At 44.0% G+C, this 261,802-nt stretch overlaps 5 protein-coding genes across 10 annotated transcripts; 1 reads left to right on the top strand and 4 right to left on the bottom strand.

The window, feature by feature from the left end:
- The first annotated feature begins 3,441 nt into the window (after positions 1–3,441).
- COL8A2 (collagen type VIII alpha 2 chain) lies at positions 3,442–28,443 on the top strand. Its single transcript, XM_056123397.1, has 3 exons — positions 3,442–3,485; positions 25,673–25,869; positions 26,204–28,443. Exons 2-3 carry the CDS (start codon positions 25,689–25,691, stop codon positions 28,120–28,122), a joined length of 2,100 nt encoding a protein of 699 aa, XP_055979372.1. The 5' UTR covers positions 3,442–3,485; positions 25,673–25,688; the 3' UTR covers positions 28,123–28,443.
- Positions 28,444–31,502: 3,059 nt separating this feature from the next.
- ADPRS (ADP-ribosylserine hydrolase) lies at positions 31,503–36,224 on the bottom strand. Its single transcript, XM_056123295.1, has 6 exons — positions 35,981–36,224; positions 33,392–33,488; positions 32,991–33,198; positions 32,717–32,901; positions 32,373–32,473; positions 31,503–31,912 (listed from the first exon to the last, which is right to left on the bottom strand). Exons 1-6 carry the CDS (start codon positions 36,186–36,188, stop codon positions 31,620–31,622), a joined length of 1,092 nt encoding a protein of 363 aa, XP_055979270.1. The 5' UTR covers positions 36,189–36,224; the 3' UTR covers positions 31,503–31,619.
- A 589-nt stretch (positions 36,225–36,813) lies between these two features.
- TEKT2 (tektin 2) lies at positions 36,814–40,808 on the bottom strand. Of its 2 annotated transcripts, XM_056123406.1 has the most exons (10): positions 40,742–40,808; positions 39,767–39,978; positions 39,541–39,666; positions 39,179–39,384; positions 38,457–38,600; positions 38,260–38,374; positions 37,997–38,104; positions 37,722–37,865; positions 37,218–37,297; positions 36,814–37,099 (listed from the first exon to the last, which is right to left on the bottom strand). In XM_056123406.1, the coding sequence occupies exons 2-10, from the start codon at positions 39,920–39,922 to the stop codon at positions 36,886–36,888; spliced, it is 1,293 nt and encodes a 430-aa protein (XP_055979381.1). In that variant the 5' UTR covers positions 39,923–39,978; positions 40,742–40,808; the 3' UTR covers positions 36,814–36,885. The 2 variants fall into 2 exon arrangements, with proteins under 2 accessions (XP_055979381.1, XP_055979382.1); XM_056123407.1 differs by lacking the exon at positions 37,218–37,297 and having other exon boundaries at positions 36,907–37,099.
- Positions 40,809–57,381: 16,573 nt separating this feature from the next.
- On the bottom strand, positions 57,382–179,119 carry AGO3 (argonaute RISC catalytic component 3). Of its 4 annotated transcripts, XM_056122746.1 has the most exons (19): positions 178,985–179,119; positions 144,900–145,071; positions 135,457–135,577; positions 128,132–128,340; positions 124,347–124,483; positions 94,043–94,177; positions 88,671–88,758; positions 88,396–88,543; positions 87,864–87,983; positions 84,245–84,367; positions 83,602–83,735; positions 77,264–77,448; positions 72,792–72,951; positions 70,499–70,589; positions 67,784–67,978; positions 67,296–67,430; positions 63,022–63,123; positions 60,684–60,883; positions 57,382–60,008 (listed from the first exon to the last, which is right to left on the bottom strand). In XM_056122746.1, exons 1-19 carry the CDS (start codon positions 179,001–179,003, stop codon positions 59,900–59,902), a joined length of 2,583 nt encoding a protein of 860 aa, XP_055978721.1. In that variant the 5' UTR covers positions 179,004–179,119; the 3' UTR covers positions 57,382–59,899. The 4 variants fall into 4 exon arrangements, with proteins under 4 accessions (XP_055978721.1, XP_055978723.1, XP_055978724.1 ...); XM_056122748.1 differs by lacking the exons at positions 124,347–124,483; positions 128,132–128,340; positions 144,900–145,071; positions 178,985–179,119; XM_056122749.1 differs by lacking the exons at positions 124,347–124,483; positions 135,457–135,577; positions 144,900–145,071; positions 178,985–179,119 and having other exon boundaries at positions 128,132–128,226.
- A 6,940-nt stretch (positions 179,120–186,059) lies between these two features.
- Positions 186,060–229,876, bottom strand: AGO1 (argonaute RISC component 1). 2 transcript variants are annotated; one of them, XM_056122750.1, is made up of 19 exons: positions 229,637–229,876; positions 223,339–223,522; positions 218,673–218,793; positions 217,910–218,091; positions 217,394–217,530; positions 217,034–217,168; positions 216,636–216,723; positions 215,473–215,620; positions 210,165–210,284; positions 209,686–209,808; positions 209,417–209,550; positions 205,259–205,443; positions 198,391–198,550; positions 197,937–198,027; positions 195,822–196,016; positions 192,478–192,612; positions 191,749–191,850; positions 190,924–191,123; positions 186,060–190,729 (listed from the first exon to the last, which is right to left on the bottom strand). In XM_056122750.1, exons 1-19 carry the CDS (start codon positions 229,659–229,661, stop codon positions 190,621–190,623), a joined length of 2,574 nt encoding a protein of 857 aa, XP_055978725.1. In that variant the 5' UTR covers positions 229,662–229,876; the 3' UTR covers positions 186,060–190,620. The 2 variants fall into 2 exon arrangements, with proteins under 2 accessions (XP_055978725.1, XP_055978726.1); XM_056122751.1 differs by lacking the exons at positions 217,394–217,530; positions 218,673–218,793; positions 223,339–223,522; positions 229,637–229,876 and having other exon boundaries at positions 217,910–218,047.
- Between the last annotated feature and the right edge of the window lie 31,926 nt (positions 229,877–261,802).

Raw genomic sequence — 261,802 nt, 5'->3', positions numbered from 1 at the left:
TGTGAGAAGTGCCCCTGAGAGCATGGGGCTCAGAGACCACCAGGGGGTGGCTGTTGTCAGTAGGGAAAGTTTGACCCCCTCTTGAGAAGGAATTTGAGGTTTGGAGAAAGGAGGTCACTTGCCCACTGTCACAGCGAGGCGCATCTGGGTCCAAACCTGGAGTGGCCTGACTTACCCGTCACGCACCTCAGGCTAGGCAGGAGGGTGGCAGCGGCCTGTCTAGGGGCTGCGCCTCAGAGGATTTGGAGGTGGCAGGAGCCAGAGAGAGTGCAGAGGAGGCCCTGAGCTGAGCACTCCTGTGGACCTTCAATATCCAGGAGTGAAGGGCGGTTTCTGTGCAGGAGCTGAGAAGATGTTGTCATGGGGTGATGCAGAGGGGAGAAGGGATGAGGGTTCTGAAGAAAGCCACGGAGAGCCACAGGTCACGGATCATAGCAGAGAACCCTTTGGAAACAGCTCAGGAGTTTCAATGCCTCCTTCAGCTACCTGCCCCTTATTTTTTGCTTTTGTTTTTTTGTACCACATCCAGTGATGCTTAGGGCTTACTCCTGGCCCTGCACTCAGGAATCAGTCCTGGTGGTACTCAGGGGACCATATGGGATGCCGGGGATTGAATCCGAGTTGGCTGTGTACAAGGCAATACCCGCTGTATTATTGCATTAGCCCCGTCCATCTGAGTTTTGATCTGTCCTCAGGTCTAGAACAGTCACTGTGCTGTCCCGCCCCCACGCCCCCCCCCAGTCCCCTGGGCCCCCCCACCCCCTCCGCAGTCCCTTGCAGCAAGTCTGTCCAGTCTACAGGACGACTGCTCTCTGGCTAGCTGGATTCTGGGTTGTTCCTTTTCTTTTCCTTTTTCCTTATTATTTTTTTAGGCTTTGGGACCACATTCGGCAGTGCTCAGGGCTTACTCCTGGCTCTGTACTCAGGGGTCACTCCTGGAGGTCCCTGGGGGATCATGGGCAGTTCTGGGGATCACATCTGGGTGGGCCACATACAAGACAAGCTCCGGACTCACTGTATTGTCTCTCTGGCTCATCTTTTTTGTTTGTTTGAGGATGGAACGCAGGACCTCACACAGGAGGAACTAGCTCTGACTGTTGTGGCTATGGGACATGAAATCCGAAAGGGCCAACAATTGTCCAAAGCTACAAAGCAGGCGACCCCAAGCAGAGCTGACCTACTGCTCTCTGGACCTTAGGGGAGCCAAACTGAAGGGGGACCCAGGATATGACTCAGCAGTCTTTGAAGGTGTTAGGCACTGGGTTCCATCCTCAGGCAGGACGGGGCGGGGGGGGAGAGTAGATGGGGGTGGGGGGGCAGGGCGGGAGGAGTGGGGGGGGAGGCATCTCCTGTCCCAGGGTTTGCTGGTTTGGGGGGGCAGTGGCAGCTGCAGGACCCTGGCAAGGCTGTACCAGCCTCTCAGGGAATGGGAGCTGAGGCCACTGGGGGGTTCAGCAAATCCTGGGGTCCACTGCACAGTAGCATAGGGCCCGTGTCCAGCTGAGAGCAGGAGCTGGAGCCAGCCCTAGGACTTTGCCTCCTGTTGGGGGTGGGGGAAGGAAGGGAGCTGTGCATGGTGTATACCACCCGGAGCTAGGCTCCAGGGTGAAGCAAGGATTGAGGAGAGAGAAGAATGGTCGGGGGGGGGGGGGGTGAGGGACTGAGGAGTGTGCACTGCCACGGGAGCCCACGGGACCCCTTCCAGCACAGAGACACAAGACCCTTGCCTGCTTGCTTCCCCCTTCTCCACAGAGCTCCCCACTTTTGTCTCCCAGAGGTGCTCAGTGGACCCTCACAATCAGCGATGAGGAAACTGAGGCACAGAGATCAGGCGCGTTGCTGAGCACGCTGAACCCAGACCACGGGTGGCTCACACTTGAATGTGGTAATTAGTACAGACGGCAGTGCCGGCGGCAGTGTGGCAAGGGCACACAGCTGCTGACCCCCACACCCGTGCTGTCCTGCTGTCCGTCTTCCTCAAGTGCGCACCCCCTCCCTGAACCCCACAGGGCCTGCGTTTCCCGCCAGCTCTGGGGGTAGGTAGCCCTCAGCCCTGCAGCCTGGCCCTTGTGCTCAGGTGTCCCACAACTTGCCTGCCCCCCTTCCCAGCCCGGCTCCTGCTGCTCTTGGGGCTGGCCCAGGCCAGCGGGCCAGACCCACCAACGCCTTGCAATGCAACCCCCTCATCTGGGGGCTAGGCTGGGAGTGGGCCCCAGCTCTGGAGGTGGGTGAGGGGGCGGAGTGGCGGGGCTGCTGTGTACCTTGGCAGGGGGACAACGAAGTGGGAGGCCTGGGAGGGCAGACCGTCGAGGGGGGAGGGGGGTGCCCAGACGAGGAGACAGGCAGCCTCAGGCTCTCCCTGCTCCTCCTCTAGAGCTGCCCAAGGCTGGGCTTCCTCACCCAGCACATGCATGCGCACACACACTCTCACACGTGTGCACACACAGTCATACATGCAATTACACAAGCACACTCACACATGTATACATAGGCACACCCGCACGTGTGCGTGCTCACACCCACACACACGCACATATAGTTACAGATGCGTTGGGGTCACCTCTCCTGACCCCTGTCTTTGCAGCCTGGTGCCAGCCTGGTACCAGCACCTGCCCACCACCCCCTGCCCACTGCTAATTCTAAAGGTTTTTCTGTTGTGACCCTCGACCCTGTGGTTCTCCTTGGCTTGCTTGAAACACTCTGCCTTTGCCCAGGGCCTGACTTGGGCTCCCCGTGCTCCCCTCTGCACCACCCCAAGTGACCACCACCACCTCTCTTCATCTTGGGCACAGAAATCCCCCTTCCCTCCAGGATCGTGAAGGGCCCACAAGAGGGGACAGCATCTCTCTCTCTCTCTCTCTCTCTCTCTCTCTCTCTCTCTCTCTCTCTCCTCTCTCCCTCCTGCCACATCCAAATCCTATTTGGTGGGATGTGGTTCAAATGGTAAAACACAAGCCCGACCCCACCAGCGGTCCCCCACAACTAATAACAAATATAAAACTCCCCAGTTCCCCTCGCCAGGACCCTTCCTTCCAGCCCCACCGGCCACCTCCTGAGAGCCCCCACCAGGACGATTCCAGAAGCTTCCTCACGGGCATCTCTGCCCCCTTTCGGAGCCCAGAAGGGGGCTCTCCGTTTCAGGGGGTCGGGGGCGCAGCAGCCTCCCGCGCCCCCCAGGGTCGGAGGCGCGGGGCTCCCCGCCTGGCCGCGAGCACTGGGCTCTCCCGCTCGTTCCCGAGGGTCGGCTGACGACCACCCCTGCTCCCTAGGCGGCCTCCCCCCGTCGTGGGGCCTGCCCAGGTGCGCGAGCGCGGGCGCGGCGGGTCCGAGCGGCGGGCGGGGCGCGGGCTTGGCCGGGGCAGTGGAAAGGGGCGGGGAGCCGCGCCCCGCCCCGCCGGCCCCCGGCCCGGCCCGCCCGCTCGGCAGCCGCGAGGGCGCGGGCAGAGCGACGCGGAGCCCCGAGGCCGGACGGCGCGCGCCTGCAGGTAACGGCGGGAGGCGGCCAGGGGCGCCCGGGCCGGGGTGGACGCTCGGGTGCGGGACCTTCCCCGCGCAAGGCCGTCGAGGAAGCCCCCAGCGGGAGAAGGAGCCGGTCCCCTCCGCTGCCACCTGCAAAGTGGGCACCGCCGGGCGACCCAGCTTCCTTCGAGGGTGCGGGAGAGGGGTGGGAGGGAGGGGGCGACAGCAGGAGGAGCCCGCAGTGTCGCCCACCCCGCGCCCCACCTCTGCCGGGCTGCTTTGCCGGCCTTCCAGGCTGTGCTCCAACCTGCCCCAGGTCCCTTCCATATCAGGGCATCTGGCTGCACCCCCCTGTTTGGAGACCGACCCGAGGAACGAACGGCCTTTGCCAGAGGCTGGCAGACCCGAAGGGCCTGTGGAGGGGCCTCAGAGGGAGGTCAGAGGGTCTCAGAAAAGACCCCCTCCCCAAACTCTCTGCTCTGGGGCTGGAGACCTGGGAGTTCCCTGGGAGAGGCTGAGTGGGGGTGCTGGGAGGCCCAAGTGTGTGCGTGTGTGTATGTGTCCATGCTTGTGTGTGTGTGTGCATGCACGGTGCATGCATATGTGTGTGTGCGTGTGTGTGCACATGTGCATGAGTTCATGTGTGCATGCGTGTGCATGAGTGTGTCTGTGTGTGTGCAGGTGTGCATGTGTGTGTGAATGAGTGTGTGTGTGTGTGTGTGTGTGTGTGCGTGTCCATCTGTGTACATCCCTGTGAGCCATTCAGGCAGTGTTCGTGGAATGTGAGGGCAGCGGCTCCCAGTTGCTACCCTGCACTGGTCAGTGTGTGCTCCGGAGATTTGCAGAGCCTCAGGTGCAGACTTGCCTGTGGCCTCCTCTGTGGTGCCTGGCAGTGCACTGGCCTCCCCACTGCTGCCTTCTGCGTCTCTTGCAGAAATCCCGAGTCCTCTCCATGGCTCAGGGAGCTGCCCGGGAGCTGCCAGGGTGAAGGGGTGGGGGGGGAATGAACAGGGGTGAGGCACTCCAGGGTCCCCCTGCAGGGACTAGAGGCAGGTCCTCATCCATTCTAGGGAGGAGGGGAGGGCCTGGGGGGGCATCTGGGGAGTTGATTGCCTCAGTCAGGGTGGGGAAGGCCCCATAGGGCCCTGCTGGGCCGGTGAACACTTGTGCACACTCGCTGTCCCTCCAATGGTAATGAGGATACACCCAGGTGGGCTCACAGCTCCACGGGCTCCCTGTCAGCCTCACAGAACACCCTGTACGTGCTCACACATGCACACACAATGCACACACAAGGCTTGCACGCACACAGAGGCTCACATGTGCAAGCACATCACACACTTGCCCAGGCACACGCGCACAGGCTTGCACGCACACGTGCAGACACATGTCAGGCCCCCACACCCGACCACTCCCACCGGCAGGAGGCCACACGGCTCACACGATCAGACACATGCACCACCGTCTCTGCCTACCCCCCGTGTGCGGGTGTGGTTCCACTTGGGTTCTGAGGACTAGGAAAGGAAATCTGGAAGTGAATGTGTCTGGGAGCAGGGGGATGGGCAAGTGGACCAGCTGAGGCCTCAGCCCAGGCACCCCGCCCCCACACCCTCATCCCGCCACAGCCCCACCAAAGGTAGAGGTTCCCTGCCCTGGGGGGTGGTGGAGGGGCTGAGTTGGGCTGGAGTGTCCAGGATGAATGAGAGCCTTGACAGGTATAGGGGTGAGCTGGGGGAGCACAGCTAGCAGCGGCAGCTCTGAGTAATGGCTGGACCCCTGCAGGACAGCCGGATGGACTCACTACTGCGCAGAGGTCTAATACCCAAGAGTATTGTCTAGAGGAAGGGTCGGAGCCTCAGAGGGCGGTAGCTCCTGCTGTTGCCTTTAGGGGGCAGGAAAAGTGAATTGGGAGGGACTGAGGGATAGTACAGCGGGTAGGGTGTTTGCCTTGCACACATCAGACCCGGGTTCAGTCCCCGGCATCTCATATGGTTCACCAAGCTCACCAGGAGTGCTCCCTGAGCACCACCATGTATGGCCCCAAAAGACAATCAACCCCCCAAAAAGGGAAGGGGTATTGGGCCACACCGAGCTGTGCTCAGGGGTGCTCTGGGACCCTGTGTGGTGCCAGGATTGGGCCAGGCTCGACCGAGAGCAAGGCAAGCGCTTTAATCCCCGAGCAGGCAGACCGAGTTGGAGGAGGAAGGTGATGGGAGCTGAGGGGGGTGTTTGTGGGGTGAGGGTGGGACACAGAGAGAGAGAATTGCTGGGAAGGGGCGAGCAGGCCAGGACTGGCTGGGAGGCTGGACTGAGGTGGCGGAGAGTGACCCTTGTGTCTGGGAGGCCTCGGATATGTACAGAGCTGGCTGTGGATGGCCATGTGTCATATGTGTGCGTGTATTCCATGCACAGAACTCAGCCAGGGAGTCATGCTTCCAGAGAGCAATCAACCCCCAGCTCTGCTCTGTGCTCCAGACACTTCCAGGGGAGGGCTGGGGGTGGACAGTGGCTCGAGTGGGCATCAACCAGGAGCCCAGTATCAGACCTGGGTTACCTTCCAAGTGACCCTTCCCTGTGCCGTAGTGTTTGTTCAGATTCTTGGGAAGTTTCAAATTGGGAGATGAGTGTCCCCAGCCCACGTGTATGGGCTTAGAGAGAGTCTGGGCTATTGGAGAGCAGAAAGGGGTGGCAGAGGGTTTGTGCCTCGGGGTGAGTCGTGCTGGCTTCTCTGGCCCATCTCAGGGGGGGAGTTTGGAGACTCGGAGGAGAACTTGCCCAGGGTGGCACAGCAGCCGGCAGCACAATGGCTGAGGCTCAGGCCTTCCTGCCTCCTAGAGGCCACTGTCCTCTGGTTGGGCATCAAGGAGGGAAGAGAGTGGAGGGAGAGCTCCTCTTCCCCTGCACTTCTCTGATTTCAACCTTCCTTCCCCCTCGGAGAGGGGTGGCCAGGACCAGAGGATGCTGGGCACCTTGGTATGTAGGCCCTACCTGCAGTGCCATTGAGTCCTTCTCTGATGCAACAAGGCTGGGCTCATTAGCCCATTTCACAGAGAGGGAAGCACAGGCCAGTGGGGGTGTAACCTGCCACATGTCACCTTGCTGGGGTCCAGCTGGTTTCACTTCCAGGTTCGTGAAGAGAGGCCGCTCCCATCCTTCTGGTTGTCCTCAGCTCTGTCCCCTCTGTGTGGTTTGGGGGGGCGGGGACAGTAGCCTCATTCTTCACGTCCACTGTATGGCAGCCATTTCCACAGCCCAAAGGGGCTTCGGGGTTGAGCGTGTCTGTGGAATGCAGAGACTACAGTCCCGAGAAAGTCAGGCCAAGAGAGAGCCCAGCCCAGTGGGGCCTGGGGGGCGGGGGCCCTGGTCTCCGCGGAGAGCCTGTGGTGGCCTTGCAAGGGGGCAGCCTCTGGCAGGAAGGGGCTGCCGTGCAGAGGTATCGATTCTGTCCCTGTCTGCGGTGTGACCGCAGGCGAGCTCCCCCCTGCGTCCCCGTCTTTCCGTCTCTGAGAGGGAGGAGACTGTGTGTGTGTGTGTGTGTGTGTGTGTGTGTGTGTGTGTGTGTGTCGGGGGGCGTCTGTCCCGAGAGGGTCCGGGACGCTGCCCCTGTGATGTCCACCCGCCGCATGCACAGGGGCGCCGGAAAAGCCTCAGTCTGGCCCGTCCCGCCCGTCGTGCGGGGGCCTCCCAGCCCAGCTCCCTCTGACAGGCGACCGTGGCTCGGCTCCTGGCAAGCATTCTTTTCATAGTTCCCGGAGCACAGCAAATCCGGCTGCTTAGCCGGGAATGTGGCGCTGCCTCCTGCAGTGGCAGCCGGGCGTGGGTGGGAGAGCGCCCGAGCCTGAGGATCAGGTAGAAGGGGCCACAGGGGGTGTGCAGGCCCCCCCACCAACACAACACACGCCTCAGCAGTTTGCTGAGGAACAGCGATCATCGTGGCAGATCAACGCAGGCCCAGCTTCTGGGCAGCAGCCCCTGGTTGGCAGGGAGGATTTGAGCACATGACTTCTCACCCTGTGCCTCGGTTTCTTGCTGGGTCCAGTGGGGCCTCAGGAGGCTTCGGGGAGGTGTCAGGGTGATGATGATTTGAACAGGAGTGGAGGGATGCTGAGGGCTGCTCTCTGCAAGCACCGTTTGCGGTGAGACCAGCTTGTTTACTCTCCAAAGGCTCCAGGAAGTGGCGCGTGTCCTCATTTTATTGGGGAAGCAGCTGGACACGGGCGAGCGCGGTCACATGCTCGGGAGAGGTCGGGCCGGGTGGACACTGCAGCTGCTGCCAGAGTGTTTCTTTACTCACCGGATTTTTTTTTTCTTTTGTCATTATTGTGGGAACTCACACCCACGGCCACAGCCAATGGTGCCAGGGATCCAACCCCGGGCCTTGCGTGTGTCAGGCATGTGCCCTACCACTTGAGCTGTTTCCCTAGTCCCCACCAGGGTTTCTGTTTGCTTGCTTTTGTTTGGGGGGCTGTCCCTGGCTCGTTCCTGGCAGTACAAGGGTTCCTGACAGACCCAAGGGTCATGTGGTGATGAGATGAAAGCTGGGCCTAAAAAAGTGAGTATCCAGCCCTATGAGCCCAGTCCTTCTGGGCTTATTTTTGGGGTTGGGGAGTTTGGGTTACGTACATTGGTGTTTTGGGGTTACTCCTGCCTCTGTGCTCAGGGCTTTTTCTAGTAGGACTTGGGGGACCAACCATAAACTGGACTGGACCAACCCCATGCAGAGCACCCTGGCCTTGTGCTGAATCTCCAGCCCCCACTGGAACTTTTTTGTTTTTGTTTGGTTTTGGACCCCACCCAACGGTGCTCAGGGCTTATTCCTGTCTGCCTCTGTGCACAGGGGTCATTCCTAGCGGGCTTGGGGGACCATATGAAGTGCTGGTAATCAAACATGGGTTGGCCATGTGCAAGGTAGGCACCCTACCTGCTGAACTATTGCTCCCACCCTGCCACTAGGATATTTTAAGCAAGAAACTTAGAGAGACCCCCCCCCAAACGCTCTCCCCACCACCGTCCCCTCCCCTGCTGCACCCCAGAGGTGATGGTGGCATTCACAGCTTGGCCATCATCACCTCAGTTTGGAAAGTTGGGGCAGGGAAGTGGGCCTGAGGCTGTGGCCAACCGTCTCCTCAGGAGCCCTGCAGCTCTCAGAGGCTCGTGGCGGGCAGGAGGGGCAGACCGCCCCACCCACATCTGCCTGGGATTTAGCTGGCAGCGGCTCTGTGCAAGGAGGGAATGTCACCAGGGCAGGGGCCCCGGAGATTAGGAAGGGAGCTGGGGTGGGGGTTGGCAGCAGTGCACCATTGAAGTGGGTCCGGGCACTTGCTGGCATGCCCCCTGCTTCCTATCCTGTAGGACTGTGGGGGCTCTGGGTGCTGGAGCTGGCCACTCCCTCCCCACCTTCGCTATCCCCGTTGGGTGGAGGGGATCATGGGGAGAAGCACTTTAGGCCACGCATCCAGGGTTCAGCCGTTTGGAGGTGGGCAGGCCCCGAGTCTCCTGGCCCTGGAGTTTTGGAAAAGGGCGTCTCCCTCCGCCTTCAGTGCTCCTCTGCAGAAAGATGGACAGCTTCCCACAGAGCCTGGCATCATGGGTGACTGTGACAGAAATGCAGACCTGGTCAACCACAGCCCTGACCATGTCCCTCCTGGCAACCGTCCACGGCTCCCCAAAGCCTTCCAGAGGATTGAGCATTTGACATTCAGGCCTCCCGTGACAGGATTGTGAGCATGTTAGATAAAATAATGCCTTGAGCACGTCTTGTGCATATGATGTACTGGGGATTTAGAGACCCGAGGAACAATTATTGTTGTCACTGTGGGGACCATGGCACCCTGTCCCCCACCCTCACGTGTTGTGCTGGGGACCGAGGCGCCACCACTTGATCCGCGTTTCCAGTCTAGGACATTATTTCATTATTATTATAATTTGGCTTTGAGGCCACACCAGGGTTGGTCCTGGTGGTGCTCAGAGGACCATAAAGTGTTTGGGTTAGACCTGGTCCTCCTGCATGCAAAATGAGCACTTCAACCCTTTGAGCTCTCTCTCTCTTTTAAACAATTTTTAAATTTGGGGGCCTGAGAGATAGTACAGAGGGTAGGCCACTTGCTCTGTATGTAACTTGACCTAGGTTCAATCCCTGGAATCCCATATGGTCCCCTCCTCCCGCAGGAGTAATTCCCAAGTACAGAGCCTGGCGTTACCCTTGAGTATCGCCGGGTGTGGTCCAAAACCCCCCAGAAATAAAAAAAAATTTTTTTTGAGGGACTGGAGAAATAAGGTAGTGAGAAAAGCACTTGCCTTGCATGTAACTGACCCAGGTTCAATTCCTGGCTCCCCGTATGGTCCCTTGATCCCCTCTCGCAGTGATCCCTGAGCCCAGTCAGGAGTAAGCCCTAAGCACTACCACGTGTGGCTCAGAAACCTTGAGTAGTGCCAAGGGGCCGCTAGCAGCAATTTGTTCTGGGGACCATGTGATGCTGGGGACTTAACCAAGGGCTCCTGAAAAGAGCACACAAACCCTCCCATTGACCTTTCTCCCTGGCCCTAGACAAACACTCTGACACCCTCCCAGCTGTAGTGACATTTCTGGTGCCTCTACCGTGCACAGGCCCCATTCTGGGCCATCTCAGTAATGATATAATTTAATCCTCGCAACCACTCAGTTTAGTAGGCACCTCATCTTCCCTTTTTTGCAGAAGAAGAAACCGAGGGACAGAGTCACAGCTCAAGAGAAGCTGAATTTGAACCTAGGTGGCCAGTTTCAAAGCTTGGGCTCTTAGCAATCCACTACACAAATCTGAGTGAGAAAAATTGATGGGGGCCAACTTTAGAAGTGCTTTAAATGTCAAGAACAGAGACTCCATCCCTCCTAAAGTTGCCTGACCCCCTGTCCTTTCCACCCATGTTCACCTTTAAAAATAATGGTCTTTGGGACCCAAGTGATAGTATAGCGGGTAGGGCATTTACCTTGCATGACCAACCCAGGTTCAATTCCCAGCATCCCATGTGGTCCTCCGAGCACTGCCAGGAATAGATTCTGAGTGCAAAGCCAGAAGTAACCTGTGAGCATCACTGGGTGTGGCCCATAAAATAAAAACCGGGACTAGAGCGATAGCACAGAGGGTAGACCATTTGTGTTGCACGTGGCCGACCCAGGTTCTATTCCCAGCAACCCATATGGTCCCCTGAGCACCACCAGGAGTAATTCCTGAGTGCAGAGTCAGGAGTAATTCCTGTGCAACACCGGGTGTGATCCAAAAAGCAAAAACCAAATAAATAAAAAAAAAAGCAACCAAAGGGGACGGGAGCAATGGTACAGCGGTAGGACATTAGCTTTGCACATGGCCGATCCACATTCAGTCCCCAGCATCCCATATGATCTCCCGAACACTTCCAAGACTAATTCCTGAGTGCAGAGCCAGAAGTAACCCCTGAGCACTTCCAGATATGACCCAAAATAAAAAATAATTAAAAAACCAAACAAATAAACAAAAAATAACTTTCTCTGGGGGCCAGAGAAATACTACAGTGGTTAAGGTGCTTGTCTTGCATGCAGTCAACCTGGGTTTGATCCTTGGCACCGCATATGGTCCCCCGAGCCCACCAAGAGTGAGCCCTGAGCACAGACCCAGGAGTCAGCCCTGAGCACCACCAGGTGTGGCCTAAAAATCAAACATACCAAAAAAACAAAAGGTGGTCATGAGGCTGGTGCGATAGCATTTGCCTCACATGCATCCCACTTGGGTTTAACCCTTGGCAGCACGTTTGGTTCACCAAGCCCCACCAGGAGTGAATCGTGAGCTGGGTGTGGCCCCAAAACAAATCAAAACACAAAACAAACTTTGGGGGCTGGGCTGGAGAGATAGGACATCAGGTAGGGCGCTTACTTTGCATGCATCTGACCCAGGTTTTAACCTCCGCATCCCAGAAGGGGCTGCCAACTCCACCAGGAGGGAGCCCTGAGCCAAACAAACAAAAAAAACACACCAAATCACCCAACCGAAAGTGTCACTTATGATTAGTTTGTTCATTTGTTGATCTTCACCTATTTTTTTTCCTTCTTTTTCTTCCTTCCTTTTTTTTTTTTTTTTTTGGTGTGTGTATGTGTGTGTGGGGGGGGTATACTTGGCAGTGCTCAGGCTTTACTCTGGGTCTATTCAGGGATTACTCTGGTGGGGCTCGAAGGACCCTTTAGAGTGCCAGGGTTGGCAGCATGGAAGGCCAGCACCCTACCTGCTGTACAACCGCTCCTAGATTTTATTGATTTTTGTTAATTTTTAAATTTGTTTTTGGGGTACACCCAGTGGTACTCAAGGCTTACTCCTGGCTCTGCACTCAGGGGTCACTCCTGATGGGTTAGGGGGGGAACATATGGGGTACAGGGAATCGAACCTGGATTGGCTCTATGCAAGCAAGTGCCCTGCTGTTGTACTATCTCTCTAGTCCCTAGACTTTATTTAATTTTTTAAAATTTAAGTTGTTGTTTTTTGGGCTGGAGTGATAGCACAGCGGTAGGGCGTTTGCCTTGCATGCAGCCAACATGGCCGACCCGAGTTCGATTCCTCCGCCCCTCTCGGAGAGCCCGGCAAGCTACCGAGAGTATTCGATATGCCAGACACAGTAACAACAAAGTCTCCAATGGAGACGTTACTGGGCCCGCTCGAGCGAATCGACGATCAACGGGAGGGCCTTTATCTCTCTATCTCTCTTTTTTGGGTAATACCCGGCGATGCTCAGGGGTTACCCCCTGATTCTCCATTTAGGAATTACTCCTAGCAGTGCTTGGGAGACCATATGGGATGCTGGGTGTCGAACCCTGGTCGGCCATGTGCAAGTCAAATGTCTTACCTTCTATACTATCACTCTGGACTCTTTAATGAACTTTTTAGAGCAGTTTTCGTTTTTGAGATTTTTATTTTTCATTAAAATTTTTTATTAAAATAAAAAAATTGAATTTTAGTGATGTACAAAGTTATAAAGTTTTTCATGACTGGATTTTAGTCATGTAATGTTGAAACACCTGTCTCTTGACCAGTGTACATTTCCCACCACCAATGGTCCCAGTTTCCCTCCCCACCCGCCTCTATGGCAGGTACTTTTCTTCTCTCTCTCTCTCTCTCTCTCTCTCTCTCTCTCTCTCTCTCATAGACACTAGAGTTCCCATAATCATTAAATCATTTAAATCATTTTTAACCCTTGAGCCTGTTCCTATCTGGTCCCCTCTGTCATTCTGTGAGTCTGGACAGATAACCTCTTCCTGCCACACCCTGATAAGTTCATGTTCATCTTCCAAAGCTCTGGTCCACTCCCCAGTGCCTCATGGTGGGGTGTGGGCAGGGGCCTACGGAGCTGGGTTTGAGCTGGGCTGCGAGCACCCCCTGTCCAGGCTCCTTGGTCTGGGCTGGGTGCCCGGAGCATCATCTCCTGATCCGGCCTGACTCACGGTGCTCAGAGCGCCGGGGGCAGAGGCCAGCACAGCGGGGCTGGATGGGGCCCTGGGATCTGCCGTCTGCTTGGACAGAGACACACTGGCCTGGGGTGTCAGAGTTTCCATGGGGGCAGGCCGAGGCGAGCAAGCAGCTGGGGGAGAGAGTGACGCGGTCAGCAAGGCCTCTGTGCCAGCGGGCTGTCCCTCCCCCACATCTACCAGGAGTCACATTTGGGCCTGGACCACAGCCTCGGGTCCCCCAAGTCCCCTCAGCTACGGGATCTGAACTAGGGCATCAGGCTGCACTGAGGCAGAAATGGGGAGCCGGCTCTCCCGTGGTCTGACCACATCCCTCCTCACTCGACAACCTTGTGTGGCCCCCACTGCCGTCCAGAGAAAGGCCTGACAAACACTCAGAGCTCCTCGAAGGAAGCTTATCCCCGACATCCAGGGCCCGGTCTGCCCTTCTGGCTTCCTTCTGCCGGAAACTCCTGTTCTTTGCCCTTCAGACTCCTCCTGGCCACAAAATGGGCCTCCCTGGAGGATCCGGCTTCACTGTTGCTTCCTCCAAGAAGCCTTCTGGGGAAACAGTGGGAGGCAACATGCTCCCAGGGCCCAGAGATCATGTGATGCCTCCTGCTAGTTGGGGGCAGGTATGTGAGTATACGTGTGCGTGTGTGAGCACATGTATCTATGTGGGAATATGTGTGCGCGCATGTGTGAGAAAGTGAGCATGTGTATATGTCTGTGAGTGATTGTGTATCTTGTGTGAGTATGCATATACATTTGTATGTGTGGGAGTGTACGTTGTGTGTGAGTGTATTTGTGTATGTCTGTGTGTGTATGTGTATGTGTGTGCATGTGTGAGCGTGTATGCCTCTGTGTGAATGTGTGAGCATATATGTCTGTCTGATGGCATATGAGTGAGAGTGTGTGTCTCTGTGACACACTTGTGTGTGTATGTGTGAGCTTTTGTGTATGTCTGTGAGTTGAGTGTGTATGTCTCAGTGTGTATGAGCATGTATATACATCTGTGTGTGTGAGCAAGTGTATGAGCATGTATGTGTGTACATTTGTGAGCTTGTATGTCTGTGAGTGTGTGACTATGTGTATATATGAGCATGTATGTCTGTGTGAGTGCATGACTATATGTATGTGTGTGTGTGTATGTCTGTGTGAGTGAGCAAGTGTGTGAGTGTGTATGTATGTGCATAAGAGAATGTGTATCCTGTGAGTTCATGATTTCATGCAAGTGTGTATGAGCGTGAGTATCTGTGTGAGTGCATGACTGCTTGTGTGCATGTATGTCTATGTGACTACATGCGTGTTTATATGTGCATGTGTGTGAACATGTATGTCTGTGTGTGAGTGAGCGAGTGTGTATGTGTATGTGTGCATATGTGAGTGTGTGTCTGTGAGTGCATGACTGCATGGGAGTGTATATGAGCATGTATGTCTGAGTGACTACATGTGTATGTATATCTGTGTTACATGTGAGTGTGTATGTGAATGCGTGTGCATGAGCATGTATAAAAATATGTGTGTGAGCAAGTATATGAGTATAGATGTGTGTGCATGTGAGCTTGTATGTCTGTGAGTGCATGACTGCGTGTGTATGTGTGTGCGTGTGTGTGTCTGTCTGTGTGAGTGTGTGAGCATGTGTGTGTGCATGTCCGTGAGTGCATGACTGAGTGTGAGTGCGTATGAGCATGTCTGTGTGAGTGCGTGACTACATGTGGGCGTGTATGTCTGTGCACATGTGTATCTGAGTGTGTGGCATGTCTGCCGTTTCTGTGTCCCCAGGCCAGACTTGAAGACAGCTGTATAGCAGGTGCGTCCCAAGAAGAAATCTTAACTCTGGGGAGGGTCGTGTCAGCTCAGGGCCGGACACGGAGTAGGCGCCCAGTCAGGCTTTCCCGTGGGACTGAGAATGGGAGAACTCCATGCCCCGACCAGCAGGCACTCTATGGGCACTGAATGGAGGGCATCAGCGAGTTGGCACACAGCTCCCAGGCCCCAGGGAGAAGCCCCTGGCCTCGAGCTGAGCTCCTCAGGACAGGAGGCAGGAAGCTGACTTCTCCCTCCCTCTGTCTCCTCCTCCTCAGGCCGCACCTCTGCTGGGACCTTCCGAGGCCCCTCTGCCCTGAGAGGTAAGCTGGACTTGCAGGTGACCACAGCTCCTGCCGCCTGGGCCGTCCAACGTGACCCAGCTCGGAAGCAGCTTGTTCTCATTTGTGAACGGTTCGGCCCGGCTCCTTGGCGCGGCTGGGCTTCCTTGGCCTGCTCGGGTGCAGTGGCCTGGCCTCGCTCCCGCCGGCCCCCTCCCGGCCCAGCCCGGCCTCTCCTGCTGCCGCCGGGCCGCTGCCGCCACCGCACGGGGAAGCCGCGAAGGCCCAGGAATCTTGGCAGGCGCGGGAGCCGAGGGCGGCGGGTGGCGCTCCGGAAAAGGCTGCAAATGCGAACCAGAAGGCCAGGGATGGGCTGTGAGGAGGAGGCCCCCGCCTGGCCCGGCCTGGGGCTGGGGGAGCTGGGGCCAGGGGAACCCTAGCTGTCTGAGGCACGCTCTGGGAAGCCGGGATGGCACCAAGGAGAACCGAGTGTCCCGCTGTGTTGCTGCCCTGGGCTGCCCCAGGGGCCTCTTCCCACCCACAGCCCCCTACTCGTCCTGAGATGCACTTTCCTGGGGGAGGAGAGTGGTGATTCACTGAGAAATGGGTTGAGGTGGGCTCCTGGCAGGAGGAGCTGTTCTCCACCTGGGAGGGATGCCCAGTCTGAGCCCCCCTTCAGCTCAGAGCTGAGGCCTCAGGCAGAGCCCGAAGAAGATCAGGTCTCAAAATAGGGGTCTCATGAGAAGCTGCTCTGTGAGGTCTGACTGGAGGGGGAGGCAGAGTTGTGAGAGGCCTGGAGTTGGAACATCTGGCCAAGCACCGACTTTGGGCCAGGCCCCTGTCAGGTGAGGTGAGGTTCGCAGAAGAGGGGCTGTTCTCTGCTAGGAGGAGCTATCTGGTCTTCAAGAGGTGGGGAGAACTGCTTGGAGGAGGAGGCATGTTTCTGTTTTTGTGAGTCTCCTCAAATGTGTGTGTGTGTGTGTGTGTGTGTGTGTGTGTGTGTGTTTCGGCCACACCTGACAATGCTCAGGGCTTCTTCCTGACTCTGCTCAGGGATCACTGCTGATGAGGCTCAGGGGACCATATGGGGTGCTGGGGATCAAACCGCAGCCAGCTGTGTTCAAGGCAAGTACCTGATTGTATCTCCAGCCCCTTGAGTTCAGACTTAAATGAGGAATGAACTATTTGCCCTGAGGCGAAAGCTAGCGAGGGTCATCCGGGCAGGGGGGATCATGCCGGTGGAGGTGGGCAGGTGGGCACAGAGAGACATTGAGCAGCTTGGGGTCTCTAGATTCCGGCATGCAGCTGACACCACTCATTTCCTAAATGAGAGATTTCCGCCCCCCCCCCCCCCCCCAAAGTAAGGTTCATGGCCTCTATTCAAAATCTGCCAGGAAGTCCTATTTTCTTTTGTTTTCTTTCTTTTTTTTTTTTAATCTCCAGCCTGTATTTGTCTCTCTAGTTCCTGACCCACGGCTTTCTCTCTCAGAGAGACCCAGGGCTCTGCTCTCAGGGAGGGGCTCTCCCCAGGGCTATACCCCTCCTTCTGGGCCTGCTGCATTTTCCTTGCCCTTTTCCATGCTGCTTCTCAAACTGAGCCCCTGAAGTCTGAGCGTCCCCGCAGGGGTGCTGGGGAACTGAGGTTTGGTGGGGAGACAGTGGTTAGGAGGCCACCTGTCCTGCAAGCAGCAGCTCATCCCTCCCCCCTCCTCTCTGACTCCCAGACTCCAGGCTGCTGGAGTCTGGGAGTCACACCTTTAACTCTGAGGCATTCGAAGTCTCATTCGGAGTCTCTGTCTTGTAAGACTGGAGCTCAGAAAGGGAGGGGGCAGGGAGAGACTGGGGTGGGGGGCTTTCAGATGCTGTGACTGGGAGAGAGGAGAGATGCCAGCCCCAAACACCTGGATTCAGTGACAGAAAGGGGGAGTCACATGCTCCTGTCCCTGTCCCGCGCCCCAGCAGGCTGCTCCTCGTGCCTCCCTGGGTCTCAGAAGCCAGAGCAAGGGAGAGTCAGAGCTGAGCTCAGTGATGGCCCCAAAGCCACATCAGCTGCACCTGGGGGTGGACCCCACCAGTGTGGGGTCCAGAGCAGCTGTAGGGTTAACGGGGACGGTTCGCAGTTTGGGGAGCTTGACTGGGCGGCTGGGATGTGCTAGGCCCAGGGCTGAAGCAGGGAGGGAGACGAGGAGGAAGGGACAGGGGACAGAAGCAGAGAAGGTTCTCTGGGACTGATTGGGGCCTGAGGACGAAAGGACAGGCTCGCCAGGATACTTGTGGGGCTCCTGGACATGGGTGCGGTGGGGAGCGGCAGGGGCAGGGCCAGCCGGCTGCTTGAGCACAGTTGGGCAGGTGGGAGAGGCAGAAGCAGGAGCAGGTGGAAGGACGCAGGGTCCAGGTGATGGCAGGAACGAACCTGCGACGGTGGCTTCTGGGAAACTTCCCAGAGAGGAGCCACGAGGCCGGAGCTGGCCCGGGGCAAGCCTGGCTCTGCAGAACCAGAAGTCCGAGGATCCTGTCCAGGAGAGAGAGCCTGGCCGCCGGCCGGGGATTTGGTGTGGGAGGATGGGAATGCGGGGTGGGGGGTTTGGGTGGGGAGCAGCGGGGTAGGGAGGGGACACAGTTTTTTCTAGAAGCTTGGCTGAGGGACATTGGAGGAGGGTGGGGAGTCGGGGGCTCCCAACGGGTGGTGGTGGGTGGGGTGGGAAGCCCCATTCTGCCCTGTCAGGACCCATCACTCCTACAAGCCCTGTGCACTGAGCACTGACTTCAGAGAACTTCCCGAGCTGTTTAGGGCAGAAGCAGAGGTCGCTGCAGTAAGAGCCCAGGCGCCTCTATGGGTCACAGGACAGGGCACGCCTGGCAGGGGCCCTCCTTCCCCAAGGACACCTCTGAAGGCATGAGAATTCAGGGCCTGTGGGGGACCCCCGAGAGAGCTGACTGAGGTGCCAGATAGAGAGATGCTGCTGCCTATGAGATCTGGACAGAGCTGGGGAGAGACAGACAGACAGACAGACAGACAGAAAGATTAAGAGAGGGGAGGGGGGGGGAAGGACAGGAGCGAGAGCTGCCTTGCCATGCCCTGTCATGTGTGTGTGTGTGTGTGTGTGTGTGTGTGTGTGTGCATGCCACGCCCTGCCTTGATGTGCCCTGCCAAGTGTGTGTGCATGTGCTGTGCTCTGCCATGCTGTGTCCTGCCGTGTATGTGTGTGTGTGAGTGCATGCCATGCCCTGCCTTGATGTACCCTGCCAAGTGTGTGTGTGTGTGCGTGCGTGCGTGCACTGTGCTCTGCCATGCTGTGTCCTGCCATGTGTGTGTGAGTGCATGCCATGCCCTGCCTTGATGTACCCTGCCAAGTGTGTGTGTGTGTGCGTGTGCTCTGCCATGCTGTGTCCTGCCATGTGTGTGTGTGTGAGTGCACACCATGCCCTGCCTTGATGTGCGCTGCCAAGTGTGTGTGTGTGTGTGTGTGTGTGTGTGTGCTCTGACCTGTCGTGCTGTGCCCTACTGTGTGTGTGTGAGTGCCATGCCCTGCCTTGATGTGCCCTGCCAAGTGTGTGTGTGTGTGTGTGTGCTCTGACCTGTCGTGCTGTGCCCTACTGTGTGTGTGTGAGTGCCATGCCCTGCCTTGATGTGCCCTGCCAAGTGTGTGTGTGTGTGTGTGTGTGTGTGTGTGTGTGTGCTCTGACCTGCCGTGCTGTGCCATACCGAGTGTGTGTGTGTGTGTGTGTGTGTGTGTGCGCACAGTGCCCTGCCGTGCTGTGCCGTGCTGTGCTTTGCGGCTGTGAGTCAGGAGCCCGACAGAGGATCAGGAGAGGCCCCGCTCCCGCTCCCCCGAGCCGTCTCCACCACAGGAAGCGTCTCACAGCATACCTGCGGTTTGGCGGCCGCCTGAGCTCCCTGCAGCCGCCAGTCTGGGGTGGGGTAGGGGGCTTGGAGCGGCAGGAGGCTGTGCGGAGCCTGGCCCAGCCACACCCCATCACCGTCTGTGAGGAGTCTGGGCCCCCCAACTTAGACTCCCTTTGATCTGGACCCCGAGAGGCACCCTAGAAATGGGCACTCCCCACCAACCCCCATGGGATCTTCCGGAGTATACTGATGTCCCTTCCCCTGGGGAGAAGCGTTGACGGCCATAGCAGCGCTTCCTCCCCCACTTGGTCTGAAAGACCCCAGAGCACCACCCGCGTCCAGCCAGCCTCCTTGGCCGCTGGGAGGAGGCTGAGCAGCCACAAAACGCTGACTTGGACAAAATGCTGTTTTACGGGGATTTGTTGAAAAAGGGGGGAAATCCCCGGTAAGGACTTGCAGCTGTCCAAACAGTGTGTCTACCACGCTGCCGCCACCACTCAACCCCTGAATCAGCGTCTCCGTGCGCACCCCACCTTCTGGCCCTGCCAGCCCAGCCCCTTCCCAGCTGCTCTCATTCTTGCCTGCCTTCCTAAGAGGTCACCAGAGAGGGTGACGACTTGTCGGAGGCCACACAGCAGAGCCAGACTGGACCTCAGAGTCCTTTTCCCCCGTCTCCTCCCCCCGCTCCCCAGGAGCAGAGGAATGGCTTGCTCTGGTATATCTGTTTTCCGCTCTTGGTTGACAGGCACTTCCTCCCATTCTAGCCCTCAGGAGCTTCTGACCCAGATCTGAGCTTCATACACTCGGATGGTGTATCTGCACCATCGGAGGGATGGAGCGAGTACTGAAGTAATCTTTAGATGGTGAACTGAGTTCATCAGACACTGATCTGAGGCCAGAGAGCTCATCAGGCGGAGCCTATGCTCTGCATGCAGGAGGCCTGGGGTGGATCCCACTCAGTCTCTTCCCCTGAGCATGGAGTTGGGAGTCAGCCCTGAGCACTGCAACCCAACCCCCCACCTCCCAAAAAAAATCCAAAAATGAAAGCCACATTGTTGATCGTATCTGTGTGCTGGCCAGGATGGAGGGGGTCGGGATGGAGGTACAGAAGCTGATGCCTAGAGGGAGAGAGCAGTGAGGGGCACCCGCCAGCAGGGGGCAGCAGAGTGGGGCCTCATCTGTCACAGATGGCGGAGAAACGGAGCGGGAAGGGGCCAGAGAGTCTTAGGAGTGTGTGTGTGCTTGAAGGGGTCCTCCAAGACTCCCAGGGAGCCTGGGCTGTGATGATGCTGGTGGGAGCACCGGCCCCCTTGGGTCATCCTTTCTCTTTGCAGCCCCTCCAGCAGGCTCACAGCCTGGCAGTGCCCACCTCCCCTTCAAAGACCACACGACCATCCCTGCTGGCCCAGTCCTCAGCTCTTGGGTGTAGGGGTCTAGTGGCTGTGTGGTGGCTTCTCATCCTCATCTGCCATGTGGGATCTTACTGAAAAATGTGTCAGTCCCAGTGACTCTTGCAGATTTCAATGGATTTTTCTTTTTTTCATTTTCTTTGTTTTTCTTCTTTCTTTCTTTCTTTCTTTCTTTCTTTCTTTCTTTCTTTCTTTTTTTGTGGGGAGAGGGTTAGGGCCACATCCTGTAGTGCTCAAAGTTCACTCCTGGCTCTGAGTTCAGGGATCACTCCTGGCCAGGCTCCCAGGACCCGATAAGGTGCTGTGGATTGAACCAGGCTTGGCTGTGTGCAAGGCAAGTGCCCTACCCACTGTGCAATCCCTCTCCTGCCCAGATTTCATAGGACTTTTCATAGATTACATTATCAACTGCAAATAAAGATGGTAAAAAGTGAGCTCTTGGGGCTGGAGCAATAGCACAGCGGGTAGGGCGTTTGCCTTGCACGCGGCTGACCCGGGTTTGATTCCCAGCATCCCATATGGTCCCCCGACCATATGGAGTGATTCCTGAGTGCAAAGCCAGGAGTAATCCCTGAGCTTCGCTGGGTGTGACCCAAAAAACAAAAAAAAAAAGTGAGCTCGGGTATTAACAGAACTGCTCCAACTCCTGGCACCCCTATCTATCCTGGGAGCAAGTCTTTGTGCTCCTCCTGATCCGAGATGTGGAAAGCACAGCGTCCCTGCCCCCTTCTCCTGCCAAACCATGGCCGCAGGACTGGGCGCCCTGCTGAGGGAGCCCTGCTGAGGGCTCCTCTCACAGGGCCAGTCCTGTGAGTCCTGTATCTGGTCTTCTCTTAATTCTGCGTGTATAAAAGGGGACAAAAAGGCTGAAGATGAGGCTCAAGGAACAGAGCATGTGTCCTGGATTCAACTCTACTCCCCCCCCCCCCCATGCTCCCTATCCCCTGCACTGCTGGGAATGACCCTCACAACAACAAAACATAGCCATCATCTTTATTTTTCTTGGGCTGGGAAGCAAGCCTGCTGTGCTCAGCGGGGGAGGCCCAGTTCGGTCCCCGGCTCTGCGCCACCCGGAGTAGCCATGAGCATCGGCTGCTGTTGCTCAAAAAAAAAAACACAATGAACACTTTTCTTTTTTCAGGGGGGAATATCCAGCTGTGCTCAGGAGTTATTCTCAGTTCTCTCTTTTTTGCCTTTTGGGTCACACCCAGCATTGCACAGGGGTTACTCCTGGCTCATGCACTCAGGAATTACTCCTAGCGGTGCTCGGGGGACCATATGGGATGCTGGGAATTGAACCTGGGTAGGCCACGTGCAAGGCAAATGCCCTACCTGCTGTGCTATTGCTCCAGACCCTCTCGGTTCTCTTGGGGGATAGACTGGGGTGCCACTCCTGGTGGTGCTTGAGGGACTTCTGCAGTGCTGAGGATCAAACCTGGACTCGTGCATGCAAAACCTGAATTATGTCTCAGGCTCAACAATCAAATTTAGAAGCGGGTGCCACAGTAGAATAGGATGCTTGCCTTCACGTAACCAATCATCTGGGTTCAATTCCCGGCACCCCATATGGTCCCCTGAGTCCTACCAGAAGTGATACCTGAGAACAAAGACAGGAGTAAGCCCTGAACACTGCTGGGTGTGATCCCCCCCTCCCGCCCCGAGAAAACTCTAGACAAACGACTACATTTAAACAGGGCAATGGTTGCTTAAGCCTGGCAGTGGGGGCAGGGCGGAGTGAGGCTGAGAAGCTGGAGCCCGGGCCTGGCACCTGGGACCCTCTGGAGGTGGCCAGACTCTGCTGAGGTCTAGGAAAGTGTCCTGTGGCTCCAGGCTGATGGCAGAGCTGCGGTTCGCAGCCTGAAGCTCGGCTGGTCTCGTCACCATCTTCTCTGGAGCCCCGACTCCTTTCCTGCACAACTTCATGTGGTACCGGTTCAGAGACACCTCAGCTGCTGCTCCAGACTCAGTTCAGAAAAGAGGGGCTCTGTATCCCACACATACACAGCCACACCCTCCTGGAATCAAAGCCTCTTACAGGGACTGGAGGTCAGGGGAGTGGGGACTTCTGCTGGGGTGAAAATGTCAGATGGTCCCCACTCAAGTGTGGATGCTGGGGTGGGAAGGAAGGGCTGGTGGTCAGGTGTGGGGGCGGAGCCCATACCTGGCATGCCTTAGTTAGGTTCTGAGTTCACGACCCCCCCCCTCCAGCACTGCCAGTGATAGCCCTAGCGACCACTAGTTACTGTGGGGATGTCCTGGGTGTCCCCAGCAATGACACGCCTGAGCAGTATTGACTAGACCACTGCACCCTCAGGCTTCTACCGCTGAGCCAAGCATCACCTGAGGGACCCACTGAGCACTGCGCGGCCAACCCCTTCCACAAAACCAAACACCTGAACATGGGTGGTGCCCATGAGGCAAGTGTTGTCTCCCGAGAGGCCACTGTTATTTCAGGCTTAGCGATAGCACAGTGGGTAGGGCGTTTGCCTTGCACGCGGCTGACCTGGCCAACCCAAGTTCGATTCCTCCGCTCTACTCGGAGAGCCTGGCAAGCTACCGAGAATATCTCGCCTGCATGGCAAAGCCTGGCAAGCTGCCCATGACATATTCGATATGCCAAACACAGTAACAAAGTCTCACAATGGAGACGTCACTGGGCCCACTCGAGTAAATCGATGAACAACAGGAGAACAGTGACAGTGATTTTTTTAACTAAAAATTTTTTTTCAGGCCACACCCAGCGATGCTCGGGGATTACTCTTGGCTCTGCACTCAGGAATCACTCCTGGTGGTGCTCGGGGGATCATATGGGATACTAGGGATTAAATGTGGGTCGACTGCATGCAAGGCAAGTGCCTTACCTGCTGTACTCTGACCCTAGTCCAGGCTTTTTAAAAATAATGTCTTGGGGGCTGGAGTGATAGCACAGTGGGTAGGGCGTTTGCCTTGCATGCGGCTGACCCTGGTTCGATCGCTAGCATCACATATGCCCCCTACAGCACTGCCAGGAGTGAGATCAGGGGAGTGTTTTCTTCCCGGTGGGGAATCTAACTCAGGTTGGCCTCATACAAGGTGAGCACCCTACCCTCTGTGCTCTCTCTGGTTCCCATTTTGACACGAACACTTTTTGGCTTTTTCCTGCGTGAGTGCCTCTCACAGGTGAGCCCTGTCTCCAGCCTGCAGTGGTGGTTTTGTTTTCATTTGGGGGCTACACTCTGCAGTGCACGGGGTTGGTACTGGGCCACCTTGTTGGATCGTGTGGTTCTGGGGACAGAGCCTGGTCTTTCCAGCCTGTGGAGTGCTCTCCACCCCCCAGTCTGGGGTTCCTGCTCTCACACAGCTGTGCAGCCATCAGACCACTCTGCTCTGCCGAAACCCTGTACCAGCCTCCAGCGCCGGCAGCCAGGAACCAACTTCCTACCTTTACATTGACCTGTTCTGCACACTTCATGCATTTAAGTGGGATTCTAGAATAAATTTTGTTTTGTCTTTTTTTTGGGGGGGGGGGAGGTCACAACCAGCAATGCTCAAGGGTTACTCCTGACTCGGCACTCAGGAATTATTCCTGGAGGTGCTTGGGGGACCATATAGGATGCCGGGGATCGAACCTAGGTCGGCCGCGTGCAAGGCAAAACGCCCCATCTGCTGGAGTATGGCTCCGGCTCCTGTTTTGTCCTTTCTGTGGTGTGGGGGCCTGAGTCCCAGGCCTCACGCCCGAAAAACATGAGCCAGCTTCCCGCCCCTCTGCTGCGGTTTGGTGTTGGTCTTCTCAGCACAGGGTTTCCAACATTTACCTGTGGGGTAGCCTTGATCAGAATGTTCATTGCTGGTTCTTGCCTAGGAGGATCCTTGGCACTGCAGACCATACACATACTTTCTAAGCGGATGGCCCCTTGTGTCATTCTGCTTTCTGCCTGCTAGGAATCTGAGATGAACAGTGCACGTATATGTTTGTCTGTGCATGTGCAAGCCCATTTTACAGAGAAGGTTAGCTGAGGCTCACAGAGCAGAAACTGCCCACTGGAGCTCCCCCAGCTGATGAGCTGAGGACCTGGGCTGGCTGGTCAGACCCACGCTCAGGCCTTGTTCTTGAACTAAATGCAACAATAGCACCAGGTGAGGGAGGCCACACAGGAAGATGGGGTTCACTGTGTAGACACTGGAAGGAGTGCCAGCTGCCCAGGCCCCGAATGATGTTTGAAGGGGGTCTGTCACAGGTATGCAGCTGCTGGTGTCAGAGATCTGAAAGGAGTTCTGTGTTTCTGGGCGTGTGTGTGTGTGTGTGTGTGTGTGTGTGTGTGTGTGTGTATGTGTGTGTGTGTGTGTGAGCAGAGAAAGGAGTGAACTGCGATGCAGTTGGACATACAGGCACAGAATAGATTCAAGGGGCCTTGAGGGGGACTGGAGCCATAGTACAGCAGGGAGGGCACTTTCCTTGCATGCAGCCAACCCAGGTTCCATCCCTGGCACCCCATGTAGTCCCCTGAGCCCATCAGGATCGATCCCTGAGTGTTGAGTCAGGAAGAAGCCCTGAGCACCACTGGGAAAAATATTAAAAAATAAAAAGGCCTTGAGGGTGTCATAGAGCTGGTACAGGGGTTAAGACTTTGTACGAGGCCGACCCCATTTGTCCGTCCGTCCGTCTGTCCATCCGTCCGCCCCTCCCTCCCTAACTCTCTTCCTTCCTCTCTTCCTCCTCATTCCCCCTCCTTCTCCCTCCCTCTCCCTTTGGTTTGTGGGCCACTCAGCAATGCTCAGGGGTTACTCCTGACTCTGTGCTCTGGAATCATTCTTGGTGTGCTCCGGAGACCATTGAGGGTGCTGGGAATCAAACCAGGTCGGCTGAATGTAAGGGAAACGCTTTACTTGCTGTACAGTCGCTCTGGCCCCTGAGCCCTGTTTAATGCCCGGGCACACCTGGCTCCTGAGCAGCCCCAGGTGCGGCTGGAGGCCCCTGGGCTCCGCCCCGGGTGCCTCGAGTAACCCCAGCATTGAGCAGCACCACTTCTCTGGCCCAGTTGGCTAAGAACTGCTGGGAGGTTCACTAGGACTTCCTCAGCATTGCCTGAGTGCCCCCCGCAAATAAAGCATGAATGTCACATGAGGTCCCCCACCCCATGGGCATCAGCATGATTGAAGTCAGAGCGATAGTGACAACACCGCCACCTACTGGAAGATAAAAGGAGCATGTGGGCAGCACAGCCTGCTGGCACCACGGGAGGGAGGTTGTGGTCCAGGGGAGGGAGTCCCTCGAGCTGGTGGTCGGAGGAAGAGCCACGGCACAGGACAGGCCGCCGGCAGAGGAGGCTGAGGGCATGATGGAGAGCACCTCAGCCCAGCAGAGCTCCCCAGCGGGCACTTCCTGAGCCCCCTCCGCTCTACCCTGGAGCCGGCTCCATGCCCCTCTCCTTCTTCCCTGCAGCACAACCTCGGACACCATGCGGGGGGCTCTGGTGCCCCTGCCCCCGTTGCTGCTGCTCTTGCTGGGCTGCAGGCCTCGGACAGCCACCGGTGGAGGGGCCGGCCGGGCGGCGGGCTACGCGCCTGTGAAGTACGTGCAGCCCATGCTCAAGGGGCCTGTGGGGCCCCCGTTCCGCGAGGGCAAGGGCCAGTACCTGGGTGAGCACCTCCCTGCCCCTCCCGCCCCCGTTTTCCTTCTCTCCTTCCCAATGCTGACTCGAGGCTCCCAGCCTCAGGGCCCCAGAAAGGGGCTGGGGTGTGTGGTGGGAGGGTTGCGGTGCCCCCTGGTGGCCAATCCACACCCGCATGCAGGATTGAGACTCACCCCTCTCTCCGGCAGGCTTGGGAGGCTGGGTGTGGAGACCCCCAAGACCACTGTCCACCCCTGGACTCCGCCTCCCATGGGAGTGCAGTGGCTGGTCTCTGTCCCCACCACCAGGACACTGACTGCTCTCTCTCTCTCTCTCTCTCTCTCTCTCTCTCTCTCTCTCAGAAATGCCTCTGCCAATGCTGCCGATGGACCTGAAAGGAGAACCCGGCCCCCCGGGGCAGCCTGGACCTCGGGGCCCCCCAGGCCCACCTGGCTTCCCAGGAAAACCAGGCACGGGGAAGCCAGGGCTGCACGGGCAGCCTGGCCCTGCTGGGCCCCCTGGCTTCTCCCGGGCGGGCAAAGCTGGTCCCCCAGGGCTCCCAGGCAAGACCGGGCCACCAGGGCAGCCAGGGCTGCGGGGGGAGCCGGGAAGCCGAGGGGACCAGGGCCTCCGGGGGCCCCCAGGTCCCCCTGGCCTTCCTGGGCCCTCAGGCATTGCTGTCCCTGGGAAACCAGGCCCCCAGGGTGTGCCAGGGCCCCCTGGGTTTGGAGGGGAGCCAGGGCCCCAGGGTGACCCGGGGCCTCCAGGGGGTCGAGGCCTCAAGGGAGATAAGGGGGTGGGCCAACCGGGGCTGCCAGGGGCCCCAGGGCAGGGGGGCGCCCCTGGCCCCCCTGGACTTCCTGGCCCTGCTGGCTTGGGCAGACCTGGCCTGGATGGGCTTCCTGGGGCCCCTGGAGATAAGGGTGAGTCGGGACCCCCTGGGGTACCAGGGCCCAGGGGGGAACCAGGGGCTTTGGGCCCCAAAGGGTCCCCTGGGGTGAATGGAATTGGGGTGCCAGGGGCAGTAGGGGTGCCAGGTCCACAGGGCCTGGTAGGGGCCAAAGGTGAGCCTGGGCCCCGGGGCCCCCCCGGCCTGATGGGCCCTGCTGGCTATGGGGCTCCTGGGCTGCCTGGCCCTAAGGGAGACAGGGGCCCTGCGGGGGTCCCAGGGCTCTTGGGGGACAGGGGGGAGCCAGGGGAGGACGGGGAGCCTGGGGAGCAGGGCCCGCAGGGCCTGGGGGGGCCTCCTGGCCTTCCGGGGTCTGCAGGACTCCCCGGGAGACGTGGGGCCCCTGGACCTAAGGGGGAGTCAGGGCCTGGAGGACCTCCAGGGGTGCCTGGCATTCGAGGTGACCAGGGCCCGAGTGGCCTGGCTGGAAAACCTGGGGTCCCAGGAGAAAGGGGGCTCCCGGGGGCCCATGGACCCCCTGGACCAGCTGGGCCCAAGGGTGAGCCAGGTTTCACGGGCCGCCCTGGGGGTCCTGGGGTGGCAGGCGCCCTGGGGCAGAAGGGTGAGCTGGGGCTCCCCGGGCAGCCAGGCCTGAGGGGCCCCTCGGGAATCCCAGGACTCCAGGGCCCAGCTGGCCCGATTGGGCCCCAGGGCCTGCCTGGCCTGAAAGGGGAACCAGGCCTGCCAGGGGCCCCTGGAGAGGGGACAGTGGGCGAACCTGGCATGACCGGGCCTACAGGGCCCCCTGGGGTCCCCGGTTCCCCCGGACTCACAGGCCCTCCTGGGCCTCCCGGCCCTCCCGGCCCCCCGGGTGCCCCCGGGGCCTTGGATGAGACAGGCATAGCGGGCCTGCACCTGCCCGACAGCGGCGTGGAGGGGGCGGTGCTGGGCAAGGGGGGCAAACCACACCTGGGGCTGGGGGAGCTGCCAGCCCAGGCCACGCCGGCCTTCACGGCGGTGCTCACCTCGCCCTTCCCTGCCTCGGGCATGCCAGTGAAGTTCGACCGGACGCTCTACAACGGCCACAGCGGCTACAACCCGGCCACGGGCATCTTCACCTGCCCCGTGGGCGGCGTCTACTACTTCGCCTACCACGTGCACGTGAAGGGCACCAGCGTGTGGGTGGCTCTATACAAGAACAACGTGCCGGCCACCTACACCTACGACGAGTACAAGAAGGGCTACTTGGACCAGGCGTCGGGTGGTGCCGTGCTGCAGCTACGGCCCAATGACCAGGTCTGGGTGCAGATGCCCTCAGACCAGGCCAACGGCCTCTACTCCACCGAGTACATCCACTCTTCCTTCTCGGGCTTCCTGCTCTGCCCCACATAGCCCGGGAGGCGCCGACACTGCCCCCGCCGCCACCTCTGGTGGTTGAGAGAACTTTCCGGTGACAAGAACCTCCATGTAAAGGAAACCACCAGATCGGAGCTGGACAGAGGCGCTTTGGTCTTGGCCCAAGGAGAACGCGTTGGTTCCTCCCTGCACGGGGCGCAGGGTGGCCAGGAGAGGCTGGTCTGAGTCTCCCAGATGTCCGAGCAGTGGGGTAGGGGTGGGTTGTACCCCATTCCTGCCCAGCCTGGGAGGCCCCTTGGGGGTCCTGGACTCTGCTGGACCAAGGAGGTCTGAGGGTCCCCCTCCATCTCCCCGAGAAGGGGGGCCTGGCCACCCTCAGCTCCCTCAGGTCCTCCAGCATCAGAAGGTGGGTCCCCAAAGAGTCGTTCCCTCCAGGGGGAAGGAAGAGGGGGCTGAGCGAGCAGGGAGCCGGTGTGGCACCTGCCAGGACTGTGTCCAGGGTGGGGAGGAGGGACCTGCCTCTGGCCCCCCAGGCAGGACAGCAGCTGCCCTCCCTCCGCCAGCCAGCCAGGGTTCGTGCGGTTCAGCCCTGACTGTCCCTGAGTCTGTCAGGGGTTGTGGGTTGGCACACGGGCAGGTGCTGCAGGATGGATGCGCCCTCCCCGGCCCCCATGTAGTTCCCTCTCCTTTCCTGGAGGTGGTGGGGCTCGTGCTTTCGTACGGGACTGTAAGGGAGCCTTGTCTCCCCCACCCCAGGCACCCCCAAGGCAGAGCTCACCCTTAGAACAAGCACACGAAGCTGGACAGGCTGCTCCTTTGCAGGGGCACGCGAGAGCTCGTGGGCCTGTGGGCCTCTGGGCCGCCCCTCTCCTGCCCACTCTTCCGGTTCCAGCTCCATAAAACCAGCTCAGGAGGCTGGGAAGGAAGATGCCGATAGACCCCTCTGGAATGAGCTGGTTCTGAATGGCTCTGCCATTTCCCCCCACCCCACAGGCAGCAATCCCTGCCTCCCCTCCCCTCTGTGCCCTGATTCCAGCGGAGGGATGAAGTCGGGGCTCATTTCCTGTGTATGTGGGACCTCCCCTCGGTCTCGGTAGGACAGTGTGTGTCCTGAGCGTGCACAGTGACATGCCCTTGTGTACGGCTCCATCACTGGCCACTGTGACAGCCCTGACCCCCTCCCCAGGTATCTGCAGTGACCCATAGGAACTTTCCAGAGCCCCAGTGTCACTACCCACACGTTTAGCTGACGTTTGTGGTAGGTTCCTCCTCCCTAATACAAGAAGATCAACTAAGGTGCCTCAGGCCATCCGGGGCCCTTTGCCACCTCCTTCCTGGGTCCAGGTTGCCACCGGCTGACTCATTAGGGGCATCCTGATGGACACTGTCTGTGGAGGGCGCTGAGGGACCAGGAGGGTTGGTTCATGGAAGTGAGCTGCTGCCAAGTGCCATTCCTTAAGCCTCGGGAAGGGGAGCTGGGCGTGGCCAAAATGTTGGTGGGGGTTCAGCCCCAGGGACCCACTTACCAGACTGGCTTTGATCCAGGGTCAGGCTTGAGCAATGAAACATGACCTTGCGTATTCTTGCTATTCTGATACTAACTTTAAGATGAAGGCATATTTTCCTTTAGTAATTTCATGTCTAACCTGGTACAGGAAGCTTAGCGCTCTACATGCCTATTAGGTGCCCGTGTCATAGATTTGGGGAAAATGCGCTAGGGAATCGAAGAAAATGGGATTTTTTTTTTTTTTAAAGAAAAGCAATGGTGCTGATGGTACTGACACAACCTCAATAAAAACTGTTGTTTTGGACAGCCCTGGGCTGGAACCGCCTGGCTGCAGACCCCGGTCCTGGCTGTCCCTGCGAGTCTTGACCTCTGCTCCCCCGCCCCAAGCCTGCATTCCTCCTCGGCCACCTCGGAAGTGCCCCGTGCTCCCAGTCTGATGTGGCTCTCAATGCCAAGAAGTATCTGGAGAAACCAAAGGCAGGCTGGGGCTGGGGGAGGAGGGTCCTGCTTCCCCCAAACATTCCTGCAAGCTCTCAGGGGTAGTGGAGCGTGACAGCCGGCTCTGCACCCCGAGGGCCAAGTTTCAACATCTGATGCAAATTATGAATGAAACTGTGAATCTCTTGCTCCCGTGGGTGGATGGGCGCCAAGGCAGACAGGGCAAGTTGTCCTGGGCTTCAGAGCACTTGCCCCACAGATGGCCATGCTGGGCAGTGATGCATTTGTCCCTGGCTCTGGTCAGCAGGTTCCAGGTCCAATAGGACCCCAGTTTGGCTGAAAGTGGACCGGATGATCCTGAAACCTCGGGTGATCTGTAGCGTAGGGTCAAAAGTGGTTGGAGGACAGCTGTGAAGGATAGGTGCTCTTTCTGTCCCTGATGGCCTTTTTTGGGGGGCGATGGGTAGGTGAGTGGAACACACTCAGTGGTGCTCGGGGCTAGTCCAGGCTCAGTGCTCTGGAGGGACCTCTGGTGGTGCTCCAGAGACAACATGCGGTGTTAGGGAACTGGGACTAACCATGTGCAAGACAAGTGCCTGTACTGTGGCTCCAGCCGATGGCTCTTCTATTGAAAGGGATTGTCCAAAGAAGCTCCTGGTGGGCCACGGGATATTTCTGGGCCCTGAGGGAAAATGAGGCTCCCAACTTTCAGTCTGCTTGAGCCCCTGGGACGATGTGTCCTTGCCCGCAAACGAGTGGTGCCATCTGGTGAGTGCTGCCTCCATCCTACAGGGGATTCGGTTCCTACCCTCAGGGGGAACTATGAAGTAGTCAGGCCCTGGCACAGGAAAGTCTGGTGAGTTCCAGCATGCGCCAGGGGCCACTCTGGGGGTCTCCAGCTAGAAATGCCCAACCAGGCCAGCTCTTGCCTTTCCCAGCTCAGCTGTGTCCGCTGAGGCCCAGGGCAGGGGCTGGAAGACATGACATGCTGACAGCAAGGGCATCTCCAGAAGCCCCAGCACTGAGAACAATCCTGGGAGGCAGTGGACACGGAGGTCACGGTGCTGGGCAAGGGCAGAGAACAGGAAACGGGCGAGGTTCGTAGGAAACCGTTTATTGCTGCACCTGCCACTGGCTGCTGTGAACCAGCCCTCGAACAGCCAAGGGCCATGTGTGGACCCAGACGGGCCAGAGTCCGGGGCCTCTTCGTGACCCACAAGTGCGTGCTCCACATGGCCTGGACCAAACGGCTAAATCCCAACCGTCAAAAATGTTGTGCGTGCATCACGATGCCGCGTCCCCCACCCCAGGTCCTAGATAAAAGGAAAGTACCCCACGGATCCTCCAGAATAAAACTTGCCCTTGGCCACCCCAGGGAAGGTCTGATCCTCCGCAAGTCCGACACAGCACCTGGGAGGCTGTGCCCCTCCCCCATGGCTCCAGCCGCCCTCCCTGCCCCAGGGTGCCCTCTGCACCAGGCAGCTGAAGGAAGACAGGGGCGGGGAGCTGAGCCCCCACGATGCCAGGGCTGCCGACAGAGCAGTACTTGGTCCTGCTGGAGACCGGGAGGCCCCAGTGACAGTGGCCTTCACACACTTTTCTGGAAGACCCGGTGCAGGCTCTGGGCCAGGACATCTGTCTCCTCATAGCCCTCACAGCTCTGCTGCCAGCTCTCTGGGATTTGCTCCAGGCCGTAGTAGGCCCCAGCAATGGCCCCGGCCATGGTGGCGATGGTGTCTGTGTCCCCACCGAGGGAGATGGAGTAGACGAGTGTCCTCTGCAGGCTGTTGAAGGTGGGCGGGATCTCGGGGTCGGGCGCCATGCAGCGCAGGAAGCAGTAGATGGCGGTGGGCACCGACTCGAAGGCAGCAATGCCGTTCCCTGAGGAGGAAGCAGTGGGGACGCCTGAGATCTGCAGCTCCTGTCCCCAGGTGACCTGTCCGGTGCCATCAGGTTGCACTCAGCCTCAGGTCGAGCAGTGATTAATATTCCAGGAATTTCCCATCGTGCCCACAGCAGACCCTGCTGTCCACAGGGGCCGGGACAACTCAAAGGGCCGGCGCTCAGGCTCTGCATGTTGGGGGCCTGGGCTAGATCCCCAGCACCATACGGACTGCTGAGCACTGCCACGAGGGAACCCCCCACGCAGTGTCAGGAGCAGCCCCCGACTGCTGGATCAGTAAACATCAGTTCCCAGCCCTCGCTGCCACACTGGAGCCCAGCTAATATCCCCAGGCCACTGACCACCAGGCCAAAAAGAGCGAAAAAGCACCACCCCGCCTGCAGAGATCCTGCAGCACACGGCCATGCCATGGCGGGAAAATGGCCCCAGGGGACCCACCTAGCTCGGACACCACATCCTCTCTGGTCACTGAGGCCTGCTCGAGCAGCTCCCCGACCTTCTTCAGGCGGCTGGAGTAGGGGCGCTCCTCCATGCCCAGGCTGCGGAGGGGGACACAGTGCGGGGAGGGGAGTCAGAGGTGGACGGGCAGGGAAGGGTTGTGATGGGGGTAGCAGGGATGTGGCAACACCACGGCAGGGTCACAGAAAGGAGGTGTGGGCCTGGGGAGCTGGGCCTCCACGAACAGTCAAAGCCAAGTGGCGTCTGCAGCCCCCAAAAGGGAGGAGGCTCGGCCTGTCCCCATGCGCGCACCCCTCTGGCCGGCTTCTGCCCTAGACACTCACTCCCTGGCGTCCGAGATGGACTGGGTGTCGCTCTCCAGCTCCTCCATGTGGCCCAGCAGCTGCTCCAGGAAGCGCTCGCTGGACAACTCGCCCTGCAGGGCCAGGTGCACGGCCAGAGCCTGCAGGACGGCGCCGTTGTAGCCCAGGGAGGAGGCGTGGGTCAGCTGGGCCGACAGCCGGGCAAACTGGACCAAAGAAAGGGGGTGGGGAGAGACCGTCAGTTCCCGCGCCCCGTTCAGGGCAGGAAGAGGGGGCGGGCGGGGGGGGGGGGTACCTTCTGCACGTCCTGGATGCTGCTGTAGGCCAGGGAGATGCCGGCCACCCGCATGGCACCCCCGTTGCCATAGGAGCCTTTGCCGTTGAACTGGGCGCGCGCGGGCTCGAAGACATCTCGACACTTGGGGCTCAGGAGCTTCTTGAAGACGGTGATGACCCCGGCGCCATAGCCCCGGTCAGGGTCTTTTTTGTACTCCTGAGCAAATCTAGGGGGGTGGAGGGACACAGACGCCCGTGTGTCGGGGGAGAATTCTGCCGGTGCGGGGAAGGGGGTCTCGGGGTCCGCGGGAATTGCAGCAGGCCCTGAAACGGCACCTGTGGAGCGGGTCCTCCGCATCGCTGCTCTGTCAGGAGAGCCATGCCTGCCCACCTGGCTGGCCTCGTCCCTGGTCCTCTCACCTGTGAGCCATGTCCACCTCGTCGAAGGCCTCCTTGGCCAGCAGGGACTGCACCAGGGCCCTGGCCATGGCTGTGTCGTCTGTGTAGCACAAAGCTTCTGTGGGGGCAGAGCAGGGGGAGAGTTAGGGCTCTGGGGGCCGCCTCTGCACCTGCTTTTCCTGTCCCATCTACAAGGACTCACTCCCACACTGTGCTGCCACGCCCACTAGCTGGAGGGACAGGCCCCCTTTGAGACCTGCTTAGCTTCTCAAATCCTGCCTCCCCCGTCCCTCATGCCTTTCCCACCTGCCGGTCCAGAACAGAGCAAGAGCATCACTGCCCTCAGCCCTGCCTCTCTGTCACCTAATCCAAATGGTTGCAGGATGAGGAGCAAACTCACTGCCCGAGCAGCAGGCGCCTCTCCTTCCTCCCATCCGATACCGTCCGGCTATTCTCCGCCGACGCCTCCCACTCCGGACTCTCCCCCTCGCGTTGGCCCCCAGCCCTCTGGCATGTCCCCTCCTTCGGCTGACTCCAACAGGCTTCAGCAGCTAAGGCACAAGGACTCCGTCTTGCTTTTTTGTTTTTACTTGAGCTGCACCGAGTGGCATTCAGGGCTGACTCTGGTGGGGATCAGGGGAGGTAAGTGGTGCCAGGGATCAAACCCGCTCAGTGGCGTACAAGGCAAATGACCTACCTGCTGGACAATTGCTCCAGTGCCTGGGGGCTTGGTCTTATTGGAAGGAACAGACGGTTATGGAGGGCAGAACATGAACTCCATTTAGTGAACTCCATTTCCCTGCTAGTCTCACTCTGGGTTCCATCCATTCCTCTATGGATCCCAAGCCCCATTCCCACTTTCTCTTCCTGTCCCTCTCAGAAGCCCTGTCCTACGTCCCCAGCAGGACAGGCTCCTGGTGCCCACACAGCCAGTGGCCCTCCTGCAGAGCAGAAACTCTGCCTGGTGCCCACCCCCAGCCTGTGGCCTGGGGGTCCTTCCTGTCCGCCCTTCTCTGTGCAACAGCACCCATCCCCCCTCCCTTGGACTTTCTCCTCCGGAGACCCACTTCTCCCTTTCCCAGTTCTTGTTACAAGGCCATCGTTCTGGTGCTAACCCTCCTCCTAGCCTACCCAAGCAGCAAGGCTCAAACTGGGTCCTGGACTTCCACCCAGAGAAATTTCCTTCCCTGGAGAGAATAGCAGGGGCCAGAGTGATAGCACAGCAGGTAGGGCGTTTGCCTGACTGACCGGGATGACCCGAGTTTGATTGCTCCGCCCGGCAAGCTACCGAGAGTATCTTGCCCGCACGGCAAAGCCTGGCAAGCTACCCCTGGCGTATTTGATACGCCAAACACAGTAACAAGAAGTCTCACAATGTTACTGGGCCCGCTTGAGCAAATCAATGAACAACGGGAGGACAGTGACAGTGGAGAGGACTAGCAGGGACCAGAGCGAGAGTACAGTGGGTAGGGCGCTTGTCTTGGACACAGCAGGCCCAGGTTCAATTCCTGGCATCTCAGATGGTCTCCTGAACGTGCCAGAAGTGATTCCTGAGTACAAGGAGAGAGACAGAGCCAGGGTCTTTGGGGCTTTTCCATGATGCCTGTTAATTTCTTCTCTTTTCTCTTAGGGAACTGACATGGGTTTTCTGCAGTTTATATCCCAAGGGTCCTAAAACCACCTTATGACCACCATCCTCTACCACCCTAATGTTAATTCAAAAATGAAATTTTGTTTGGGGGGGCACAACTGGTGCTGCTCAGGGGTTACTCTGCACTCAAGAAACTCCAGGAATAAGCCCTGAGCAAGCCGGGTTTGGTCCCCAAACGAACCAAACAAACAAAAAAAAAGCAAAGAATAGTGTGTGGCCCTTTCCCCACTATCCTACATATTTCTAGAAGAATCATCCTCTACTTGGCTTCATGGATAATGAGTCGGGATCTGGGGATGGAGGCTGGGAGAAGCCCAAAGGCGTGATGAGAGACAGTAGGATGGGCACCTAGGTCCATAGTGGGAGGACAGCGGCCAAGCCTGGACAGTTCATGCCAAGCAGGCTCTGGAACTGGTTGGATCCCAGCACCACACAGGCGCTGCAACACGGGGTGCATCCCTGGAGCCTCCTGCGTTCTACTAGGTAGTCCTGGCTCCCCAAACAAGCCCCTGCAGTCAGTCCATCTGGGAGCTGCCCCCACCCCCCAATTCTGAGGGTGCGACTTTCCTTTTTCTCTGCGGCGGCATCCCTGCTTTCAGGGCCTCTCTCCCTCGCTCAAACTTCCTAAACGGAATCTTTCATTTCACACCACGAACTAGACAAGCCCAAAAGGCGGCATCGGGTGGCCCTGGGAGAGAGACGTCGCTGCGGGTAGGGCATCTGCACGCGACCACCCCGGTTCGATCCCCCGCACCGCACAGAGTCCCCGTAGCCCACCAGAAGCGATTCCCGAGTGAGTGCAGGACCAGGAGCCACCCCGTGAGCCCCGGCGGGCGTGGCCCCCAGACCCAAAGGAACAGGAGCGGCTCCGCAGACGCAGGTGCGGGGCAGCGCCCGCCCGCCGGGCCCGCGTCCCCGCCACCCCGCACGTGCGCCCCGCCCCGCCCCGCCCCGCCCACCTGTCCGCGCGCTGCCCGGCGAGCCCGGCTCGGGCTCCAGGCTCTGCACGTGACGCAGCACTGACGTCAGGGGGACGGTGTCGTGCGCCTCGTACACGGCGCCCACGCAGTCCCCGAGCAGCGCGCCGGCCAGGCAGCCTCGGAAGCGGGAGAGGGAGCGGGACGCCCCGGCCCCCGCGCAGCCGGCCGCCGCCATCGCCGCCGCCATGCGCGCCGCCCAGTCGCCACTTCCGGTGCGGCCGGCGCGCCCGCAGCCCGCGGCCCCACAGCGCCTCCCCGCGGCCTGGAGCCTCGGTGCCGCCGCGCGCGCAGCGCCGCCCAGCGGCCGGGAGTGGCAGCTGCCGCGTGCGTGGGACCCGCAAGCCCGGTGCCCTCGGCACCAGTGCACCAGACGTCTGCTCTCTTCACCTCTAAACGGTGTTCCAGATGGACCGGAAGGTCGCCAAAAAGCTCCCGAAGGGTGGCACTCAGCCACCGTTGGGCCACCAGCCCCCTAGCTTGCTCTATGAGGCTGCAGTCTGTCTCCCTTGAGTCCCCCTGCCCTTCCCTGGTGGCCCTGAGCGCCACCCCAACCTGCTTCTGCCCTCCCGTTCTGATCCTAACCTCCTCTGAACCTTCCCAGGCATCATGAAAACAGGCCAAGGTCAGGCACCAGGACTAGCCCAGAGCGGGGTTCCTTGAGGCACGGCAGGGGAAGGGAGAGCCTTTGATATGTGGGGCTTGCGGGCTGATATGCCCCGTGCTTACTGCTCTACCAAGCCTCTCACCCAATATTGTCTGCAGGGACGGACAGCTGAGAACCTTCTGGACTGAGAACCCTAACGTTTATTAGATTCTGTCTGCCCGCGCCCTCCCTTCTTGCCCATTTCCCACTTGCTCTCTCCTTCCCCGCTGGCCCCATGAGATTAGGACTGCTCCAAGTAGCATTTTTTGAGGGGACTGAGGATGCGGTTGGTGGTGCGGGAGAACGTGTCCACTTCAGGCACAAACTTCTCAGCAGGCACGGTCAGCCTGCGGCGGGTGTCCATGCACTTGGTGTCCAACAGTAGGGTGTTGGCCTTGCAGGCAATGTCAGCTTGCAGCTGGGCCAGGTGCTTGCTGAGCTTGTCCAGAGCGTCCCTGGGGAGAAGACATGAAGAACCCGTACCCGGCTAGGGCTACAGTAGGGAGGTGATCAGAGGTGACCCTCGTGGCTGGCACCTCCCAGCCCCTCTGCCATGCCTCCTCCCAGACCTACTGTGTCTGTGCCAGCTTCTGCTTCAAGATAGAGATGGTCTCTTCTAACTGATGGACCTCATCACTGAGGCCATACTGGGCCTGGCAGGAGAGGGATGGGTGGGGAGTCCCAAGTCAGCCAAGCTCTCCTATAGCCTGTATGTGCTACTGCCCCATGCAGGGCCCCTGTTCCATTACAAAGAAATGCTCTGGAGTCACGAATGTGGCTCAAGCATTGGATCCCCGACACAGTAAAGACTACTGAGTGTGTCTCCCACAGCAATGAACAAGTAGAGGGTAATTCTGCTTTGGGGCCACGCCATCAGAGCTCAGGACTTACTCCTGACTCTGAGCTCAGAGGCCATGCCTCGGGGTGCTATGGGACCATACACAGTGCTGAGATCCAACTGGGGTTGGTTGCGTGAAAGTACCTAACCCCTGTACTATCTCTCAGGTCTGGTTAATAATAAGTTTAAAAAGCCTAAATACTAGGGAGTGAAGAAGCCTCAGCTGGGGGCCCCGACACCTGGTCCTGGCAGAGTTCCACATTGGGCCGGTAGGTTCTGGACTCCAGTCGGGTGTGGCAGAGCTTAAGGTTGAGCATCTTTCTGTGCAGGTCATCTTCCAGGCGCCGGATGTCCTCCTTTAGATCTGTTAACTCTTCCATGGTCTGTGGGAGAGGGACCGTGACCATCTGGTCTGGACCACCCACCCTGGTGCACACAGGCCTTGGGACCTCCCCTGGCTCCTGATCCAACAGCAGCCAAGCCTGGCCCAAGGGACTAAATCCAAGGGGCTCACATTCTTCTCCTGCCACTTGAGCTCACTGAATAGCTTCTCGACCTCCCGCAGTCTCTTTCTGAAGGTAAATTCTGTGGCTACTCTCTGGGCTTCGAGTTCATTGTTGGTCTGCAGGCCAGGAGGGTGGGCAGGGCAGGGAGAGGATGTAAGCTCAGAGCACTCTCCATTCAAGGGAGGGGTCGGGTGTCCCTCAGTGAACCCAGGGAAAGGTCCAGAGTATAGCTGGGCCCACTAGGTGTGGATGAAGTTTGCGGGGTCTGAACCTCAGCGATCGTCAGGACCATGGCCTCACGCAGCTCCATGGCCTGTTTCATCTCCGTCTCTGCCCGGTTTATGATGAACTGGCTGAATTCATCCCACTGCTGGAGAGAGGAGGTGCTGAGGGCAGAGGGGACAGTGGTTAGGGGGCATGCGAGTGTGCGCCGGGCAGGAGGCAGAGCTGACCGACCTGCTTGCTTACTTTTCAGGGACCCGTGTGGGATTGGTCTTCAGGGAGAGGTTTGGAGACTGCAGGTTGAGAGAGAGGCAGCCTCGATCGATATCCAGGGCCTCCATCTTGTCCCGATGGTCAGTGTTGAGCTGCTGTCGAACTTCCTGCAGGCGGCTGGGACAAAAGAGATCCCTCTTGGGAGCCAGCCCTCCTAAGCTCTCCCTAAAGGACCCCTGGAAGTGGGTGATCCACGGAGCTGCCAGGGAAGCTGAGGCAAAGACCAGCATTTGCTGGAGGAGTGGTCTACAGGTGAAATTTGGGATTCCCACATTTTTTTTTCTTTTTGGGTCACACCCAGCGATGCACAGGGGTTACACTCCTGGCTTTGCGCTCAGTAATTACTCCTGGTGGTGCTTGGGGGACTATATGGGATGCTGGGAATCGAACCCGGTTGGCCATGTGCAAGGCAAACACCCTACCTGCTGTAAGATCCCCACTTTTTTTGCACCCCACACATACAGTCTGGGAACAGATCCCTGGAAGGTTATCATGGGGGCTGCAGACACATAGACTTGCTTTCAAGCTTCTTCTGGCCAGTGGGGAAAGGCTGTCGCTGAAGCTCGGTGGCAGGGGGTATTCTGAGCCTCCGGGCAGATGGGAGAGGCGCCCCGGCAGCCAAGGCAGAGGGTAGCTGACCCATGCCAGCATGACCTCCCAGGGGCAGGCGGATACAGGAAGGACACGTCCCTTACCAGAGCTTCTCGAAGGCTAGGGTGATCTTGTTCTGCAAGGCCATCTTGGCAGCCTCAATCACCGCCACCTCCTTGTGCAGCTCCTGCTCCACCGTGTCCACCACCACGTCGATGTCACGGCGGCTCTCCCGCAGGGTCAGGCACTCAATGGCCACGTCCAGAGGCAGGTTCTTAGCTTGCAGGTTCTGCTCTGCTGACTCTTTTATCTAGACGGCAAAGGAAGGGGGGGGGTCCCTGGAAAGCAGCTCTCCCCCACCCCCACTTTACCAGAAGAGACATTGAAAAATTCAGGTGCGTCCAGATGCACCCATCCCGGTTTACCCCCCTCCCCCACCCCCCAAACACCTGCCCCGGCTTCCTGCCTGGGCCAGGGCGTCAATCTCCGCATCTAAATCCGTCAGGCACTTGTCCAGCTTCTCCTTCATGCGGTTGACAGCATCAATCCTCTCTGCCAGGCGGGCCTGATTGTCTTGTTCATCCCAAATGGTCTAGGATAGAGTTAGAGAGCCAGACAGAGGGGGTGTTAGTGGTCGGGAACTATTCTACTGGGCCCCTTCTCCCCCCCCACCCCCCACCTCCTGTCCCCACCTGGTTGTTGGTCTCATTGCGGAGGACGCGGGCCTCCTGGCGGATTTGGTAGGACGCTTCTCTCTGCCGCTCGGCATTGGTGGACAGCAGGTAGCTGTTGGTGTGCCAGTCCGACAGCTGATAGCGCTCACTCGGCTTGGTGCTCAGAGTAGCCATGGTGCAGGGTGGGCCAAAGGGTCACAGCCCTAGGCCTGTCCCAAGACTCCCACTCTCTGCTGGAGAGAGTAAACTCGGCTGTAGCAGATGGTTCTGGGGGCCTCTCAGTGGCCTCACCTGCCTCCCTCCCGAGGACTTGCTCCTGTCCATGCCACTCCACGCCTGCAATAGCCTGCTGGGGGGTCAGGCCTTGCTGGACTGGGTGGCAGGCAGATTCCTGGGCAGGTGAAGTGAGATGATGGAATTCTGTGTCATAGCATGGTGTGGTGGTGGTGGTGGTGGTGGTGGTGGTGGTGTGTGTGTGTGTGTGTGTGTGTGTGTGTGTGTGTGTGTGTGAGAAACTGGACAATGGCGTTCCCAGTGGTGTGTATGAGTCTGTACACGGGTCCCTGCTGAGGGGGGCTGGTGAAGTGAGGAAGCAATTACCAGGAGCAGGAGCCTAACCCAGTTTCCTCCCAGTGGGGCCCAGGATCTGAGTCTGGTCCTCCAGCGGATGGGGAGGGGGGTGGGGCACTGTCTCCCTGACAATCCTCTATGGTTTAGACCCAGAGAGAGGAGGAGGAGAAGGTGGGAGGGAGAAGTGGGCAGGAAGAGATGGAGGAGATGGAGGAGGAGGAGGAGAAGGAGGAGGAGGAGGGGGAGGTGGGGGAGGAGGGGGAGGAGACATGCGAGGGCGAGAGGGAGGAGGAGGGGAGAGAAAGGAAATGGGGGGAAGAGGAGGAGGAGGAAGAGGAGGGAAGGGGAGGGGGAGGGGGAGGGGCAGAGGGAGGGAGCTGGGCTTGGGTGCGGGCCCCCAGCGCCCCGGCTCCCCAGTCTCACCCGCTCCGAGCTCTGGCTCTCCCGCCGCGGTCGCCCGCCGCGCAGCTGAGCCGCGGCCCGTTGCTAGGCAGCGGCCACGGCGCGTCCCTAATCGCCGCCGTGTTTGTCATGACAACCGCTGGGCAGCGGCCCAGGAGCCTCCGGGTAGGGAAAGCGGAGCCCGGAAAGCCGGCTGACCGAGGGGAAGGGGGCGGTGTTCGCTTCATCTACAAGGGAAACGCGTTTCAATTCTGATGGAAGTTATGCATCAACCTGATTTTACAAAATCCAAAAAACCTTCACGCAGTACTTAGAAAAAGTAACCCCCCTTTCCACATTTCAGACTCACTTCCCAGTTGGTCTCCTAGAAGCGCATATGGAACATTATTTGTACGCTTTCTTTTGATTCTTTTTTTTGGGGGGGTGGGGGTGGGGGTTGAGCACACCAGGTAGTGCTTAGGGCTTCCTCCTGGCACTGTGCTCAGAGATCACTTCTGGCGGGCTCAGGAGACCATATGTGGGGCAGGGAATAGAATCCAGGTTGGCTGCGTGCAAAGCAAATACTTACCCGTTGTATTCTCTCCCGCCCCTTTTTTCTGTCTTAACCGTTCTCTCGGCTGCTTAATGGCATAGGAATGATGCTCCCGTCTGGGCAGAAGCCAGGAGGACGGGGCGAGCAGAAGCTGTGTTCAAAATATAATTATGTCTTTTTAAAAAGAGGAGGGGGGAAGAAAATAACGAAAGCTGAAACCAGATCTGACTTTGCAGTACTGCTCTAGGCCTTGGAGAATGGTGGCGTTTCAATCTTCCTAACTGGTCAATCAGGCAGGCAGAGGAGCTCCGAGTCACAGCTTACTGGAGACTGGTTTGCTAAAAAGCAGGGCTGCAACCTGACTGTGTCTGACACCCCCCCCCCCCCCTACACACACACACACACACACACACACACACACACCCCACAGGCCTGCAGTGGCACTGGAAATGGAGAGGAAATCAGGGATGCGACTGAATTGCCTTCCTGGTCCTCTGCTGAGGACTTTGTCCATCGTTGGCTTGATGGGAATGTTATACTTGTCCTGCATGCGAGAAAACCGAGCCCCTAGTACCTAGTAAAGCCTGAATCCAAATCCAAATTCTGTGGCCTGACCCAGAAATGAAGCTCAGCTTTGATGGGTGAGGGGGAGAGATTCCAGCCTCTCCCAGCTTTTAAACCTTGAATGCCTGTGGGCATCTTATCCTGCACTGAGGGAGGAGGGGAGGAGAGGCTTGGGGACTGGGGAGGGAGAGACTGGCCTTAAGAAATCTGAGGAGCCTGTGGTGAACACAGGCGCACTCCAGCAGGCGAGTCTCGAGTTCGGAACAGAAACTAAGCTAGAACATTCCTTAAACTTTCTTGACCACAGATTATTATCTTTTTTCACAGACTGTTTTCTAAGCTCTAAGACTGCTTTGTCTCTGAGCCAGAAATGAATGGGAATTTGCAAGAAAGCCCTTTTGCTAGGATTAAAGAGGGAAAGGAAGGTCTTAGACAAATTAAGCACTGAAATAAATGATCAGACAGAACACCTGAGTGTAAAGCTCTGGGTTTGGCTCCCCAACCCTAACAGTCCCCTGGCTACCGTAAGGAGCAGTCACTGTGCCAGGAAGAGGCCTCGTCAGTGGTGACTATAAAAATGAAACAAATTAGGCTTCTATGTAATGAAACAGTTTGTAAGGGAGAGAAGCAAACAGACAAGGTAGAAGCATGGTGGCTGTGGACAAACAAACAAACACTGTCCTCCCGTTGTTCATCGATTTACTCCAGTGGGCCCAGTAACATCTCCATCGTGATACTTGTTACTGTGTTTGGCATACAGAATAGGGCCCAGTAATGTCACGAGACTTCTTGTTATTGTGTTTGGCAAATGAATATGTTCGGGGCCACACCTGGCTGTGCTCAGGGTTTATTCCTAGCTTTGTGCTCAGGGATCACTCCTAGTGGGGCCTGGGGGACCATATGAGGTGCCAGAGATCAAACCCAGGCTGGTTGTGTACAAGCAATTGCCCTACGCTGTACTCCCTGGCCCTTTAGGTAGAACTTTGACTGTGGTGGTTTTGGTGTCCATGGCTCCTCAGGCTCCCACACTCCGGGGCTTAAGGGGGAGGATTTTAGCAGAAGAGGCCAGACAACTGATGGATGAGATGAAGAAAAACTGAATGGTAAGAATCTGAATGGTAAGAATGCATGATCAGGGGCTGGAGCAATAGCACAGCGGGTAGGGCGTTTGCCTTGCACGCGGAAGACCCAGGTTCGATTTCCAGCATCCCATATGGTCCCCTGAGCACCGCCAGGCGTTAACTCCTGAGTGCAGAGCCAGGAGTAACCCCTGTACATCGCCGGGTTTGACCCAAAAAGCAAAAAAAAAAAAAAAAATAAAAAAGAATGCATGATGACATTTTATACTAGAGACACCAAGAATTCTATTGTGATGTTTGCTCTCTGCAAGGTCAGATCATGTGCAACACGTAAATATGCCACTGAAGAACTTCAGGTCTTGCCAAACATGTGGCAATGCTCCAGTGCCTTCCCCTAAAAGGTGTATTTTTCTAAGTGCTTGTGAAATGAGTCCTGAGAGCTCTACAGTGACTCCCACTGGTGGCGGTTGATTTTCCTCCTCCTTCCTGCTGTTTACATCAGATGGCACTTATGCTCCAGAAACAAGGGGTATCCTAGCTGAGCAAATGTCTGAATGGGTACCTGAGAGAGTTGAAAGATACTATATATGGGGCTGGAGCAATAGCACAGCAAGTAGGGCGTCTGCCTTGCACGTGGCTGACCTGGGTTCGATTCCCAGCATCCCATATGGTCCCCCAAGCACCACCAGCAGTGATTTCTGAGTGCAGAGCCAGGAGTAACCCCTGAGCATCGGCTGGGTGTGACCCAAAAAAGCAAAAAAAAAAAAAAAGATACTATATATCAAACAGTTTCAAATACTTTTCAACTGGCCTATTCCTAAAATGACTTTGCAAAAAAGGTTGTCACATTCGGTTCAGCTAAGACTAAGAGAATAAAACATCATACAGGGCTTTGTAAACTTTAGCTACTCATATGCCCGTTTGGTTTATGACTTTAGATTTTGAACCCAGCATTATGATGGTGGTAGATGCTGTTATTGTTTTTTGGGTAACATTTAGCTGTGCTGACTCCTAGCTCAGTATTTGGGGGTTATTCTTTGGTGGTGCTCAGGGGACCATGCAGTGCTTGGGACCCAACCCTGGCTCCTGTGTACAAAGCACGGGCTCTAGTCAGTTCTCAAGGTTTACTCATGGCTCTGAGCTCTGGGGTTGCTCCTAGCAGTGCTTGGGCACCATAGGTTCTGATGGGGATTGACCCAGGGTCTGCCATATATTAGGCAAGCTCCAGCCCATCTTGCCTCTGATATCTATGATCTTTTATTTAAAAGAAAATCACTGGGGGCTGGAGCCAATAGCACAGCAGGTAGGGCGTTTGGCTTGCATGCGGCCGACCTGGGTTTGATTCCCAGCATCCCATATGGTCCTCTGAGCACTGCCAGGAATGATTCCTGAGTGCAGAGGCAGGAGTAACCCCTGAGCATCACCAGGTGTAACCCAAAAAGCAAAAGCAAAAGCAAAAGCAAATCACTGTATGGGTGGTGAAGAACATCTTTGGTGCTGGGGACTGAACCCAAGACCTTACACATGCAATGCAGATGTTCTACTACTGAGCCACATCCCTTATCCTGGATAACCTCTTTAAAAACTGAGCTCCAGCCACATGCCTGGGTCTGCCAGGTACTTCCAAATAGCATCTAATTTAATGTTCCAGCAGTCCTACCACTACCTCCTTCCAAGCGGAGGAGACAGAGTTAGAAGCATTAAGGACTTGCTCCGAGGACCAGTGCTGGAACCCGGAATAACTCTGTGTTTTGTTTGTTTGGTTTGGGGCCATCCATATCTGACGGTGTTGAGAGATCGTGAGGTGCCAGGATGGAACCTGGGGTCCCCACAGGCTCATGATTTCCAGCCCTTTAAGGAGACCACATGACTCAAACCCTGTACATTTCCCCCCATGTCTCACTAACTCTTCTGTCCCAAGCATAGAGAGTGACAATGACCACCACACAACAGGAAGTTTGGAGCAAAGCTTTTCTTTTTATTGCAGTTACTAGTGAAAATTACACTTCAAACTGAAGCTAAGCAACACTAAAACCATTAATTTTTGAAAATCAGGGATCAAAAACAAATACAACATTAATCCTTCCAATACACAAAATAGCAGAAAAGAGTGGTCCTGTCACAAGACATTTTAGTGACAGACTGGCTCAGAAAGGATCATGACAATTTCTTTAAACAACAAAATATTGTGAGTGACTAAACTGCTTTAAAAGCAGCTTCTTCAAGCATCTTAATCTCAACCCCAATTTTTCTGTAGTAATTTTTGGAAAGATAATTTAACTGAAAGTAGAAAATTCACTACCAAATTTATTTAAATACCGAGAAAAATACTTATGTTTAGAAATGTTATTTACCTTCTTTTCATCATAACTACATATATCAAGGAGTGAAAATGACAACCGAATTCAAAGTCTCACCCCCAAGTACACAGTGATAGGATTCAGCATTTGGTGTTTCTGATTATACAGTGATTACATATCTATCTATCAGAGGCTTGCTCCCCATATACACTCAAATTCCCTCTTATTATTAAACGTGGCAGTCAAATTTAGTATTATTATATAAAGTATTATTATTATTATTTTTACTTTAATTTTTTTAGTGGTGCTGGGAATGGAACCCAGGTCACATGCATGCAAGGCATGCACTTTCAGAACCACCCCTTTATTCATAATCTTATCTGGTCCTATAGTGTCTGACAATCTTCGACTTTCTCCATTTTTAAGATGGAAGTTGCAAATAAACCTTTTGAAACTCTGCAATCATCCATCCACTACAGTAAAACTGTTGTTGAGTCAACAGAAACCATAAGACCACTAGGCCCAAGATAGGGTAGGAAGATGAGGAAGGAGCTTGGAGAGTCCCATCACTTTACCGTGTTGAAACTTGGGATCAGCAGAAATATTTGGCAAGAAGAATGTGGGAAAGGAAAATGGAGAAAGAGGTCATTCTGATTTTACATAATAATTCAGTTTCAAAACATACCGATATCCCCAAAAATAGTTCACATCTGCAATACAAATAGGCACACATGGTCAAGATGGTTCAAAAGTAACATTTCAAAGGCTATTTGTCCGCTTTCGGGACACTTACAGGCGCCCCCCCCCCCCCTTGTTCTCTGTTTTACATTTTACCCTTCAGAGAAGTCCCTCTAAAGAAAATACTATTTTCCCCTCCATTTCTCAGGGCATAAAGAAAAAGCAGCAGTGGCCTAACAAGGGAGCAGTTATCAATGCTTCAGGGCTGTGCATTTGTGTCATAGAAATTTTCTCTAGAATGAGTGGTCAGATTACAGTGGAATGGTCATATTACAACTTTAGTCCTTCAAAATACTAGAGAAATACATTATTTTCTATATAAATGTGTAATACACAGTGTTATAAAGACTATTTATAACATATACACATATGCACAATACCATTTCCCATAGTCTGCTAATACAGCCATTAATTCACAAGAATGATCTTTAGTCACAAGATACAGTAACACTTTTATGTGTTCATAACTGAAGAGAGACATTAAAGCTACATGTTACAGCAAACATGTTTTAAAGTATTTCCGATATATTCTTAGCTAGCTCAATGAACAAGATGCTTTTGTTTCTACTTCAAGCATGAATCTGCCCCAACTTTTTATTTTTAATAAGCTTAACTGCCTGTAAAAAGATCAGCATCTATAGATAAAAATCAATGTTGAATGTATCTAAACCCTGTATACCTAAATTGCTTCTCTCTCTCTCTCTCTCTGGCAATAGAATGCTTTTTGCGTTAGGAAAAAAAAAGGGTATTTGCAGCAAGGACTTGCTAACACAACCAGTTGGGATATGTCCTTCATCACTTTCTACAAACAGAAGTCTCTACCTTCCAGGAAAAATGCTAAGCCTGGAGGTGCTTTGCATGATTCACCAAATCACTGGGTCAGACCCTGTAACTGCAGTAACACCTGCAGATGCTCCGAATTAAATAAGTTTGAGAAAAAAAAAATGGTCATGAAATCTAAATCTTACAGGTTGAATGGAAAACAGTTCAATTCTACAAATAAAGCACGAAATCACACTTTTCTCTTGAAACCCCTTCCTCCAGAAAAGGTACCAAAAAAATCTACCAGAAAACAAAGGATCATTAATAATCTGGTTGTAAGCAGCCTCTGATGCTAACATGTAGCACAAATGTCGGAAGGTCAAAGGTGAAATTGATTTCTGGTTTTCCCATGGTTTCATCTAACTCACAGTACAATCACAGCTACTATAGCACCACTGAAAGGAGTTTGGTATTTAAAGATGCACTTTTGCCAAGGATGACTATAAAAAAATTAGCCTGTGAGCTGGATACATGGCAGGACAGAGAACAAGACACTTGTTGATAAACCCATGCCGTAAGGTCTAAGTTGCTCTTATTCTATATTTGATAAAATGATCTATAGTAACAACACTTTCATAGTGGCAAAACGGAAGGAAATCTCACAACATACTGTTATCTTGGATTTTGAAAGATCCTTTCTTCAGGGAACTAGGCATCGTCACAAACATTGTCCTATTCTTACAGCGACACTGTGAGGTAGGTGAGGTCAGGAATCATCACTCGGGTTTTACTCAGGAAAATGGCAGAAGAGATGTGAGAAGGAGATGTGTGAAACTGCCTCCAGACACAGCACAGACCAAGACTCTAACGTCGGGTCCCTGTTTCACTCTTGACAGGCTTTTTCTATTTCTGATGTTTTGAAAGTTTCTGCACCTGCAACCCCTTATGCCTCTTCTTTAGTAGCTCGGGTTTAAGTGAGCTCTATGAGTTTTTTGTATCAAATTTTGCATAGGTAAGGAAGCATAGATCAAAGATGTATTAATATGAATGGGGTCTGAAAGAATCAGTATGTGAATTAAGAGAAGATGGTTTAATTAGTAATTCATTCAATATGATTTTATATATTTAAGAGCTAGGTATTAGAATAAAAGTCAGTTTTTAAAGTTCATATCAGAATAATTAATTAAAGCAAGTGCCATATTAACTTTCCTTCAGAATACAGGGATCTTGGGTGAGAGAGATAGTACAGCAGGTAGGCCACTTGTCTTGCATGCGGCCCACCTGCGTTCAATCCCTGGCATCCCATATAGTCCCCTGAGTCAGGAGTAATTCCTGAGTGCAGAGCCAGGAATAACCCCCGAGCACCAGCAGGTGTGGCCCCAAAACAAAAAAACAAACAAGAACATGGGGATCTCTATTCCAGAGGTTGAACTTTTACTTTCAAAAACCATTTAAGAAATCATTTTGTTATATTTTATTCCAGATATATTCTTTTGTTTTCTTTCTGGGTCTCACCCAGTGATGCTCAGAGGTTACTCCTGGCAGTGCTGGGGGAACCGTATAGGATGCCGGGGATCGAACCTGGGTTGGCCGTGTGCAAGGCAAACGCCCTACCCAAAATACTATCGCTCCGGTCCCATATATTCCTGATATATTCTGTTTATATTATCATCCTACTGCTAGTCAAGAATTCTATGGCTGGGCTTGCTCTTCAAGCCCATTTCTCTCTGTGTTCTCTCTTGAACACATACATCTCCCTTTCTTTCCCCTCTCACATCTTTTGAAATAAGTTTCAAAAAACCTTTCTTTCTTCACACACAAAAATAAAAATAAAAATTTTATGGCTCAAGCTAAACCTGCAACATTAGCATTTTTCTTTCTTAAAAAAAAACACTTTATTTTTGCTTTTGGGCCATCCAGTGATGCCGGGGATCAAACCTGGGTCGGTTGCGTGCAAGGCAAGTGCCTGACCTGTCAACCTGCTATAGGTATGTGTCTGTACTGGGAAAGGGGGAAGAGAAGAACGACTGCACAATTCACAAACAGCACAATATAATGATTTTTATCACAAAGAAGAATGGTGGCACTTAAGTAAATCAAAGAATGGTAAAGCAAAAGACAACTCTTAAACAGGAAAAAGACCTCAACTAGTCTCTGAATCAAGCGGTAACTTGTGGCATGTGATTTTCCTGTTTCAAATATCTTAAAGACTATTATTTTCTCATAATAGACTTCTGTATAAACATTTCCTAAATTCCTCCCACCCCTTTTTATCCCCTCTTCGTATGTAAGGTGCTGGGATTGAACCTAGGCCTCGCACGTGCAAGGCAAGTGCTCTACTGTTGAATTACGTGCAGTAAAGGAGAAAGGAGAAAGGCTAGTGTACTCTAGGCTAAGAAAAGAGAAGGTGCCTGGAAAACTTTTAAAGAATCTTGCAGTTAGAAGAATTGGGTTCGAGCACAGTGTTCCCAGTATTTTAATTAGAAAAAGAACACTTGCACATCTGCAAGATCATCATCAAGATGATCAGATTTTCCTATAAAACAGGAAGATTATTTGCAGTTAATTACCATAGAGATGCAAGTTGATACTACCCAAGACAGATCTTCCTCCTACTAAACTCTCTGGATCCAAACTGCATCCATTAAGCTGGCTGGACTGTCTATAGCAGACAAAATCCCTCCCTTTATTACAGACCACCAATGTTTCCTCCAAACCCTGAACAATTTCTTTACAGAAAAGACGACCTTGAAAGGCTCTGATGTGAAGGGAACATCTGAAGAAACAATGCTGATAGCAATGCCACAATGCCATGGCTCTATTTAAGGATAAGTATCATTTGACTTATTGTAACTCAGAAGTAACTGTCGTTCAATTTAATGTTGACTCTGGCACAGTCTCAAACTTTAAACAAAACTGCAGACATGCACACTGCCAATCAGTCTGAAACAAATGTACATTAGAAGCATGAGTCTGAGTTACTTTCAGTTGGTTGTAATAGTCACTCCTTCATGATGTGGTTTGAGAAGTTGACAAATTATTAAACAACTGTAACAACTATATGGTTTCTAAGGATCTTGGCATAGAAACCTTATCCTCATTTCCTCTCCTACCATATAGATTCTCAAAATCCATGAGTCCAATTTTTGGACAAAGAACTCCTGTTTTCATTGGCTTTTATAATAAAGATAGTTATGACTACACCATTTTTGTTGAGTCTTTCCTTTGGTTTTAGAAACATTTTTAATGGGTCAAGTTAAGGGAATTGTGTTTGTTCTTTCAGCTAATGCTTTGAAGATGGAAAGTTTTAGAAATTATCAATACTCGAGTGTTTCCCTCTCAAATCTCTGGCACAGTCTCAAACTTTAAACAAAACTGCAGACATGCACACTGCCAATCTGTGGAAAGAATACATTTCCCTAAGAGCACAGTTCTAATGACCAAGAGGCCTTCTATTTTCTACTTAAAGAGACTGTGCATGTCAGGGAATAAACTGTACTGCACAAATATTTCTTTCTTAGGAGGTAAACTATAAACACAAACAATATAAACCAAATGCACCAAGTCCCCATGAAATTAAGTACTGATGCCAAGTACTTGATTTAACTAGTTAAAAGAACAAAATAAACTCCAGAAGTCACATTCTTAGGAGCTTTTGGAAGGAAAATTAAGGGGAGATATTTACTTGCAGCTACCATAAAAATGTTAGTATACAATAATTAAATATCAGTCTACCTAAGACAATGTTGAAATGTAATGAACAAAACTAAGTTAAAAATATCATTTTGGGGAGGGAAGGGTAGTACTGGACATCAAACCCTGGGCTCCTACATATATAAGGCATGCACCCCAGTCCTTTGAGCCATCTCCCTGGCACCATGATAAAAATCTTAAGGAGGGATCATATTCTTGAAACATAGTATATCTGACTGCTTCAACAAGTAGCAGCAAATCCCTATAACCAGAGTACCACTCTTCAATTAATACTTGCTTGACGTGGAGGTAAAGGAAGGGGCTCAGAATTGTACACCAGAGAAAACGAAACAAAACAAAAAATGACCCCCCAAAACAAAAAAAAAACTACCTGGAAAAACTGCTGAAAAATAACATGGCTAATATCTATTAAAATTATATGCTGATTCACTTTAAATTACAAAAATTTACAGAATATAAAAATAACATTTTCTTATTTAATAAAACTTCCTCATTTATCTACTTTCAGTGGAAGAATACAGAAATATTATATATTGAGTCCTGGTAATTTAAAATTTAGAAGAGGACAAGGTAAACTTTTTCTCTTATTATTTGTTTATTCGGTTTTGTCTCCACACCTGACTACACTCAGGGCTGACTCCTGACTCTGTGCTCAGGAAACCCTAAGTGGTGTGGGGGACAGAACTTGGGTTGGCTCTGAACTCTGCAAGTGCTTTACCCACTGTAATATTCCTAGGGTAGGAATATTACTAGGGTCCAAACTTTATCTTTTAATCTATTATCAAAGAAAAAACAAGTTTATGATTGCTTTTTTAAATTTGGGGCCACACCCAGTGGTGGTCAGGGCTTACTCCTGCTCAAGGATCACTCCTGGACGGCTCGGGGACCATGTGGGATGCCACAGATAAACCTAGGTTGGTTACATGCAAGGCAAACATATAACCCGCTATACTATTTTGCAGCTGCCCCAAAACAAGTTTATGAATTTATAATGTTAATATACAATGGAAGTATTTGCCTTCCAAACAAGAGAATGTTTTTCCATGTATCTTCATAAAATGTTAGTATGCTAATAATATAAATAATCTTAACCTACTCATTGGGAAATTGAGGAAAGAATATATACGAACATTAAGATCTTATAATCATAGTCTTAACAGCTTTCCATTTTGTTCACATACATCAGTTATTAGTGATTAAAAAATTTAATTAACTGAAATACTAAATTAAATAGTCTAATTCCTCCCTTCATTAGCCAATCTAAGTCCTCCTGACATTTAAATTGTTTTCTACTAATGCTCAAGTTTTAATCAATATATATCCACTTAATATAATTACGGGGGGAGAGAGTCCATTTCAAAGTAAAGTATCAGTAACATCTGCATAATTTGCTACTTGTTTTCCAGGTCTATAAAACAGTACCATAATCCTAATGATAGGTGTTGTGATCATTTAGTGGTTTTAGTGTAGCTGAAATTAAAAAGAAATGTAACAATAACTTGACAAACTGCTCAAAAGCTGCAAATCTGGTAAAATAAAACTAATCTGTTAGTGTTAGTTTGCAATTTACTGAGGGGAAAAATCAAACTTAAGGAAAAACCCTCCTTCCCTTCTACACTTAGAAATCTGCTCATAGACTGTCTTTAATGCCTACTATATAAACAATCATCAAATATTTTGTTAAAAGATAATGTTACTGGTTTCTTGGTAAAAATCCAAACTTTAGACTCTATGGAATGAGTAGAAAAATAAAATGCCTTAAAAACAACATATAAGCAAAATATCATAGTTGCACACAACTTGCCAATAAATATAAACACAATAGAAAATTACTATTAAAAATAAACTCATAATTGCTATTAAATATTATAAAAATGAATAAGTTTAATATGCATGTATATTTGCAAATAGACAAAGTACACTTCAAACAACGTAATTTTACTATCACTGTAATATAATGCAGCATACAAGGTTACTGAGGTGTGGTTTTTGTTTCTGATCTATTCTTTTCTGGAGGAATGTGCACCAAATTCACAAGCAAGAACTGGTTAGGTGATCATTTACTGCTGCTCTTTTCTGATTTAAAATTCAAGCAAAATTGCTTTTCTGAATTTGCTAAATTTCTAGTAAGCATGAATGATCCTATTAGCATCCTTCTTTTTTGTTTATATCTGCCAAAGTCCATTTTTCATGGTGTGTGTGTGTGTGTGTGTGTGTGTGTGTGTGTGTGTGTGTGTGTTGCTAGGGATCAAATCCAGGTCTCGTGCATGCAATGTAGGTGCTTCACCAGAGTCACATTCCTGGACCACATGTTCTATTTATAATTAATCTAATCATACCCTTTTAGATACATTGTCAATATTTTTTTAGTTCTCCATCCTAGAAAAAAAGAATAATTTAAAATATTTTTGGTGCCTAGAAAGGTAAATTTCCCTCGAGAGACAGACATACTTATATTATGTTTTGTTTTGATTTTTTCAGTTACACTCGGCAGTGCTCAGGGCTTACTCCTGGTTCTGTGCTCAGGGGAACATACGTAGTGCCAGAGATTGGGCCTGGGTCAGCTGCATGCACAGCAAGTGCTTTCCTCACCTGTACTATTTCTCTGGCCTCTATTCTTTTAAAATGAGTGCCATAATGACTTGGTAATCCCCTTAGAATTTTTTTAATAAAGAAAGGGGTTCATGGCATAATTCCTGAAAAGTCACCTTATCCTTTGGTTACTTGCTGCAAACAAGTTTCTTGTTTAAAAGTTAATCCCGACCAGAAGAGAGCTCCAGGGGCTGCAGTGCATACATGGCCTACATGAGGCCCAGCGTTCACTCCTTACACTTTTTAATCCCCAGAACCCCAAATGGGTATAGCCTTGGTGGTCTCCAGTACCACAGGGCCCCAGCATGACACACCATTGAACTGTCTGTCTAGTGAAACTTGGGCCCTGAGACTCCAATAGCACCGCTTGGGAGGCTGTCCCCTCTGGTGGGATATTTTTTATGGGTATAGAGGGATTCGCTGTTACACATTTTCCTTCTAAAGTTTCAAAATACACTTGGTGGGCATTTATCTAGATACTTTTCTTGGTCCTTCTGAAACAGAATCAGGAGGAGGAAAAACATTATATGAAATTAGTGTTTGAAAATAATTTATCTTTTACATTTTTATTCTCATGCTATTTGGAAAATAAAAATCTACAGCACCATCTTCTGAAAAGGCACTTTCTAAGAACCGCCTTGATTTATAAAATGATTAAAAAATTTCATTCAGCATACCCTGTAGAACATCTTTGCTTTACTGAGACCCTAACAGAGATACAACATTTGATTTTGGTTTTCTGGCATTGACTTCATAAAGGAAATGAGACCAATGGTTTGACAATTGGACAGTCTTTTTGTGGGAGGGAGGGGGAACAGAATCTCTTAATTCTGATAGTTTGCTAAACTGACACTTCAATAGGATTTCTCATAATAGTAATCCTGACTATCTGTACTAAAAAAATTATCTTTCCTGCTTCAATTTAAATTAAAATCTTTTATTTCTATAGCTTAAGAACAAAAGATTTCTTGAGGTTTAATCAACAATGTAAAAATACAGAGTATTATCCTTGATGGGTAAAGAAAAATTAATTTTAACTAGTAGATTATATTAGTATAAAACAGAATCAGTATATCTTAGTTGAGAAAAAATTATTTTGTCCAATCTGGAAGATTCTAAATGAAAAGATACCAGTTTAAAGGTAGGAAAAAGTAGCATAAGGCAATGAATTTTCTCCTCTTGGAGTCGGTTTGACCTTTCACTAATCACAGTATCATTTCTAATATTGCCACTGATTAAGAATGATCTTAGAATAAACAAATTTAAAAAATATCTGTAATTTTTATGGTGCCAGTGACTGTTTCACACAATAGGAATGTGCTCTACCATGGAAATACATCCTCATCTGCAAAGAAAGACTTTTTGTTTTTTGGGCTATCCCCAGTGGTGCTCAGAGATCACTCCTGGCAGGCTAGGGGGACCACATAGATCACCGGGGATTGAATCCGGGTGAGCATGTGCAAGGCAAATGTCCTATCTACTACACTATCACTCTACCTCTTGGTTTACTTTTTGTCTTCTGCAGATTCACAATAGTGTTTTACATGATCAAATGGGAAGCAATCAGGAAAATAAGAATTGAGAGTCAGGAATATACTGCTCCTTAGAAAAGTGTCACTTAATATAAAGTCTTTAATCTGTTATCAAAGTTTTAAGATATCCATAAATTCTCAAGAAATGGAAAGAATTAAATCTTCATGTGGACAAAAAAAATATGTCAATGGGGACATTTCTGCAGCTTGACTAATGAAAGATCATTTCAGTAGCAAGTTACTTTTGAGTCAGACTGTAGGAGAACAAAGAGAATGAGTTAATCAAGTATTTAACTTAGGTTTAATGTTACTGATTAAAACTTATACAGAACTGCTCTGTTAAGCTCCTTGGCAAAACTGAGTTTTAAACAGCAAAACTGCAAGAAACTTTAGCAGGATCCAAGTGGCTAGCTTTGTGGATTTCACAACGAAATCATGATAGCTTCTGAAAACATACTACTCCAAACATCTCTAGTAGCAGTCCAGTTCCTTATCTCCAAGCCATTCAATTCCAACAGACCTGCTATCTGCATTCCACATGTCTGAATATTTCTTCAATTCTGAGGTCCTTTGTCAGTCACTTCTACTGAGTAGAAATCAGCTTTTATCCCCATAGACATACTTTAAGTCTTTTATGACTAAGGATGTCATGAGGCCTGTTACAAAAAATCTACTTGAGAATATACAAGTAAACAGTAGGTCATCAAATAATCTAGACTAGATTTAGATGGTGAGGCTCCCTATACTAGAAAGCAGAGATGAATCTTGCTTAAGTGCTTTCCAAAACTCACATCATTTCTACAAGAATCCCTTCTAGTCTCTTCTAGGAAGAGAAACAATAGGTTACTGACAGGAAGATTACCATAAGGGAGTATCTTTTTTTCTCTGAGAAACTTATTCAAATGTAATTATTATGAAAAAATAAAGGACATCTGTCTTTCTGTAAAAAATGTGAGAAACCAGTACTAAGGAGGTTGAGGTAAACTTCTCCCAAACTTCTAAACCCAAAACCCACTTTTCTAAAGCAAAGAAAGAGTATTTTGACATTAAATTAAACTAAAATGGCAGCACCCTTTGTAACCTTAATATTTCATGTTCTTAATCCTATTTAGGAAAAAAAAGTGAGGAGGGTTCCTAGCATGAGCCTTGAATCCTGCTCAGTTCCTCAGCTCCTTATTTAGTGCAGTAATGTTCAGACTCTACTTAATTAATAAATATAGCAGCTACAGTATTACAAATGTCTGGTCTTCAATGCCAGTAACTTGATACTGTAATAAACGTAACATGTATTAGCACTTTACAAAGACACACTTACCATTCAGAAAAGACATTAAACTTCCAACTTTTCTTCAAAATTGATGTAAGATCAACTACACTTGTTTCTGGGACCAATATCTTAAAGTCAGACATATATTATAGAAAACAGCAGACCAAGATTAGCATTCATTATATAGTTATTGGGCAAGATAAAGAATTTAAGAGGTCACTGTGGAGTTTCATGACCATTAAATTCAAAACATTAAAAAACAACAACAACACAACACAAGAGATTGCGAATTCTACACTAGGAAGTACAATAACAGTAGAAAAAAATTTCAAGAACGTTTGTTTTTTGTCTTTGGGCCACACATGGCAGTGCCCAGGGCTTAATCTGACTCTGCACTCAGGAATCACTCCTGGCGGGGCTCAGAGGAACATATGGAATGCTGGGGATCGAACCCAAGGGTGGCTTCGTGCAAGGCAAGTGCCCCGCCCACTGTATAATCTCTCCGGTCCATCAAAAATGTTTTGATACAGATATTTATCTTAAAATTATAAGAAAATTTTTGGTAATTAACTTTGATATACCAACTTGTTAGTAAGCAAATCAGAAATACACAGTATTCTTTCTAATTAATCAGGTCTATAACCTAGTTGTGTCAAAACTTTTAAGAGTACCCTAGAAAAGAACTCATTTCAAAGGTGAAACACTACATTAAAAGGGCTTTCTTTTTGGTCACACCTGGTGATGCTCAGGAATTACTCCTGGCAGTGCTCAGAGGACCATATGGAATGCAGGGTATCGAACCCAGGTCAGCTGTGTGCAAGGCAAAATGCCTTACCCTCTGTACTATCACTCTGGCCCTCAAAAGGACTTTCTTTCTTTTTCCATAAAAGTCCTTCTAACTAGATTTGATTACGGCCCTTTCTCTAGGGCTTGTGAAACTAAGCAAGAGAAAATTAGGGAAAGTGGTAAATAAGGTGGGGAAAGGGCTCTTCCTGGGTCTCAGCATTCCCACACAAGCCCGCTCAATTCCCGTAAACAAAGAAAGAAATTATACTCATACTAAATAAAAAGTAACCAAATTTTCACCATCTAGAATATACTATTTTCTTTTCTTGCCCAGGATTATAACCATATTCAGTGAAAAAAAATTTTTTTGGCTTTTTGGGTCATACCCAGCATTGCTCAGGGGTTACTCCTGGTTCTGTATCCAGGAATTAACTCCTGGTGGTGCTCGGGGGACCATATGGGATGCTGGGGATCAAACCGGAGTTGGGCCATATTCAAGACAAATGCCCTACCCACTGTTCTATCACTCCGGCCCCCTCATATTCAGTGAAATTTGAAAGTAAAACAAAACCCGACAATTTTATAGGCATTTATGTAGTGTGTGCATGCATGTGTCTGTGTGTAGTATGTACTGTGTGTGCATGCATGTGCATCTGTGTAATGTGAATTGTGTCTGAATGCATGTTTTATGTGAAGTATGCAGCGTGTGCTGCATGTGTGGCTCTGTGTGGCATATACTTGTGGGTAAGAGGGCTGGAAGAAACCAAAGGGGAGGGTGGAGAGGAAAATGTGTACACTACACAAGTATCATCGCATGTAAAGAGCTCTGGAATAGTGTTGTCAACCGCATTTCAGACACTTCTATATAATAAACATACAAAATACAGTACTTTCTCATTTTTATGGCAGAGGGACAAAGATTTCATACCTGTTGGAGGACAGGGGCTCAGATTTTAGGCTCAAAATACAGTAAATTGGCAATGAGTGGATTACAGATAATAGAAACTAAAAAAATCACCATTCCTTTTCACATGCAGATATATTCTGAAAAGTCAGCAACAATGCCCACTGGAAACAATCTATAATATCTATGCTTTGAACTAGTGCAAAAAAGAAAAATTTAATGCAGTTTTTATGAGTTACAAAGTGCAAAGCTCTCCTAAATCCAATGTTACCAATGAAGTTGGTTTTGACAGCTTTATAGTACTTTTTAGTATCAGTAAAACTGATCAAAAGTTTTGCAAAACTTATCTTCTACATTTCTGTGACTTAACTCAAAGTTACTGACATTCTAACTTCTTTTGCCATCATCACCCTAATTTTAAAAGCAAAGTCACGCAGGTGATAACTGAAAAAACTGTTTTTAAAAATATCATTTTAAGGGCCAGGGATAAATCTCAAAAGGTTAGTGCATATGTAGAGCATGCAGAAATCCCCAGTTCTATCTCTAGTACCACAGGGTACCCCAAGCACTGCCAGTAGCCCTGAACTGGGAGCACTGGAAATAGCCCCTGAACACCTCTGGGTGAGGCCCCTAAACCAAAAAATAGAATCATTTTTATATCTTTCCGATTTATTTCAATACACAAAAATGGGTACTTAGCCACTATCAGCCTTCAATAAAAAATGATCTCTTTCCAAATAATTTAAATGTCCTCTTAATCTTAAGCTGTTCACTGTCAAAGTTCAACTTTATTTCTAATATTCCAAGTCAGACTCATTTAGGAAATTCAACTTCCTTCATTTTCATTATAATTTTTAAAAGGCATGCATTAAATTTGAAAATTACAAAACTTTCCTTCTGAAATTAAGGCTGTATTACTTTGCCCTTTTAAAATTAAAATTATAAAGGTGCCCGCTTCTCCCACTATCTGTGGCAAAGATGTCATAGAGACACCACTTTCCTTTAAAACTGCTTATTGCACCAAAAGATAGCAAAAACAACTGTCAGTTCTTAAAATAAACATGATTATATCTCTATAAAAATGTTGCAATACAATCCTATAATTATTAAAGCACTATTCTAATATATAGAAAAGAAAGCTAAACTTCAAAACATACATATATGTTTATATATATATACACATATATATAAAAATATATATATGAAAATCACATTAAGGTATGAGAGGCAGCAAGTAAACTAGGAAAGAAAAAAAAATGACAGGACCCCTCAAACAACCCCTTCTCTCTTTCTACCCAATTTGAGAGGCTGCCTGACTGTTCATTTAAAATATTTGCTGTTTATAAAAAAGCTTTAAGGGATTTCCATGTAGAAACAACAGAAACAGAAAGCTTTTGTGTACATAATACTTGTAGAGAGAAAGTATTACCACTACTGACAAGGTTTTATATTTATAGCAGCTTTAACTGAATAAAAGAATAAAGGAAAACAACAGGTCACTGCTATTTCTGTACACACCGTACACGGGGCGAATGTAACTTCAAAGCAGGTGGGGCAGACACATTCTCACGAAAACATCTATAGAAGATAATTCTGTTTCTTAAGAAAACATTATCAAGATTTTGGGACTCAGAATTGTCTATGAGAGAAGAGACAAGAGTAGGCTGTGAAAAATAAAAATAAAATTTTCCATGCTTCATATACAAATGAACCACATACATGAACACTGAAATGTCACTTGGGGGGGTAAATGTAGGTAATGTTGGCCAGGGAGGTAGAGAGAGAGAAAGGAAAGCGGTGGTGAGGGTACAGGGATAGGGACTAAAGTTCCCCCATTGGAATGCACATGAAATATATACACTGATACATATATATCTATTATCAACGTAGAAGCAGATATATATGCATATAAAGTATGTATATATTTAAAATATACTTTTGACAAGACATGAATCCACATTAATTTTTTTGCACACAGAGCTGTGAAAAATCACTTTGATTATTCACTGTAGGTGGGTTTTTTTTTAAACCATCAACTTTTTTTTGTTTTGTTTTTGTTTTTTTTTTGCAAAGATAGTTGTGCTGCCAAGCAACTTGAGGTAAAGGCATTGAAAGGATTAGACTATAAGAAAACGAAAACAGAACAATCGCAGTATTTCCTACAGGAGACTGCACAAAAAAGCAGTTGGCTGGTTTCATATTGCATAATGGTGCTGTTTTCCTTGATGAAGTAAACAATCGTACTTCTATCGGCACAAAGATCAGACCCGACCCCCGCACAGTGTTGGCTTCCGGATGGCTGGAGGCATCGCCCCTACCCCCCCAAACTGATTCCATGGGAAACACACGGTGAACGTTGCACATTGATGCATCTTCAGTTCTTCTGCTCAAAGCAAATTCTTGGACTTTTTAAGCAAAGTACATTGTGCGTAAGGTATCTTGGTGAATCTGTACAGCCTTGGCAAGAGCTTGTGGATCTCGACCATTGCTCTGTCCTGAAACGTGACTTCCTTCAGCACTGTAAGAGAAGTGTCAATGAACACAAAAAAACGAACCCTAGTCTAATGTAATAAAGATTAAAAATGTTACCTGTTGTAGGAAATTTCAAAAATATTAAAAAAAAAGAGGTCGGTATAATGTCTAGTACCCAGTATCAATAATAATCAAAGAGCCTCTAATTTTATATGCATCTCTCACTTTTACTACTCAAATTTTCTCCTTGAATTAACTGGATAAGGGAACTGGATCACTATATCATTACACTACCAGTAAATTTGCAGAGGCCTTTCAATGAGAACCCCATGTTAGTTCTATCACTGTTTTTCTTTTTCTTTTTGCTTTTTTGGGTCACACACGGCAATGCTCAGGGTTACTAATGGCTCTGTACTCAGGAATCACTCCTGGCGGTGCTCAGGGGACCATATGGGATGCTGGGAATCGAACCCGGGTCGGCAGCGTGCATGGCAAACGCCCGAGCCACTGTGCTATCGCTCCAGTCCCCTGACTATCACTGTTTTTCAAATGAAACAGTGGCAGTAACAGCTTGTGGAAACTAAATTCTAGACGGCAGCTATTTCTGGCAAACAGGCACATACTTACATGGGTACACTTAAAATTTCCCCATAAAAGCCTAGCACTCAGAACATACTTGGATTCTGGTAAGAAACTGTTATTTGCTGTAGTTTTATATTACCTGTCATGTTCTTTGTCCACAAGATGATATCTGGCTCTGAATGCCACCAGGTGAGCATAATAAGCTGGTGCAGGTATAGAAACAGATCGTGTACAGCGCACGTAGGTGTGGCAGAGCTGGTAAGTGAGCAGCTGAAGTTCATCTGCAGTAAAGCAGTTATCATCCCATAAAACGTGATAGTGTGAAGGGCGACTGGTACCCTACAAGAAAGCAATGGCAAATATTCTGTCGATTTCTAAACCTTTAAAGAAATATCCAGCAGACATGAAGTTATGTAAAAGCCAATATATTAATAAAATATAGTCTGATAACAGATTAAAAATTTTGTTTACTAGGGAACAGAATGTTTTTTAATGAACATTACTTTCATCAATTTAATCATGGGCTGGAGCGATAGCACAGCAGTAGGGCATTTGCCTTGTGCACAGCCAGCACTGCTGAGCCGGGTTTGATTCCTCCGCCCTTCTCGGAGAGCCTGGCAAGCTACCGAGAGTATCTTGCCCGCATGGCAAAGCCTGGCAAGCTACCCGTGACGTATTCGATATGCCATACACAGTAATAATAAGTCTCAAAATGGAGACGTTACTGGGCCTGCTCGAGCATTAATTAAATCAATTCATTAAATTAATTTAATTAATGCTCAGATTAAAAATAATTATGAATTATTTAACATCAATTATTAGTGCTCAGCTGTAGAGCACTTTTTTGTTTTTGGGCCACATCAGAAGATTTTCAGGAGTTACTCCTGGCTCTGCACTCAAGAACCACTCCTGAAGGTGCTCAGAGGCCCATATGGGGTGCTAGGGACTGAACCCAGGTTCGCCACATGCAAGCAAATGCCCTACTTTTTGCACCTATCGCTCCGACCCCTAAACCCCTGTAGAGCACCTTTTAAATTAACCCTCCCCCTCCTTTTTTTGGGGTCCATACTCCGTACTGCTCAGGGCTTACTCCTGGCTCTGTGCTCAGGGGACCATATGGGGTGCAGAGGATCAAACTGGGGTTGGCTACCTGCAAGGCAAGTGCCTTACTCCTCTATATTATCTTTCTAGCCCAATACTTGTACAAATTTATAAATAAGTATTTCTTTTTTTTTTTTTTGCGGGGCGTGGTAGACAGTTTGTGTTGCCTGGGTTAACCTCCTAGGCTCTGCACTCAGGAATTACTATTGGTGGTGCTCTGGGATCAAACCTGGCTTGGCCACATGCAAGGCAAGCGCCCTACCTGCTGTTCTCAGGCCCCTAAACTATACGTTTCTGAGATTACTTCATGTCTCCTTCAATGAGCTAAGAGAAAGAGGCCATGTTACATCCTATCATAATAGGATATTATGTGTTACACAATAAAAATCTGTTGATTGCATGAGTAGCCTATTTCTTGTAGTCCCGTGGGAGAGAAGAGGGACAAAGGCATGCTTAAAATGCTGCTTAATAAGTACAAAAAGGAGGTATGCCCAGAGTGCAGGGGAGGGCTACTGGTCTTAGGGAAGGACATTAGAAAGACGAGCCTGTGAACAGAAATTAGGGACAGAATACTGGAGACAAGAAAGATGCATGGACAGCGGAGTTACGCGAATTACTCGAGGATGAGTGGCTGCGGCTGTTGTGCATATTTGCCGGTACGAATGTTAAGTTAAATTAAGAAACCAGTTTAGGGAAATTAATTCCATCAAATTATCATCTTCTTTCAGAAAAGTGCTTCTTTAACATAAGGAAAAGAAATATTTATGGAAAATTTTATCTAATTTCATATGGAAGAAGTTCAGGGAAAAGTCTATTTTTGCCTCTTTTATGAAAATTTGAAAGACACACACAAGAATGGACATTCTTTGGGGGTGGGAGGGAACCTGAGGACACTGGTGGAGGAAAGTTAACACTGGCAGCAGGACTGGTGCTGGAACATAGTATGCCTAAAACTCAATTATGGACAACTTTGTAAACATGATAAATAAAAAAGATTAAAAGGCCCTCCCATTGATCGTCGATTTGCTCGAGCGGGCCCAGTAACGTCTCCATTGGAGACTTTGTTGTTACTGTGTCTGGCATATCGAATACTCTCGGTAGCTTGCCGGGCTCTCCGAGGGGGGCGGAGGAATCGAACTCGGGTCGGCCATGTTGGCCGCTTGTAAGGCGAACGCCCTACCCACTGTGCTATTGCTCCAGCCCTTAAAAAAAGAATAAAACTACATGCATAGTTTAGTATCCTTTTAATTTTTTTTAAACAAAGCTTTACATTGTTTTATCTCCTATCCCATGTCAGGAAAAACAAACTTTTGATTAAAAAAAAATAACAATGGACATACTTGAATTAAACCATTTCATGCAAAGTATAGGCTTACCTGTATTCCGGCATGGCTACAGAGGTAAAAGTCAAACTCATATGGGTGAGTGATATCTGTATCAACTGTGGTTCCAGCCGGGATATTCCCACTTCTTCCGACCTGGATTTGTTTGGTCAAAGGGTAAACAAACAAGACAGAGGTAAAGAATGTGTGTGAAAGTACCTTGAAAGTAATCATATAGGCTCATCATAAAGTAATCATATAGGCTCATCTCAGGGGATCAGGTGCTGTCAGGAACTGAACCTGGGTCTCCTGCATGCAAAATGTGCCCCAACTACTGAGCTGTCTTTCCCACACTGGTAATAAATTTTAAAATGCATATATAGGGGCCAGAATGATAGTACAGCAGGTAGAGCATTTGCCTTGCATGTAACAGACCCAGGTTTGATCGCTGGCATCCTAGATGGACCCCCGAGCCTGAAAGGAGTGATCCCTGAGCCCAGAGTCAGGAGTAAGCCCTGAGCACTGCTGGGTGTGGCTCCAAACCAAACCAAACAGAATAAACAAAAAGAGCACATTATTTTACTAACTCAAGCACTTATTTTGGCGTGAGTGGCACTGTTACTAGATGGTAGCTTGAGTTATCATCGTGTGAACCAACTAGCTAGGCTCCACTGAGCACTATTCATAATCTACTAAAGCATGCTTATTTTCACATACTATTTTATTTTAATTATTTTTTGCAGAGCCAGAAATCAAACCCAGGTCCCATATATGCATGGCACGTATTTTACTACTGAGCCAAGTGTGCTTATTTTTAACACAGAAATCTCCTAATTCATAGAAAACGGTTTACTTGCAAAACAAAAAAAAATAACTAGGGGTTGAAGAGATAGTTCAGTGGGTAGGGCACCTGCCTTGCACTTAGCCAGCTGACCTGGGTTTGATTCCCACCAGGAGTAATTTTATAGTGCAGAGCCAGGAGTTAACCTTGAGCAATGCTGGGTGTGGCCCCAAACCAAGCCAAATCAAACCAAAACCCCAAAACCATTAAAAATGGGGAGAGGAGGGACCGGGAGATAGTACAGCAAGTAGGGCATTTGCCTTTATGGTGGCTGACCTGAGTTTGATTCCTGGCCCCCTGAGCCCTGACAAGGATGAGCACAGCAAGAGTAAGCCCTGAACACCGTTGGGTATGGTGAAAAACAAAAACCAAGACAAAACAAAACAAAACAAAAAACGAGGGGAATAAAAAGGAACAGATATCCTATAACACCAATTCCACTCCTGGGTATCTCCCCCCAAAATGCAAAAACATTAATCTGAAACAGATTAAACACCTGGGTTTATCACTATGCTATTTACAACAGCCAAAATCTGGAAACAACCCAAGTGCTCAATACAGGGGTGAGAATTGTGGTCTAGATAGACAATGAAATTCTACTCAGCTATGAGAAAAGATGAAATCTTGCTGTTTGCCTCAACTTGGATAGAACTGAAGGAAGTCATGCTGAGTGAAATGAGTCAGAAAGAAAAAGACAAATGCCAGATGATCTCACTTGTATGTGCAGTATAAAGAAAACAAAGCCAGGGATTAGATGAACCCCAATGAGGACAACCATGAGACAAGGTCAGTGACTGCTGGGAGCCTGGGAGGGTAGGACTATGGGCTAATGGCCATGGTCCTGGCATTCTTTGGCAGACATGCTGTTGCTGCAGTACTGCAATTGTGGTGCATGTGTATACATGCTGTGTGTGTGTGTATGTGTATAAAAGGGTCCTGGACACACTGGTGATGGTGAATGTATAGTAACTATACATCAAAACCATAAATGTTAACACTATTAAAACATGCTGTCTAAATTACTAAGACGTTACTGGTGCCTGTTCAAGAAAATCGACAAACAACAGGATGACAGAGATACAGTGAGTGTCTAAATTGCAAAAAAAAAAAAAAAAAAAAAAAAAAAACCCAAAAAACCAGAACACCCTTCTCCACACATTAATTTGGAAAAAGAAATGTTTTCACTCTGATTAGAGACACAGCAAAATGTATAGGTTCATACCACAGCCGAACCAGTTTCTGAGTGTGTGACTCTGGTTATTAATTATCTCCCATCTATGACAAAAGCGAGACATGAATGAAGGACTGCTTTGACTAAATGGAGATGTAAAGAATTTGTATAGAACTTAGGAGGCTGGGGATGTGGCTGGGTAGAAGGGCACATGCCTTGCATCCCTGACACTGAAAGAAAAACAAAAGAAATTCATCTTTGATTTTCCTAATTCTACTTTTAAAGAAACCTTTGTTTTTTCAGGTACATTTTCTATAGAACCATACCTAGAATTTGGTTTCAAAGATTTGGGATCAAAGGCCTTTAACAACCTGGAGGCCAGAACAAAACTGGCTCTTCTGTTTGTTATTGGAGAGGCAGGTGGAACAGTGACCAGCAGCTGCAGCCAGACTGTTCAGGCAGCCTTCCAGCTCTCCCCATTACTAATGTCTTTATGTCAGTTTCCTTCTGTGAAAAATGGGGGTAGCTACAAATATTGCGTGCTGCCGCTTGTGAGAATTATGAGTTCAGTTTATTAAAATCCCTCCACCAAATGCCTGCCACCATTGCTCTTATTATTTCTCTGTCTCTGTTATTGTCACCATCACCTCCACTCTATAACCTGCTAACCTTTATTTCTCAAGTGCTCAGGAGGTGTCAGGCACCATTTAAAGTAAATGATGTACTTTAACACACTAAATTCTCTCAACATTCTAAATACAACGGGAATATATCCAAATCATGAGGAGAAAGAAAACAGGCACAGAAATGTTGAATATCCAGGATTAGATAGGGAGTATAAGCAAAGAATAAATCCTAGGGCCGGAGTGATAGTATAGCAGGTAGGGCATTTGTCTAGCATGCTGCCTACTTGGGTTTGACACCCTCACTCCATATGGTCTCTTGAGCCTGACAGGAGTGATCGCTAAGTGCAGAGCCAGGAGTAAGCCCTGGGCACTGCCAGGTGCGGCTCCCAAACAAAAACAAAACAAAAGAATAAAGAAAGACAAAAATACCAAAGAAGAGACACTTGCTTCTCTTCACTGTTCTACTGAACCTCTTTCAGGAGATACTGGCTAGCAGCTCTCTCTTCTGGAGGTAAAGAACGAAGGGAGAGTCCTAGAAACGACCTGCACACTTCTTGCCTGTTTTGCATGAACAAGCAGATGTATCTGTCCAGTTATCTATACTTTCTTCACCTTTATAACTATAAAAAGTACATCTTTGCATTATAAAGCACAGAAAAGGGGCAGGGTCGTGAGTTTAAACCCTGGCATGGCCCCCATAAGCACTGCTGCCGGGTGTAGCCCTGAACACCACGGTCTTTGATGGAAGTGGCTGGAGTATTGCTTGGGAAGCCCCATTACCATCTCCTCAACTCTCCCACCCTCCAAAAAACACTGAAAACCATTGCTCTGACACACCTTAGGATTTTATTTATTTTTAATTATTTTTTGTTTTTGGGCCTCACCTGGTAGTGCTCAGGGCTTACTCATGACACTGCACTCAGGGATCACTCCTGAGCAAGGCAAAAGCCATGAGCCCTGCCCACTATACTATCTCTCCAGGTCTCTACCCTAGCTTTAAAAAAATTATTATCACTATTTTTAACTGTAGTTTAGATAATACAATTACAACAGAGCTAATTTTTATGGTCTAGATGGAAAAAATATATTTTTTGTTTGTTTTTTGGAGCTCACCCAGTGTGCTCTGCACTCATTGCTGGTTCTCTGCTCAAGGATCACTCTTGGCAGAGCTTGGAGGACCATATGGAGTACTGGGGATCAAACCTGGTCAGCCACATGTAAGGCAAGTGCCTACTGCTGTACTATTGCTCTGGCCTCCCAAAGGAAAAAAATTTTAAAATAGAGGATGCAGGGTCAAAGAGAAGGCTCCCAGGGTTGAGTCCTGTGCATTCAGGAGCCCTGGGTTTTACCCCCTCTTCTGGGTGCTCCAAGAACCTCATAACTGCTTAGAATAACTATAAAAACAGAAAAAAAAGTGATTTTTTTAAACATTTAAGGAAAATAGGAATAAAAATAACAATTTTAAAACTTTGAGATTCTTTATAACAAAAACTATGAGTTTTTGAACATGTTGAATGTAATTAGAAACTCTAGCGAGTTACCAAGTAATAAACTTATTTTATAGACTTATAATCTAATTCACTGAAATCTGCCACCATCTAACCCTGCTGTCAGCAGTAGAGCCCTTGCTAAGTGGCTCGGTGATCCACGTTACTAAAGCCTAACAGTATTACAGCAGACGCAAGATTACCCTTTCTGTCCTATCGGCACAAAATAATCGAGTGTGATGCCTCTTCTGAACTACAATGTAGGTTATTCCAGGTTGATAGTCTTTCTCCAAACTGATGCAGGCTTCTCGAATTGCTAGTAGTTCATAATATAAAACCTAGAGATGAGGAAATGGAAATATTTATACAATCAGCTCTTGTCTTATACATACTTCAAAGAAGGGTTTAGGGAAACACAGGGTGCTGGGGATCGAACCCTAGTTTGTTGCGTGCAAGGCAAGTACTTTGCCCGCTCTACTATCACTTCAGTCCTTCACTTATTTCTTTTTTGTATTTCCTAATCCTATTGCATTATAGCTAACTACACGACTCTATCCTGTATTTTCAGAGTGCAGTCAACTGGGCAAATAGATTGAAAGGGAAAAACGCAAGGAAACATTTAGAAACTTCAGAATTAGATACCAGATTAGAAGTGTGGTATAATGATGTGTGAGATTCCTAGGTTACCAACCTGCCTGAATTGTCCCTCTGACACACCATCCCTATAGAAGATGATGCGCGTAGGTTTGAAGCGAGTTGACTTATAAAACTGAATGAGCAGCTCTCGGACCATGGAAGCCAGATCCTGGATGATCTCCTGTCGGGGTCTCTGAACTCTGACGGTGGCACAGTATCTGCTGGGGTGGGCATCCATACTACCTACAACCTAGGTTAGAAAAAGCAGAGTATATCATTAAGATAAAACTACTGGAATATACATTATACTGCAAGTGAAAAAATTGAAAAGACCATAGACTTCATTTAGTATCTTTGCATTTTACTATAACCTTATTATCCCTATTCATTCCCAGTGGAGAATGAGAAAAGGCCTCCTAATCAATTAAAATAATTTAAAAAATGATCAGGTAAAGGTAAAGGCCCTCCCGTTGATCATCGATTTGCTCGAGCGGGCCCAATAACGTCTCCATTGGAGACTTTGTTGTTACTGTGTTTGGCATATCGAATACGTCACGGGGAGCTTGCCAGGCTCTGCCGTGCGGGTGAGATACTCTCGGTAGCTTGCCGGACTCTCCGAGAGGGGCGGAAGAATCGAACTCGGGTTGGCCATGTTGGCTGCGTGCAAGGCAAACGCCCTACCAGCTGTGCTATCGCTCCAGCCCCTTTTTTACCTTACTTTTACCTTACCTTAAAAAAATGATCAAGAGTTATTTTTTCTATAAGCAGGATCTTTACATTCACACAGATTCTGAGTATGGATACTGTTAATAAACCTCAAGAATAGCATGAAAAGAGATCAAAAGACATTCATATAAAAAGAAACAGAGAAAAGAGACAAGTAAAACAGATGAACAAATCCTTGAAACCCTTGTTTTCTCTTTATATTTTTTACTAAATCGTCTCTGAAGCCATCCTTAAGACATCTTGTTTTTTTGACCACATCTGGCAGTGCCCAGACTGAGCGATCACTCCTGGCAGGGCTTGGGGGACCATATGTGGTGTTGGGGATCGAACCTGGGTCAGCTATGTGTAAGGCAAGTACCCTAACTGCTGTACTATTGCTCAGGCCCCATTATGTAATTTTATTGCAGTGTCTTAGACCAGAAGGTTGAAACCTTGAGAAAATTTTACTGCATTGTATTTGTGATCTACCTTTGATTTGTATGTAAGTTAAACCTGGTTTTGAGGAGTTTTATCTTCCAACGTTTCTCTTTCTGTGTCTTGTTATGTTTGGAGCAGTGGAAACTTTGGAGTACAACAAAATTCACTGAGTTCACCCGCTGAAGTATTATCTCTGGAATACCAACGTGGGGGCAGGGGGTGTTTGGCGACACTCAGCGGTGCTCAGGGGCTACTTCTGTCCCTATGCCAACTGGTTAGTAGTGGTGTGTGGGGGGAACCAAATGTGGTTCCAGGGGTCAAACTGGGAATTGGTCACATGCAAGGCAAATGCCTTAGCACCACTATCTCTTCAGTCTCCCAAATACTCTTAAAAAGTATCGGCATATTATTCTGATAAAAGCCTTGGGTGGAAAACCAGTTGGTCTCTTCCTTTGCTTCTTTTTATCCCAGGCTAAAATCGTGCTTCAGAAATGGAATTCTGGGACTCTGAGGCAGAAGAGAACATACATAGGTTAAGGAACTGCATTGTTTGTGCCTTGCAATTCCTGTCACTGCATGATCTTCTGAGCACTAGCACAAGTGATTTCTGAGCACAGAGTTGGGAGTAGCCCCTGAGCACCACTGGTGTAGCCATCCTGTAGCTTTTCCAAACTCTTCCCCCTCCTCTCCCCTGCAAACAGAATTCTGGCTGGAGAGAAAGCTCAAAAGGGCCCAGTGCACATGCTTTGGGCATTGTAGGCTGGGGTTTGATCTCAAGCGCCACTGGGAGCAACTCCTGAACCCTAAGTTGGGAGGAGCCTCTGAGCACTGCTAAGTGTGCCCCAAACCCTCCCTCCAAGTTATCCCAATCCCAGGCTAGGGATTTGGCTCAAGTGGTAGAACACAGAGCTTACATGTGGCGGGGGCCGGGCCGGGGCCGGGGGAGGGTGTCTGCTGCTTGATCCCTGATATTGTATGGTCTCCCCTCCCCCTGCCCCCAGCACTGCCAGATGTGGCCCTGAGCAATGTAGGGTGTTTTATTATAACAGAGATACAAAAAAAAAATGCTGGTTGAGAATGCTTACAATGGGCGAGATAAAGAAAAAGAGAGAGAGAAGAGATGTGCCTGCCATAGAGGCAGGTGGGGGTGGGGGGTGATTTGGGGGGAGGAAAACTGGGGACACCGTTGCTGGGAAATGATACTGGTGGAGGGATGGGTGTTGGAATATTGTAGGACTGAAACCCAATCACAAACAGCTTTGTAATGCTCTATCTCACGATGATTCAGTAACTTACAAAATTTGAAAGAAAAAAAGATATGGTGGGAATTATACATACAGAGGGGACTGACTATGAACTCATATGTGAAATTTTGACTGCAAGGATAGATGGGTGGTATCCTTCACCACCACAATGGCCAGGGGTCAAATGAGTTTAGAACTTACAGCTGCCAAACCAGAGAAAAATCATCTTAACACACACACACACACACACACACTGGAAAGCTGGGCCTCCATAAACACATTTATGAAAGTCAGTTTCAGAGGAAATATAAAAGTTTAAAAAACTGGAATCAAACACTGCTGTCCACACTTTACACAAGCTAAATCTGACCAATGACACTCACAGCAGCAATGGAAGGCTTCTTCCCATCACCAGCGGGTGGATGAGTGACATCTGCTCCTAAAAATATCACTGGTTGCTGGAACACAGAAGGTCTTAAACACATTTTTAAAAAGAGTTAGAGAATTCATGTTTCTCATTATTCACTTATCTATTTCATACTACTGCAATACAACCACAAGTTGTGGACACAGCACAGAAGGCCTTTGTAAACAGATTCGTAGGCCTGACTTCCTGATAGTTTTAACTCTCTTGATTTATGATTCACTCAACAGTAAAGTAAAAGCTGCCATAATAGTCTATTCAATCTAATTCTGAGCAGTTTTTTGCCTTTAGCACAGGTGTTGGTGACTGCAAAGGCAACTTGCTAGAGCTCTTCCTAGTAAGGATGATATGATAAACTTTTTCATAGTAACCCACCAACATACATCAGTTTTTCTTTAACCCATTTACATTTTAAGCCCATAGAATCTCTCAAAGAGAAATTATACTGGAAGGGATTAGGGGTTTTATTATTGCTGCTCTGGGGATCAAACCCAGGGCCTTATGGGTATAGCTTGCTGAAGATCATCCCTGACCTGTAAGTGATTATGAGAGTGACCATTGCCTGTCCCTGGCCCAAAGCATAAATTGGGGTAAAATATATTTAATAGTCATAAAGTTGTTAGTAGCTCATTTTTATTTTAAACTATATCCCAAGCTGGATAAACAGTACAGTGGGTAAGGCATGTGCCTTGCCTGTACCTGACGCAGATTCAATTCCCAGCACTCCAAATGGTCCCCCTAGGACCATGAGTGATCGCTGAGCACAAAGCCAGGAGTAAGCCCTGATCACTGCCTGGTGTGACTCCAAAAAACAGAAACAAAAAACCAAGGGAAACATGTAGTTCAATTATCTAAATTACAGTCTCTTTCCCTGGCTCTAGGTCTCAATGCCTCATATTTCCAAGTATTCTAGATGGGACACTGACCCGAGGGGAACTGCTGCCCTGCTGCCTGCAGCGCAGGGATAACTGACACTGATGTACCTCCTGCTCCCACCCCTCCTTTCATTTTTCTTGCTGTAGCGGGTAGGGTGTTTGCCTTGCATGCGGCTGACCCCTCTTGGAGAGCCTGGCAAGCTACCGAGAGTATCTTGCCCGCATGGCAAAGCCTGGCAAGCTACCCGTGATGTATTCAGTATGTCAAAAACAGTAACAACAAGTCTCACAATTTGTTGTGAGACGTTACTGGTGCCTGCTTGAGCAAATCGATGAACAACAGGATGACAGTGCTACAGTGCTACTTTGTTGGGGGAATATACCTGGCAGTGCCCATGGCTTACTTCGGGCTCTGTGCTCAAGAGTTCACTACTGGAGGTGCTCAGGGGAACAGGATGTGGTCTGGAGATCAAACCGAATTGGCTGCATGCAAGGCAAGTACCTTAACCTCTCTGTAATGTTTCTCACCCCACTTCTTTCCTCACTTTCTAGGAGTGTGGCTGATGACAGCAGGTGGGAGATGACTATCAAATGAGAGTATTCTTTAAGAGAAGTGAGAAATCAATCAAACTCCCAGCATTTTCTGGGGATCCATCCTTCCTTCCCAGCTCCTTCCTGCCCTTCCTTCCTTCCCCTTTCTCTTTCCTTCTCTCTTTCTCTTCCTCTTTCCCCACTCCCTTTTTTGGGTCAGACGCCCATCCATATCCCCTGTAGTGTTTAAAGCTTACTCCTGGTTTGGCACTCCTGGTGGGGCTGGGAGACCACCTGGAGCATCGGATGCATGCCAGGTAAATATCCCACCTAATGAACTATTGCTCCAGTCCAGTGGGGGATTTCTTAAAGGGAATTTCAATCTTGCTATCCTAAGCTCTTTTCATCTTTTGACAGAATGTTCACTTAGCTTCCATGACAGGCATCATTGAAGCTGTTTCTTACACAGACCTCAGGGCAATATATAAAAAAACTGCACTGTACTGTAGCACTGTCCTCCCGTTGTTCATTGATTTGCTCGAGTGGACCCAGTAACGTCTCCATTTTGAGACTTCTTGTTACTGTGTTTGGCATATTGAATATGTCACGGGTAGCTAAACTAAGGTACAAAAAAAGAAAAAAATTTTTTTCCTTTTTGGGCTACACCCAGTGATACTCAGGGTTAATTCCTGGCTCTGAGCTCAGGAGTCAGTCCTGGCAGAGCTCAGGAAACCATATGGATGGTGGGGATAGAACCAGCATCAGTCATATGGAGGCAAGAACCCTACCCACTGTACTATCTCTAGCCTTTAACAGGTATTTTATACAGTGATTAGCTTGGCTTACCTTTGATGAGGTACAAGAATATTATTAATCCCTCCAAGTTTAACATTTATCTTTAGGCACAGGTTTGAGAGAGTCTGAGGAGAAGTTTTTATTACATTCTTGACTTGGACACACTGGGTCGCCATCCCCAAAAGTGTGTCTCCTACACGTTTCACTTCCGCTGTGGAACAAATGCAAATAAGTGACTTTAGTTGGAAAAAATGGCAAGCTTTACTGAGAACTGAGCTACATTGCCCATCCTGAAATACATTACTGCATTATTTAAATAATTTAATTATTATTTCTTTAACATTTTGAAGAAATGACTTCTTGAGCTGCAAGAAGACTTGGAGGAACCTGAAATAAATATTGCTATGAGAAACAAGCTAATGAGAAAAGGGAGCACACCACAGGACTCTAACCACACAATGTCTTTTGAAGGGTAAAACTAGAGACATGAAACACTGGCAGCTGTGAGGGGTCTGAGGGAGAACAGATTAGGAGGAGGATCAAAGGGGATTTTATTATTTTTTATCATTATTTTGGTTTTGGGGCCACACCTGGCAGTTCTTGGGGATTACTCCTGACTCTGTGCTCAGGAATCACTCCTGGCTGGGCTCCTAAGTGGTGCTGGATATAGAACCCAGATTGGCTGTGTGAAAGGCAAGTGCCTTAGTCTCTGTACTCTTTCTAGCTCCTGACTCTCTTATTGTATTTTTTGTTTTTTAGGCCACACCCAGCGATGCCACTCCTGGCTCTGCATGCAGGAAGTATCCTGGTGGTGCTCAGGGGACTCTCTGGGATGCTGGGAGTTGAACCTTGATGCATGCAAGGAAAATACCCTACTTGCTCCACTGTCTATGGCCCTCCTGACTCATTTTTTTCTTTTTAAACTTAGCAGTTTTTTAGTCTCACAGATAATTTAAAAAATCTTGCTCCCAGAGATTTTCCTATATTATGAATTATTTCTCTTATCACACATTTTTGTGGGGGTCAAAGGAGAGAGTTTAGTAGGTTAGACACTGATTTGCAAGTGCAAGTCACAAACTCAGTCCTGAGTGCTGCAGCATGCACTGTGTGGGTCTGGCAGCTCTGGCATCTGTAATCCCTGAAGCCACAAGCTGTTTCTGCCCACACAGCACCCAGATGTGTGTGAGCACCAACACTCAAGGAGTGTGATCCCCAGTGTGCACCACTGTGAGATGTGAGAGCCACGGTCAGAAAGGTGCTGACCTCCGGTGAGCACTGTAACAAGAATGTGCAGGAGCGCCAGAACTAAGGAGTGGGACCCTGAACCTGAAGCACAGGGCTGCAAAGACCACAGCTGCAGCAAAAGAGACCCTCAGTGAACAACAAGGGTTGAGCACCACAGCCAGTTGTGTGTTAACACCGGTCACTTTACCAGTGACTACAACAGTGGGAACAAAAGGGGGTGTGGGGAACCAACAAAAAAGCTGCATTTTCTGGAAATCCTAAAATGCAAACAAAGAACACATCTGTTTGTTTTGTTTTCATGCCACACCCAGAAGTGCTTAGAGGAACACGAGGTATCAGGAATTGAACCTGAGTCTCCCACGTGCAGAACATCGCTCAGCCCATATACTTTCTCCAGCCCCTGAACACGTTATTTTTGACACAAAGGACACTGTCAATTTATAATGTCCTCAGCAATGTATTAAAACATGAAATTCACTATATACTTGCAAGCAATAGATATTAAAAATGTTTACATATTTGTTACTTTAATTGCATACAATTTTTTTCCTTGTTTAAATTTGGACTTTTCACTAGGTTTTTGTGAAAATTGACATTTTCTTTATATACTTATTTTGTACTTGGGAAATTTTGGTTTATATTCTTTGCTCATTCTAAAAAAATATTAACTTTCCCTTTGTTGTCTCCTTTATAAAGTATTTATCCTTATATTGAGTTTCTTTTAATCTTAGTTACATCTTAGTGACGTACATAAAATTTAATTTTTATATAGTCAAATCTAGCCACTTAAAAGACTATACTTTATCACTAATTTGAAAGATTAGGACTGGAGAGAGAATACAGAAGGTACCGTGCTTGCCTTACACATGGCCACCTCAGGTTTAATCCCTGGAATCCCAAATGGTCCCCTGAGCACTGTGAGGAATGATCCCTGAGTGCAGAGCCAGGAGTAACCCGAGTATCACAGGTCACTGTCCTCCCGTTGTTCATGGATTTGCTCAAGCGGGCCCAGTAACGTCTCCATTGTGACAATTGTTACTGTGTTTGGCATATCGAATACGTCACAGGTAGCTTGCCAGGCTTTGCCGTGCGGGCGAGATACTCTTGGTAGCTTGCCGGGCTCTCTGAGTCGGGCGGAGGAATTGAACTTGGCTTGGCCATGTTGGCCGCTTGCAAGGCAAACGCCCTACCCGCTGTGCTATGACCAATAATCAAAAATAGAAAAACTACTTTCTTTTTTGTTCATTTTCTAAAAAAGTTTTTGGGTCACACTCAGGGATGCTCAGGGATTCCTGGTTCTTCCCTCAAGGATCACTTCTGGTAGTGCTTGGGGAAACATACAGGGTGCTAGCGATCAAACCTGGGCCTACAACATGCAAGGCAAGCACCCTGCCTTCTGTACTATCTCTTCCTCCCTGAAAAATTGTACTTTTGTGTTTTTCCATTGAGTCAATTATTTATATTCAACTTAGTGAGCTCATAAAACTTTGTAATTTGTTTACAACAATAACAATTAACATTAATGGACGGACGTAAGACATGTGTTATTCTAGGCCCTATTTATAGAGAGAAAATTATTTAATCCCTACAACCCACGTGCATGGAATAGATATTATTAGTATTCCAGTTTTACAGTTGAGGACTCAAATGTGTAGTGTAGTTGCGTATTTAGCTAGATAACACAAGTACAGCTGGGAACACACGGAATGCCAGTGCCCATTTTTACTACTGTGTTATTATACAGAGAGTCAAACGGTGTCAATATCATATTTGATTCTGTTTTGGTTTGTTTTGGGGCCACACTAGCAGTGCTCAGGGCTTATTCCTGTCTCTGCACTCTAAGATCACTCCCAATGGGACTCAGGGTATCATATGTGGTGCTGGGGGTTGAACCAGAGTTGGTTTGAGCAAGGCAAGCACTTTACCAACCGAACCGTTGAGGTTATGATTAACTATCATTTTGTAATGACTTTTTTGTTTTGTTTCTGGCCCACAGCTGGTGGTAGTGCTAAGGGTTTGCTCCTGACTCTGTGCTTAGGGATCATTCCTCGTGGGGCTCAGGGGACCACATAATATGTCAGAGATTGAACCCAGGTAGGCTGCGTGTAAGGAAAATGCACTACTCACTGTACTATCACTCTATCCCCTATAATTTCTTCTTCTTCTTCTTTTTATGAAGTAAAAGAAGATTTTATTTGGGTTTTTTTAGGAAGGGGAAGGAGGGAGAGAAAGAGAGAGAGCAATGTGCTTAAGAGAAAATGTGGGCTTCTCTAAAGGTAGAGAGAGCGCCTACACACATCCCAGCATTAGATATGAAAGCATGAAAGTACACATCTCAAGAGGGGAGACGCGGGTACCACATGTGCTTGGGTGCCAGATGTGCTCGGCCATGGGGGCACAAGCAGCACATGGGCTCTGGCAGCATATTGTAATATCTTCTTTAACTATCAAAATTCCTTTTACACTGTTTCTTTTTGGACAATTTATTCATTGAAGTTCCCTTCTTCTTTCCCTCCCTCCCTCCTTCCTTCTTTCCTTCCTTCCTTTTTGAATCACCATGAATTACAAAGTTAGAAAGTTATTCATGATTGAAGTTCAGGTGCACAATGTTCTAAGACCAACCCTTTCACTGGTGTCCACTTCCCTCTACCAATGTTTCCAGTAGTTCACTGTTTTCTTAAAGTAACCAATACATGTTCCTTTATAATATATGTAACAATACATATTACAAATATTACAATTAAGGTGGGCTGGAGCCATAGCACAGCTGGTAGGGCGTTTGCCTTACACGCAGCCAACATGGCCAACCTCAGTTCGATTCCTCCGCCCCTCTCGGAGAGCCTGGCAAGCTACCGAGAGTATCTCGCCTGCATGGCAAAGCCTGGCAAGCTACCTTGATGTATTCGATATGCTAAACACAGTAACAAGTCTCACAATGTTACTGGATCCGCTGAAGCAAATCGATGAACAACTGGAGGACCGTGACTGTGACCGTTATAATTAAGGTACTATGATTGGTCTGAGCAAAATTCTACAAGGAAATACCTGAGGAAGAAAGTGCTCTTAAGATATCTTACCATGGAACTGGAGCAATAGCACAGTGGGTAGGGTGCTTGCCTTGCATGCGACCAACCCAGGTTTGATTCCCAGCATCCCATATGGTCCCCTGAGCACTGTCAGGGGTAATTCCTGAGTGCAGAGCCAGGAGTAATCCCTGTGCATCACTGGGTGTGACCCAAAAAGCAAAAAAGAAAGAAAGAAAAAAAAAGATATCTTACCATACACTGGTGTCTTTCCTGGCAGGATGACAATGATGAGCTGCAGCCCAGAGTAAGTGTTTTTGAGATGCCGGAACATGGGCTCCACGCTGTCTGCACCTTGTGCGTACTTGCAGAAGCAAGGTTGGCCCTGGATGGGCATGCCTGCATCTTTAGAAATCTTACGCAGCTGGTCTGTGAAACCCCTAGAAGGAGAAATCACTGAAAATAAAACCCATGTCTAGTCATCAACACCTACAAAGAATTTGTGGAAAGTTTGGGAAGGAAAGGAAGCACAGACTTCTGTGCGCTGCATGAGAATGAAGCCAATGTCTGTGTGATCCACATATAAAGAGGCCACCAGATTCGGTTTCTTTTTTTTTTTTTTTTGGCTTTTTGGGTCACACCGGGTGATATTCAGGGATTACTCCTGGCTCTGCACTCAGGAATTACTCCTGGCTGTGCTCAGGAACCATATGGGATGCTTGGAACCAAACCTGAGTTGGTCATGTGCAAGGCAAACGCACTAACCGCTGTACTATCACTCCAGCCCCTGCCGCCAGACTTGAAGGAGAGGTAAAGGTGGTGAAAAATCTATTCTGCAAATACTGAACTTTGTGGTATAGTTATCTGGCATTTTCTAGTTTACAACCAATGTCAAGAACAGAGTATGATAGCTAAGATCTTTAGCTCTAGAGCTAGCAAGACAGGTTCCAATTCAAGTTTTCTACTAACTGTACACTGTAGGCAATTCACTGCCCAATGCCCTCATTTCCTTTATCTTTTTTTGATTACTTTTTTTTTAATTGATTACTTCCATTATAGTGTAGATACGAAGATTGAATGAGATAAAAATGTAAAGCACTTGAGATCTGGTAAACCCTTCATAAATTTTCACTGCTGTACATTTTCTAATTTGATCCTGACAGGAATCAGGAAAAAGTGAAAGGTCAGGATATTATTCTCAATATACAGAGCAGGAAAAAGTACCAAATTATTAAGTATTTCACCAATTTCAAATGCCTAGATACATGGCAGAGTAGTACTCTGACCTAGTCTTTCCACAATATTACCTCTTCAAACTAGGGCAGCAGGACTGGAGAGATAGTAGGTGGGAAGGTGCTGGCCTTGCATGTAGCTAGTCCTGGTTCAGTCCCCAGTATAGCACAGTCCTGCACCCATCATAGGAGTGACCAAAGAGCACAGAGACACGACTAGCCTCTGAACACACTGGGTGTGACCCATGCCCTCCCCGCCACCCCCGTCAAAAGAAAAACCAGGATAGCAGTAAAGACTGCAAGAAAAAATAATATTGACATGGCAGACCCCACTTTAATCCTCAGCACCACATATAGTCCTCTGCACCACCAAAAGTGGTCCCTGAGCACAGAACCAGGAGTAAGAACAGCTGGGTATATGGCCCAAAAATCAAAAAGGTGTCAATCTTTTGATTGTGAGGTGAGTGCATCAGCAGCCTGATGGTGCCTTCAGACTTCCAGATACCCCAAAATTGCTGCTGTGCCTTTGGCCAGACCCCAAAAACTTGGGGCAAAGTTTACCAAGAAAGTAAACAGCCAAAAGTTAGGTATGTGGGAGACATACCCACAAACCACCTCCGGCTCAGCTATATAATTGGAGGCATGGCCTCTCTGGTTCCTATCGAACTGCTTAATGGCCACGATTCCAGAGACTCAGAAACAAATCTTGAAACCCAACGGCTTTTGGCAGAAATGTGTCCAGTCCCTGCAGTAGGTTACTGGCGCCGGGCCACCCCAGGTGGGAATAAGTTTCGTGCCTTGGCCTGTTCCCCCTGCGGCCGTCATCCTCCTGAGGCCACTGGGCAGTCAGGTCTGGGCCCACAGTGACGAGACACGTGGGGCCTCAGGGGATGGGGGTGGAGCCGGCTCTTTCCTCTCTGTCCCAATGAGACCCTGAGTCACCACCAACAAATGGCCTCTCTGGCTCCTGATCAAGTTGCTTAATGCCCATGATCCCAGAGACACAGAAACAAATCTTGAAACCCAGCGGCTTTTGGTAGAAATGAGTCCGGACAGCGCAGTAGGTTACTGCTGCTGGGCCACCCCAGGGGGGAAAGTGTGCTGTCCCTCCACCTGCTCCCCCTAGGCGGCTCAGTGGCCGCCATCTTCCAGAGGCCACTGGACAGTCAGGTCTGGGTCCACAGTGACGAGGCACTTCGGGCCTCATGGGATGGGCGTCGAGCTTGCCCTTTCCTCCCCACCCCAACAAGACCCCAAGTCACCGCCCACGAACGGCCTCTCTGGCTCCTGATTAAGCATCTTAATGGCCATAATCCCAGAGACTCAGAAACAAATCTTGGAACCCAGTGGCTCTTGGCAGAAATGCGTCCGGACCCACAGCAGGTTACTGTTGCTGGGCCACCCCAGGGGGCAAAGGGTGTTGTCCCTCCGCCTGCTCCCCCTAGGCGTCTTGGTGGCTGCCATCCTCCAGAGGCCATTGGACAGTCAGGTTTGGGCCCTCAGTGACGAGACACATGGGGCCTCGGGGGATGGGGGTGGAGCCGGCCCTTTCCTCCCCATCCCAATGAGACCCCTGAGTCGTTGCCCATGAACAGCCTTTCTGGCTCCTGATCAAGCTGCTTAACAGCCATGATCCCAGAGACTCAGGAACAAATCTTGGAACCCAGCAGGTTTTGGCAGAAATCCCTCCAGATTTAAGTGTTAAAATTTTGAACTTCAAAATCACGTGGCCACTACTGCAGCCATGTGACATCATATGTTATTCATAATCAGCAATAGAAAACAAACTGTTCTACTGTTGCCCTTTCAGCAGATGAATGTTGGGGTAAAATTCCAAATAATAATGGTGGGTCTGGTGTCAAAATATTGAATGTAATCAAAGTAGAGAGAGAGAGTAATGTGGAAGTCATCTGCCCCCAGGTAGAGGGAGGATGTAGGATGGGGGTATACTGGGGTTTTTGGTAGTGGAGAATGGGCACTGGTGAGGGTATGGGTGTTTCATTGTATGACCGAGACTTAGACCCGAAAGCTTTGTAACTGCTTTCATGGTGATTCAGTAAATAAAATTATAAAAAAATAAAGGGCTGAAGCAATAGCACAGCAGGTAGGGCATTTGCCTTGCAACTGCCTTCTTTTTTTTTTTTTTTTTTTTGTAGGAGTACTGCTATTTATTCAGCCACTGATTAGCTGATTGAATTGAGCATGAACTCCACCTTAATTTTTTTTTCATAATTTTATTTTTTTTCTTTTTATATTTATTTATTGAATCACTGTGGGAAAAGTTACTAAGCTTTCAGGTTTAAGTCTCAATCATACAATGATCAAACACCTTTCCCTTCACCAGTACTCATTTTTCACCACCAAGAACTCCACTATACGCCCCCTCCCACTCCTCCCAATGCCTGCGAGGCAGATGATTTCTACTTAACTCTTCTCTACATTGATTACATTCACTATTTCGACAAAAGATGCACCATTATTGTTTAGAATTTCCCCCCAAATAATCAGAATTGCTGAAAAGGCATTGTGAAATATTTTGTTTTCCATAGCTGGTTATGAGAATCATATAATGTCACGCGACCACGACTTTGGATTTCTGCAAAGAGCCAGATAATTACGAGATTGGTTTCGGTAGGGCTTGAAGGACGTGCCGGTACCACCCCCCTTCCCATGAGACTGCAGTTGCCCCGTCACCGCTGGCTTGTACCTGGCTTTCCTATAAACTCTGAAGTGGCGGCCACCTTGCTGCCAGCGGGGAAAAAGGCAGAAGGGAGCAACACCCTTTCCCTCCCAGGGAGGCATGGTACCGTAGTTTAACGCATGGTCCATTCACTTTTCTTCTACAAGCTGCTGGGCTCTGGACTAAGTCCTTTTGCCTCTGGTGCCATGGCTGTGCCAGAGAGCCGCTTGTGGGGAGCAACTCATGACCTCAGTAGGGCGTGAAGGACAAGCCGGTACCGTCCCCTTCCCATGAGACTGCAGTTGCCGCTTCACTGCCGGTTCATACCTGCCTTTCCAATAAGCTCTGAGGTGGCGGCCACTTTGCTGCCAGGGGGTAAAAAGGCGGCAGGGAGCAACACCTTTTCCCTCCCAGGAAAGCATGGCGCCGTAGTTTAATGCATGGTCCATTCACTTTTCTGCTGCAAGCTGCCGGGTTCTGGATTAAGTCCTTTTGCCTCTGGAGCCATGGCCATGCCAGAGAGCCGCTTGTGGGGGGCAACTCATGACCTCAGTAGGGCATGAAGGACGAGCCAGTACCGCACTCCTTCCCATGAGACTGCAGTTGCCCCGTCACTGCCAGCTCATACCTGGCTTTCCAATAAGTTCTGAGGTGTCTGCCTTCTTTTTTCAATATTCTTTTCTTATTTTTTCCCTTTTTGATTTTTTTTTCATTTTTTAATCACTGTCACTGTCACTGTCCTCCCGTTGTTCATCAATTTGCTTGAGTGGGACCAGTAATGTCTCCATTGTGACAACTGTTACTGTGTTTGGCATATTGAAACGTCACGGATAGCTTGCCAGGCATTGCCGTGTAGGCGAGATACTCTCGGTAGCTTGCCGGGTTCTTCGAGAGGGGTGGAGGAATCGAACTTGGGTTGGCCATGTTGGCTGCATGCAAGGCAAATGCCCTACGAGCTGTGCTATCGCTCCAGCCCAGGGTATGACCCAAAAAGCAAAAAAAAAAAAAAAAAAAAAAAAAAAGAAGCTAATGAGGGCCCAGCTCCACAACTAATATTAAAAAAAATATGATGAAGGGGCTGGAGCTATGAAGGTCATATTTGCCTTGCGCACAACTGATCCGGGTTCAATTCCCAGCATCCCATATAGTCCCCGAGCACTGCTAGGACTGAGTGCAGAGCCAGGAGGAATCCCTGAGCATCACCCGGTGTGACCAAAAAAGCAAAAAAAAAAAAAAAAAAAAAAAAAAAATCATGATGGTAGACTGATACAGGCTGACAACTCTGAGGCCTTCTTAGAATGGGAGTGGACAGAATTCCTCTCTCTGCCTGAAGGCACAGCAACCCGAAATCACATCTGACACCTCCAACATGAAAACTGCTCAACTCCACAATTGAACCTCATTAAACTGCCAAGTCACATTCCAGCTCTGTAGCTCTGGGACTGTGCGGTCATGTGACACCATCAAGTTTCACAGGACTGTCAGTCCAGTAAGATCACTGCGAATCTGTGGGAAAGTTGCAAAGAAGACCACCAAGTTCAATGAGTCTAAATGATAACACAGAAGGCTTGACTCCCATCTCCCAGACCTGCAAATCCTCAGACAGTGACTTCAGTAACGTTATTGTGAGACACAGTAATTATCACAATTTGACTCTTATTCATCTACATTTTGATAATTCCATTTGCCTTTGTCTTGTAACAAACTATGAAATAAATTTGTTTGTTCCTGCAAGAGCTGCAATGGTGAGTGGGAAATTGGGGACGTTGGTGGAAGGAAGGTCATACAGGTGGTGGAACTGGTGTTGGAACACATAATGCCTGAAACACAAATGCTAGAAAATTGTATTATGAATGATTTGGCAAATCATGGAATTATGATAAACAAAAAAAATTTAAAAGAAGGTAGTTTTGGGGTCAGAGTGATAGTACAGTGCAAAGGCCCAGAACACAGTGCTGCACAGTGTGGCTAAATACAGTCTCCAGATTAACTGTATTATTTTATGCAGGTTGGATAGAACTATTGCTAATCCTCAGACTTCTTTCTGGAACTGATTTATAATTTATATACAAAACCCAAAAAAAGGTTCATGTTTAATATGTGTTACACTGTTGAAAATACTTGTTAAATATAAGCTAAATAACTAAAATTTGACAGTCTTTTTTTGTTTGTTTTTGATTTTTGGGCTACAACCTGGCAGTGTTCAGGGGACCATATGGGATGCGGTAGATTGAACCCGTGTTGGCCAGGTGCAAAGGGAGCACTGCTACTCTATTTATCTAGCCCTGAAAAGCTGACAGTCTTTTTGATGTTGCTGTTTTGGGGCGACATACAGTGATAGTCAGGAGCTACTTCTGGATTGGTATTGGGTGGGGTTGGGGGGGTGGTCCCCATGTATGGTGCCTAGGGGACCATTTGGTGCCAGGGACTGAACCTGGGCCTCCCACATGCAAAGCATACACTCATCTCATTGAGATGTTTCTCCGGGTCAGAGCTTGGTCCTTGTTGGAAGTACTGGGGTAGGTGTGGGGCCCACAGTGCCAGAGGTAAGACTCAGACCTGGCACATGTGAGGCACAAACCCTGTCATTAGCTCTCTCTCCAGATGGAGGGTAATTAAACACTGAGAGACAAAATATAATGACAAAAACATTCCATAGCCAAGCTAATGACATGCCTTACTTCAATATTTCTTCTCTGCACTGCCTCTGTGTGGCAAAACAAGCTATTGCCCACATTTTAATTTCAACTCCTGTGTGGAACTGTTTCCCTCGCATGTCCCAGACTCCGTGGCTTGGTGTTGCTACTGTCCGATTCTATGGAAAAAGAGAAAAAATACAATAAGAAAAAAAAAGGACAAGTAAGGTTTAAAAGAATATATATTTCAGTAAGCTGGAAAGGAACATTCCAAATTGCTAAACTGATCTGCCACTGATATTCTACATGAAACAGCCTTTTAATTCTAAATCAATTATATTTATTTCTGGCTTTTTAGGTCACCCGGTGATGCTCAAGGGTTAATCCTGGCTCTGCACTCAGGAATTACTCCTGGCAGTGCTCGGGGGAACCATATCGGATGCTGTAAATCGTACCCCGTTGGCTGTGCAAGACAAATGCCCTACCCGCTGTATGACTGCTCCACCCTCTTGTTTTTATTTCTAATCATAAGAATACAAGAAATTCCACTAATCTCCAACAAAGACATTTACCTTGAAATTAAAAAAAGTGTTGAAAGGATACACTTTCAATTCCAGACTTACTAGAATGCTCTGTTTTTCACACTTAAGAAACCGTTTGCAATAAATAAACTTTCAAGGGGGTTTACCCGTCCTCCATACTGAAGCATCGGTGCTGGAAGTACACGTCCTGTTACATGGGCCATCTCATCCCGAACCTTGAACTGAAACTCCTGAACAAATGGATCTGTTTCATAATTTGCGCTTCTTACCTAACAATAGGAAAATTTATAGTTAATTTCAAAATTCACCTGCTTTAACACATTAGAATCCTCCAGCTCTTCTTCACCGTGTCAATCATGCTTTAGTATAGATCTAGTTAAAAATGTCCTGAATATAGGTGCCCTGAGTTAACTGGGAGCACACAGCAGGTAAGTACCACAAGAAGAGGGTGTGAAGTTTTAGAAATTCAGAGGAAACTTAAATGGATTATATGGTTGAATGATAAGATATTTCAGCTACGTAGAACCCTTGGGAACAAAAAGTTTGTATAATTAAACCCAATATATCTGGAAAGATTACAAGGAAAAATTCCTGACCTAATTAAAAACCATAGTGGCAGAGATGTAGTTCAGTAGAATACAACACTCGCATTTATGAGGCCCATGCTTTCACCCCTAGTACCAGGAAAGAAAAATAAAAAAGAACAGGAACATTAATTTATATACAATTCAATTGAATATTTTCAGATAAAAAGTGTCACAGGGCTGGGAAGTAATACAAAGGTTAAGGTCCATGCTGTGCACTGCTGAGGTGGCCTGGGTAATTCCCAGCATCACTTCCTTGGGCTCCTGCACTGAACCACTGACCTGTTTGGCTGAGAATCACTGGGCACTGCTTGGGATGCCCTACCCTCCAGAAGCGTCAGGTATAAAATTTACTTAGACAAGATTGAGGTATACTAGAAAGCCATTGTGAGTTATAGATAATAATTTTAATCTTGACTATATATACACATATATATGCACACATATAATGATAAAGCATCATACTAATTCAGTTCTCATTGAACGAACCACAGAATATAATTCAATTTATAACATGCAACAGTTATTTTTTTCCTTAGAAGTTTTTTTGAGCCACACCCACTGGAGCTCCGAGCTATTCCCAGCTCCATGCTGGGGGCACTCATTCCTCCTGATAGTGCCAGGAGTAGATCCCAGGCCTCCTGAATGCAAAGTATGCACTCAATGCACTGGAGCTTTCTGTTGGGTCCTAACTTTTTCTGTTTTCGACTTTTGGGCTGAAGCCAGGGCTTACTCCTGACTCTGTGTGTAGGGATCCCTCCTTTTGGGGACTGGGAGACCCTATAGGATCCCAGGGATTGAACGCAGGTTGGCCACATGAAGAAACTGCCCTACCCATTATACTATCTTTCTGGTCCCCAAGCCTTGTTTTTCTAAATATATTCATGTGTACTCTGGTAAAGGTAAAGGTAAAGGCCCTCCCGTTGATCGTCGATTTGCTCGAGTAGGCCCAGTAACGTCTCCATTGGAGACTTTGTTGTTACTGTGTCTGGCATATCGAATACTCTCCGTAGCTTGCTGGGCTCTCCGAGAGGGGCGGAGGAATCGAAATCGGGTCGGCCATGTTGGCCGCTTGTAAGGCCTACCCGCTGTGCTATCGCTCCAGCCCGTGTACTCAGATAAGGGTCAAAAAAAGTTACAAAAGACAGTGTTCGGTCTCTTAGCAAAAATCCAATAAAAAAAAACCTGAATAAACAAATATGAAAAAAAGAATCTTCCTATTGTAAGTAGGAAAAATTAACTTCCAAATTAGGCCTTTATGCATCATTTCCTCAAGCTTAAATTTCTGTTTGGTTTGATATTTCAGTGCACCTTCAGAATACGTGCTACTTGACAAGATATGACTATGCTAGATGATATAATTGCTAAAAATGTTTTAAAATGTTCACAAAAATCCTAATTATATAATCTTATTATTTGTCTGCCAGTCCATCTTTATTTCTGTTAGGAACTGGACCTAGGGTCTTATACATGCAAACTGTTCCACCTTTGAGCCTATAATCTTTATTTTTCATTTATTTAAATTGGGGGTGGGTTGGAGGTTTGTTCCACACCCTGTGGTGCTCAAGGATTGAATTGGAGTTGACTACATGTAAGGCTCTCACTGTAGTCCTTATTTACTGATTGACTATCTGGCTTTCCTATTAGTGCTCAGGGGGCCTAGGGTAGTTGGGTCATACTTGGCCAACCAGGCTGGCGGTTCAGTGCTAGGGCCCTGGGATTCAGTGCTGTTTGGGTCCTGTAGTACTGGTAGGTGCTGAGCCACTTCAGAAGTTCTGGGTGAAGAGGGTGAAGAGGAAGCCCCCAGGGGTATACTCATGGGCCTGGAACCTTGGTCAGACCCATGTAAGGAGTGTACCCTAACGCTTGCACTATCTCCTTGGTCCCCTACAGTCCTCATTTTAAAGAGACTAAAATTTGGGGACAGGGATACAGCTCAAGTGTAAGGTACCACATTGCCTCCTGAGCAGCACTGGAGGCCCCCAGCACTACCAGTCTGGGCAGGCTGAACTCTGATGGGAGTGGCCCCCTTCACCAGCGCTATTGGGTGTGACCCCTACTGGAAGAAAAAAAAAAATGCCTGGGAGCCAGAAAGATAGTACAGCAGTTAGAGTGTCTGCCTTGCATGTGGCTGAGCCCAGTCTGATCCTCACCATCACTTACGTTCCTTTGCTGAGCACTACCAAGAAATGAGCCTTAAGTATCCTGGGAATGACCCGACTCCCTTCCCAAATAAAAAAAAAGAGGTGTAAAAACAAAGCTTAATAAAAATAAGTGGACCTAAGGAGGAACAGACTTGAATCCATGTATGTCCTGATTCTAGAATTTACTCTCTCATTTCATTTCACTTGCCTTCCAGATGCTGGAGCTTTAGTAGGGGGCTAGCACCACAGTAACATAAGTGAAGAAGTGAGGCTTTGAACAGAGCTGTTAGATTCCAAAGCCTGTGCTAATGTTTTTTTTTTGAGAAGGTGGGGTGAGGGTTTCTTAAGCAGTGCTCAGGAGGCTGGGATGCCTTCCAGTAGGCAGCCAGTTTAATGCAAGGCCCAAAGGATGCAGTGCTGTGATGGTGCTGTGGTGTTGGGGACCATAGAGCAACTCTGCTCGTGTTTAGGGCCTCTGGGTCAATGTTCCCGGCAATGCTTTGGAGGGTGCGGGGGTCCATACAGTGCTAGGGATTGATCTAACTAACCTTTGTACTATCTTCCCCAACTTACAAAACCTGCGCTTAAATATTATCTCTCTGAATAATTAATCTTCAATGAGTTAAAACAACAATTTATTGAGATTTTATAAGTAAGGGGTTCGAATCTCTTACAGGTTTTAAACTCTTATCATAGCAGAGTAAAAAAATCAATCCATGATGAGGATCAGTCTGTGTTTTATATCAGGTTAGTTGAATTTTATGTAATAACTTTATTCATTCTTTATAAAACTATAGTTTAAAAATGTTTTAAATTTTATTTTAGTTTTGGTCTTTGGGCCACACCCGGTGATGCTCAGTACTTACTTCTGGTCTGCACTCAGGAATTATTCCTGGTGGTGTTCAAGGGCCATATGGGATACCAGGTATTGAACACGGGTCAGCACAAGCAAGGAAAGTGCCCTACCCACCATACTATCTTCTCCAGCCCGTATCCTAGTATGTTTTAAGTTTTCCTTCCTTGGGTTAAGTACTAACCAATCTGCTAATCTCTTCTTGTCTATCGGGTGCAGATCTTGCTGTGGCTTTGATCATTGTGGAAGTCTGATTGTCCGTTAGCTTCTTAATACATCGCTGTCCTGCCACAATATTACAGACCTACAAACGGAAGGAAGCTTTGCATTACATGTACATGTCCTTTCAAAAACTTTCAGTGCCAATCACACGTAAAATCAACTTTTAAAATCAACTTCATTAAACCACTTCTTTTAAAATGATCATTTTAAGTTAAAAAGAAAAATAGTCAAATACATTACAAAATGATAGCTGAGTTAAAATATAAAATCGGGTTAAAAATATAAAAATGTCTGAAAAGAAGTATTCCAAAGTGTAATAGAATTTGCATTAAAATAGTATTATGGATGAATGCTTCCCTGTATTTTTCATTATAAGCATTTACAAAATCAAAGACCAAAACAATGTGAGAATATGAATTAAGTTAAGAAGCATAATAAAAGACTCCCACAGAATGGTGATGGAAAGATGTTAATAAGCAACCCAAATACATTACTTCTAGCGGCAGGTATGTATGTTTCTGCTCCTGTCCCACTTGCAGACAGGGAAGGTGTGGGTACTTCAACTGAAGAGTGTATTTTTCTCTGAAATACTGTGCTACTGTTCTTTCCACTGTTTGGCCGTTTTCTAACTGTAAAGGAAAGCTAAAGAAAAAAAAAAAGAAAAGCAGATATTAACAACTCATGTGGTTATGAGTCAGCAAAACTCCCGATTCACTAAAACAAGCTGCCTCACAAGGGCTCTGCTCTGACAAATACCAGCTTTTCTTACGTTTGATGACTGGCAGGCCTTCTTGTTACATTACAAACACGGTATTTCCGTCTCATTGTTCCACAATGAGTTACTTCAACCTTCAGACCTGTTCCCAACAAGAAAAACAGAGGTTACAGGACTGTCACATGTGAACTATTTATAGCTATAAATCTTGTTCAGCACTATAAAGACTTAAATTCTAAACATACAGTTTATGTGTGATACAAGCAACAGGCTATTAGCAAAGAACCAACATGACATTTGGGATATGGCCACAGTCATGAGAAACTTAACAAACGTCTTCCCTAACTGATTAAGTTCTATACATTACAAAAAAACAGAATAAAAAATTCTCCATTAAAAACACCACTTTTTTTTCTTCTTTTACTTTTTTTCAAAAAAAGAAATAAAGCTTATAATAAATTTTAGGGTTTTTGTTTTGTTTTGGGGCTACACACAGCTGATGCTAGGACTTACTCCTAGCTCATTGCTCAGGGATGACGTCTAGCAGTGCTCAGTGGGTCCTATGCAGTGCTGGGCAAAGAGCCCAGGTTGGCCATGTGCAAAGCAAGCACCTTCCCCACTGTACTATCTCTTTGGCTCAAATTAAATAAAACTACTTGTAGTTTTTTTTTTTTTTTTGAGGAGGTGGGTGAGCCACATCTCTGGCAGTGCTCAAGGTTTATCCTGGCTCTGCACTCAGGGTTCACTCCTGGATGAGATTGGGGGAAACATGGGGTGCCAGTGAAAGAAGCTGGGTTAAGTCGCATGTGAGCCAGTGCTTTAACCGCTGTAATACCAAGTCCCAAATTTGCTGGCTGAAGGGGTGGGTGGGTGGAGTAAGAGGAGCTGTAATGATTTTGAAAATATTCTACAACTTTCAAATATCCAAAAATTTTCAAAACATTTTGACAACTGGATGTAATATTTGAATATCCTAGTTATCACACACTGACTAACAATCAGGATTTCATAAAGTTCAAGTGGAAAGTCATTGAACAATTTTAAAACATGAGAAAAAATTTTCCAGGTCATATTATTAGATATGGAGTGAGAATTTTGTTGAAGTATCATATAGTGACATGCCTCTACTACTGAATATTAGAAATCCAAGCAACCAAAACAGTCCTACCTTCATATGGAATCACTGATCTCTTTGATAATCTCAGTAAAGCAAAAGAGTTTCAGAAAAATACATATACACATAACTTAGAGCATGATTTTAGCTCTTAAATCTAAGTCCTGGCGGTCTTGGTGAACACTAGGGGCTTGAGGATCACAGATCTGCTTTAGAAAGTGAGAAACAGGCTTTTTAAATTATGGGTTGAGGCCGGAGAGATAGTACAGTGGATAATGCTTTTGCTTTGCATACAGCTGGATCTGATCCGGAACACCACATGGAGGGCCTGCAAGGACCCCCAGGAGTCATTCCTGAGCTCAGAGCCAGGTGGAAGCCCTGAATCCAGTTGGGTGTGGACCAAAAACAAAACAAAAAAAAATAAATCATGGAATGAATTTTGCTTCTTTTTCAGAAGAGCCACCTGACAGTGCAGGTCTGATGAGGACAGTGTTCAGGGGCCACCGGGGCTACACACAGGAGTCCAGTAGTGTTGGCGTGTGTATATGTGTTCATGTGTGCGCGTGCTTGCATGTGTGGTGTGTGGGGATCAAACTCAGGGACTTGTACTAGCTAGGCATGTGCTCTACCACTTAAGCTATCTCCCTGGCCAAAGGATGAATTTTCTTAAGCATCGCTGAAAAGATTTTTCTGAGATGAAGTAATGTTCTATATTTGTGCGAATGTGGCAATGTGTTACTGAGCACATGGAATGTGGTCAGTGTGACAGAGACTCTGGCAATTTAGTTTCACTTAATTTAGATTTAAATAACTACACAGAGATGGTGGCTGCCAATGGCCCGTGAAGTCTTAGAGCTGCGTAGAGAAGAGTTAACAGAGCAGCTGACTTCTACTCCAGGATAAGTGACTCGATTTTTATGGCTGGTCTAGACTCCTGAGAGAAATTTAAAAAGGGGTCAATGGAAATCAACTCTTAAATACTGTATTTAATTTTTTGAGGATGACTTTTAGTTCCCTGTCATATTTTTGGGTACTGTTATTATTATTTTTTATTTTTGTGATTCCTTTTGTCAGAGGAAACATTCAGAGTCAGAGAGAAAACATTCAGTAAAGTCTAGAAACACTTCTGACTGTCATGTGTGGGGATTCTAACAAAGTGGGGCAGTACTAGATTTAGGGATGCAGTGCATAAGACAGTACTGCCACCCTCAACCACAACAAAGAATAATCCAGCCCAAAATATCAATATATCAATAGTGCCAAAGCTGAGAACAACCCTGCAGTAGCATAGCTTAGTCCTAATTGCTGGTTACAAAATACTAAACACAAAGTTGGCTCATGATAATTGTTTCCTCTGATATAACAGCATAAATTAAGATGTCAAATGGACACTGCATTAGATTGGTAATGGGCTCTTTTGAGAAGCTATCTTAAGTAAATTAGTGAAAAACAGATTTCATTAGTAACTACTTTTATAAAACTAAAACTATGGACCAATTGGAGCATTTACTATGTTTCTACTATAAAGGAAGCTAAAAATTAAATATCATCAAGGGAAGCTCTTATAGGGCGGAAATGCTATTTAAAGCAAGTTATGAAATGTTTAGCAGGGAAACAAAACATTTAAATACAAATTTCTGATAATCTATACCTTTTAAGCAATTTATCTCTGTATTCCTCTTGAATTATAAAAGTTATTAGTGAGGTTCTAGAGGCTAAATAGGTTTTTATCAAAAAATAAACTGATACTTTTATATACATATGATTTTTTTTACCATATATTTCACCCAATACTACTTAACTATGATGAATTATTTGATAAGGAGTTCCTACAGTTATTACTAAATTTTTAAGAAAAAGCTTAACTGGAACCAAATGAATTTACTAAGGATATCTACTAGCTAAAGCACACATTATATCTCTATTTTTTCAGTTACAAATGCCTCATGCCAGCTAAATATTAAACCCATTTACATAGCACAGAACACATAAGTTTGATTTTCTTGAGGTACTGTGGTGGGAATACATGATGTACTTTAAAAAAAGCCCTCCTTTTAATTAAAAAAAAAAAGCCTTCTTGACTTTGAATGGAGGAAAAAATAATCAGCTTGTCAATTATACCCAATTCTGATTTTTCTACCCCAAGTCTAGGGGCTGAGATAGATACCTAGGAATTAGACCCAAAATCAGGGATTAGAAAGTTGAACTTGATAAGGACTAATTCTGTGCCCAGGACCCTCCCCAAACCCTCCATCCAACCAAAAAAATTTTTTGGCTTTAATAAATCAAAAATTTAACCTATAAACTTGGCTTTACCTTCACTATAACATCAACTTTATAATGCTTTCTAGTCATTTTTTCAGTCATTTCTTTGGGCCCCTGAGCAGTTGAAGTTAAGATCGAGTCCATGCTCTTCGGGCAGCAGCTGAATCCTTGTTCTGTACATCTTGTATTTTCTGTGATAGAGTGGTGATATGAGTTGATTGCATAGTTACCGCAAAATAATGTAAATGATTTCATGATATCAGAGGTGGTAACTAAGCAGCAACTCCACTGGAAACTATGGTATTCAGATGATCACATATTAATGGTGGGAAATGCACTAGCTCCTAATAATGCTAACTGTGCATTCAAAACAGATTATGAGAGGACAATGGTATGGTTGCAAAACAGTAAAATATAACAGTTTCTTATGTGGCTCTTAGACAAATTGCGATACTTATTCTTAAAATGGTACAGAATTTTCTGTTTAAGATTTTATTGCAATGATCTATTTCTCTCAGTTACTGAGTGGCAGAAAATCCACAACTGTTGGAGCAAGCAGAATATATTCACTATTCTAACGGATTTGGGAACTGAAAGAAGTTCAGTAAACAAACTTCAGTACTTCATTTAAAACATAAGCTGAATATTATCTGCAACAAATAGGGAAAATTTTAAAACAACAATTATTTTTAAGATCTGACACTTAATATAAACAGAATTTAGTAGCGAATATTTCATTTTATTCATATCTAAATAATAAAGAACTAAATACAGTGGAGTCACATCTGACATGACAATTAGGTTCTAAAGTCATGAATAAGGTAAGGACTGTACGTAATTCTTCTTGAAAACTACCTTAAATTGCTGAAGTAGTATATGTGGATTTGCACATGAAAATGCATGTGTATAAAGGAATGCATATACACAAAAAGTAAATATATAGAAAATACACACTTTATTTTTGAATTTTGGGGCTGTACCCAGCTATGCTCAGGGCTTACTCCTGGCTCTGTCACTCAGGGATCATTCATGGAAGGCTTGATACCATAAGCTAGAGATGGACTGGAGATGGAACCTGGGTCATCCACATACAAGGCAAGTGTCTTATCCATTGTACTATCTCTTTGGCTTCTAATTTATTATTATTATTGTCATTTCTTGGTTTTGGGACCACACCTGGCTATACATAGAGTTTATTACTGGTTTTGTGCTCAGGTTTCAATCAGGGCGGCACTCAGAGAACAAGATGCAGTGCCAGGAATCAAATTGGGGACAGTAGCATGCAATGCAAGAGTCTTATCCCTGTGCTATGTATATTTTTTGGGGGGAGGGGCACACCTAGCAGTGCTCAGGGCTTACTCCATGGTCTGTGCTCAGGGATTTTCCTGGTGGTGCTTGGGGGACCACATGTGGTGCTGGGGATTGTACCTGGGTCTGCAAATGCCCTACTGGCTTCATTATCACTCCAGTCCATGTGCTATATTCTTCTTAATCTCTTTGGAAGGCCATGGGGAGATGAATTCATGTTAATAAGATGTACATTTGATGTAACTCCACTGTACAAATTTTAACTACTAAGGCAGGCAAAGATCAATAGTCAACTGTATTAAGTACAACTAAACTTCAGAATAACAAATGGAACTGGTTAGCTGCATATCTATAATTTTTAACAAGATTAAAATATTGTCATTTCAGAAAAATAAAGAAGTCCAGTTTGGAGCTGTTTTTGGAAGAGGATTCCTACTTTCAACCCTATTCTAGAAGCATTTTCTCATTAGATATTCTTGTACTTTCAGCCAAGAAGGGAAAATGTATTAACAAAAAGTGAACTGGTAGAGATGTAATTCCATTACTTGGCATTCTTCTTATTCAAATACTACCTAAGATGTCATGGTAATGAATTTGATGTAAACACTTTATCATTGATCTATAGTTCAACTGGTGATGTTGCATGAATAAACTTTAATTATGAAAAATGTCTTATTAATAAAAGTTTATTATATCCATGCACTTTACAGTTAAGTTTTTCCTTTGCTAATTAATTCACCTTTAATCTCTTTGGTGAATTTTACCCGATGAGAATCAGTCAGAGGTCTTGGTTGTTCATCAATATTATGAATATCAAGAACTTCACACATGAACTGAATTACAGGTTGTGCTTTGTAGAAGGCAGTGGCAGAAACTAAGAAGAAAAACACAAATAGTACAAATTAATGCATGCTTAAAAAATTAAGAAACTATAACTCAGTCTCCATGATAATTACAGAGTTTAAAAGATCCTTCACATACACTTATTTACATACATGGATATTTACAAAATTAAGCTGTTTTAGTTAGATATCTCTTGAACTGGTACATAGACACAAGTGCAGAAGAGGCAAACGGTTTATATACTCCATTTTTCATCATGTTAAACAAATGACTGCATTCTCTACTATAGTAAGAGTGTATAAGACAATTAAGAACAGGATATAAGACAAGCCCTGTAAAAGGATAAAGAACGTCAGAACCTATTAGTAGATGAAAGATTAGGTAGTTTCTTTTATTTCTGGACCACATTTGGTGGTGTTCAAAGCTTACTCCTGGTTCTGTGCTCAGGGATCACTCCTGGCAGGCCTAGGGGACTAGATGGGTCAAACTTTCATCAGCCCCGTGCAAAGTAAGAGGTCTACCCACTCTGGCCCCAGACATTGTTTCTTGAGCAAAGCTTTCTACGACACCCTAGGTGGTACTTTAGAAAGACCTTTCCCAGTTGTGTACAGATTTTCGGTAACAGTGGTATTAAATGCTACTGAACTAGCAAGTTTTTTTTAACATCAGTATTTAAATATATATATATATATATATTTTTTTTTTTTAAGTTTTAGGATTGCAACAGTGTCACCAATGGTTAGTAGAGCAGTATTCATTTTTTGGAAAACATTCTACTACTAAAAACAAGAGGCATGGACACAGAATGCTGTCTCATAGGTGGGAAATAAAGAAACATAGTAAAGCAATAAAGAATGCTTGAAGGCAACAGAGATTGAGAACTGGTTTTCAGTAGGAAGCTGACCACGGGCAGGGTTGTGGGAGGGGGGCACTCTGGAGGAGGATGTGGTGCTGGAATGTTTCATGGATGGAACCCTACATTAACATTACTCTAAACCACGGTGTCTATAAAAAAAAACCCAAAAAAACTATGAAACATCTAAACAGACAATATGCCACATGCTATCCTTTTACTTTTCTGTTTAAAAAAAATGCTCACTACATGCTAAGTGTAACAAAAAAATTCTTTTTTGAGGGGAGCTTTCTAGTGAGTAGTGGTCAGGAGGTGATGCGCTGATGATCAATCCAATAGCTCAGTGGTAGGGCGCAAGAATGCCGTGATGCTTGGGTCCTGCTATGGTCCTGCTGGGGACCACTACTAGCATCACTTGAAGGCACTCAAGGTCTCTGAGATCACATCTGGTGATACTCAGGGGCAATATGTGCTCAAAATTGAACTTGGGTTGTGTGCATCTGAAGTGTCAACTTTAATTCCTGTTCTATCTACAAAGCTCAACCAAGTGTAAGCTTGATTTTATTATTACTCATTTTTGGGTCTCCCAAGGATGCTCTGGAAGCTCAGCGGCTCCCCCCAGCTCTTCTGTCATTTGGGCCAGTGGTTCAGTGTGAGGGCTGAAGGATGCCATGTTGCTCATACCTTGCGGTGCCAGATCTAGGTCACCTCAGTGGTGCTGGGCAGTCTTCAGGGTTGTTCAAGGGACCATGTGGTGCATTGTATGCCACGCAAGCACTTTAACCCCTGTACTATCTATCTCTCTGGCCCCTAATCTTTCTACATGATTGTCTTTATCTCTCTCTTTTTTTTTTTTTTTTGGTTTTGGACTCAATTTGTTATTTATTTTTAAGTTAAATTTCTTTTTGTCTTTGGGACACACATGGTGGTGCTTAGGGCTAACTCCTGGCTCCATAGGTAGGGCTTGGGGGACCATATAGGATGCAAGGAATTAAATCCTGGTCAGTTGTGTGCAAGACAAGCACCTTGCACTACACTATCACTCCCACTTTAGGCAAATTTAGTTCCTCACTTTTGCACATCTAGCAGGGTTTTAACAATATGTCTCAGGGATATGTATTGTGTCGGGATAAAGGCTACCTACTATAGGTGTTTCCTTTTTTTCTTTTTAATCTTTAGATCTTTGATTTTTAATATACACTACCTTTTTTCATTTCTTTATGGAAATAATATTATGTAGTGTCAGGGACTGGAGTGGAGTTAGTTGCATGCTAGACAAGTGCCCTACCTCCTTTCATCTGGTTGAATATGCACTTAAAAGACAAAAATATATACGTATGATTTTTTTAAAACCTGAGAGCAGATATAAATTGTACATAATAAATTAGGTGAATATATATTCTCTCTCCCCTCTTAAAAATATGGCAAAACATTAGAAACATGATTCTGGGTTTTGATTCTTTTTCCTCAAATTTCTGAAAGAGAGAACTGTGGATACTAATATGAAATCTTCTCCTCCTCTGACACAGCTATATCACCCATGCAGGTATCTCATGTTCCTAATGATGGGTATTTATGTTGGTTTTGATTGTTACAGAACACATTTTAGCATCCAGGAAAAGCTTGAAGGGTTAGTGCACATGCTTTGCATGCCAGAAGCCTGGGTTGGATCTCTGGAACCACATGATTCCTGAAGTACCAGTGGGGTGTGAGCCCTAAGTACTGGGCTGGCCATAATTCAGTACTTGGGGGTCTGAACAACTCCTGACCACATCAGTTGTGGCCTCCAAAAAACAGATGTTCAGTGACTATATATGTATATGACTATGTATGTATGTATGTATATGTAATTGTGTGCACATCCATGAGTACTTTTTGGGGGCCGGGGGAAACAACCATCAGTAACCAGGGTCTATTACTGGCCCTTTGCTCAGCAATGACTACGGTTCTGGAGATTTGACAGGATCATAGTAATTGCTGCAGCATGCAAGGCAAGTACCTCACCTCCTATACTCTCTCTCGTGAGTATTTCTGTAGGAGAGATGTAATAAGAATACTCACTGCTACCCACCATTCAAATAAACTTTAGAAAGACCACCTCCAAAACGTCTAACTAAACATGACTGGTAAGACTGTAAAGAGCAATCTGAATGTCTTTTTCAAATATACTATAGTCTAAAACATGCATATAATTTTTCAACAAAAAATGTAAGAATATTATTGTGCACTAAAAAAAAGACTGGCAGATTACAAACCAAATAAGCATATATTATTTGGGTTAATGCTTTTAAATAGAGAGGGGGAAGTATATCATAAGTAATATGCTATTTTTGTTGTTTTATCATTACTATTTTCTTTTCTTTTTTTTTTTAGTCACACCAAGCAATGTTTGGAGTCTCCTTGCTCTGTACTGCTCTCAGAAGTGCTCAGGGAGATGTGCAGTGCCAGGGGCTGAAACTGAGCTTCCAGCATGCAGAGCATGCAGCCCAAACCTATGAGCCATCTCTTGGGGCCATAAATATACAATTTTTACACTTTTGCAACATTGAGCCCAGCCTCATACATGCAAAACATTCACTCTAACATTGAGCAACATCATCCTTGGTCTGAGTAAAAATGCTTATATTGCCTTTCTACAATCTTACAGATAAATTTTCTCCACTGGTTATTTAATACTAAAATTCACTATTTGTAAATTATATCAAAGATTTCTAACTGCCAACAAATATTATTTATCCTCCTTAAAATTCTTTTATTTTCCTTATCTTTCTAATCATCTTACTATTTATCATGAATGTAGACATTTGATTGAAAATGAAAGTTGGTTGAAAATATAAAGCTCTTACAAAAGATTAGCTGAAATCAGTAATTGTGTTATCTCTGTGGCCACAAATTCTTAGTATTTTATAAATCTGTGTGTAGATCCATATATAATATAAACATATATACAATTTTATTCCTTCTTTCCTTTCCAAAAATTAGTTAATTTTAATAGAAAAGTAATGCTTAAATTTCATATTAAAAGAAATCCATGAACAGGGTTTAGAGAGATAGTTCTACAGACTGGAGTGCTGGCTTTCATGCAGGAGCACCAACATAAGTGACTCCTGAGCACTGATCCAGGAGCAGTCCTTGTGCATTCTGGGTAGAGCTCCAAAACAAAACAAAGTCTAATAAGTTAGAGATCTAGCTCAAAGGGCTAGTGGAAAGGCTCTGCATGCTGGAGGTCCAGGATCAATCTTGGGCACTGCATAAGCTCCCAGTTCCACTGATAGCGGCCTATGAGCTCTGTGCTAAGAGTATGCTCTGAGCACCATCAAGTATGGCTCCCCCCAAAAAAACAAAAGTACTATTAAGAGTATATTACATGGGGGAAATTGTCTGCCATGGAGGCAGTGGGAGGGTGGGAAAGAGGGGTTATACTGGGGATATTGGTGGTGGGGAATGTGCACTGATGGAGGGATGGGTGTTCGATCATTGTGTGATTGTAATTCAAACATGAAAGCTTGTAACTATATCTCACGGTGATTCAATAAAATAAAAAAAACCAAGAGTATATTACATGAACTTATTAAAGAAAATAAGCGTATAAAATTTCCATAGATGATAGATCCAAAAAAAGAATTAGATAAAGTTCAGCACTATATGCTGAAATGGCTGCACATGTACACAATTTGAATGTTGGCACTGTCCTCCCGTTGTTCATCGATTTTCTCGAGCGGGCCCAGTAACGTCTCCATTGTGAGACTTTGTTGTTACTGTGTTTGACCATTTGAATGTATTTATTAGAAATCAAACTGCAGTGAGTTTGACAAAGGTATAGTGACAGAAAACAAAATGTAATGATACTCCACTGGAAATCATTAGGGCAAGGGGTAAAGGGATGAACACTTTTGGTATATTCATTTAATTACATACTGCTGTTGAAAAAGAATTCTATATAGCCACAAAACAGCTATACTGTACTAAATGAAGATTTTTTTCAGAGCTGTATTCTGATTCATCATTGTGATATTAAAGTACAGCATTTATGTTTAAAAAAATTCAGCACTATAGGGTTGGAGAGACTACAGGGGTTAAGGAGCTTGCCTTCCATGCAGTGGAACTTGATCCAATCCCCAGCACTGCAGATCGCCCCCAAACACTGACAGGAGTGACTCCTGAGTACAGAGCCAGGGGCAGTCCCCCAGTACTGCTAGGTGTGGCCCCAAAACAAAACAAAGATATCAGCCTCACCTAATGCTCTTCCAGTACCAGGAATGAAGGAAAATTCCTTACTTTGATAGAATTTATCTACTAACACAAATCTGTAACAAATTCAATCTAATTAAAGCAAGTCTCAGTTAAGCACAGTAATTAAAATTAATAGAAATTAAAGGTTAGAAAGATTGTTGAGACTTGAATTATCATTTTGCACAACATGATTATCTACAAAGAAAATCCAGTAAAACCTATGGATAAAATAAAAATAAGGTAGCTATATTTAAGATGAATTCATAAAAATTGTTTTTATACAATGGCAAGCAACTTAAAATGTCATTAAAAGAATACATCTTAAAATCAAAAGAAAAAATATAAGGCACTTGGACTCCATAAATGTTTATGCATAAGACCAAGAAAATAATCTGCAAATTTCAAAGAGATTTCACTTAAGACACCTATAGGATATAAACCTCTGTATTCCTGGTACTTAAAAAGAATCTGATATTAAAAAGCCTGTGCCCAGGCCTTTGAGCCATCAGTTAGCTCTGGCTTTAGAGTCAGATATTACTCCCAGCTCAAACATAGTTATGATCTGTTCATCTATAAAATTAGATAAACACTTGTCCTAGCGTTACGGCTGAGATCTAGTATGAGGTGTCTCTCTATATGCTGGGGCATTCCAGAAGTCCAGAGAGCTCCTTTTCTCTTCAAGGGATTGTCTACTCCTGTCAGCTGTTCACTGTTCAACAGAAAGCCAATCCTAAGCAAGAATAATGATGTCAATGTGAACTATTGAAGAGTCTTACTAAAAAATGCTCTATGGAGGAGAGATAAGGACTCTTAAATTTGTTTTTCTGTGTGCCCAAATCCAACAAATATCTCTGTTAGTAAACATAATTTTATTAAATATTAAAAGATAAATATAGGAATGCATATACTATATGTACCAAAGAGTGTGAGTCCAAACAGTATGAAACAGCAGTGACTAATGTTTTGCACCTGGTGAAAACATCATCACAACTACACTTCAGTGTACACACATGCTACCCTGTGAGGTTATGTTAAAACCTCTAAGAGCCTCAATTCTATAGGTTTACTTCTAAGGTTCTGAGTGAGGTACAGTAAGAGAAACTACAACCACAATATCTTCATATGCTAACAATTATGGAGCATTATGCTTAGTGAGTGGTCAGGTTAAGTATTTTTGCATTCCCTATGACCACCCAACAAAACATACATAGTATTGAGGAGATGCTGGCAGATTATTCTCATTTTTGGGGTGGCGGACACTGAACCTGAGATCTCACATGCGTAGCAGGCACTTTACCACTGAACTACATCCAAGGCCCTATATTTTTTGTTTTAAATCACATACCTACTAAAATATAACATATTTACTAAGGCATAAAAACAAATAAACATTTATTAAAATATTATATTACAATATAATATTTTAAATTATTAGAAAGTGAAGATCCATATAATCAGCACTCAGATCAAGAACTAAGTACTGCCAGTAGCCTAAAAGCCTCTTCTCTGGCTCCTTCTCATCCCTTGGCCACCATCAATCCATTTGTTCTTATGGCTTCTTTTTTCCTTTCTTAAATTCCTCATACCAATAAGATCATATTGTATGTCTTTCTCTGATTTATTTCAATTAGCATACATTCTGAAGATCCTTCCATGTAGGTAAGATATCACTTGTAATGGATGTTCCACCACGTGTATATATACACATATAGCACAAACACATTAATCTCACATTTCCCTTTTTCTGGAGGGGGGCAAACCCAGTATGCTCAGCGATCACTCTCACAGAGCTTGGGGGATTGTGGTACCGCACGTTGAACAAGGTTCAGCAGCATGCAAGGCAAGCACCCTACTCCCTGTACTTTTGCTCTGGCCCCTCACATTTCCCCTTTTTTGGGTGGGACAGGGTCTCTCCAAGTTGTGTTCAAGGAACCCAGGGGACACTCCTGATGATACTTGGCAAACCAGACATGGTTGGTGGCAGTCTTTACACCTACACTACTGTGAACTACCAGGGTCACCTCAGCTGTTTGGGCAGTGGAGACCCAGGACCACACGTAGCAGGATGCCATGTGGTGCTAGGCACCAAACTTGGGTACTATCTCCTCAGACCTCCACACCTTTGTCCAATCATTCAACAAAGGACACTTAAGCTGTTTCCACGCTTGACTACTGTAATGTAAATGGAAACATAGGGGTACATCGATTTTTTTATTTCTCATTTCAGTGTTTTCATTTTCTTCAGAAAAAAATGGAACTGCTGGGACATAGAGACAGTAATAATTTAATTTTTTGAGGGCCTCCATGCTATTTTCTATAGTAGCTGTATCAATTTATAACCCACTACAAGTGCTCAGAGGTATGTGTCAGCCCTTTCAGCCATCTCCCCAGCCATAAAATGTTTGATACGCACCATTTTTTCTACTGTCTTATTATGATGTGTAATTTTTTTCACATTTTCTGGAGGTTTTGTTCATATATTTTATAAATGTTTTCTACCAGCTATAGCTTTCTTTTCTTTTCTTTTTCCTTTTTTTGGGGGGGGAGGTGATAGGAATCGAACAATTGGACACAGGGAATCTTACAATCATATGTACAAGGTAAGAGTGCTTTACTGCTGAACTTCATCCCTGACGTACCTTTTCACCTTAAGTGCTAGAAAATGATTTTCCTTTAGGTGAGGTTTATAATATATTAAGAAATCTTGCCTGCTTCAAGGACATGATTAATTTTCCTATAGCACAGCGGGTAGGGCGTTCGCCTTACACGCGGCCAACATGGCCGACCCGAGTTCGATTCCTCCGCCCCTCTCGGAGAGCCCGGCAAGCTACCGAGAGTATTCGATATGCCAGACACAGTAACAACAAAGTCTCCAATGGAGACGTTACTGGGCCCGCTCGAGCAAATCGACGATCAACGGGAGGGCCTTTACCTTTACCTTACCTTTACTTAAAAATTTTCTATTTTCTAGCTTTGTTTTGACTTATGAAACATTCTGAAATAGTTTTTGAGTATGGTATAAACTGGGGTTAATCCTTATTTTTTTCAACACACTGTTCAGGTTTTTTTTTTGCGGGGGGGTCATACCCAGCAATGCTCAGGGGTTACTCCTAACTCTGCACTTAGGAATTACTGCTGGTGGTGTTCAGGGAACCATATGGGATGCCAGGGGTTGAACCTGGGTCAGCCATGTGCAAGGCAAATGTCCTATGTGCTGTACTATCACTCTGGCCCCAGACTATTAAGTTCTTTTAACATTATCTGACTATAAAAACCAGATCTCTGAACTGTGCGGCCGCATTTGCGGCCACGTGACATTTTATTAAGACATCTTATCTCATTCCTACTTTGGACAAACTGGCAGGCTACCAAATGTAGCCTGCCCACACGGCAGAGTCTGGCAAACTCCCCGTGGCGTACCCAATATGCCAAATACCAGTAACAATGATGGTTCTCATTCTCCTAAAGAGCCTTGAATATAATCTCAGGGCTAGAATGAAGCAGACGTTACTGGGGCCTGCTCGAGGCAATTGACGAATAACAGGATGATTTGTGATTTGTGAACATTATCTGAGATTATCCTTTCCCCATTAAATTATGTTGGTATCTTTGTCTAATATGAGTTGGTCTCAGTCTGCAACAGTTAGAAATAAACTAGTATAGCTATTCTAACAGCCTATCAATCTTTAGAATAAGATCAGTGTAATGGCATAATTTGATTGTGTCTATTTATATGGTATCACACTACATTCCTCTCTTAGTATCACAGTATTTTAATGGGCTGGAGCGATAGCACAGTGGGTAGGGTGCTTGCCTTGCATGCGGCCAACCTGGGTTCAATTCCTCCGCCCCTCTCGGAGAGCCTGGGGAGCTACTGAGAGTATCTCGCCCGCACGGCAAAGCCTGGCAAGCACCCTGTGATGTATTTGATATGCCAAAAACAGTAACAACAAGTCTCACAATTTGTTGTAAGACGTTACTAGTGCCTGCTCGAGCAAATCAATAAACGCTGAGAGGACAGTGCTACAGTGCAGTATTTTAATACCGCAACTTTAAATCAGTTCTATAAAATCTGCTGTTTCATAAAATGGTTCTGGCTGTTCTAGATTCTGCATCTTTACATTTGAATGTTAGAATCAATTTGTCAATATATGCATTTTTTTGCTTTTGGGTCACACCCAGCAGTGCTTAGGGCTTACTTTTGGCTCTGTGCTCAGGGATCACTCCTGGCAGGGTTTGGAGGACTATGTAGGGTGTCAAGGTTTGCACCTAGGTTGATTGCATGGAAAGCAAGAACCCGACACATTGTACTACCTCTTCCGCCCCAGGTGCCCCAGTTGACGTTATTTTAAAGCCCAGTGGAATATTTTTGAAGCTGTTTTGCTCATAGATCAATTTAGAATTGAATGGACTAACGATTTGAGTCTACTGGTATCTTGGGTGGAGGGGGGAACATGGGGCAGGTGAGATAGTAGAGTGGGTAAGACCCTTGCTTGCTGATCTGAGTTCAATTCCTGGTTTCTCATATGGTCACCTGAGCACCACCAGGAGTGACCCCTGAGCACCTCCAGGTACGGTCCCCCACAAGAAAAACAACAAAAAAACAAAAATAAGAACATGGCATCTCATTTATGTGTATCTTCCTTAGCTTTCTCATGTAGTCTTAAATTTCAATGTAGAGTTATTGAACACACCGAACACCTCTTTTAAAACCTATTCCTAAATATTGTGATTTTAATATTATGACTCCAGACAGCGGAGTTGCAGGGACTATGCTTGATGCATGTGGGAGGTACCAGAGACCAAACTTGTGGCCTCACATTGGAAGTGCGTGCATGCACTTGTGCCACTGAACCATCCCTTGGGACTCACGACGCATAAAAAATTTCCATTCTTCCAATTCTTGAATGCTGATTTTATTTTGGAGGGAAGGGGCACACCTAGTGGTGCTCAGGAATTACTTGCAGTGGTGCTTGGGTATCCATATGGTGCTGCGGATCAAACCCAGGCGTGCTATATGCAAAGCACTCAGTCCAGTCTGTTAAGCTCTTCCCAGTGCTGGTATTCTTATTATATTGCTAGCATTCATACTCATATCAGTATTCTAGAAATTTTCCATATCCATCAATTCCTCAATTCCTTGGTGGCTTTGGAGTGAGGGGTTTAAATTCCTTGAGATCTTTTTGGTTGGTTTTGTAGCAACACCTAATGGTGTTTGGGAGTTATTCCTTACTTGGTGCTTGGAGGAACATGCAGTGCTAGGGATTAAACCCAGTGATTCTGCAAGCAAAGCATGCACTCCAATCCTTGAGTTATAATCCCAGATTCCTTGGAATTTTTTTTGGAGGGGATGGCCAGTCTGGTGTGGTTAGGGCTTACTCCTGGCTCAGCAATCAGTGTTCAGTGCTCAGAGATCACTGCTGGCGGTGCTTGAGGGATCAAACCAGGTCGATGTGTACATGGCAAATGCCATACTCACTGTACTATTACTCTAGCATTGGAATTTTTTTATGTGGACAGTATCTTTTACAAACAGGGACAGCTTTATTTCTTCCTTTACAACATTAGGCCTTTTGTCTATTTTCTTGCATCTGTGCAGAGTTGGAACCTCAGTTTAATGGTGAATACAAGTAGACAGAACAAGGTCTTTTTCTTTTCTTTCTTTTTCAAAGTAGCATCCCAAGCTATAATAAGGATTCAAAGTCATTTCAGGCAGTGTTGGGTGCCAAGTAGTCCTGAGAATTGAACTAAGTATATTATTCATGGGAGGCTATATACCACTTATTTTGCTCACTCCTAGCTTTGTTCTTTTTTTATTTCTGTGGTACAGAGATCACAAATGACAGCATTTCTGGGGTCACACTTGGCATATGGGGCAATGCCAGGAACTAAACTGGAATCATGCTGTAAGGTAGGTGCTCTCCTATAGATCCATATCCACGGACAACAAAAGCATTCAACCTTTTCATCCTTTAGTAATGTTTCCTATATCAAACTGTTCTCAACCTTTCAATGCTAGTATAAAATTTTTAATCAAGATGATAATGTTAAAATGTGTCAAATAACTCATTTATTTTTATCTAGGTTGTACTATTAGACATACAGAATGAGCTGAAAACTTTTCTTTCTCTTTTATTTTCTAAAATAATTTGTGAAAGACCAGAATTTTTCTCTTAAATGTTAGCTAAAACTCACCAGTAAAATCATTTGGAACTGCAGTTTTGTTAGAGGGTTTATCAATCCAATGTTTTTAACAGATACAGGCTGTTTACATTTCTTTTTGAGTCAATTTCTGGAAAGTTGTATTTAATGAGTCATAAAACTGAATGATATAGGGATGCTCATGACATTTTTCTCAAGAATCTCGAGTAGTACTGATCTTTCATTCCTGACACTGGCAATCGACTGGAAAAGAGAGGCCAGAAAGATAGTATGGAGGGCAGGGCTCCTTGCATGCAGCTGCCCGGGGTTCTATTTCCAGCACCCCATATGGTTCCCTGAGCATGAAGCCAGGAGTTAGCCTTGACCACTGCCATATATGGATCAAGAACAACAACAAAAATAACAACATTTTTTTTCAGAAAAGAATCAACTTTTTACTTCATTTATTTTCTATATTTCTATTTAATAAATTTTTGCTCTGACCTTCCTTCTTTTTTTTGCCTGTGGAGATGGTATTGGTGGTTCCCAAGCAATGCTCAGTAGGTTTAGGATTACTTTGGCGACACTTGGCCAACCAGAATGAGTGGTTCGCTGCCCAGAACCAGCAGTCTACAGTACTTTGCAGAGTTGGGGGAAGGGCTCCAGGGCAAACCCAGTGGTGTGCAGAGTGAAGTGGTGCTGAGGACTGTAGTCAGCTCCTTCTTCTTAGCCCAGTTCTTTAGTATCCTCTTTTGTATTACTTTCTCTAGCTTGAGATTACAACTCTAGACCAGACAGACTATGCAGATGTTAAGGTGCTTGCCTTGTACATGGCTATCTCTGGTTTGGTACCCGTCCTTTGAGCACTACCAGGAGTGATCCCTGAACACAGGGCCAGGAATAAGCCTTGAGCCAATGCTGGATGTGGTCCAAAAACCAGATACACATACAAAAAAAGACCACAACTTTTGTGTGGGCCAGAGAGACGGTATAGTGGATAAGGCACATACTTTGCATACAGATTCCAGGGTTCAATCCCTGAAATGACAGGAGTGATGCCTGAATACAGAGTCAGAAGTCTTCCCAAGTACCACTGGATACAGGCAACAAACAAATAACCCCACCACCCCTTTCCCCCCACCTGAACATAGCTTTCGATGCTAGGTCTTAAAGTCATACCAGCTTCTGCTTCATTCATCACGGGCAGCTTGCTCTAGAAGCCAGCCACAATGTCATGAAGACACTTAACCAGTCTTACAGAGGACTATATGGCAACAAACGAGGTGTTCAGCACAAACTTGGTATCAGCACAAAACTGGTTTCAACCGAGGTTCAAAAATAAACATTTTGAACATTTATGTACCTTCTATATCATGGGAATCTTCAATCAGGCAAAGCCTATACTTTTAAAGAATACATCCTGGGTTAAGATGGCTGATTAACTAAGAATAGTCCATTTCATTCCTTCCCCCAAGCTCCTTTAACTATGGCAAGAAATTAAAAAGACAAACCTAGAACAGTACAGAAAACAGGAAATAAGCCAACATTTTAGAAGCAGAAAAGCAAGTGGACAAGTTACAACTGATGCAGCAAATCCAAGAAAATGAAATCCAAAGTTAGTTTAGCTGGGAAAGGTAAGAACCAACTGCATTTATACTGCAGAACATTCACAATACACACGAAGTAGCAGTACTAGGTACTCCTGAAACTGGTGATAGAAGGATCACTGGCCTCCCGTTGTTCATCAATTTGCTCGAGCGGGCCCAGTTATGTCTCCATTGTGACAACTGTTACTGTGTTTGGCATATTGAATACGTCACGGGTAGCTTGCCAGGCTTTGCAGTGCGGGAGAGACACTCTCGGTAGCTTGCCAGGCTCTCCAAGAGGGGTGGAGGAATCGAACTCGGGTCGGCCATGTTGGCCGCTTGCAAGGCAAACACCCTACCAGCTGTGCTATTGGTCCAGCCCGATAGAAGGATGACGGTAAATTAAAAATAAAAAGGGGAGCTATGTGAGAAGCAGTTAGATCTGAGATCCTTCATGATTCTTTCTCTACTCATATATCCACTGGAGGTTTAATCTCTAGGAAGCAAAAGAGGACTGGAGGGAGATGGTTAGGTATACTTGTGGGGACAGTATGGTACCTCAAGTAATTAAATGACTACAAACATTAGATACTGAATGCAGACATTCCCTTAGCAAGTATCCCAACAGACAGGTAAATGAACTGTTATTCTTTAGGCAGGTCTCTGGAAGATTATCTTTGAATAATCTGATCGGTCAAGAGGAGAGAGCTAAGTATATTACCACTATAGACTCCTCCAGCATCAGCCCAAGGAAATCATCCTTGGATGAATCTCTACATTAGTGGACACAATGAAGGAAGTGGAAGCTTTAAGTCAGTGTTTTTAGATTCATACTAAATCCTAAATAGATAGTCAAGAATATCATTTGTATATATGGTACCTATGTATAGAAAGTCTCTGAAACAGAAGATGTAGCAAAACAAAAAGGAATTTGGAGGAACATGTATAACAGTAAGAAAACTCCAAAATTTAAATATGATCAGAGTTATGAAAGAGCACTGCATATGTGAGAAAAATAGTTTGCTATAAAAAAAAGCAGAAAACTAAAGAGATATTGGGATGCAGTTCAGTAATAGAGCACTTGTCTTGCATGCTTGAGGCTCTAGGCTTGGAACCCAGCACTGCAAAAGACAAAAACAAAAACAAAAAACCCAATGTAAGATAAAACCCCCATAAACTCAGAAATTAAAAACAATAGCAGAAAAAAAATGTGTGACGAGGAGTGGAAGAGAAACTGAAGAAATTATCCAGAAAATAAAGCAAAACAAAGGAAATAGAGACAAAGGAAACGTACTTAAACTAGGTAAGCTTTTGGTATTTTTTTTCCTTATTTAGAAAAATTTTGATTTGGGGGTCATATCCAGCAATGCTTTGGGGGCACTCCTGGCTGTGCTTATGAGAACACAAGATTCCAGGGATCAAATTCAGGATTCCTATACACAAAATATATGTTCTAGCCCATTAAGATACTTCTCCAGTCATTGTTTTCCATCTTAGGAAGGAGAATTATTTTCTACATAAAAATCGACTACTATTTCAGTTCCACATCATTTCTAAACTATCACTGAAATTTGTTGATCTATCTTCCATTTGTAAGTTGTCCAAAAAATGTTCCTTATATACCTTTTTCTAATAAATCTTCCAATCAGTTAAAAAAAAGGAAGGAATACAAAAAAAGAGGAAATCAATATAGGAGAAAGGCAAAAAAGCAATCTTCAAGAAAACAGTAAAGTATGTGATTCCAGGAGAAGCTGTATATTAATTACAAAAGAAAAACTCAACCAGATTATAGTAAGAATCAAAGAAACAGATTGAAGACTGTAATGACTATTCCTGCTGCTATTATGCTATTTTTCCTTTTCCTCTTTTTTTTTTGGGTAGTGACAAGGACCGAACTCAGGGCCTCACACATGTGAGGCATGTGCTCTACCACTGAGCCACATTCCTGTTTCATTATGCTGTTTTTCTAATGAGAGGACAGATTGGGTAAGATGATATAGCTGTCTTTATTTTGGCCTGGCTTGACACATATTGATAAAGCTCCTGCCTTGCTACCTGAATCATATTCTCATTTACCACAAAGAAATGTTTTGCTTTGGTCTACTTCTGAGAGAACGGATTTGAATACTATCAGAAATAAAATTGTTTTTTTATCTGAGCTCCAGAATAACACACAGAACAAGCAACATTAATACTGCAATTAATAACCAGAAATCTGCTTTCTTTTGTTTTTCTGTATGTGTGTGGGCTGGAGTGGTGGCACAGCGGGTAGGGCTGTGGTAGGTACTGCACGTGGCTGACCCGGGTTCGATTCCTCTGTCCCTCTCGGAGAGCCCAGCAAGCTACCAAGAGTGTCCCACCCGCACGGCAGAGCCTGGCAAGCTCCCCATGGCGTATTTGATATGGAGATCTCACAATGGAGATGTTACTAGTGCCCGCTCGAGCAAATCGATGAACAATGGGAGGACAGTGCTACAGTGCTACATGTGTGGGTGCCACACCCAGTGTTGCTCAGGACTCCTGGCTCCTGGTTCTTTGTTCAGGGATCATTCCTGGCAGGCTCAGTGGTCCATATGTGATGCAGGGATTGAACCCAGATCATGTCTGTGCAACAAGCACACTATCTGCTGTAGTAACACTCTGCTCCCTTGCTTTCCTTTTAAAGAAAGCTTGTGCAGTGTAAATTTTAGACTTCTTTACAAAAAATTTTAAGTAAAGTCTACATCAAGTGGAACTAGGATCACTCCTAATGATGCTTAGGAGCCATCAGGTCTAAATCCAGGGGGCAGGAGTTGTACCATGAGGTGCTGAGGATCCATCACTGAGCCTCACACATCCTCAATATAAAATTAAAGCCAATTATAATTAGTTATAATTAAAATAAATCATAATTACTAAACTCCACAACCATTCATATGAACAAAACAGAAAATGTTTTAATGATGCCTTTTTGCTGAAAAGCACAAGCAAAAAATACAGAACATTCTCAATTCAGGTGTCCTGGGTCTGATATTTACCTGAGGAATCTTTATTTTTTGGGGGGGGGGGGGGTCAGGGAATGGAGTCATGCCTGGTGGTGCTGAGAGGCTATTCTTGGTTCTGTGCTTAGGTGTGACTCATGGCACTGATTGGGGACTAAATGTGCAGTGCCGGGATCAAACTGGAGTAGGCCACACACAAGGCAACATCTTACCTCCTATACTGGCCTTGGGTTTCTCTCTCCCTCTCCCTTTCTCTCTCTTCTTTTTCACTCTAGCCTCTCCTAAGGGAATGAAATATAGAACTCTAACTATTAAGCATAAGCTCTGAACAGTTGACTCCCACTATTTAAATATAACTACAGGCATCTGAGACTTAAATATAAATGATATATTTAAATGTTGATTAGGTACATTATTTTAAATATATACTATTTATATAGATATTACTTATAAACTGTAATCTTTAAAAAAATTATTTTGGTCTTTGGGCCACTCCTGGCAGTGCTCAGGAGTTAGTCCTGGCTCTATACTGAGGAATCACCTCTGGTGGGCTCAGGGGACTTATATAGCATACTGAGGATCAAACCTGAGTTGGCCATGTGCAAGGCAAGCATCCCACCTACTGTACTACCTTTCTAGCCCCTAAGCTGTGGTCTTTAGAAAGCAGAAGTAACTTTGGATAAAGTTTAGAGATTTCTTGGGGCCGAAGATACAAACTAGTGGGTAGGACAGTTGCCTTCCACGAGACCAACCTGGGTTTGATCCCCAGCATCTTAAATAGTCCCTGAGCACTGCACTCAATACTTTCCTTCTCTAATATGCTGATCAGTATCAATCTTCATTTTTCCCCCCATTTTTGGTTTTTGGGCTATACCCAGCAGTGCTCCGTGCTTACTATTGGCTTTGTACTCAGTGTTCAGGGCTTACAGAACCATATGCGGTATAGGGGATTAAACTTGCGTTGGCCACATGCAAGGCAAGTGCCTTACCCATTATACTAACTCGCCAGTCCAGCCTTCTTCATTTTTAACTTTCTATAGATTTTAAGTTCAGTAAGCGCTGTTTTGCTCAATGCAATATACCAGTGCAAAGGCGGCAAGCTCAAACTGACAAAGAAACCCAGAAGGAAATATAAGAAAGTAAACTGGTCATTGCAGTATTTTCACTCATTTTCCACAGCAAAATTATATTTTATTGGCAATAAAAAATACACTCATCTAAATTTGATTTTTATTTTTCAGTAAGATAGCATAGCTTTTAAAAAAATTACAATCTTCTGATTTCTTTGCTTCATGGTTAGCAGCTAAGCTATCTACGCAGTCTGCTCACACCAAATAAGTATATGCTCTCACTTTTTCTTGAAACATGCAGCTTAGGCTTTTCTTTTCTGCCTACCCACCCCATTCCACTTATCTTCTTTCTTCCTTTATGGAGCAACTCTCTGTTGAGATTGTCCCATTTATGTTTTATTATTATTTATCTTTTCTGCCAAGCCAGAAATTGAATTCAGGGTCTCACACATACATGGCAAGAGGCCTATTGCTGAGCTGAATCCCCACCCTTGTTTTATTAACTTTACCACATTTATATGTATGTATCCAGTATATGCTTTTGTTCTATTCTAACTTTACACAAGTAACACCTTTTTCTAACTAATCTCCACAACAGTGTGTAAAACTGTCCATGTTAAAACATATAGCTCTTCCTTATTCACTGAACTGTGAAATAGCATACCACAACATTATATGGGAATTTGTATACTATTAACTGTTACTGATAGGGACAGGCTGTAAGTCTGGAGCCAGGAGTAAGCTCTGAACACTGCTGGTGTTTCTCATTTTCTGCCATTAAATATAAACATCTTCAGCACAAATGCTACGTACCTATAAGGTATAGTACAGATTTTGAAATATGCACAGTGTATCTTTTCTAACTGAAGACTTCTCTCCAAAAAGCTTTATCAAATCACATTCTAAGAGTACGTAGGAGTTTCTTTTATTGTCAACACATAATGTATTTTTTTCCTTTACTTTTTTGTTTTTTTGGGTGTATCTGTGGTGCCCTGGGACTACTCCTGGATCTGTGCTCAGGGACTACCCTTGGCAGTACCTGGGATAAATCAAACCTGAACTTTCATTGTGCAAAATATGCTTTACATGTGCTCAGTCCACCCAGCTGTCTCTGCAGTCCTGATATCTTTTTAATTTTTACAAGTCTAAGGGGTGACATGGTACCTTATTCATTTCATTGGCATTTTTCTAATTACTAATAATCTGAAGTTCTGATTTTCATGTTTACTGGCCACTTGGATTTCCTCTTTTTCTATCAAACATTTTTATTTTGTAAAGATCTCAGTTACATGTGCTGTGCTATAAATATTCTTGTAGCCTTTAACTGCTATGTGTGTATCTGTTGTGTGTTTTTGTTGCTTTGTAGTACAAATACACTACCATGTGTTTGTTGTTTTGTAGTAAGGGGACTGGACAGAAGGTCTCATACATATAAGGCAAACGCTCTATTGATGAGCTAAATCCTGGCCCTAATCCTTTAATTGTTGTTGGTGTCTTGTAGTACACAAATCTGAATTTTTGATATAGCCAAGTTTATCACTATTTTATAACTTATAAATTTTATATTTTATTTTATATTAAGATATAGTCAAATTATTGTCTAAAAACCCCTTCAATTATGCTTATAATTCGTATAGATTTTGGTTATGTATGAGGTGAGCTATTTATTGTATATCGTTAACATCTGTATAAATACAATTTAGATTTTTTTTTCAGTGATTTAAAATGTCACCTTGACATTTATAAAGTTCCGATATAAACATATGTGGTTTACATCTAGGCTCTATTTATGCTTGATTAATCTGTTTGTCCTTGCATTTATAGCAGCATGGCATATTTGTGAAAGTTTTAAAATAAGGAGGAAAATCACTCCCTTGTGAGTTGTCTTCAAATGACACTGGTGGGGCCAGAAAAAGTGAGAAGGGCACTTACTTGCCTTGTATGCAGCTGACCCGGGCTCTAACACCAGCACCCTCTCTGGTGCCCCCTTAACCTTGACAGGAGGAATCCTGTGTGCAGAGCCAGGAGTAAGCACTGAACACTGCTGGTGTGACCCAAAAACAAAACGCTACCTCCCCCTCAACCCTCGCACACCAAATTACACTGGCTTATCCTTTATTTTTTATATATAAATCTAATAATGACTAAGTTTATTGCATAGACCATTTAAATTTTAATGAAAACTGCATTTGCAGATTAATTTTGGAAGAACTGACATAGAATTGAGGTTTTAAAAATAATTCTACTGTATCTTATTCATTTATTTATGTATTTCAAACAGTTTTTATAAGATTTTTGAGATCTCTCAAAAGCCTTTTTCTATTCTTGTGTACCTCCCCTTTCAATTCAAACTCTTGATCTCATCACATTTGTTAAAGTTCAGCTAAGACATCACTTACTTCTACAAATATTTTCCAACTTTCATGCTCATTTGGATGCTCCTCTTCTATGCACTTGACTTTTTTTTCACTCTTTGCTTAACATGACCAAGAGTTGTGCTAGGTTTGGAATGTACATACACTGGTATGTACCTCAAGATGGATAATCCCTAGCTTCACGCAGCTTTCATTCTAACAGGAGACACAGAACAATAAACACTTAGAATCCAGGGTGATACATGTTATTATAGGGGAAGTAAACTGTGCTAAGGAAATACAGAGAAATACCTAACAGACTTGGGGGATGGCTGGGTGGGGAGTGGGGTGGGGGTGGTTCAAATACTGCTTCTCAAGGAAGTAACATGTAGACTGAAACCTGTAAGAAGAACAAAAGTTAGCAAACACAACAGTGACTAAATACCACAGTACTGACATCCTTGCCTTAGTCTTGTTTTTTTTTTTATGGAAATGTTCCCATTGTGAAGCTGTGAAATAATATACTGATATATTTTTGACTATTTTTATCTGAACGTTTCCTCCATTATTATTATTATTATTGGGTTTTGGACACCCCTGGTATTGCTCAGGGCTTACTCCTGGCTCTGGTCTCTGAAGTCACTCTTGGCTTGGGGAACCATATGCTGTGCAGGGATCAGCCACATGCGAGGTAAATGCCTTCAGTCCCACACTATCTCTCTGGTCCCTACTCTGGCTCCCATGCTGCTGGTGATAATCATTAACACTGATTTTTCTTTCTTTAATGAATGCTAGTATTATTACCCCATGGTGTTATCATTTTCATTCCTATTTTCACTGTAAATACTATTAAGTGAGTTTTTACATTTTTACAGTTCAGATGTAGAGTTATATGCTTTTACTTTTTAGCTTCAAATTTTTATATCTGCATTTCCAACTGCTACATGCCAGACCTCTTTGTCCATGTAAGTCCTGAAACTGCATGTTTCTGATGGCATATGGGGTTTTGAGCCATACCCAGTAGCTAAGGGTTCACTGCCAGAGGATCTCAGGGGAACATGTGGTGCCAGGGATCTCACTGGGGTCAGCTAAATGCAAGCCAAGTTCCTTAGCCGCTATACTATCTCTCTGGCCAGAATCCTCTAACATTAGACATATTAACTTGTGACTTAAGTTTTACATGGTGTATTCTGTTGTGCAAGCAACAGTACACTTATATCCCTGATAGCATTATTCAAACCTGGTACAATGAAATTGCTATAATGAAAGGTATGTTTTTAATTATACACTAAAAGCTAATTAAAAATACAATACAATGAGTATGAGGGAACATGAAGGATATTTTAAAAAATTATATAATCACAGTTTTAGGCCAAGTATAAAGTCTTATATTTGACTAGATTACTAGTTGCGAGTTATTCAAACACTAATCTATGTATTAGTGTAAAGGTATTTTGTAGATGTATTTAATACATATAATTAGCTAAGGGTTTTTTTTTTTGGGGGGGGGGGGCCATACCTGGCGATGCACAGGGGTTACTCCTGGCTCATGCACTCAGGAATCACCCCTGGCAGTGCTCAGGGGACCATATGGGATGCTGGGAATCGAACCCGGGTCGGCCGCGTGCAAGGCAAATGCCTGCCTGCTGTGCTATCGCTCCAGCCCCCAGCTAAGGGTTTTTTTTTTTTTTTTTGCTTTTGAGCCACACCTGACATTACTCAGGGTTAGCCCAGCAAGCTACCAGAGTATTCGATATGCCAGACACAGTAACAACTCCTAGTGGGGACTAAACCTAGGTTGACTGCGTGCTAGGCAACCCTGCATGATTATCTCTCAGGCCCAGCTGAAGTTTATTTAAAAAAAAATATTGTTTTTTTTTTTGGGGACACATCTGACAATACTCAGGATTACTATTAGCCCTGTCCTCAGGGATCACTAGTGGCAATCCCAGGGACCATATGCAGTGCCAGGTATCAAATCAGGGTCGGCTGTGTGCTAGGTAAGCACCCTACCCACTGTGCTATCTCTCTGCCCCCAACATTTCTAAGCTGAAAAGACTTTAAAAGAGCATGGCTGAGGCTTCCCTAAGACAGAAGAAATCCCACCTATGAACATTAGTTTTAGTATTTCCAGTCTAGCCAAGGGACTTCAGATTTGCCTACCTAGCGCCTATTATTATTTCTAAACATATCTTCAACTAGTTCTACTTTTCTTATTAAACCTGAGTGATATATCAGGTTTAAAATTTATTTCTAGTAACCTGGTAGTCCTTTGGTCTATTCATTTCCAACTAATTCCATGTGCCAGTAACTATAGCCAAAGCCTTTTACCTGTTCAAATCTATGTTTTTCGACTTAAATCTTATAGTATGTTCCTTCCTTGTCATCCCACATTAGACCACCACCATCTCTTACCTGAACTAGTGATTGAAAAAGCCTCCTAACTGGCTTCTCAGATTAGTTTTTTTCTCCTCTATCTATTCTCCACACTGCTGCCAGAGGTCTCTTTCTGGAAAACAAATATGATCATGTCACTCTCCTTCTTAAAAACCTTTCAAGACTCCCTACCTGAAAGATGGAGGCAAATTTGTGTTTTCTACTGTACTAATATATATATATATATTTTTTGCTTTTTGGGTCACAGCCGGCGATGTTCAGGGGTACTCCTGGCTCATGCACTCAGGAATTACTCCTGGCAGTGCTCGGGGGACCATATGGGAAGCTGGGAATCGAACCAAGGTCAGCCATGTTGGCTGCGTGCAAGGCAAACGCCCTACCCGCTGTGCTATCGTTCCAGCCCCCTAATATCTGGTTTTAATTCTTGTTTCCTTCTATATTCTTTACATTTAATTTTCTGTTAGTTCTCTAGCTTATTGAGAAGAATGTTTGGGCCATCAGTAATTTTTTTTTATGATGGATATTTAGAAAATGTTTCCAGGAATAGCTATAGTTGAACTTAATGTTCCTAGGAACACAGCAGCAATTTTGTTTGCAATTTTCCTATTTTCCTCTTAGAACTCATATAGACCAACAAAATGAACGTTAAAAAATAAATTCTGCATCTTCAGTGGATCTAGGAAACCATAAAAATATAAAAATTATAAATTAGAAGTAAATATGTTTTAAAGTACTTGAGACTAATGGAACCTATACAAGAAACCATTTCTAAACATCGAAGGGCATAAAATTTGAAAGGGGCTTAGGGGGAGGATAGCAAATTTTCACTCCCAGAGAGAGTGGGCTCTTAACGTAAAGTGGGAACGGCAAAATTTAGAACTGAATATAGAGGGGATCTCGGGAGGCAGAGAAAGGAGGCAGAGGAAAGTATTTGAGAGTAAGTGAAGAGAGGTCTAGAAGCAAAAGACCCAGAGATGACGACCCTTCCAAAATACGGTATGGGCTTCTCTTCTGTAATTTCAAACTTCTACAAAAGTTAAAGGATAGTAAGTAGTAGCACTGTCCTCCCGTTGTTCATCGATTTACTCAACAGGCACCAGTAACGTCTCTATTGTGAGACTTGTTGTTACTGTGTTTGGCAAGTAGAATACGCCATGGGGAGCTTGTCAGGCTCTGCCGTGTAGGCGGGATACTCTTGGTAGCTTGCCAGGCTCTCCGAGAGGGATGGAGGAATCAAAACCGGTTGGTCCCATGCAAGGCAAACACCCTACTCGTTGTGCTATATCTCCAGCCCTACAAAAGTTAAAGGATAGTACAAAGAATTCCAGATTTCCCTCCACAAAATCCTTAACTGTCACCACCTGAGGAAAGCATTTTTTTAATGGTTTTTTTGGTGGGGGTGTCCCAAGTGGTCCTCAGGAGGCCTGGGGGCCGCACTGGCAATTCTCAGCCAACAAAGATAGTGGTTAAATTCAAGGGTCTGAGGATGTGGTACCAGTACTTTTGCAGTGCTCAGGACCTCCAGAGCTACACCTGGAAGGACCATGTAGTGCTGGGATTGAATGAGGGTTGGGAGCATGTGCCCTAACTACTACCTCCCTGTCCTTGAGGGAGACATTTTGTCTTTGCGATGTCTTTATCTTTTGGGTCCATACCTGGCTGTGCTCAGGACTTACACTTGGTTCTATGCTTAGGGGTCATTCATTCCTGTTGGTGCTTGGGGAAACCATAGAGGTAGCAAGGATAGAACCCAGGTTGGTTGTGTGCAAGGCAAGTATCCTACTTGCTTGTACTCTGTCTGCACCCCTGAGGGAGGCATTTTGATTTTTTTTTTTAAGTTTTGGTTTTTGGGCCACACAGTGATGCTCTGGGATCACTCATGGTAGTGCTTGGGGGGGGGGGGGAACCTTATAGGGTATTTGGAGTCAAACCCAGATTGGCCATGTGCAATGCAAGATGTACTAGCTATCCAGAGGAAGGTGTTTTAAAAGGAAGGAGCTTTTTTTTTTTCTTTTAAAGGCAGGATTATAGTTAAGGTCATGGGTCCTAAGTTACTGAGAGGTAAAGATGTAGCCATATTTTAAAGAAACATGACGAATTCATCCAAACAGAGGACAAGGGCTTTTGTCAGAAAAACCTGGAAAACTACTCTGTTCCTAACTTCCTATCCCACAACTCCTTCTAACTCCAGACTGAACAAGTAATTTGGAAATATTCATGTTTAAATACAAGTAGGAAAAGAATGATAATATAAAAGATAACAATTTACAAATGTAAAAAAAAAAGCAATGTAAAAGGAAAGAAATAAAAAAGATTTTTAAAATTTAAAACTGAAGACAAATTATAATGAAAACATGGTAAAAGAAACACCACAAAAGGAACAGTAAGGAGCAAATGAGGAAATTGACTTGAATCTACAGTTTCAAACGTAATCGCATATTTTAAACAACCTGACCCAAAAAGGTACACACTGAGAAAAAAAACTAGTAAAATAACTGAAATAAATACTTTTAGTGATGAGACAGAAGAAGCAGGTCCCCTCTAAAGGAAAAAGGAAATCAAAGTGACCATAAGACTTCTTTATCAAACATTCAACAACAGAATCTCGAAAAAATACATGCAGAAATACATCAAGTATGAGTGAATAATTTTATGTCCTTTTGACTTTCAGGATAATGATATAAACAAATACGTAAAGGTAAAGGCCCTCCTGTTGATCGTTGATTTGCTCGAGCGGGCCCAGTAATGTCTCCATTGGAGACTTTGTTGTTACTGTGTCTGGCATATCGAATACTCTCGGTAGCTTGCCGGGCTCTCCGAGAGGGGCGGAGGAATCGAACTCGGGTCGGCCATGTTGGCCGCTTGTAAGGCAAACACCCTACCCGCTGTGCTATCGCTCCTGCGATATATATAAACAAATAGTTTTCAAAAAAGTAGAAGCTATTCTCACTTATATTGAACTCTTCTTGAAGAAATAACTTGATATAAACTCCAATCAAGAGATAAAATACTTCACCAAAAGAAATTATAGTTAGTACCAATACACTTTAGATGAAAACAAATAGATGTAGAAATATGCAATAATATACCTGTTAAATGCTCTAATAACATAGGAATAGTAACATTACATAATAGCAATATCATACATTATTATAGTAGAATGAATCAATGACAGGAATAAAAATAATTAGAATAAATTCACTGTATTTTATAATAGGAATAAAAATAATAAAAATGCAAGCAACCCTGAAGAATAAAATTGTAAATAATAATGAAACATTGCTATCTTCCTAAAACTAGCTAATACAGAGAGGAAAGAAAGGAAGGAAAATAATGAGACTGATATAATTGTTACTTACTAAAGAAACAAAACATAATGCATTTATAGGGAAAGGTGAGCAAAGTAAAGTTAGATTGTACAAAATAAAGGTAAACACTAGTGAGAAATTTTTTTTTCAAATATCAATCATTTAAAAATAGAAATTGGAGTGGGGATAGGGGGAGGAGGGCTGGAGTCATAGAGGGCGTTTGCTTTGTACATGGCTGACCTGAGTTCGATCTCCAGTATCCCACATGGTCCCCCGAGCACCACCAGGAGTAATTCCTGAGTGCAGAGCCAGGAGGAACCCATGAACATTGCTGGGTGTGACCCAAAGCACTACACTGTAGGCCTGTCCTCCCATTGTTCATCTATTTGCTCAAGCAGGCACCAGTAATGTCTCTATTGTGAGACTTGTTGTTACTGGTTTTGGCATATTGAATACGCCACAGGGAGCTTGCCAGGTTCTGCCGTGTAGGTGGGATACTCTTGGTAGCTTACTGGGCTCTCTGAGAGAAACAGAGGAATCGAACCCAGGTCGGCTGTGTGCAAGGCAAACACCCTACCCACTGTGCTATCGCTCCAACTTGACCCAAAAAGCCAAAAAAAATAAATAAATAAACCCAGAAAACATTGCCTAAAATTTCAAAAACCAAATATATTCAGAAAATATGAAATACACTAACTTGATACAATTAAGACCTGGCAAGTATGTTCTTCCTATCTAACTTAGCTCATCCATTTATTTTTTAAAAAAGGGGGTTGCTAACCCACAAGCAAAACTATTCTATGCTACTGCTGAGATGTACATTGTGATTCAGAAAGTACAAAAGCATGGGCTTCAATCCATTTTTGAAAAATATAGACTTCTGGTGTAAAAGTATAAGAAGAATTTCATTCATCACCATAAAGGGTATAATTCACAATGAAGAAAACAGTGAATTATATGTTCCCTATATATTAGTTTACTTATGTTCCCTAGAGTACAGCAACAATATTCAATGCAAATACAGGATTCATATACAATCCAAATTTGTATGAAATACAACATTAATACCAAAACTTGGAAAGACTGTGAAAGAGTAGCTGCAAGTCAGATCAAGCTTACCTTTGCATTTTGATTTAAAAAGTAAAATATCAGCAGACAAAACTTGGTATTACATAAAAAGAATCCAGAAAAGCAAGTTGGGTTCAAGATTTGTTAAAAAGATATTTATCAGCAGCTCCAAAGATACTAAAAAGATACCTGACAAAATTTAATACTCATCTTGATGAAAAAGAATAAAATAGGAATCAACAAATGTTCCTATAATGTATATAAATATGTGCATGCATATATGTACATACATATATCACACCTAATGCAGAAACAGTGAAAACATTCCTCCTAAATGAAGAAATAAAGAGGATGCCCACATATAACAATATCCTGTCTGATTAATCGGATAAAAAGTAGATATAACAATCTAAAGGAACAAGTAAACCTATCAATATTTTAAAAAATAGGAGTAAGGGTTTGGAGTGATAGCGAAGCAGGTAGGGCGTTTGCCTTGCACATGGCCAACCCAGGTTCAATTTCCAGCATCCCATATGGTCCCCTGAGCACCGCCAGGAGTGATTCCTGAGTGCAAAGCCAGGAGTAACCACTGAGCACTGCCAGGTGTGACCCAAAAATGGGAAAAAAAAAAGGGAATAAAAAAAAAAACTAGAGACGTCAGGAAAACCACAAGACAAGCTAAAATAAGTAAAAGAATAAAAGAGAGAAAAAAATATAGAAATCAAAAGGCTTCATTTATACAAATATAACCAATTAGGGGCCAGAACCCTAATACAGCAAGCAGTACATTTGCCTTTCATGCGGCTGACCCAGGTTCAGTCCCTAGCATCCCTGGCATCCCTGGTCCCCTGAGCACTGCCAGGAGGGATCCCTGAGTCAAGAGTAATCTCTGAGTACTGCCTGGTATGGCTCCCAAAACAAAACAAGTAAAAATATATAACCAGCCAGAATCTATAAGCCAGTGTAACAATTACAAAAAAAACCCCTCCAACAAAACAAAAAACACACAAAACCCCAACACAACAAAAAACAAAAAAATCGAGGGGTGAAAATATCTAGGAATAAGACCCCAAACTGCAATTTTTGTTTTGCTTTGGACCACACCCCGCAGTGCTGTTACTCCCAGAGCACTGCTCATGGTAGCTCCTGGCGTGCTTGGACAACGTGGTGCTGGAGATCAAACTTCGTGTCTTATACACTAGCCCTTTGAAGTTGACTTGAAAAATGTGCAAGTTTATGTGAGGAAAGTTTAAAACACTACCAAGAGTAACAAAAGTAATCTTAAATCAAAAGGCATTGTTTTGTCTTTAAGAAGATAAATATTTTCCCTGACAGAAATACTCAGTTCTTGAAGATGCCTATTTGTCCTAACTTATTTTACAAGCATAGTGAGATTTCAACAAAAATATCCAGCCTATCCTCCCACTCACTATATCTAGGCAAGATGTTTCTAAAGCAAACCCAGAAAAATAAGATTGGCTTAGAAAACTCTGAAAGAAAAATTATGAGAATAGTCCTATTCAATAGTAGTCATAAAGCAAATGATTACTAACACATATATGCACAAACACACAAAACAAAAACAAATTTCTGCAGAGCAAAAGATAAAACAAAACCTTATCAAAGGTAAAAGAAGGTATTAGGGATAATAATCTGTAAATCATAGCACAGACAAGGGAAAAGTCTGCTTAACTCAGAAACTAAGCAGAGTTGTTCACAACTGTTTGTGGAAATTAAATAATGGCATTTATATAGTGATATGATGGGCAAATGAAAAATATAAACACATAAAAAATCTTTAAATTTGAGTTATAAAATCAAGAATTTGACACCTGAAATGGCAAGAGTGTAAGAAAACAGGTGATCTCTTTTGTTGATGCAAAATGTTAACAGTTCTTTTGGAAAGCAATCTGGCAATAATAATCAAAATTACAAATTGTTCTGACCTACCAATCTCACTTCAAAGAATACATATTTAAAGATATCTCTATATGAAATAATAATCTGAGAAGGCAAATAATTAGAAATAACCTAATGTTACTAAAATAGACTCTGAAGTAATTCCCTCAGTGACATTCCCATAATGGTAGACGTGGCTAAAAAAAATAAATTACTGTTAATTTAAAATAAATTATGGCTGAAAAAAAATGTACTGAGCTGATATGGAAATATCCAAGGCTTCTTGGAAGAACAGTTAATTCCAGGTAAGATAGGAAATAGAAGAACAGATTGAACAGCCTGCTGTGCTAAAAGCAGTAAGACTGGTAAAGACTGATGAGTCATCAATAGGGCACTATGGTTTCCTGATAAGAGTTCTGTCTAATGCAGAAGGAATAATAGATTATAAAATACTGAGTTGGTAATCTAGAGAAATAAACAATTTGACTAACAATTACTAATGGAGGAATATTAACAACTGAAAGATGCATTGGGAAATTTACAAGAGTTTTACTGAACTCTAAACCTACTAATTATTCTTATTATCACAAACATTGTAACCAATGTAAACTGTGTGCCTCCTACTACCATATTATATGAAGCACTCTTGAAATATTTTGAACCAGAATTTGATCAAGCTTATAAGGTTTACTTCAGTTTCAGGAAATATAAAAGGTTCAGAAACAAAGTAATGACCCCAGTGGAAAACAAAAATTAATTCAGGTGTTTTGGGTATTCTACAGGATAGGTACAAAAGTTTCTGTAACAATGGCAAAGGAAACAGGAGGGATGGAACTGATATTGCTAGCTTTTATTTTATTTTTTAATTTTTTTGCTTTTTGGGTCACACCTGGCGATGCACAGGGGTTACTCCTGGCTCGGGCATTCAGGAATTACTCCTGGTGGTGCTCAGGGGACCATATGGGATGCTGGGAATCGAACCTGGGTTGGCCGCATGCAAGGTAAATGCCCTACCCTCCATGCTATTGCTCTAGCCCACTGCTAGACTTTAAAAGGGCAAAAACAGATCAACGTAATGAATGGGTCTCGTGCAGCTTACCATAAAAAGATATATTTGAGACAAATTAGTGAATCTAATTATGGACAGGATATCAGAAGCTCTAAATATAATTAAATAATTCTAACATACGGTAATAAGATGCATATTGAAGTATAGTTGGGAACAAAATAACATGCTGTCTGGTATTAAACTTAAAAATACTAAAAAAGGAGCTGAGTAATAATACAGCAGGTAGGGCACTTGTCTTGCACATGGCAGACCCAGGTTTAATCCCTGGCACCACATATGGTCCCTGGGCCAGCCAGAAGTGATTTCTGAGCAGAGTCAGGAGTCACTGCTGAACACTTCCATGTGTGGCCCCCAAAACAACGAAACAAAAGAACTATAGAAGAGGTGTAGACAACTAAGCAAAGATAGAAAAAAAATCCTGCCAGGTGCAGGGATGTAGCTAAGTGTCCGTAGAGCACTTGCCTTGCATTTATAAGGCCCTAGTTTCATCCTGGGCACCAATAACAACACTACTGATGAAAATAAAGGAAAAAAAAGAAAAGTTAGCCAATTTTGATAATGACTTTATATGTGGCAGTTTGTCATGCTCCTCTTCTACTTTTATATAACTCAAAAATATTCACAAGCAAACACTTAAAAATGAGAATACGGGGCTGGAGCAATAGCACAGCGGGTAGGGCATTTGCCTTGCACGCAGCCAACCCAGGTTCAATTCCCAGCATCCCATATGGTCCCCTGAGCACCGCAAGGGCTAATTCCTGCGCGCAGAGCCAGGAGGAACCCCTGTGCATTGCCAGGTGTGACCCAAAAAGGCAAAAAAAAAAAAAAGAGAATACATTTAGCAACACATTAAGCATCCGCAGTTAGTTCAATGCCTGGGGTCACTAAGACCAATGTACCTCTGTCTTTGAAACATTTATGTAAAATATCTTAAATTAAAAGTAAAATATAGTAGAAGATTGCTCAGATGATCATGTCAAAGCTTTCATGGGCTTACTTCATGTTTAAACACATTCCAGGACAAACTCTATGTAAAGACTCTCAAAATAAAATGTAATAAAAATATGAGCTTTTCCAATGTCTTGTATACAAGTATATATACAAGTATATAAGTTCAAATACTACTTTAAAACACCTGTATAAAAAGTTATATAGAAAATGTACTTGTGCACCTGCAGACACACACACAATCATACACAAACCAACTACCCCACAAAGAATATGACTTTCACTTCCCTTACCATCAATATTGAGCATCATTTTCCACATGGCAGGCCGAACAGATTGATGAAATCCAAACCATACTTCCCTGCCCCCTCCAAGAGGGTGGTCATATCCTTCAGGAGCTGAGAAAAAGGAACGCCCCACAGGGGTATATCTACAAAAATTAAAATGGCATGTTCAATTCTTTCCTTTCCATATATGTATCTAAAACTGAAGAACAGGTGAGTCTAGAGCATATAAATGGAATTTATCAAAATTATGCTTATTATTATTATGAATTTATGAAATTAAACATTTTTAAAATGTGTAAAATTCAATCATTCTAAATGAAAAAGCATCAGCATCCTTCACTGAAATTCTCTATTCTTAAAATTGATCAATGTTTAAATAAGAATTTCACTTAATGTGCCAGGAAGATAGTACAGAGGGCAGGGCGCTTGATCTGGGTTTGATTCTCAGCACTCCATGTGGTCCCCTGAGCCCTGACAGGAGTGATCCCTGAGCACAGAGCCAGGAATAAGCCCTGAGCACGGCTGGATATGGTCCAAGAAATAAAAACGAAACCCAGAAATAAGAAAAAAAATTTCGTTTAAAACTTATTTTTTACTAGGGGCCATCCCTTATGAAGACTCGGAGCAGAGCTGGAGCCCCTCATTCCCTGTGATGCTTGGAGGTCACCAGGGCCACTCAGAGGTGCCTGGGAAGCCAAATAATGCTGAAGATCAAATTCAGACCTTACATATGCTAAGCATGTGCTCTATCACTTCCATTATGTAGCCAGTCCTCCTTAAACTTTTTAAATTTAAAATTCTTTAAAATCTATTAAAAAACAGTTCCCATCTTAAAAAATGCTAAACTGTTAATGATCAAAAGCAATTTCAGTGGGATTCCTGGCACCCCATAGCATCCCCAGAGCACCACCAGGAGTAATTTCTGAGTGCAGAGCCAGGAGTGTGCCCTGAGCATCACTGGTGTGATTCAAAAACAAAACAAAATAAAACAATATAAAGCAATTTCAATAAATTTTCTAGCAAGATTTTTTTTTAAGAACACTAATCACATACACACATACACAGTTGAGCCTGAACAACATGAGTGCAAGGGCACTGACTCCTAAAGTTGAGAATACATGTATAACTTTGGGTTTCTGTTTTTGGGGGTGGGGGTACACCAGTTATGCTCAGGACTTTCTCCTGGCTTTGTGCTAAGGGACTACTCCTGACACAGTGCTTAAAGGGACCATATACAGTGCTGGGGAATGAACCAGAGCTGTCTCATGCAAGGCACACTATGTACTCTCTTAGGTCTAATCCATGTACATCACTGTGTGATGTACACGCAGAATTACTAATAACTTGCTATTGACTGTAGTCCTTACCATATGTGTATGTTATAGGTATTACTGGTAATAAATCTTACAATCGAGAAAACGTTATTAAGAAAATTATATATAATTGAGGTACAGTACATTATTAATGCATTAAGTTTTTTTTTTTTTTTTGCTTTTTGGGGTCACACTCAGTGATGCTCAGGGGTTATTCCTGGCTCTGCACTCAGGAATTACTCCTGGCGGTGCTTCGGGGACCATATGGGATGCCGGGGATCGAACCTGGGTCGGCTGTGTGCAAGGCAAACGCCTTACCCACTGTGCTATCGCTCCAGCCCCATGCATTAAGTTAATGTCATTTGTTTTCTTTTGGGAGCACAGCAGGCCAAGGGATGACTCAGTGATACTAAGACAACTGGCTCTGATGGTTCAATGCTGGGTCTGGAAATGCAGTGTTCCTCAGATCCAAGGGTGTAGGGGGCCACCAAGGATACCCTGAAGGTGCTCACGGACATCCACGGCAATAGCCAGTGGTGCTCCAGGAGGTGACCATGCAATGATGGGGTTTTATTCAGGGCCTTGAGAACGTGAAATATTTGTTCCGGTGTTTTTTTTTTCTTTTTGGGTCACACCCAGCGATGCACAGGGGTTACTCCTGGCTCATGCACTCAGGAATTACTCCTGGTGGTGCTCGGGGGACCATATGGGATGCTGGGAATCGAACCCGGGTTGGCCACGTTCAAGGCAAACGCCCTACCCGCTGTGCTATTGCTCCAGCCCCTGTTCCGGTGTTTTATACTATCTCTGTGAACCCTCTTTTCATTTATTTTCAGTATCAGTCACTTATCTGTAACTATATCCTATCAAGAAATTCAATTTTTTCTTATAATATCATGACTTTCCTGTTTCTTGGGATTATTTCTAGTATATCTTGTGGCAACTCCTGTAGGTCTCATTGTACTAAGCACAATCTAAAAATACATGGAAGGGCCAGGGAGAGAGCTCAAAGGACTAGAGTGCCTGTTTTGCATGTGGGAGATCTGGGTCCAATCTCTGGCACCAATGGCCCACTTAGTACGCCAAGAGTACTTTCTGCACACCACTGGTGTGGCCCCCAAACAAAAAGAAAATATACACAAGAACTGCAAGAAATTACTTTACACTGTGACAAGCAATTTACTGAAGAGAAGAAATGCTCATGAGAAGATTAGCACCACAAAGCACTTCAGCAATCACTTGACCTCAAAACAATAGCAGCAGGTGGAGTTCATGCCCAATATGTTCAGCTTAATTAATGGCTGAACAAATAGCAGCACTCCTACATTATTAAAATTAAAAAAAAAACCAATAGCAGCAGGAGGTGGCTATGAAATTAATACATCAGTACAAGTAAGCACTAGCTAGTCTTAGGCAGTTATAATTTAATACTGCATCTTTACATCTGTTTACACTTGTCCATGGTGAATGGCACTAAAATACTTTCCTCTTAAATTCTTTTTCGGGGCTCGGGTTTTGTACTAAAGGTTGGCTCTGTAGACAAGGCTCACTACTCACAGGGATCATGGGACCATATCCACATATGGAGACCAGACTGGGGTCAGCTGCATGCAAGGCAAGCACCTTAACCCTTGGACTCTCTCTCTGGGCTTTTATCTGTAACTTTAGATAAATTTTAACTTTATAAGATCTTTTTCTATTTTACTGATGATAATTAATTCCATATGTTTTACTATACTTGTATCTTTTTCTTATTTTTCCCTGATATTTATAGGCCATATAGTTTGTAAAGATTTTTTTCTGCAGTTTTCAATTGTCACAACCACCCCAATTTTTCCTAATATTACTGAAAAAACTGTGCCCATGTTGTTCAGACTTTATATACACAAACATAGGTGTTGATGTGCTTCAAAGTAGCATTTGTTTTCTTTTTTTTAAATTTTTGATCATACGCAGAGGTGCCCAGGACTTATTCCTGGCTCTGTGGTCAGGGATCATACCTGATCATGCTCAGGAGACCATGTATAGTGCCAGGGATAGAACCTAGGATGACCACGTGCAAGGTAAGTTCATTACCTGCTATACTCTATCTTTGACCCCCCCCAACAGCATGTTGAATACTGTTTGATATTAATGTGCATAAAATGATATTACCTCTAAAATGAGGTGATTAAGCTATAGGACTATATTTGAAGATAAATTAGTTTCTCAAGTTTTATAGCTCCAAAGAAAAAAAGGTTAAACAATTTTCTTATAAAAGCATTCTTTAGAATAGCTAAAAATACACATTTACTCCAAGGCTGAGAACTTCCTTTAAATTACTTCTTTCAATCAACCCACATGAATGCTATTCTTCAATAAAAATAATAAAAAATATACATCTGAAGGTTAATAAACAAAGGAGGCCTGAACAATGGAACTGGGAAGAAAGCCTTCAGACTTAAAATCTAAGAAGGAAAAAAAGCTGAAAGCACCCACTTCATGGAGGGCAGATGTCGTAGCACCACATCGACAGCATGGACAGGATTAGTGCTGATTGGCTTGTCTAATTCCAGTGGTTCAGGCAAGGTCCGTCCTGTCAGTACTTCATGTAGCAGATGCCAACTCACCCGAGAGACAAATTTGATTGACACCTTGAAAGGTCTATCTTTTCCACCTTCCCCTGGTAAAGTAACATCTAAATCTACCTGTTGATGGGAAAAAAGTCAACCAGTTAAAGGCAAAAAGATAAACACAATTATTTTTCAGTTTAACTTATAAAATATTTAAGAGAAAACAAGGCAAATATTAAAAATCGGTAATTAATAAACTAAAATTTAAACAAGCTATTTATGTGTCATTATGTGTCATTGCAAAATACCAGAAATAACCTAAATGTCAAATACTTGGTCAATTATAGAAAAGGAATGAGGGGACCTGGGGCTCAGAGTGATAGTACAGTGAGTAGAGCATTTGCACTACATGTGGCCAACCAGGATTTGATCCCCAGCACTCCATGTGGCACCCCCGGAGCCTGCCAGGAGTTATCTCTGAGTGTCCAGCCAGGAGTGATCTCTGAGTGCTGAGCCAGGAGTAAGCCCTGAGTAACATGGGGTATTGCAAAACAAAACAAAACAAAAACAAGCAAACAAACAAAAAAAGACTGAGGAAGATCTCTTGGATCTGCTACAAAACAATTTTCAATTTAAACTGTTAAGTGAAAAAAACAAATTAGAGAAAATTACAAATATTATGTCATCTTCTGTGTGCAAGAATGGGAAAGTGTAAAATATTCATAACTTGCATATTTTAGAAGAGAGAAATACAAGAATAATGAAGCAGAAACACAAAAATGACAGGATAGAACAGACTGCAAGAAATAAAGGGACCAACTGAATTCTGAGAGTATTTCTGGACATAGTTTTGACTTTTGGAAACGTATTAAGAGTCTACAAATTGGAAAAAACTAAAGCTAGTTGCTCTTTGAGCTAGTGTTCTCCCTTCAACACCTAGCTTGCTTGCTTGTCTCTATGTCTCTTTGCTTCCTATTTCTACAGGAGAAGCCTGTGTTCTCTCTTGAACACATTCTTGTCCTTTTCTCTTCATATTTTTCTACATAAGTTTCAATTAAAACTATCTGTGTGACAAAAAAAAAACAACTTAATAAAGATGCAGGGAAAAACCAAAAATGAATATAAATAAAATAAAATGTACTCAAATGAGTAACACCACAAAGTAGGAAAATAAAGAAAGCAAATACTAATATGATTAACTGTGCCATAACATGGGGAGTATACTCCATATTAGAAGGTGCAGAGAAGGGAAAGTCGTAAGAACTATATAAAAAAAAATCTTGGGGCTGGAGTGATAGCACAGCAGGTAGGGCATTTGCCTTGCACGCGGCCGACCTGGGTTTGATGCTCAGCATCCCATATGGTCCCCTGAGAACCACGAGGGGTAATTCCTGAGTGCAGAGCCGGGAGTAATCCCTGTGCATCACTGGGTATGACCCAAAAAGAAAAAAAAAATTAAAATCTTAAAAGTAGGGCTGGGGAGACAGATCTTAGGCCAGAGAACATGCTCTGCATGCAGAATCTCTGGTTTAATCTCCTAATACCACATGGTCCCCTCAGCATCACAGGTAGTAATCCACAGGCACTGCCAGGTGTGGCAAAATATATATATATATGTGATATATATATACCACATATATACATATATATATATACCACATATATACATGTATATATATAAAATCTTATTAGGTTTGTGTTATATTGTGTATAGTATCCTAGGGGCTGGTATGATAGCCCCACGGGTAGGGCACTTGCCTTGCATGCGGCCGGTCCAGCCGAGCGGGGTTCGATTCCTCCACCCCTCTGAAGAGCCTGGCAAGCTACCGAGAGTATCCTGCCCACACAGCAAAGCCTAGCAAGCTCCCCGTGACGTAGTCAATATGCCAAACACAGTAACAACCAGTCTCACAATGGAGATGTAACTGGGCCCACCCGAGCAAATCGATGAACAATGGGAGAAGAGTGCTACAGTGCTATAGTATCCTAATTCAGAAACGATATGTACTCTAGGTCTAAAACACTGAGTAAAAGTGGTAATGTTTTAGGAAGATATAAAAATGCAATGGTGGAAAGAAGAGTCCTGTGATGAGATACTGGTTTGAACTCATGATTGAAAATCAATGTTAGTTTTACTATGAGCCTGGAATATTTGTGTCAGCAAAAAAAGTAGACAAGAAGGGAGGGGTGTATAGGGGGGAGTGGAGGCAGAGAAACAATACAGGAGGTAAAGTACTTGTTTTGCATGTCAATGAAGCAGCTTGGTTTGAATCCTGGGAATCATATATGGTTCCTGAGCATGTAAAAGTAAAAGTAAAGGTCCTCCCGTTGATCATCGACTTGCTTGAGCGGGCCCAGTAACGTCTCCATTGTGAGACTTGTTGTTACTGTGTTTGGCATATCGAATACGTCACGGGGAGCTTGCCAGGCTCTGCTGTGCGGGCGAGATACTCTCAGTAGCTTGCCGGGCTCTCCGAGAGGGGCGGAGGAATCGAACTCGAGCCCCTAGCACAGCGGTAGGGCGTTTGCCTTCCATGCAGCCAACATGGCCGACCCGAGTTCGATTCCTGAGCATGACCAGGAGTTATTGCTAAGAACAGGGCCAGGAATAGCTCCTGAGCACCGGTAGGTGTGGTTACTTCCAAAACTGAAAAAATAAATTTTAAAAGGGGATATAGGATTTTTGATGGTCAAGTATGGGTCAATTTGGGCAGTCAAATAAATAAGTTTAATAAAATGGAAGAAGAAAATATTTCCCTTTTGGTAGAATACCAAGCAATAAATGTAGGGGCGAAGGCTGAATTAGGAAACTACCATTACTATATTGTAATAATTCTTCCAAGTAAGAATCAAGAATTACTAAAAGAGACTAATGTGAAACAGTATCTCCAGTATATTGCATGTCAAAATTAAAAACTTACGGTTATCAAAGAATACAATCAACAAAGTAAAAAGGCACACACGAAATGTGATAAAGTAACTGGCAATCACATAACTGATAAGAATTATATAAAGAATTTCTACAACTCAACAACAAGAATAAATTTCTAAAAAACTGGGCAAAGGGATATAAAGAGATAGTTCAACAGGATGGATGGACTACACACATTGCATGCAGGAGGCTCAAGTTTGGTCCCGGCACTACATGGTTCCCCTGAGCACCAGTTCCCCAGGTACCATTAAGTGAGAATCATAAACACTGAGCTAGAACTAGCCGCTGAGCACTGCCAGATATATCCCCCCCCAAAAGAAAAACAAAACAAAGACAAAGAATTTGAATACCCATTTCTACAAAGAAACAAATACCCTGTAAGTACATAAAAAGATGCTCAATACCATTAATAATTAGGAAAATGCAACAAAAAATATAGTAAGACATTTCTAGCTCTCATTAAGGTGACTACTGAAAAAAAAAAAAAACCAGAAAATAAGTGTTGGCAAAGGATGTGGAAAACCTGAAACCCTTGTGCATTGTAAAATGGTAGGACTGTAAAATGGTATGGCTGATTGGACATAGCACGGTAATTTTATTTATTCATTTTTAATTAACTAAATTACACATTAACTAACAACCAGCAACTCTACTTCAACATATATACTCAGAAGTAAAACAGTGACTATACCACAGAGCTGTATACCTTTTTTTAACAACAGCATTATTTGCAATACCCAAAAATACCCACCAACAGATGAATGGATAAACAAAGTTATATACATACATTGGAATATAATTCAGTCTTTAAAACGTATTTTGCTACAACATACATGGATAATTTTTATTTGCTTAGTCACTGTTACTGTCCTCCCGTTGTTCGTGGATTTGCTTGAGCGGACCCAGTAACATCTCCACTGTGACACTTGCTTGTTACTGTGTTTGGCATATCGAATATTTGCTTAGTATACTTTAAAAATTTAAGCAACAAGATTTACAACAGGTTAATTCTTATGTGTTAGGCATATAATGAGTCTGGCAAACTCCCCGTGGCGTACCAAATATGCCAAATACCAGTAACAATAATGGGTCTCATTCTCCTAACCCTGAAAGGGCCTTGAATATGGCACTTTAAAATCTCAGGGTTAGGACGAAGGAGACGTTACTGGTGCCTGCTCGAGGCAATCGATGAACAACAGGATGATCGTGATCGTGACCATACCCATACCAAAGCGCTAATATTTCTCCACCACTGTTCTTAAGTCCCTTCTCATCTGACACTTCCTTCCCAAACCCTCTTTCCCCCTCCCATCCCATGTGATAAATTCAGCTTTTAGTTGTTTTCATTGGCCATGGTCTATTTCCTTGCTTTGTTTATGTTCCACACAGGAGTGAGGTCATCTGGGGTTTTTCTTTCTCCTGACTTATTCTGCTTAATCTGAAACCCTCTAGTTCTACTCAAGTTGTAACAAAATATAGTAGTTTATCTTTTCTTATAGCTGAGTAATACTCCATTGTGAATCATTACATAATTTGGTTGTTCTGTTTATTATAGCCAGTCATTTGGGGCAGGAGATGGAACTCCCAGTTGTGCTCCAGGGGGGTGCTTCTGGTGATTCTGGGGGAGCCATGCAGTGCCAGGGATCAAACCCAAGCCTCTCTCATGCAAAGCATGCACTTCGTTCCTTTGAGCTATCTCTCTGAACCCTACACCACAATTTTTAAATGCTGCTGAGCACATGGGTTGTTTCCAGATCTCGGCTATGGTAAATTAGTGCTGCAATAAACATAGGTGTATGTTTTCTTTTTGAACACAGATGATTCTTTTTTCTAAATTGAGATTCTGTGACCTACAATTCTGTTAATGATGGTTTCTCATGCGCATAATTACTATGCCACACTCATCACCCACTTGTCCCCCTCCCCCAAGGACCCCAATGTCCTGTTCAACACTTCCCCACAACTCAACTGTGTAGATCAATTCTCCCATTGTACTTCCTTTGGCCTTTTGTTGCTACCTTGCTATTTATCTGTAAATTTCACATATGAGAGAGATTATTTTGAATCTATACCTTTCTGACTGATTTCACTCAGCACAATCTCTCGTTTCATCCTAAACATGGATGATTCAGGACATTATGCTATGTGAAGTAAGCCAGTCATAAAAGACAAGATACTCCCTGTAATCCCACTTATAAGAGGCATTGAGTGATTAAAAAAAAAAACAAAAACAGTGGCTATCAGAGGCTGAGGTGGGGAGGGGACAAAAATAGGGAGATAGTAAACAATGAAAGAATTTCAGTTTTACAAAATAAAAAGTTCAAGAATAATGGTAGTTGTAGGTGATAGGTATGAACATACTTAATGACAAAGAACTATGACTTAAAAATGGCTCAAACAGGGGCCAGAGACATAGGACAGTGAGTAAGGTGTTTGCCTCAATCCCCAGCAACCCAGGTGGTCCCCTGAGCCAGAGTGATTCTTGAATGCAGCAGAGTCAGGTGTAGTAGAACAAAAACTCAGATGGCAAATTTTACGTTGTGTATATTTTTACTTAAAATATTTAAAAACATAATCTCCCCGCAAGAGCAAAGAGAAAGAGTAACTTGCAAGGAGAAACTAGGCTACTATCAACATAATAAAACAATCACATCAACATTACTATTAATAAACAAATATATATTAATTGCTTCCTGTAAGATGCACTGCCAAGAAAGACTTTTGTAACTGGCATGCCAAAAATGTTTGCTCCAGGGAGCAAATAGATAAATAGTACATTTTTTTTTCTTTTTGGGTCACACCTGATGATGAACAGGGGTTACTCCTGGCTTTGCACTCAGGAGTTACTCCTGGCGGTGCTCAGGGGACCACATGGGATGCTGGGAATCGAACCCGGGTCTGCCGCGTGCAAGGCAAATGCCTTATCTGCTGTGCTATCTCTCCAGCCCCAATAGTACATTTTTAAAAAGAAGTATTCTTATTGGGCTGGAGCGGTAGCACAGCAGTAGGGCGTTTGCCTTGTGTGCAGCCAGCCCAGCCCAGCCGGGCTCGAATCCTCCGCCCCTCTCAGAGAACCCGGAAAGCTACCAAGAGTCTCTTGCCCGCACAGCAAAGCCCAGCAAGCTACCCGTGATGTATTCAATATGCAAAACATAGTAACAACAAGTCTCAAAATGGAGACTTACTGGGCCTGCTAGAGCAAATCGATAAACAATGGGAGGACAGTGACAGTTTTTTATTGGGTGGGAGGGATACTTCAGTGGGTAGGGCATTTGCCTTGCATGCGATGACTGAGGCTGGATCCCTGAGTGCAGAGCCAGTAGTAAACCCTGAGCACCGCCCAGTGTGCCAACCTCCTCCACACCCCCAAAAAGACCTTAAAAGTAGATTATTTATCAATTTATAACAGCTTATTTATTCGTTTATGATTCAACTTACTCTTGTATAGTACTGGAAAAGATGAGAATTCATGTGTAGGGGCTGAAGCAATAGTACAGTGGGGAAGGTGCTTGCTTTGCATGTGACTGACCTGGGTCCAATCCCCAGCATCTCATATGGTCCCCCTAAGCACCACCAGGAGTAATTCCTGAGTGCAGTCAGGTATAACCCCTCAGCATTGTCAGGTGTGATCCAAAATGCCAAAAAAAAAAAAAAAAGAATGCATGTGTATCTCTCACTCTAAATATATTTATACCTATATTTGTATCCTGTATCAAAAACAAAAAAGAAACAATGATAAAAAAATGTGGTTGATGTTAAGAAAATTGGTATAACTAGGTAAAGGGTATTTGTGAGCTCTCTTCATGATATTTATGATTTTTTTAAATTTTGAAATTATTTAAAAATGTAAAATTACAGATGCTGGAGAAAGAGAGCAGCTAAGGCATTTGCCTTGCATGTAGCCAACCCAGATTTGATTCCCCAGCACCATACCTGGCCCCCAAGCAATATCAGGTGTGATCCCTGAGCACAGTGCCAGGAGTAAACCCTAAGCACTGCTGGGTGTAGTTCAAAAATTAAATAAAAAGATAAAATCACAGGGGCTGGAGTGATAGCACAGTGGGTAGGGCATTTGCCTTGCACGCAGCCGACCCAAGTTCAATTCTCAGCATCCCATTTGGTCCCCTGAGCACAGCCAGGAGTAATTCCTGAGTGTATGAGCCAGGAGTAACCACTGTGCATTGCTGGGTATGACCCAAAAAGAAAAAAAAAGATAAAATTACAAAGATACATATAGGCAATAAAATGAAGTGGCAGAAGTTGCAATTACAAGTAAGCATTACTAAAACATGGTTTGATAATCAAAAGATCCATCTTACCCCAGTAGATGCCACAGGAAGTGGATTGGCTGTATAAAGGCTTCTTTTTCCATCATAAACTGGTCTACGATCCCCAAATATAGTAACTTTAAAATGCTGAACCATTGAGTCAACCACTTCCCTAAAAAATGAAAAAAAAAATACTCATATGATTTTCTGCATGATGAAATACAAATATTTTAATATCTTACACGATTTCAAGATTTCAAAATTCTCAAAGATACATGACTAAAGATTCTATTTTCAGGACTATAGCTTAGGATATCAGGAAGATTCATTCTTGCAATTGCTAATATGAATTTTACAAAAGATAAAAGTGAATAAATCCAATGAATTAAGGTCAGAGTTGACTGGCAAAATATTATCTTTAGAAACTGATGAAAAATTTTCCATTATGCTATTTGAACAGATATTATAACCTTTAACACTATTGGGCTAGAGCAATAATACAGTGCAGGGGACCTTGGTTTGATCCCTGGCATCCATATGGCCATCTCCAAGTCTGGCAGGAGAGATCTTGAGCACAGAGCCGTAGTAAGCCCTGAGTACTGCCAGGTGTGGCCCCAAACCAAAACAAATACAACAACAAAAACCTTTAACACTTTGAACATTATATGACTGAAACCCAATCATGAACAACTTTACAACTGTGTATCTCAAGGTGACTGAAATAAAACAAAAACCACTTTAACACTATTGTAACACCCAAAAATATTTAAGAAATATATTTTAAAATGTCCTTTTTATCATCTCTTAGTACTATGTGACATACTCCTTGATATTCTTTTCTAGGTGCTCAGATAGCACATAAAGTTATATAACATACATATTGTATTATTTATATAACAGTGCATATACCTATTAGCACATATTGCTAGTGACAATGTAAATCAATGCAGCTATGTTGGAAAAGAATCTGGTAGTTCCTCAAAAGGGTAAATGAAAAGTTAACATAAGAGAAGGCTGGTGAGATAATACAGTGGATAGAGTGCTTGCCTTGCAGGCTGCCAACCTAGGTTAGATTCCCAGCATTCCATATGGTCTCCTGAGCCCTGGCAGGAGTGATCCCTGAGTACAGAGCCAGATGTAAGCAGTGAGCACTGCTGGGTGTGGTCCCCAAACCAAAAATAAAGTTAACATAAGATCCCATTCTTTGGTATATGGTAAAGGTAAAAGGTAAAGGCCCTCCCGTTGATCGTCGATTTGTTCGAGCGGGCCCAGTAACGTCTCCATGGGAGACTTTGTTGTTACTGTGTCTGGCATATCGAATACTCTCGGTAGCTTGCCAGGCTCTCCGAGAGGGGCAGAGGAATCGAACTCGGGTCGGCCATGTTGGCTGCGTGTAAGGCGAACGCCCTACCCGCTGTGCTATCTCAAGATAAAAAAACAAACAACAACAACAAAAAATACCTGTCCACACAAAATCCTGCATGAATGCTTATTCCAGCCAAGTGTTCTTAAGAGCCCCACAGTTTGAACAAGTCTATACTCTGATAGAATCATAAACAAAACGCAGCATATCCACATAAAAAAATATTAGCACTGTCCTGCATCGATTTGCTTGAGCGGGCACCAGTAACGTCACCATTGTGAGACTTGTTACTGTGTTTGGCATATCAAATATGTCACGGGTAGTTTGCCAGGCTTTGCCGTGCGGGCGTGATACTCTCAGTAGCTTGCCAGGCTCTCCGAGAGGGACAGAGAAATCGAACCCGGGTCAGTCGTGTGCAAGGCAAACGCCCTACCCACTGTGCTATTGCTCTGTCCAATGGAATATTATTCAGTAATAAAACGGAATGAGGTACTAACACAAGCTTGGTGAACAATGAAAACACTACAGGAAATAAAAAAGGCTGGTCACACAAAAGACTACTTATTGTATACTTCCACTTAAATAAAATGTCCAGAAAAGGTAAATATACAGAGACAGTGGTATATAAAATGAAGTAGTGATTGGCTGGGGCTATAGAAAAGAGAGCAATATGGATGACATTTTTTCAGAGAAATAGATCAAACACTCCTGAAATTCATATGGAACAATAAACTTCCCTGAATAGCTAAAGCAACCCTTAGTGTAAAGATGGGCATTTTGGAGTGAGCTAAAACCCAGCAACATACAAAAAAAGAAAAGAAAAAAAAGAAAAAACTCACCTAAGTAAATAAAAAGGAATCAAAGACCTAGATACCAGACCTGAATTCATAAGATACATAGAAGAATGTAGGTAGAACTCTCCCAAGACATTGAAGCTAAGGCATCTTCGTGGATGAAACACTACTGACCAAGCAAATGGAAGCAAATATAAACAAATGGACAGTGACCAAAATACAGTCTACAGAATGGGAAAGGATATTTGCTGAATACACATCGACAAGGGGTTGATATCAAGGATATTCAAAGTGCTGGTTGAACTCCACAAGAAGAAAACATCGAACCCCACCAAAAAGTGGGGCAACGAAATGAACAGAAACTTTCTCAAAGAAGAAATCCAAATGGCTAAAAGGCACATGAGAAAATGCTCTATATCATTAGTCATCAGGGAGATGCAGATCAAAACTACAATGAGATATCATTTCACACCACAGAGACTGGCCTACATCCACAAGAACAAAAGCAACCTGTGTTGGCGCGGATGTGGTGAGAAAGGGACCCTCCTTCACTGCTGGTGGGAATGCAAACTGGTTCAACCCTTTTGGAAAACAGTATGGACGATTCTCAAAAAATTAGAAATTGAGCTCCCAATTGACCCAGCAATACCACTCCTGGGAATATACCCCGGAGAGGCAAAAAAGTATAGTCGAAGTGACATCTACACTTGTTTGTTCACTGCAGCACTGTTTACAATAGCTAGAATATGGAAAAAACCTGAGTGCCCGAGAACAGATGACTGGTTAAAGAAACTTTGGTACCTTTACACAATGGAGTACTATGTAGCTGTTAGAAAAAATGAAGTCATGAAATTTATGTACAAGTGGTACTATATGGAAAATATCATGCTAAGCAAAACGAGCCAGAAAGAGAGGGATAGACATAGAAAGATTGCATTCATCTGGGTAACATAAAGTAACAAAATAAGAGACTAACACCCAAGAACAGCTGTGATAAATACCAGGAGGTTCATTCCATGGCTTCGAGGCCAGCAGCACACTCTAGGGGTAAAGGCAGCTCAGATAGAGAAGGGAGCACCAAATAGAGGGTGCTGGGAGTATCTGCCCAGGATGGGAGATGCATGCTGAAAGTAGACTATAGACCGAACATGATTGTCACCCAATGCCTCTTCGGCAAACCACAGCACCCAATAGGAGAGAACAAAAGGTAGTGCCCTGCCGCAGAGGCAGGGTGGGATGGGGGATTGGGGGTGGGAGGGATACTGGGATTGGTGGGGGTGGAAAATGGGCACTGGTGGTGGGATGGGTACTCGATCATTGTATAACTGAACCTAAACACAAAAACTTTAAGTCTACAATTGTATCTCATGGTGTTTCACTAAATATATATATATATTAAACGGGACGGTAGCACTTTAGCACTTTCCTTTCGTTGTTCATCGGCACCAGTAACGTCTCACAACAAATTGTGAGACTTCTTGTTTCTGTTTTTGGCATATTGAATACGTCACAGGTAGCTTGCCAAGCTTTGCCATGCGGGTGAGATGCTGGGTAGCTTACCGGGCTCTCTGACAGGGGCGGAGGAATCAAACCTGGGTCAGCCACGTGCAAGGCAAACGCCCTACCCACTGTGCTATCGCTCCAGCCCAAACAAATGGGACCACATTAAATTAATAAGAAGTTCCTGCATCTCAAAGGAAATAACAACAACAATACAAAAATGGAATGGGAGAAATTATTTACTAACAGTCTTACCTGATTAGGGGTTAATATCAAATATATGCAAGGCACTGGGAGAAAGAAGAAAAAAATTCCAAACCCACCAAAAAATGGGGAGAAGAGATGAAAAGAAATTTCCTCAAAGAAAGATAAATGGCCAAAAGGTACATGAAGAAATGCTTTGCATCACTAATCATCAGAGAGATGCAAATCAAAACAACAATGAGGTATCACCTCACATCAGACTGGTACACATCAAAAAGAACAAGAACAATCAGTGCTGGTGTGGACGCGGGTAGAAAGGGACTCTCATTCACTGCTGGTGGCAATGTTGACTGATTCAGTTTTTCTGTAAAACAATATTCCTAAAAAATTTAGGAATTGAGTTGCCATATGACCCAGCATCCCCACTTCTCAGAATATATCTTAAGGGCTCAAAAACAAAATGGAGAAAAGACATTTGCACCCCTATGTTCCTTATAGCATTATATACAAGAGCCAAAATCTGGAAACAACTCAAGTGTCCAAGGATAGATGACTGGATAAAGAAACTATGGTACATGTATACACAATGGAATATTACTCAGCCACAAGAAGTCATGAAATTTGATGCTACATGAAGGGACATGGAGAGTATCATGTTGAGCAAAGTTAGTCAGAAGGAGACCAACACAGAATGATCTCTCATATGCAAGATGTATATATATATAAAATAATGGTGGAATAACTAATATCTCAGGACAATGAAACCAAAGAACTTAAGATCTGGTATCCAGTAGGAAACATGCTACTTGAGGAGGCTTGGGAATAAGACAGGTAGGAGGCAACATCTATGATGGAGAGAAGTGTTTAGCTGGGAGGAGGAGGAGAAGGTGCTAAAAGGTGGTAAAGTGTTACCCTATCAGCAATGGTACAATAAACGACAGTGCAAAAACTTATAAAAAGAAAAAAAAGTGCCTCTTGTAGAAGCAGACTGATGGGTGGGAGACAAATGGGGATGGGAGGGACATTGGTGGAGGGAAATGAAGTGGGTACAGTGAAGTGATCAGCTTGAAATCTTCTATGCCTGAATCTTAATTATAAATAATTTTAAAATCCAGATAAAATAATCTATAAAATCCAGATCCCGGACGAGAACAGTGCAGTCTCTGCCCCCGCGCCTGGATGTTCCTTCCCGGAGTCCCTTGGAGGGGAGCGGGTTGAGCTTTCCTCCCCGCCCCGGCCAGGGCTACGGCAGCCGGAGACCTCCAGGACCAGCCACCACCATGCTGAGACCACTCTCTGCACACCTGAAGGTACTGGCAGAGGGGCAAAGCCACGCGGGTTCCGGGGCCGAGACCTCCAAGCCTACTCGAATTGGAGTCGAGCATCTTCCACCCAGATCCTCCAAATTCCAGTAGGCGGGGGTCACACCCACCACCTGGCCCCCTGGTGCCGTGTAATCCCATCAGCGGCCAAGACTCAGAGACTATAAAATCCAGATCCCGGAACCGCGCGGCCGCGATGCGGCCGTGCGACATCTTAACAAAACTTTTTTTTATGACATCTTATTGTCTTATTCCTACTTTGGACAAACTTGCAGGCTATCGAATGTAGCCTGCCCACTGGGCAGAGTCTGGCAAACTCCCCGTGGCGTACCAAATATGCCAAATACCAGTAACAATGATGGGTCTCATTCTCCTAAATAGCCTTGAATATAATCTCAGGGCTAGGATGAAAGAGACGTTACTGGGGCCTGCTCGAGGCATTCGACGAATAACAGGATGATGAAATGAAATGAAATGAAATAATTTTATAATTTCAAGGTGACTAAATTAAGAAAGAAAGCAAGAAAGCAAGAATGCAATGGGGAATGACAACTAAAGAGCATGTGCTTTTATTTTTGGGGAGAATGGAATGTTATAAAAATAGACTGTGGTGATGGTTATATTGTGAATATACCAAATATATCAAATTTCTCTGATGATATAAAAAATTCCCAGAGTTATATATTTTAAATGGGTTAATGTGGAGCCAGAGACAATACAGGATTAAAGGCACTTGCCTTGAATGCACTTGACTCTGGTTTGGTTCCCAAGCACTGCCAGGAATAGCCCCTGAATACGGGTGGGTTTGGCCCCAAACCCAAATAAATAAATAGATAAAAATGAATTGACTATAAGGTACGTGGATTTTAAGTCCACAGCTATTTTTAAATACGTATGTTCCTCTTTTAGCAAACTAAACTACCCAATTACACTATCCCAATAATATTCCTAGTAGCAGACTTTCTCCACTCTGATTTGAGATTTCCACTTAAAGCCAGAAGGTTATCAATAATTCAATGACAGAATGATATTATATTCAGGGCTGGAGCAAGAGTACAGCAGGCAGGGTGTTTGTCTTACATGTGGCCAACCTGAGTTCAATCCCCATCACCTCAAAATGGTAGACACCTGAACCCCAAGAGGAGTGATCCTTGAATGCAGAGCCAGGAGTTAGCCCTGAGCACTGCTGGATGTGGTCAAAAACCAAAATAAGTAAATGAAATAAAATAAATTTTAAAAAAATTGGAATTGGAAAGATAATACAGTGGGAAAGGAGCTTGCCATGCATGTGGCAGACCCAGATTTGATTCCTGGCAACCCATGGTTCCCTGAGCACTGCCAGGAGTGATTCCTGAGAGCAGAGCCATGAGTAACTCTGAGTATTTCAAGGTGTGACCCAAAATGGATGATATTACATACAAATGCAACCTACAAAAAATATCTGGAATTATTTGATTAATCATAACAACATTAAAAAGCAGTTATTATTACATACTGTTTAATTTATGAAGGAAAACTAAAATCCTCCCAAATCCAATATAATCTATTATCATTTCAAGTCTTTCAAATATTTAATCATGTTTAAAATAGATTTTACAGTTATAGTCATAGTGTACATACATTTTTCTCAATAATTACTTCCCCAACTTCAAGATTTTGAATAAGTACTTAATCAGATTCAAGGCTCATCCATATACATAACTGGCAAATCTAGACTTAAGATCTCTAGTTGCAGACCTTATATCTTAGGTTATATTTCTATAAAGATTTGATATTTAGTTATCACTCTAACTCACTTACTAAAACCATAGAAAATAGAACCTAGAGGACTCACAGGGATAGTACCACGCTTTGCTCATAAGAAGATCAGGTTGAACCTCTCCCAGCCCTGTACCCCTCCACCTCACTCTGCACAGCAAGGTCCACCAAATACTACCAAGAATGAGCTCTTCCCAGGCAATGGGCTAGGTATGGCCCCAAACAAACTCTCCCCCCACTGAAAACAAAGAAAAAAAAAACTCCTAGAAATGTGCTCCTCTTTTGAGTGTTTAGATGGGAGATAGTGGTGCCAGGGATCAAATCCAGGGCCATAATCCCAGCCCCAAAAGCGTTCTTACCAAATAATGATACTCAATAAGAACCATTAAATTAAAAAAAAAAAACGAAACACATATAACATGTACATATAAGTAGGAAAAGTTAAAAATGAAAAGCAAGTAAAGGAGGCTGGATAATACAGTACAGGGAGTAGGATGTTTGCCTTATACATGGCTGACCTGGGTTTGACACCAATACCCCATATGGTCCCCAGAGCCTACCAGAAGTGATCCTTGTGCACAGAGAGTAAGTCCTGAGCACTGCTGGGTGTAGCCCCTCCAAAAAATTTTTTTTAATTAAAAAATTTTAAAAATAAAGCAACTAAAAGTTTAAACTGAGAAGCTGAATCATAAGAGTCAATAATAAATCTCTCAGAAGAACGGTACATCATTGACATGCCTCCAGACTCTGCACTAGGATGTTTCATTCGGGACAACCTGGAGAGGGTTAGAGGAGGCCCCTCCCTGCCCCTAGGAACCCAGCTCCAGCAGCCTAGAACTCAACTGCCACCATGCTCACAGCCGCTCTCCACACGCTCAGGCCAAGCCCCACCCAGGGGTGATTCTATTTCTGAACATCTCATACTTAACACCACCAATACACCAAGAGTAGCACACCACATTTGATGGGGTTTAAAGTAGAAGGCAACCAATCTTAGAGGGAAATCTATTTATACAGCTATAGATAAAAGCACACAAGGCTCAACCTTTAATCTCTTAAGGGTTTAATGGCTCCTGGGTGAAATGCAAAAAACTTCACACACTTTCCTAGTCTAAGAAACCTTTATGGGATCATTTTTAGCGGATTATTCATAATAAGCAATACAAAATAAATTATTTCAGTTCTGCTTTGGGGGCAGGGTTTCTGATTCAGGATGGAAATATGGTGGTGGGAAGGTATAATGGTGGTGGAATTGGGTGTTCGAATATTAAATGTAATAAAATATTATGAACAACTTTGTAAAAAAAAAGGAAACTGACTCATAAAATGATTCACTAGCATATCCTGAATATTTTGCTCTCGAAAACTCATCTGACTAAAAAGGAAACTTGTTTGGCTATTATACATCATTCCAGTACTGTGATTAATGCCATAAAGCCAAATATTTGAGCATGTGGCATATGGACAAGAAAAACTCTTATCTGATGCTTTAAATACTAAAAAATTTAAGTCACTTAGGATGATTCTCTTTATATATATCTTTATAATTTCTACTAAGTTATAGAAAACAAAAAAATCTTTGCAATAAGAAAAAAGATAATCTGCAGTGAAAAAAGAAAATTTGAGCAGTAGTATAGTGGGTAGGGAGTGCATAGTCAGGAGTAAGCAAGGGTGTGGTCTAAAACCAAAAACCAAAAAAGATAATTTGTTGGTATTTTAATTATTTTAGACAAATTAAAATTAGATATGAAAGATCTACTGCATTTTAGTCCACACTTGGCTAATACTGAAAAGTGATTGTACTTGTTGGTTCCATCTCTGTGTATTTCAACAACTGAAATTCCAGAAGTTAACAACCACTTAACAACCACTTTTCGTGTTATTATTATTATTATTTTTTTGCTTTTTGGGTCACACCCGGTGACGCACAAGGGCGTTCCTCCTCGCTCTGCACTCAGGAATTACTCCTGGCGGTGCTTGGGGGACAATATAGGATGCTGGGCATCGAACCCGGGTTGGCTGCATGCAAGGGGAATGCCCTGCTCGCTGTACTATAGCTCCAGCCTCTACAATCACTTTTCAAAAAGAAAATTTGTTTTTGAAATTGACTATGCTTCAGAAATATAGTTTTGATTAAAAATCTGCCAACAGCCTTTACAGTTTTCCATTATAACGTAAGCTTAGATATTTTCTCTGTGACAAAAGAAAAGAGCCACATCATTTTCTTATGCTCTTAAAATAACACTAAGCATCTTTTCCCTTGCTAATAGGCAGTATGTCTGCACTGTCATTTTTCTCCTGATTCTGCTCCCACATTATATAAAGTATTATGTAATAACCCCTTAATAATGCTTTAAGATTATCGTTGTGATAGTAGTAGTGGTAGCTAGAAATAGTGGTTTTCACGGCTTTGGTTTCATAACTTCTGTTTTGATCCTCAATAATTTCAAAAAACAAACTGTCATGTGTCCTTGAGAAAATTGTTAGGGAAAAACAATTACTAAAGCAAAGACAAATACAAAGAGCAAAAAAATTTGACTTCATGATCCTTACCTGTTCACTCTCCGAGGACACTTGTCTGGTTTAATATCTACCTCATAGAGGTAGACATCAATCTTTGGGATTTCAACTTGAAAACAGTTAGCCAGCAATTTAATGGGTTTGCCCATGGTGCCATAGCCAGGTCTTCTGGGCACCATGAGTAGGGGCTGGGCCCCAACGGGTCCTGCCAAGGAGAGAGAGGAAAAAAAAAGATTAAGCTACATTTGATAATAATCTTTTCAACCAGAATGTGTTAAAATTTTGAGTATAGGGCCAAAGCGATAGTACAGCGGGTAGGCACATGGCTGACTTGGGTTCAATCCCCCAGCATCCCATATAGTGCCCCAAGCACCTCCAGGAGTAATTCCTGAGTGCAGAGCCAGAAGTAATGCCTGAGCATTGCTGGGTGTGACCCAAAAAGGAAAAAAACTGAATACAGCTAACAGACGTTGCGACTGACTACTGAGAACAACTCCATTTTGAACAGTTCAATTTCTTACAGCCCAATTTACTCTCATTTAGAAAACATTCAAACGAGCACCTCTCTAGAAAATTGGTTTGGAGGAGGTAGAAAGAAGTGACCACGACCACAGAAGCTCAAGATAGAACAAAGCATAAAGTGTGAGACCAACAGCAAAACAAAGAAGGAGATTTAAAAAAAAAAAAATGGAAGCAGAGAGGAATAAAAAAAATAGGAAAATAAATTAAAAAAGGAAAGACCCAGGAGCCTAAAGCACCTTTCATGCAAGCACTGTGATTCAGAAAGTTCTACTGTTTGGACCTGGTAGTTAAGTGGTCTGTGATCTGTGAACGCACAAGTGACTTCTGGCCGTACAGAAACTAACTGTAACTATGTGTAGGATCACAAAAAAGGCACAGCATCCAGCAAGCACTTTTTTAAACTAAAAAAGATGTGTGCATGTCATGGTCAGCATACGTATTGTTCAAACACTGACCATAGCAACAATGACAATGAAGAGAAGGGGACGAGGAAAATAAAGATTTAATTAATTTAATTAAAATAACATTTTAAAAGAACTGGAGCAACAGCACAGTGGGTAGGGCGTTTGCCTTGCATGTGGCCGACCCAGGTTCGATTCCTCCATCCCTCTCAGAGAGCCCAACAAGCTTCTGAGAGTATCCCACCCGCATGGCAAAGGCTGGCCAGCTACTGTGGCGTATTCGATATGCCAAAAACAGTAACAACAAGTCTCACAATAGATGTTACTGATGCCCACAGGAGCAGATCGATGAACACCGGGATGACAGTGCTACAGTGCAACATTTTAAAAAAGTGAGTGGTAATTGTTGAGAGAGCAGGAGGGCAAAGAAGGAAAGAAATCAAGTGGGGGAGAAAAGAACAGGAAATAATGGGTTGAACAGGAATCACGGTTTCAGTCATACTGGTGATATGGATGAGAGTTATATCCAAAACACAGACTCAACAAAAATGAGATCTAGGTTGCAACCACTGAAACTCTGTAATGTGCCTGTCAAGTTGACAGGCAGGGAGCAGGTGAGGAGGGAAAATGAGAGCACTGGTGCAGGGAAGTTGACACTGGTGATGGGATTGGTGTTGAAATATATGTCTAAAATGCGACTATCAATAGCTCAATAGTTTTGAAAATCACAGTTCTTTAATCAGGGGGTGGCGAAGTGGGTGATAATAAGAGCAAGAGCAAATAAAAGTTAACAAGAAATTAAAAATAAAAGACTGAAAAAGCGCAAAAGTATTTTAAAAAAATAAATAAAATTGTTAAGACCTGAGGCAACATTAATTTTTGAATAGGAGGAAAGCAGCTTAGATAAGCAGTGTAAGTTTTAAAAAAATCACTATAAAAACTTGAATATATTACAAACATTCTATCAATGAACTGAAGTTTGATGAAGCAAATTCCTAGAGAAATATAACTTACTGACATACCCAAGAATGTGAAATTTGAAAAGTATTCTATTGACAGAAACATAAAATAGTGCAGTTACTTCTCTTTTTTGTTTTGGGGCCATACCTGGCAGTGCTCAGGGCTTATTCCTGGCTCTATATAAGGAATCATGTATGGCAGGGCTGGTGGATCATATGGAATCCCAAAGATCTAACCCTGGTCAGCAGCATGCAAGGTAAGCACCATACCCACTGTACTACTGCTCTGGTCCTGTGGTACAGTCCCTTTTTAAAACAGAATGATGGTTCCTCAAAAGATGGAAAGGTGGACTAGTATATATGATTCAGCAATTCTACTTCTAGGTATGGAAGAGATAACTGACATTTATGCTCAAAGCACCATTACTCACAACAGCCAAAAGGTAGAAGCAACGCAAGAGTTCACTGATAGAATGGATGAGTAATATGTGGCATATACATATGAGAAAATATTATTCGGTCTTTTTTTTTTTTTTTTTTGCTTTTGTGGGTCACACAAGGTAATGCTCAGGGGCTGCTGCTGGCTCTGCACTCAGGAATTACTCCTGGCCGAGCCTGGAGAACCATATGAGACGCTGGAGATCGAACCCAGGCTGGCCGCATGCAAGGCAAATGCTCTTCCCACTGTACTATCACTCTGGTCCCAGTATTATTCAGTCTTAAAAAGGAAGGAGATACCAGAGAAACAGCTCAATGCGCTCGGCTAAGCATATACTCTGCATTCAGCAGGTCACAGCACTGAATGATCCCCTAAGCACAGAAGTGGGGGTAGCCGTCAAGCACCACTGGAGATTGACCAAAAACAAAACACAAAAAGAATGTTCTTACACTTGCTACAACATAGTTCATGAACTCTATGGATATTATGCTAAAATAAGTCAGTCACACCAAGTGACTGTGATTCCACTTAATACTATCTGATCACTTTCACACAGAGACAATAGAAAAAGGGTGGTTAACAGGGGCTGAGGGAAGGGACGGACAGATTGTTGCTCAATGGGTGTAATTTGAATTTTGCCAGATTAAAGTTCTGGACATTGAGTGCATAACAATGAAAAATGTAAGTAATACTACTGAACTATCCATTTAAAAAAAACTACAAAGACAGATAAATTTAATGTAACGTGTATTTCATCAGTTAAAAAACCCTAAGTGATGCCTACATTAAGCTTTGGTTTTGTTTTTGGCACCAAACATGGTGCCAGAGAACAAACCCAGGTCAGCCTGGGTTTATGCAAGGCAAAAGCCTTACCCACTGTACTATCTCTCCAGCCCTGTATCTAAGGCTTAATATTTTGGTGAAGATCATACCAGCCTGTGTTCAGGACTTTTCTCCTGGTTCTGAATCATTTCTGGTGGGGCCTGAGAGACCATATGTGGTGCTGGAGATCAAATCTGAGTTGGCTGTGTGCAGGGCAAGTGCCTTCTTCTGTACTATCTCTGACCCTGTTTTCACTTTTTGACTATTATGAATGATAGTGCTAAGAACACTCAAATCATGTCTTTGTATGGACATAAGTTTTTCTTTTCTCTTGAGTAGATCCCTAGGAAAGAATTGCCGGATCATGTTTGGCCTTTAAAGGAAGTGCTAGAACATGCTGGGGGAAAAGGCAGCTCAGATAGAGAAGGGAACACCAAGTAAAGGATGTTAGAAGGACTCACACGGGATGTGAGATGCGTGCTGAAAGTAGACTATAGACCGAATATGATGGCTATTCAATACCTCTATTGCAAACTACAACACCCTTAAGAAAAGAGAGAGCAAAAGGGAATGCCCTGCCACAGAAGCGCTGTGGTGGGGGATGGGCTGGGGGGTGAGAGAACTACTGGGATTATTGGTGGTGGATAATGGGCACTGGTGGAGGGATGGGTACTCGACCATTGTACAACTGAAACCCAAGCACGGAAGTTTGTAAGTCTACAACTGTACCTCATGGTGTTTCACTAATTTTAAAAAAAGTATTTACATTAAAAGAAATAATAATAAATGAAGTGCTAGAATGTTTTCCAACCACTATGGATTTATTATTTGTTTAACTGTGCTAAATAGCACTGTAGCACTATCCTCCTGTTGTTCATCGATCTGCTCGAGCAGGCCCAGTAATGGTTCCATTGTGATACTTGTTACTGTGTTTGGCATATCGAATATGTCACCGGTAGCTTGACAGACTTTGCAGTGTGGGTGAGATACTCTCGGTAGCTTGACAGGCTCTCCGAGAGGGGTGGAGGAATCAAACCCGGCTGGGCTGGGTCAGCCGTGTGCAAGGCAAATGCCCTACCCACTGTGCTATCATCCAGCAATTGTGCTAAATAGATTAAGATAAATGAGAGATAAAATATACAAACATACAAATTTTATTATAATTTTTGCTTAACTTTAGTTACAAAGTTGCTTCAGTTTTACCAGGTTTGAACCTATGTTTTTCTCCTTACAACTGAGGCTTCTATAACCAGACTGTACATAATCCGGTGTGTATTTCTATGTATCCCTGTGAATTTTGTTTTTGTTTTCCTACCACACTTGCCAGTGCTCAGTTTACTCCTGGATCTGTACTCAGGAATCACTCCTGGCAGGCTTTGAGTACCATATAAGGAACCAGGAATCAAACCTGGGTCAATCATGGACAAGGTAAGCACCCTACAAGCTGTACCATTTTGCTCTTGTACTATTGTTCACCAAATCTAAAGATGACAAAATGCTGTTGTTTCTTTGCTTTCCACTCACACTAATTCTGATAATTCTTGAAGATTCACATGTATCTTTCATTATTCTAGAGCTTTGGTGGTGTGGGGGGGTTCATCACAATCAGCTGTGCTCAGGGATCACTCATGGTAGGTAGAAGGGACCATACATGGTTCATAAGTCAACCCTGGGTCAGTTTAGTGCAAGGCTGTACTATCTTCAGACCCTATTCTGATGTCTTAAATAGCTGTTATAAAAAAGCTCTCTGGAGTACGGTAATTTTTCAAATCCTTTTCATTCAGTAATGTACTGCCTTCATACAAAAACAACTAGCTTGACAATGAACCCATACAAATTTATCTTGAAATTTCCACACATTATTTATAACATTGGTAATATGGATTTCTTATTCCTTTAAGTAGTATTCTGTATTTGAGACTTAGGAATACACAAATAAGTCCTTGTGTGTTCCTATTTTTTGCTTTATTAAATACATGATTAATTTTGGTCTGAGTTCAATTTCTCAGAAAGGTTTCTTCTGCTATTTCTTTAATTATAACTTTTGGCTTCAGTCCTTTCTCAAAGACCTTTAAACTTCGCCCTCAACAGAGTTTATATCCACCTGAATTGTTTCCAAGAGCCCTTTCAATATACATTTTGGGAGATGAGGGGTTTAACTATACCCAGTGGTGCTTAGGGGCTACTCCTAGCTCTGTGCTCAGGGATCATTCCTGGAGATGCTTGGGGAACAATATATACAGTGTCAAGGATTGAACCACGGTATGCTACATACAAGGCAAGAATCTTAACACTCCTGTATCATCTCTCAAGTCCTTCAATATACATGGGGGGTGGGGGTGTTTCAAGTACAGCTCAGGGTCCCATTCCCAGAAATAATCGGCCAAGCAGGCTGAACAGTTCAATGCTCAACCTGGTGATAAGGATGTCTGTATACTTGGTTACCCTACTCCCCAGCAGTCACACACTTGGCTGTAATGTACTAAAAGTCGATTTTGTTGTAGTGTTGGGGCTCACAGTGATAATGCCAATCACTACTATTGACAATGTAGGGCAATGCAGAAAACTGAAACTGAGACATCACACATGCAAATCTACCACAAAGTCACATCCCCAGGTTCAGGAACCCTACTTTTTATTTCTATGAATTTGACCTAAAATTTGTTATTATTTTTGGTGAAGCAAGATAGAAACTTAGAAAGATATGAGGTGAAAGAGAAGAAGTATGTGTTAAGGGGAGAACACAGGCTTGAAGAACAAGCCAAGCTTTTATTTTTAATTTCTTATTTACTCACTGTGAAATCATGAAGTTATTCATGATTGGGTTTCAGGCATATAATGTTTCAACACTACTGCCTTCACCATTGTCCACTTTATTCTACCAATGCTCCCCCTACAATTTGCCTCCCACTCACCAGTCTGCTTCTGTGAGAGGCACTTTTTTTTTTTTAATGAATCACTGTGAGATAGACCATTACAAAACTGTTCATGATTGGGCTTCGGTCATACAGTATTCCAACACCCATCCCTCTTCCAGTGTACATTTCCCAGCACCAGTGCCCCCAGGTTCCCTCCCATCACCCCCACCTATCTCTTCGGTAGGTGCTTTTTTTTTTTTTAATGTAAGAGTACTGCTATTTATTCAGCCACTGATTAGCTGATTGAATTGTGCATGAACTCCACCTTACATTTTTTTTCATTATTTTATAATTTTATTTATTGAATCATCGTGAGAGCAGTTACAAAGCTTTCGGGTCTAAGTCTCGGTCATACAATGAAACACCCATACCTTCACCAGTGCCCATTCTCCACCACCAAAAACCCCAGTATACCTCCATCCCACACCCTCCCCCAACCTGTGGGCAGATGATTTCCACATTACTCTCTCTCTACTTTGATTACATTCAATATTTTGACGCCAGACCCACCATTATTATTTGGGATTTTACCCCAACACTCAGATCTACTAAAAAGGCAAAACTAGACAATTTGTTTTCTATTGTTGGTTATGAATAACATATGGTGTCGTGTGGATTTTGGAATTCCGAAGTTTTAACAATTAAATCTGCCAAAACCTGCTGGGTTCCAAGATTTGTTCCCGAGTCTCTGGTATCATAGCCGTTAAGCAGTTTGATCAGGAGCCATAGAGGCTGTTCGTGGGTAGTGACTTGGGGTCTCAGAGTGGGGAGGAAAGGGCCGGCTCCACCCCCTCCGTGAGGCCCCACGTGTGTTGTCACTGAGGGTCCAAACCTGACTGTCCAATAGCCTCTGGAGGATGGCGGTCACATTGCCGCTTAGGGGGAGCAGGCGGAGGGACAACACCATTTTACCCCTGGGGCGGCCGGTGACAGTAACCTACTGCGGGTCCAGACGCATTTCTGCCAAAAGCCACTGGGTTCCAAGATTGTCTCTGAGTCTCTGGAATCATGGCCGTTAAGCAGCTTGATCAAGAGCCAGAGAGGCCATTTGTGGGCAGCAACTCGAGGTCTCGTTGGGACGGGGAGGAAAGGGCTGGCTCCACCCCCATTCTGTGAGGCCCCATGTGCCTCATCACTGTGGGTCCAAACCTGACTCCAGTGGCCTCTGGAGGATGAGAGCCACTGGGCCACCAGGGGGAATAGGCCAAGGCACGAAACCTGTTCCCACCTGAGGTGCCCCGACCCCGGCAACCTACTGCAGGGACCGGACGTATTTCTGCCAAAAGCTGCTGGGTTTCAAGATTTGTTTGAGTCTCTGGGATCATGGCCATTAAACGGCTTGATCAGGAGCCAGAGAGGCCATGCCTCCAATTATATAGCTGAGCTGGATTTGGACGTTTACTTTCTTGGTAAACTTTGCCCCAAGTTTTTGGGGTCTGACCAAAGGCACAGCAGCAATTTTGGGGTATCTGGAAGTCTGAAGGTGCCATCAGGCTGCTGATGCACTTGCCTCACAGGTACAGAATGACCTGCTGGCGGCACCAAACCCCCGACAGGCGCTTTTTTAAAATAAGTTTTTGCAATGTGGTTTACAGTACTGTTGCTCATAGGGTTTTTTGGTTTTTTTTTTTTTATTTTTTTGCTTTTTGAGTCACATCCAGCAATGCTTAGGGGTTTCTCCTAACTCTGCATTCAGAAATCACTCCTGGCATTGCTTGCTTGAGGGACCATATGGGATGCCAGGGATTGAACCTGGTCTGGCTTCATGCAAGGCAAACGCTCTACCCACTGTACTATCACTCCAGCCCCTGCTCAGAGGGCGTCATATGTAACACTTTACCATTTTTCAACACTATCTCCTACTCCCAGCTGGACACTTCTCTCTACCATAAATGTTGCCCCCTCCCTGTCCTAGTCCCAGCCCTCTCAAGTGGCATGTTTCTTATTGAAGAGCAAACCAAGTATGACCTAAACATTTTTAAAAACATGCTCCCTATCCCTTCATTGTTGCTGAAATGACTGAGAAGTTGTAGATAGCTGGTTGCCCCACTCCCTACCCCAAAATACATGGTTGTGCTGCTTAACAGGAATCAGTCACACATTAGTAGGACTCACAAAACGTGGTTGTGGTGTGCAGGAAACTACATACTGCTATACCTCTTGGATGGCAACCAGAATATAGAGCTGGAGACTGAACTCACAACCTGCCACTGATCTATCCCCGGATTCCTGCCTTTTTAAGGTTTCAAGTAGACGCGCTATTATGCAGGGCTTGTATTTTCTCTTATTTCAACTTACAGAATGCCTACCCACCAGCATCATTCGTATTAAAGAAATTGCAAAATCACCTCTTTTTTGAAGCTGAGTATCCTACCATCACATGTCATACATATACTGTAATTATAATTGCAGCGTAGCACTGTCATCCCGGTGTTCGTCGATTTGCTCGAGGGGGCACCACTGCGTCTCCATTGTGAGACTTGTTACTGTTTTTGGCATATCGAATATGCCACGGGAATCTTGCCAGGTTCTGCCGTTAGGGCGGGATATTCTTGATAATGTGCCAGGCTCTCCGAGAAGGGCGGAGGAATAAAACCTGGGTCGGCCTCGTGCAAGGCAAACACCCTACCCACTGTACTATTGCTCCAGCCCTGTGATTACAATTATAAAATTTAATTGAAATTAAAGTTATGGTAACTGGATAGACAGACAACACAGGGAGTAAGATTCTTGCCTTTGGCCTTACATCCTGCTGACCTGGTTTGAGTATTTATATGGTTCCCTGAACAACAGGTGTCACTCCTCAACAAAGCCAATAACAGCCCCTGATCACTGAAGGTATGAACCACATACTAAGCCCTCTCCCCAGTGTTTTTTATTTTATTTATTTTTTCTTTTTGGGTCACACCTGGCGACGCACAGGGGTTACTCCTGGCTCTGCACTCAGGAATTATTCCTGGCAGTGCTGGGAGACCATACGGGATGCTGGGAATTGAACTCGGGTCGGCCACGTGCAAGGCAAACGCCCTACTCACTGTGTTATCACTCCAGCCCCTCCCCAATGTTTTTTAAACTATGACTATATACTTCATTTAAAAAAAATTTAATTGGGGGGGATTTAAGATGAGCAAATACTTTGTGAGTCACATCTGGCAGTACTTCTTGGGGCTTAGGGGTTGTTCTTTAAGGACCAGCTTCCTACAAAGTGTTCACTCTAGCCTGTTGAACTATCTCTGCTCACACAGATGAAAAGTTTTTCACTTTTACATTCTTATTGTATTCACTGTGAGATACGCAGGTTTTTATTTTATTGTGGTTACACTGATGTGCAAGAATGTAAATTTTTATACTCTAGTACTCGAGGTGTGCGTTGTTACTACACCACATTGACCAACAAAGTTTCATTATGTCTCCATCTCAGTCCAATGGAACCTTTCTTTCAGTCATTTCTTACCTTTTTTTTTTTTGTAGGGAATAAAGCTTTAATTAGTGGTCAACCAAGCTAAAAGCAAAAAGTCAGCACCTCTACTTAGCCAATGTCTTTTTTGTTGTTGTTTTGTTTTTTAAATTTTATTTTCAAAGAATTGTTCAGTGATTACATTCAATATTACAACACCAATCCCACCACCATTACACCTTCCCACTACCATTATTTCAAGCTTTTACACCATGACCCAAGCCTGCCCCAAAGGCAGATACTAAATGATTTATTTTATATTGTTATGAATAATTGACTAAAAATGATCCAAAAAGGTTTCCATAGAGGAAAGTGTGTGAAAATTGCTGTATCTCATCTTGGAGCCATTAAGGCCCTGTATGAGAGAGATCATTAGCTTGTTGTTGGAGTTTGAGTCTTGTGTACACACACACACACACACACATACACATACATATATATGTGTGTGTGTATATATACATATACACATATATATATATTTATCAAGATTGGTTGTGTTCTACCTTATACCCCATCAAATGTGGTGTGCTACTTCTTGGTATATCAGTGTTATGATTGTACAAGATGTGTGCTCCTAGAGTTCTAAAATTTTTTCAAAGGGTGCTAGAATTGCACTCCTTGCCTGCACTCCAATTCTGTGGTAGAATCTAAGGGTGTACTTTCAGTTGAGCATAATTTCTTACCTTTAATTAAAAAAATTTTTTTTAATACTTGTGAGATCAGTTAGTATTCATCTTTTTTATTCATTTGATTCCACTTCCATCGATATTGGAATAAAAAGCAATATTTTGTCTTTGTCTTTTTTAAGGGCTGAATAATATTCTATTTTTTTTATATATAGCGTATCTTCTTTATCTACTCATCTGCTGTTGGACACAGGTTGCTTCCAAATCTTGGCTATAATAAATAGTACTGCAATGAATATAACTGCACATATCTTAACAAATTAGTGTTTTTGTATGCTCTGGATAGATAAGAGTAGAACTGTTGAATCATATGGCACTGTTGTTAATTTTTTGGGAAATCTTCGTACTGTTTCTCATAAAGGCTGAACAAAATTACATTATCATCAATAGTGCTCAAGGGCTTTTTCTCCACATCCCTGCCATACTTGCTGCTTCTGGCCTTCTCGTATAAGACATTAATACAGATGTAATGTGATATCACATTGTTTTAACCTGTACTTCCCTGATTATAAGTGATAATCACTTGATCACTTGATACCCTGTTACTCATCGATTTGCTCGAGTGGGCGCCAGTAACATCTCCATTCATCCCTGTTGCGTGATAAGTGATAATGAACATTTCTTTTTTCATGTGCCTGTGGCTATATGTTCATCTGCTGTGAAGTATCTATTGAGCTATTCTATTTTTCATGGAGCTTTTTTGTTGGTATTGCATTCTATAAATTCACTAAATATTTTTTTCAGACATATGTGTGTGAAAGCCTTTTTTTCTCATTCATTAGAATGTCTTTGTTTTAATGCATTTCTTTCACTGTGCAGAAAATTTTGTCGGCAAGCTACCGAGAGTATCTCGCTCGCACGGCAGAGCCTGGCAAGCTCCCCGTGACGTATTTGATATGCCAGACACAGTAACAACAAAGTCTCCAATGGAGACGTTACTGGGCCCGCTCGAGCAAATCGATGATCAACGGGAGGGCCTTTACTTTTACTTTACTTATTATCCCTTTATTCACTTTTTGCTTGTTGAAAAAAAGACATATTTTGCTTGTCTAAAGACATCACTTAAGTCATGGTGTTTCACTAATAAAAAAAAGTTCAAAGAAAAAAGTAAAGACATCATTGAAGTCAATATCATGGAGTATTTTCTCTATTTTGTATTTTAAAGTTTTTTAACATCCAAGTTTTTTTTTTTAATCCCCCTACCCAAACATATAAGTCTTTGATCTATTTGAATAAGCATTTGTGCTTGGTAAGAGGTAGTGATCAATTTCATTCTTTTGATTTTTGTTTGTTTTTACGTGCCACATATAAGGGCACCTGGGGATCTCTTCCAGTGATGATCAGGGAACCATGCATCCCGCACACAAAATATGCACTTTAACCCTTGTGCAATCACCAGGGTCAAATTGTATTCTTTAACAATCCAATTTTTTCCACACCAATTGTTGGAGAGTTTTTTTTCCCTCTATCTTATGCTCGCGGGCTCCTTTATCATAAATTAATTCTTTGCATACGTGAGAATAATTCTGCACTCTCAATTCTATCCATAGATCTTATCTATTTTTATTCCCATGTCCCCTGTTATTATAGCATTGCGTATAGTTTAAAGTTGGGCATGCTGCCCGGAGGGGAAAGGGTGTTGCCCCATTCGCCCTGGCCTTTCCGGAAAGAAAGATGGCGGCCGGCTGGGAGCCTTGTGGACAGCAGGTTTGAGCCGGGGGTGGGGGCGGCAGGGACCTCATGGGAAGGGGGGCGTTCCGGTCCATCCTTCACGCCCTACCAAGGTCACCAGTTGCCCCCCACGAGCGGCTCTCCGGCACGGCCACAAATCCAGAGCACAGAAACCAATCTCTTAACTATCTAACTTTTAATAGAAATACTTCCAGGGTTAATAAGTAAAATAGCAGAAATCCAAAACCGCACGGCCGCAATAGCGGTCAACATCATTTAATTCTTAAAACCCAGCTGTAGAAAGCAAATCATTTCACAACGCTTTTTCAGCATGTCTGATTTGGGGGGGCGGGTCGTAATCTCTAAATAATAATGGTGCATCTTTTATTGAAACAATAAATCTAGTCAAAGTAGATAGAGTGTTAACTAGAACTCATCTGCCTCACAGGAATTGGGAGGGGTGGGAGGTGGGGTTCTATTGGGGTTCGCGGGTAAAAATAAGTATTGGTAAAGGGAAATGTGTTTGATATTTACATGACTGAAACCTAAACCTGAAAGCTCTGTAACTTTTCCCACAGTGATTCAATAAATAAATAAATTATAAAAAAAAAAAGTTGGGCATGATGCTTCTACTCCTTTTTTTCATTACTGCTTTGGCTAATAGCAATCTTCTGCGGTGCCATGTGAATTTTAGCAGCATCTGTTCTATTCCATTGAAATTTTCTTAACAACTGCATTAAATTTGTACAATTCTTTGGATACAGTGATTGAATATTCTGATTCCTTCTCACCCTCAAAGATGCCCAGGACTCATCCTAGCCATTCTCAGCCAGTTGGCATTCAGTGCTAGGGCACCTGGATGGATGCTGTTTGGTCCTGGGGATTACCTAGGCACGCCAGTGGTGCTCTTGGGCCTTATTCAGGAATGCACCCAGTGAAGCTTGGGGGGATCTTGTGGTGCCAAAGACAGAACTGGATTGGTCACATGCAAGGTCAACAGGCCCTAGGATGATTGTTTTAACAATGATAATTCTACCAATCCATGAGTGAATATCTTTCCACTTCCTGTGTCTTCTTTAAATTTTTGTTTCTGAGCCACCCACAGTGGTGCTGAGAGGCTACAACTAGATTAGTGCTCAAGGGTCACCACAGGCAGTGCTTAGGGGGACCATGCAGTGGCAGAGATCAAGTCCTGTACGCAAATCATATGCACTAGGCTTTTGAAGTTATTTCCCTGGCCCTCTTATAATTCTTTTAATAATTTTCCATTTTCTTTTATCTTCTAATTCTTCTAACAACTTAGTTTTTGAATTACAAGTCTTTTACCTAATTTGTGAATTCCTAGATATTTCATTCTTTCTGACACAACTGTAAATAAGAATGTTTTTTATTTTTCTCTCTTCTATTGTTCATCTGTTCCCATATAGAAATATAACAGATTTAAGCATTTTGATTTTTTTTTCCCACCTGCCAATCTACTGGTCAAGTGAAGAATTCCTAAAGTGGGCAATACTAATCCCTGGGTGTGCTGGAATGATCTAGGGGAGCACTTTCTATTTGTTCACTTAAGAAATACAGATTTCAGGAAGGGGCACCCCCCCACTTCCCCTAAGAAAAAGGGACAGTAAGCCTGGGAGTATCAGGGCCTGATGTTTTTAATTATTATTATTATTTTTTTTAGTAATGGCTTTTGAGTTTTCTAACATCATCTGCAAACAGTGGTAATTTTACAATTTTTTTTTTTGTCTTGGATCCCTTTTATTTTTATCTCCTACCTAATGCTCTGGTTAGATTTTCCAATACCATGTTGAGTAATAGAGACCAGAAGGGATAGAAATCCCAGAATTGTGCCTAATCTTAGAGGGAAAAAGCTTTGTTTTTGCCACTGAGTATGCTACCCATAGGCTTGCTGTATATCACCTTTACTATTTTGAGGTTGTTCAGTTTTTCACAGATGCTAAATCTTGTTAAAAGCTTTATTTGTATCTACTGATATGACCATATGAATTTTATTCTTCCATGTTTGCAATGCATTACAACTGAATTGTATATAGTGAATCATACTTTTATCCCTGTAATAAAAGTCATTTGGTCATGATTCATGATCCTTTAAATAAACTATTGATTTAAGTTTGCTAAGATTCTATTGAAGGCCTATGCATATACATTCATCAAGGATACTGATTTCAGTTTTGTTTCTTCGCCCTTTTTTATGTGTGTGGAGAAGTGTTCATGGTTTCCTCTGGCTCTGAGGTCAGGTTAACATTTCTGACAGTGCTTAGGAGACTATATTAGGTACAAGGGACTGAACCAGGGTTGGCCTCTTGCAAGGTAAACACTGAAACCCTTGTTATCTTCTTCAATCCTGTTTCTGATCCCAGGCATCCCATAAGGTTCCCTGAACCCAGTAGGAGTGGTTCCTGAATGCAGATCCAGGAGTAACCCCTGAGCATAGCCAGGTGTGATCCCAAAGTAAAACCAAAATAAAAACAGAAAAAGAAATATAATTTTAATAATAATTACAGAGAACTGAAAAAATAAACATTTGATTCCCATAAGGTGCTCAAGTAGGTATAGAGCAGATTATAATGCATTTATTTTTCATCGATCAGGTGCTAACAAATGCATGAAAGAAAGTGAATTACAGGTGTAGAAAGAGTATGCTTGGTGATGGGGGGAGCAACAGTAAGAAGTTTATCACTTTAGGAAGCTTTATCAAAGAAGGCTTCTGAAAGTAGGCTAAGCAGACAGAAAACGGGAGAAAAGTCTTGTGAATATCTGAACAACATTCTAGGCAGAAGGAAAATAAAGTATAAAGGATGAAGCAGATGCTTGCTTGATGTCTGAAGAACAGAAAACAGATCACTATGCCTGAAGCAGAGTGTGCAAGAGAGGAGGGTAAATGAGATCAGCTCATACAAAATAAGGTCTTTGGATCTTTTTGTTTGTTTGTTTCTTCTGAAAATAAGTAACAAAGGGCTCTAAGTCAGGAAGCACTATGATCTCGCTTAATTTTTTTTTAAAAGATCATCCCAAGCTGCTATATAAAAAATAATTAAGGGTACAAGCAGGGAGACCAATTAGCAGACTAATTGTCCAGGCAAAGGTTAATAATGTTGATTTAGGTTTAGAATGGTAGCAACTGAAAGAATGTTGATATGGACAATAATTAGAAAATAAACTGGGTGAAAACTGCTAATGGACTGAATAAGAACTGTGGGATATGAAAGGAAAGAATCATCAAGGGGGAAACAGGGAGGAGGAAAAAGAGGAGCGGAAAGGATGAAGAGGAGGAGAAGAATGAGAATAAGAAGAAAAAACAAGAAGACTGGAAATGCGATTTACTGAGATAGAAAACTCAGTGATAAGAGCAAGTTTGGAAAGGAAATGAGTTTTACGATCACGATCAGGATCATCCTGTTGTTCGTCAATTGCCTCGAGCAGGCACCAGTAATGTCTCCTTCGTCCTAGCCCTGAGATTTTAAAGTGCCATATTCAAGGCCCTTTCAGGGTTAGGAGAATGAGACCCATCATTGTTACTGGTATTTGGCATATTGGGTACGCCACGGGGAGTTTGCCAGACTCTGCCGTGTGGGCAGGTTACATTCAGTAGCCTGCCATGTTTTAGGATGTTCTAAGTTTAAAACTATACATGTATGGGGCTGGAGCAATAGCACAGCGGGTAGGGCGTTTGCCTTGCATGCCACTGACCTGGGTTTGATTCCCAGCATCCCGTATGGTCCCCTGAGCACCGCCAGGGGTAATTCCTGAGTGCAGAGCCAGGAGTAACCCCTGTGCATCGCCGGGTGTGACCCAAAAAGCAAAAAAACTATCCATGTATGTAGACAAGTTCAAGGTAGAAGTCTAGGCTGGAGAGGTAAAAGCTGGCATTCTCAAAGCTAGAGAGAGATAGTACAGAGGGTAAGGAGCTTGCCTTGCACACGGCTGACCGTGGTTTGATCCCTGGCATTCCATATATTCCCAGAGCCCCACCAGGAGTGATCCCTGAGTGCAAAGCCAGGAGTCAGCCTTGAGCACACTGCTGGGTGTTTTCCCCTCAACTCCCCCAGCGTTTCCCTGCAAAAAAAAAAAAAAAGCTAATCTTTTCAACACTCACAGGGGTAGGAGATAAAACAGACTATGATAGTATAGAAGAGTACTAAGTCTTGGACAGTTCCAAAGTTTAGAGTTTGGAAAGATGAAAAGGAAACAATAAAATAATAAGAAGTGATAAGAAGTGATAGCCACAAGATTGGAGGAGGAACTACAAAAACTGGTATCTAGCCAAGCAGAAAAGGAGTGTTTCAAGAGGGAAAGTACTTAGTCAAATACAGTTGAAAAGTCAAATAGAATTAAGATTTGGGAACTACTGGGTTAAGTAAACTCTTTGTTGAATCTGAATGAAGTGAAAGTAAAAGTCAACAGAATTAAGTTTTATTTTATAATGTCCTACCCAGACGGCTGGAGAGATAGACAGCACAGTGGGTAGGGCACGTACAGTTGTCTTGTGCACAGTCAAACCAGGTTTGATCTATGGCATTCCATATAGTTCCCTGAGCACTCCCAGGAGTACTTCCTGAGTTCAGACCCAGGAGTAACCCCTAAGCATCGCTGGATTTAGGACAAATTCTAAAACTAAACTAAACTGTCCTAACCAGGGAGATAGAAAAAAGGGATGGAGCATATGCTTTACATGCCAGAACCATGGGTCTGATTACCTGGTACCAGCATGGTCCCTCAAGCACAGCCAAGAGGACTCCAGCATGAAGTATGCAGGCTCTGTCGGGTATTGTCCAAAACCAAAGGCAAAATGAGAAAACAACTCTGATCCTGAGCAAGTCTTTATGGCAGTGTAAGGACCCCCTTCTTTTGGACCACACCCGACCACACTCAGAAATTACTCCTGGCTCTGCTCAGGAATCACTCCTGGTGGGGTTCAGTGGACCATATGGGATACCAGAGATCAAACCCAGGTCGGCCTCACTTTGGCCCCATGGCCCCTTGTAAGCCTTTTATATGCGTGGACCAGTGCCTGTCCTGCAGTAATAGCCACAGCAGTAGACCAGTGATTTTCAACCTTTCTGAACTTGCAGACTGGCAGTGGTTTATAGGACAGTGGCTGAAGAACTTTGTTTTAGGTCCTAACTATTTACAGAAAGAAACTATATTATACCATAACAAACTGTCCACAAATTGTACAACAGAAAACTCAGACTGAAAGACACTTAAAACACAATCACAATGTTTAGAACTTACTTAAATTTCAAATTTAAAAAAAAAAAGTAGGGGACTGGAGAGATAATACAGCAGGTACAACACTTGCCTCACATCTGGCCAACCTGGGTTTGATCCCTAGCTCTGCAAATGGTCCCCTGAGCACTATCAGCAGTGAGTCCTAAAATTGAACCCCTGAAGCGGCAAACCTGAACCCAATCACTGCCACGCCCACGGTCGAGCTTCACAGGCTCATCCGGAGCTCCCCAAGCATGAGAATGAATCCACTGAAAAATCCAGGTATATGGGACTTATGACTGAAAACTCCAGGTTTCACAGAGTCGGAAATGGGCGACCTCCCGCCATCTCCCTGCCCTTCCAATTTCCTGGCAGTCAAGCCCCAGAACTGCCTCTGGGTGCCATTTAAGCGCATTAATGGCCATGATCTAGAGACTCAAATAAATCTTGGAAGAGAGTGGCACACTCAGAGATTCCTCTGGACCCCAATTATTTAAAAGTTTAGAATTCCAGGAGCTTCAATGTCTTACTATTCATAACATGCAATACAAAATAAATTATTTAGCAGGCTTGAGTGGTGGGAGGAAAATATGAAATAATGGTGGTGGGGAAGGTGTAATGGTAATGGGATTGGTCTTGAAATATTCAATGCAATCAATTATTGTAAACAACTTTATGAAAATAAAACTGAAAAATGTTTAAAAGAATAAGGACAACTATAAACGTGAACACTATATTTGATATAAGGAATATAATTTTCCCATGATTATGGTACTGTGGCTCATTTAAAGTCCACAGTTTTTATAGATACTTTACATTTTATAGATATCTATACTTTATAGATACTTATGAATGAAATACATTATGACTAGAGTATGCTTCTAAAAATTCAGGAGAGGGATGAGGGCCAGAGAGATAGATATTACAGCGAGTTACTTAACTCGCCTTGCATGTGGCCGTTTTTGATACCCAACACCCCATAAGATCCCCCGAGCCCAGCAGGAGTGATCCCTGACTTATCCAGGAATCCCTGACTTATCCAGGAATAAATCTATAGCAGTATCAGATGTATCTCCCTTCCCCCCCAAAATTCAGAAGGCTGAAAGAAAGTAAAGGAAGTAAGACTGCTGCCTTGGAACTGCTCTGAACATTACTAGGTAGGGGTCAAAAAACCCAAATAGGAGAGAGGAATGCATGAAAGAAATAATTCTACATAGGTTGAAATTTATTTCATTTGGGTGATGGTAAAGGTAAAAGGTAAAGGCCCTCCCGTTGATCGTCGATTTGCTCGAGCGGGCCCAGTAACGTCTCCATTGGAGACTTTGTTGTTACTGTGTCTGGCATATCGAATACTCTCATTTGGGTGATGAGTAAATGGAAATTTGTTATACAAATCTGCTTATCTGTATACACAATTGTAATAGTGACTCAAAAAAGGAAGAGAAGTGTCACTTTCTTTGCATACATAAATTCTTTTTACTATTCCATTGTACAGATAAGGAAATTAAAGCTAATAAAGATTAAATGCACTGCCAACAATGTCCAAGCTTTTTTAAAAAATTTTTTTAATTTTTGAAAGCAGTTTTAGGCTCACAACAAAATTGAGCAGATGAGACTGTCCATATGCCTTCTGTCTTTCACATATGCACAATCTCTCCCCCAATATAAACATCTCTGCACCAGAATGGTACATTTGTCACAATCAACAACAACTTGACACATCATCATAAAGTGACAGTTAATTTGAAAACTAGAGCTTGTCTCCAAAACCTATGCATTTCCCCTTTATCACACTCCCAATTTTCTTCTCCATTAGCAGAAATTTTACTGGTATTTTTATACAAACTGTATAAAGGTGAGGAAAATCCTGTTTTATGTATTGGAAAGGAACAGATCTAACATTAAAACTATAAATCATATCAAATGTTAAAATACACTTTTACTGGGACTTACCAATTGTATGATAATTTTAAAGTGACAAAAGTCTTATAAATACTTCTTCATTTTGAATTAAGAGGTAAAGGTAAAGGTAAAGGCCCTCCCGTTGTTCATCGATTTGCTCGAGCGGGCCCAGTAACATCTCCATTGGAGATTTTGTTGTTACTGTGTTTGGCATATCGAATACATCACGGGTGGCTTGCCAGGCTCTGCCGTGCGGGCGAGATACTCTTGGTAGCTTGCCGGGCTCTCCAAGAGGGGCGGAGGAATCGAACTCGGGTCGGCCATGTTGGCTGCGTGCAAGGCAAACGCCCTACCGCTGTGCTATCGCTCCAGCCCTTAATTAATTCAACTGGAATTAATCTCTTAATTCCAGCTGAATTAAGAGATTAGAAAAAAATTTAAAGTACATGTTAATTTCTGATTCTAATTTCTAATTCTTACTCTTTTTTTCTTGGATCTCAAATACATATATTCATGATTATGTTTCAGTGCACTTTTACCATAAATAAATTAACTTTCCACAATGTCTTTATTAGAAATTTACAAGTTCTTTTCAATTAATAAAATTACTAAGTGCCCTATTTGGAGAGCCTAAATCCAAAGATTCATCAGAACAGAAAAGAGCCTAAATAAAAAGCAAGTTGAGTCACTGAAAAACACTATTTATAAGATGCTTTTAGGGTTGCAATCAATGAAAAAAAAATTGTTGAAATAAAATATCTTTTAGTTGATTTCTATGATAATACAACTAAAGACAATATATTTAATTCTCTACATATATGCATTATAACTATATTATTTAAAAACACTATTTATAAGAATGCTTTTAGGGTTGCAATCAATGTAAAAAAGGGTTGGGGAAAGAAAATATTTGTTTGTTTCTATGATAATACACCTAAAGATAATATATTTAATTCTCTACATATATGCATTATAGCTATATTATTTAGAAATAAAAATTTGAGTTAGTTTTTTCCCCCCTCATAAATTGTAAATCAAGATAGATGCCTATTAATCAAATCAGACACACTATTATGTGCTCACACCAGTCTATAACACTTTAAAGTTATTTTTCCTTTCATTGTTCTAACAGATCTTGAGGTTATCAGATTTTTTTTTTCTTTTTGGGTCACACGGAAATGCTCAGAGGCTTCTCCTGGCTCTGCACTCAGGAATTATTCCTGGCAGTGCTCTGGGGACCAAATGGGATACTGGGGATTGAACCAGGATCAGCTGTGCTCAAGACAAATGCCCTCCCCATTGTACTATCACTCCAGCCCCAAGGTTATCAGATTTAACAAGTAAAAATATAATTTTTAAATAAAATTTAATTTTTTTAGATAAATGATGGGTAAACAACTGTGCATATTCCTAACATTATACAGAATATAAACATTTTAAAATTTGTCAGAGGGCTGGAGCGATAGCACAGCGGGCAGGGTGTTTGCCTTGCACATAGCCGACCCGGGTTTGATTCCCAGCATGGTCCCCCGAGCACCGCCAGGAGTAATTCCTGAGTGCATGAGCCAGGAATAACCCCTGTGCATCACCGGGTATGACCCAAAAAGAAAAAAAAAAAAATAAAAACAAATAAAATTTGTCAGTTTATCTAAATTCCAATTTAACAACGCTTCCTATATTTTATCTAGCAACCATAAATGGGATCAGTGAGAAATTTTAAAAAACTCATCATTAAGTTTAAGTATCCAAAAGTTTTTAATATAAATTAATGGAAGAAACAATTGTTAGTTCAGGAAGAAATCATACTCTTAAATGTATATGCACCTAATGAGGGAATAGCTAAATATTTAAAACAACTGCTAACAGATTTTAAGGAGAACATTGCTAGCAACACAATAGTAGTTGGAGACTTCAATATTGCCTTATCACTTCTGGATAGATCAACAAAAACAAAACTCAGCAAGGAATCATTGGCTTTGAAAGAAGAAATTGAAGAGAAAGGGCTTATAGACCTATACAAGGCTTTACACCCCCAAAAGAAAGAATACACATTCTTCTCCAGTGCGCACGAAATATTTTCCAAAATAGACCATGTGCTAGGACACAAAACATACCTCAACAGAATCAGGAAGATAGAAATAGTATCAACCATCTTTTCAGACCACGATGCACTGAGGATAGAAGTGAATCACACACAGATACGGAGAACCAAATCAAACACCTGGAAATTAAACAACTCAATGCTGAAACAACGAGTGGATCAGGAAGGAAGTCAAGGACGAAATCAAAAGATACCTGGAAACAAATGAGAATGAAGACACAAGCTACCAGAACCTATGGGATGCAGCGAAAGCCATATTAAGGGGGAAATTTATAGCTCTGCAAGCATATCTTAGGACTGTAAAAAGGATGCACGTAAACAACTTGACCTCACAGCTCAAGACCTTAGAAAAGGATCAACAGAAAGAGCCTAAATCAGGCAGAAGGAAAGAGATCATAAAACTCAGAGCAGAAATCACTGACATGGAAACCAAAGATACAATCCGAAAGATCAATGAAACCAAGAGCTGGTTCTTCGAGAAAATAAACAAGACAGATAAACCACTAGCAATACTCACAAAGAAACAGAGAGAGAGAGAACCCTAATAAACCGAATCAGAAATGAGAAGGGGGATATCACAACAGAAACCAAAGAAATCCAAAAGATCATCATAGACTACTTTGAAAGTCTGATTGCCACGACACAAGAGAACCTAGAAGAAATGGATAAATTCCTGGACTCCTATAATCTCCCAAAGCTGAATCAAGAAGATCTAGAGTATCTGAATAGACCTGTTAACATCAAGGAAATTGAAACTGTAATCAAAAGTCTTCCCAAAAAACAAAAGCCCTGGTCCAGATGGATTCACTAGCGAACTTTTTCCAAACATTTAAAGAGGACTTACTGCCAGTCCTTCTCAAGATCTTCCAGGAAATTGAAAAAAAACGGAAACTCTCCCAAACAGTTTCTATGAAGCCCATATCTCTCTAATACCAAAAGGAAACAAAAACACCCCAAGAAAAGAAAACTACACGCCAATATCCCTGATGAACACAGATGCGAAGATACTCAACAAAATACTAGCAAATAGAATTCAACTACTCATCAAAAAGATCATACACCATGACCAAGTAGGATTCATCCCGGGGATGCAAGGATGGTTTAACACTCAGAAATCAATCAACATAATCCATCATATCAACAAAAGAAAAGATAAAAATCATATGATCATATCAATAGATGCAGAGAAAGCATTTGACAAGATCCAACACCCATTTATGATGAAAACCCTCACCAAAATGAGGGGACTTTCCTCAATATGGTTAAAGCCATCTACCACAAGCCTACAGCAAGCATCATCCTCAATGGGGAAAAGCTGAGAGTCTTCCCTCTAAGATCAGGGATGAGACAAGGATGTCCACTCTCTCCACTGCTTTTCAATATAGTACTGGAAGTACTTGCAAAAGCGATTAGGCAAGAAAAAGATATTAAGGGCATCCAGGTAGGAAAGGAAGAAATCAAGCTCTCACTATTCACAGATGATATGATACTATACTTAGAGAACCCTAAAACATCTACCAAGAAACTCCTAGAAACAACAGACTTGTATAGTAAAGTTGCAGGCTATAAAATCAATACCCAAAAGTCCATGGCTTTCCTATATGCAAATAGTGAAAGAGAAGAAAGTGACAAGAAGAAAACAATCCCGTTCACAATTGTGCCCCAGAAAATCAATTACTTAGGAATCAGCTTAACTAAGGAAGTAAAGGACCAGTACAAAGAAAACTACAAAACACTGCTTCAGGAAATAAAAGAGGACACGAGGAAATGGAAAAATATCCCCTGTTCATGGATCGGGAGAATTAACATTGTCAAAATGGCAATACTTCCCAAAGCACTGTACAAATTCAACAGATCCCTATTAGGATACCCATGACATTCTTCAAAGAAATGGAGCAAACACTCCTGAAATTTATATGGAACAATAAGCCCCCACATATAGCTAACACAATTCTTGGGAAAAAGAAAATGGGAGGAATCAACCTCCCTAACTTCAAACTCTACTACAAAGCAGTAATAATTAAAACAGCATGGTACTGGAACAAAGGCAGAGCTGTAGACCAATGGAGCAGGGCTGAATATACTGACATCTCTCCCCAAGCATACGACCATCTAATCTTTGATAAGGGGGCAAGAAAAGTGAAGTGGAGCAAGGAAACCCTCTTTAACAAATTGTGCTGGCAAAACTGGACGGCTACATGCAAAAAACTGGGCTCAGATCTCTGCCTAACGCCATGTACAAAAGTAAGATCAAAGTGGATCAAAGATCTCAACATCTGACCGGAATCCAAAAGGTACACTGAAGAAAAAGTTGGCAAAACCCTCCATGATACTGAAGCTAATGGTATCTTCAAAGATGTCACGCCACTGGCCAAGCAAGTGAAAACAGAGATAGACAAATGGGACTATCTTAAACTAAGAAGCTTCTGCACCTCCAAAGAAACAGTGACCAAAATACAAAGACAGTCTACAGAATGGGAAAGGATATTTTCCCAATACACATCCAACAAGGGGTTGATATCAAGGATATACAAAGTACTGGTTGAACTCCACAAGAAGAAAACATCCAACCCCATCAAAAAATGGGGCAACAAAACAAACAGAAACTTTCTCAAAGAAGAAATCCGAATGGCAAAAAGGCACATGAGAAAATGCTCTACATCATTAATCATCAGGGAGATGCAGATCAAAACTACAATGAGATATCATTTCACACCACAGAGAGTGGTCCACATCCACAAGAACAAAAGCAACCGGTGCTGGCATGGATGTGGCGAGAAAGGGACCCTCCTTCACTGCTGGTGGGAATGCCGACTGGTTTAGCCCTTTTGGAAAACAGTATGGACGATTCTCAACAAATCAGAAAGTGAGCTCCCACTTGACCCAGCAATACCACTCCTGGGAATATATCCCAGAGAGGCAAAAAAGTATAGTCGAAGTGACATCTGCACTTGGTGTTCATTGCAGCACTCTTTACAATAGCCAGAATCTGGAAAAAACCTGAGTGCTGGAGAACAGATGACTGGTTAAAGAAACTTTGATACATTTACACAATGGAGTACTAAGTAGCTGTTACAAAAGACTGTCATGAAATTTACATACAAGTGGTATTACATGGAAAGTATCTGTTAAGCGAAATGACTCAGAAAGAAAGGAAGAGACATAGAACGATTGCATTCATCTGGGGAACATAAAGGAACAAAATAGGAGACAAACACCCAAGAATGGCCGAGATTAGTACCAGGAATTTTACTCCATGGCTTGGAGGCCAGCCACACTTGCTAGGGGAAAAGGGAGATCAGACAGAGAAGGGAGCACCAAATAAAGGGTGTTGGGAGGATCCTCCCAGGATGGGAGAAGCATGCTGAAAGTAGACTATAGACCAAACATGATTGCCACCCATTGCCTCTTTTGCAAACCACAACACCCAATAGGAGAGAGAGAACAAAAGGGAATGCCCTGCCACAGAGGCAGAGTGGGATGGGGGAGATGGGGAGTGGGAGGGATACTGGGATCCATGGTGGTGGAAAATGGGCACTGGTGGAGGGATGGGTATTTGATCACTGTATAACTGAAACCCAAGCACAAAAATTTGTAAGTCTACAACTGTACCTCATGGTGTCTCACTAATAAAAATTTTTTAAAAAATTGTTAGTTAATACTCTTTAGGTGAGCCATATTTTAGTTAACAAATATATGTATCGCACACTGTAACTGAAAATACAATTATATAAAAATATAAAGCACTATCCAGAATATAAAGCACTATCCACTATTTTACTCTTAATTTTTTCAGTACCTATAGTAAGTACTGATTAGTATCAACTATCATATTAAACTTCAAACATAAAACCATACATTTTCAAAGCAAATGTATATGTCTACTACTTCTAATCTATCATTAAACAAGTACTAGTTGAGTCTAGATCTAAAAAAAGTCTACAGCAAATATGACTAATGAAAACAAGCACTGAGTAAGTCAAAATACATACAGCAAATTATAAATTTTCACTAGGAATTATTGTTTAATATTCATGGACTATCTCGCTTCAATGATTCTACGTATGAATTAGAATACTTTCCAAAAAAAGTTCTATGCATAACTTAAAAAAACAATCAAAACCAAGCACCTTGACAGATAATACTGGGGTTAAAGTATTTGCTTTGCATGACGCAGATCCCAATTCAATCCCAGCACAGTGTATGGTCCCCTGAGTACCAGCAGTTGCCCCTGTGTACTATCTGGTGTGTTCCCCAAACACAAGCAAAACTGGCAAAATAAAATGGTTTTAAGTAAGTCACCATGCATACAGTAAATATCAGCATTTTGTAAACTAGTAAACATCAGAAATTTTAGTAACCTCCTATTTATTGTCTATTCAGTGAAACTGTCCAAATATACTGTACTTCAAATCATATTACAATGACTACATTCATTACAGATAATCACTTTTAGAACATACAGCCTCAGGGCCCAGGAGATCCTTTAGAAGTCAGGGGCATAAGCCTAGAATGGACCTGAATGAATTATTCAGTCCCTGGCATCACACTTTTCTCCAAACAATGGATGGGTGTGGCCTAAGAGCCCCCTGGGAACTGCCAGGTATGACTCTAGAAGCCCCAAGCACCACAGGGGGTGCCATGATGGGTACTGCATCCAAGCAGCACTGCATCACAGGGCCCTAGTACTGAACCATCCTGCCCTGGTTGGTGGAGTATTGCTGATCTGCGAGTGGTCCCTGAATACTGGTTGAAAGCCCCCCTACCTGCCATGATAAAAGGGTAAAGGGTAAAAAGAGGACATTCTGCCTGTTATAGATTAAATTTCCCAGATGGCTCTCAGGGGAATACTTTTTTTTTTAATAGGGGCTACTCCCAGGCCCAGTGGAGCTTAAGGGAAACCAGAATCACACCTGCAGAGCTTGGAGTGGGGTACTAAGTACTCGAGGGGCCATGTGGTGCCAAGGATGGAAATCAAGGGGCTTCTTAGCATGTTTTCTAGCACTGGTGTTATCCCTCTCTCCTGGGAATAACATTTTACTTTATTATTATTTGGGATGGGGGGAGAGGGGTTCTCCAAATTAAATAAATGGGCATTCCAGACTAATAAATATAGCTTTTTATTCTAATCAAACCACAAAAAGCCCATATTTAAGATGTACGAGAAAGAATCAGTTGTGTAACAAAATAAGCTCAATCTCAACACTTTTTAGAAAGCACTGGTTAGCCAAACAAAGTCATTAATAATTACATACAGAAACTCCAGATACAGAAAGGCTGTTCATGGCTCCTAACAACATAACCATTATGGATGAAATACCGCACAATATTCTTTCTCACATCTGTTTTGTTAATGAGCAAGAATGAGGGTCTATTGAGTATTCTAGGCAACTGAATTAGAAGTAGGAAAGGATGGTGAATGCAGTTCATTCTAACAAACTGAGATTCAACAGGTTAGGAAAGGGGAATGGTTTAAAATTATATTTTAGAATTTTATACTCCTGAAAAAAGAACTTTTAATAGGTCCTTTCCCCCATCAATGTAAAATAAAAATGAATAGATCACTTAAGATTTTGACCTTAAAAGAAACGGTTTATTAAATGAACAAAATATCTATATTCACTGTGCAGGTAAAGACTATAGTATTTTGGGGCTGGAGTGATAGATAAGGTAGAGCATTTGCCTTGCATGTGGAAATCCAGGTTTGTTCCCTGACACCCCATATTCTTCCCCAAGTTCCACCAGGAAGTAATCCCTGAATGCAGAGCCAGGAGTAAGCCCTGAGCACTGCTGGGTGTGACCCAAACAAAACAGAAAAAGGTCTCAAGTGTTTTAAACCTATGTAAACCAGTGTAAAAGAAGGTTACAGGATTTTCAACTATGATCAAACAACTTGACATTGAATATCCTACTCTGAGCCAGGACAGTCCTTATACAACCGAGAATTCTTCCAGGAAAATTCTGATTAACCGGATCTCCACCTCTTTTCATACAATCAGACCAGACTTACAGAACCAAATAAATACAAAGTTCCTACAAGAAAGTATAAATTACCAAATTATTACATATAATTCGTTAAAAGAACAAAAGGAAAAACAACCTAGAAATAATTTTTTCAATTCCTTAAATCAGCAAAAAATTATTCCTTAACTTTGAAAAAAGTCACTAGTCTGTAATTTGTTTTTAAAATTTGAAGAATGGTGTTGGAAAGATAGTACAGAGGGTGGAGCGCTTGCCTTGCATGCAGCCAATCGAGGTCTGATCTTCAGCAATACATATGGTCCCCTGAGCCCACCAGAAGACAGACCTGGGCACTGCTAGGTGTGACTCAAAAACCAAATAAATAAAATTTGAAGAATGGTTATATCACTATGATGTAGTCATGAATAGTTTTTAAAAGTCTTTATGTTAACTGATTATACATTTTCTTTTACCCTTAAAATATTTATTTGAGGGGTTGGAGCGATAGCACAGCGGGTAAGGCATTTGCCTTGTACACAGCCAACATGGCCGACACAGGTTCGATTTCCAGCATCCCATATGGTCCCCCGAGCACCACCAGGAGCAATTCCTGAGTGCATGAGCCAGGAGTAACCCCTGAGCATCGCCGGGTGTGACCCAAAAAGCATAAAAAAAAATTTATTTGAAAAAATCTTTTTCTCCATTGGTACGTAAGTACAATGCTTCTGACAGTATGACCACGCGGCCGGAGCGATAGCACAGCGGGGGCCGGAGCGATAGCACAGCGGTAGGGCGTTCGCCTTACAAGCGGCCAACATGGCCGACCCGAGTTCGATTCCTCCGCCCCTCTCGGAGAGCCCGGCAAGCTACCGAGAGTATTCGATATGCCAGACACAGTAACAACAAAGTCTCCAATGGAGACGTTACTGGGCCCGCTCGAGCAAATCGACGATCGACGGGAGAGCCTTTACCACTTGTATGTAAATTTCAAAAAAAAAATAAAATAACAAAATTATTCTCATCTCCATGAACAATTCTGCCTCTCTTATTCCCATGATTTTCTAACTAAAAATATAACTATAATTCTTTTTTCTGTAAGTAAACTGTAAAAAATAGGATTTCATGTTAAAGCACTAATTATTTTACAAATAAATTGTGCTAGCCTTTAAAAAAAATCAAAGGTTACATGGTACTAAAACAGAAGGCTGTATAGCCACCATTAAAAATTAGTTAATATATTTCATGAAAGGAAAGATTAAAAAAAATTAACTTTTAGTGTGGAATGATTTACTATGAAACAATTACATAATACAAACTTCTCTAGGATTCCATTATGAAATATTAAAAATATATTAATTCCTGAGAATCCTCACACAGAAGCAACTTGGAACAGAATTAGATAGCCAAGATAGATGATTACAAAACATTCACATCTGAAGTTTTATTTTTCTTTTTTGGGCCACATCAGCAATGCTCAGGACTTAGTCCTGGCTCTGCACCCAAGAATTGGGGTTCAGGGGACCATATGGGATGTATGGAATTGAACCTGGGTCAGCCATATGCAAGGCAAACACCCTACCCACTGTACTATCTCTTTAATCCCCTACATCTAAAAATTTTTTTTTCGCTTTTTGGGTCATCTAAAATTTTTAGAAACAAAATACATATATTTCAAGTTACTGATTTAAACAGAGATACATTATCTTTCCTAACTACCCTTTCAATTTAACATATAGCATAATAATTATATAGAAGTACTGAAAAGAACAAAAATGTTGTTTTTGTTAATAACTGAGTAATATACTCCTTTATAAATTTACAGGTAATCATGTATAAACTGCAATTAAGAATAAAATTTGATGGAGAGAGATAGTACAGGGTTAAGATACTTGCCTTTAATGACACCAACTCCAGTTCAAATCCCAGCATCAAATAATCCTCTGATGTCCCTAACACAGAACCAGGAGTAGCCCCTGAGCACCACTGTGTAGTTCAGACCCACATCCCAAAGAGGAATAAAATTTTCCTGTCAAGAAGCACAAGAATAGGGGCCAGGGCGATAGTACAGTGGGTAGGGTATTTGCCTTGCATGCGGGCAACCTGGGTTCGATCCTTGGCACCTAATAAAGTCCCCTGAGGACAGAGCCAAAAATAATACGCCCCGAGCACTGCCAGATGTGGCCAAAAATTTTTGTTAAAATTTAAAAAGCCCAAGAAGATACTTGCTAATTTCCCAGATGTGAAGATAGCTAAATGGGTAATGGCAATGCAAGCTGAAGGGGTAAAACTCATCTGTAGGGCTGGAAAGATGGTAGAGTGCGTTGCATACAGCCTTGTATGTGGTAACCCAGATTCAACTCCTAGCAACCCATAAGGTCCCTTGAGTACCACCAGGCATGATCTCTGAGCAGAGAGTTGGCAGGTAAGCCCTAAGCACTGCTGGGTATGGCCCCACAACAAAACAAGAAAATTCATCTATCGCTCAAGAATTCACAGAAGCTTTAATGAATTGTAAGTTGGTAAGCTTATATTCTGGTAAGCTGGAACAGCCAGTGAAGTGTGTGAAATACTTTAGATTTCAAACGTATTTTTTTAAGATTTGGTGTTTTTCATATTTTGTTTCTCAATCCAAAGATGAAAAAAATTCTAATTCTGATGGTCCCATGTGTAGCTTAGTAACAGAGCACTGCCTTGCGTGTGTGAGGTTCTAGGTTTTCTCTCCAGCACACCACACACACACACACACATACACACACACACACACACATACACACACACACACACATGCACACGCACACATACACAGAGTTTTCTTTTAATTATTTCTAAAGAAGCCAGGAGATAGTTCAGTGCTTGCCTTGTGTAGGTCATGAGTTCTATCCCTAGTTTCACTGTATATACTGAGTAAGATTCTGACACTTCGGCCATTTGAAAGCCCTGGCACCACAATGATGGTTGATCACATAGTGGCTGTTAAGTATATGGGATTGCTTCAACTAAACGGTGTGACTCCCCAGCTCCCTGCCCCAGTACGCACATCAACTAAAAATATGAAGAGCTCTGTGGCTAGGAGAATACAACCACTGAACATAAACATCAAAGCCATCCCTGGTAAGCATTACAACCAGAATGTACATTAGCACAACTAAAAGGTATGATCCCCTATTGAGCATCAAAACCGTCCAACCCCTCTACCCCGTGCAACAAGATCAACAAAGAGAAGGAAAGGGGGCAAGGAAACAAAAGATTTTAGAGTGACTTATAAAGTACTCAGCTTTCATACTTTGTTTGCAGGGTTGACAATGGGAGAGTTATATAAAAATCACCTATAACCCCAAATCATCACATTTCCTAAATCCCTGTTCTTCAACCTGTGGTTTGTGGACAAATATATGGAAATTTTCTGGCAATCAGCCAAAAATATACCCCACGGATCCCCCAAATCATGTAGCAGCTAAAGTGAGCAGAACGCTTCACTGTTTTTTGTAGTAGTTCTGAAATATTTCTCCTACTTTCCCTGGTCCACAGGTGTATGAAGGTTGAAGAATGCGGCCCTAAATAATAGTAGAAAATGTAAAAATAAAGACAACTCAGTTTTGGAAACACACAAACCAATATGGAAACAAATGATTGGCTGATTGATAAATAAGTAAATCCAGGCAAACTTTTCCTTTAACAAAATATACAGATGAGAGGGACAGAGGGCTGGCTGGGAGGGAATCCTGAGATAATGGTTGAGAAAAGCTGATATTACAGTGGATAGTGTGGTGTTGGAACACTGCATGCATAAAATCTTATCATTTAGGGGCTGGAGCAATAGCACAGCGGGTAGGGTGTTTGCCTTGCACGTGCCCAACCTGGGTTCGATTCCCAGCATCCCATCTGGTCCCCTGAGCATCACCAGGGGTAATTCCTGACTACAGAGCCAGGAGTAACCCCTGTGGCATCGCTGAGTGACCCAAAAAGCAAAAAGCAAAAAAAAAAAAAAAAACCTTATCATTTAACAGTACTGTCAATCAGTTTTAAATTAAAAAATCAAAATTTTGAATAAAATTTTAAAAAAAGAATGTGGCAAAAAAATACTAATAAGAAAAAGCAAAAATTAAATTGAGGGACTGGAGTGATAGCACAGTGGGTAGGGCGTTTGGCTTGCATGGGGCCAACCCGAATTCGATTCCCAGCATCCCATATGGTCCCCCAAGCACTGCCAGGAGTAATTCCTGAGTGCATGAGCCAGAACTAACCCCTATGCATCGCTGGGTGTGACTGAAAAAGCAAAAAAGTAAAATAATAAAATAAATTGAAATGCACCATGCCCATGGGATCAGAGCAATAGTAACCTCTGAGCAGTGCCAGGTGTGGCTCCCAAAATAGGACAATCTGGCAAATGGGAGAAGATATTTCCACATCTGGTAAGAAGTTAACAGTCAAAACATATACTGGATTAAAACAACTCAACAACAACAAAAGTAAGCAACCCAATTTAAAAAAAAAAAAGAGCAAAAGATCCTTTTGGAAGACACTTCTCAAAAAAAAAAAAACGGGGGCTGAGGATGTGCCACAGTGGTAGAACATATGCTTTACATATGTGAAGTACTGAAATGAATTGCTAGTACTGCTCCCCCATCCAAATCCAAGACAGAGATACAGATGACCCACAGACACAAGAAAATAAGTTCAACCTCTCTATTGGGGGGGCGGGGGAGTATGGGGAGCTCACCTGGCTGTGCTTAGTGCTTCTGACTTTGCACTCAGAGCTCAGTCCTGGTGAGGCTCAAGTGACCATATTGGGGTGCTGAGGATATAACCTGGGTTAGTTGATGGCAAGGTAAATACCCTACCCTCTGTATTATTGCCCTGGCCCCTCAACATCTCTCTCCTTTTGCTTTTCAACAACTCTTATTAGGAAAAAATAAATCCACAATGTGAAATCATCTAACTGGTGAGAATACTCGAAGTAAAAAAGATGGGAAAACAGCAAGTATTGGAAAGAACGTGGAGAAAAAGGAGCTCTGGTATACTTGGTGGTGGCAATGTAAATTAGAGCAGCCTCTATGGAAAATGGTATGCAAATAGCTCTTAAAAATAAAAATGGAAATTCCTATTTGATCCAGAAGCACAACGACCAAGCATCTATCCAAAGTGTACAAAAACAATAATTTGAGGCTTACTCTTCATGCCCTTGTTCTCTCTTGAACATGGTCTTGCTTGTCTATGGCTCTGCTTTCTTTTTCCACCCTGGAGAAGCTTCTCTCTTGAACTTCCTCTCTTTCTCACTCCTCAAATCTTTCTGTTTCATTCAATAAAAATTATCTTTACAGAAGATAGGGTATTTGCCTTGCACACAGCTGACCCTGGTTTGATCCCTGGCATCCACATGGTCCCCAAGCACTGCCTGGAGTGCAGAACCAGGAGTAACCCGAGTATCACCAGGTACGACCCAAAAACTGAAAAATAATTTTTTTTAAAAAAATTATCTTGCTTCACTAAAAAAAAAAATAGCAAACAATAATTCGAAAGGGTATTTGCACCTTTCTGTTCATAGCAACAATTATTGACAGCCAAAACATGTAGTTAAGCTAAATGCCTAATAACAGATGAATGCATAGAGAAACTGTCAACAGTATATGCCTTTACGATTTAAAAAGATGAAATAGTACCTTTAAGACAAAATGGAAAGCTCTTAAGGTGAGTATTCTGTTAAGTGAAATAGAGTGAAAGGCCAAAAAACCTTGGTAGTTAGTAGAGAGATGGAAGGAGGTGTGCAGAATGAGTAGAGGGGGTTTTCTTCCACCGGTATGATGGCTCTGGAATTTCGGGTGTGGAATACAGAGAAATGAAGCTCAAGTTCCATACTATTGTAAACCAATGAAAATAAATTCACAATGAGTTATAGGAAATTTCAAATTTATAATGAACTCCTCTTCCCATCCCAGCTCTACCATCTGAATTCTTTTTGCATCCTCTTGACAATCCTACAGACTCCTTAACCTAATCAGCAACCGTATAGCACTGGTTTTCGTCATGTAAGTTTCTTACTCTCATATTCAAAGCCTCATTTAAAAAAGCGATTTTTGGTGAAGCAAGATCATTTTTATTCAAATTCATTTCAAAAGATGTGAGGGAAGAGAAAAGGGGGAGAGGGAGAGAAACTGATTAAAAACCGAAAGAGACATGAAATTGAGAGCTTGGAATACCTAACTCTCCCTAACCAATCTTTTGAAAATGAAGTTGTCTGGATGAAGCATACCTTTAATTTATACATGCCAAGTCCGATCCTTTGGAGGTAACTATTACATAACACCTAATTTGTCTCTCAATAAATTCATTAGCACTATAACGGGTACTTCTTCTTTAAAGTATGCCCCGCACTGCAACTGACCTCAACAATGTCGTGGTTTTCCCCCCAAGGACAGAAAACTTTTCTCTTCAAATTCCAGGAATGACAACTGGTTCTCTAAGGAATCGAGAATAATGGGGCGAGGGGGCCATCAACGTTAATATCCACCTTTTCACATAAACCGGGGTCCACGGTGAGGTGGTGACATTTCCAAGCTGCTCAGACACTCGATTTCCATCGGGAGAGAATTTGGGCACCGAAAGCAATGCAACCTGGTACCCTGGCACGGCTGCAGTTAACACCTTATTTTTCCAACGGATTCTCATCCGTTATCTCCATGCGCCTTCCCGCTACCCCCAGAGGGAGAACCCAGGGAGAGGGCAGCCACCCCGTGCCTCGACAGGCACGCCACCGGCCAAAGGTCACGCGCACCGTTCCATCTTCCACTCGAGTAACAAAGCCCTGGCAAACCCTTCCAGAATCTTCTACCAGGGAATGATCTCGAACCCCCCCCCCCCCCCCCAAAACTTCAGCCTTTTACGCCGCGTCTCCTCGGCGGCCCCGAAGAACTGCGGCGGGGGCTGCGGGGAGGGGCCGAAAGAAGGGCGCCGTGTGGGGGAGCCCCCCGACAGCCCGCACGTCGCGCCCGGCCCGGGGCGGGGGGGCGCGGCCGATGCTCGGGGGACCCCCGAGGCCGCGCCACTCACCTGCGGAGCCGATTTCCATTCATGGAGCTGGGGAGAGTGCCGGGAGCGAGAAGGGCGCCCGCCACGGGGGGGCGAGGAGACCGCGCAGGGGGCGACGCGGCGCCACGGGGACCCTCAGCCGGCCCGGAGGCGGGGAGGAGGGGGTGGGGGGCGACGGCTTCTCTTCAGCCCCCACGCTGCGCACGACGCCCCCGCGAGCAAGAGCGCCTGAGAGGACGGAGTCGCGTGAGGCGCGGCGAGGGGAGCCCCGCGCGGAACTTGCGTCGCCCGCAGCCGCTGACGCTTCCCGGCCCCTCCACGACTGCGGCGCCGCCGCCGCCGCCGCTCTCCCCGGGGCCGCCCCCGGAAGCCCACTGGCGTCAGTTCCGCCGCCCCGGCTCGCTCGACGTCCCGGCGTCGCCTCTCCGGGCCCTGCGGCGCGGGCGAGGCGTCGGTGCGGACGTGGACGCGGACGCGGACGCGGCCGGGCGCGGAGGACGCAGAGGCGGCGTCGGCGGGGCCGGGGCGGGCCCAGAGGGGGCGTGGCTGGCCCGGCCGCCGCCCGCCGCCGTTTTCGTGCGGGCGGGAGCCGAGCTCCGTCCGGACTCCCGAGTGTCGCCGGCTGCTGGGCGGCGCCTGTCCGACCAGGGTCGTGCACAGCGGGCGTAGTTGGGCCGTGACGCCCACCTGGAGCGCGGGGGGTCTGCCCTGCAGGATCTGCACTTGGCAAAGCAGAGTGGGTCTTGCGCCGGGCACCCTCGTGTTTCCCCCTCGGCAGGCAATCGGTGACCACAACGGATCCCCCCCAAATCATCCGGGTTGCCTTGACAACCCTTTCTGGGGACGGGGTGGGCACAGAGTATACAACAGAGTATGGGAGAGTATGGCTAGGAAACGGCATAACATCAAATCGGAGCTTTCCATGTGTAAAAACTCTTGGGACGGAGCCTCACCAGACCCAGATGGGACAAGTAACAATCTCTGCTCTTCCAAGCTACTCTCTCCCTCCTCGTTCCTTTGCTAGATCTACCTCTCTGCTTCTAATGCACCTAGCGCACAAAACGCCTGTCTGTGGTTCCTTTAACCAAGAACCATATCCTTTCTCTTGGCCCACCTCTCTCCCCCATCTCTTTTCACCCCCTTCTATCCTTCACCTTCAGAGACCTTCCGTGGTATCATGGATCTATAACGGGACACCTGTTAGTCTATTACAGAATCTCCTGAACCCCTCTCCCAATCTGTATCTTTACTTATTTCGCAACCCTCCACCAGAATCTAAGCTTTAGAGTAAGGTTACCTGGACCATGCATTAATTGGCTATAAGTGACTATTGTCTTAATGAAAAGCGACACTGTTTTATTCTGGCTTGAGGATAATTCGTGACTATGACACCAAGCAACGGCAATGTTTTGGTGGTTTTGTTTTTGGGTCACCCCTGGCGATGCTCAGGGATCACTTCTGGTGGGCCCAGTGGTGCTGCAGATAGAACCTTGGTCAGCCAGGTGCAAGGTAAGCATCCTATCCACTGTACTGTTGCTCCGGCCCCATTGTTTATATTTTTAAATATAAATTTTTTTTATAACAAAAAAGAAAGTATTTTCTGTTCTCCCCTCATCACTCTGGAACTTACACTGGTTACTTAACTTCTGGGCTTCAGATTTTATTGAAAAAAATGGAGCATATTATGTACTTTACATAGTAGTAGGGGCTGGAGCGATAGCACAGCGGTAGGGCATTTGCCTTGCACGCAGCCAACATGGCCGGCCCGAGTTCGATTCCTCCGCCCCACTCGGAGAGCCCGGCAAGCTACCGAGAGTATCTCGCCCGCACGGCAGAGCCTGGCAAGCTACCCGTGACATATTCGATATGCCAAACACATTAACATTAACATAGTAGTAAGGCCAAGGAATGTACATAAAACAGACTGTGGTGGGGAGAACCTCCTCCCTGCTAGTGAATCTTAAGAAGTATGTAATAAGGTATAGAAGGTAGGGTGCTTGCCTTGCATGTAGTCTAACCCACTTAGATTAGATCCCAGAAACCCATATGGTCTCTTGGGCCCCACCATGATGACTATTGGGTGCAGAGCCGGTAAGCCCAGAACACTGCTGTGGTCCAAACTCTCCCTCCCCTACACAAAAGTATCTGCCTGAGTTACTAATTTAAGGCATTTATTAAACTTAATAGATGAGATTCAAATCCACATCTGTCTTACTCATTCAATCCTGTCTCACTTCTACCTTCCACCTCTACGCCTTTGAAATTGCCTGTCCCAATTTTATTTTGGCCCACCCAGGCAATCTTCAGGGACCCTGGATCCCAGTGATATCTGGACCAGCTGTGCATGCTAAATGGTTCAATGTTCCAGCAGGCAATGCAGGACTTCTCAGACCCAGTAGTGATCAGGGGCCACCAGGATTACATCTGATTGGGGAGAGGCAGTGGAGGGAAGCACACATATGATATAGGGAATCAAACTTGGGGCCTCCACATGTCAGGCGTGAAGCTCCCAATCCTCCCTAATTTTAAAGACTCTCACTGGAAGTCACTAGACAAAACAATGTACCTTAAGAATCAAGTTTCCATCCTTGATTTCAGTAGCATCATATGACAGTCATCAAATGACTACCCTCAAACAACTTGATTCTGAAACTGGTTCCTTAAAAATGACTGCAGGTTTCTTTGGCTTCTAGAATGGACACGATAATTACCCTAGAGGTGGGTCACTGTCATTTTTGGGGGGGGGGTCACACCCGGCGATGCACAGAGGTTACTCCTGGCTCATGCACTCAGGAATTACTCCTAGCGGTGCTCGGGGAACCATATGGGATGCTGGGAATCAAATCTGGGTCTGCTGCATGCAACGCAAATGCCCTACCCACTGTGCCACTGCTCCAGCCCCACACTGTCATATTTTATTGTAGATATTAACAGCAGGATTTAAATCTTTAAACTCAATAAATTTCAATGATGCCTTCCATCTATTTCTGCTACCAGGGACCAACTTTTTCAGAATGATTCCTCATGATAGAATTATGAATTTTATCAGAACATAAAAAAGCAAACATCTTGGGCTGGAGTGATAGCACAGCAGGTTGGGCATTTGCCTTGCACACGGCCGACCCGGGTCCGATTCCCAGCATCCCATATGGTCCCCTCAGCACTGCCAGGAGTAACTCCTGAGTGCAGAGCCAGGAGTACCCCCTGTGCATCACTGGGTGTGACCCAAAAAACAAAACAAAACAAAAAAAAAGCAAACATCTTTAAAGAGTTTCCTCCAAAAGAGAGTTGTGTGAGACACTTTCCTGACCACCCATGCACACCCTGTTTTCAATAACCCCAATCCCAGAAGAGTTTGATCTTAAAAGCATCTTTTGTTTTGTTTGACTATTCCTGATGTTCTGGGTTTATTCCTAGTTCAGCACTCAGGAATTACTCCTAGCAGTGCTTAGGGGGCCACATGAGATGCCAGAGATCAAACCTGGGTCATGTACATGCAAAGCAAGCTCCCTACTCACTATACTACCATTCTGGCCCCAAAAGCATCTTGTTAACTGTCATAGTCCCAGTGCCCAGAATAGTACCAGCGCCTGGTACATTGCAGCATTCAGCAAATACTTATGGGACAGATGGATGAACTAGTGGGTGTTAAGAATGGCACTGAGGAAGCAGGCTAAAAACCTGTCCTCATTCCTTTAGGCACTGATTGCTCTCAGAAGGGAAAACTATCAAATAGTACAAAAATCTGATGGCATGAATTTCAATGTACTCTGAAACTTGAGTCGCTTAAGCAGTAAGCCAAATGTTCAATTCAAAATTTCTATTGCTGAGAATCGCCCTTGGAAACCTTGACAGTGCTTAGGTGCTTCCACCTTCCCAAAGCCCCAAATTATATTTTTATGTGTGTGTGTATGTGTGTATCCAGAGAGTTAATATAGGAGTTGAGCTGCTTGCCTTGCATCTGCTGACCCAAATTTTGAATCCCTAGCACTGCATATGATCCCGAGCAGGGCCAGCAGTCACTCCTAAGCAGATCCAAGTACAGGCCTCCTCTGAGCACCCTCTCCCCCCAAATTAACACATTATGATATAGACTAGGGATGTGACTCAATGATAAAGTATCTGCCTTAAAGCATGAAATCAGGGTTTAATCCTCAACACAAGAAAACGGGGGGGGGGGGGGGGGGGAGAGGATTAAAAAGTAAAACTAAGAGAAGGCAGTAAAAATCAAATAAATTCTACAAAAATATTTACATAATTTTCAAAAATTTTGCTTTTTAAGATGAAAATATAAGTCATAGACTGAGGAAAATATTTGAAAAATATATATATGTCCAAGAAAGGATCATCTAGAACTCTTTTTTGTTGTTTTGGGGCCACATCCAGTGGTGCTCAGGGCTTACTCCTGGCTCTGAGCTCAGGGATCACTCCTGACCGTACTCAGGGATGATATGAGGTACAGGGATTGAACCCAGATAGATCTGCAAGACAAGCACCGTATCTGCTATACAATCCGTTCAGCCCCTAAAAAACTCTTATGAACGGTAATAGGAAAAGCAACCCGAATTTAGAGTGGATAAAAATTCTGAACATTTTCCCAAATATACCTGGAGAATGGGGGGCAAAGAAATATTTTAAGGGCTAAAGCACATGCCTGGCATGTGGAACCCCAGTTTGATGGTCTTTAGGGTTCCCCTAGCACTGTTAGGTTGTCTCTTGTGACCCCCAGTATCAGTAGACATCAGTACACGTCACCAGCCAGACCCAAGCTTTTAAAAACTGTCTAGCCACACATCTGTTGTTGGGATTGTCTCCAGGAGCCCTCTAAGCCCAAAATACCTGGAGAGTTTATAAGCATATTGGAAAACCAATTGTTAATAGATCTTGGGAAAAAGCAAAATGAGCTATCAAATACCCATTGCACTCAGTAAAGATAGGATGGCCATCTGTCTTCTCTGCTGGTGAAGCTTGAAGTCTAGCAAATCAGGTTCAAGGACTTCGCACCTGTCTCTTTCTTGCCGCGACTGTCATTCCACTTTTATCTGGTCTTAGGTTAACTGGGCTACAATAAGCACCATCATTGGTGAGAACAAACGTATAAAACCTATTTCTCTTACAAAGGCTGAAATTTGTAAAGTTGAGAGCTGAGTTCAAATGTCCTAGATCAGCAGTTTTTACATAGTAGAAAGAAAGCTACTCTATACCACATTGGCACACAATATCGTCTTTAGGGTTGAAGATCTGCTCCTATGCTACTTTATACCACATTGGCACACAATATTGTCTTTAGGGTTGAAGATCTGCTCCTATGATCTCTAATTTTAAGAAACTCACTAAGTCTCACATTCCTCATTTAGAAAAGTCAGAATACCTACAAAATGCAGACACTGCTAAATATGTATGCAAGAGCCGTGAGCTCCTCCCCATCCCCAATCCCGCCACCCCTGCCTTTCTTGCCTATTAATCAAGATGATTGAGCCCATCTTCCCATACACAAAAAATAAATAAGAAAGGAAGAAAATAACAAGGAAGGAATGAACGCAGAACTCACATGTGTGACCATTATACCATCAGCTTAAACTAGAAAACCACATAATCTCCAAATTAAAGTGAGAGTATAAAAAGATTATGGTAATCTGATTACGTTTCTCCTTACCTAAAGATTCAGGAACGCTGAGTCCATTGGTGTGCTCCATATCTCCTCTTCATTCCCCTCCCACCTTCGAAGTTCATGAATCACAGATACCTAATTCATTCCAATTCTATTCACAAAATATTTACCCCTTGATATATGTGATTATTTGGAGATAACAATGAATAGAAAGTAGTTACTGCTTCTAGGCATTTACAGGAAAAAGTAATGAAAATAGATTAGTCTGTAAGTTCTAAGTGCACTTGAATACCATCTATGACATTGGTTAGAAACAAAATTTTAAAAAAGAATTAAAAAAAATAAACAAAATTAAGTCTGTTTATTTTGTTCTCTTACAAGTATCTCTGGAAAACAGGAAGAAGCAGGTCCTGGTGGTGGGGTGAGTAACTTGGAAGCCATAGTCTTAGTCTTATTTAAATTAGGTTTTTCCGGGGTTCGGGGTTCGTTCTCAAGAAATGAGAATGACGATAAAATTTTAAGATCCAGAGAAGATGGGGTAAAATATGATAAACTGAGTAGAATAAAAATCCTCTCCTTTCTATAGTTTATGATGTTCCATCTTGGATTCTATTCTACTCCTGTTCCAACTCATTAAATCAGCCAAAAATGTATACGGTGTCTACTAATGATCTGATAGTCATCTTATATTGTACTTCTCCTTTTTCTTAAATTGATTCCTATAGCTATAAACTATGTTTCTCTTACTCTACTCTTTTTCTAAGCCATTTTTAAAAAAATTCCTATGGCTTTAACTACCATCTCTATGAATACAAATCCATAGCTGTAATTGCTGTTTTACAATATTCCCTGAGCACCAAAAAGTAAATGTTTACTGGCAACCTTAACCTTGTTGCCCTATGGGAACTTAAGTACTCAGTCTACATAAGACTAAACTGTCTTTCTTCACAAAATTCACCACCACCTCTATAATACCTCCTCTATCCCTCAATCTTGACTAGAGTAACATACCTATATATTCACTTGCTCAAACAGAACCTGGACATTCACCTCTATCTCTTCCCTAAATCCCATTAATTCTCCTTTGTCTCTCAAATCTGCTCTCCTTAACTACGCATGTTACAGTCTATCATCTCTCTCCTGTATCAGCAGATCACTTGACTACTCATATCTCCTAACAAATTTAACCTCCTTAAGGAGAGTGTCACTATTTTCCTCACTTTTGCATTGTGGCTACCTTCTACCCCACAATACTGCTGGACAAAGCGTTTTGCATGTTTGTTGAATTTAGAGTAAGTGGAAGTACCATGATGTATGTTTGCATAGATCTGCAATTTCAATACTCTATAATTTACTTCCTTCCTTTGGATGTAATGGTTCTATTCTTCTAACAATCTATGATTCAAACTTAAAAATCTATCAGAAATGTAATTAACACCCAGTTCTGCTTTGCTAATAGGAAAAAAAAAGAGAAAGAGACCGCACTTTAGAAATAGAAGCCACTGTTGTCTTTATAAAACACAGAATTGTGCTGCTGCTGATGCTTGCTTCAGAAGGAACTGTACATTACTTTTGCTGGAATAATTTTACAATAGACCGGACAAGGTACAGCTCAAAGCAGGACACAAACACAAGTCTCAAAGGGAAACAAATGCAAACAAGTGTACAGCTGTGGGACTCCAGGGACATGTCCCCATCCATGCTGGAGGGATTAAAAAAGTTCAGAAACTAAAGTGAAACCCAGAGTAGTTACACATGCCCACCAAATGGCTGCTAAGTGCAACATCACACACAAATCAGGTTGGACTGTGTGCACAGGAATGTCATTTCATTTTCCTTATTGCTACTACACCAGGGGACTTAGTGCATTTGACACATTGTCTTTAGTTGCACAATTCTTGGAGGGTTTCCTCTTTTCTTTTTTAAAGAAGAAAAATCTGTGTTCCCTACATTATTCTGGTTTTATTTTGTTTTGAGCCTATTCCCTCCCTCACATTCTTGGCTCCAAAACAGTAGCCAGAGTCTTAAATCCGTAAGAACTGAATAAAAGGAGAGCACCAACCTGGCCTCTCTCCCTGCCCAGGGAGAAGGCAAGACCTAGTAAATGGAGGCAAGAGAAAAACCAGAGAATCCCTTTACCCCAGTCTGCTTAGAAGAACAATAGGAAGAGTGCCTGCATATCCCTGCCATGATCAGACTATAAGGAAGACATCCCAGTCACTATCCTGGGCTGACCTAGGTGCTGTACATATAAATAACAAGAGCTTCCCAACATACTTTCCACAACTAGATTTTGGCTAGTTTGAAATGACTATCCACCCTGAAGAGGAAGAAGCTCCCATCCTTGTTTGTGACACATGATGACACATCTTAAACACTGTCTTAGACTTAGTAATAGCCCACGGGCCAGCTAAGAAGTTAATGTGTCTCCTTGGCTGCCAATCTTGAGTGCTAGCCTCATTTATGGAATTTTGTACAAAAAGAAAACTAAGAACATTGTTGTTTGGCCAAGAGCAGACCACAGGGGATCTATCTAATAGGTGGGAATCAGGAACTTTTGGGGAGGTCTCATATTTTGAGATGCCTTCTTTTGCACCATTTTTCTAAGCCTAAGTTCCCAGCAAGAGCCCAAGTTATCCAGCCCCAGAGGCCAGCAGTGTGCACCTCATCTCCAATGACGCAGGCTGGACTTGAGATATGATCAATAAGCAGTGTTCCCTTTTTTCATCTTTCATCCAAATTCTTCCCACCACTGTCTTATTCTCCCATTCCCTAGCCCTCTAACCCTGGATAACCATTAATTTTGACACCCTCATAAAAGGCAGGCCCCATTGACAACTAGAACCAGATCTAGAAAAAGCAACGAGAACCCAATGTGAAGGAAAGGACAGGTGTGGAAACTGCCAGAAACCCTTCTGATACCTTGTCAGCTAGGTACATTACCTTGAGGGCAGGCCAAAGAAGTTATCACTAGGCTTGGAGAATAGATTCTTGAAGAACCTATTCTAGGCAGCCAAGGAGGTGAGCCTAACCTTACCAGCTAACAAGCTAACAGTGGGATCATTGTAGCCATGCAGAGAATTCATCATCACATAGGCAGACAGATAGGCTTGCAGGCCAGCAAGCAAGCTGAGTAAATTTAAAAGTGACAAAGAAAGCCAGGAAAAGAGAGAAAAGAAAAAGGCAGGCAAAAAAAGTGGAATCAAGGGAGCAAGAAAATTGTCTAGGAAGATCAGGCTTGGGTCCCTCCAGAACTTCTTCATAGTTAAATAAGAGACACCATTTAAACCAAACCCAAGAAAACCAAAACTTTTGCCCATACCACTTCTTAATCTGTACACAACACTTTCAAACAAGAATAATCCTCAAACTCAAGAATATTTTTCAAGTCTCAAAGATTAAAAGTATCAGAGCAGTCATTTCCTTGCCCAAGCTGCTTCTCTTCCTTTATTTCTTGAATGGCAAGTGTGCAATGCCAAAGGGCTTAAAAATGCGTTTCAAGTTCCAGCTCAAAACCCAAATGAAGAGAGTGAGGCAAAGAGAAAAAAAGGAAAGAACACAAACATGTTGCTGAGAGGAAGTGGCTACCACCAGCTCCCTATGGACATTTGCAAATGCTGGTGAATGACTGAACCCTCCAGGAATAGTGCCCTGATCCCAGCCCCAAAATGCACCCCAAAAGAACATACAGAGCTCATTGTCCCAAGAAAGCTCCCCTCCCTACAGTGTGACTGAACATGCAGTAGACATATGAAGGCGATGGACAGGGTAGATGGAGTGTTGGCATCACTCTCTTTAGGCACTTGTGTAAGAAATGTAGGCTCTCCAGTGAGTCGCCTCCTCCCTGAACCTTCCATTCTGTTCTTCAGCTGGGCTCTGCCCATGGGGCACCCTATGCTGTAGCCAGCAGGAAAGAAGGAGTAGTTAGTTACTAAACAGTCCTGATGCCATCTCCATGACCAATGTTTGTGCTACGTATTGTGAAGTCTCTGAACAAAGTAGCTAACCAGAACAGAAACCTGGGATAGACTGTTTTGCATAGCAAATCTGGGTCTGTACAAATGTTGCTGAAGAGGGGAAATGGTAGACTGAACTGCACAGGCCAAGATTCAAATGAGTCTTCCTCCAGCTGGCCTCCACGCCTCATCTGGGTCTAAAGTGTCATGGCTTCATCACCAGATTGAGGTAAATCAAAGCCCAGGCTCCTCAAAAAAAGGAATTTCTACTGTGAAGTTACAACTTTTTATCCCAAGCACTGGGGTAGGTAAAAATAAACAGTTAAGGAAAGAGGGGGCCTTGCCTCAAGGCCAGCAGGCACCACACTTGAGCCCCCTACTTTTCCAGTTTCACAAGACAGCCACGCCCCATTGCTATCTAGGGAAACCAATTTAAAAAAAAAAAAGCCCATGCCACCCACTCACATGCCCTAGTGGGAAACCATGAAAAATTCATTTGTGTAAACAGAAGCAGTAGGGAGCAGCAAAATCCCTCAGCCTGTCCACAGGACATGCTAAAATTTGGGGTGAGCCAAAGTGTCAGGACAATCCAGAGGAAGGGAAGATGCACTTGTACAAAAGAGTGCAGGGCAGTGCAGAGGAGGGAATCCGTAGCAAGAAAAAGGTATAATCTGCACAGAAGAAGGATGGAGACTGAGCCCCACCTGGAGGAGATAAACACCCTCTGCTTATCCAGGCCAGAGAACAAGTCAAGTACATAATTCCTTCTGATGGCTCAATGTTTCTCAGTTGTAAACTCATAGAGGAGGGATTTCCAGATTTTGGCAATAGACTCAAGCTATTGTATAAAAATAACATTTAGCTTTTGCTCTTTTTCTTTTAGACTTAAGGAGTTTTGTTAAAAGATATCCCAGTTAAGAAATGGAAACATAAGAGACTTGACCATCAGGGGAAAGATAAGAGTGAGAAAAGCTAGGAAAGGAACTCCAGAACTGGGGAGGCGGAGGAGAAGGAAGGACATGGAAAGGCCGGTGGCCAGTCATCTCAGCAGCTCTGAGACGGGACATGTCTGAAAGTGCAAATGTCAACAGATTTTACCCATCTTGAGGTTGTGATCTTCTTAAAACTCGATGAATGTGAAAATCAAATCCTTCGAATGTAAAATAACTGGCACTCTGGCTGGAGGCCTACTCCGTTAGGGGTATTTATTCCCTATCTACCTCCTCTCCCAGCCCCCCCACCCGCTCCCCACAAAAGAAAGGTACAAAAGGTCGCAGTTCTGCAGCATTACCATTACAGGGAAGGCACTGATTGCCCACCAGCAGGCGGAAGGAAGACAGGGTCGTGTCACTTCAGAGCTAAGTGCCATAGTGCCTTAAGTCTTACTAGGGGCTGGATGTCTGTCAGGGAGGAGGTGTAAGGAAGGATAGAAAAGGTAGAGAAGGAATTAAAGGCTGGGGATGTGGCAGCTGGGGGAGGAGCAACCCAAACCATTATCTTTAAAAATCTTCCTATAAACTGGATTCTCAACCCATTAAAACATCTATTATCCTAAAATATTGATCTGGGTCCGGTTTCGTTTTTCTTCTAAAACAAATCTAGACCTTTTAAGGCTCCTAAAAAAAATCCTTCCCTCCTCCCATCCACTGCGTCAGATCCCTCACGTTCCCATCTAAAGTCTCAAACTCAAACCTACCAGCTTTTGTCCACAGGGCTGCAGAGTCAACCTTACCAAGCTGTCCAAGCTGTCAGGCAGGCATGAGTCTTTAGCACTGTGAGTCACATGAGACACCTGTGTGTGTGGTGGGCACCAGTGCTGCCCCTCTTGGTCCAGTGGGGTCAAGGCCAGATGTGACAAGATGGGGTGAGGGACATGGGGCATGAGGTGGATAACAGAGATTTCTGGCTGGTGGTCTGGCTTACAGGCCCTGTTCCCCATCCTTTAGACCCCTCTCAGAAGGAAACAAGGCCTTCTGCACTCCCCTTAACCCCACCTCCTTCCTCCTCCCTGCTTTCTCTGGATTTGGGCGGCACAGCTCTTGGGGCTTGAAAAGCTTTCTTCTATCCAGTGAGGTAACAGCGTTCTGCCTTCAAGCGAAGTACATGGTGCGCAGAGTATCCTGATGAACCTGCACGGCTTTGGCCAGGGCCTGGGGGTCCCGCCCATTGCTCTGCCCCGATATGTGGCTCCCCTCTCCACTGAAAAGAAAAAAGAAGTCCTTCCTGATGAACTGAGCTAAACCCTTCCCCTATTTGCACACCCTACGGTGTGAATTCCCAAACCAATTTAAACCCCAACCCAGATAGGGGCAGAAGAGCCCAAAGAGCTAATCATTTGCATCGACCCACAGCTCTAAAGCAAAAAAGGGAACCATTCTTATCCCAGGACTCACCTGTCATGCTCCTTGTCCACCAGGTGGTAGCGTGCCCGGAAAGCCACCAGACGGGCATAGTAGGCAGGTGCTGGGATAGAAACGGAGCGTGTGCATCGTACATAAGTGTGGCACAACTGGTATGTCAAGATTTGGAGCTCATCCGCTGTGAAACGGTTGTCATCCCAAAGAACATAGTAATGGGATGGTCGGCTGGTGCCCTGGGAAGACAGGAAAGTGAGGGGCCCCAGGTTGGGCAGTAGGGATGGCCATTAATAGGAAACAGGATCACTATTAAGAGCATAGCTCAGGGTGCTGAGAGATGGCTGAGCACTAAAGCATTAGCCTCATATGTGTAAGGCCCTGGGTTCAATCCCGAGCACCACAAAACAACAATGATACAAAACACAAAAGGGCTGGGGAGATAGCTCAAACAATTGGAAATCATGGTTTGCTTACTGGGGCCCCAAATTCAATCCCCAGCACTGCATGTACATGCTCCCCTGAGCACCACTAGAAGTGATTCTCAAGAGCACTGCTGCATATGCACCCCCTACACCCTGCTGCCAAAAACAAACAAATGAATAAATAAAAATCATTGCTAGAATGGAAGACCTAGCCACCAAGAGGCAGATACAAAATCACCTATGTCAAATAACACATTTCTTAGGTGTTTCTTAGGATACCTACCTAAGATGTTCAAGGCACACTTCTGCTCAAGCATACTATACACTTAATGAGAACCATGATTTATATGCTACTCTGATAACTGGAATTTTCTAAAGGCAGTAGCAATAATCAATTCATCTTTGACCCACTGGAAGGCCTAGGACATAGCCCAACTACCTGGATGCCTGCATGGCTGCAGAGATAGAAGTCAAACTCAAAAGGATGGGTGATGTTGGTGTCCACAGTGGTCCCAGCGGGGATGTTACCACTCTTCCCAATCTGTATAGAGACAAAGACAACCACGATCCCAAGACCTGCCTTATCCCAAACTAGGATCCCAACTCAATTCTACTCTAACCACCAGAATCATGAGTAAAGTAAAGGTTAATGTTCTCAGAGGGTACCTGAGAACGTCAATACTTGGTATTGAAACAAAAGACTTCTAAAGTCACACAAACCCATGTTTAAGTGCCAGCCAGTTTCACTGTTTATTAGTCACGTGATCTTAGCAAGTCATTTACCCTTTCTAGGTTAAATTGAAGATAATAATAGTACCTACCTCACAGGGCTGCTGTGAGGAAGATGCCTTGTAAAATGTCTGGCACAAAGGAGAAGTTCAATAAATGGCAGTTCCCTTTCTCTGGGAACTGGTCTATATTGTGGGGTCTATAGGCCAAGGAGCTGGAGGAAGGAGAGGATTTAAAAGGGAAGGTGGGGAGAACTAAGGAAAGGAGATGGCAGAGGAAGAACCACAAAGAGCTGGGGGAAGAAAGGGGCCAGGGAGGGTGAATTGGCCAAGGACTAAATCCACAGATTTTACCTCTGGGTTTGTAGAAGGGTAGCTTCTACAAAAAGATAAGGGAGATAGGATGAGGATATTGGTAGACTCTTCAATTCCTCACTTACACGCTCATTCTTGTCAGCACAAAAAAGACGGGTATGGTGGCGTTTCTGCACTACAATATACGTGATCCCAGGCTGGTAGTCCTTCTCCAGTTTGATGCAGGCGTCACGAATGGCCAACAGCTCATAGTGGAGAATCTAGGTGTAAGATGTAGAGAGAGATACACAAACAACTTCTTTTGAATTCACACATCTTTCTGAGCTATAGGGTTGTTGTTACTTATAATAAGGCATTTTAAGTTTTGCTCACCTCCCTTCATTAGCTAATCTCCAATAATTAGGAATAAATTCTGTCTGTCTTGTGGAACTTGATATGTTCCTACAAACTTTTGGCTCTCTATATGCATAAAATGATGTAATATTAAGACATAGTATGTAACAGGCCAGGGAAACAGCTCAAAAGATTATGTTTATGCTTTGCACATGAGGCCTAGGTTTGATCCCCAGCATTGAGGCTGGGGATAGGGCTGAAAGTAGCCCCTCAACAACCACTGAGTGTTGTCCTAAAACCAAACACAAACAAATATACAGAATGTTCACCAAGAAAGTCACTAAAATCACAATACCCAAAATAAGGTCAATTTCTTTTCTTTTTTTTGCTTTTTGGGTCACACCCAGTGACGCACATGGGTTACTCCTGGCTCTGCACTCAGGAGTCACCCCTGGCGGTGCTCAGGGGACCATATGGGATGCTGGGAATCAAACCCAGGTTGGGCGCATGCAAGGCAAATGCCCTACCCGCTGTGCTATCTCTTCAGCTCCAAGGTCAATTTCTTGAGCTGGAGAGTTAGTACAGAAATTAAGTGCTTGCTTTGCATGTGGCTGACTCTGGTTTAATTTCCAGCACTGTATATGGGTCCCCTGAGCACTGCCAGGAATGACTCCTGAGCACAGAGTCAGAAGTAAGCTCTGAACACTGCCAGACATTGGCCCCAACACAAAAACCAACAAACAAAAGGTTGATTTTAGAATCAGGAAGATAACAGTTATTCTCCTATAGAACAGACAGAATTGAGAACTCTGGGGAATGACAGAACATAATTCAGGAGTAAGTATTCAGGAAGCAGATAACTTTAGTCTAATAGAGAGGCAGGATTATAAGAGAATGGACTAAACTGGAAAGAGATCAATGGACTAGTATGCATGATTTGTATATGAGACCAAGGTTAGATGCCCAGGTCTGCATGGTCCCCAGAGCACTGATAAGAGTAACCACTGAGCACTCAGCCAGGAGTGCTCACACCTGGGTAACACCAAGTATGGCCTAAAACAACAACCCAAACCCCTCCCCGCTCAAAAGAAATAAAGAAAACCCACAAAGGAAATGGAATAAAGAAGAAGACACAGGTTAATATTCTTCAGTAATAGCTGCTTTGTAGTTTTGGGTGTCAGAGGTACAGCAACATAAGTATATGGTAGAAAGATAAAATTTGGAATTAATTAAAATTAGGTCTAAACTAAATCATTATCTAGTTTTATTGAGCAAGTATTTAACCCTTTTTTCTTTCTTTGGTTTTTGGGATTCTGTAGGGCTTACTCCGGGCTCTGTGCTCAGAGATCACTCTTGGCAGAGCTTGGGGGATCATATATGGTGCTAGGGATTAAGCCCAGGTCAGCCATATGTAAGGTCGAGTCCCCTACCTGTTTTACTATCTTTCCAGCTCCTATTTATGCCCTTTTTAAAGACTCATCTTATCCACATCTACCAACATTATTAATAAGACCAAACAACAAAAAAAGTTGTTGGGAAGACTAAAACAAGTAAAAACATAGAAAACCTAGTAGTGGCTTAGTAACTGCAAATTGCTTTACTAAGCCATTTGGATTTTGACTTGCAGTTATAGGAAGCTATTAGACATTTCTGAACAGAGAAGTGACAAGATAAATTTATCCAGTATTTGAGGAAACACCGGATGACTTAGAGGAAACTGAGCATAATGGGTAAGAATGTGGACTTTGGAATCAGACCAATTTATCTATTTTGTTTTGTTTCTGATTTGTTGTTGTTGCTTTGGGGTCATATCCAGGTGTCCAGAAACAATTCCAAACTCCAGAGTTGGGGGTTACTCCTGGCTGTGCTCAGAATACCATATAGGATGCAGGGCCTCTTGCATGCAAAGAATGTGCTCAAGCCCACCGAGCTCTTTGATGCTCCCCACCCCAAAACCAATTTATCTAAATCCCCCTTTCCCATTATTAGGTTAACAATGAAAAAGAACATACACCATTTTTCCAAGCCTCAATTTCTTTATCTGTCAAGCAATTGTTTTACAAGGCTACTGTGGCATTAATACAATATATCTAAAGCTCTTAGTACAGTTAGTAGCACAAAAGAGGTATCTAATGATAGTCATATTACTATTAAATAATAGTCAAGGAGATGAGTTCATGATACTCATCTCAGTAACAGACTGTAAAGATGAAAAGGAGAAAGACTAGGAGGAGCATTATTTAGAAAGGTCAAGAGTACTCATTCTCGGGGCTAGAGAGATAGCACAGTGGGTAGGGTGTTTGCCTTCCACATGGCCGACCCGGGTTCGATTCCCAGCATCCCATATGGTTCCCTGAGCACCGCCAAGGGTGACTCCTGAGTGCAGAGCCAGGAGTAACCCCTGTGCATCGCCAGGTGTGACCCAAAAAGAAAAAAAAAAGAGTACTCATTCTCAAACTGTGGTCTCCAGAATTACCCAGGAACTTGTCAGAAATGCATATTACAAGATCTCATCCTAGACTTACCAAATTAGAAATTTATTTTAGCTTTTTATAGACCCTGCCTGGCTGCGTTCAAGGCCCACTCCTGGACTTTGTACTCTCCCAGGCTCCCAAAGCACAAGCTCTTAAAAGAATTTCTACTATTTGGGGGCTATAGGACAGGTGGGGCCCACACAGTACTGAGATGTACTCGACCGACCGCTTGTATGTATTCTACCAATTCAGCCATACACCCAGCCTTGCAAAATGTTTTACTAAGCTCTTCAGGTGATCATGAGGTGTGCTAAAAGTTTGAGAATCACTAGTTAATCTTCAGGATTGGGGATGTAGCACAAATGCAGAGCCGCTACCCTCACCTTCACGAAGTTCAGGGTGGCTCTATCCCTGGTAATGTCAAGTGGGGCGGGGGTGGGTGGGGGAGATTTAGGGGGGAGAGTATGTCTGACTTCAGTGTGAACCAACTAGTAAATAAGCGGTGAAAAGACTGCCTCTCAGTTGTGATACTATTCCCAATTCTCCATTTAACAAAACTCACTGAAATAGCACCTCATAAGTAAGGCACACAGCAATACTCTGCTGTCATTAGACCCTCTGTCCTCAAAATGAAGGCGTTCTCCACCTTCTGTGGGCCCTACCTGGGGAAGCTGGCCTTCAGGAACCCCATCTCGGTAGAAGATGATGCGGGTAGGCTTGAAGCGAGTGGACTTGTAGAACTGGATTAGCAACTCACGAACCATGTAGGATAAGTCCTCAATGATCTCCTGCCGTGGTCGCTGAACCCGCACGGTAGCACAGTAACGGCTGGGGTGAGCATCCATACTGCCTACCACCTAACAATCAAAGAGTCAGAATCAGTCCCCACAATCTCCACTTTTCCACTGCCAGGATGTGGATTTGGGGAAAGGCAAAGGAGCAAGAAAATTTCAAAAGAACGAGAAGGGCTTTTCAATTCAGTGAACATTAGATTCAACCATTATACTACCATATTCATCTGACCTTCTTCCTCCACTCAAATGAAGATAAGAAAATCATGTGTGGGGCTAGAGCAATAGCATAGAGGGTAAGGCGTTTGCCTTGCACACGGCCAACCTAGGTTCGATTCCCAGCATCCCATATGGTCCCCCGAGCACCACCAGGAGTGATTCCTGAGTGCAAAGCCAGGAGTAACCCCTGGGCATCGCCGGGTGGGACCCCCCCAAAAAAAGAAGGAGAAGAAGGAAAAAAAAAGAATACCATGTGCTTGTAGTGCTGTGGTGTATATATAATGCACTTTGCATAAGGCCTGGATGACATAGGTATTTGAGAAATTTGATTTCCCTACTCTTTGCAGAGGAATATGCAAAGGTTTAGAACTTCTATGTCACGCAAAGAGTGACCTCATACACTCACAAGGTTGTGTCTTTTTTCCAATATAAATGCTAATCTATCCAGCAATTGTAGTGAAGGGTGATGAGTCATTTTCAAAGGGAATAGTGACCAAAGCCCAAGGAAAACAAGAGATAAACACAATATTAGGTTTCTCTGAATTTACAAGCCGAAACCAGTCTGGGAAAAAAAAAAAAAGGGTAAAGATTGTGGAAAAAGAAGTGAGAAGGAAGTCTCTTGGACAAAGAAAGCAAAAAGTCAGGAAAGGGATTAGAGAGACATCTAATATACTAGGTTGATAAGGAGTGGGGATGGAGAGGATAAAAGGGTGGTACTAGTAATAAGTTAATAACTTTTTAAGGAAAAGATATTGCCATTCCCATACCCTAAAAGTGGGTTGGAGAGAAAGAAACTCAAATAAGCAAGAATAATGGAGACTTGGCCAAGTCTCTGGGCACAGTGTAAATTCTTTTTTTTTTTTTTTCTGTTTTGTTTTTGGGCTCCACCTGGTGGTGCTCAGGGATCCAATCCGGGGCTGCTGCATAAATAGCAAATGCACTTAGCTACTGTACTATTACCCGGGCCCCAGAGTCTAAACTCTTATCCCTCCAGAAAAATAGTTTTATTTTATTTATCTATTTATTTTTGCTTTTAATGTCACACCTGGCGCCGCACAGGGGTTACTCCTGGCTCCGCACTCAGGAATCACTCCTGGCGGTGCTCAGGCGACCACATGGGATGCTGGGAACTGAATCCCGGTTGGCCACGTGCAAGACAAACACCCTACCCATTATGCTATCGCTCCAGTCCCTCCAGACAAATAGTTTTAAAAGACACCATAGGGGCCAGAGACACAGTACAATAGGTAGGGCATTTTTCTTGCATGCAGCTGACCCAGGGTGGATCCCTGATACTACATATGGATATGATCCTCTGATCCTGCCAGGAGTGATCCCTAAACTCAGAGCCATGAGTAAGCTCTGATCACTGCTGGATGTGACCCAAACGCCTCTCCCCAAGGGAAAGATAAAAGACACCACAGAGTTAGATTTATGAAGATCCAAGGGAACAGTTAGTGGGTATTGATCAGTGAAAGGAGATATCATGAAGGGTTAAGAGAACTGAGTGAAGAAACAAAATTGTGTGGTTTTAGGAGTTCAGAGATTAAAAAAAAGAAGAACCTCACAAAGAAGACAAAGTATTGGGATGAAAACATATAGCTCAAAGGGCTGAGCACATGTTTTGCAGGCTGGATGCCTGGGTTCAACCCTTGGCAAGGCATGATTCCCTGAGCACCACCAGAAGAGGCAACTAAGCACCCTGCAGTTGAGGCCCAAATCTCCTCTGCCACACCCTGCAGAAAATAAGATGGAAATACCACTCACTGCTGTGATAGAAGGTTTTTTCCCATCTCCTGCTGGCGGGTGTGTAACATCTGCTCCCAGGAATATCACCGGCTGTTGAAAGACGGCAGAGCTGAACAAGGAAGAGAAAATAAATGGTGATGGGTTAGATCTTCTATTCATAGTACCATTTAGGACCCACTCTGAGCCTCTTCCTCAGTGTCTGATTCACTTTGCCTGGCTATGGTCTATCTTTTAATCAATCCCCCAAATTATATCTTTTCCTTTGGTTTTTGAGCCATACCTAGCAGTGCTTAGGGGTTAGCTCCAGCTCTGGGCTTGAGGATCACTCGGCAGTGCTCAGGGCACCATGAGGGGCCAGGGATCAAATCCCAGTCTCTTCCTACAAAGCATATGCTCAGCACCTTTAAGCGATCTCTCTGGCCCCCACCATTGTACCTTGCCTTAAATAGTAAGTAGGTAACAGAACTCATACCGCTGGTGTGGGACTAGGATGTTGTTAATGCCACCAAGTTTGACATTGATCTTGAGGCAGAGATTGGACAGAGTCTGAGGTGAGGTCTTGACCACATTCTTCACTTGTACACACTGCGTAGCCATTCCCAAGAGCGTATCTCCAACACGTTTCACCTCAGCTGTGAGCAGGGAGACAACTAATCAGTGAATTCAACAGATATGTATAATGAATGCCTATAGACTGTCAAGAATGAGGTTCTAGGGGAAAACAATGATGAGTAGAAACCCAGGGTCCTTACTCTTATATCAACTACTAATTTGTCACTAATAATTATTTGCTAAAAGTCATTCTTACAGTAACAAGTTTTAAAAATCACGAAAATTCCAATAATGATACATGCTACCACCAAAAACTTCATGGAAATTTGAGAACATTTAATAGGGGATAATTACATAGCCAAGCAAGAATTGAGTTAAGTAATGATTGAACATAAATTTAATGTAGAAAAGAATCTAGAACAAAGGGAGAGTTTGGCAGAGGGCATTTCAGGCAGAGGGAACAATATGCAAAATGCACAAATAAGAGATAGCAACTGTTTTTTGAGAAACTGAAGGGTATAGAAAAAAGAAGAGTAAAGAACACTTATGTGAGAGAATGTGGCATCAGACTTACCTAGGAAATAAATGGTGGTTGCTTATATTACAAGACAATTGTTAAGATGAAAAAAAAAGTAATAGATATTTAAAAGACTCGGAGATTATATATGTAAGTAAGCAAAAAAAAAAAGTTTTATGAATAACTCCTGGATTTCTATCTTTAGTAACAGGATAGATCATACATTCTTTTCAATTATTTTGAGCTTATTTTTTGATTACCGAGCGAAGACATCAACTAAGCATCAGAGAGTAGTTCACTGGAAGCTCAAGGGAAGTCTAATCAATAAGCAAATCTGTGAGATATTTAGGTACCTAATGGAAAGCATTATCTTGTTGAGATCACCAAGGAGAACACAGTGAAAAAAGAAAACCGAGACATGAATTTTAAGCAACTCCCAAAATTTACAGGATGCGTCTATTGAGAAAAATTAAGAACTAAAAGAAAGATCATGACACTGTTACAACATTAGTAAGGAAAGAGATTTATTTCAAGAAGCAGAAGTGGTCAAAGGCTCCTGAGATATCTGGTTGAGAACCAGAAAATATCCTTCGGATTTAGGAATAATGAGGGGAAAAATTAATCTATAGAGGCAAAAACTGCCTTGGTGAGATAAAAATACTAAGAGATATAAGACTAATAAAGCATTTTATGTTTTCAATGGGAAAGACTTGAACACGTTAAAAGAAAAAAGCTAAGGGAAAGTGGGTAGGACACTTGCCTTGCGTGCAGCTGACATAGGCTCTATCCCTGGCACCCCAAGTCCTGCTCACAAGTGATTCCTGAGTGCAGAGCCAGAAGTTAGCCCTGAGCATTGCTGAGTATGGGCCCGAAAACAGAACGAAAACTCAAGAGGGAAAAATCTCAGAGCCAAGTTATTTTCCGCTTTTATCCTGGATACATTTACTAATGTCGTTTCTGTACCTGCACTCTCAGAACACAATGAAAACAGGGTTTCTGAGAATTCATTTAGTTCTAAATGAAAAAGTTAAATAATTTAAAAGAAAACATGTTAGTCTAGTTATGACCTTGGAATTTTTTAAATGACACAAAATACAATTCATACAGAAAAATATTAATAAGCCAGAGTACATAAAAACTTAAATTTCTGTTTAACACAAGACAATACTAAAAAGTGAAAAGCAGGAGCTGGAGAGATAGGTAGGGCACTTGCCGTGCACATTACCAGCCTGGGTTCGATCTCCAGCATCCCATATGGTACCCCAGGCATCACCAGTGGTAATTTCTGTGTGCAGAGCCAGGAGTAACCTCTGAGTATATCGCTGGGTATGGTCCAAACTCCACACCCCACCAAAAAATGTATATTACATACCTATATAGATAGAACAAATACAAGATTTTTCAGGACAAGGCCGTTCAAGCTTTAGAGGTCAAAATAAATGGTTATTATTGATGAGAAATTATAGTAACTTGGTTGTGGTACCGTTCTGCTACCAAAATTGAGTTCTGATTATACTGCAGTCTCACTTTGAGAAAAATCAAGTGAACCAAATATCTAAGATTTCTGTAAGTATATTATATTGCAATTTAAAAAAAAGTACAAGTATACTTTAAAAAAAGACAACAGTATCATTTGTGGATAATTAGCTAAATATACAAAAGATAGGATAAGATATGATATACTAACTAAAATTCTAGGGCTGAAGAGATACTAGAGTGGGTAGGGTACTTGCTTTGCATGCAGCTGACCAAGGTTAGATTCCCGACATCATATCGTCCCCAGAGCCCTACCAGGAGTAATTCCTGAGCACAGAACCAGGAATAACCCAAGCACACCAGATACAGGTCCAAAACAAACCAAAAAATTAGGTAAATTTGACTGTCTACACTTTCAGAGGAACTACAATGGCAAATGGACTTTGCTTTTGACCATCAAAGAAAATTTCATTACCTTAGCCTTCCAGGGTGAAAGTTCTTTAGAAAAAGCTGGCTGATCCTCTTTTTTGAGGGCGTGTCACAGGGGCCACGCGTGGTAGAGCTCAGGGTTACTCCTAGATCTGAGCTCAGGGATCAGGGCTCAGGGGACCACACAGGGTGCCAGAGATAAAAATCTTGATTGGCCACATGCAAGAAAAGCACCATAACCATTATACTATCATTCTAGCCCTGATCCTCTTTTATTACTTTTGATATTGTTTTTGTTTTTTTGGGGGGGGCTCGAGGTAAAGGTAAAGGTAAAGGCCCTCCCATTGATCGTCGATTTGCTCGAGCGGGCCCAGTAACGTCTCCATTGGAGACTTTGTTGTTACTGTGTTTGGCATATCGAATACTCTCGGTAGCTTGCCGGGCTCTCTGAGAGGGGCGGAGGAATCGAACTCGGGTCGGCCGCTTGTAAGGCGAACACCCTACCACTGTGCTATCGCTCCAGCCCAGCCTGGTAATACAGGCTACTTCCAGTTGGATGTTTGGGGGCTCACTTCTCGCTGTGCCTTGGGGACCATATGGTCTGATGGATGGAACCTGACCTGCTACATGAAAAGCATGTGCTCCAGCACTGATTCTTTTGCAATGTTTTGAAGCCAAAACATTGGATTCGTCCTTTAATTGAAGGAACCAAAAATATAAAATCATTCAAGACAGTGTTCCTAAAACAGATCCTTATTTTACATCCAAGGTCATCAATCTGTTTAAGTTTAAGGACCACTGACTGGAAAACCTACTTCCCTCTGAAAGGAATTACTGAGTATCAACTCTCAGTTCAAGGCTCTACCCATAGGCATAGATGTGTGGAGGAAAGGTTTCAGAGAATTATATTCCATGTTCAAAATAATAAGGCAGTACTTGACTGTCTCCTGAAAATAATTTCTGCAGAAATACAGAGACAAGTTGATCCTTCAGAAGGGATACAAGAGGAGCTTCAAGAAATAAATACATTCAAACTAGGACCTGAACAATGGAGAATTTTTAAGGACAAGTTGCATGATAAGATGAGTCATTAGATATTCTAAGCCAAGGCAAATGATGTGAACAAAAACTAGAGATTGGAAAACACAGAGAAGGAATAAGCAGAGAATCTACTATTTACCACACACTGTTGGAAACTGCTTTTAATATAACCAACTCATGAAACTCAGAAAAGCAAGACAATCTGCTAAAACCAGTATACCAGCATAGCTAAAATTAAAATTCAGTGCTATCTTAACTTCAAAACAAAAGATGTTTCTATAGTATATCTGGTATAAGAAAAAGTTGAAAAACAGGGAATAAAGCATTAGTACAGTGGGCAGAGTACTTGCTTTGCCTGCGGCTGAACAGATTTGATCTTTGACATCCCATATGGTCCCCCCAAGCCTGAAAGGAGTGGTCTCTGAGTGCAGAGACAGGAGAAAGACCTAAATACCACTGACTCTGTGTGTGTGTGTGTGTATGTGTGTGTGTGTGTGTGTGTGTGTGTGTGTGTGTGTGTTGGGGGGGGGGCATGAATGAAGACACAATAAGAAATGTTAGCAGGCCTGAATTTGATCCCTGGCATTGCATGGAATCCAAGCACACCAAGAATGGCCTTGGTGGCCTTTGAGCACCTGCTTCAACAGGTATGGCCCTCACAGCAATAGTGATCAAAAAAAAAAGTGTTAAGTAGGTTGAGTGTTGAGGATGTGGCTCAAGTGACAGAATACACAAGCCTTGCATGTGAGTTTCTGGGTTTGATCACTATCACTGCATAGTCCCTGAAACATAGTCATTTATGGTCCCCACAACTGAAAAAAAAAAAAAAAACGAAGACGAAAGTGTGGATGGTGAATAGGAACTCGACCTTAAACTAAGAAAAAACAAATAGTGGAGAGGAAGCAGGAGAAGACAAACTGCCTCCAAAGTCTGATAATGTCTGAAAGAAGGCACCCAGAAGTGATTATACAGAAGAAAGAATATAAAAACAGAAAAGTTGGGGCTGGGGAGATAGTACAGTGGCAAAGGTGCTCGCCTTGTACGCAGTCAACCCAGGTTCAATCTCCAACTCTAATATGGTCCTCCAAGCCCTGCCAGGAGCGACCCTGAAAGCAGAAACAGGAGTGAGCCCTGAGTACAGCCAGGTGCGGGCCAACTTTTTGTTTGTTTATTTTGGGACCACTCCTGGCAGTGCTCAGAGATTACTCCTGACTCTGCAATCAAGGATCACTCCTAGAGTGCTCAGGGAACCATATGGAATGCTGAAAATCAAACCCAGTTTGGCTACATGCAACCCATTGTACTATGGCTCCAGACCCCAATTAAAAAAAAAAAACATAAGAGTTTACTGATGAGAAGATGACAAGCTATTAAAGAGATGGCATACCAAAATAAGGGCAGTGACTACATCTGTTTCACTTATGAGAAGTATTCAGGATCTAGCACTAAATATCCAAGGTCAGAATTACCTCGGATTAGAAAACCACAGTGTTTCACATACAGCAGTTGATCAATAGACTCTCACAGGAGTAAAGAATAGTAAGAAGGTCAAACGAGCTGTGAAACTTTGTAGCTGAGTCAAAAACATCACGACGATAGGTGATAACTGGATCACCTGAAATAAATGAGAATTTTTCTAGTATGCAAAGACAAGAAGAAAGTGCAGAATATAGAAAAGAGATGTTCCTGGTAATGACAAAAATAAACTAAGAGGGGCTAGAGGAATAGTACAGCTGACCCAGGTGTGATGCCTGGCACTGCATGTGGTCCCCCAGCACTACCTTGAGTAATACCTGGGGGTCAAGTCAAGGGTAAGCTCTGAGCACACCTGCGAGACCCCCAAACCACCGCACCCTCAAATAAAGTGAGATTTAAAAAAAAATCAAGAAGTTAAAGGGAAAGGAGAACAAAGAAAAGCCACTGGTTACCCACTATAGAGAAGGTTTAAGATCAAAGTAGAGGGGAAATAGATGAAACAATTGAAGGAATGGCTAGCAAGGGAGTAAAATGTAAAGATTCAAAATATTTGATAAAGGATGAATGATGTGGCTCAATGGCAAACTGCATGCATGCATGTATGAGACCTGGGTTCAATTCTCAGCACTACTAAACATCTTTTTTTTTCTTTTTAAGGAAAACAAAAAAGTTAAATGAGATGGCATGATTGAGGTGCTATGCTCTAAAGATGTTTACAGTTGAAGGGTATGAAATTGCAGAGGTAGCAGGATGGATAGGGATCAAGAGCATACATTATTTAAGTAAGGTAAAAGAAATCTCTTAAAAACAGGAAGGAGGGGGGTTGGAGTGATAGCACAGAAGGTAGGCTATTTGCCTTGCACGTGGCTGACCCGGGTTCGATTCTCAGCATCCCATATGGTCCCCTGAGCACTGTCAGGAGTGTTTCCTGAGTGCAAAGCCAGGAGTAATCCCTGAGCATCGCCAGGTGTGACCCAAAAAGAAAAAAAAAAACAGGAAAAGAAGGAGGGCCGTAGAAACAGTATAAAGGTTCTCTCTGTATGCAGCAAACCCAGGTTCAAATACTCAGCACTAGGTAGTCCCTCCTTAACACTAGCAGGGGTTATTCCTGAGCATACAGCCAGGAATATCACCTAGCACTCCTGGATATGGGCCCTGACAATCCCCATGTGCCCTCCAACAAAAAAGTATGAAGGGAGAGAGGGAAATCAGTAAGAGTCAGGGTCAGGGTCAAGGTCAGAGTCAGGGTCGGGGTCAGGGTCAGGGTCCCGGCTCTGAGACAGATGGGCATATTACCATTCCTAAAGAGAGAGGAAAAGAGATAGAGAGAAAGACAACTTCTTAAAAAGTCCTGATCATCACTGTATAATTGAAACCCAAGCACAAAAATTTGCAAGTCCACAACTGTACCTCATGATGTCTCACTAATAAAAACTTAAAAAAAAAAAAGTCCTAATCATTCCCAGGCAATTGAATACTAATAGAAACAACCCAAATTTTGTAGGTTTACTACATAATGTCTTGATAGATGATGTACTCTGAAGAGTAAGATTCTGGACAGACCCATCTTTGCATCTGGCAGGGCATACCATGGCATACCAGTACGCAGAAGATCCCAGTAAATATTGTTGGAAGGGAACTTCCAGCTCATACAGATGTTCATAAAGGCACATTATTTTCCAGAAGGTGGAGCACTGACATTAAGAGGCAGCTCTGGCTGCAGCCAAGTGTCTTATAGGGTCAGGGTCCCGGCTCTGAGACAGATGGGCATATTACCCTATTAGCTGACCTGATAGGGAACTTCCCTGAGAAGAGACCTAACATTATTACTGTCCCCAGAGAACTGTACCATACACTGGTGTCTTCCCTGGAAGGATGACGATAATGAGCTGCAACCCTGAGTAGGTATTCTTGAGATGCCGGAACATGGGCTCCACGCTATCTGCTCCTTGTGCGTATTTGCAGAAGCAAGGCTGGCCCTGGATAGGCATGCCTGCATCCTTGGAAATCTTCCGAAGCTGGTCCGTGAAGTTCCTGCAGCACACATATAGACATGACAAAAGGCAATAAAATCTACTTTAATACCTCTGATCAAATACCTCCATCTTAAGTACCTAGAACAATGACAGACACTGAGCTTCTAAGACGACTGAGAAATGATCACAGCAAGTACAAAAAAGTACCGGTATCACTGAATAAGATAAGAAATTTTGCTAAGCATTTCAGGGTCAGAGAGCTGATGGAGGCTAAAGAAGGGACCTGGTACAGATGCCCAAGAAGAAGGCCTCTTCACTCATATTAAATAAGGTTCTAATACTGATACAAGCATAGGAGATTTTCATTGAAAATAAGCTCCCTCCTCTCACTGGTCTTTTGAAATCTGAGAGTGAACAATTAAAGGAGCTTTCTTCCTGTGACTTTAGAGATTTATCCTGGGAAAGAGAAACACAGTTGGAAGAGAGGATACACATGCAGTAAAAAATTGAAAAACCTCAAGCTGTGTAAATATAATGAGCAGCTGGAAATTTAATTTGTGAAACGCCTACATTTAGATTAAAAGCAATAATGTACTAGAGAAAATGCAAGCACTTACTAAAGGGATATTACTATATAGCATATAAATCTCAATACAATAGATTTAAAATTTCATGTAATGGGAAGAACATTTTTCCACGTACATACAAAAATATAAGGAAGATAAATAAGGTATGACACTATTATGTAAATTTTAAAACCATGCATAGATTAGAAAGTATATAAACTGCCTAGAAAAGTTATAATTCACATTAGGGGATGCATGAGAAAAAAAGGAAATGGGACTCGAAAAGAGTACAAAAAGAACATCAGATTTATCTCCAATATTTACTTTAAATGAAATAAATATAACAAAACAAGACAACCTAATCATTATTTCATGTAAATAAAAGCCAAAGGTATGAAGGATTACAAACAGTGTTGTCCTATTCATCTGCCTTGTAAACAAACACCTGCTAAATAATGTACTACTAAATTACATTAATAGTGGATTTTTACTTCAAAGGGATATTTCCAATCTTCTCTCAACTTCCAGATCACATTTGGGATACTGTCTCTACAGATGTGAGTTACAAGATGCTGAGAAGAATCTAAGATAAGAAGAGTCTTGAAGTTCTGTCCTAAATATGCAATAGCTAGAACAAGGCCTCTTTGGTCAGATGAAAACAAACCAAAAAAATTTGAAAAAGAACCCTGAAAGTTGATCCTAGGAATTTCTTATCCCTTCCCAATCATCAATTTCTTCAACTCCACAGCGACATATATCTGCCCTCGCTGTCTCAGTGGAAATATGCCTTTGCCTGGGTTCTGGATCCCATCTCCTCAGATACATTTGGGAAGATACAGTTAGTGCTCTGAGTTCCAGTCTCAGTTTCTGTTACAATTTCTCTGAGTTCCAACTTCAGCTTCTGTTCACAATGCACTTACTCTACCTGGACAATCTTATCCATCACCAAAACTACAAGTTTTTCTCTTTAGCTCAGAATGACACAGTCAACTGGGTACCCCAGACCCTGGCACACAAGTCACACAACTTATCCCCTGTAATCTAGGGATCACTGCAGAATGAAATGTCTGGTGAACTTGCTTCTTCCAATTGAGATTTTAAGTTTATCAGTTTCTTTTCCCCCAAATATCCAAAACAACTGATTGTTTTTCATAAGTATTGGACAAGAAAAGCAGGCAGGAATGAAAGAGAGGCACAAATACAATGAACAACCAATGAGGTGACACAGGACAGCAAGTTAGGAACATCTCCCATAAAGTCAAGCGTTAGCCCTTCAATAGAAGGCCCAGGCTAGTAGTGGGCCTTCTTAGCTAAAAATCCTAAGAACCCTATAAAGGGGATAAAAGGAACTCACTTACTATGTTACTCATATGTGGTATTTAAACAAAAAAAAAGAGATTGAATAAAGAAAACAAACCTCAGAGGCATAAAGAAATAGTACATCAGGTATGGCACTTGCCTTGCACACTACTGACCCGGGTTCAATCCCCTGAATCCTATGTGGTCCCCCAAGCACCACTCAGAAGTAATTACTGAGTACAGAGCCAGGAGTAACTTCCAAGCATCGCCGGGTATAGCCACCTCGCCCAAAATAAAGAAAACAAACCTCAGAATTGAGGTTACCAATGGGGAGCAGGGGACAGACTAAAAGTGACCTAATTAGGCACTTGCTGATGGAGGTGCAGTAACTTTACACACCAAAAGTATAAACATTAGGACTATTGTAAGCTGGGGCTGGAGCAACAGTATAGCAGGTAGGGCATTTACCTTGCACGCCACCGACCTGGGTTTGATTCCCACCATCCCATATGGTCCCCTGAGCACCACCAGGAATAATTCCTGAGTGCAAAGCCAGGAGTAACCCCTGTGCATTGTGGGTGTGACCAAAAAAAAAAAAAAAGACTATTGTAAGCCATGTAATTGTTTTTTTGATAGAAAGACAGACAGACATTTAAGAGAAACTGCAAATGTGATGGTGGTAGTTGTATATCTGTGCAGGAAGATGAAAAAAGAGAGAATGCACCCTCAGGAGTAGTTATCACTTGCTAAGGTATACCTCTTTATTATCTCAAAAGTTATCAAAAGTGGTCAGTTCCATCAATTGGTTCTTACACCCATGGTGCACTAACCTCAATTAAGATTCAAAGAATAAAGTCATACTTCAAAAGAATGCCAAAATGAAGAAAATACATTTTAAATGAGCTAATTTTTCAGTATCTGAAATATCTCCCAATGAAGAGTATAAAGGAAAATAAAATAAAATAAAAAATAAAGAGTATAAGGGAAATAAAGGGGCAGGGTCACTTACTCCTTTACTCAAGACCTTGATTCCCCTATTTGCCTGTCCCTCCAAGCCCCAAGGGAGGTCTCCCAAGTGGTGCTTAGGAGAGCAGGTAGGAGCAGGCCTCTAGTGGTTCAGCATGAAGTTTCTATGGTGGGCACTGCTCAGCCCTACAGTGCTGGGGATTACCCAGGCCATCCTGGCAGTGTTCAGGGACACCATGGCTCCAGAAATCAAACAGGGGTCAGCGCAGGAAGGCCTTAATCCCTGTGCTACCTCTCTAGCTCCTGCGTTCCTTTAAATCATTTAGCTACATCACTTTCTTCAGAGAAAGCGCTGTGACATCTACTCCCAGTCCCTCAACCACAAATACAGCAGAAGTCTTACCGTTCATATTCACCAGAATTCAATTCTGATTTCTTGAACCTGACAGTAAAGGTTCTGTGAATAGGGGCCACAGTGATATTACAGTGGGTAGGCATTTGCCTTGCACACAGCCAACCTGGGTTTGATCCTTAGTACACCATATGGTCCCCCAAGGCCACCAAGAGTGATCCATGAGCATATGGCCAGGAGTAAGCCCTGAGCATCAAGGAGGGTGAACCCAAAACAAAAACAAAAAAATTCTGTGTACAGAAAGAACAATTCAGGAGAGTTGAACAGTTAACTCCTTTTTGTTCCCAAATAGGAAAATAAAACTTTTGAAGTCTGAGACCTAATTTGATCATCTCTGATACTTTGGTACTTGATATGCAAACCATATACAAGTTGTCTCTGAGTCTGAGTCTCCTAAAAATGGAATAGCACCAGCTAACTATGAAGATGAAATGAAGGAACACAAAATTAGGTACAAGAGTTCATAAACATTAGTCATCACTACAACTTATAATACTATCAAATAAAATAACAATAATAATAAGGTCTCTCTTAGAAGATCCACACCCTGAAAACATCATCTCTACCAAACACAAGGTTCTATTTATTAAAATTTCTGACCACAAATGGCAGGAAGAGAAACAGGCAGATACAGCTCAAGTTAGAGAGCAGAAGAGCAGAAAGGGAGGTAAAGAGAGAGGGTCAGAAAGAAGAGACAACAAATCAAACCCGACCCCTTAGTGGGAGGGAAAGGTACACGGCTCTAGGGTCCTTCCCACCCTTCCACCCATATAAACAACCCTCCTTACTTGAGCACCTCTTCTCGACACTGCTTTTGGGGTGCGAAGCAGGCGATGGCCCAGACTTTGATCTCAATCCCATTGTAGAACTGTTTCCCCCGCATGTCCCAGACTCCCTGATTGGGTGTAGCAATGGCCCGGTTCTGGGGATAGGCAGAGGGGGCGCCCAGGTGAGCCTCAATAGAGCCAGGTGAGCAGGGGAACAAAAGCCCCTGGCTATCCAACCCAACCTCCCACCAAAGGCCCCAGATATGTTGTCTGGCCCTGACCCTGCTCACCCGGCCGCCGTACTGCAAGATGGGCGCCGGCAGCACTCGCCCTGTCACCTCCGTCATGTCATCTTTCACTTTGATCCCAAACTCCTGGATGTAGGGATCCAGGTTGTAGCTGGCGTTCTTCATCTGCAAAACAGAAGAAGGGGATCTCAGAAGAGCAGCAACCTGAAAATACTGTTAATTCACCCAAGGAGAAAGCCTCAAAGAACAACTGGGGCTGCTAGCGACGGCAACAAAAAGAGGATTGGGAAAAGGGGGGATGAGGTAAATGGGAATAGATAATCCAGGGAAGTAATTCGGGGGGAGGGGATAGGAAGTAAAGCAAGCTAAAGGGACAAGAGGCAAAAACAGTATTTTGGAGTCCTGGAAACAAATCCAGACTTATGTCCTCATAAGGATACTGCCAGGGCAGAAAAATATCTGCGCTACCAGAGGCCCCAATAACAAGCATCCAATTAATATTTTCCTGTGGCCCCACTGACCAGGCGGCTGATTTCCTCTTGTCTGTCTGGGGCCGACCTAGCCGTAGCCTTTATCATGGTCGATGTCTGGTTATCTGTCAGCTTCTTAATGCAGCGCTGCCCAGCCACAATGTTACAGACCTGGGGAAATAAGAAAAAGAAACTCTGGACTGAGTACTGCCCACCTGTTGTCAGGCTCCCACAGTAAAGAGACCCTGGCTGTCAAACCTGAGAGAGGAAGTGCAAAACTCCTGTGTATTGTCAAGTTAGTTGGGAAATTTGCCTGTGAGATACAAAAGGCATTACAGTGATTCTATGATTAAGATTCTGGGACCCAGAGGCAGAGATGAGTTTAGGTCTCATATGTTGAGGAAATTCCCTAAACAGTCTCATAGCGTTGTTTGGAGGTTAAATAAAGCACTTGAGGGACTGGAGAGGTAGGATAGTGGGTAAGGTGCTCGCTCTGCACACAACCACCTCAGGTTCAATCCCCGGCACCTCAAATGCTCTCCTAAGTTATGCTATGAGTGATCCCTGAACACAGAGCCAGGAGAAAACTCTGACTACAGCCAGGTGTGCCCCAAAAACAAACAAATTAAAAATTACCAAAAAAAAAAAGAGTACTTGAATTAGGTACAGTTTGAGTCAAATTGTAGCATAACTTATCATTTACCACAGGAAATAGTATAGAGCCGTTCTGAACACTAGGTAACTTATTATGCACAAACTACATTCCAAAGGTAGTAGACAGCTCTCCAATAGTGGCCTCTTCATCCTGTAACCAAACAGGACTTGGGATGGATTTTCAATTCTTGAGCCTCAGTCTAAAGGTGATCACTGGCCCCTGAATTATAGAAACCTGTCTATTAGGCAGAGTGCCCTCTAGGTGTGATTAAGCAGCCTACCTTGAACAAAATGGAAATCAGAAAAGTTTTGATACATAAGATCTCACGAGATATTCCCTGCTGAATAAGAAACATTCTGACAGAGTAGAGAGCTAGTATACTTGGAAGTTTTAAATTTGAAGCCCAGCGTTGCCATTTTTAGACGGCACCTTACCCACTATCCTACCTCTCCCGTCCCTCAAGTGCTTTATTTAACCTCCAAACAAACCTATGAGATTGTTTCCGGTTCCTCTACTTAACATATGAGACCTAAACAGAGCATTATCCACTTGAGACTGCTCCTTTAACTTCATTTTGCTTTTTTGTTTGTTTACTTTTGTTTGTTTTGAGCCAACTAAGCAGTGCTCAGGGGAATCATATAGGGTTCCAGGAATCAAACCCAGGCCAGTCACATGCTAGGCAAGCACCTTACCCGCTATACTATCTCTCCGGCCCCAGAGAGCTTCTTTAATTTCAATCACAGGAAAAAGTCTAGCTATCTCCTGAGGTTGCTGTGAGAATTAAGACAAAATAAAAAGTGCACCTAGTTCCCACAGTGACAACAATTTTTTAAATGGCATAGTTTTATTACTTTTTTAAATTGAATCACTGTGAGATATTGTTACAAAGCTTTCATGCTCGAGTTTCAGTCATACAATGATCAAACTCCCATCCCGCCACCAGTGCACATTTTCCATTACCAATGTGCCCAGTAACTCCCCGCCCACCCCAACCCTCCTACTGCCTCTATGGCAGACAATTTCCCCCATACTCTCTCTCAACTTTGGGGCATTATGGTTTGCAATATAGATACTGAGAGGATATCACCTTTGTTCCTTTATCTACTTCCAGCACACATCTCCCATCCCGAATGATCTCTCCAACCATCATTAACTTAGGGATCCCTTTTCTATTCCAGCTGCCTTCTCCCCCACTTCATGAGCAATATTCCTGGCCCTTGTCTCTACTGAATGACAACAACTTAAGTACGGATCCCGTTCCCTAATTTCCAGAGTACATGCTGAACAATGGGTGGAAAAAACAAAACTCTGTCCATTAATTACAAAAATCACAAATCAGTTGATTCACTTAATCAAAGCCTGGAATTATTAATATTTGAAATGTTGCTCCCTTAAGGTACCTTAAATTTGCAGCACTTGCTACAGAATCAATATGAGAAACATACAGAATGTTCAAGATGTGAAGAAATCAACATGTTCATACACTGCTGGTAGAAATGTAAAATGATTTAGCTACATTACTAAAGATATGAAGTATGGAGATTTCTCAAAATGTTACATAATTTCCACATGATCCAGTAATTCTATTTCTGGTTATATATCCAAAAGAACCAAAATTGGTATCTAAATAAATTACAAAAGCTGGAGAGTACAGCAGGTAGGGTGGTTGCCTTGCACCCAGTTGACCTGGGTTCGATCCCTGGCATCCCATATGTACCCCGAGCACCGCCAGGAGTGATTCCTGAATGCAGAGTAAGGAATAAACTCTAAACAACACCAAGCATGGACCAAAAAAACAAATAATAATTATAATAATAAAATTATTTGTATACCTGTATTTATTGAGTATTATTTACAATAGTTAAAAGATGGAAGCAGGGGCCAGAAAAATAGTATAGCATTCAGGATGCCTGCCTTACACACAGCTCATCTGGATTCCATCCCTGGTACCACATCTGGAACCTTGAGCTCCACCAGGTGTCATCTCTGAACGCAGAGCCTGGGGTTAGTATGCCCTGAGCACTGTTGGGTGTGACCCAAAAACAAAACAAAACAAAAAAAAGGCAGAAGAGCTACCGTACATCAGTAAATTAAGGGGCAAATAAAATGTGGTATATACAAAGAACTGTCAGTCTTAATGGAAGAAAATTTAAAACATAAAGGATGGAGGTGATTCTGATATGCTGCAACATACATGAATCTTGAAACGCTATGCTACGTGAAATATGCCAATCAAAAATAGATCATATAAAATAAAAGGTCATATGTAGCCCATTTATATGATATATCCAGAATATACAAAACCAACAGAGACAGACGTAAGTCATTAATTACTAAGAGTGGTAAGGGGAAGAATGAACGGTGAGGAATTGCTAACGGGTTGAACTTCCTTTTGTGGGTGATGCAGGAGGCGTGGGTTTGACCTCAGCACCACAAGGTCCCCCAAGCAATCCATGAGCACAGAACCAAGAACAGTCTCTGAGCACTGCTGGGTGTGGCCCCAAACCAAAATCATCTCCATCTACTACCCTCTTCCCAGCCCTTCCCCACATACTTCATGCTAACCATTATGGTCTTCTGTCCTCCCAAAAGATTCAAGTTCCCCAAGGAACTTGAATGCTGAGTGAAGAAGTCAGAAGGAGAGGAACAGAGCATCTCTGGATGAGGCCCAAAACAAAAACCAACAACAAAGCATGAGTTCCAATCCTTGAGCTAACTCCCTGAACCTATTGCCTGAGCTTTGAGATTTGCTATTAACTCCTTCCTTCAGATGATTACAGATTGGGTCTACCTCATAATTTAGGACTCGACTCAACTCAACTGTTTCCTAAAACAGGCTTACCTTGACCACAGTAACTAAACACCCTCCACCCTTACTTCTATTCCCTTAATCTGTTTTATTATTCTTGAAACACCACCATTGATACTAACTTATTATCATATATAGTCTGTCTCCCCCTTTTAGAATGTGAGTTTCATGATTGTAATGGACCATCTATCTTGTTAAACTCTATTTCTGGCACATTAAAAAAAAAAAAAAGATAAGCCAAAGCTGGAGAAATAGTAAAGTGGGTGGCACACTTGGCCTTGCATGAGGCCAACCCAAGTTTAATTTATGGTACCCTGCATGGCCCTCCAAGCCCACCAGGGATCCTTGAGTGTAGAGCCAGGAGTAAACCCTAAACATGATGGGTGTGGCCAAAAAGTAAAAAAGAAGGGGCTGGTAGCACAGCGGGTAGGGTATTTGCCTTGCACGGGGCCAACCCGGGTTCGTTTCCCAGCATCCCATATGGTCCCCCGAGCACCACCAGGAGTAATTCCTGAGTGCATGAGCCAGGAGTAACCTATGTGTGTCGCTGGGTGTTACCCAAAAAAAGGGAAAAGAAAAGAGAAGATATGACACAATAACAAGAACTCAATAAACATTTGTTAAACAACAGTAAAAATGAAGATAAAAATCATTATATAAATTATTCATCTTACTACTGTATAAACAGAAGGAACATTACCTAACAAACCTCAGTTTATAGCAGTTACTACCTAAAACCTATCTACTCACCTGAGATTGCCTAAGGAATTCTGTTTATACCTCAGAGAACATAATGTTTTCATTCCACTTTCTGGGCATCATCAGTCATTAATTTAGAGTTCTTAAGTTTGGTAACTTCTCTTCTTTCAGTCTAATGCCCTCTAGTTGTTCTGAATTCCAAATGCTAACCAATGGCTTGGGTTTTAATCCCAGGTATCCTGACTCCTGTTGCTAAAATAAAGTACCGGGAAGTATAGGCTAGGTAAGTAATTCTCCAACTTCATTGTTCCTGAGTTCCTCTGGATTCTACTAATGTGGGTAGAACTTGGGATTCTGCATTTCAAGCGACACTTTGTTAATGCTTGTTGTACAGTACCAGGTGTACTGACTAAATTCTGAGCAGCACTGATCTGGACAAGTAAGTAGGCAGTAGGAGTTTCTATTTGGACATTTTGGCTAATGTATAACAAACCCTGTAACCTAATGTTCTTCAGTCATATTTTATAATTTAAATAGTATAGTATTCTTTCTTCAATTATAGGAGTTAAAAGGTATGCTTTTAGGATAAAATATAACAAATCCTGGGGCTAAAACTTTTTTTAAAGAAAAATATCTGTTTCCTGTAAAACAAGGTATTCCAATAGCTCTATGTCATTTACTATCATTAGTTTCAGGCAGCAGACAAAATTAAGAGGACATTGAGGGGCTGGAGCAACAGTACAGTGGTCAGGATGTTTTTCCTACATGTGGCCAACCCAGGTTCAATCCCTGGCATCCCATGTGGTCCCCCAAGCACCACCAGCAGTAATTCCAGAGAGCAGAACCAGAAGAAATCCCTGAGCATTGCTGGGCGTAACCCAAAATACAAAAAAAAAAAAAAAGAGGATACTTCTGAGCACTGAATAAACTAATTAATAAATACAGCTTTTGCATGGACAATACTGAAAGAACAAGAGAAAAATAGTGTATATGGAATGAACAAGAGAAAAATAGTGTATATGGAAAGTACTTAGCAGGTAAATATAAGGCCTACATTTCTGACCTTATAATAATCAAGATGTCAATTTTCCAAAATTCACAATGCAGACAAGAGACTTCAAATGAAATAGATCTGAGAGGATCAGTGTGAAGGTACAATATCTGTTCCCTGGCCCAATCATCACTGGCAGCCTCACCTCTAGGGGTAGGTAGGTATGCTTTTGTTCTTGGCCAACTTGCAGGCAGGGCAGGTGGGGATACTTGAGCTGAAGGTTATATTTCTGCTTGAAATACTGTGCCACTGTGCACTCCACAGTCTGTCCACTCTCCAGCTGCAAGGGAAACCTGTTTGGGGGGAAGGGAAGGTAGTGTCACATCCTAGCATGCAATTCTGCCTTGCTAGGCCCACAATCATGGGAAATCTCAAACATGACTTCATCCCTATCTGGCCTCTTTGAACACCGCCACTCATGGAAAAGTGGGCAATACACTGACGCAAGGAAAAGACCGAAGATTTAACAGTTAAGTCAGGACCATACTTGACTCCTTTCATGTTAAGTCTAAAAGCTTGAAACACAAGAAAGATTCATGGTCTAGTAAAGTCTGAAGTCAACAAGGTGGACAGAGAGGCCAGGAGAGTCGAAGAGCACATGCCTAGCATATGCAAGGCCCTGAGTTAAATCCCCACAGTAGGCCCCCAATCCTCATCACAGCAGAACCAGGTATGGTCCTGGTGGTTCTAAGAACCATCAGCCTATCCATCTATTACCAGAAGTAGCCCCAGTTGAAAAAGAGAAGACGAGGGTGGGGTGTGTGTAGCAATAGTACAATGGATAGGGCATTTGCCATGCAGTTGACCAGTGTCCAATCCCTGGCATCCCATGCGGTCCCCCAAGCCTCCGGCAGTGATCCCTGAGCACCGACTCACGAGTAAGCCCTATGCACCGGTGGGTGTGGCCCAAAAAACAAAAAAGAGGGAAGCTGGATAGAATTAGTGTCAGCTACCTCAAAGTCTATGCCAGAAGTTCAGCTTTCCTTTTCAAGAGGAAAGGTGAGTTGAGAAAGACTTTAACATTTACAAAACTGAAAGAGGAGTCAGGGAAACATGCCTGCTCTATAGGAGAGGCCCAGGGAGGAAAGGTGGATATCAGGAATGCAAAATGGTACACTATCTATCAATCTGGGAAGGTTGAAGGAGGAATGTTAAATTTCCTCAGCCATTTATCTTTAAACACAGGGTCAGTAAGTTTCATTTTCAGGGCAAGATTGGGGGTGCGGAAAGGGGAGGTTGATGGGTGGTGGCAGGGAATGTGTTGAAATGTCAGCCCTTTAGGATGACTTAATATCCCTGCCAACTTACGTTTGATGACTAGCAGGGCGGCGGGTAACATTACACACTCGGTATTTCCTCTTCATCTGCCCACAGTGGGTCACTTCCACCTTCAGACCTGGGAAACAGTGTGTCAGGGTTGGAAGGATTTCTCACGTGCCCAGGCCTGGCCTCTCTCCTGAACACTGAACACAACCCAGTCGATTTTTCCTTTAAAGGATAAAGTTAACACCTGACCAGGGAGATATCGCAAAAGAACTGGAGCGCTTGCTCTGCTTGTGGGAGGCTCAGGTTTCATCCCTAGCATCACAGGACTCTCCGAGCACCACCAGGACCAACTCCCGGAGCACTGTAGCAGAAATGGAGCCAGTCCCCCGCCATCACCCAAATCAAAAGAACTACTTGTGTTCTCTCAACTGGATGCTCACCCTTGATCTCCTTGGTGAATCGCACACGCTGAGAGTCTGTGAGGGGCTTGGGCTGCTCGTCTATGTTCCTGATGTCCAGCACCTCACACATGAACTCGATCACTGGCTGTGCCTTATAGAAGGCAGTGGCTGAGACTGTGGGGACAGGGTAAGGAGAACGCAGATGAGGTCCTGTCTTCCAGGAAAAATGAAGGCACATCTCTTTCACACCCTCTTCCTTATAGGGTTTTGGGATGGGGGAGGGGTCCCAGGGCAGTAGGGATTAGACTAGGACTGTGGTTGCAGAGCTGGGAGGGATGAGGCTGGGGGTGTGGTCACTGGATTTAGGGTGCCCCTGGCTCCATAGCTCTCCCCACTCACCATCAATGTTGAGCATCATCTTCCACATGGCAGGGCGCACAGACTGGTGAAAGCCGAACCAGACCTCGCGCCCACCCCCCAGCGGGTGGTAGTAGCCCTCAGGCGGTGAGAAGAAGGAGCGGCCCACAGGGGTGTACCTGGCAGGGACAGGCAGAGAACTGGTCCCTCGGGCACAGGCCCCCACCCTGTGAGGCATCCTGGGCACGGAGGAGCCCTGGCCTGGAAGGCAGGACACCGGGGCTTTAATTCCAGCTCTGATTCTTGACTAGCCGTGAGACTGACCTTGTGCAAGTCTCTACCCTTTCTCTGCCCTGCTGGGACAGACGGGGTGAGGTCCAAAGACATCTAAAAGGGTCAGGGTCAAGACTTTAAACCATCTAAATGCATATGCACATCTGCCTGACATATCTTAGGGCAATAAAGAAGTTTTTATTTATTAGGATCTGCTCATTCCCCTCCCCCCTCCATAGCAGTTCTACCACCACTAGTAGCCCAGATACTAACTACATCCAGTACCTCATGGATGCCAGGTGCCTCATGGCCACATCCAGGGCTTGCACAGACTCCAGGGGAACAGGGATCTGGCCACTGACTAGGGCCTCATGCAGCATTCGCCAACTCACAATGGCTAGCCACTTGATGGACACCTTGAAGATTCGATCCTTCCCTTCCCCGGGGATAGTCACCTCAAAGTCAACCTTCAGAAAAGAGGCAAGGTGAAGAGTGACCAGTATTACAAACAGTCAACATCTCTTACTCCACCCAACTACTCTCTGCCTGATGGATTTGCCAAGAATCCATTTCTTCAGTTTTCAGGGACTCCAAATGAAGACTTGAATACACCCAGGGCCAGGGAAATACCTCAAAGAGCTGAACCATTTGCCGAGCATGTGCTAGGCCCCAGTTCAGTCCCAAATAACACAGCCTCCCAAAGATTATCAGATATATTCTGAAGCCCCTACCACCATTTAGAAAGGGCTCTCATGACCCTAAAAAATAATGAATAAATCTACCCACTTGTCTCCAGCAACTCTGGTTTGGTGCTTCTGCCCCACTCAATTTCATTCAGCAGGAAGTTCTTTAGGTCTACTTTAAATCTAACCTGTCTGGGACAGGAAAGGGCTTGGAAGTTGAGTAAACCTTAACATCTACCCATCCCTCATTCTAAAAGAGTTTCTCAGCACAGAGATGAAATGGATCTCTAGACTTTCAGTCTCTAGACAGGCTTTCATAACTCAAATTCCAAACTGCTGTCTCCCAGGATGTGCCCCAAACTTACCCGTTCATTTCCAATGGGCAGTGCAGTAACAGTGTAAATGTTCTTCTTTCCATCATACACGGGCTTGCGGTCACCAAAGATCTGAGGCTTGAAATGTTGGACCATGTATTCCACCACTTCCCTGTGGGGGATAGGAGTGGCCTGTGGAAGCTGAGAGACTACCACTTCAAGTTTATGGAGCTAATCCAAAGTCCAGAAAATGTACTATCAACTACATTCTCTCTTAGCACCTAATATAATCTCATTTGTTTATTTGGCTTTTGGGTCATACCTAATGGTGCTCAGGACTTACTCTGGGCTCTGCTCAGAGAACACTCCTGGTGGGTTTGGGGGACCATACGGGGTGCTGGTGATTAAATCCAGGCTAGCCACATGCAAGGCAAGCATACTACCCACTGTACTATCTAGATAGCCCCATATATTCTCATCTATTTTATGGCAGTATTTCTCATTCATTGAAACACCTTATTAATATGTAAATCCAGGGGCCAGAGAGATAGTACAGTGTGTAGGGTGCTGACCTTGCACACAGCCAACACAGGTTTGATCCTCAGCACCCCATAATGGTCTCCCAAGTCCACCAAGAATGATCCCTGAATTCAGACATAGGAGTAAGCTTTAAGCACTGCTGGTATGGCCCCAAAGCCAAAAATAATAAAATGAAACAAAATACAGATTTAGAGCCAGTATGTCTAGAACTAAGCTTGAAAGTCTTTATCTCTAAAATACTTCCAGGGGGCGGGAGCAATAGTACACTGGGTAGGGTGTTTGCCTTGCACGAGACTGACCCAGGTTCGATTCCCAGCATCCTATATGGTCCTCCGAGCACTGCCAGGAGTAGCTCCTGAATCCAGAGCCAGAAGTAACCCCTGAGCATCATCGGGTGTGACCCCCTCTCAAATAATAATTTAAAAAATTTAATTTAAAAAATAAAATAAAATACTTCCAGATGATGCTTCCAGTCCTCATATCACCAAGGCTTTAAAGGACCTGCAAGAATAGATGTGAATGCTTTCTGAGCAGAGACAGAGTCCGAAAGAAGAAGGGCTTAATCTCCAGATCGTCCCAGAATCAGGAACAGAATCCACACTGCAACTATCTCCAAAATGATAAACAAAAAGACAGGTGCAGAAGGGATCTAAATTGGAATAAACTGTGGAAAGAGAACTTCATCTCTTACATCATTTTGAAGTCTTAATCATTCCTGTTCTCTAAGATTACACTGCCCCTTAATCCTCAAAAATCCCAACCAACCAACCTCTTTCACCTTCTAAAACAAGACTCTTAAATATTCATTGATACAAAGACTCAAAATGTACACTGGCTGTTACCTGTAAACAGATAGTTTCAATCCCAATAAGACTCAGTGCTGTCCAGAAATCTTTTTCATGTCCGAGGATCATTTCCATTACTCTCAAGACTATATGAGGTGTGGTGCCTCAGAGAGACAGTACAGCAGGTAAGGCACCTGCGTTACAGGCAGCCAACCCAGTTCAATCCTGAGACAGCATATGGTTCCCCGAGCCCTGCCACGAGTGATCCCTTAGTGCAGAGGTAGGACTATGTGTGGAGCAGAGAGAGTATATAAAGGTGTTTGGTTTGTACACAGCTGATCCAGTTTCGATCCCCACCACCACTGATGTACTGTGAAGCCCTCTCTGCTACTACCCTTTACTTCCAGAATCATCCCTACTTCTTATAATAAAAGACCTTTAACTCCAAAAACAGTAGAACATAATAGACAAAGTTACCCTCAAGCTCCCAGAGAAACATTTTTATCTAAACACAAACTTTCCTTTTTCTCCACCTCATGTTTGAATTGTCTCTTCCATACAAAGCTTTTAAACATGAAAAGTTATATTTATCTTCATTCATGAGAGACCTATAATGAAATACTAGGCCAAAATATATTATTTTAGTTATTGAAATACCAAAGACAGAGGGTCAGAGAGACAGTACGATAGGTAAGACTCCTGGCGTACAAGAAGCTGGCCTAGGTACTATCCTCAGCATCCCATATGACCCCCCAAGTCAGGCAGGAGTGATCTCAGAATGCAGAGCCAGGAGTAGCCCTGAGCATAGCAGGGTGGGACTCAAAAAGAAAAGAAAACAAAAAACAAAGATTAAAAAGCCAAAATGCCGGACTGGAACAGATATGGAGGAAAGGCATTCTGATTCCCTACTGATGAGAATATAAACTGGCGTAACTTATTTTTTTAAAAAAGAACATCAATATCTCGAAGTATCTAATTTTATTTTGTTTTTATTTTGAAGCTATACCCAGTGGAACTCAAGGCTTACTTCAGGCTCTGTGCTCAGGGGGGAAAAAGGGGTGACAGGGATAAGAAGTAAATCGGCTGCATGCAAGGCAAAGGCATTATTACCTCTCCAGCTCTTCTCATAGTTTTGTGGAGGGTTTTGTGGTTTTTGTTTGTTTGGCTTCAAACACTGCACTGCACTGCCCTCCCATTGTTCATCGATTTGCTCGAGCGGGCCCAGTAACGTCTCCATTATTAAACTTGTTGTTACTGTGTTTGGCATATCGAATACATCACGGGGAGCTTGCCAGGCTTTGCCGTGCGGGCGAGATACACTCGGTAGCTTGCCGGGCTCTCCGAGAGGGACAGAGGAATCGAATCAGGGTCGGCCAGGTTGGTCTCGTGCAAGGCAAATGCTTTACCTGCTGTGCTATCGCTCCAGCCCCTGTGCTAAACAAACTGAATTCAATTTAAACATGAGATGGAGAAAAAGGAAAGTTTGTGTTTTGGGACACATCCAGCAATGCTCAGGGGTTACTCCTGGCTCTGCATTCAGGAATTACTAGTGGTGCTTGGGCAACCGTATAAGATGCTGAGGATTGAACTTGGGTTGGCTACGTGCAAGGCAAACGCCTACCCACCATACAATCACTCCAGCCCTGCTTTTTGGTGTTAGTGGTCCATACCCAGCTGTGCACAGGACTTACTCCTGGCCCTATACACATCAATCATTACTGGCAGAACTCAGGGCACCATACATATACAGTGTGGAGGACTGAACCCAAGTCGGAAAACACCTTCCCCACTATACTATCTCTCTGGCCCCTTCATAGAATTTTAAAGTCCTGTGCCAGCAATTCCACTCCTAGATAAATTTAATTGCAAACTGCATCTACATTTATAATATTCAACGTAATTTCATTTTGTATCCAAAAATTGCGTTTATTTGTTTTGGAGCCACACTGGCAGTGCTCAGAACTTACTCCTAGCTCTGTGCTCAGAGATCACTTCTGGTATTGCTCGGGGAACCATATGTGGTGCTGGACATCAAACCCAAGTCAGACACATGCAAAACAAGTGCCTTACCTGCTGTACTGCCAATTGAGTCTTGTAGCAAAATTTTATACTCAACAGGTTTATTAAATAATACTTCCATTCAATTAACTACCTTTGGAACTATGCGAAAGAATGAGCAGATATATATTTAATACCTATAAAAACAGTATATATAATTTTTTAAACACATTAATAGAAAAAAGACAAACTGCAGAACAAGGTATACATAATTATATTTTTTTCAGAATTCTATTTCTTATGGACTTAATAGAATGTGCATTAGACATATACAAATGTTTTATATGCATATAAAACTCTAGAGCAAACTTAAGAATGGTAACAATGAAAGCTTATGGGAAAAGGCACCAGAGTAACTGCAGATCTTTTTCATTGCTACTCTTTTTTGATTTTTCAATTACATGATTTTACAATAATAACAAATTGAGCGAGAGATATAGTACAGTGGGTAGGGCATTTTCCTTGCACTCAGCTGACCTAGGTTCGATCCCTGGCATCCCATATGGTCCCCAAGCACTGCCAGGAGTAATTGCTGAGTGCAAAGCCAGGAGTAACCCCTGAGCATAGACAGGTGTAACCCAAAAGCCAAATAATAATAACAATAATAACTTTTTTATAAAGTAGTTTCTCTCAAAGATTAATCCACTATCTGAAGTCCTTCTGTCTAAAACATCCTATTCATTCCTTTAATCTGTGTTCTATACCATTTGTTTTGTTGCCACATCCAGCAATGTTTAGGACATACCCCTGGCACTGTGCTCAGGAATCACTCCTGGTGAGCTTGAGGGGTTATTGAGGATGCCAAGAATCAAACCGGGATCAGCTGCATGCAAGTCAAGTGCCCTAACCATGGTAATGTCTCTCTGGCCTCTACATATTTCATGCTTTAAAAATTCATGTTTCCATCAACTCATTCAATAAATATTAAAATGAGATAAGTACTGTACTTTACCCCTTAACACCCTCTCTATCCAATACATTCCTTCTCTCCCCAGATTTTACCCTTACATGGAAAAAGAAAATTTTTCTGTTCTCACTGTCCTTAGACATTATTTCCTATTTATTACTTAAAATCACTGTAGTTAGATTACTAGTCCAATTAGTCTACTCAAACTACTCTGGCAAAAGGTACCAATCATTGACCAGAACACAAATGCAATGACATTTTTCCAACATGTACTGTTCCTGGAATCTTGTTTCTGACTTTAATTAATCTCGCGATACAAGCCTGTGTTAAGTTTCTCTTTGACCTCTCTGGATCTTCTTTCAGGGTTCCAAGACTCACTAGTGTAGACTCCCAAACCTGGTGCTCAGCTAGGAGATCCATCACTTACCGATTGACTCTGCGAGGACACTTATCTGGCTTGATATCCACCTCGTAGTGGTAGACGTCAATCTTAGGGATGTCCACCTCAAAGTAATTGGCCAGGAGCTTGATTGGTTTCCCCACAGTGCCAATGCCAGGCCGGCGAGGTGCCTGGAACACCTGCTGCAGGGGGGGCAGGTAGGTGCCCGCAGCTGTAAGACAAAGAATCTCATGAAGATAGAGTCTGGCAATATTCTTACTGCTCTGCTCAGTGGAGGACAATGCCTCCATGAGTGGGAGCAGGAAAGCATTGGGGTAACCTCTTTACTGCCTAAGTAACCCAAACTAAGGGTTCCACTGACTCAGGTATCAGACGCAATTGAAAAACAAAACTTTCGGGGGCTGGAGTGATAGTACAGCAGGTAGGGCGTTTGCTTTGCGCGCGGCCGACCTGGGTTTGATTCCCAGCATCCCGTATGTCCCCTGAGCACCACCAGGAGTATTTCCTGAGTGCAAAGCCAGAAGTAACCCTGTGCACGGCCAGGTGTGACCCAAAAAAGAAAAAAAAATAGTATAGCAAATAAGGCCTTGCATGCGGCTGATATGGGTTCAAATCCCCAGCACCCCATATGGCCCCTGAGAGTGCCAAGAGCGATCCCTTATCACAGAGCCAGGAGAAAATCCTGACCAAGAGTGGCCCAAGCCCCCCCACCTCCAAGTAAACCTCTCTCCAGTTAGAAAAAAATAACCTTTTTTATCTTTTTTTTAAGCAAGAAAGTTTTTATTTAGAAAAATGTGAGGAGAGAGAGAAGGAGAAGAACATGTTTGAGGGAGAACAGAGTGTTCTCCAGAGTGGAAATAAGCAAAGAAGCAAGCAAGCAAAAATAATGTGTTCAAGGGCTGGAGCGATAGCACAGCGGTAGGGCGTTTGCCTTGCACGCAGCCAACATGGCCAACCCGAGTTCGATTCCTCCGCCCCTCTCGGAGAGCCCGGCAAGCTACCGAGAGTATTCGATATGCCAGACACAGTAACAACAAAGTCTCCGATGGAGACGTTACTGGGCCCGCTCAAGAAAATCGATGAACAACGGGAGAACAGGACAGGACAAGGGAGAACATGGGTATAAAGACCACACCCCCTTTTATCTACCTTAAATTTGCCAAGTAAATCCATATCATGTTATCTATCTTAAATTCAACGATTTTAAATTATCTTAAGCTCATCGAATAACTACATAATCTAGGAAAAGCAGAGGGGGCTCTGCCTCCCATAACAAAACTTCACTATGATGTTGAGATTAAGATACTTGCTTCCACCAAGCATTAAGCTAAGCAAAAATAAATGCCTTCAGTCAGATGCTCAATTTACTTGCCACCGTTCTCAACAGAAAAACGCAGCATCCAAGCGGCATCTTTGCAACGCAGGCAGGGAGAATATGAAAAGATGGGAAAGACCAAGAAGCCAAGAAGGCCCGAGGTGTTCGCTTCATACTGCTGAGGTTTCTGGACTCAGTTCTCTAGGTTTGAGACCCTCACAGCAAAAATATGGGAGGAACTGAGAAAACAGGATGCTTGCCTTGTATGTGGACCCCCAGGCTCGATCCTTAGAATCCTAAACAGTCCCCCCAAGGACCCTCAGGAGTAATTCCTGACTGTAAAGCCAGAAGTGAGCCCTAAGTATTGTTGGGTGCCCCCCCCCACCAAAAAATGTGAAACGGGGAGGGAGAAAAAGTCAAGGCTAAGAAGACTGAGTTTGGAGGATAAAGAGGCTTAAGTAGGAAGCTGATAGAGGCCAAAACTGTATACCACAGTAAAGGAAGGTTTGAATTGGTTGCCAAGGCAGAAGAAGCAAAGGTTGAAATCAGGTAGTGGGTAAAAAAAGATTGGAGCTCGAAATTTAGGCAAGAAATACGATTGCAAATGAGGGAAAAAATTGCAAGAGAGGAAACTGCTAGAGGGGTTGGAGATAGTACAGTGGGTAGAGAGCTTGCCTTGCACAAAGTGAAGTCGGGTTCTATCTCAGCCTCTCATATGGTCCCGTGAGCCCTGCCAGGAGTAATTTCTGAGCACAGAGCCAAGAGTAAGTTTTGACCACCACTAGGGTGTGACCCCAAAACAAACCAAAAAATAAAAAGACTAGAAAATGAAGACAAAAATGAATTTAGAGATTGCAGCAAAGGCTGCAATAAAGGATCTGGGAAGAAGTCTCAACAAATAAAACAACTGAAGAGAAGAAATTGAAACTGACTCTGGAAAGGAGACTACAAGAATTTCTCCACAGCTCCTTTGCCTTCCAGCCAGAAGAGGCCCTTCAGGGCCAGTTTCCACAACTTTCTCCTTTCTACCACCAGTCAGATTACTGTTCCTGTTTAGAACTATTTTCTAGCTTGAGGGGAAAGAGAGACAAAAGGGAAACTGCCTAAAAGAAGCCTTTGTCTATGAAGCTTTGTCCCTGCCAGGAGAAGACAGTCCAGGTGGGAGGAGAAAGGGAAAAAACAGCCCAGAACTTCCCATCACCAAAGCTGTTTTCACTGTCTGCCAGGTTTGGGGATGGAGTTTATGGGGGGGGGGGGAGGAGTCAGGAAGAGGTCAAACCTTATTCAGGGGAGGGGCATGCCACCCGGAGCAAAAACTGCCCGATCTCCCAACCACCTCTCAGGCCCAGCCCCACTCCAAAGACTGAAAAGGTAGCCCAGATTGGGAGCAAATGACCTTCAGGATTCTGCTACATGAAAAAGTCCTATAACTCGGCTACCCACCCTACAAAGGGAAGCACAGAAAATACACAGAAATAAACACGCTCACGCATCTGGTGGGACGCATTCCTAGATTATATACTCAAATACACACCAAGACCTACACAGGTGCCATTTTACCCACCACCCTTGGTTGTGACTTCTTCCGATTACATGTGCATTAGGTCACTGCTAAACTCTCGAGATCCCAGCACTCAGAATGGGTTCAAGGTATCGAATGAACAGATCCACACACACACTGCGAACTTACACACACAGCACACAAACCGGCACACTGTCCAGGAACAATTATAAACCATGCTCAAGACAAATAAGTATTTGGTGGATGCGCTTAGTAAGAGATACATTTTCCCTCCCTAAATTCTTACATTTTATTCACCTTCCCCTCCTAGTCTGAATAATCCTTAGTCTCCAAGTCTGAATAACTGTTTTTGAGCCTTGGGAGAAAGACATCTTCTACAACTCGGAGCTGGGTAGAAAAGACAAGACACGTGAAAGACTAGCTCCAGTGGTAAAACTAAAGTGACCCACCAGATTTAGCCTCAGGCATCCTCCACTCCAAGGAGGGTTAGAGAAACAGGAAAACCCTAACCTCCCCTTCATCAGCATACCAGAGAAGGCAGGAGAAAAGGAGAAAGTCTCTGCCATCACATCCCCCTCCAAGCCTTACAGCTGTACAAAGTCCCCCTTACTCCACCCTGCCCCCAGCTTTTAGTCTGAGAAAGGGAGACACATCCCTTCAGATCCAGACAGGGACAGACGGCCACTTTGTGATGCAGATGAGGGCCCCAGCACAGAGGACAAAGCTTGGGCCTTGGGGGAAAGAGGCGGGGCCCTTCCCCGCAGACAAAAGCAAGGAAGGAGGGGCCCTGAAAAGGACACTCCCCCTCCCCCATCTCCAACCAGCACTGAGGAGGAAAAGTAACAGAGCTGAAAGGCCGGGCTCTGAGACTCCTGCCCCGCAGTTCCAAGGCTAACATACCTTCCAAAGAGATGAGGGCCGATTCAAAGACAAACTCAAAACTGGGCAAGCAAAGACTAGGAGGTCAAGCTCTCTAAAAAGAATATGCCCACATATGAGTATACATAAGAATTATTAAATATCCACTTGAGCAATCATTTCTGTGCATAGGATGTCAAATAAATTGATAAATAATGCCCTCTGCGTGACAGCTCGGGCCTTCATTAGTTCCAAGGGGGGAAAAAAAACATCCTGACTCTGGGGTCAGAGTGCCCCAGAGTGCAATGGGTATGGCTCTTGAATTGCATGCAGCCAACCCGGATTTGATCCCCGGCACCCCACATGGTCCCCCAAGCCTGCCAGGAGTGAGAGGAGAGCCAGGAGTAAGCCATGAGCACTGCCAGGTGTGGTCCAAAAACCAAACAAGACACTGCCTCTATCCTCAGAGAGCTCTCAGCACAGTATGTACTGGGACAAACTTGAATGTATCGGGCACACCTGGGCAAAAATGCAGTGAGGTTGGCCATGACATCCACGTTTTATGTGTCGTGACGTCCAATTTTCAAGAGAACAGTTTGGACACAGGATGGAGGCAGTGGAGTTCCTACATTCAAAGATTTCAGAACGCATTTCAGTTACCCTCTTTAATAAAGCCCACTAGGCTACAGCAGACTCCAGACACCACGCTCTAGTCCCTTCTCTGGAAGTTTATTTCTTACAATAAAAAGTCCATTTTTCATTATTTCAGAGCCCAATCCTCAGAATAAAATTATTAGTAGTCTGATAAAGGTGCCAGCTCCCAGCAGTTCTTCTGGGCCTCTGTGACCTTCCCCTAAACTACGGGTCTAGAAAATTGAAAGTTCCTATGATGTTGGGAAGAGCCTAAAGGATGTAGTTTTCTAAAGCTGATTTCTCCCTGTAATATAACTAAGGACCTGTACAGTCTCTATGTGGTTATTTTCATTTAGGAGAAAGTTGTCACTAAGTAACTGAAGATCAGAATGGATGATTGAAATGAACTGTCAAAAACCACATCCTTTTATGCCATCCTTAGAAGCGGCATAAAAGATAATTTCTTCTACCGAACTAATAATGAAATTAATGTCTCCAATGAAAATTTTATTCCCACCCCTAGATAAAATGGAAGTAATCAGTGAGAGCAGGTCTAAAGAATACCCTGATTCAGACTGTGCCTCCCGCCCTGAAAGGATCAGACCTAAGATATAGGAGGGGTCAGCCCATTGTCCATCTGGACGCAGGACTTCAGACTTCTGGGATAGTCCTGCCTGATTTCACCTGTTCTTATCGCCTTTTCTCCTGATTGCCTGTGAATGAGAAATACAGGCTATCTCTTGGAACTCAACAGCCAGCCTGATGCTTGTAAACTACTCCATCACCCAAATAAGTTGACTATAACGGAAATGTTAGCTTTACAACTGTGGATCCACTGACATGGTCAAGATAGTTTCAGAGATAGAGGGGGGAAAAAAAGATATCCAGTGCAGAACAGAAGCAGTCAAGTAAAAATGTTAAACCATAAAGAGATTAGGCTGCCATCATAAGAGATATTTTGATGTTAAGGTCATTAGCCTTGGATTAAAACATCCTATGGCTACTTAGGTTAGGGCCAGAAACGGGCAAACCAGGCAGACAACTCCTTCCACGTAAACCTGGCCATGGCCTTGGTTCTTCAGGAACGAACACTTTTTCTAAGGCCCGTCTTCTGGGAGCACCCGCCCCCAGAACAATCTTTCTGTAAGTCTTTCCTAAACCCAGTAGCAAAAGGCACTTTGGCAGTTTCCTGCAACCCATTCTTAGCAAATAACGACTGGGGGATTTCTAGAGCCCACAAGATGGGGATGGGGAACACTTCCATCTGCGCACTGGGAGCATAACCTTAGAGAATGCATCTCATCAGCGTGCATTTTTCCAAACCAAACGGAGGGGGGGGGCTCAGGCAGCCACGCCCCCCCACACCGGCGGCCCCTACCAGCTGCTACCTTCGCGCATGCTCCAGCGCCTCCTCTCCAGATCCCATACTCAGGGGGGAATCCCGGGGTTGGGTCCCCACCCACACCGCCCCCTGACCCTCGCCCGCCGGCGCGTCAGGCCCGGCTGGGGCGGAGCTCACAGCCCGGCTCTGGCGCCTTCTCCCAAGAGGTATTAGCCCAGCCCAGCCCGTCTGAGCCCCCGCCCCCGGCATGCGGCAGCTTGGGGCCCATCTGTATCGACCCCCTCCTCTCCGGGACACCTGGAGCCCGCCTCCTGCCACCTGCCGGGCCTCTCCCTAGGCCTCCCGGGGTCTCCGAGAGTCCTTCCGGTCCTTCTCGGTCCTTCTCGCAAATTACTTTCCACCCCTACGACTGCATGCACCCTCCTTGGACAAACGGCCCCATCTCAGGGAGCCCTTGACCAGGTTTCCCCCGGAACTGCACGCAGCCCTCTTCAAACTGGGCCCTCCATCCCAGGAGAGTCCCTCTCCCTTACTCAGGAGTCCGTCCCTCATTCGGAAGCCCTGTTTTTCTCGCAGGAGTCTCCGGATTTGTGGAGCACGCACAGTCCCGTCCCCCTCCCATCCCTCCGTTCCCCCGATTCCCGAGGGCCCTTACCTGCTCCCGAGGGTCCCGCTTCCATCCCATATACCCGTGCGGAGGTCAGGCGGCCCGGAGTCAGTGGAATCCAAGCGTGAGGGGCCTAAGCACCCCGCACTCTAGCTGCTTGGGCTCGGGCCGGGCTCGGCTCCCCCCCCAAGCCCGGCCGCTCGCGCCGCCGCCCCCGCAGCCTCCGTTGCCGCCGCCGCCGCCGCCGCCGCCGCCGCCGCCGCCGCGGAGCCTGCAGCAGCTCTCCCTGCGAGCGCCCGGCCAGACGCCAGTGCGCAGGCGCGACCGCCAGGCCCAGGGGGCGGACGGGAACGAGTCAAGCGGGGCGCTCGACGGCAACAAAGGCCAATGGAGAGGGGCGGGGGCAGCAGGGATCGGAGGCAGCGGCCCCTGGCGGTCACCCGTCGCCATGCAGCCAGCGGGAGGGCTCCCGACAGAGCCGTGGCAGAACCGCGCAGGGGTGTGGGAGCGAGGTGGGGCGGGGTGGCAGGACACCCTGCGTAGCAGCAGCCGCCAGCCCGCGGGTCTTTTCCCCTGGCGGGTTTCTCAAACCTTCACACAGCTTTCCACCTGGGTGCACAGAGACACGCGCATATTGCAGGAGCCTGTCTTCATTCCAGACATTCCAAGTGCCCCATCACCCAGTGGCCCTGAGTCCCACCTCTGCCCCCAATAATCCTTGGCTGCAAAGCAACAGCCTCGGTGAAGCCCTCCTCCATCCGTCACTGAACTCACTGACGCCACCCTCTCCTCCAGGTAATGCTCGGCACTGAGAACACACAGATAAAGATCCTTCCTACCCAAGAGCCTCTTGGGAGTTCTTTGGAAGCTGAAAATCACCTACCTCCACTTCCTCTACTCTCCAGTTCACGCCCAAACTCAATGTGCTTCTGCTTTTACCGGGGCGCTTAAAAGTTTTCCTTGGGGGGCTGGAGAAATAGCACAGCGGGTAGGGCGTTTGCCTTGCATGTGGCCAACCTGGGTTCCATTCCCAGCATCCCATATGGTCCCCTGAGAACCGCCAGAGGTATTTCCTGAGTGCAGAGCCAGGAGTAACCCCTGTGCATTGCTGGGTGTGACCCAAAAAGCAAAAAAAAAAAAAAGTTTTCCTTGAAACTGGAGAGTTAGTACAAGGGTTGGGGCATGTGGTCCATGCACCCAACTCTGGTCCTATTCCCGGCACCACATGGCTGCCATCATCCCTGCTTTTAGTCCCTATCTTCAAACACCTCCAGGGTCCCTAACCCTGGTTGTCCACAGCATCACAATGTTCCTCCCAGCACCGCATCCTTGGGTCCTCTCATTGGGCCTTGGGCCTGGTTGGTCAAGAATCACCCAAAATCACCAGGAGTGGCCCCCAGGTTCCCTGAGCCCCAACTGGGAGACCCCTACCCAAAGAGACTTTTTGTTTTGAAATTCAATGGATAATTTCCCGTTTCTCTATCTCTCAAGTATCTGACACAGTGCCCCTCCTTTATGTAGAAATGCCTTTTACTATGCTCACACATTTCCTGAAGTCTCATATTTCTTAATTCCTTGAGCTTCAAGGGTCCCTTCTTGCTTTAGCCCCTTTAAGTGTTCACCCTTGTTATAAGCTTAATTCTCATTTTACTCTCCCACTTTTCCCTTGAAGGTGTCATCTATTCTGTGGCTTAACTATCCTTCCATATCACCCTTTCCGGTAATGTCTCAGACTCACAGTTCCAAAGCGTCTGCTGGACAGCTCCACCTGAACACCCAACCAATGATTAAAATTTACAATTCCTGAAGTTGGACCAGAGAGCTAGCTCAATGGGATAAGCAGATGCTTTACATGCTTGAACCCTGATCTCCTGAACTGAGCACAAAGCCAAACGTAGCCCTCAGCACCCTAATGTGGCCCAAGAACAAAACCTCACTTTTTACCTTTCCCCTAACAAACTGCTTTTCTTGTGATTTTTGTTTCCAAGAATGGCACTTTCGTCCCAGAAATGACTGTTTTTCTCTCTACTTTGGTTCCTCTTCCCACTCAACCTTTCATCCAGTTCCGACATGTTTTCCTCCTTAGCTGCTCCCATAGAATACCCCTAAGTTTCTGAGGATGTGTTGGGAAGAGGAGAGAGTTGGGTCACCTACCTGACAATGCTCTGGGGACCATATGGAATGCGAGGGGTCAAACCTGCATACAAGGCAAGCACCATACTCATTGTACTACTGCTCTGGCCCCTCTAAGGGTTTTTTTGGTGCTGGTTCAGACATTTACCATCACTTGCCAAAAGTAGCACAACCACTTCCTTGTAAGTTTCACAGTCAGTCTGCTACATTTGATTAAGTGGTAAAAGATCCAACTCAAATATCACTTTCCCATACAAATACTCATCTGTATTCATTCATATGGATTTTTTTTCCCTTTTGCAATGCCAGGGATTGAATTTAGGTCTCATTTAAGCAAAGCATGTGCTTTACTATTAAGACACATTCCCAGTCCTCCATATATATTTCTGATGCCGACTTTATTCTAGATGCTGTGTAAGGAGCTAGGAACATAAAACAAAGGTTCCTAGTTCCTTCCCATAAAGCATTAATGCCTTGACACTAACAGCATGACTCTAATTGAGGTTTTCAAACAGTTGGCTTCTAGAACCTTATGGAGGCCAAGTATACAACTAAGTGGTGAAAGAGTATTTTTCTTGCAGGTATGAGGCCCTAAATTTGATCTCTGGGAGGAGAGAAAGGGAGGGGAGGGGAAGGGAAGGAAGGGGAGAAGAATGAGATAGGAATGGAAAGGAGGGAAAGGAGTAAGGAAGGGAGTAGAGAGAGGGGGAGGGGAGGGAAGAGAGAGAAAGGGAAGGAGAAGAGGCAGGGAGAGAGGAAGAGATTATAGATTCACATGGACTTGTTAATACAGTTATTCCTGAGCCTCTTCTCCAATCTGTGATTCAGGAAGTCTTGGATAGGACCAGGCTTGTCTAATAAATTGCCAAATAGTCTAATGCTGCCTGTTTGGTGCCACACCTTAAGAATTATCTAAAGTATAAAGTTAAGAACAAAGATTAAGAACAGAGAACAAAGATCCTAAGGTCAGAGTGTCTTTATTTGAATCCTAGTGCTGCTATTCCCTAGTTGTTTAAGACTGTTCAAATAATTCTGTTTTGGTTTTGGTTTTTGGTTTGGTTTGGTCTGGTTTGGTTTGGGGCCACACCTGGATTAGGGCTTACTCCTGGCTCTGAATTTAGGAATCTCTCGTGGCAGGCTGGGAGTACCATATGGGATGCCAGAAATTAAATCCTGGGTCAGTCCTCATGCAAGGCAAATACCCTACCCACAGCTACAGCCCCTGGACAATTTAAACTTTGCCCTGTCTCAACTTCCTCTCTGTAAAGAGGGGGCGGGGTAGGAGGGGGATAGGACCTACCCCATTGTTTTTTTACCCATGAAATGATCTTTTATTAATTTTATAGTTAATACAACTCTGTAAACTAGTATATGTTATGTTCTTAGAAGCAAGTTGTTATTCCTTTTCCTTGAAGATACAGAGGCTAAAGGAAAACAGTTTCAGAGGCCAGGGAGATAGCCCAAAGAACCTAGCTCTGGCTTTGCATGCGGGGAACCAATGCACCTTAGAGACAACCACCCCCACACAGCCCCCTAGCATTGAAAAGCGAATCACATCTTGAAATGCTCGCGATAGGACCTACCCCATTTGGAAGGTGTTAATACATATAAAGAGTTTAGAACAGTCCTTGAACTTTAGAACAGGACACAAGCATATTGTTAGCTGGTATCATATCACTGACAGCCTCTTTCACTATATCCTAATTTCTTTAAAATACAGATTGTGTATATAACTTTTGCCCCTTTAGTGTTTGTCATAAGCTATGCATAGAATGATCAGTAGATCTGGGTTATTCATATCAAACAGATAGCATTAAATGTAAACAGAAATAGACCTTTATGTAAACAAAACCAAGTTGAAATCTCAGCATTTAAAATACTAGTTTGAACGCCCTATTTTAAATAACAATTCTCACAATTCACTTTGTGGGAAAAACAGTGATCACTATTCTGATCCATCTCCAAAATGGCAGAAGAGTAAAGTGTGGCCCTGGCCCTGGACTCTTATTTCTGCAGAATGTCTCTAACATGAAGGATTTCATTCTTGGTGAGGAAAAGTGGTAAATTATATCACTATCACTATCACCCCATTGTTGATCAATTTGCTTGAGCAGGTGCCAGTAATGTCTCCATTCGTCCCTGTCACGTGCTAGTGTAGGGCTTGCCAGGCTCTCCAAGAGGGATGGAGGCTTTTGGGGCAGCCTCTAATCACCTTTACAGGTATTCCCAGTCAGGCATATATGTGGGCAGGATATTGTTGGTAGCCCGCCGGGTTCTCTGAGAGCGAGACTAGAGAATAAGAGGTCTCGGCCGCGTGCTTCCGAGAGCTTGGTTTTATAGTCTCTGGATCTTGGCCATTGATGGGGTTACACTGCAGTTTGTAGGTGTAACCGTCTAGCTACTGGAAGATGGGGAATCTGGGTGGAAGAGAAATTTAAAAGAGAAATCCAGGTAGTATTTTGTTTTTTTTTTTATGCTGAAAAACATCTTTCAATGACTCTAGATGTTTCTTTTTCAGAAAGCTAGGAGGTTCTTCTTGTTTCCAGTTTAATCCTTGTATCTCAGTATCTATTCAGAGCTAAACCCTGTATCTCATTCCTACCACCCTAGGTCTCTGCTGAAAGAACCACAATGCGGTTCTTTTAACTTATTGATTTTTTTTTCTTTTCACTTATAAACTATCTTTCTCCCAGTTTCTTGGCCCCAACACAACAAGCATAACCTGTGGGGAAAAAACTTTCATTTTCTTAATATTAAAAAAACAAGGACTGGAGTGATAGTATAGTGGGTATAGCACTTGCCTTGCACACAACTGATCCAGGTTTGATCCTTGGCACCCCAGATGGCTCCCTGGTCTCTAGCCAGATGTGATCTCTGAGCACTGCCAGGTATGGCCTAAAACCCAAAAACAAAAAAATAGCCTAATGAAACTAATAATGTCTAATAGACATAAAAAAGTTATTCTACTATCAGGAAACAAAAATTCTTATGTGTTGTAATTCTTTTTATTTACACTCAAATATATTTCTTTTATACTTCAGGATATAATTTCAAAACTCATAATCATTAATAATGGAATTTAATAAATACCAGTTGTTACCTTTATTTATTAAATTAGTACTTTAAATATTACTTTTGGACCAGGATGATAGTACAGGGGCTAACGTACTTGCCTTGCATGTTGCAGACCTCAGTTTAATGTGGGGCACTGCATATGATCTCCTGAGTACCACCAGAAGTGATCCCTGAACAGAGCACCAGGATTAGTCCCTGAGCACCACCAGGTGTGGCCCTAAAACTAAAATAAATAACTATATGTTGTTTTTTAGAAATTGAGGTACAATTTGCATGCAGTTGAGTTTCCTCAATTCCCACACACGTATCAACCTATAAAATCATCTCAATAATCAAAATAGTGAATAGAGGGCAGGAAAGAATAGTGCAGTAGTTTAAAGTACCAGCCTTGCAAACCTGCAAGAGGAATGTCTTGAGTTGAAATCTCTGGTATCCCTTATGCAGGTAGCATGATCCTTAAAGCTCTGCTATTTGGTTCTGGAACCCAAATTTAAAACTCATCACAGCGATTTAACAAGAATAAGGATTCATTTTACTGTCATATAAGGATTTGTTTGGGCCTTTTTGTTTGTTATGGTCACATCCATCAGTGCTCAGGGCATTCTTCTGGCTCTGTTCAGGGATCACTCCTGGCAGTGCTCAGGGACCATATGTGGTGCCAGGGTTTGAACCAAGGCTGGGTACATACAAAACAAGTGACTTAGCTCCTGTACTATCTCTCCAGTCTCAGTTATTTTTTGTTGACTTTCTCAGTGTCTGTCTTAATTTTTGATCAATTTGTGCTAATGTATGTAAAGTATGTGTTCATCTTGTTGTGGTATCTCTCCAGCCCTGTTACCCTTTTGGTTGTATGACCCAAAAGTCAATCAATCAATCAATATGTATATATATATATATATACATATATATAACCACAGGGACAAGGATATAGCTCATTGGTAAAGGATATATCTCTATGCCTCACATGTGGAGGTCCTGGACTTTACAAAAATAAAAAACAAAATACAGGTACAGGTAAATTGTTCAAAAGACTGGAGTACAACCCTTTTCACGCCAAAGGCATGGGTTAAATCCCCAACACCACATGATCCCCTGAGTAACCCCCAAGCAGTGTGCTGGAAATAACCCCTGAGTAGAAATGCACCCCCACCAAAAAACAAATACCAAGGAACACCTAGCTAAGGAGTTTAATTATTTAAAACCTCCAGTCACTTATGTAAAAGATCATTCCATTCCATGATATATGTATGATTACATGGGAGAAAAGGAAATTTTCTTACTTGTTAATAATAGCAGATAAAGATTCTCATCTCTTTTTTTTGGGGGGGGAGGAGGTTCACACCCAGCAATGCTCAGGGGTTATTCCTGGCTCTGCACTCAAGAATTACTCCTGACGTTGCTTGGAGGACCATGTGGGATGCCGGGGATCGAACCCAGGTCAGACATGTGCAAGGCAAATGCCCTACCCACTGTACTATCACTCTGGCCCCAGATCCTCATCTCTTATCAGATGATATTACAAAAGAAGAAATTGCAAAAATAAGCAAAAGAATAGAATATAATATTTTAAGAGATTGATCTGATGATAATAGTAGGTATTATATAATAATAGCTATTAAATTTTTACTTAAGTTCCAGTCACTGTTCCAAGACTTCACATGTTAATTTACATACAATCCTCACAAAAATTCTGGAGCATCTCAGAACAGATAAATGGGCCTGGATCGAGATACAAGAGATAAATAGCTAGCACAGACAAGTTCCATTATTTTAAATGGAGATACAAAGAAGAAAAAGAGTTGCCCAAGATTATACTGCTTCCAATTAGCAGAGACAGAACCTGAATTAAGGATGAATTAAAGTCTGGACTTAGGCTGAATGGTACCAGGATCAACATTTGTTTTACGTTTTAATTTTTTGTTTTTGTTTTTGGGGTCACACTAGGTGATGTTCAGGAGTCACTTCTGGCTTTGCACTCAGGAAGCACTCCTGGTTCGAGAGTTATATGGTTCGAGAGACCATATAAAATGCTGGGGATCCAACCCAGTGGACTATAAGGTAAGGTAAAGGTAAAGGCCCTCCCGCTGATCGTCGATTTGCTCGAGCGGGCCCAGTAACGTCTCCATTGGAGACTTTGTTGTTACTGTGTCTGGCATATCGAATACTCTCGGTAGCTTGCCGGGCTCTCCGAGAGGGGCGGAGGAATCGAACTCGGGTCGGCCATGTTGGCCGCTTGTAAGGCGAACGCCCTACCCGCTGTGCTATCGCTCCAGCCCAGTGGACTATGTGTAAGGCAAAAACCCTACCTGCTGTACTATTGCTCTGGCTCCTCAAGTTTTTTGTTTTGTTTTGGTTTGGTTTTTGCTTTTTGGGTCATACCCAGCAATGCACAGGGGTTACTCCTGGCTCTGCACTTAGGAATTACTTCTTGTGGTACATATAGGATGCTGGGGATCGAACCTGGGTAGGCCCCATGCAAGGCAAATGCCCTACCACCTGTGCCTTCGCTCTAGGCCCTGGCCCCTCAAGTTTTTTTAAGTTTTTATTGTAATTTGTGTAACATAGTTACAACAGTGTTAATTTGGTGGGGGATAAAGGTTAGGTGTTGGGGTTAGATCCAGCATGCTCAGGGGTTGTTCCTGGCTCTGTGCTCAGGAATGCAGTGACAGAGATCAAAGAGAGTTAACCACATACAAAACAAGTGCCTTTCCCTTGTACTATCCTCTCCAGCCCCAACAGTATTTATGGGGGTTTTTTTGTTTGTTTTGGGAGGTTTGTTTGTATGTTTGCTTTTGAGCTATGCCCAGCCAAAAGGGCTTACTCCTGGCTCTGTGCTCAGGGATCACTCCTGTGGGTTTGGGATGCAAGTGCCCAGTATTTATGATTCTGATGTGCAAGATTACTATGCAGGGCCAGTGTGATAATACAGTGGATAGAGAGCTTATCTTATACACGGCTGATCTGGGTTTGATTCCTATCACCATATTTGATCCACCAAGCTAACCAGGCATGATCCCTTAATGTACAGCCAGGAGTCAGCCCTGGGTACAGCCAGGTATGGTCCCCAAACAAAACAACAACAAAATTACTCCAACTTCATCACCAGTGAGTACCTAAGACCCTCTACTACTGACTTTCTGTCACCTCTAGTCTGATAGTCCTCCATCCCCTTACCCCTCTCCCACCATTGCCACACACCAATTGGTAAACTTAGTTTTGTAATTAAAACCCAAGGGTTTGGGCCAAGAGATAGTGAAGTAGGTAAAGTACTTGCCTGCATGTGGCTGACCCAGGTTCAATCTCTAAGCACCACATATGCCCCCCTAGATCTCTAATAGGAGTGATCCCTGAGCACAGAACCAGGAGTAAGCTCTAAACATAGCCATGTTTGGTTCCCCTCCAAAAAAGTCCAAGGGGTTGCCATCAATCAATATAGTCTATTTTTCTTGTTTTCTTTCTTAATATGCCACTGATAAATGAGATAATTCACTCTGTTTTTATTTATTATTTTTTTCTTTTTGAGTCACACCCGGCAATGCACAGGGGTTACTCCTGGCTCTGCACTCAGGAATTACCCCTGGCAGTGCTCAGGAGACCATATGGGATGCTGGGAATCGAACCCGAGTTGGCCATGTGCAAGGCAAATGCCCTACCCGCTGTGCTATTGCTCCAGGCCCTGAGATAATTCACTCTGACTTGCTTCATTTAACATGATGCATTCCAACTGTACCCAGTTTCAGCAAACAGCAATATTTTTCTTTTATTTAGATGCCTAATATTCCATTGTGTATATATACCAAATTTGTTTTGGGGCTGCACCTGACAGTGCTCAGGGCTTACTCCTTGTGCTGCTAAGGAGTTAGTCCTCAGTATACAGGGAACTACATGTGGTGCCAGAGATTCAAACCTAGATCAGCCAGGCACAAGGCAAGGGACCTTAAACCCTGTACTAACTCTTTGGTCCTATACACCACAATTTCTTTATCCATTCATCCATCACTGGAAATTTGGATTATTTTCATATCCTGGCTATATGCACTTAGTGCTGCAATGAACATAGGAGTGCATATACTAGGGTCAAAACTTTTTTTTTTGTTTTGCTTTTTGGGTCACACACGGCGATGTCCAGGGGTTACTCCTGGCTCTGCACTCAGGAATTACTCCTGGCGGTGCTTGGGGGACCATATGGGATGCTGGGAATCAAACCTGGGTTGGCTGCATGCAAGGCAAATGTCCTACCCGCTGTACTATCGCTCCACCCCCTAGGGTCAAAACTCTTAATCACAACACTATATAACATGATTATTAAAATAATCACATATGACAAATATAAGGGTAATTCAGGTATGGTTCAAAAATAAGTATTGGGCCGGAGAGATGGTACAGAAGGTAAGGAGCTTGCCCTGTGTGTGGCTGACCCTGGTTTGGTTGCTGGAACCACATATAATCCCAGGAGTATTCACTGAGCACAGAGCCAGGAGTAAGCTATGAGCACTGCTAGATGTGATTCCCCGTCCCCAAAAAGAACCCCGAAAGTATCTTGAGCCAGGGAGATAGAACAAAAAGCTGTAGTAGGGCTGGACAGATAATACAGCAGATAGGTACTTGGTTTGCACAAGTGCCATGGAAACTAAAAAGAGGCATGTCCAACCAAATCTGGGTTAATATTGGTAGGTTAGCTCCCTAGAAAGAAATACCTATTTAAACTCGGGTCCAGGGGATAGCATAGTAGCTTAGAGTATCTGCCTTGCGAATGTAAGACCTTAAGTTCAATTCCTAGAACCATCCGTGCACGAAATGTGATCCTGACAGTGCTCTGCTACTTGTGTCCGGCACCACTGCCTGTGATTTCTCTCTACCACTGCCTGTGATTTCTCTCTACCACAGTAAGGTGTGCACATATCCCACAAATAAACAGGGCATCATATATGATGAGCACTAAAGCTAATGGGGTGTGAAGCTCCAACAAGCACATGTGTAGGCACTGGAACATAGTAAAAGTGCTGGCTGGAGAGCTAGTACAGCAGGCACTTGCTTGAATGTGACCAACCTAGTTTTGATCCCCAGAACCCCATATAGTTGCCTGATATCTGGGTGCAGAGTTTGGATTAAGCCCTGAACACTATGTAGTTTGGCTCCAAAACTAAAAAGTGAAATAGGAGCGCAAACCTTGGCAAGCATTATAGACAAGTATGTGAGTACCAGAACCTGATGTGCAACTTCCAGCAAACATGACAGCCAGGTGTGTGTGTGTGTGTGTGTGTGTGTGTGTGTGTGTGTGTGAAACCTTGGTCATCACTACAACAAAAGCAATGAAGGGAAGGGAGGAAATGATAAATAAATATCAAAAAATTAAAACCCTACTTAATGATAAATGAGCTACCCAGGCAAAGGCATAGTGAAGAGAAGGGCACAGCAGGCAGCATTCACAGAGAACATAAAGTCAAGAAACAAAACACATGCCAGATATAACTGGTAATAATATTCCAGTATTAAGAAAGGAAATAAGAAGCTGATAATAAGAAGACTAGAAGTACACCATGCTCAAATCTGCTCACTATCTCCCTGGCCCAAACCAGGAAAAAAACAGCAAGAGAGGGACTGGAGGAGCTGTCCCTGGTTCTGACACCCACGACAGATTCACAAAGTACTCTTTACCAAGGCTAGAACTGAACATCCCCCGATTAAGCATCTTTTTTTCTGGGTCTTCAGTCACACACACACATACACACACACACACACACACACACACACACACACACACACACACACACGGTTTCACCAAACTAAAGCTGCAGTAAAGTTCTTTCTTTGAAACATTAGTTCTAAGTAGGTAGTTGGAGAATCTTAGAAACCTATTAGTCTGGGAACAGTACTCTAAAATATTTATGTTTATGGTCAGACATGGCCAAGAAGGCTTTTATTCTCTTCTTTTCTTTCCTTTTCTTTTCACTGCCAGGGATCAAAACAAGGTCTCATGCATTCAAGGCATGTACTCTGCAACTGAGCCATATCCCTAGAACGCCAGAACCAAAGAAGGTAATTTGTATTGTCTCTTCCTGATATTTAAAAAATGTAAACGAATGTGGTAGAGAGTTAGCACAGCCAGTGGGGCACTTCTTGCCTTGCATGTGGCTAACCTGGCTTTAATCTATAGCACCCCCTATAGTCCTCTGAGCTCTACCAGGAATGATCCCTGATCACAGAGCACAGATCCAGGAATAAGTCCTGAGCATCGTCAGGTGTGGCCCAAAAACAAACCAAAAAATATAAACTAAAAACTTTACTTTCGGGGCTGGAGCGATAGCACAGCAGATAGGGCGTTTTCCTTGCACGCGGCCGACCCTGGTTCAATTCCCAGCATCCCATATGGTCCTCTGAGCACCACCAGGAGTAACTCCTGAGTGCAGAGCCAGGAGTAACCCCTGTGCATCACCAGGTGTGACCCAAAAAATAGAATAAATAAATAAATAAATACAATAATTAAAATAAAATTAAAAAAAAAAACTTTACTTTCAACCCAGAGTCTATCTGGGTGGCTGTTACCAAGCTCCTGACTGATGGAAAGGATAAAGGCAGGGGCAGAACTAAGTCTTCTACCTTCATTAATCAATATCTTCTTTCACTTCCATTATCTTCATGTCCACTATCTTCAGCTTCATTATCTTCATCTCTATTATCTTCTTTCACCTCCATTAATCCATGAAGGAGTTCAACAGAAAAAAATACTTACTGTAGGCCTCCATGATGTGGCTTACTTGTGGAGAGACTGCATTGCAAGCCTGAGGCTATCACCCCTGGCACTGCTGCACATCATAGAGTGTGATTCCAGTGTTAGTGCCATTGAGAACCACAACACTACAGTAAGTTTGTGATCTCTGGCAGACAGTAACCAACTATGCAAATCTGACAAGGACTGCAACCAAATATGTGAATCCAAGACACTGCAGAAACCACCACCACCACAACTAGGGGAAGAGAAGAGAAGAAAATTATAAACATGACTTCTATATATTAACATAGCAAGAAAAAAAAAGATAATCCACTCCAGTAAAACTATATTTATCTTTTTTTTTTTTTTTGCTTTTTGGGTCATACCCGGCAATGCACCGGGGTTACTCCTGGCTCTGCACTCAGGAGTTACTCCTGGCAGTGTTCAGGGGACCATATGGGATGCTGGGAATCGAACCCAGGTCGGCCGCTTGCAAGGCAAACACCCTACCTGCTATGCTATCTCTCCAGTCCCTATATTTATCTTTTAATCAAAAGAAAGTTAATATCAAACTCACCAATTAAAAATATTTTTATTTTTTTGGGGGGGGTCATATGTGATTGTGCTCGGGGGCTACTGCTGGCTCTGAGTTTGGTAGTCACTCCCTAGCGGTGCTCAGGGGACCATGTGGTGCTGAAGATTGAACCTAATCTGCCCGCAGGCAAAGCATGTGTTTCTGCTTGTTGAGCTATATCGCCTGCCCAGAATTGATCTATTGGCATTTTATACCAGCATGATCCTTTGGAAAGCAATCTGGTGTTATTTGTCAATAGTCATTGTGGTATTATTATGAGCTCTTTGGCTTATAATTCAACCCAGTCACATACATACATACATTTGGGATCAGACAAACCTGAAAGAATTCTCAGCTTACCATGTCCATGTGACCTGGAGTCACATTATGGATAATGAGCAAGTTTCCACTATAAACTGTAATTTTCTCTCTGAAAAATCTCATAGAAATGTGGGAAGACAAAAATAATTTTTAAATGACAAAGGCCAAGAAGAGCAGAGCACTTACAGGTACTAATATAATTTCCACATTCCTTTGCTCCACTCCTGGGACAGAAGTTTTGCTTGCTTTTTTCTCCCTTTCTTTTCTTTTCCTTTCTTTTCTTTTCTTTTCTTCTTTCTTTTCTCTTTCTTTCTTTCTTTCCTTTCTTTCCCTCCTTCCTTCCTTTCTTTCCTTCTTTCTTTCTCTCCTTCCTTCCTTTCCTTCTTTCCTTCTTTCTTTCCTTTCTTTCTTTCTTTCTTTCTCTTTCCTTCTTTCTTTCTTTCCTCTCTTTCTCTCTTTCTTCCTCCCTCCCGTCTTCCCTTCCTCCCTCTCTCTCTCCCTCTCTCCCTCCCTCTCTTTCTTCCTTTCTCTTTCTACATCATCTCAATCATTGACATGGATTTACTTTCTTTTAATATTTTAAACAGTAAATTTTAAAAACTAAAAGAAAATAAAGCAGTCATCCCTTTAAAGGACAAATATTTATATCCCTAGCCCCTCATAGTTTGAGTTCCAAAAGTCACTTACCCCTAATAGGTTTCTGGCTTAAGAAAAAAAAAGATTACTGGTATGAAGCCATATCCTGAAACTGAAAACACTTTTCGCTGAGCAAGTTTGAGAAGAAAGTAACAGTGGTTTCTGACATATTGATCTTGGAATACTTACAGGATATGCTAGGACATGGCTGAATACATGGTGTAGAACCCAGAAAAATGTTTGCCTTAAAGTTTAGAGATACAAGAATTCAGATAGTAACAGAAGCCATAGGCATACACCACTGAGAACTCTCAAACAGGGAAAATGCATGAAGATAATATAACACAGATTTAATCCTAAACAAAATCATTTAACTCATACCCTCATAACAGAAAGGTAATAAAAATCCTGTGGATTTCACCTCCTAATATCTTTCAATTATATTTTTGTATATTCCATCTGCAATTTTCCAAACACAGATTATAATTAACCCCTGCCTGGATAACTGGAATACTCTCTTAGTTGGGCAACCTCAGCTCCATTCTATAATTGTATCCAGAATAATAGTTCTAAAATACAAGCCTTGGGGCTGGAGAGAGAGTAGTGAGTAGGGCTCTTTCCTTGCACACAGCCAATCTGGGTTTAATCCCTGGTATCCCATATAGTCCCCAATTATCACCAATAATAATTTCTGGTGCAGAGCCAGGAGTAAACACTGGGAATTGCCAGGTGTGACTCCAAAAATTAAATTAAATAAAAGCGTTAATTTATTCAACAAATATCAACTAAGCTGGAGCGATAGCACAGCAGGTAGGGTGTTTGCCTTGCACACAGCCAACCCGGGCCGACCTGGGTTCGATTCCTTCTCCCCTCTCAGAAAGCCCGGCAAGCTACCAAGAGTATCGCGCCCCCATGGCAAAGCCTAACAAGCCATCCGTGACGTATTAAATATGCCAAACACAGTAACAACGAGTCTCACAATGGAGACGTTACTGGACCCAGTCAAGCAAATTGATGAACAATGGGAGGACAGTGCTACATTACTATATTATTTTTATATTATTACTATTATTATTTGGATTTTGGGCCTACATCTGTCAGAGCACAGGGATTACTTACTCCTAACTCTTTGCTCAGGGTTACTCCTATGAGGCTCAGGGTTTTTTCTAAAAGCTTAGCAACAGGGCCAGAGAGATAGTACAGGAGGTAGGGCACTTGTGTTGCATGCAGTCAACCTCGGTTTAGTCCCCAGTATCCCATATTGTCCCCCAAGCCAGCTGGGAGTGATTCCTGACTGCAGTGCCAGGAGTAACCCCTGAGCACTGCTGGGTGTGGCCCCCAAACCAAAATAAATAGATATCTTAGAAAAGAAAATATTGAAAAGGTATCTTTGAAGGGCCAAAAAGATAGTTCAGTTAGCACACTGAACTCAGGTTCAATCCCCAACATCCCATATGATCCCCTGCACATCACCAAGAGTGATTTCTGAGTGCAGAACTAGGAGTCCCCCTTGAGCATCAGAGATGTGACCCCCCCCAAAATTGTTCTTTTAAATAAAGTTTTTATAATTATCCACTGTACTGGTCTCACATAACTCTTATCAGATTTTTTCCTTGGCATTGTCTCTGTTGTTACTGTATAAAATTTTCAAAATTTATCTTTTCATTCTCCCACATGGTGTTCAGGAGGCTGAGGGACCCCTCCTGGCAATTCTTGACTAGTTCAATGCAGGAGCTGAGGATGCTATGTTACTTAGGCCCTGCAGTGCTGGGGATTACTCAGGCTGCTTGGGGGCCTCTGGGGCTATGTCCGGTGATCCTCAGGGTACTCTGGGGGATCAAACTGCACGCAAGGCATGCATCTTACCCCTGTGCTATCTCTATTATTATTGTATTTTTAATGCAATGCATTTTTAAAAATACTAATTTTATTTGATAATCTTGCTAAACTCTTCATCTATGATGATTTGTATATAGGTTATTTTTTTTCTTTTGTAGATAGTCATATCAGCTGTGAATAATATAGTTTTATTTCTTTCTGTTCATGTACATTATTTTTCTTTTGGCCTCATTTTTCTGGCTATGCAATACTATGCAGTATTATGCAGAAAAAAGTAAGGGTCTGTTTGTATTATTCCAACTTTCAAATTCTTAATTAAAAATTATAACTTTAAAAAATTATTTATTTAGGGTTCTGGTATTGCCCAATGGTGCTCAGAGATCACTCCTGGTCTTGCACTCAGGAATTTCTAATGGAGGTGCTTGGGGGACTATATGGGATCTGGTTTGAAGAGAAAGGCCTCATCATTTTGTTTATTCAAAAAACAAAGATTACATTACTTTTGCTAGTGTGTGTCTGTGTTTTACCTTTTCCTCTGAGATATTCTATGTGTCTTCAAGAATCCAGTACCCTTATTTCCTCTCTCAGATATAACCACTATCTTGAAATGTAAGTTTACCACTCACTTGCTCTTCTATATTGTTCCATATATATGTTTATATTCTTTTCTTGGGGGAACTTCCCAGTTGTTGATGCTCATGCCTGGTTGGTTCTGTGGGTCACCAGAATTATCACTGGGACTTGGAGGCCTTGCAGTGCTGGGGATTGAACTAGGGACCCTATATGACATGCATGTGATCTAACCCTTTGAATGATTTCTGAAGCCCCCATATGTTTTTCTTAAAATATATAATTTTTTACACTTTTTAGACTTTTTGGGGGTTTCTCTTTTGTTTGTTTTTGGGCCACACCTGGTGGTGCTTAGGGTTATCCCTTGCTTTGCACTCAGGAATCACTCCTGGTGGTGTTTGGGAGACTATATGGGATGCCAGGAATTAAATCCAGGTTAGCTGCGTTCAAGGCAAACACCCTACCTGCTCTCTATCTCTCCAGCCCCCAAATTTTAGACTTTTATATAATTAGACTCAAACTGTACATATCCTTCTGCAACCAGTTATTTTGTTACTCAAAATTTCAAAAGATTTATATGTGTTCAGAAGATTTATATATATCATAGTTTATTCCATTATAAAAAGAGTTAGTGCTGTTTCAATATTTTGCTATTTTAATCAGTGCTTCAGAGTCCATTTTTTTGTATATCTCATTTTGACAAAAGTCTAATTTCCTCTGAACCATATTTACAAACATAGAGTATGCATATTTCAACTGTACAAAATTGTGTGTTAGTTGTACCAATTATACTCTCATCATTGCTTTTGTTTATTTAAAATGCACTTTTTCAGGGCTGGAGCCTGGAAAAAAATCTATCTTACTTCACACACAAAAAATAGTTTCCTAGGGGCTGGAGTGATAGCACAGCGGGTAGGGCGTTTGCCTTGCATGTGACCGACTCAGATTTGATTCCCAGCATCACATATGGTCCCCCCAGCACTGCCAGGAGTAATTCCTGAGTGCATGATCTAGGAGAAACCCCTGTGCATTGCCGGGTGTGATTCAAAAAGAAAAAAAAAGATTCCTAGATGATGAGAACCAGAGATAGAGCTCAATGGTCAAGAACACATGTCTTGGATGCACAGGACCCAAGGCTGAATCCCTGGCAACACAGGCACCTTAGAGCAACTTGGAATATAGCCGTGGCAACCTCTGAGTGCCACCAGTGTTGCTCCATTAACTTCCAGCACAACACCAGCCTGAGAACCAAACCACCACATATCAATGTCAGTGGTCCCACTGCCTGAGAGGTCCCCCAAAACAATTAAGTAAAATAAAATAAATGATGGACTATAGGTGTTTGTTAGAGGATTCGTCTTTATAATATTCATGTATTATATTCCATTGTAATCTAAATAATTCAGGTGATTCGATCTTACTTGCAACAGATTTTTCATTTGTGTCTTAACTTAGCATTATTTTCAGGGCAGTGTTCCCCCACTCAGTTATATGTAACATCAACAGAACTGGAACTGCTTTTTTGTTTTGTTTTTGTTTTAAACCACACTTGGTGGTACACAGGTGTCACTCACGTCTAGCAATTCTTGGGGTACTATAAGTGTTAGAGATCAAACCTGAACCCTTCGAATGCAAAGCACATGGTCTAGTCCATTAAACTATGTCTCCAGTTCTGTCTGTTTTTTATCTTCTCTGGAGAATAACCTTTAATTTTCTATCAGGTTGGATATAGCAGAGATGGCTAATCAACTGACTGCAGTGAAGTTGGAAAGGATGTGGCAGTATTAACAATTTTTATCACTTTTTAATTCAATCAATCTTCCTGTTTTCAGTTCCACCTTCACCCCCACATCAGAGATTCTTGTTCGTGCCATTTCTTAACCTGTATGAGTCTGTGTTGTATTTGTGTGTGAGAAAGAGAGTAAGAGAGAAAAAAGAAGGTGTTTAGGGAAGATTTGTCTGCTTTCTGACTTTCTACTATATCATTTAAATATTTAATTTTTTAAGGATGTACTGGTCTGTAGGACTTCTAAATCACACAAAGGTGTTCTCTGCTACTGTGATCTGATCTTATGCATTTATACCTTTGAAAATCCATTTTAATTGTTTCTTGAGATTAATGAAGCAAAAAGGTAAATGTGGGTGTGTGATTCATTATCTAACCAGAAGCCAGGTTTCATCACACTTGAATGAGTATAGAATAAGTATAGAAATTGCATAGAAAGAGTGCAGAAAGAGTACGGTCAAGGAGATGGCTCAAAGGACTAGCGCTCACGAGGTTGAGTAGGAGTCCAGCACAGCATGCTCTACTTCTCCAGTACATATCCACTTATACACAGACATATCCTTGGTGTCCCACTATAACTGCTTAGCAGCCTCTGCAAAAATGCCCTACCCCCCTCCCCACAAATACACTTTTTTCTTAGTGAAAGTTTGCTTAGTAAACTCTCTTTGTAAAAAGTATTTCATCTGTTATCCATCTGATTTAGTAAATATTCCAAATACGTAAGGGAGTTAATATTCTGGGTTTTTTGGGGAGTGACACCCAGCTGTGCTCAGGGCTTACTCCTGACTATGCTTAGGGATCTCTCCTGGTGGTGCTCAGGGAACTATATGGGGTGCCAGAGATCAAACCCAAGTTGGCTGTGTGCAAGGCAAGCACCCTGCCTACTCCAGGCCCTGTGAAATAATTGATGAAGCTTGCTTGATTTTTTGCTTTTCGGGTCACACCAGGTGAAGCACAGGGGTGCACTCTTTGCTTTGCACTCAGGAATTACTCCTGGCAGTGCTCAGGGAACCATATGGGATGCTGGGAATTGAACCCAGGTCAGCCGCATACAAGGCAAACTCCCTCCCCACTGTACTATCACTCTAGTCCCCTTGCTTGCTTTTTTTTCTCCCTTACATACCTCGTGTGGGTAAGCTGGGACCTACACTATCTTGGCTAATAACTCACCCCCAGCATTTCAAGCTGTGTGACTGTGACTAAACCATTCACATTCTCATATTCTTCCTTTCAGCATTTCTTATTTTGGGGGAAGCAGAGAGGGAATGCCACCCTTGGTGATGCTCCGGAGCAGCTCTTGGCACTGTGCTCTGGGACCTCTCTGTAATGCTCAGTATTCAGGAGATCATATACAATGCTGGGGACTGAACTGCTGTCTGTGTAAGCAAGGTGTTTCTTTAGCACATAAAGTATAGTGAGAATGGTGGTTGGGGGACACATCTGGCAATGTTCAGATTTTAGTCCTGGCTCTATATTCAGAGATCACTTCTGATGGTGCTCAGGGAAACATAAGTGGTGCCAGAAAAATCGAACTAGGGTCAATCACAATCAAGACAAATTCCTTAACCCCTAAACCATCTCTCTGGCCTCTATTTCTTCATTTCTAAATTAAAGGTAGTAGAATCTACTTCATTAATTTATAAAAGGATTATGTAAAATAACATATGTGAGAATTCACAACTTTGCCCATAACACTGTGTATAGTCAATAACTGTCAAATAACTAATATTACGAGGAAATTCCCCAACGTGAAAAACAAAATAATAGTAAACATAACTCAAAGAAAAAGTGACTATTCAAAGGAAAAACAAGAAACCTTCCTCCCCAAACAGCCTCATCAAACAAGAGACCATGGCTGGTAGGGGGGAGTGATGGGAAGGAAACTGGGGACACTGGTGCTGGAAAATGTACACTGGTGGAGAGATGGGTGTTGGAACACTGGATGACTGAAACCTAATCATGAACAGCTTTGTAAGGGTCTATCTCACAGTGATTCGATTTAAAAAATTAAAAATCAAAAACCAAAAAACAAAGAGACCATATGACAAAGGAGCCTGGTCTATGACATAGAGGAAAGGTGGTCTCATCAACAAATAGTGATGGGGAAACAGGAGAACTTCATACAAAAAAAAAACCTATGTTGGATGTGTAATTTACACTTACACAAAAGTCAATTCAAGGTGGATCAAACATTACAGATTAGAACAGATTCCATAAAATACATTGAAAACAATATAGACAGAGCACTCCAGGATTAGTATGTCAAAAGAATTTTCAATGATATGATTCTACTGGCAAAACAAGAGAAACAAAAATAAACAAATGGTATTATATCAAATTAAGTTTCCCACTGCAAAAGAAACACGGGGTAACAATAAAAGGCATCTTACTGAATGGGAGAAAATATTTGCACACTATTTCATATAAAGGGATAATATCTAAGATATACAAAGCATTCACAAAGACCAGTATCAATAAATCGAATAAGGGGAGAGGAAATAAAAGACACTTCTCCAAAGAAGACAAACAGATGGCTAGTAGGCATATGAAAAATTTTTCATTGTCAGTTACTTATAAATGTCACTGTCACTCATTAACAAATTAGGATGACAATGAAACATCACCTCACACCAGTGAGAATGGCATATATCAAAAAGGATAGGAATAACCTTGCTGATGAGGATGTGATGAAAAAGGAACTTCCGGGGCTGGAGTGATAGCACAGCGGGTAAGGCGTTTGCCTTGCACGCAGCCAACATGGCCCACACAGGTTCGATTCCCAGCATCCCATATGGTCTCCCGAGCACCGCCAGGAGCAATTCCTGAGTGCATGAGCCAGGAGTAACCCCTGAGCATCGCAGGTGTGACCCAAAAAGCAAAAAAAAAAAAAAAAACCAAAGCAAAACAAAACCAAAACTTCCATGCACTGTGAGGAGGAATGTTGTCTGGTTCAGTCCTTACAGAAAAAAAATAGTGGAGATTCGTCAAAAAACTAACAGAGCTACCATGTGAATCTGACCCCCACTACTTGGTATCTACCCCTCTAGATGCAAACTTATTAATTTGAAAAGATATATACATATCTATGTTTATGGCAGCACTTAATGCAATAGGTAGGATATGGAAACAAGCCAGGCGTCCAAAGACAAGAGTGGATAATGAAGCTCTATATACACAGTGGAATACTGTGCAGCCACACGAGTGATAGAATCATGCAATTTACTGCAGCTTGAATCAAACTGAAGGATTTTATGTTCAGTGAAGTCAGAAGGACAAGGACAGATTCTGGATGTTCTCACTAATGTGTGGCATATTGGTTAACCACCACCATGCTGAGACCACTCTCCGCACACATGAAGGTACTGGCAGAGGGACAAAGCCACGCGGGTTCCGGGGCCGAGACCTCCAAGCCTACTCGATTTGGAGTCGAGCATCTTCCACCCAGATCCTCCAAATTCCAGTAGGCGGGGGTCACACCCACCACCTGGCCCCCTGGCGCCGTGTAATCCCATCAGCGGCCAAGACTCAGAGACTATAAAATGCAGATCCCGGAACCGCGCGGCCGCATTTGCGGCCACGCGACATCTTATCAAAACTTTTTTTTTTTTATGACATCTTATTATCTCATTCCTACTTTGGACAAACTTGCAGGCTATCGAATGTAGCCTGCCCACAGGGCAGAGTCTGGCAAACTCCCCGTGGCCTACCAAATATGCCAAATACCAGTAACAATGATGGGTCTCATTCTCCTAAAGAGCCGTGAATATAATCTCAGGGCTAGGATGAAAGAGATGTTACTGGGGCCTGCTCGAGGCAATCGACGATTAACAGGATGATGAAATGAAAAAAATGAAAAATTGGTTAACTTGTTGAGGAGAATGGTAGGTAACAAAGGTGAGCAAAATACTGTTTCTAGCACACAGAGTCTGTGATATAAAAGGTAAAATCGCAGTTTTTGCTCTGCTCCCCCTGTATCCTTTGAATTAAGAAATGCCTTATCTTGATGTATTGTGATGAAAAAGTTAAAAACATAAATAGGTAGCAAAGCACAGGTAACCAGGGAGGTACCCAGGGGCAGGAGTTCTGAACAACCCATTCTGGGACCTGGGCAGAGAAGAATAGGTCATAAATCATAAAGCTGACCACAACAGAAGCACCCAATCAAACCTACCTGTTACCTAAATAAGGAGAGGAGTGGGGCCACAGATACAATTATGTATCCACCACAAAGATTCCCAAGAACAAGGGCCCCCTCCCCCTCCAAGTCCTGTGTTGTGACTTAGTGTACTGTGGTGAAGTAACCAATAAAAAAAAACCCCATTGTGCTCTTCTCTTTATTTCACCTTTACTATGATTGCCAGAAAGACTCTTATAAAAGTGCTCTGAACTCCTAGTCTCGAACGCAGTTAGGTGATTGCCTAGCTGTGGTTGCTTTCTCACCTAAAGGTTGTTTCAGTGTGAGTGATCAAGCAAACATTACAACAAAACAAAAATGCTAAGGAAAGAATTGGAGGGGAGAAACACGAAGAGGTCTGCAAGCAATATGGGGCAATGGTCAGGATCTTTGGGTTTCCTCTGTGGTGCAGAGGAGAGGTATTTGTATATATTTAAACCAGTAAATCCAACACTACTGAAAACATGGAACACAAACTATTATATACTTTAAAATGTATCAGTTAGAGTGGGGGTTCGGAGGGAACATGGGGTCATTGGCAGAGGGATGGGGCCACCAGGTGGTAGAATTGGAGGTGGGAACACCTGTAACCCCTGTAAACAACTATGTAAATCATGGTGACTAAATAAAAAATGATAATACAAAATTAAAAGTATAAAAAATAGACACCAGAAATTTTTTAAAAAGTTTGGAGCGATAGCACAGTGGTAAGGCGTTTGCCTTGCACGCAGGCAACATGACCGACCCGAGTTCGATTCCTCTGCCCCTCTTGGAAAGCCCGGCAAGCTACCGAGAGTATCTCGCCCGCACGGCAGAGCCTGGCAAGCTACCCGTGATGTATTCGATATGTCAAACACAGTAACAACAAGTCTCATGATGGAGACGTTACTGGGCCCGCTTGAGCAAATCGATGAATAACAGGAGGACTGTGACCGTGACTGTGACCGTGATTTAGGAAGCTATGAGGAGAATACATATGAGCAGTTAATTTTCGATAAGGGAGCTAAGAACATGAAGTAAAGATAGCTTTTTCAACAAATGGTGGTGGAAAAACAGGATAACTACATGTAAGAAATTAAAGATGAATCCATATCTTATACCTCACACAAAGGTCAATTCAGTGGATCAAAGACCTTGAGATCCAATCAGAAGGAAATATGGGTAGAACATTTCAAGATTTGGACCTCAAAACTGTCTTCCATGATCTGATACCACTGGCAAAGGCAACACAATAAAAAAAATAACAAACTGGACTACATAAAATTAAAGAGCTTATGCATGGCAAAAGAGACACAGGCTAAAACTAAAAGACAGCTAACTGCATAAGAAAAAGATTTGCATTCAACACATCAGATAAAGGTTTGCTATCCAGGATATACAAAGTAATCACAAAGCTCAACAATAAAAAAAAATTTCAAAAACTTATCCAAAAATGGGGAGAGGAAATGAAAAGACACTTCTCAGAGGAAGGCAGGCAGATGGCCAATAGGCACATAAAAAAATGCTCAGCATCTCTTATCATCAGAGAAATCTAATTCAAGATGACAAGGAGATACCATCTCATACCAGTGACAATGGCACATGTTAAAAATACTAGAAACAATCTATTGGTGGGAATGTGGTGGAAAAGGAGCTCTAATCCACTGCTGGTAAGAATATTATCTGGTACAACCCCTGTGGAAAACAGTACAGAAAATTCTCAATAAACTTAGACTTGAATTGCCATTTGACCCAGTAATTCCACTTTTGGGCATCTACCCCCCAGGACATTAAGGCACTCTCTCAAAAGGATATAATCACACCATTATTTATTGCTGAACTCAGTACAACAACTGAGCTAAAATATGGAATCAACCTAGGTGTCCAATAACAGATGAACAAATTACAAAGATACAGTATATATACGCAATGGAATACTATGCAGTTGCAAGGAATGATGAAAGCATGCAATTTGCTATTACGTGGTTGGAGCTGAAAGATATGTTGAGTAAAGTAAGCCAGAGGAAAAGAGACAAACACAGGATGATTTCACTTACCTGTGATATATAGAATACTGGATGAGGAAATGTACTGTAGTTAAAGGGAATGCCTAGATCACCCTTGATCCCAGTGTTTAGAAAGAACAGAAAAGGAAAGAAATCTAGAGGGGAAGAAGAGAATGAAAGTAATTGGTGAACAAACATCACGGCTCCAGTTATGCTGTTAATATGCGTGAATGGTATAGCCATATGTCAAAAACATATAATCAATAGAACTGAAAACATGAGACCTAAGCTGCCGCCACTGAAACTTTGTAATGTGCTGTCAAGTTCACAGGCAGGGAGAGGGTGGGATATGGAGTGGGAAGGGAATATGGGAACACTGGTGGAGAAAAGTTGATAGATAGTAGGATTGGTGTTGAAACAGTATATGCCTAAAACTATCAATAAGTTTGTAAATAATGGTTCTTTAATATAAAAATATTGTTTAGAGATAGTAGGATTGGTGTTGAAATAGTATATGCCTAAAACTCAATAAGTTTGTAAATAATGGTTCTTTAATATAAAAATATTGTTTTAGAAAGAAAGACATGAGGAGAGAGAGAGAAAGAGAGAGAGAGAGAGAGAGAGAGAGAGAGAGAGAGAGAGAGAGAGAGAAGGATATGTCTGAGATAGTACACAGGCCTCTCCAGAATGGAAATAAGTAGGTAAAGAAACAAAGTCAAGTAAATGAAATACAAGTTCAAGGGAAAATACCAGCTTCAAGAGCAAGCACACCAGAAACAATTCAAATTCAAGGGCAATATTAAAATGGCAAGAGTAAAAATTACTATATGAGGGTGCCTAAGGGAAAGAAAGAAAGAAAGAAAGAAAGAAAGAAAGAGAAAGAAAGAAAGAAAAGAAAGAAAGAAAGAAAGAAAGAAAGAAAGAGAAAGAAAGAAAGAAAAGAAAGAAAGAAAGAAAGAAAGAAAGAAAGAAAGAAAGAAAGAAAGAAAGAAAGAAGGAAAGGTGCTTGCCTTGCATGTAGCCAACCCAGATTCAATCTCTGGCATCCCATACGATTCCCTGTGCACTGCCAGGAGTAATTCCTGAGTGAAGAGCTAGGTGTAAGCTCTGAGCACCGGTGGGTATAGCCTACCCCCCCCCAAAAAAAAAGAAAGAAAGAAATTATGAAAGGGCTAAAGATATGATACAAAAAAACTTTTCAACTAAATGGCATGAATTCCCCAAATAGACCAGTCTGTGCTCAGCACACTGGGAGAAAAAGACATAAAAGAGCACACTAGCAATTGCTAACAACGCAGTTGGCACACATTTTTGGGTTATTATCAGTTTTCTCGATTGTCTCATGTGTGGTCAGGGACATCATGCACTCTCCTCCAACACACCCAGCACCAAAAATTGCCTGCAAGAGTCGGGACCTCATATCTGTTGATACGATTGAAAACAACCTCAGGGACAGAACAGGTAAGGTGCTGCATGTGGGGTACCGCATATGCTCCCCCCCAGTACTACTGGGGATTAAGACAGAAAATTGCACAGCCTCACTCCTCAGCACAGGGCTAGAGGAGACTGTGAGCACGGCAGGGTGGGACCCCAGACCAACACTCTAACTAAAACGGGTAGTTCTTGAGTTTTTGCTTTTTATTATTTTGCTTTTGAGGCCACATCCAGTGGCGCTGGGAGTCACTCCAGGTGGTGCTGGGGGAACCACAAATCCAGTGATGGAACTTGGGTCTCCTTGTAAGTCTGTGTCATTTAATGGGACCAGGGAGCTAGCTCAGCGGGCCGGAGCGGGCAGCTTGGCGCGTGGGTTTCTTGGCATGGGATTTCTACTGTAAATCCAAGTACCTAAATTAAAATGTTTCTGTATGTGTTTATAAATTAAGTGTGATAAGGGAGCATGGCTGGGTGGAGAGAGGCGTAAAAAGAGGAAGGAAGGAAGGAAGGAAGGAAGGAAGGAAGGAAGGAAGGAAGGAAGGAAGGAAGGAAGGAAGGAAGGAAGGAAAGAAGAAAGGTACCACAGCCTCACAAAGTGTTTTTTCCCTTCTTGTAGAACACACTTCTCGGTTTCAAAACATTTTCCCACACTGAATAGTGGTTTAAATGACTTACTTGATCTAAGTCCTTCCACGACTGCCTCGTGCCCTCAGGATGAAAGACCACTGATGTTGGAAGGGCCTCCCACAGGAGCAGCCGCGCCCCCACGGGGATTCGCAGGGCGGTCACACCAGCATCCTCAGGTCCACGTGGCGGCAGTCACGGCAGGTCTTGCCCCGGGATCTGATTGGTGCGCGTGGAGGAAGAGCGGAGTTTGTGCGACGTGTAGCCCCGCCCCCCAGCTGATCCTCCTCAGGCCCCTCCCAATTTCCTGCCGCCTGATTAGCTCTCAGGAAAAGGCATGTGTTTGTTTATTTGTTTGTTATTTGTTCATTCAATCTCTTCGTTTCGGGGGCCACACCCGGCGGTGCTGTTGGGTTTATGCCGTGGCTCTGCACTCTGCGATCATTCCTGGCGAGCTCGGAGTACCACAGGAGGTGCAGGAGATCAAACCCAGTGTGTCACGTGTAAGGCAAATGCCCTACCGGCTCTACTATTGCTCCCGAAGGGCGTGTATTTAAAGCCTGAGAACCGATGAGTTTTTGAGATAATTTTGCACAGGTGAAAGCATCCCCACTGCTGAAATAGTATCTATCGCTCTTGAAAATTTCCACCAATCTCTCAGTAATTCCTGCCTCTTCGCTTCTCGCCTTTCCCTCTGCAACCTCTACATGATTTTTTTGCCGCTATTCATTTTTAGTATTGTATGTAGCACTGTAGCACTGTCCTCCCCCTGTTCATCAGTTTGCAGGAGTGGGCCCAGTAATGTCTCCATTGTGAGACTTCTTGTTACTGTGTTTGACATATCGAATACTTCATGGGTAGCTTGCCAGGCTTTGCTATGCGGGCGAGATAATCTCGGTAGCTTGCCAGGCTTTCCAAGAGGGGCAGAGGAATTGAACCCAGGTCTGGGGATTGGCTGTGTGCAACGCAAATGCCCTACCCACTGGGCTATTGTATGTAATGAATAATTTTTTTAAGTTGCTTCTTGCATTCCCCATTATTATTCTTAGTCACCCAGTTGTGTACTTATCAATGCTTCCTTTCATAACTGTTGAGCAGTATAGTACTATTATAGGTTATATGATATTTGCTTATCCAGTCACCAAATGGACATTTGGGTGGTTTTCAGAGGAAGGCCATTCATCACAAATAAAACTGCTACGAATGTTTATGTAAAATTCTGAGGCTGTAGAGAGGTCTTACAGTGAGTAAGGCCTTCTACCAGGCAGACCCAGGCTCCAAACCCAACACGCGAAATGGTCTAGAGCCCTGCCACAGTAGTGATCTCTGAGCAGAGCCAGGAGTAATCCCTGAGCACAGCTGATTGTGCAATGCCACCCCCAATACCACCCCCACCAAAAAAATAAGTCTTTGATCATTTGTCTGAGTAAATACCTAGGAGTCTACTGGGAGTGCAATGTGATCCCTGAGCCCAGAGCCAGGAGTTAAACCCTGAACATCAGGTGTAGCCACAAAATAAAACAAAAACACCAGAGGGCCTTGAAGAACAGGGGTTGAACTGCTTGTCTTGCTTGTGGTTTGCCCTAGTTTGATTCTCTATTACCAGATACGCTGCACTAAACAACTGTAGTAGTAGACCATGAGCACAAATTCAGGAGTAAGCTTTGAGCCTTGCTGGGTGTGATCCCAAGCAAAACAAAACAAAATTTAAAAAATCAAGGGGACTAGAGAGATAGTATAGTAGGTAAGGTGCTTGCCTTGCACCTGGTCAACCCATATGGTTCCCTGAGCACTGCCAAGAGTAATTCCTGAATGCAGAGCTAAGACTTACTCCTGATCATTGCTGGGTGTGGCCCAAAACTCAAAATCAAATAAATAAATCAGAGCTTCTGCCCAACTGTCAATCTTGATAAACTGTGGACCTTGGTCAGTGCGTCGACTTGTATAGCATGCCAAAAACACTACAGGAACTACTCCTCTCATTGACATGGTGTGTACTAGCTCCTGCAATGTCCTGGAGAGGGATAGCTCCTGAAGCAGCCTGTCCTCAAGAAAACAAAATTCTACAGCAAAGAGCTGAGAAGATTAAGTGTGTAAGGAAGGGCCTGTGTCCTGGTAGCTTTTCTTTTTTTAAAGTATTTTTTTAAATTTTGCTTTTTGGGTCACACCCAGGGATGCTCAGGGGTTTCTCCTGATTCTACACTCAGGAATTACTCCTGGCATTGCTTGGACCATATGGGATGCCAGGGATTGAACCCGGGTTTGCCGCATACAAGGCAAACACCCTCCCAGCTGTATTATCAATCAAGCCCTGTTCTGGTAGCTTTAATCCACATAAAGGAAGATTTGTTAAACCCTACAACTGCTTTTCAAAATAATAATAATTTTTTAAATGATAAAGAGCTTGTTCTGTAAATTTTGAAACAAAGCAACACAACACCAACATTTTCCCTTTGTAGAAAGCCAAGGTTTTCCTATGCCTACTGTGAGAAGACATTAGCACTTTCATTTAAAGCAATTCCTCTTATCTACATCTTATCATCAATGAGTTGTCTACATCTTGCTCTTTGTCCAATTACTTGATATCAAGGATTATTTTTCACTTCTAAATTGATTTAGGGAAGGGCTTATTATTAGGCCTCTAAAGCCTCAAGATCTCTTTCATCTATTTTGTGAAACCTACTCATATTTCAAAAGTCAGCTTAAGACTTTCTGCCTTAATGACAACTTCCTGGCTTTTTCACCCACGTGTCCTTCCTTGTAGTCTCTGTGGTGCATGTGGCAACACTTAACAACTCTCCCCTTTCTAAACACTAAAGTCTAAAAAGCGCACTTTATGTATCTTCATAGACCCAATGCATAATATTACATCAAACATCAGTAGTACTCAAGAAATGTTTGCCAAATGAATTATTATGACAACAAATGACATGCTCCAGACTTAAAGGGGAATAGCTACTTATTATGTACTACTAGTGAAATAACAATACAGAAATCCTACATATTACGATTACAATGATATTATCATGCATTATAGTAAAGGGTAATGTGCAAAATAAACAATCCTTGTGTTTGGTATCATTTTTAATAAGAATTTTGAAACATTTTATTATTCCTAAGGTCTGACACCACGCACTCTCACAAACACACAGGGATGGAAAATGAGGATGGTGGCTAATGTCAAGTGGAACATTAAGACTCTGAGAGAAGATAGGTGAAGGGAGTTGGGAAAGCAGGATTAGCATGAGAGAAACCAAGTTCAAAATCCAACTAAGTCCAAGAACTAGGTATAGAGATCACAGAGAAGATTGTTCAGAGTTAATTTGGATCATTAGAAAAGCAAAGTTTAGTGGGAGAAGGGAATTCAATGATAGCATTGATACCTGTGTCTATTGACTTTATATTAAAGTCTAAGGTTTTTTTAATTGCTATTTCAATATTTTCATTGCATTTAAAATTTCCCTATTGTTATAAACTTTTGCTTAATCAATGCAGTATCTTCTTTGATCTTTCTGAGACTGTAAGACAATTCAAGGAGGGTTCTTTTGTTTCCTTTTAGTTTGGTTTTCATTTGGGGTCACACTGGCAGTGTTCAGTGGCTACACCTGGTGCCTCTTCTCAGGGTTCACACCAGGCAGTGTTTGGAGGACCATATGAAGTGCTGAGATTAAAACCAGGGATGCAGCAATGCTGAAGTGATAGTACAGCTGCATGGGGCACTTGCCTTAAAGATAGCTATACCAGGTTCAATCCCTTGCACCCAGTATGGTACCCCCAAGTCTTGCCAGGAGTGATCCCTGAGCACCATCAGGTAAGGCCCCAAACTAAAACAAAACAAAGGAAAAAAAACAGGGACTGCAGTCACAGGAGTCTTAATTTTTTTGTTGGTGTTCTTTCCTTTGAGTGGTCTCTATTTCCTTTGTGACTCGTATTTACTGTATGTTTTGTTCTGTGACAATCATGTTTGGGACTTTCTGCATAGAGCAATGGATAACATTTATTGAGTACATGGCACACACAACTGTTAATTATACCAAGGTAAATAAGACAAAATCCCAAGCAGGAATACAGATAACCAGGTCTACTATAATGTTAAAAATTGAAAATAAAGAGAAGGCATTAAAAGCAGTCCGTTGGCAAAGGTCAATCAAATTGCCTATTGTTTATTTCTCCCCCAATCTTTCCTTCCACATTTTTTGTTTGTTTTTATTTTGGGGTCACACACAGTGGTGCTCAGGGCTTACTATTGGCTCTGAGCTCAGGGATCAATCCTGGTCGGGACTGGGAGACCGCATGCAGTTCTGGGATTGAATCCAAGTCAGCCGAGTGCAAATCAAGCACCTAATCTGTTGTTCTCTCTCACCAGTCCTCCTTACCCTTTCATTCTTGTTGCTATGGCTGGAGGTTACACACATGGTTATTGTGATCACAGACACTAGGTCTTTGCGCGCACCAGGAGTTGCACACTTGGTTTTGATACTCGCCTTGGGTCACCAGGGATATGACACTTTAGTTGCAGTGCTCACACACACTTGATTGTGTGTTGGGCTGGAGATACCACACTATGGTGGTTCCAGGGCTTTCAAATGGCAGTGTTTCTGAGATCTCTGTTGGCATGTAGGGTGCTAATCAAACTCGAGGCCTCACACTTACAAGGCAGGCATTCCACCACTGAGCTATCTCGATTACTGAGCTATCCTCGATTACATTCTCTCTTAAGGGTTTCCAGAGAAATATAAGCAGAACATATATGCGACCCTTAAATCTAATCTGAACATGCCAATTTCCTCTTTCACACGAACCATACATCTACTTCTTCTTTTCTGTTCTTTCTGTTTCACTTTCATCTACCCAGATGCCCAAGCTAAAAATCTGGGAGCCCTCTTAATTAGATAGACTCTTAATGATTCTATCTCCTTTTTCTAACTCTTACATCTGCTTCCACCAAGTTCTGCTTTTCCCCCCAGGTATTCAGGTGCTCTGTACTGCAGGTATCACTCCTGCTAGAATCTGGGGGACCATGGGGTGCCAGGGTCAAATTGGGATCATTCACATGCAAGGCAAGCCCTTGTACCTCTTGTACTATCTCTCCAGTCCTAGTTCTTCCACATTCTGAAAATCCCTTGTGTTAATTCCTGCTCTCCAACTGTACCGTACATTCTCAGCCTCAGGTCTTGTTATCTTTTGCTTTGGTATTTTCAATAAAATTCTAATTTCAGGCCAGAGAGAGAGCTCAAAGGCTGGAGTACATGCTTTGCATGCAGAAGGCACAGGTTCCACCTCTGTCCACTGCAGTCCCCCAAGCACAGCCAGAAAGGAGCTGCCATGCACCACCAAGCCTGGAGTAGTCTTGAGCACCTTCAGTTGTGCCCCAAAATAAAACCTTAACTTCTGCTTCAACATACCCACAACACTATTGGCAGCATAAATGGTATAAATCAGATACTACTATTCTCCTGTGTCTATCCGTGCAATTCATAAATCTCTTTAGAATGCCATTCTAAGTCTTGCCCTCATAGAAACTGGTGCTTGCCCTGTGTCTAACCTTATCACTTTCACTTCCTTATTCTTTATTATCCAAGAGTACTGAAATGACTTGTAATTCATCCAAACAAGTTATGATGCATTTCCCCCCCCTCCCCACTGTGACTTTGCTCATGATGAGCATTCTTGAAATGTCTTCATCTACCTTGTACATTTATAAAATTCTTATTTAAGCTTTATGAGATAACTCAGTCACCAGATCCTCTAATAGACTCTCCTGGGTCCTCCAGATTGGTTTAGGAACCTCACTTAAATGAGTTCTAGATTTCATGTATACATTTCTCACAGCATTTCACCCTCAAAGCTATCTTGTTATACATGTTTACAAGTCAACCCTCAGATTGTCAAAATTTTTGTTTTTTATTTTTGTAGTTCCTAGCACATGAGGAAATTGATAAATATTAGTTAAACTAAAATTACTTCTGATTTCAGGGTTTAGAGCACCCTCCTTGCAAGCTTCAGCAGACCTCTGTGATGCTGCATATGTTGGTCCTGACAGCTCTGCTTCTGTGCTTGGCAGCTCTGCCATCTGTGACTTCCAAAGCCACAAGAGATTTCTGGCTTCCATACAGTCATGTATGTGTGAGTACTGCAACTAATGAGCATGGCCCCAGAGCAGTGCAAAAACTAAAGAAATATGTGTGGGTGCCACAGCCAAGAAGTGCGACTGCCAGTGAGCATACATATGGGGACCACGGGAAACACACACACACACACACACACACACACACACACACACACACAAGCACTGGTATCAATGGAGTGTGACCTTCTGTGGTCACACATGTGCAAGCACCTCAACTAAGA

This window comes from Sorex fumeus, unplaced genomic scaffold (assembly GCF_029834395.1).
Source record: "Sorex fumeus unplaced genomic scaffold, SorFum_2.1 ptg000047l, whole genome shotgun sequence".
NCBI classification, from domain to species: Eukaryota; Metazoa; Chordata; class Mammalia; order Eulipotyphla; family Soricidae; genus Sorex; species Sorex fumeus.
This window is presented reverse-complemented; position numbering and strand designations above follow the sequence as displayed.

Excerpts from the sequence above, each read along its gene's own strand:
- COL8A2 (XM_056123397.1), top strand. The coding sequence starts at position 25,689 with ATGCGGGGGGCTCTGGTGCCCCTGCCCCCGTTGCTGCTGCTCTTGCTG. Across the intron at positions 25,870-26,203 it reads GGGCAAGGGCCAGTACCTGG|AAATGCCTCTGCCAATGCTG; the intron begins GTGAGCACCTCC and ends TCTCTCTCTCAG.
- ADPRS (XM_056123295.1), bottom strand. The coding sequence starts at position 36,188 with ATGGCGGCGGCGATGGCGGCGGCCGGCTGCGCGGGGGCCGGGGCGTCC. Across the intron at positions 33,489-35,980 it reads GCCGGGCAGCGCGCGGACAG|AAGCTTTGTGCTACACAGAC; the intron begins GTGGGCGGGGCG and ends CTGCCCCCACAG. Across the intron at positions 33,199-33,391 it reads GAGGTGGACATGGCTCACAG|ATTTGCTCAGGAGTACAAAA; the intron begins GTGAGAGGACCA and ends CCACCCCCCTAG.
- TEKT2 (XM_056123406.1), bottom strand. The coding sequence starts at position 39,922 with ATGGCTACTCTGAGCACCAAGCCGAGTGAGCGCTATCAGCTGTCGGAC. Across the intron at positions 37,866-37,996 it reads TCAAGTGGCAGGAGAAGAAT|ACCATGGAAGAGTTAACAGA; the intron begins GTGAGCCCCTTG and ends CCTCTCCCACAG. Across the intron at positions 37,298-37,721 it reads TGGAACTCTGCCAGGACCAG|GCCCAGTATGGCCTCAGTGA; the intron begins GTGTCGGGGCCC and ends CTCTCCTGCCAG.
- AGO3 (XM_056122746.1), bottom strand. Across the intron at positions 77,449-83,601 it reads TGCAGAGAAGAAATATTGAA|GGGTTTCACAGACCAGCTGC; the intron begins GTAAGGCATGTC and ends TTCTCCTTCTAG. Across the intron at positions 60,009-60,683 it reads GTGGACAAAGAACATGACAG|TGCTGAAGGAAGTCACGTTT; the intron begins GTAATATAAAAC and ends CTTCTCTTACAG.
- AGO1 (XM_056122750.1), bottom strand. The coding sequence starts at position 229,661 with ATGGAAGCGGGACCCTCGGGAGCAG. Across the intron at positions 215,621-216,635 it reads CGCCCTGCTAGTCATCAAAC|GTTTCCCTTGCAGCTGGAGA; the intron begins GTAAGTTGGCAG and ends CCCCCCAAACAG. Across the intron at positions 210,285-215,472 it reads ATACCTACCTACCCCTAGAG|GTCTGTAACATTGTGGCTGG; the intron begins GTGAGGCTGCCA and ends TTATTTCCCCAG.